Below are 261,261 nucleotides of genomic sequence, written 5' to 3' on the forward strand. Positions count from 1 at the left end.
CTAAAGAGGCTAAAGACATTCTAAACCTCCTAGAGTACATTAAGGTTGGTACTAATTGGCCTTTTATTAAGTAGCTTAGCTAAACCGTTGGCGAGTATATAGCTCTGCTCAAGGATATTATTAATATAGTTAACTAGCTTTGGAAAGAGGTCGCTAGTATTTGACCTACGTTCGAGAAGTTGATAGACTTTTATAATTGCTTTAAAGGCGTTCTAGAGGTTATAGGCCAACTCTAAGCTACTATTGCCTAAACTAGAGAAATAGTATAATAGGTTTAGCACTAGGATAAGCTTTTTATATAATATATATATAATATAGACGATCGGCTAAGCAAGATCGATAACGCTATTGCCTAGCTAGTTGCTAAGGACTAGGCGACTAATCCAATGCTAGCTAAGGAGCCTTCGCTAGCTACTCCTATATCGACTATAGTATTATAGCTATATACCCCCTCGGTATAGAGCCGCTACTCAGTTACAACAGTAGCTTCTTTGTATAAAAGCCTTCGCCTACCTCCCTAAGTTGAGCCTATATAGCCTCGCCTATAAACTACCTTTCCTATTCCTCTAGAGGACGTCGATATCGATATAGCTTATAACCTAGCTATAAGCACTCTACTAGGGCGTTAGGCCCGTACTATACCCTCTAACAATTCACGCCTAGGCGGCTAGCGCTAGGCCGAGTTGCCTATAAGCGACCTTCGCTAAAGCGAGCCGCCTTAGGGTAGCCAACGCCGAGCTATATCGCTTCTTAGGCGGCCCCCTAGCGCTAGCGGCTATAATCTGAACGACCTAAGCGACCTAGATAACAGCGATAGTAGGCGCTACCTAAACAACAACCACCTACCTTTTCCGCTCTATCCTCTGAACCGTGGCTACTAGGAACACTCTCACAATACTATAGGCACCGGAGGTAGCCGATTTATCTCCGCCTTCAAGATTAAACGCGATAATATCGGCACTTTTAATCCTAGCTACGAGGACCTTGACGATATAGGTATCGTTATAGATAGTAAGAATATAATTTTTATCGATATTCATTGCTTTATTTAGCGTTTATCTACCTTTCTAAAGGACCTCGACATTGGCTACGATGTAGCCTAGCAGATCTTATACCTCTTGCCTATAGTTCTCGCTAGCTAAGCCCTCCTTTAGTAGAATAGCGAGGTCACTATATAGGAGCGTTTACAATGGCGCTAGGCTAGCCTTTATATAGTCTTTGATCAATTGGTAGAGCGTTTTATAATAGATCGCTAAGTGGCTATCGACAAGTTCAACCAAGGATAGTTAACTATTAGGTATATCGTAGAGAACCCTAACGCTCTAATGAACTTCTTTTAAAAGAAGTTGCGTTTTACGTATATAGTAGGCTAGATCAATTATAACAATTTAAACTAATATAATACTATAGGTACTATCTACAACTGTTTAGATTCGACTATTATATCTTTTCTTCTATAGCCTAAGATGAAGTATACTCTAGCGCGCTATATATATAAGATTATAAAAGTATAGTCTACGCTTATTACTGTAGTTTACGATAAGTTCCTAGAGTTGAAGAAGTCTTCGCTTACTAGCAAGTCTACTACTTCCGGCAATACTAAGTCTAATAAGAAGCTCTTTAAATACGCCGATTGCTATAGCGACGACCGCTAGAACTACGACGATGACCATTATAACCAAGATTGTAATCAAGGTGGTAAATATCGCCTAGATAACTATGATTCTAAGCGTAATGATCGAGCCTAAGACCGAGTATACCTTATCGACGACGCTAATTCGAAGACGTTATCCGATTTGGAAGTCGACGACGAAGCCGAGGCCAATTGCGAATTATCTATTTCCAACGGCACTAATAAGTCGGATATCGCCTATATAGCTTATAATTTAAAGCTGACCTATTATAAATACTATTAGATATTTAATATAGTTCTTGCTACTAACGTATATATCTACGCCTATAGCAAGACAATCGTTCCTAAGAGCGTTCGCTATTATTGAGCTAATTAGGCTAACTTAGGCTATCGAACCTATGAATATTACGATACCTTGTTTGATTTTTGGAACTAGCTCTTTAAATACTTAAAGGTCTGTTTAGCAGCTACTTCTAGCTCTATTAAGTGCTTAGAATAGGCAACTATAGTTATCGACGACGTCTCCGAGAACGATATCCTGCTTGCCAAAGGCTCTAGCCCTATAGTGAACTTCGCTACTAACCTAGAAGTCTAGAAGGCCTCCGAAGTAGCCGACCTAGGTATCGATAGCCTATATAGCGCCTATATATACTTGTATATCAAGGCCTACATTTAGCTTGACTATAAGGACCTAGAAGTTTATCTCGATCTAGACGCTAGCCGTTCGATCATCGACAAGACCTTCCTAAGTACCCTCGAGTATTCGATTGAGCGCTATAATAGCCGAATTCGTAGTATCGGAAAGACTTCGCCTACCTAGTAGGCGACCTTCGTCATTTACCTACTAGGCGTCACTGCTACTAGCCTAGCCCTCCTTAAGTTTACTTGGTCCGCCTAGGTAGTAGATAAGCTACTCGCTAACCTCCTATTAGGAGCCGACTTCCTAGATCTGTATTAGGCCTCTATCGATTATAGTACGAAGATCGCTAGTCTATATAGTATCTTAGGAGGATTCGATATACTATTTGCTATATATACCTAGACGTTCCTCTATATATATAAGGTCAAGACTATATACGCTATCACCTTATAGCCTAAGTAGGAAGTGTATATCGCTATAGAATATAAACCTCTCCCGATAGACTAGCCTATAATATTCAACGTTCGCTATCCTACTATATTGAACGTTGTTATCAACGCTAAGACCTCTAAGGTAGTAGCTCTTAAGAACCTAACTAAGGGAGTTCTTACTATTCCGAAGCACTACCCTATCGGCTATATCGAGGATACTAATGATAGCGGTTATATCGCCTATTCCTAGGAGATAGCCTTTATAGCATTGACCGTAGTATCTGCCTTGACCGCTATATCGTCTACCGCTATAAGCTCCGGTTTAGTTTAGACCATTGTTTAGTATACTAACCCTAGTGTATTAGCCGCCTTCGATATATATAGCCTAGTTCACGCTATTTTAAGAGACTTAGTACAACTTGTAAACGATATTTCGTCTTAATCTCTAGCATCTTCTCGAGATCTGCTAGAGTCCCCAACGCCTTATAGCGACGTAGTATATTAGCTAACTACTTTATCTGAATCTAGACCTATATTATACTAATTGGTATACCTACTAGGCTAGCTAGCCTAGCCTATAGTATACCAATCGATCTAGGATCCTAGTATTGAAGGCTATACCAATGGGTGTAATCCGAGCCCTAAGCCTATACGCCTAGATTCTACCAATAGGCGTAATATACCTTCTACGCTAGAGGCTAATAATTATATTAATAGGTATAATCCTAGCTTTGAATTGCCTATAGATGACTATAAGCCGGTGGTACTAGAGAAGCATTCGACTCTAGGCCTCAAGATACCTACCAACTTACTAGAGATACTCACTTTAGAAGGCGTATATATATATACCTAAGATCGTAAGCTAGTATAGCGATTTGTTGATATTGTTAAGCGTTATCCCCGTCTGTAGAAGGATAAGGGCTAGATCGTTTAGGACGAAGAGGATATAATATAAGTGCCTCTTATAGAAGGCTAGTAGTATTAGAAGATCTGTGCCCACTAATATCCTCTAAGTGTATACGATCACGAAGTTCTTGACGCTACCTTCGACGAACTATACTAGTAAAAGCGCTTTGAGTAGGCTACAAAGGCTACTCCTTTCGTATACCTAGTTTTCGTCGTTTAGCGTACTTCTCGTAGTAAGATCAAAGGCTATATTGTTATTGATTTATATACTCTCAACAAGGTTACAGTGCCTAACAACTACCCTTTGCCACTCTAGTTGGACATTATCGCTTGCCTATAGGGCAAGAGGTTTATTACTACGATCGATGTAATATCCTTCTTCTACTAGTTTGACGTATATCCTCCGTACTACAACCGCTTTACCCTGATTAGCCTTTGTAGACTAGAGTAGCCGAAAGTGTACCTAATAGGCTACTATAACACTCTAGCGTATATCTAGCGCTTTATAGACCAGTTACGTCGCCTCTACGCCTCTTTCGCCTAAGTATTTATCGATGACATTATCATCTTTAGCGATATAGCCAACGAGTATACTAAGTACTTAGAGACTATCTTTAGCCTATTCGAGAAGAAGAATATCTCTATTATACTAGCTAAGTCGTATATTATATATCCTAGCGTAGAGCTGCTTAGTTTCTATATCGATAGATTCGGATTAACCAATATAGAGCACTATATCGCCGCCTTTAGGAACCTCGCTTTTCTAAATAACCTAAAGGCTCTAGAGTAGTATATCGGCGTATTAGGCTTTCTACACTATCTAATCCTATACTATGTATAGCTTATTAAGCCTCTCTAGAACTGTAAGACTGTACTACTTACGAAAGGCTAAGCTACTAGCTAGGTATAAAATGGAAACCCTAGTAAGTGTACCACCTATTGCGCTAAGACCTCCTTCGAACTTATATCTACTAAGAAGGCCTCTTTCAAAGCTATTTAGGATACTATCTATAAGCTGGATCCAACAATTTTAATCTACTTCGACCTTAATAAAACCCTCTTCTTATAGATCGATAGCTACCTAGAACGTAGCTTCGACGTTATAGTGTTCTACCTTGCCGATAGTTACGAGTAGAAGCTTAGGACTGTTATCCTATCAACCTAGGTTCGGCCTATTATGTTCCTAAGCTAGTGCTTCACTAAGGAGGAACTTTGGTATAGACTTTCTAAATAGGAGGTCGCTTACCTTATTTAGGTAGTTAAAAAACTACGTACTACGATTCACTTGTTGTATAAGCCTGTCGTCGTCTTTATAGATTACACCTCTATAAAAGGCATCGTCAACTAGACCATTTTAGATATATCGTCTACTAAGCGAGCTAATCGTAGGCTTATCAACGCCTCTATTTACCTTTTATAGTATAATTTGGAGATCTATCACCTTCTAGGCCGCCTAAACCTAGTACTTAACGTACTTAGCCATTTAAAAGCTCTATAGGATAATTTGAACTACGAGAATAGCTCTAATAACAACGATATAGTTCTCAACAACATCTGGTTCGCCTTCGTAGAAGCGAAGCTAGATAACGACCTTCAAGCTCGCTTTATAGCTGTATACTCTTATAACGCTAAATACGCTACTATTATCAAAGATCTTACTATCGAATCGGCTACTAAGGGCAGTAGCAAGGTTTTCTCTCGGCCTAGCCTTCCGTTCATCCTTATAGATAGCCTTCTCTATAATATTCGACTTAACGGATTACGTTTATTCTATATACTTTACAATATAATTTAGACTATCCTAGAAGCTACCTATAATAAGAAGTACTACTTCGGTACTAAGCGAATATTATATAATTTACAAGGTATATCGATAGCCTATAAAACTTATAACGTTAAGAAGTATATTAAACTATACCTAAAGTGCTAAGTCAATATAACGGATCGTCGCTTTGAACTAGGTAACTATCAACCGATTCAACTATCCAATACCTTGCCAATATACGTTATTACTATCGATTTTATTCTAGGCCTACCAAAGGTCCTAGCTACTAGTTCGCCCTAGCAGCTCTTGAACTACAACTACTTCAATAGCTTGCTCATAGTATCTTATAAGTCATCGAAGTATACTCTCTTTATTCTAGGCAATTCCAGCTATTCGGCTTAAGAATAGAGGTATATTCTAATTTACCAACTACTTCTTAGCGACTAAGGCGTACCTACTACGATTATCTCCAACTATAATTGTAAGTTTACTTCCGACCTTTAGCAAAGCGTTTAGAAGGCTCTAGGCACTAAATTGCTAATAATAGCGTCCTACTACCTATAAATAGACAGCCTTTTAGAATGTAAGAACTAGACTATAGAAATCGCGATCCACTTCTATATATTTAAACGCCTTAAAGGCAATTGGCTAGATATTATTATACTTCTACAATAGTACCTCAACAACGTTTATACTAAAGCTATTAAATCCTCGTCTTATAAGTAGCTCTTTAGCTTTAAGCTTCCTAGACCTTTAGAAGCTCTTACTAACTAGGCTACCGCTAAGCTAGCTACTATTCTAGCCCTATAAGATACTCTATATTAGGATACTCAATTGAGTATAGACTTCGCTATAGCGTATACTAAGCGCTATTACAATAGTAAACACTATAACATTGAGTTCAATGTAGACGATAAGGTTTATTTATATCTATACTACAGTTACTATCTCCTAGGCAACCTGTCCTAGAAGTATTTGCAATAATACGCTAGGCCTTTTCTAATTAAGCGCTACGTTGGCTATCTAGCTTACGAATTAGATCTCCTAGCTAATATAGGTATCTACCTAGTCATTTCTATCGCTCACCTTCGCCTAGCTCCTTAGGAAGACAATCCTTTCGGCTATAATATACCGCCTTTTAGCCTAATCGTCGACTCTTAATCGGACTACTCCTTTAATAACAACGAATTAGACGATAAATATAAGGTTAATATAATCCTTGACTACAAGGTTATATACAAAGGCTTGAAATACCTAATTAAATAGACTAGCTATAGCTAAGAAGAGAGCGTCTAGAAGACTATATTCGAGCTACGTTATACGTAGCGTCTAATCAACGAATACTAGGCTTGTAAAGGCGATCATCTAGATCGCCTAGTCTCTTAAAAGGAGCCTCCTATACCTGATTAGGCACTTTAACTGGCCTATAAGCGTAGCTAGCCTCGTAAGAACCCTATTCCCGCTAGCGATGACAAAATATGGAAGAAGTCAATTGATCGCTATCCAGATTAATCTAGCACTACGCTTCTAGCCCTACGTCGTAGTACTCAATTAAAGGGTATTTAACGATATAGAGGATCTGGATAGGTAAAGCAATAAGGGTATTGCTGTTTTTTCCTATAGGCTTGGACTTGATATAGGGCAAGAGGAATAGGGGGGGTTATATAACCTATATGTCTATATATGTAGATTAGATAAGGGTGCTCTACGCCCTGCGTTGCAGACTTTGCAACGCTAGGCCCATTTGGGCAGGCGGTATACGTATATATGTTCTGCCCTATAGGCATATATTTCTTAGCGCACTACCGCTCAGATCTTTGATCTACTACTATCATTAATCTACATCTTATTATTCTACGCATCTACGGCACTTCTCTGCATCAGAGGCGTTGGCATTGGCTATATCTACTTTAGGGACCTTAGGCTCCTTCGTTGAAAGTATAGCTATAGCTCTCTTAGAGCAGTTAGCTAGTTAATATAGTAGCAGATCTTCGCCTATATCGCTCTTTACGTCGTTAGCGAGGTTACTCCTAGACCTCTTTATCCAAAGCCTATTAGCCTCTGCTTATAAAGTTGAATTAGCCTTTAAATTAGCTTCTATATAAGCTTTAATATATTCTCTAAGTTCCTACTTAGGCAATATACTCTTAGGGTTTAAATAGTAGCACTATTTAGTTAAATAGAAGTGATTATAGGTATAGCACTTCCTTAATATACTTAAGGACCTTATAGAGGTACTAAGAGCTATAGGTACGTTTAGCTTATATTTAGAGTAGGATTAGCTAATTTTAGCTCCCTCTTTATAATTAGTTTAGCGCCTAGAGCGATCCTTCTAATCTTCTAGTTGCTTAGAGTCCTTATTTTCTTTCTCTCTAGGGCTATATATTAGGAAGGATCCTTTTCCTATATAGCTAGGCGCCTTCTTAAAGAATAGATATATACCTTTATAGACCTTTATAACTATATCTTAAAAGGTTAGCTTCTTAAAGATCTCTATTTTACTTATAATATAGAGGGAAATAAAGCTTAGGAATAGCTTCTCTAGTATAGCCATTAATTCGTTGAACTATAGGCTAGGATCTTTTACTTTACTTATCTTCTAGAGAGAGGCTAATATAGAAAAGTGCCGTAGATACGTAGAATAACAAGATGTAGATTGATAATAGTGGTAGATCGAAGATCTAGGCGGTGGTACGCTAAGAAATATATATCTATAGGGCAGAACATATATATATACACCGCTTGCTCAAATGGGCCTAGCGTTACAAAGTCTATAGCATAGGGCGCAAAGCACCCTTATCTAATCTATATACATAGATATATAGGTCATATACCCCCCTTATTCCTCCTACCCTATATTAAGTCTAGGCCTATAGGAGAAAACGGCAATACCCTCATTGCCTTACTTATCTAGATCCTCTATATCGTTAAATACCCTTTAATCGAGTACTACAACGTAGGGCTAGAAGCGTAGTGCTAGATTAATCTAGATAGTAATCAACTGACTTCTTCTACATCTTACTATCGCTAGCAGGAACAGGGTTCTTACGAGGCTAGCTACGTTTATAGGCCGGTTAAGGTGCCTAATTAGGTATAGGAGGCTCCTTTTAAGAGACTAGGTAATCTAGATAATCGCCTTTATAAGCCTAGTATTCGTTGATTAGGCGCTATATATAGTATAGCTTGTATATAGTCTTCTAGACCCTCTCTTCTTAGCTATAGCTAGTCTATTTAATTAGGTATTTAAGGCTTTTATATATAACCTTATAGTTAAGAATTATATTAACCTTATATTTATTGCCTAATTCGTTGTTATTAGAGGAGTAGTCTAATTGAGAGTCGACGATCAAGCTAGGAGGTAGCGTATTATAGCTAAAGGGATCGTCTTCTTAAAGAGCTAGGCAAAGGTAAGCGACGGAAATAACTAGGTAGATACCTATATTAGCTAGGAGATCTAGTTCGTAAGCTAGGCGGCTAATATAGCGTTTAATTAGAAAAGGCCTAGCGCATTGTTATAAATACTTCTAAGGCAGGTTACCTAAGAGATAGTAACTGTAGTATAGGCGTAAATAAACTTTGTCGCCTATATTAAACTTAATATTATAGTATTTACTATCGTAATAGCGTTTAACGTACGCTATAGCGAAGTCTATACTTAATTGAGCATTCTAATGTAAAGTATCCTATAGAGCTAGGATAGTAGCTAGCTTAGTAGTAGCTTAGTTAGTAAGAGCTTCCAACAGTCTAGGAAGCTTAAAGCTAAAGAGCTACTTATACAGCGAGTATTTAATAGCTTCTATATAAACGTTGTTAAAGTGCTATTATAGAGATATAATAATATCTAGCTAATTGCCTTTAGGGCATTTAAATATATAGAAGCGGATCGTGATTTCTATAGTCTAGTTCTTACGTTTAGAAAGGCTATCCACTTATAGATAGTAGGATATCGTTATTAGCAACTTAGTGCCTAGAGCCTTCTAAACCCCTTGCTAAAGGTCGAAAGTAAACTTACGATTATAGTTGGAAATAATCGCGATAAGTATACCTTAGTCGCTAAGAAGTAGTTAACGAATTAGAATATACCCCTATTCCTAAGCTAAATAGCTAGAATTGCTAAGAATAAGGAGGGTACATTTCAAGGACTTATAAAATACTATAAGTAAGCTATTGAAATGATTATAGTTTAGGAGCTACTAAGGCAAACTAGTAGCTAAGACCTTTGGTAAGCCTAGAATAAAATCGATAGTAATAATATATATTAGCAAGGTATTAGATAGTCGAATCAGTTAATAGTTGCCTAGTTCAGAGTAACGATCTATTGCGTTGACTTAGTACTTTAAGCACAGTTTAACGTACTTCTTAACGTTGTAGGTTTTATAGGCTATTAACACGCCTTATAAGTCGTATAATATCTGCTTAGTACCAAAGTAGTACTTCTTAATGTAGGTAGTTTCTAAGATAGTCTAAATTATATTGTAAGGTATATAGAGTAAACGCAATCTATCTAGTCGAATATTATAGAGAAGGCTATCTATAAGGATAAATGGGAGGCTAGGCTAAAAGAAAACCTTGCCACTACCCTCAATAGCTAATTCGATAGTAAGATCTTTAATAATAGTAGCGTATTTAGCATTACAAGAGTATATAGCTATAAATCGAGCTTAGAGGTCGTTATCTAACTTTGCTTCTACGAAGGTAAACCAAATATTGTCAAGGACTACGTCGCTATTACTAAAGCTATTCTTATAGTTTAGATTATCCTATAGAGCCTTTAGATAGCTAAGTACGTTAGGTACTAGGTTTAAGTAGCCTAGAAGGTGATAGATCTCTAAGTTGTACTATAAGAGGTAAATAGAAGCGTTGATAAGCCTACGATTAGCTCGCTTAGTAGATAACGTATCTAAAACGATCTAGTTGACAATGCTTTTCGTAGAGGCGTAATCTATAAAGACGACAATAGGCTTATACAACGAGTAGATCGTAGTATATAGTTTCTTAACTACCTAAACAAGGTAGACGACTTCCTATTCGAAGGGTTTATACTAGAGTTCTTCCTTAGTAAGGTATCGGCTTAGGAATATAATAGGCCGAACCTAAGTCGATAGGATAATAGTCCTAGGCTTCTACTTATAACTATCAACGAGGTGGAATACTATAACGCCGAAGCTACGCTCTAGATAGCTGTCGATCTATAAGAAGAGGGTCTTATCAAGGTCGAAGTAGACCAAAATTGTTGGATCTAGTTTATAGATAGCATCTTAGATAGCTTTGAAAGAGGCTTTCTTAGCAGGTGTAGGTTCAAAGGAGGTCTTAGCGCAATAGGCGATATACTTACTAGGGTTTCTATTTTATATTTAGCTAGTAGCTTAGCCTTTTATAAGCAGTGTAGTCTTACAGTTCTAGAAAGGCTCAATAAGCTATACGTAGTATAGGATTAGATAGCGTAGAAACCTTGATACGCTAATATATTGCTCTAAAGCCTTTAGGTTATTTGGAAAGGCGAGGCTCCTAAAGACGGCGATACAGTGCTCTATATTGGTTAGTCCAAATCTATCGATATAGAAACTAAGTAGCTCTACGCTAGGGTATATAATATACGATTTAGCTAGTGCGATAGAGATATTTTTCTTCTTGAACAAGCTAAAGATAGTTTCTAGATATTTAGTGTACTTATCTACAATGTCGCTAAAGATAATAATATCGTCGATAAATATATAGACGAAAGAGGTGTAAAGGCGAAGCAACTGATCTATAAAACGTTAGATATATACAAAGGTATTATAGTAGCCTATTAGGTATACTTTTGGCTATACTAGTCTATAAGGGCTAATTAGAGTAAAGCGGTTGCAATATAAAGGATATATATCGAATTGGTAGAAGAAGGATATAGTATTGATTATAGTGATGAACTTCTTGCCTTATAAATATACGATAATATCTAATTACAAAGGTAGAGGGTAGTTGTTAGATACTATAACCTTGTTGAGAGTATATAAATCGATGACTATATAGCCCTTAATCTTGCTATAAGAGGTATGCTAAACGACAAATACCGGATATATAAAAGGAGTGGCCTTTATAGCCTATTCGAAGCGCTTTTGCTAATATAGTTCGTTAAAAGTAGCGTTAAGAACTTCACGATTGTAAGCGCTTAGAGGGTATTAGCGGGCACGAATCTTCTAATACTACTAGCCTTCTACAAGAGGCACTTATATTATATCCTCTTTATCCTAGATAACTTAGCCCTTATCCTTCTATAGGTAGGGATAACGCTTGACGATATTAATAAATCGCTAAGCTAGCTTACGATCTTAGGCATATATATATACACCCTTAGAAGTGAGTATCTCTAGTAAGTCGGTAGATATCTTAAGGCCTAGAGTCGAGTGTTTCTCTAACACCACTGGCTTACAGTTATTAGGTAGCAATTCGGGTCTAGAATTATACCCATTGGTACAACTGTTAGTCTTTAGTATAGGAGGCGTATTATACTTATTAGTAGAATCTAGGTATATAGGCTCAGTGTAATAGGAGTCTTCGAGTGCTATTGGTGAGATGCCTCAAGGCAGAGAAGTACAACAGTACTATAGCAGTGACTAGGGCGAGTAATTACAGTTTCTAAGGCGACACTGTCTAAATACGTCTCCTATTGTAATTAAAGGCTAATCCTTAGAGGATTAGGAATCTTTCTCCGCTTCGGTAGGCGACTGCTTACCCTTTTAGCTATAGTCCCTAGGCTCCGAGCATATACGTTATATCGTATATTATAGATATAAGCTTCTAGGTTCTAGGTGCTTACTCCGTCTTAGAACTATACTAGCTCCTACTCAATAGCGGTTCGTATATATACTATAACAGTTTGTCCTCCCCTCTATAGAACCTGTCTTTAGGTTTAGACTTTGTAGTCGATAGTATACTATATTGTCTAATCTCTAGAAAAGGTCCGTCTACCTATATAGATTCGCCAACTAGCAATGCAAAGGGTAATAGGTTGTCTGCCTAACTACGAGCTTTGCCTAGGATTTAGTAAAGTGTCCTTATAAAGTTAGACTAGTTGCTAGAGCAATATATATAGTACACTTTACCCTTTTTATAACAATTTATATTTTATTATTGTATATAAACTATCTATATCCTGCTTTAAATTCGTATTATAGTAGCTACGCTTTACGCTTTGTATTTTCTTTTCTTTATATATTATCAATCTATTAGTTGTAGCGCCCTCCTTCTCTTCGCCTTCTTGCTTTACGTTCTTATCTTCATTACTACCTACGTATTGTCGTTTTCCTTTATCTCGTCTTTACCGTCTACTCTCTATCGACTTGTTATAGATCTAAAAGAGTTTTTTACGCTTCTAGCTTATAAAAAGTCGCTCTACTTTAAATGTTTATACACTATATATAAGAACCTCCTATATAATTCGCTAATACCTATTATTCTTAAATACGTTATTACTAAGTCGTTGTCGAGTCGTTATAACTAGTATATAAAGAGAAAGGATATTTATATATCGGTGATGCGAAGAAGTGCCGTAGATGCGTAGAATAACAAGATATAGATTGATAATAGTAGTAGATCGAAGATCTAGGTGGCGATGCGCTAAGAAATACGTGTCTACAGAGCAGAATATATACGCGCACCCCGCCTGCCCAATCGGGCCTAGCGTTGCAAAGTCTGCAACGCGGGGCGCGGGGCACCCTTATCTAATCTATATATATAGACATATAGGTTATATAACCCCCCTGTTCCTCCTACCCTATATCAAGTCTAGGCCTATAGGAAAAAACGGCAATGCCCTTATTGCCTTACCTATCTAGATCCTCTATATCGTTAAATACCCTTCAATCGAGTATTACGACGTAGGGCTAGAAGCGTAGTACCGGATTGATCTAGATAGTAGTTAACTAACTTCTTCTATATCTTGTTATCGCTAGCGGGAACAGGGTTCTTACGAGGCTAGCCACGTTTGTAGGCTAGTTGAGGTGCCTAATTAGGTATAGGAGGCTTTTTTTAAGAGACTAGGCGATCTAGATAATCGCCTTTGTAAGCCTAGTATTCGTTGATTAGGCGCTACGTATAACGTAGCTCGTATATAGTCTTCTAAACACTCTCTTCTTAGCTATAACTAGTCTATTTAATTAAGTATTTAAGGCCTTTATATATAACCTTATAATCTAGGATTATATCTACCTTGTATTTATCGCCTAATTCGCTATCTGAAAAGCGGTCCGATTGAGAGTCGACGATTAGGCTAGGAGGCGGAATATTGTAGCTAAACGAATCATCTTCCTAAGAAGCTAGGCGAAGATAAACAATAGAAACGACTAGGTAGATACCTATATTGGCTAGGAGATCCAATTTATAAGCTAGGCGGCTAATGTAGCGCTTGATTAGAAAAGGCCTAGCGCGCTATTGCAAATACTTCTAGGACAGGTTGCCTAAGAGATAGTAACTGTAGTATAGGTATAAATAAACCTTATTGCCTATATTGAACTCAATGTCGTAGTATTTACTATTGTAACGGCGCTTAGCGTATACTATAGCGAAGTCTATACTCAATTAAGCATCTTAACGTAGAGCATCTTATAGAGCTAGAATAGCAGCTAGCTTAGTAGTAGCCTAGTTGGTAAAAGCTTCTAAAGGTCTAGGAAGCTTAAAGCCAAAGAGCTACTTATAAGGCGAGGATTTAACGGCTTTAGTATAAGCGTTGTTAAGGTGCTATTATAGAAGTATAATAATATCTAGCTAATTGCCTTTAAAGCGTTTAAATATATATAAGCGGATTGTGATTTCTATAGTCTAGTTCTTACATTTCGAAAGGCCGTCTATTTATAAATAGTAGGATATCGTTATTAGCAACTTAGTACCTAGAGCCTTCTAAACACCTTGCTAAAGGTCGGAAGTAAACTTACGATTATAATTAGAGATAATTACAGTAGGTATACCCTAGTCGCTAAAAAGCAGTTAGCGAATTAGAATATACCCCTATTCCTAAGCCGAATAGCTAGAATTGCCTAGAATAAGGAGGGTACACTTTAAGGACTTGCAAGATACTGTAAATAAGCTATTAAAGTGGTCGTAGTTTAGGAGCTGCTATAGCGAACTAGTGGCCTAGACCTTCGGTAGGCCTAGAATGAAATCGATAGTAATAACGTATATCGACAAGGTATTAAATAGTTAAATCAGTTAATAGTTACCTAGTTTAGGACGATAGTCTATTGCGTTGACTTAGCACTTTAGGTATAGTTTAACGTACTTCTTAACATTGTAGGTTTTATAGACTATCGATACGCCTTATAAGTTGTATAATATCTGCTTAATACTAAAGTAGTACTTCTTATCGTAGATAGCTTCTAAGATAGTTTAAATTATATTGTAAAGTATATAAAGTAAGTGCAATCTATCTAGTCGAATATTATAGAGAAGGCTATCTACAAAGATAAATAGGAGGTTAGGCTAAGAAAAAACTTTACTATTGCCCTTAGTAGCCAATTCGACAGTAAGATCCTTAATAATAGCAGTGTACTTAGCGTTATAAGAGTATATAGCGGTAAATCGAGCTTAGAGGTTGTTATCTAACTTCGCTTCTACAAAGGCGAACTAGATATTGTTGAAAACTACATCGTTGTCACCGGAGCTGTTTTCACAGTTCGGATCATCCTATAGAGCCTTTAGATAGCTAAGTATATTAGGTACTAAGTTTAGGCGGCCTAGAAAATGATAGATCTCTAAGTTGTACTACGAGAGGTAAATAGAAGCGTTAATAAGCCTATAATTGGCTTACTCGGTGGACAACGTGTCTAAAATAGTCTAGTTGACGATACCTTTTATAGAGGTATAATCTATAAGGACAACGATAAGCTTATACGACGAATAGATTATAGTACATAGCTTCTTAACTACCTAAACAAGGTAGACGACTTCCTATTCGGAAGGTCTATACTAGAGTTCTTCCTTAGCAAGGCACTGGCTTAGGAATATAATAGGCTGAACTTAAGTCGATAGGATGATAGTTCTAGGCTTCCATTTGTAGCTATTAGCGAGGTAGAACGCTATAACGCCAAAGCTACGCTCTAGGTATCCGTCGATTTATAGGAAGAGGGTCTTATTAGGATCAAAGTGGACTAAAATAGTTGGGTCTAGCCTGTAGATAGCGTCTTGAACGGCTTCGAAGGAGGCTTTCTTAGTAGGCGTTGGTTCAAAGGAAGTCCTAGCGTAATAGGCGACGTGCTTGCTAGGGTTGCCGTTTCCTACTTAGCTAGTTGCTTAGCCTTTCGTAAATAGCATTGTCTTATAGTTTTAGAAAGGCCTAATAAGCTATACATAGTATAGGATTAGATAGCGTAGAAATCCTAAGGTACTAATATACTGCTCTAGAGCCTTTAGGTTATTTAGAAAGGCGAGGTTTCTAAAGGTGGCGATATAGTGCTCTATATTGGTTAATCCGAATCTATCGACGTAGAAACTAAGTAGCTCTATACTAGGATATATAATATACGACTTAGCTAGTATAATAGAGATGTTCCTCTTCTCAAATAAACTGAAGATAGTTTCTAGATATTTAGTATACTTATCTGTAATGTCGCTGAAGATGATAATATCGTCGATAAATATATAGGCGAAAGAGGTGTAAGGGCGAAGCAACTGATCTATAAAGCGTTAGATATATATAGGAGTGTTGTAGTAGCCTATTAGATATACTTTCGGCTATTCTAATCTACAAAGGCTAATTAGAGTAAAGCGATTACGATATAGAGGATATATATCGAATTGGTAGAAGAAGAATATAGCATCGATCGTAGTGATAAACCTTTTACTTTGTAGATATACGATGATGTCTAATTGTAAAGGCAGAGGGTAGTTGTTAGGTACTATAACCTTGTTGAGAGTACGTAAATCGATAACTATATAGCCCTTGATCTTACTACGAGAGGTACGCTAAACGACAAATACTAGGTATACGAAAGGAGTAGCCTTCGTAGCCTATTTAAAGCGCTTTTGCTAGTATAGTTCGTCGAAAGTAGCGTTAAGAACTTTGTAATTGCGAACGCTTAGAGGGTATTGGTAGGCGTAGATCTTCTAATATTACTAGCCTTCTACGAGAGGCACTTGTATTATATTCTCTTCGTCCTAGACAACCTAGCCCTTATCCTTCTATAGGCGAAGATAACGTTTAACGATGTTAACAAATCGCTATGCTAGCTTACGATCTTAGGTATATATATATATACCCTTTAAAGTGAGTATCTCTAGTAAGTCGATAGGTATCTTAAGGCCTAGAGTCGAATACTTCTTTAGCACTACTAGCTTATAGTTATTAGGAGGCAACTTAAGGTTAGGATTATACCTATTGGTATAACTATCAGTATTAGGATCCTAGATCGATTAGCGTAATGTAGGCTAGGTAGGCTAGCCTAGTGGGTATACCAATTGGTATAATGCAGTCCTAGATTCGGATAAAGTGGTCAATTAATACACTGTATCGCTATAAGGCGTCGATAGCTCTAGCGAATCTTACGAAGATGCTAGGGTCTAGGACGAAATATCGTTTGCAAGTTGCGTAGAGTCTCCTAGAATAGTATAAACTAGGCTATATATATCGAATATAGTTGATACGTTGGGGTTAGCGTACTGAATAGTGGTTTAAATAGAACTAGGGTTCGTAGTAGTAGATATCGCTATTAAGGCGGTTACTATAGTTAATGCTATAAAGGCTATCTCCTATAAATAGGCGAGGTAACCGCTATTATTAGTATCTTTAATATAGCCAATAGGGTAGCGCTTTAGAATAGTAAGAACTCCTTTAGTTAGGTTCTTAAGAGCTACTACCTTAGGGGTCTTAGCGTTGACAACGGTGTTTAGTGTAATAGGATAGCGAGCGTTAAACATTATAGACTAGTCTATTGGAAGAGGTTTATATTCTATAGCGACGTACGCTTCTTGCTTAGGCTACAAAGTGATAGCGCGTATAGTCTTAACCTTGTATATATAGGGGAATGTCCAAGTGTATATTGAAATAGTGCAAAACCTCTACACCAACCTACCCCACCACACCTAGGATCAAGCACGTAAGATAGCTTCTAAAGGAATACAGTGTACCTCTAGACGAATGAAGATAGTATATATCGAGTAGTAGGAAGGATATCTCCTAAGAGGAAGACACGTAGCTCAGATACGTCTAGTAGGATATAGTAGAAAGACAAAAGACAATAAGAATATAGTCAGAGCTCAATAGCTCAAATGCCTATTGTCTAGACAAAGGTAGAACAACGAAAGGAGAGGCTCAATAGCCTTCCTAGAAGAAAGAGGACTACTAACGTAGTATCAATGAATATATATTAACAACTACTTAATGTCTTACTTAATAATAAAGAAGATAGGCTTAGTCCATTTAAATATATATAATTAGAGGGCTAGACCCTCTAACAACAAATATAACGCTCTAAGACAAATAGAAAAGTAGAAAAACTAGGTCCCCCTATATCTAAGTAGTCTATTACCCTAATCTATACTTCCCTTTCAAGCTTACTATACGCTTCTATAGACAAGCTTATACCTTAAAAGATCTTTTAGTAGGCACTTCTTATCGTCGCTACTCCTTGAGCTACTCCCTATATATAGCTTGCTTAGCTCGCGAAGGTCCAGTTGGCTATAGTGGCTAATCCCACCGTCTTTTATACTCTTCTACCTCCTTGATATATATGTCCTAGCCCTACTACTATACTAGATACTTATATTTATAAGCGAAGGTATAGTTATATAGGTCGTACAGTAGTAGGCGAAGTAAATGTCTAAGCTTCGTAGGCTCTTTATAAGGGCATTTACTATAGTGCTATACTAAAGGTAACGTCTAGCTAGATAATATAGGTAATCTATACACCTAAAGATACTTCTATACTAGTATATAAGGTATCTTAAAGTAGTCTAGCCTCCTTATAAGTGTATAGACGAGTATCTCCTCTTCCTAGAGGTAGAGATCGAATACTATCTTCTTAAAGGCTACCTATACTAGTGCTCTAAGGTCCTTGACTAGGTCGCTACTAAGGAGGCGCTCCTAGTCTATCTTGTCTATAGGGGTATTAATAAACCTTTATATTGTAGTCGCTTATAGTATAGCAATCTTTATAATCTTAGCTTTAATATCCTACTAGGTTGATATATTGTTAAGATCTTCTATAAATGCTACTAGTGGACCTAAAGTAGCTTACTAGTCCTCTAGTTAAAGAGGTAGAATAGTGCTAGGTACTAGAAACGTACTCTATAGCTATTGTCCAAGGTCGCCTATAGGGTTTTGCAAAGGCGGTGTACTACTTAGCTATCCGTCCAATAGGAGTCTTATAACCCTATAGTAGTATATCCGATAGGCTATATCCTTCTTTGACTAGGGCGTAAAGATGATTTAGGTAGTAGCGATTACTCCTTTCTCGCTCTAGTTAGGGAGCTAGGCTTCTCTAAATGCTACTAAGTATATAGCTAGGATCCTAAGTTCTATATCGCTAAAGTGGTTATAGAGATATATAAGTAGGTCATTAAGTCTAGGAACATTAGATATAAATATATCGTTGGCCTAGAGGACTTTGATCACTTTATCTTTATTATACTCTAAGACTATAGGCTATACAAGCTCTTTAGTCAAAGATAGTAGGTCTAGAGGGAGCTTATATATCTTGCTATTGTCCTATAGTAGTGAAGGGACTACCTTAGTATAAAGTAGGCAATCCTTAAAGATACTAAGAGCTAGCCTATAAGTTCCTAACTATAAATGCAATATACACTACTATACAATTATCTTATTATCTCTTTAGTATAGCTAAAGCTAGGGTAGCCTAAACTATATCTATCCGTCTAGAAGGTAGGGCTAGAGTTCTTAAAGAAAGGCCTATATAAATTCGAAAGCGAACTATCTATACTCCTATTCTAAACTTTACTAAAGGCAATAGACGATAACCTCCTTATATAGCTATATCTAAGAGAACCTATAGATAAACTGAAAGGCGATCTAGACCTCTAACAAAATATTAATATACATCTCTAAGCTCTTAAATAGGGAGTTGAAATAGTAGAGCCGACCTTCGACTTAATTAAAGATTATAACTACCCAATGCCTTTCGCTAACGAAGTAAAAGAAAACCTAGAAACGGCAATTGTTGGCAATGACCCTCTAGTCAGACTAGTGGAACTCCTTTAATATAGGACTATAGTCCAAGACTAGCTATAGGTAGATCTAGAGATAGTCCTTATAAAGGTAAAAGAAAAACTATATAACGTCTAAGATCGTCCTATAATCTAGCTATTCCTTACTAAGTAATATACCTTCTATATCAAAGAGCGAAATACCTATATCTATAAAATAGATATTAAAAAACCGATCTATTAAGGACCTTCCTTCTAGCTAGTCTAGAAATAAGTACTTTATAATCTTAGGGTTCGTACTAAGCTAAGGGCTTAGGATCTAATTAGGTCGTTAGTTGATTATATTTTATAGATACTTCTTTAGAGTCTACGAAAATAGGAAAAGCTTAGGGCTAGTCTCACCTAGGTAGCTTAGTATCTTTAAGCCTAGCTCTTACTATATAAGAGAGGTGTAATACTACGTCTAATTGCCATTGTCGGCAAGCCTCTACGAACCTTATAGTATATAAAACTTAAGCTCTCTAAACAGCTACTTCTATCCTAGGTTAGCAGTTATATTGGCCTAGGGCTATATAGGCCCTACGAAATTAAGAATCCTACAATGGCCTATAGCGATATTCGCGATAGTATATAAAAAATTGGCTTATAAGAAAAGTCGCTCTCTAAGCAGAAAGATCTAGACTAATTGAAACGATTGTAAGAAAAAAATCAGAGTGTAATAAACGAGGTAGAAGAAATAGTTGATTATAAACGAATTAGCGGGAGGATTAAGAAAAAGAGGTAGGCAAGCCTTCGAAGGTAAGAGAGCTACTTAGCTCTTTCCTAAACTAGATAAAAGAAAATGGATAAGGCTTATAGCGCCTACTAATTAGCTAGAAATGAACATTCGCCTTCTAAACTTTTAAGGCTTTCCTCTCCTCCTTACTATCCTAGAACTATTTTCTTCCTCTAACCTTCTCGCTACTTCACTCTAGTGCCCTCCTCTCTCTAGTCGGATCGGGTTCTTAGCTAGGTCTTCCATTTCCCTTTCGAATTTATATATAGCTCCTATATATAAATTCGTAACTTAGAAACTATAATACCGAGCAACTAGCATATCTATAATACGTTGTAGGAAATCACTGATAAAGCGAGCGACTAGAGGCTACTACTATATAAGATTATAAACCGCTAGATCGATCTCTCGCTAATACCGAAAATAACAATCTTTATAGCCTAGAAGTATATCTAAGTAGTCTAAAGCAAGATGAGGGATCCGCCAATACTAAAAGATAAACGCTATATTAACAAGTATACTACGATCTTAGTTAAATATAAGGCTATCTATAGTATAATCAAGATCTATCGACTAAACGTTAGATTACTATATATCTAGTAGGTCCTACTAAGCAATTAGCAAGATCAATATAGGATATAGCGATTAGTTTATATCGACGATAGGCTAGTTAATATAGTTAAGTGGTACTATAATACCTAGGTCCTTTATCCAATGTTTATAGAGCATTATAATAGTAGACCACTTAGGCGTTAGATATATTATCTTACTATACGCCTAAACTAAGCATTAGCGCTTTTAATCTAGGTATAGGGTCGTAAATAAACGCTATACTTCCCTTTTATATTCGCCCTCTAAGTAGAGGAAGACTAATACTCCTATAGTAACAAAATGCTTTACTATAGCTATAAACTATCGTATTAACGTTCGACAACTCCTTTTAGTAAGGACAGAGACGTCTATATAACTTAGCCCTTCAATAGCTACGCTTCTCTTATTCCTCTCTTTAGCAACAAGTACGTCAACTATATCTAGTTAGAGAAGGAGTATACTTAGACTTGTATCTATAGGAATAATTAGAAGTACCTAGCTTAGGACTTAATCTTATAGGACTATCTTCTATACAATCTGAAGAACGATCCTAGGCTAAAGCTATACCTAAAAGAGGTAGGCTAAGAGTAGTTTATCCTACTAGAGGTTACTATCAAGGAATAAATAACGTAGTATTAGGCCAACTATAAGAGCTTATATTACTAAGGGATAGAGAAAACGGATAAGGATAAGTAGAAGGTAGGATATAGTCTAGGAGCTTGGCCTATAGATAGTAGATCAAGAGACTATATATTCTAATCGTAGATTTTTCTTAGCCTTAACTTTAGCTCTAAGAAACTTAGTCCTATATAATAGAAACTATCTATCTAAAGGGTAGAAGTAAAAAAGAAAAGGCAAGAACAACTATAAAGCCCCTAAGAGTAGGGCTATCCCTTAGAAAGAAAACTTAGGTACTAGCGAAAAAGAATAAAGACCTAAAGGATAAAAATGAGCGAACGACAGTGGATAGACAAAGACTAAGTGAGATATAGCTAACGGAGATATTACTAGTAAGCGAGAGGCCAATATAACAATAGGTATTAGGAAGAAAATACAGTAAAACGTTAGTAAAACTATCGGAGGTAGCAGCTTCTAGGACCTCCCCCCTTTTTAAACTATATATTCTTATATATCTAGAGGGCCAATGTTAAAAATCAAGTAGTTTTCTATATAGGATTTCTATAATAAGCTCTTAATAAGGTTGCTTCTTCTTTGCCCCCTTCGTAGTAGTATAAGTTCGGCCTACCTAAGACGCTATAGTACGACTAGGGGTTTCCTCCTTAAGAACCTCCTCCTCTACTATAGTCGTAATGTCCTTAGCGACTATTCGTATAATTTCCTCCCTTAGTAGGCTATTGCTATAAGTGTAATAAGGATCGCTAAGGTAGTATTGTCGACTAGTCAAGGCGCTATATAGTTCACTACTATAAAGAAGCTCGACTAGTTAACTATTGTTAGAAGTCTTAGCCAGTTGATAGGGGTAACAACCTATAGTCCAATCGCTAGTATTCTAGTTGTCTTTAACGGTACTAGACCCCTCTTCGCTATTCTTATAGAGCCTTAAGCGACTATTAAGGCGGTAGTATTCTCCTTAGAAGTGTCTAATATATATCTCCCTATTGCAAAGCGTTGAGGTAGCTAAGTCTTAGCTAACGTTAGGGCTAGGATTAGCTCCCCCATTGTTCTATACTTCGTTATAGCGATTATCGAGGTGATAGCCTCTATCGAGGTAGCCATTATTGCAATAACCGTCGTAGCAACGTTCGTCGTTACTACGCCCCTCTAAGTAGAGGAATAGGTTTATACTATCCACTTCTAACTAGACGTTATCTAGCTTAAAGAACTTCTTTATATAATTCGGAAGATATAGCGTCTAGATAGGTATATTGTCTAAAGTCTCTAGGAAGTAAATATCTTAGTCTTTAATTATCTAAATGTAGAATAGGCTAAACCAACGGTATTCTAGCTTCTAGACTAAGTTTATATCTAGTTGCTAAACGTTATTGTAAATGAGGACGAGGTCGTCGATAGATATTACTACGTTTTCTAAGTAAAATTTACGTTTATAGGCTTTATTATAGCATTTAGCTAGCTTTTTATAAGCTATAGTAACCTATTCGACGATAATCTTATAATTATACTTAGCTTCTTAGAGGATATAAGTATAGAAGGCAATGAGCTTTGTATAAAGTCTTATAGGATCCTCTCCCTTAATTTAGGTATAGATAGAGTCCTAGATAAGAATTCGCTAGGTAGAAACATTAAACTCGACTAGACTAATAGGATTATAGTTATAGGTAAGAAAGAAAGGAGACATTCTATAAGAGCCTCTAACGATTGTATAATCTATATATAAGATATATAGAAGGAGCTCCCTCTACCTCTTTCCTATACTATTAGTCATCTTTATAAATAAGGTAGCAATTGGGATATAGCTAGCCTTATTTACTCTGTTTATATACGAATTGTATAGCGAGATAATAACTCTCTTAATCTATAGTTTATAGAGGATCTCCTTGACTTTGCCTTTGAACTTAGAGCCTTTGTCGACGACTATAACAATAGGGTAGCCCTAGCGATAAAGGATATACTATATAATAAAGGACTTAATAGCCTTAGAGGACTTGTTTAGTAGGATCTTAGCCTCGATATATCCTATAAGATTGTCGTATACTTCGACGAGGAAACACTTCTTCTCCTTATAGCTAGATAATATATATTAGATATCGAGGTGCCATTTAACAAAAGGGAAAGGTAGAGATATAGTCTAGTTTACCACTTCCTTAAACCTCTAGGCATTATATACTTAATACGGTGTATAAGCCTAAATCTACTCTACTATATCTTTATATATACTACGCCAATAGTAGTGGTTCGTTATTTGTCGGTACGTCGCCTCTCTCCTATAATAGCCAACTTCGCTATAGTACTAGTCGAAGATCAAACGCCTCTCTTTAGGGATATCAACAACGTACCTATAACACTACGAATAGTTCGTACTTTGGAGGAAAAGGTGACGATCTTTAACGAAGTACTTTACTACTTCCCTTTTAAGCTAACGTTGCTTCTAGTATAGCCTATAGCCTAGTAGGGTCTCTATCGTCAATAGAAAGTAAGCGATGTCTTAGAAACGCTAGGAGTAACCGTTTTAAAAGTAGATAAGCTCTAGCTTCTCTTCTAGATATAATGCCTCTTCGCCTATATAGTTGACAAAGATCTAGGTGTCGACCTAATTGTCGATATCCTCCTCTACTTCCTTCTCTATATAGTTAGAGGGCCTAGGAGGTTTATAGGATAATATATCGGCTACAATGTTCTTAGGACCTAGGATATACTTGACTTCGAAGTTAAATAGGTGGATCTAAGCGATCTAGTATATCATTAGAGCACCTAGGACATTATTTATAATATTATTGAGCTAATAGACTAGAACTAGAGTATTGGTCTCTATAATAAAACGTATACTAAAGAGATAGCAACGAAAACGCTTTAGGAGGAAGAGTAGCCCCTTTAACTCCCTCTTCGTAGTATCGTACCGCTTCTCTACCTCTAACTAGATACTACTCTTAAACTAGTATAGATGTATTTTACTATCGAGGCTAATCTACTTAAATACCCTACTTTATCTGAGGATATTAGCGTTATAGACTAAAAAGATTATATTGAACTAAGGATTATCGTAGATAAGTATCGTTAAAACTAGAATAGTGATAATTTTCTCCTTTAGCTTATCTATCGCCTTTTGTTTAGAGGGCCCCTAGGTCTATTTAGTATCTTTCTTCATTAGGGTATATAGAGGAATCGCAATGATTATAAAACCTTTGATCTAAATCTAGTAGTATTCGACTATTCTAACGAAGGTATATATCTCCTTAACGTTAGAACAGGTCTTCTACTCCCTTATCTTAATCACCTTCGCTTCCTTAGGAAGACGCCCCTTTAGTATATAGAGATAACTAAGTAGGACTACTTTTAATTACACCTATTTCGATTTCTTAGTAGCGATAGTCGTATCTACTAGCTCTACATTTAGCAATACTATATCAATATTCTTAAGATACTCAACAATAAATTCTTAATATCCCTCTCTGTCTAGACAGCTAGTATAATTAGATCGGGGACCTTTTATAGCGATATCGTCTAGGTAGACGTAATAGACATTAAGGATAAGGTTATTGAAGATCGTCGTTATAGCTCGCTAAAACTAGGCAATAGAATTTATACCTCCTATTAGCAATATATATATATAGAAGAGCCTAATTAGCATTGTAAAAGTCGTTAAATCCTAGCTACGTTTATAGAGGTTGACCTAGTTGTATCTAGAGAAGAGATCTAGGAAGGACATTAGTCTATAGCCCTTAAAATCTTTATTAAATTCCTCTATAGTAGGTAGAACGAAAGTATTGTAGATCGTTATAGTATTAGCCTTTTAAGTATCATTGATAAGCTATAAACTACTATCCTTTTTTAAAACTAGAAACTAGTTATTATAGTAGCTTATATAGCTATACTCAATGATTCTTTATATCTACCTCTCTCTAAGTAGATCAATGACCTTCTATATTAATGGTTTTAGGATTAGGATCGACTTACTTTGCTAGGCCTTATATAGGATAGTCCTAATATACTAGGGTAGAACAACGTCTTTATAGATATATCTATACTTAGTAAAATCCTATATAAACGTAGCCTTCTAGTTCTATAAGATCTTAGCGAACATCTCTCTCTCTAGCTTAGTAAGAAAACTGTCTATAGTAGTAAGCATTTCTCGAAAGCGCTCCTTAGTAAGTCTCGAGCTTAGCTTAAGATCTAAGAAACGAAGGACTATAAGGTCTTCCTAGTCCTTCTTAAACTATATCTTAGCTTTAGCCTTTATAAGCCGCTTTTCTTACTATAATAGGTCTCCCTCTAGTGTAGAGCTATCTAATAGTGCTAAGTCGATAGGCTAAACCTTGTTTATAATATTCTTCTAGAGTATAAACGTCCTTAGGGCCTCTCTAAACTTACAATAGAATGCTTACCTTAGCCTTCTATTAGAAAAGGGGTTTCTAATTAGGGTCCCCCTCTTCCCTTTTAAATAGGGCAACAATTTGATTTTACTCTTCTTCTTCTATCTAGACGGAGAAGACAATAAATAAGAATATACAATATAAAAAAGAGTGCTAAAGAGTAGTATATAGGACTTCTATAAAATAAAATGAAAAACCGCTTTACCTATATAATTGTCGAAGAAACCGAGAGTAGTCTCGCCCTCCTCTATCTTTATTTAGTTAAAGATTCTTTTAAGACTCTTCGTCAATCCCTAAAATTGCTCTTAAATAGATAATTACATTAAAGATAGTAGGCGATTCCACTAGGCAATCTTCTTAGAGACGATATATACCTAGATTATCTTCTCCTCTATAATTAGATTAGTAGTAATTAAGTTACTATTATAGTAATCGAAGGTTAGAGCAATATCTTTAACGAATAGTATACTAAGGATTACTTTATAGCTATTAGTAGTGTCCTTAGTTATAAAGAAGTGAAGGTTGATATCGACTCCTCCTAAGTATAGAGTGACCTAAGTCTCTTTAATAAATAGTACTAAATTGTAAAGACCTTTTAAGATGATCTTAGTAGGCTAGTATAGTATTATATACTTCTCGACAACATTTATTAAGATATAGTTGCATTTTGAACTAGAGTCGATTAAAGCAAGGTACTTATTATAATAGCCTTTCTCGAACTAGATATATAAAGTAGGAAGAGACTATACTTTTATTATTATACTAAGTTCTATATACTATAAGACTAAAAGTGTCGAGATAGACTTCTAGAGCAGGGTATAGATACAATTGTCAACGTCTCTAGGTAGACCCTTATAAATCTAATGCTCTTAGAGGCTTCCTATATAGATGCTCTATATACTATCCTTAGTAACTTCGAAAATTACTAGAACTATCTTAGTCTAATTAGAGGAAAAGTCGTTAAACGTATTTATATTAGTATACAAAGCCTATATATAGACCTCTATATCTTTTAGTATAGTGGTTGGTCTATTAGACTTAAGAACACTAGACCCCTTATAGTCAATGACCTCGACGTTAGCGGAAATGCTCTATAGGTATACGATTAGAGCGTCTTTATATTTAGGCGAGATATAGACTAAGTCATTAAAGGTTAGACTAGTCTTCGCCTTTATCGTAGTATAGATCGTATCCTTTATATATAGAGGCAACGTAGTAACCTTCAACGTAGGCGGCTTAGACTATAGCTCCTCTTTCTTTATACAATTCGCTATAGCTAGGTTCTTAAAGATAGTTATATAAGGAGGCTCCACTAGAGGTATAAGAGTGCTACCTATTTAGAAGTTATCTTCCCTTTCGTCTTTAGCGAACCAACGTTTAATAGGCGATATACCTTAAAGTATAGTCTCTACTTCCTTGTCTACTTCCTCCTTAGCTTTCCCTTCGGTCTAGTTAGAGAGAGGAAGAGGCAATTAGTGGAATTCATTAGCCTTTAGCATAGGCCGTAGAACAACCTTCTAAGTTAAGATACGACCTCCCTCTAATAGAACTATATAAAACGACAACTGATTAGACGTTATATAATAGAAAGCGGAAGTAAACTTAGGCTCCCCTTTATATATAAGACGATTAATCGTTGTCTAGATAGTCGTAGGCTCCTAATACGGTTTAAGCTACTAGAGGTAGTGCTTATTTAGCACTAGGGATATATCTAGCCTAAACGAACGACCATTTAGGCGCTTATACTCGCTATAATACACCTAGTATATAGGGTAGCTATTATACTATAGGCAATAGACTATATATACAAGGACAAGCTAGCCGATCTTGCCAACCTCTTATACACTATCAACATCTACCTTCGTAAAGGTGATCGTCTTGGCTAGCGTATAGCCCTTCTTACTCCTATCGCCAAGGCAGTAGTCTATACCTTTACGATATATTAGACCTATAGCTATAGCTTTTATAGCTTCTATATACTTAAGGACTATATAGTTAGAGTCACGTTAGAGTCACTATAATAGTAGCAATAGCTAGAGCTTATAGGTCTACTATAGCTAGGAGGACAACTATCAATATATAGGCTAATAATAAAGCTAACGCGTCTCTCCTATAAGTAGCTCCACTATTGGAAATATATCTAGAGAACCTCGATCTCATTAAGAGTAGGATCGATTCTATATAAACGGAGGGCCTCGATCTTCCATTTAAACTACTTAGCGATCTTCTACTTCTAGATATATAGACGCTAGAGCTAATTAGCTAGATCGTCGATGTTATTGGGCGTAGGTATAAGAGCTTTCTTTAGCTCCTCCTCTTCCTACTCCTATAGCTCAAGGGTCATCTTAACAATAGGCGTAGCTAAAGGCGAGTAGTACTTCTATAGATCGATCTTACGCTCGTAGGTCTTAAGAAAGAGGTCTCCTACGTTAAGACCCTTCTAAAGAGTATCCTAAACGAACTTAAAGAAGTCTATCTACTTCGTAGTATAGATAGAGTCCTTATCGTCCTTCTTTAGAGTATACCAATAGTCTTTAAGAGCTACCTAGATCTACTAATCAAGTATATACTATATAGTTAGAACGATTATATACTATAGCTCCTTATAAACTTTGATAAAGGCGATAATGTATATATAGTCGATTAACTTAAAGTAGTTGTAGATAACCTTGTCGACTAGCTAGCATCTCTCTTTGATTAGATTACGAAGGTAACCTCCGTCTCTATATTACTTAGGATCGTTGCCCTTCTAATACTTTAAGAACTTAGCCTTAAAAGCTACCTAGGTCTCTTAGTCCTTTTTCTCCTAGTGACGGATAATAGGCTAGATCGTAGTGTTATACTAAAGCTCGAACAGATATATATAGGTCTTGTCATTAGTAACCTAATGAGCCTTGTATATCTCTTCGAAAGTCTTAATCCAATGTGTAGCATTCTAACTAGAGAAGCGGCCCTAAAGGCTAGCCTTCGCTAGGGTCGGAAAGGTCGTGCCAAGCGTAGTAGCAAGAATATACTCGGTTATCTTCTTTAGAGCTTTAGCTTTGGAGAGACTTAGAAAGGCTATAAGACAAATACGTCCTTGGACTCTCCCTCAGAGGTTAGCGTCAAGATTAATAGTATTATAGAGGTCGATAGAATTCCTAGAGCTTCTATAGATAGTATATATATATATCGCTAGAGTCTAGTCATTAGACGCTTAGCTATCGTCTTTGAGAAAGGCAACGACTATATCGATAGACTATAAAAAGACTGATATATATACTTCTATAGGAATATCGACTCCTTTAACGTCTATCTAAAGGAAGAAAACCTTTTAAAAAGCTAGGTTCCTTTGGAATATATAGTCTAAACGCCTTAAAGGATAACTATAGGCTCTTTATAGATTACCTAGATACCCTTAGTAACTAATATACTAGACTTAACTAACGTAATAGCGGTAAAAGTATAGCTCCTAAGAAAAAAAGTAAAAGTCTATACTAAGACCTTATATCTAATATAAAATAATGCTAGATATACTGTTAGAAGGAGCTAAGTGTCGTAAAGGTATAGTCCTAAGCTCGGAAGCTCGTAAGTAGCTACTACGTTTAACTACTTTCGTAACTAGTTCGGCTAGACTAGAGAAGAAAATAATGATCGATGAAAATTCTACCCCTATCTTTGTTTAGGAGGATAGAACTGTCGTCTTTCGATTAGGTTAGTGTTTTATAACCGCTATATCGATAATGACGAAGCCTCAATAGGTCTTCGAAGTGTTAGGGATAATGGGATATCTTTTCGATGCCCTATACCGTCTAGGCAAAAGAAGGTCTTCTAGGACAAGGTCTCAATAGACCCCTAGAACATATACGCCTCAATAGGTTTCTACACCTCCTAGAGATACCGGTATCGGTATACTAGAGACTCAATAGATCGGCTATATCGTCGTTGTATAGCTATTAATATAGTATTATATAGTTCTATAATCTTAGAAGACTTCGTAGTCTATACTATCCCGTTTAGATATAGAGCTAAGCTCCTCCCCGATTAAGCCTCCATTTAAAATAGTATAAAACCTCTATACCAACCTACCCTACTATACCTAGGATTAAGCGTATAAGATAGCTCCTAAAGGAATATAGTATACCTCTAGACGGATAAAGATAGTATATATCGAGTAGTAGGAAGGATATCTCCTAAGAGGAAGACACGTAGCTTAGATACGTCTAGTAGGATATAGTAGAAAGATAAAAGACAATAAGAATATAGTCAAAGCTCAATAGCTCGAATGCCTATCGTCTAGACAGAGGTAGAACAACAAAAGGAGAGGCTCAATAGCCTTCCTAGAAGAAGGAGGACCACTAACGTAGTGTCAACGAACGTATATTGACAACTGCTTAATGTCTTGCTTAATGATAAAGAAGATAGGCTTAGCCCACTTAAATACATATAATCAGAGGGCTAGAACCCCTGACAACGAATGCAACGCTCTAAGATAAATAGAAAAGTAGAAAAACTAGGTCCCCCTATATCTAGGTAGTCTATTACCCTAATCCAATATAGCGAATAGTATATTAAATCCTCCTAGGATACTATGTAGGCTAGCGATCTTTGTGCTATAATCGATAGAGGCCTAATATAGATCTAGGAAGTTGGCTCCTAATAGGAGGTTAGTAGGCAATTTATCTACTATCTAGGTAGACTAAGTGAACTTAAGGAGTGCTAAGCTAGTAGCAGTGACGCCTAGTAGGTAAATGACGAAGGTTGCCCACTAGGTAGGCAAGGTCTTTCCGATACTACAAATATAGCTGTTACAGTACTCAATTGAGTGTTTAAAAGTGCTTAGGAAGGTCTTATCGATGATTAAACAGCTAGTACCTAGATTAAGGTAAACCTCAAGGTCTTTATAGTTAGGCTAAGCGTAGGCCTTGACGTATAAATAGGTATAGGCGCTATATAGGCTATCGATATCTAAGTTAGCTACTTTAGGGGCCTCCTAGACTTCTAGGTTGGTAGCGAAGTCTACTATAGGGCCGAAGCCTTTAGCGAGTAGGATATTGTCTTTAGAGACGTCGTTGGTAACTGTGGTTGCCTATTCTAAATATTTGATAGAGCTAGAAGCGGCTACTAAGTAGACCTTTAGGTGTTTAAAGAGCTGGTTCTAAGAATTAAATAGGGTATCGCAATATCTATAAGTTCGACGGCTAAGGTTAGCTTGATTAGCTTAATAGTAGCGAACGTTCTTAGGAATAATTGTTTTGCTATAGGTGCGGATATACATGTTGGTAGCAAGGACTATATCGAAGGTTTGATAGCACTTGTAATAGGTTAGCTTTGAATTATAAGCTATATAGGCAATATCCGATTTGTTAGTATCGTTGTAAATGGACGATTTGCAATCGGCTTCGGCTTTGTTATTAGCCTTCGAATTGGATAATGTCTTTAATTTAGTGTCGTTAATAAGGTGCGCTTAGTCTTAGATTTGATCGTTATACTTAGAATTATAGTTATCTAGGCGATATTTGCCGCTTTGGTTGCGATCTTAGTTATAGCGGTTATTATCGTAGTTCTAGTAGTCGTTGCTATAGCGATTGGCACGTCTAGAGAGCTTTTTATTAGACTTAGTATTGCTAGAAATGGTAGACTTGCTTATAAGCAAAGACTTCTTTAACTCTAGGAACTTGTTGTAAGCTATAGTAACAAGTGTAGGCTATACTTTTGTAATCTTATATATATAGTGCGTTAGAGTATACTTCGTTTTAGGCTATAGAAGAAAAGATATAATAGTTGTATTTAAATAGTTGTAGATAGTGCTTATAGCGTTGTACTAGTTTAAATTGTTATAATTGATCTAGTCTACTATATATATAAAATGCAACTTCTTTTAGAAGAAGTTCATTAGAGCGTTGGAGTTCTCTACGATATGCCTAATAGTTAACTGTCCTTAGTTAAACTTGTTAATAGCTACTTAGCGATCTATTGTAAAATGCTCTACTAATTAATCAAAGACTGTATAAAGGCCTGCTTAACGCTATTGCAAGCGCTTCTATATAGTGATTTCACTGTTCTACTAGAGGAGGGCTTGGCTAGCGAGAACTGTAGGTAGGAGGTATAGGATTTGCTAGGCTACATTGTAGCCAGTGTTAGGGTCTTCTAGAAAAGTTGATAAATGCTAGATAAAGCAATAGATATTGGTAAAAATTATATTTTTACTATCTATAACGATGCCTATATCGTTAGGGTCCTTGTGACTAGGATTAAAAATGCTAATGTTATTACGTTTAATCTTGAAGGTAGAAATGGATTGGCTGTCTTTAGTATTAGCGGTATCGTAGGAATACTCTTGGTAACCGTGGTTCGGAGGAGGCTAGAAAGGTAGGCGGTTGTTCGGATAGTTGCCTAGGCGGCGCCTACTATCGCTGTTATCTAGGTTGTCTAGATTGTTTAGATCTTAGTTACTAGCGCTAGGGGGCCGCCTAAGAGGCGACGTAGCCTAGCGGTGGCCGCTAGGACGCGACTTAGCCTAGTGTAGGCCGCTTTAAAGCGATATAGCCTAGTGTAGGCTATCCTATAGCGACTTAGCTTGATAAAGGTCGCTATTTAGCGATATGTTCTAGTAGTAGCTATCCAAGTGTACGTTATTAGGGTATATAATATAGGCTTGATATACTAGTGGCGTGCCTATAGCTAGGTTGTAGGCTATACTAATGTTAATACCTTCTAGAGGGATAGGAAAGGCGGTTTATAAACAAGGTTATATATGCTATACTAGGGGAGGCGTATAGAGGCTTTTAAGTAGAGAGGCCGCTATTACAACTAAGCAGTAGCTCTAGGTCGAGGGGGCGCGTATTTATAGCCCTATAGTCGATATAGAAGTAGCTAGCGGAAGCTCCTTAGCTAGAGCGGGATTAGCTAATAGGTTCTTACTAGCCAACTAAGTAATAGCGTTGTTAATTTTGCTTAGTTGATCGTCGATATTATATATATATTAGGTAAAAAGCTCCTTTTGATACTAAGCCTATTATATAGCTTCTATATTGTTATTAGTAGTAGCCTAGAGGCGGTTAATAGCCTTAGGTAAGCCTTTTAGACGTTGGTAGTAGGTCGTTAGCGTCTTTAGTACTTATCTAATATTAGCGATATCGCCTTAGAGCTTATTAATAGTTTTAACAGTGCCTTTAAGAAGAATAGCGTATACGCTAATGGTCTAGCTAAGCTATTTGACGAAAGGCCGATTAGTGCTAACCTTGATATACTCTAGGAGATTTAAAATATCTTCCGCTTCTTTAGGATTACTCTAGGTATCTTCGAAAGATAGCTCGTCGCCTAACTATATATTGTTAGGTTCCTCTTAGCTATAGTCGATATTGCGATAAGTCTAATCCTTTGGAACTAGCGGCTCTAGAGCTAGAGGAATAAATCCTTTATATAGGGAGCGTATTATCTCTTTGATCTTCTTAGATATAGCAATATTGTATTTAGAGAGCTGCTTAGTTAGCGAGGAGGTATAAGAACAAGTGTTATAGCTATGATCGGCTATCTTGACTATCGCCTTGGTTTAAACTATAGAAGCTAGGTCGAATAGGCGTATCATTGACTAGTTTAATCGGCTAATTAAGGTCGATTAAGGATAGTCGACGAGGGCCTACTAAAAGGTTCGTCGGAGAGCTAAAGAAGAAGAAGGCGTTCTAATTGCTATTGGCCGTCGCCGCTATATAAGAAGAACTGTATAGTTGATTAGCTATTACTATCGACAATTAGGATCGCTACTATATAGACTGATCAATCGATGGTTGAAGATCGTAATCGCTATTGGTAGAACCGCTATGCGATCGAGGCTCTTCGATTGAACCGTCGTTCAAAGTAGATTAGGTATTTTCAACGCTGTCGACCTCGTTAAGTCGCTACGCGAAGAAAGCGGGGGTTCAACTAGCTACTACTATTAGCAAAGCTACTATATAGACTAGTCGATTGATGACGATAAAAGAAGAAAATAATTAGGTCAATGATCTTATAGTCGTAGCTACCACTTAATATAGAGAAGTGCCGTAGATACGTAGAATAACAAGATGTAGATTGATAATAGTAGTAGATCGAAGATCTAGGTGGTGGTACGCTAAGAAATATATGCCTGCAGGGCAGAATATGTACGTGCACCCCGCCTGCCTAATCGGGCCTAGCGTTGCAAAGTCTGCAACGCGGGGCGCGGGGCACCCTTATCTAATCTATGTACATAGACACAAAGGTCACATGACCCCCCTGTTCCTCCTGCCCTATATTAATTGGTAAATAGCTTAGGACCAGTGTTTAGTAATAGCTTATCTACTAACCTAGTTAGGCTATTAGTACAATGTCTAGAGATTTAACTAATCTAATAATCGGTTTATATATTATATAACTCCTTTATAAAGCTAAGGAGAGTCAAATTTTATTTAATTAGAAGTCCTTTAATAGTTAGGAGGACGACGAGGAGTACGCCCTTTTAGACGATATTCGCTACAGTATTATATATCTATCGAAGAAGTTGGTTGACATTTTCTATACTATAGACAAGGTATATTGCTATGTCTATAGTATTACGTTGAATAAACGCTTTACAACTGACTAGCAACTAGCCTTTAAGGCTATAGTTGTTAAGTATATAGAACTTAACGTTTCTCTCTTTTTATAGCCTAAGCGCCTAGATAATATATCTTCGTTGGCGGTAGGTCGCTCCTATCTATCTTTTAGGTTAGTTGCTAGGAATATTAATAGCGATTTAGTACCGATATAAGCTAGAAGTATAGGACTTGAAGAGGGCTTGCCGCCTTCGTCCTAACGATATAGGCTATCTTACCTAGATATAGACGAAATACGATTTTACTAAGGAGTTGATCCTATTGTTCGCTAATAAAATTAGCGATCGTAAAAATGCTTTAGACCTAATAGAGCGGGTCTACCCACTCTATAAGTCGCTAACCTAGCGTTCTCTTATAGTTTAATCAGGGTTTTAGGGAAAGGGTCTAGCCGTTTTATCTATATATAACTATATAAATTAATTTGTATATATTAATCTCTAGCTACGACCGAGCCGACCTAATATCGCTATATTGTATATTGCTTAATACGCTTTAAGTGTCCTCCCCTCGCTTTCTTTTAGTAGTAGCTTTATATATTCGTCGAAACTAATAGATTATCTACTATATATTTGCTATATCGTCTTTATAGATCTACTAGTTATACTTTAATAGCTAACCTACCTACTTTACTTAAAAGAATGTTTTATCTTCGATTTATTGTTTAGCCTATACTTCTTCGACTTCCTATTCTTTATTATCCTCTAGGTCTAGCATTGGTATCTAGGTTTCTTCGGCTATAGTTTATATATACTAGGGCTCTAACAAAGCTACTAGAAATATATTGTATAGCCTTATATACTTATATAGCAAGGCTAACCGATATACTAGCGATCCTACTTAGTCTAATACTTAGAACGGCTCGACGAACTAGGGCTTTAGCTTTTTACTAGTCTTAAGTCTTAGATTCTAAGTAGACAACTTAACTAGGGCTCCCTTCTAGAACTCTATTGGCTTATATTTTTTGTTGTAGTACCGTTTTTAACTCGCTATAGCGTTGGCCTAGTGTCGCTCTAGCTATTAGCGCAACTTCTTAAGCTTCTTAATCCGTTCTACTACGTTAGGGTATAGTACCCTCCTTTGTCGAATATCGTCCTTAATACAATAGGAAATCGTAGGGTTATAACCTATAAGTGCTTAAAAAGGGGTAACGCTAATAGTTGCATTGACGGAATTGTTATAAACGAATTTAGCTTTAGGAAGAAGTATTGCCTAAATAATAGGATTTGAAAAGGCGAAACATTAGAGGTATTAGATAAAGGTTTAGTTTATTCGTTTAGTCTAGCTATTGGTTTAAAGATAAAATGCTATTAAAAGTCTATAGTTTACTTAGTTTAGGTAGTAAAGATTGCTCTAGAATTAGAAGGTAAAGACTAAGCTTCGATCGCTAAGATATCTATAAGGTACTCTATACTTAAGCTTAATCTTTCGATAGAGGAGTTCTACTAACTCTTAGCTATAAATAGAGGTCGAGATAGGGAAAAATCGACTTATCTTCGTATATTAGTCGACTATAACTAGGATTATATCCTTTTCGCTATCTAGTTATTCTACTATAAGAAAACCTATAATAAAATCTATAGCGATCTTGCTCTAAGATTATATTAGTATTAGTAGTAATTAAAGGTTGCTATAAAGTCGATACCTCAATAGTTTCTAGTACTAATATACTAGGTAAATATTATAGTATTTGTTTACTTCTCTATCGATACCTAGCTAGTAGTACTTCTATTGTACTAACTCCTTAGTTCAGTTATAACCAAAGTATCCTACTAAGGGATTATTATAGTATCGCCTAAGGAGCTCTTGCTTTATAGCCTCCTTAGTAGAGATATAAAGCTTAGCTTAATATAGTAGCTCGTTATTAGGTCTTAATTCCTACTTAGAGGTAACGTTAGTTCTTTGCTATAGAGTTTGTAGACGGTCTTTAATTCTTTATATTACTAGATCTAAGTTCTACAACTCTAGGATCAACTCTCTTATTGTTTTAGAAGGTACTAAGTTATATAGGGCTTCGCCTTATATATAAGTAGCTACAACCTTTCTAGTGAAATGGTGCAAAACCTCTATACCAACCTACCCTACTACACCTAGGACCAGGTACACGAGATAGCCCCCAAAGGAATGCAGTGTCCCTTTGGACAGATAAAGATAGTACGTATCGAGTAGTGGGAAGGATATCTCCTAAGAGGAAGACACGTAGCTTAGGTGCGTCTAGTGAGATATAGCAGAAAAACAAAAGACAATAAGAATATAGTTAGAGCTTAGTAGCTCGAATGCTTATCGTCTAGACAGAGGTAGAACAACGAAAGGAGAGGCTTAATAGCCCTCCTAGAAGAAGGAGAACCACCAACGTGGTACTAACGAACGTATATTGACAACTGCTTAATGTCTTGCTCGATAACGAAGAAGATGGGCTTAGCCCATTTAAATATATATGATTAGAGGGCTAGACCCCCTAGCAACGAATGCAATGCACTGAAACGATCAAAAAAACTAGGTCCCTATGTCTAGGTAGTCTATTACCCTAATTCACTAGGTACGATTTGCTCCTAACTAAGCAATTCTTTAAGTTCGTCTATACTAGGAGGCTCTTAAGTGCCCTACTTTACTAGCTAGGTAGTAACTGTCTAACATTTTACAACTATCTTAGGGCTAATATATAGTTAGCTCTCTATACTATTAGGTATCTAGTATCCTATACCTATCTATATAATTGTAACGTGCTGGCCTTGTGGCGTTCTGCAGACAAGCGTACGATGTTCTATTCAACTACCTTAAGGAAGGAAAAAGGAGAAGTACAGGCTACGGTCCCTATGTACAGAGTTTTTCAGGGGCTCGTAAAGTGGGTTCGGACCGACGTTATTCCGGGCGCGAGGCGGGCCTGCCACGGGTCCGTCCCGGGGCCACCACGGATCCGTCTTGGGGCCACCGTGGATCCTGGGCGCAGCCCCATATACCTAGCCCGGGTATAGCCCAGTCTATAATATACCCCCCCCGCCTCGTTGGGTGGCTGAATTGGAGTATATATAACGTCGTATCGAGCGTAGTTTAGGTCTAGCGTAGCGCTAGTCGTGACAGACGCTAGTACCTACTGTCCGGTTGTATAGCGCTTGCCTCGCTATTGGGGTAGTCTAGTGTAGTTGCCTATTGAGGCCTTGCCATTCGTAGCCGTCCTATTGCCTAGGCTCGAGTTGTTTGTTTATATCGCCTAGCAAGCCGCTAATTGGCCCTTCCTCACTTTGTATGTTCATATATTATAACTACATTGCATTGGGCGTACCTACTAATTATATATGATCTAACCCCGTCTACTATCGTTTAAACCCCTTCTCCTATACAACTTGACTTTCTTGTATTTTCTTCCTATACTCAACGCGCGCTTCCCCTTCCTCTCCTACGATCTATTCTTCCCCCTTTTCGCGTAGTAACATCGTTCTCCCTATTCTACTTCGTATACGTTTCTTTTCTTTCACGCTCCTACCTTGTATCTGCCTACACCTTCGAGCACGCTGCTCGTTATCGCCTCGGCTTCTACAAAAGTCTCTTCGTCCCCCCTCTCGATAGCGATATAGTTCTAAAACTCGTCTACTATGTTTGTATATAGGAATGTCAAAATGTTAGTCGCTACTACTATTCTTAGAGGTAGTAACGTAGGCCACTGTCCTAGTGGCAATGATAACGAAGACTGTAATGTAAGTGCTTTTAGGACGACTCCGCTATAGACCTAAGTCGCTTGCTAACTACGACGTTATAGAACTGAAATAATCGTTAGAAGAACGATAAGCTATTGATTAGTGGGTTTATTGTCGAAGGAGACTTCGACGACGAAGAAAACGAACTACTCTCCGATAAGGGAGAGTTCTATATATAGTGTATCGCTCGCCTTTTTAGCGGTACTAAGGTCGAATATACCCCTGGTCACGGCAAATCCTATAAGGAATGTCGGAGGGCCTATACTATATACGAGTAGGACTCTGTATTGTAGGCAATAAACCTTCGCCTTTAGTCTAGTCTAAAGAAAATCCTTAAGGCGTATAATATAGGCTAGGCTATCGAGACCTTAGCCTAGAAGAAGATAAACTTATAGCCTACTCGTTGTATAGTCCTTAAGCGCGAATTCTAGAAGTTAATACAATCTTTCTAGACCGCTTTTAACAATGTGTAGACGTATTGTATCCCTACTTAGCTAGTATTGTTCCCTCTGTCTACTATTGAGCGGACCCCGACTTACACTGTCCCCTAGACCCTAGTCGCCTCCCCTACTATACTAAGCCGCTATAAGGCTTTAATGCCCTATAATTCGCCTACCTCCTCCCTAGACTACTCTGCCTAGCTAGCCGTCTACCTAACTTATTGCTTAATAAGTAATAAGGAAGCCTACTAGTGTGATATATACTATCTAGTTGACGCTATTATAATAGTCGTTAATACTAATAACTGTTTTGTCGACTATGTTTTAAGTTCGTTATAGTCTAGCCCCTCTCTATAAAGCGGCTATAGTACGACTCCTATTAGGTACGATATTGCTCTAGTTCCCTTCGTCCTATGTCCTTAGCGTTATCTATCCTCTCCCTTTGAGAACCTCGCCTATGTCCTTTGGGAGTGCGCTAATCCCCTACCCTAGACCCTTAGCAGGTCCAACAGATAGCTAATTATAGAGGTACTCTTGTCGTCTAACGAGGGTATCGAGTACCTACCTACTAGCGATATAGTACTATCTAGAGACGAAGAGGCTATAGAGTAGGGCTAGAGACGGCTCTGTCCCTTGCTATAGCCCTACTCTCGCTTTATCCTACGTCTCGACCTATTATCGAACTAACCTATCGACTAGAGCAGTTGCAATAACTTTGATATCCACCCTCGCCCTACCTTAGAGATCTCGGAGTAGGTAATATATTGGCCACTAACCTCGCCTCCCCTTAGCTCGTACCTAGGTATCCTATAGTACTATAGGATTGACATTAGGGTAAGGCTAGAGGACTACCTGTATCTAAGGAAGGAGACCTAGTTGGTATATTAGGGCCTCCCTACGCTTATATTTTTCTTGTCGTTCTTTTGTAATAAGGCTATAGCTAGATGTATTAGGGTGACTATATGTCCAATGGTACTACCGAGCTATATTCGTTTTATCATTGTCGTTTCTTATAAAGTAGTCTATATACGAATATTACGTTTTCCCTTCCTCCTCTAGTTCGACGCTAGCCTATCGTTGTATTGTATATCTCCCTATTCCCATTCGAACTCGTCGAACATAGTAGTATCTAAGAAGTTCTCTAGGGGCTCCTACGTTGGTTTATCGTAACCTACCTACTTAACGTATATATCGTAGTTGTTTCCCCTCCCTTTAGCGTTCTAAGCTTTAAAGATCGCCTCTACCCTATACTCCTACTAAGGAACACCCTCCTCCGATATAACCTATATAGGGTCCGGCTACTTATCTATAACTTTCTACAAAGGGAGCGGATCAGAGGCTACTCACTCAACTAGATCGATATAGAAAGTCGGGTATAGACCACTTAGTATATCGAGCATCACTATTAAAGGAGTAGGTACTACGACTACCTTATATTTAGCATTCAGCTAGTCGAGTTTCTTACTAGGGCGGTTCGTCTTTATATTACGTAGAGAGAGCTATACCTTGTCCCCTACCTTGAACCTCTTAGCTAGATAGCGAGAGCGGTTTGTATTCGCTTATTACCGCTACTATATATACGTAATAGCTACTTAGGTCTACTCTATTCCCTTCTTTAGATAGTAGAGGAACCTAGCAGCGTAGCCCTCTAGGGTCGCTATAGACGTTGTTAAGATCGTAATAAGTTGTATAGGGCTTATATCGAACCTATAGAGGAGGTAGTTCGGGCTTACCCCGGTTATAGACAAGTCCCTATTGTTGAATATAAACTAGTAGGCTAGGAGGTGTTTAGGCTAGTCGTATTATATAAAGGAGACGAAGATCTAGAGGATAGCCTATACCTCTTGGTTGACCTACTCTATTCCCCTATCCGTCTAGAGATAGTAAGAAGTCGATAGGAGCTACTCTACCCCTACCACTTTATATAACGCGGTTTAGAACCTACTTAACTAGTCCGACCTACGGTCAATTATAATTTGAGTTGGGAACCTATAGAAGCGCTACTATATATTATAGAACCGGAGGGCATACTCTTCTACTCCTATCGAGTATATCGCCTTGAGCTATATATACTTAGAGAGGCGGTTGGTAATCACTATAAAGTAACTAAGCGCCCCTTCGTCTTTTATAGAGAGGTTGGTTATAAAGTCAATAGAGATCTACTTCTAAAAGCGATTAGAGATAGGTAAGGGTTGTAAAAGCCCTTGACGTAGCTACTAGGAGATTTTACTCTAACGGCACTAGTTGCAGTTCCTAATGAACCACTTTACGTTAAACGATATAAGGTCCTAGTAGTAATCTCTCTAGAGTATTTTGAATAGCCTATTGCGCCTTGGGTATCCTAATATAGCTAAGTTATAGATCTGCTAGATAATTATAGTGGTTAGGGGCTCCTATATAGGAAGCTAGAGACGGCTATAGAACTGGAGTACGCCTTATACGTTGAGGGAGTAGTCTACGATCTAGGTTTACGCTATATTCGCCTTCTTTAGAAACTTCCAAGCTCCGTTGCAAATAGCTCGGAGCTAGTGAGCGTAGTGCTCGTCTCCGATAATATCCTTGTCCTATAGGGCTACGAGCTGCTTATCCTCGAAGAGCGTCTCTCCTATAGGCAACCTAGCCTCCTCCTATACGTTGGTCTAGTATACCTTAATCGGAGGGAGTAGCTAGGCGATACGCTAGCTATCTTTAGGCTTGTCTTGTTTACGCTAAGAGAGCGTATTGGGGTATAAGGCCCAGGATCCTAGCCAGTACTTTAGCTCGAAGTTGAATAAGGAGAGCATCTCCGCCTATTGGGCCTACCGTTTATTGATTGGACGTAGCTAGGTAAAGTACTTAAGGTTCTTATAATTGGTTAGGATAGTAAAGGGGGCTACTACGCTCCGAAGCTCTATCGACTAGGCTTTAAGACACGAGATAATAGCTAATAGCTCTTTGTTATAGATAGTGTAGTTATACTTAGTAAGGCTTAGCTTTATAGAGTAGTAGGCTATAGGGTAAAGAACCCTATCCTCTCTCTACTAAGACAAATATCTACTAAGTACTATACTAGAATAGTCTACTTCTACGATTGTCTCTCTTTTAGGATCCTATTGGGCAAGGATCAGCTCCGATATAAACGTAGCCTTAAGCGTATCGAAGGCGTTCTACTCCTTTTTGCCTTAGCGGAAAGGGACGTTCTTATAGGTAAGGCGTATTAATAGGGCCGTCTTCTCAAAGAAGTTGGGGATAAAGTCGCAATAGAAATTAGTGAATTCTAGGAAGCTCTATACTCCTTAGACCTTATAGGGTACCTCCTATTTATAGATAGCTTTAATCTTCTCGGGGTCGGGGTAGATATAGACCCTAGCCTCTACGATATACCCTAGGTACTTAACTTCCTTTACCGCGAATATATATTTCTTAAGGTCTAGGTTGAGGCCTATATCTCTCAGTCTTCAGAGGACCTTACGTACCTTCCTTATATAGTCCTTTCGGCTCCCGCTCAAGTATATTAAGACGTCGTTAAGGTATACCGTTATATAGTCTCCTAACGTTGGACCAAGGGCATTGTTAATATATCTCTAGAACGTTGTAGAAGTATCTATAAACCTAAAGGGGTAGACTAGCTATTCGAATAGTCTAAACTTTATATGAAACGCTATAAGGTGCTCGTCCCTCTTAGCTATCCGGATATAGTGGAACGTAGCCCTAACATCTAGCTTTATAAGCTATTTGGCTTTAGCTAGGGACCGAAGAGTCTCCTTAATTAAGGGGAGCAGGTACTAGTCCTGCTTAGTGATCTTATTTAGGGTTCGATAGTCTATATAGAACCTCTATCCTCCTCCTAGCTTCTTTACAAGGAGGACTAGGGCGGCTACCAATAAGGAGCTTATCTAGATCTATCCCTTATCCAACAGGTCTATAACCTACTTCCAAATCTCTAGGAGATAGTCCCTTGGTATATTATACAAGGGTCCCTATAGGAGCTTAGGAGGTTTTCTGTCTAGGCCCGTCTTAAGATAGATATAATAGTTGGCCTCCCCTCAATAGGGGGGGAGGTCGTTTATCTTCTCTTTATCGAAGAGATCGGCGAAGTCATATAGCTCCTTCGGCAAAGCGACCTTTAGGTCTAGGTCGGTATTGGGCTAGGAGACGGCCGCTCTTAGTATAGTGGTTATCTTGTAGATACTGGTGACGAGGAACGTGTCTTATACCCCTTTAGACTTCTTCCTTTGTACTCTGTAGGCCAAGCCTATAAATACTACGCCTATAATTAGGGTGGCGTTGGCTTCCTTCTATTGCAAAGAGCACTTGTGTACCTATAGGCCACTTTGCGAATTGACAGTAAAGACCCTGTTGGCTAGGTCTAGTACAATCCTATAATAGTTTATCTAGGGGAGGCCCAATATAACGTTGTAGGCTAGCCCTAGTACTATATAGAATATAGCAGCACTGATCTACCTATCGACGTCTATCGTAACGTAGGCGATATATATAATTTTCTTTGTAATTTGTACCCCTTTAACTATAATACCTAGGGTATAGAGAGTCGGTAAGCTTATTTGCTTAATCCTTAACCTCTAATATACTCTTTCGCTAATAGCTCTGTAGCTCTAGTATCTACTATCTATTTGTACATTTATAAAACTAAAGGAGTTTAGAAAAATAGAGATAAGAAAGAGGGGCTTATCCATTCTCTCTCTAATCTCTATAAACTCGTTCTATAAGCGGCTAGGTCCTTTTGGCCCCTATACAAGACTTTGTATAGAGGCTACTCTTTTCCCTCCTCCTCCTTAGAGGGGGAGTCCTCCTCTACCTATTCCTTAGCCTCCAACTTATTGATATCGACCTAAGGAGCTAGTCTCTTAGCTAGGGCGAAGGGATAGGTAGCTACAAAGTAGCCCTAGCGCCTACAACAGATATAGGCTCTAGCCTATTAGCGTACTATATATATCTCGTCGTTTACCTACTTCGTCTATAGCGCGTTTATACCTCGTTTTCCTCTATTCTACTACTGCTTTCCTCTATAACTTCTATTAGCTCTCCCCTAGGCTAGGGCAATGTAGGTCGTATTAATCCCGGTTATCGGTATATTTTTATCTATATCCTTCTCCGTATCTACGTTAAGCCTAGGTCGCTTACCCTAGGACCGCTAGTGTCGTTCCTCTAGGCGGAAGGCCTCTAGGTCGGTAGCGATCTCGCGGTACCTTGTAATAGCTATAGTATAGTCGTTCTATAGGATCCCTCGTCCTACTGTAATATGCTTCAACTTTAAGGAGAGGTATCGTTATAGTCTAATAAGTCGTACCTCGTCGCTCTAATTAAGTTCTCTAGCCTTCAATAGCTTCGCTTTAAAGTGAACAATAAAGGAGGAGAACGGCTCGTTGTCTCCTTAGCGGAGTATATCTAGCTCCGTTAAAGCTATAACCTACTTATAGAGGTCTACGTAGACTGTTGTAAAATACTCGAGAAACGCTCCTAGGTCGTAGTTGTAGCTAGGTCCTCCTAACTTATAGAAGGCCACGACCTTAGCCTAGACCCTCTAGCTAAGGTTCCCCCAAATGAATACCTACTAGTCGTAGGGACCCCCAATAAAGTCCTGGTCTACTACTAGGACGTACACTATTGTAGCCCTCTAGGCGACAAAGAGCTCCTTTTTACCGTCGAAGGGTTGTCCTATAGGGAGGCGCTTCTACTACGTCTAAGGAGCTGTCGGAGCCGCGGTGTTAGTCGTCGGAGCCTAGGCGTTTACTATCGTAGGGGCGTTCATAGTCTGAGCTATAGCAATCTAGGCTATATAAAATTCCTCAATAGTTACGTTCTAACGAGCGATCGTCTCCTATAGGTATTGAAAGTGCTCGCGAACCCAATCTAGGTCCGGAGCCTATAGGATACTAGGGTGGTTCATAGTAGTATCTAGTCCGTTCAGTACCGGCGTCGAGACGCTAGGCGTACTTATCTCGTCTACACCTAGAAGTAGCGAATACTCCATTAGCGCGAAGGTAGTTGAACTATAATGTACTAGCCTTGTAGCGTTCTATAGACAAGCGTACAATGTTCTATTCAACTACCTTAAGGAAGGAAAAAGGAGAAGTATAGGCTGCGGTCCCTACGTGCAGAGTTTTTCAGAGGCTCGCGAAGTGGGTTTGGACCGACGTTATTTCAGGCGCGAGGCGGGCTCGCCACAGGTCCGTCCTAGGGTCGCCGCGGATCCGTCCCAGGGCCACCACGGATCCTAGGCGCAGCCCCACATACCTAGCCCGGGTACAGCCCAGTCCATAACAATAATAGATTAAATATATAGAAGCCTCTCTTTAGTAAACACTTACTAGAGTCCAACTATCTTGTTCTATAAAGTTAGCAACTACGCTATACGTTCTAAAGCTAACCCTTCTTCGTAGTTAGGTCTCCTCAATAGCCTATTAGCTAGGTTTCGTTTACCTACCTAGTACTTAATAACAAAATTGTACTCTACAAGGTATATATACCACCTAGCTTAGCGCCTATTTAGGTACATCTACTTTATAAAGCTCTATAGATTATTGTAGTTAGAGAAGACGATAACTAGAAAGTTACTCCCTTTAATGTAATAGCACTAATATTTAAAGGCTTTGATAATCGCTATTATTTCCTTATTGGGTATCCTATAATTCTTAAACGATCTAGAGAACTTAGTTAACTAAAAGGCTATAGGTTATCTTATCCTATTGTCTTCTTCTTAAGACAGGACTACTCCTATATCGAAGTCAAAGGTATTAGTCTTAATAGTTACCTTCCTCTATAGGTTATAGTAGTACAATGTTGGTACTTCTATAAAAGCTTATTTAAGTTGCTTAAAAGCCGTTTATTCCTCGCTAGCGAATTAGAGGGATCCTAGTTTCCTCCCCTTTTCTAATCCCTTTAGTAGAGCAGTTAGAGGCAACGCTAATTCTAAATAATAGAAGATAAACCGCTAATAAAAATTATAGAACCTAAGGAAGACTTAAATATCCTAGTAAATAGTAGGCTCTAGCTATTTTTAAATAGTTTAAACTTGGGTCGAATCTATAGTAATTCCCTTAGGAGTTACTAGGTATCTAAGGAACTTAATCTTATATTAGTAAAACTGATATTTACTTAGCTTGTAATATAATTATATAGCTTATAGCTTCTTAAGGACTTACTAAATATAAGAAGTGTAAGTATTATAGTCCTTTAAAAAGATTAGGACGTTATTAAGGAAAGCTATATAGAAATCGTCTATAAGTCGCCCTAGTGCCTAATAGATATAACTTTAGAAGGTTGCTAAGGCGTTGATTAACCTAAAGGGTATAACCAAGTATTTAAATAGGCTATATTAGATATAAAAGGCTATCTTCTATTTGTCCCCCTCCTTGATATAGATTCGGTAGTAGGCCTCTTTAATATCCAATTTGCTAAAGTACTTAGCACCAATTATATAGTTTAAGATCTCTAAGATCAAAGGCAATAGGTAGCAGTTCTTCCTTATAATTTTATTAAGCCCTTAGTAATCGATATAGAGTTGGAGAGTACTATCCTTTTTAGGTATAAATAAAACTAGGCTTGTAGCTAGGCTCTAAGATTCTTAGATACGCCCTTTCGCTAAGTTTTTACGAAGGTATTCCTTAAGGATATCTAACTCCTTTTAAGCTAATAGGTAAATAGGCCTTGCTAATAGTGTTATACCTAGCAATAGCTCAATAATATAATCAATCTTATAATATAGCAGTAGAATATTAGCTTTAGTAGAGTCCAATATATCGACGAAGTCTTAAAGCTCCTTAGGGATTTCGTCCTTACCTTAGGACAGTTTCGCCTATATCTCCTTGTCCTTCTCCTCCTTAGGGAACAGAGCTTACAGTATATTGGGGTATATAAATAGAGTATAAATATAGGGCTTTTAGCACAACGTTTTAACGAACTACTTTAGGCGTTTAAAACAAACTTTAGTAGTCTTAGGTATAAACTACTATTCTTTAGCTACTAGAAATAGTAAAATATATTCTTCTACTATTATAGGTATCTCTAGAATAATGGCTAATCCTCCTTTGATTAAGGGGCGGTCAATAGCTATATAGAAGACATTGAACCTCTATATTACGCCTCTTCCGTCTAATAGCTCTAAAGGTATAGAGAACACTCTATACGACTAGGACACCTAAACGTCTACTATACAAGTCTATAGCAAAAAGAGCTTTACTATAGGAAGATGATACTACTTTATAAACTTAAGGCTAACTATATTAATCTTAGTATAGGTATCTAAATCTACTATAACCTCCTAGGGTTTCTTAGTATATAGGGTAGTAGTAGCTTAGAAGCATTCTATAACTTAGTCCTTATATAGAAAGAGTATACTAGTAGTACTAGGGTCTACTACTAGGTATAAGCTTTTCCCTCCTTTTTACTATCGTCTTATAAGTAACTAGAGCTCGTTTTATACTCGGTTCTTAGAGCGTAATAAGTACCTCTATAGCCTCGACGTCTTATACCTCTAACCTTGCCTACGTCTTTAGGCTTTTTAGGACAATTATAGAAGAAGTGACTTATTTTACTATAGGTCCAATAGGTAAAGGAATTGTCACTCCTATCCTTTATCTCCTTATTGTTATAGCTCCGCTTTTCCTTCTCTACTACGTTGTTAAAGCAAGGCTAACTATAACGATCCTAATATATAGATTGCCCTCGACTTTGCTATTTATAATCGGAGAACTGCCTAGATCCTCGATCGACTTTTAAAGATCTCTAGTAAATGTTGTACTACTTGATATTCTAGATCTAGGTTACTAGCCGAACTATAGCCTTATAGGTCTTAGGTTTTTTAAAGAAATATTAGTTGATATACAACTAAATCTATAGTAATAACTTAGAGTAGAATAGAAGAGCCTATTTCTTATTATCTTAGCGCTTAGTCTAGGCCTCTAAGGAATTAAGGTATTAATAAAAGTTTAAAGGGCTCTAGCCCTCCTATTGCTTCGCTTAGTCGATAGCTTTAGCGATTTCCAACTGACTATTAGTAAGGTCTTTAATATATAAAGTAGTCTAGTCTTTAAAGACCCTCTATATCAACTTTGCTATTGCTTGTTCTTCTTTTAATAGGTTATTATAGTAGCTATACTAATAGGTATATAGCGTTTACTCTATTTTATCGATAGCGAAGAGGATTCGATTCTTTTCCGTTTTAAAGCGTTTAGGGTTACCTTTAAAGGCTCGATAAAGATCTTAAAGCTAAATCTAGCGTTTTTAAAAGGTAATATTCTCTTCTAATAGTGTAATATTTTTAACCTTAATAGCTTAGCGATCTTGCCCTTTGTCCTCGCTATTGTCGGTTGATCTAGTACTATTCTTCTTCTATTTATTAGGCGGCTCGCCTATTCCTAACGACTAAAGCAATTCCTACTCCTAGTCTTTAAGCTCTTTTAGGGCCTAAAGCTAAGTAATATAGGCCTATACCCTCTATAGTAGGTCCCCTATAGAGAGCGTCTCTCCCTATAGTAGGACACTAGGAGATGAAGGAGATAGGTAGCAAGAGCTAGGAAGAGACCCCGTTTTAGAATTATAAAGTTATACCAAATTCGTAGACGAATTGACAATGACTAATAGCGATAAACGGGACAAGGATATAGGTATCTAAGTCAAGGTACTATAAATAGATAGTATCTTAGCTAGTAGAGAAAGAAGGATTAGAATCTATAATAGGAGTCTTTAGGTACTACTAATAAGATGCTTTAAGGTAGAGAAGTACAATAGTACTATAGCAGTGACTAAGGCGAGTAATTGCAGTTTCTAAGGCGACACTGTCTAAATACGTCTCCTATTGTGATTAGAGGCTAATCCTTAGAGGATTAGGAATCTTCCTTCGCCTCGGTAGGCGACTGCCTACCCTTTTAGCTATAGTTCCTAGGCTCCGAGTATATACGTTATATCGTACATTATAGATATAAGCTTCTAGGTTCTAGGTGCTTACTCCGTCTTAGAACTGTGCTAGCTCCTACTCGATAGCGGTTTACGTACGTGCTGTGATACTTAGGGCTCGGATTACACCTATTGGTGTAGCCTTCAAAGCTAGGATCCTAGATCGGTTAGTGCAATATAAGCTAGGCAGGCTAGCCCAGTAGGTACACCAATTAGTATAATATAGGTCTAGATTCGAATAAAGTAGTTAGCTAATATACTATATCGCTATAAAGCGTCGATAGCTCTAGCAAATCTTACAAAGATAATAGGGTCTAGGACGAAACATCGCTTGCAAATCGCGTAGAGTCTCTTAGAATAGTATAAACTAGGCTATATATATCGAATATAGTTGATATACTAGGGCTAGTATACTAAATAGCGGTTTAAACTAAACTAGGGTTTATAGCAGTAGACATCGCTATTAAGATAGTCGCTATAGTCAACGCTATAAAGGCTATCTCCTAAGAATAGGCGATATAACCGCTATCGTCAATATCTTCGATTTAGCTAATAGGATAGCGCTTTAAAATAGTAAAAACTCCTTTAGTTAGGTTCTTAAGAGCTACTACCTTAGAGGTCTTAGCGTTAACAATAGCGTTTAGAGTAGTAGAATAGCAAACGTTGAATATTATAGACCGGTCTATTAGGAGAGGCTTATATTCTATAGCGATATACACTTCCTACTTAGGCTACAAGGTAACGGCGTATATAGTCTTAACCTTATATATATAGGGGTACGTCCAAGTGTATATAGCGAATAGTATATCGAATCCTCCTAGGATACTATATAGGCTAGCGATTTTTATACTATAATCGATAGAGGCCTAATATAGATCTAGGAAGTCGGCTCTTAATAAGAGGTTAGTAAGTAGCTTATCTACTACCTAGGTAGACTAGGTAAACTTAAAGAGTACTAGGCTAGTAGCAGTAACACCTAGTAGGTAAATGACGAAGGTCGTCTACTAGGTAGGCGAGGTCTTTCCGATACTATAAATTCGGCTATTATAGCGCTCGATCGAGTACTCGAAGGTACTTAGGAAGGTCTTGTCGACAATTGAACAGCTAGTACCTAGATCGAGGTAAACTTCTAGGTCTTTATAGTCGGACTAAACGTAGGCCTTGATATACAAGTAAGTATAGGCGCTATATAGGCTATCGATATTTAGGTTAGCCGCTTTAGAGGCCTCTTATACCTCTAGGTCAATAGCGAAGTCTATAGCTAGACTAGAGCCTTTAGCAAGTAGGATATCGTCCTCTAAGGTGTCCTTGGCGATAGCGATTATACGCTCTAAGCACTTCATAGTACTAGAAGCGGCTACTAAACAGGCTTTCAAGTATTTAAAGAGCTAGTTCTAGGAATCGAATAAGGTATCGCAATATCTGTAAGTTTAATAGCCTAGGTTAGCCTAATTAGCTTAATAATAGTAAAGGCTCTTAGGAACGATTGTCTTATTGTAGGTATAAATATATACGTTGGTAGCAAGAACTATATTGAAGGTCTAATAGCACTTATAATAGGTTAGCTTCGAATTGTAAACTATATAGGCGATATCCGACTTATCGGTACCGTTGAAAATAGATAACTTATAATTAGCCTTAGCTTCGTTATCGGCTTCTAAATTGGATAACGTCTTCGAATTGGCGTCGTCGATAAGGTATATATAGTCTTAAGCTCGATCGTTATACTTAGAATCGTAGTTATCTAGACAGTGCTTACCGCCTTAATTGCGATCTCGGTTATAGCGGTTATCGTCATAGTCACAGTTCTAGCGGTCGTCGTTATAGCGATCAGTACGCCTAGAGAGCTTCTTATTAGACTTGGTATTGCCGGAAGTAGTAGACTTGCTTATAAGCGAAGACTTCTTTAATTCTAGGAACTTGTTGCGAACTATAGTAATAAGCGTAGGCCGTACTTCTATAATCTTGCGTATATAGTATGCTAAAGTGTACTTCGTCTTTGGCTATAGAAGAAAAGATATAATAGTCGAGTCTAGACGGTTATAAATGGTGCCTATAGCGTTATGCTAGTTTGAATTATTATAATTGATAAGCGACATAGCCTAGCGTTGGCTATCCTAAGGCGGCTCGCCTTGGCGAGGGTTGCCCTAAGGCGACTTGGCCTAGTACAGGTCGCTACGAGGCGACGTAGCCTAGCACTAGCCGCCTAAGTGTAAATTGTTAGGGTATATAATATAGGCTTAATATACCGGTAGTGTGCCTATAGCTAGGTTATAGGCTACACCGATGTCGATACCTTCTAGAGGGATAGGAAAGGCGGTTTATAAGCGAGGTTGCGTATACTATATTAGGGGAGGTGTATAGAGGCTCTCAAGTAGAGAGGCCGCTATTGCAACTGAGTGGCGGCTCTAGGTCGAGGGGGCGTATATCTATAGCTCTATAGTCGATATAGGAGTAGCCGACGGAGGCTCTTTAGCTAGAGCAGGATCGGTTAATAGGTTCTTACTAGTCAACTAAGCAATAGCGTTGTTAATCTTACTTAGCCGATTATCGGTATTATATATATATATTAGGTAAAAAGCTCTTCTCGATACTAAGCCTATTATATAGCTTCTATATTGTCGTTAGTAATAGCCTAGAGGCGGTTAATAGCCTTAGGCAAGCCTTTTAGACACTAGTAGTAGGTCGTTAGCGTCTCGAGCACTTATCTAATATTGGCGATATCGCCTTAGAGCTTATTAACAGTTTTAACAATGCCTTCGAGAAGAATAGTATATATACTAACGGTCTAGCCGAGCTACTTAACGAAAGGCCGATTAGTACCGACCTTAATATACTCTAGGAGGTTTAAAATGTCTTCTATTTCCTTAGAATTACTCTAGGCATCTTCAAAGGATAGTTTATCGCCCAACTATATATCGTTAAGTTCCTCTTAGCTATAGTCGACATTGCGATAAGTCTAATCTATTAGAACTAATAGCTCTAGAGCTAGAGGAATAAATCCTTTGTATAGGGAGTGTATCGTCTCTTTAATCTTCTTAGATATAGCGGTATCGTGTATAGAGAGCTACTTAGCTAGCAAGGAGGTATAAAAACAAGTGTTATAGCTATAATCAGCCATCTTAATTGTCGCCTTAGTTTAGACTATAGACGTTAGGTTGAATAGGCGTATCATTGATAGGATAGTTAACGAAGGCCTAATAAAAGGTTCATTAGATTAAGGAAGAGGGCGTTCTAATTGCTATTGGCTATCGCCACTATATAAGAAGAACTAGATAGTTGATCGGCCACTGCTGTTAGCGATACTATTGGCAATCGCCGCTATATAGACTAATCGATCGATAGCTAAAGATTGTAATCGCTGTCGGTAGAACCGCTATACGATTAAGGCTCTTCGACTAAACCGTTGTTCGAAGGTAGAATACTTCCAACGTTGTCGACCTCGTTAAGTCGCTATACAAAGAAAGCAGGGGTTCAACCGGCTACTGCTATCGGCAAAGCCGCTATATAGACTAGTCAATTGATAACGATAAAAGAAGAAAATAATTAGGTTAATAATCTTGTAGTTGTAGCTACTACTTAATATAGAGAAGTGCTATAGATATATAGAATAATAAGATATAGATTGATAATAGTAGTAGATTGAAAATCTAGGCGGTAGGACGCTAAGAAATATATGTCTATAGGGCAGAACATATATATATACACCGCTTGCCCAAATGGGCCTAGCGTTGCAAAGTCTGTAGCGCAGAGCGTAGGGCACCCTTATCTAATCTATATACACAAACACATAGGTCATATGCCCCCCCTATTCCTCCTGCCCTATATTAGAGGCCTTATCTATTAGGCTTTCTCATTTAACAAGCTACTTCTTAAAATTAGCTTCTTTAATATATACGTTCCTAGGGTATTTAAGTATATTAAAGTAAATATAAATATATATTTAAAGCTCTATTATTGTTTTAATAGTCGGCTAAACGGTCTTCTTAAGATTATTGTACTATATTCAAAGGTCGATATACTCTATAAAGTAGATAGACTAGTAGTTGGCTACTACTATAGTAGTTATAAAGGTTAATATCTAAGTAAGGTAGTTAGTCTAGCGTTTATAGTCCTTATACTTACGATCTAGATCTTTCTTAACCTATATAATAACGATAATAATATTATTGTTGAACTACTTCTCTTTCTCGTTATAGAGCTTCCTCTAGCGACTGTTCAGTGCCTTGACACTAGGCTATTCTTATAGACTCTCGTTCTCAGAGAGGGTCTAGGAATCTATATCGTTATCCTAGGCTATAGAGGCAGTGCTAGGCCGCTGCTCGCCTATAGCAGGCACTCCTAGATCGGCTAGAGCTTCTACGGCTATAGCTAATGTAGAAGCCTATAGTTCGACGATATATTCCTAGAGCTTACGCCAGATATACTTATAAGCGAGATTATAGCTATTGGCCAATATAGGCTTTAGGAGTAGCTCCACCTTATATTCAAAATAGTCGAGTAAGTCGAGATGTTTAGCCTTATTAACGAACTTATAGTTCTAAGCTACCTAGTTATCCGAGCTAGCTAGGATAATATCGATCTTTGTATTAGCTTTCGAGGATATATTGCTACTAAGCGCTATATATAGAGCCGTTTACTCAGAGATAGAAGCGGGTTTTTAAGCTAATAAGACTCTTAATTGTTAGAACCGCTACGTAGGCTCAGGAAGATAAAGCTATTACAATGCAAGCGATATATACAACTAGGATCAATCGTAGTATTGAAGATATTATATTATAGGAGAGAGGCTCTTCAGGAGCCTAGTCCTAGGCGGCAGTTGGGCATCAAGCTGGTGGATCCTAATCTCGGTAGGCCGGCCCAGAGCCCTAGGCCGGGCCGGTTCTGACAGGAGAGTTACCAGGGAAAACGGGACATCCAATGAAGTGTCAGTTATTTGGGTACGCAGCCTGGCCTAGCCCGGGTGTCGCCTATGTCCTCTCCCTAGCTGCTGCATGTCCCGACTTAGGTAGGTAAGGTAGTTACACTGAGACATAGTCACACTGAGACACAACCGATGTGCTTGTTCGTGGCCAGGGGCGCGAAGGGTTAGGGTTCTCGGATGGGTTGCCTCACACGCCCGGAGGATTTCGCTTGTTATGGTCGCACAAGTCGCCGCAGCCGCAGCCCTCCCGCTGTGCCGCCGACGAGCGTTTTTGAGTTTCTGTGCTTCTCAAAGGACGAGGCAACCGATCATTGTGTGCGCAAGAGGCCGCCTCCGACAGGCCGACATTGCTTCCGCTCTGTTCGGTGTGGTGTTCTTTCTCGGTGTGGTGTTTTTTTTTTTTTTTTTCGGTGTGGTGGGCAGCACCCGGACACCTGGCAACATGGCAACATCGTTGCCTTGTCTGGTGACGCGTTCTTGGTGTCTCCAGGCCTTGGTCATCTGCCCATCTGCCACTTCATCGGCACAGTGCTCTGCCCATCCACGGGCGAGGCGTCCATCGCCTTCGCGCAAGGTGGCCGTGGAACATTGCACTGGTGAAGCCCCTGCTTGTCGGATCTTTTCGTTTCTTGCAACCACCTTGTCGGTCGTGGTCCAGGCCTGCGGCAGGTGAGAATGACGGACGTTTCTCCCGCTGCACCCCGCTGCACCCCGCTGCGGGCCGGGCAGACGATTCGTCGCCCAGATCCAGCCGTCTGGGTTTTGGGTGCGACCTTCTGCGCGGCACAACTGTGTGTGGTCTGCGCCGCTGCAAGCCCATGCACCTTCGGGAGTTCCTGCAGACAACCCTGGGCTTGGGTGCCAATGACCAGTCAGTTGTTGTGCTCCGCCACACCACTGGGCTGCCAAGGCTGCAGGCGACCTCGCTAACCCCCTGGCGCTGCGGCTGTAACTGCCCCTGGTGGGCATGCGGCACCTGCAAGGCATTGCATTGCATCCTGCCCTCTGCCGACTGCGGACGTCTGCATGGCTCCCTCACTAGTGCCATCATCTCCACCGTGTTATAAAGCGGCGGCGTTTTTCTTCACATTTGGCCATCCCAATCATTGACCACCCCACTATCTGTTGTTGTTGTTGACCCATCATTCTTCTCGTGCACTAGTGCAGTCCCCGCTAGGCCCACTTAGTCAGTTCTTAAAAAAGTTCCCCGGCGAAATCCATCGCAACCAAATCAGGGTCCTTGACGACCTGATCTCCGAGCCGCACACATCAAGCTCCGCCGCCTCCATGTCGTCGTGGTCGGACGCCTCATACACCTGGTACTCGACCGCGTCGGACTACTCCGAGGTCCTGACGGACGACTCGCGCAAGTGCCAGGTCGAGGGCTGCCACAGGAAGCACGCCTTTGTGCGCCTCGCTGGGGGCCGCAAGGTCTACTCCAAGTACTGCGCAGAGCGTGCGTCTGCCCCTTCCAGCAACGTACCTAGAGTGTCCGCTAACCCTTGATTCCAGACACCTGCGCCAAGACCTACCCCGAGGACGAGGGTTACCACTGCCCGACGCCACGGAAGGCCGGTGAGAGGTACTGCGACGACCGTGAGTGTGTCCCTCCGACCTCTTCTGTTCAGCTGCTGACAGTGCGCAGACCTACGATGCGGCGAGCCAGGCTGCGATAGGAGGGGCGAATACATTGGCGTCCGCGAGTACATCCCGTGGTTCTGCGTCCAGCGTACGTCCAACCTCCCATCCCCGCGACTTCCCCGTCCCAGACCGCAAGGACTGACATGCCATGCCGCAGACCGCTGCACTGCGCCCGACTGCCACTCTCGAGCCACAGACAGCCGCCAGCAGCGCTGTGGCCGCCACGTGAGGCTGTGCGGCGTACCCGGCTGCGCGCGACCGGCCCACCAGCACCGCGATGGCCGCCTCGACCTCGTGTGTGCCGTCCACTACGGCATCTACCGCTGCGTCTGGCCCGACTGCTCCCGCAGCACCGGCTCCAGCATGCGCTACTGTCCCGCACACAAGTGCTGCGTCGCCGAGTGCGCCGCCGGCCGCGACGCGACAGGCGGCACGGACGCCTGTGCAAAGCGTGAGTTCCCTTTCCCCCCTCCGGAATCCCCCCTTCCCAAACCGCATCTTGGGTTCTCCTATCTAACTCCAGAAAAACAGACCGCTGCACCGTCCCGCGCTGCCCCAACCCGGTCCTCTACCCCTCCCACCCCCGCTCGCTGCACTGCACCCTCCACACCTGCCGCGCAGCCGGCTGCGTCTCCCCGCGGACCAGCACCACCACCAGCACCAGCAGCAGCAGCACCACCACCAAGACAACAACAGCAAGCGACTTCTGTCCGACCCACACCTGCCTGACCCCGCACTGCACCGCGCCCGCCCGCTTCGCCCACTCGCACTGCACGCGGCACGCCTGCGCCGTGGCCAACTGCGCCAACGCGCGCCTCGGCGCCGCCGACCCGGCCGGCGCGCTGTCCCCGAGCAGCTGGCGGTACCGCGACCGGTGCGAGGCGCACGCGCGCGCGCGCGAGAGGCGGGCCGTGTCGGTGGGCGGGCTGGAGGACATCGGGATCGGGATCGGGACGACGACCGGGACGGGTGCCGGCGTGGCGGGAGTGGCGGGCGGTGGTGGTGGTGGTGGTGGGGACGGCGGCGCGTCGCTGCGGGATCGGTTTGAGCTTGAGTTGGCTGGGGAGAGGGAGCGGAAGCGGTTGAGCGATGATCTGGAGGCGCTGCGCAGGCGGGAGAGGGAGAGGGAGAGGGAGGCGGAGCGGCGGAGGGCGGAGGTGGAGAGGCTGAGGAGGGATCTGGAAGAGTGGAGGGGGCTGAATCCTGATCGGGACCGGTGGTGACCGGAGGACTGCTTGGCAATCATGCTTTTTTGGGATGGTTGGCGTTGGAAGGGCCTGGTTTGGGATGGTTGGTTGACGATACCCTGCATCGGAACTGATTGATGATGGCGTTCGGTCTGGGTCTGGTTACACGTACTGTTTTCAGGTTGGAAATGCGTTGTTTTTTCTGTTGACAGTTGTCCCGGGCTCCTTGCTTGTTGGCGGATGTGGAGTGTCCGACCTGAGTCATGCACTTAGAAGAGAAAAAGGACAAGGGGGTGAAGAAAAGGAATCCGGGGGGACGGGCTAGAAAAGGGGGAAAGGAAATTACGCGAAGGTCATATGAAGAGAATGAGAGGGACTAGCTGAAGAAAACGAGAAAAAAAAGGAAGAGACAAGAGAAGAGAAGTCCAAACCAGTCTTTTTAGCACACTCTGTTTGAAATAGTCTTTTTAAACCAGTCTTTTGCTTTTTTTTAAAAAAAAAGAAAGAAAGAAAAATAATGGAAAAGAGGTGAGAGGGAGAAGGGGGGAGAGAGAAGTAAGACATTTAGAGAAATTGACTAGAAATAAGAAACTTGAAAGAAGAACTAGAATAGAAAAAGAAAGAAAGAAAGAGAGAGAGCAAGAAAGAGAAATTAGCTGAGAAAAGAGTAAGGAGTTATATAAGATTGAAAATAAGGAGAGGAACGAAATCTAGAGGAACTACCCGAGGGCTAAAGGAAAAGTGGAGATTTTCGCAGCCCTCTCTCCTTCTATCAGAGAGGGGCACAAAATTGGCGGACGTTATATAATTGGCGGACAATTATCGATACGCCTATTCTACACTAAACTTTGTTAATGCAAAACAAAACTTTTAATATCTCAACAACTATTTAACTAAACTTAATAAAACTTTAAAATTATAATTTTTAATAGAATAGCTCTTAATTTTGAAATTTTAGTTTTTCTATTTTAGGGTTAGGGTTATAGGAGGCTTATTTTCCTAGGGTTAGGGTTATTAGTGGTTAGAGGTAGGTGTCCGTTTTTTATTGGGGTGTCCGCCAATTTTATACCCCTCTCTCCTGGAAGGAGAGAGGGCTGCGAAAATCTCTACTTTTCCTTTAGCCCTCGGGTAGCTAAAGAAGAGAGCAACAGGATTGGGAATCGAAAAGATAAACTTCAAAAGAACGGGCTAAACAAGGGAAGAAGAGAAAGCAAAAGATGGAAAAAAGGCACTTGGAGGAACCTACCTTTACACCTAGGGCGGTAACGCTCACTCCAGCAGGGAACGGGAAATCGGCGAAGCATACCTGCCCACCCGCATGTCGCAGAGCCAATTGGTCGGTGTCATGCAGACAGGAAAGTGGCATTGACTACAGCAAGAGTGGAGGCAGAGTCTCGCACCGGACACGACCATCTACCCTACACCCCATGCATCCCACACCGCAGACCCAATGCCTTCACACCTATTGCCCTGTGCATACATAGCCAGGGCTCCTCCTAGATGCTAGCGTGGAGAAAGCAGTTGAACACATGTAGAACACCCTATAACCCGGTTCTCGACATGTCATATCCACATGTCTCTCCCCCAGTCTGCACCTCGAACAACCCAAATCCCCTATTGCCCTCGACGCTTTAAACTGTAACGATGGCTATAATGTCCAGTAACGTCCGATGCCATGATCCGCATGGCCGCGACATCGTTCGAGTCGGGCCCGCCCTCGACAATTCCCGCCTGCACGGCCAGGTCAGCGTACTTCTTGGCGCGCTTGTCGTCGCCGAGGTAGTTGAAGTTGACTGCGGCGAGCTCGTACGCCTCGGCGAAGCGCGCGTGCAGCCGCTCCTCCTCGTACAGCTTGAGGAAACGCTCGATCATGGGGAAGTCCACCTTGGTGCTGTCGTGGTTGCGCAGCTCCGCCCGGATCGCCAGCAGCTCCTCCATCCGCCGGTCCGCCTCCTTGGCCGCCTCGCCCTCCGGCCCGCCCGGCGGGTTGCACGCCCGGCACGGACACCCGGCCGCGCTCCCGCTCCCGCCCCCGCTCCCGGCCAGCCCGCGATGCCGGCGCACCCAGGCGGCGCGCTCCTTGCGCGGCAGGAACGGGTCGATGTACGCGATCGTGAGCTCCTCGCCGGGCTGGGTGCGGCGGGCGACGGTGGCGCGCAGCGCGAACGACGGCCCGTCGATGTACGTCGCCACGTTGGGGCGGCAGTCGTGCTGCAGCGCCGAGACCTCAGGGTAGTTGGCGAAGTGCCTGGAGTGGGCCGCGGGCTCCGCGGGGTCCTGGGGCCCGGCGAGGACGCGGTTGCCGAAGCCGAGGTCGATTTCGAACGGGTGGGCATGCAGGATCTCCTCGATCGAGCGCGGGTTGGCGTTGGCGGTGTCGCCTGGGCGGAGGCGCTGCTTGTCGAAGGCGGCGCGGGTGGCGGGGGGCAGGTAGGAGACTGCCGTTTCGAGCAGGCGGGTGCGGTCTTTTTTCTTGGGGACTTCGTCGAAGAAGGACTTGTGCACGACCAGGACGGGCGACCACGACATGAGTTGCTTGCCGCGCCGGAGGGGCTTTGTGGCGGTGACCCCGGGGCCTTTCTCGACCACGTCGGTGGTCGTGAAGGGCACCGGGTCGTCAAAGTACCTGTTCTCGGCCCGGTCGAGGTGGTTTTCAATGCGTCCGAGCTTCTGGAACTCCTCGAATCGGGTGACTGCCACAAGGCCGCGGCCGTTGGCGACGCGGTGGTTGGTGTAGACGCAGTAGATGCCGGAGCAGATCTTGGACTCCCACCACCCTTGGACGGGCGGGGACTGAGGCGCCGGTATCGTTTCGTTGCCGGTGTAGACCTGTCGTTTTTCGATGGGTTCGGACGCTAAACCGTCAGCCGAGCCGGCCGGCGGTGGATCTGCGTTCACTGCTCTTTTGGCGTCGACGCCGACAGCCACGAGTGGCGCGACTAGGCCGAGGAGCAGCACGCGAGCCCACGAGAGCTGACTCCCGGCCATGTTGTACAAATCTACGTCTAGCTTCCTTGTGTCCGATCGCGAAGTTCTTTCTCGACTGGCAGCCCCTTGGAGCGTTCCCGGACCGGTTGCCGACTTGCTGTCTTGCGCCCACGAACAGGTTGTTTGAAGGTCGGTGACTCTGGCTGCCGAGCTTTCCACATTCTACTGACCTGGCGTGAAGAGAAGAGCTCGTTATGACGTTGCTTGCTCCGGATGAGGCAACGTGGCCTAGACGCCAGCAGGGCAGCGACACATTACGTCGTATGCTAATTCACGTTGTTCCATCAGGATGTCTAGTAGGCATGGCAATGATTGGCATTTGCAACTGCCTAAATTCACTTATCGGCAGCTATTATTTCATCCGACCCTGTCTCTTGATACATGCATACCTACCTGCCCGGATGGGACAGCTCGACGGCTAAACTCGATCCTCCAAGAGGCACATGCATATCTCTGATTGGCTGCGACTATATGCTGGACAAGGTTGAACGAACCTAAAAGAATAGCATAGATCCGCCGAACAATCGCATCCATGGCGATCCGTGCTGCAATGCAAGGGAGTGTACCATGATTGCATGCTTCGCGCTCATGATGCTCCGCGGCAGAGATGACGGTTCCAACAACACGGACTCAACCGCGTGCCCGACTCCGTCCTGTGATCAGGGCTACGGAAACGTCAGTGGGCAGAAGAATAGCGTCCGGGCCGGCCAGTCAGCTTTAACTGTTGGCAATGATCTCCATCTCGCCAGAGTCTTCGAGGGCCGATGTCAGGTTCTCGACCCCGGCTTTCCGTGACCACCACGTTGTCTTCGATCCCGTAGAGAGGTCGACAAAACGCCAGACACACAGACACACGTCTCCAGGACGCGCCTTATCTCACCGCCCCAACATCCAATATCTTTTCTAGGACATCGGCGTCGGCGTTGGTGGCGTTGGCGTTGCCGCCCGCTCCTTTGTGGAGGAGGAGCGGCAGATATCGCGAAGGGCTAGGATGGAAGGCATCGAACTCGGCCTCACTTCTTACAGACGGCGTCATCAAGATCGCCGGCACAGAAGAAACGGTCATACGCGGGCACCGGCCGGCCCTGGCGTCAGGCATACCGGAGGCTTGGAAACGCTGGACAGCATGGGCTGTAGACGCAAGTCCTGGAGGGACACCGGAGCCAACTGGCGCCGGAAGGGCATCCCCAAGACAGCCCGTGACAGTGTTTTGGTGGGAATTCAGGTTTTCCAAGGCTTCAGCTTTCTGGACTTCCAACGAAAACCAGCAGCTCCATGGTACCAAGTCCCCTCGACGCCCCAAGAATCCGCTAGCTTATCGCCACGACCTGGCGCCGGAGCCCGAAGAGTCGCGTCGGCATCCCAAGTATCGGCCCCGGCTGATAACAAGTTTTGCCTTTGCCGTCTACAAGGCCTGGTAGCCATGAAATCGACTACATCAGTGTTTTCCAGAATGACGCCCCGACAGTGAGAGAAGCTGGTTAAACCAGGCTTTCACTCCACTCGGGAGCCCGACACAGCATTTTGGTAGGAAAATCGAGATTCGAAGGGCAACCCCTTTTAGAATGAGACGAACTAAACGGAACAAGCAAAAGAAAACGACAAGAAAAGAAGCTAATGAGCCAAAGGAATCGGAGAGGTCTCTCTGCCTCGGAATCGAACCGAAGACCCTGGGAGGATCCGGGATATCCGTTGACACAGGCAACTTCAACCCCAACCTGCCCAGATGCTTACCGTTACACCACAGAAGCCATTCCCGTGAGCCAAGCGTGATCGCACTGTGTGCAGTTCAGGCATATGAACCTGCAAAGCGGCCATTTTCACAGAGTCCGCAGAGCACCGTTGACTCCTGGTTCGGAAACTCAAGGTTAACCAGCAAGACGGATGTTAGAGAACGGCACTGGAAGGGACCTCCATTCGCCAGAAGGCTCTGACATCTCAGGCCGCCATGCGTACAATCCATCACGCGTCGGACCCCTCGACTAGACAGCAGATAGGATATCCGCACCTAATCGGGGTAATGGGAGAATGCGGCATCAGACTCCTGAGGAGCTGGACGGATCACAGCGGGCAGGGTCCTATGTGTCATCACCCTATCTCAGGTAGGTACATGTACCTACCTTTCAACTGCCAGGTACTCCAAAAGCAACCTTCCTCCCATGTTTCCCCCATCGTGACCCGCTTGTCTCAGCTACTGCTGATAATCCTTTCCATCTCGTCAGGGTCTTTGATCGCCGTAGTCAGGTTCTCCGCCCCGTTCTTGGTAACGACCACGTCATCCTCAATCCTGTCCAACAATCAGTATCGCTCAGCTCGCGAATATTACTCAGGTCGAGAAAGCTCACCGAACACCGCCCACATCCCAGTACTTCTCCAGCACCGCGGCGTCGATGTATTGGGCGTGCTTCGGGTCCTTGAGGTAGGGCTCGATGATGAACCGGCAGAAGTAGATGCCCGGCTCGACCGTCACGACGCTCCCCGCCGGGAGCCGGCCGCGCACCCGGAGGTAGCGGAACATGGGGTCCGGGTCGGAATAGTTCGCGTTGCCGCCGACGTCGTGAACATCCATCCCGAGGCTTTTGCAACAGTGTCAGTCAGGAGTGTCCGGTTTTGTGCGGCTTTTTTAGGAGCAAGAAATTGTCCCAAAAGGGGGAGAGAACAACACGGGATATCACGTACTAATGGCCCAGCCCGTGGGGGAAGAAGGCGACGCTCGTGCGGTTCGCCAGGATCTCGTCCTTGTCGCCCTTGAGGATGCCGAGCGCCAGCAGGCCGTCGATGGCGATCTTGTGCGCCAGCAGGTGCACGTCGTCCCAGAGGACGTCCTCCTTCAGGGCGGCGATGGACTCGAGCTGCATCCGGAGCACAATGTCGTAGATGGCCCGGCTCTCCGTGGTGAACTTGCCGCTGAGCGGGAAGGTCCGGGTGATGTCGGCGGCGTAGCAGTCCCACTCGGCGGCGGCGTCCACCAGCAGGTTCTGCTTGCCGGCCAGCGGGGCGTCGTTGTGCACGTAGTGCAGCGTGGCGGCGGCGCGCCCGCTGGCGAAGATGCCGTGGTACGCCTGGTTGCGCGCGCCGGCGGTGATGGACGTCGACAGGAACACGGCCTCCAGGTCGCGCTCGTTCTTGGCGTGCCTGGCCTTCTCCATGGCGGCGCGGTGGGCCTTGCTGCTGATGGCGTTGGCCTTGGCGAGCATGGCCAGCTCGTACTCGTCCTTGACCACGCGGCAGGCCTCGATGGCCTGCTTGAGGAGGGAGAAGTCCTTGCTGTCGAAGGGTTTGAACGACACGTGCTCCGACACCTGGTCCTGGATGGCGAAGACGGTCGGTTGGGACTTCTGGCTAGCGGCAGTGGCCAGCTCGGCGTTGACGGCGGTGGTGTACTTGACCTCATCGACATCAAACTTCTCCAGGGCTTCTTCGGCAGACATGGGCAGGCCGGACCAGATCACGCTCTCGGGATTGACGGGCGGGATGAAGAGCGTCGTCTTGGACGAGTCCATGTCGTGCAGGACGAACGAGTCGGCGAGGGGGCAGCCGGTCAGGTAGTAGAAGTAGCGGCGCTGGCTTGACGGGCGCCGTGTCAGCGGCAATTGAGCGCGAACGGGAGACCCGGCGGGAGCCAACCTACCGGAACGGCTCGGGCTCGTCATTGTCCTCGAGCAGCTTGGTCATGCGACTCTCGAGGTACAGCACGCCCGAGGCATTGCCGACTTTCGAGCGGATGTATTCGACCACGCGCTGGGCGTGTCGCTTGGCCGGGTACTTGCCCTGAAGAATCGCGTCGTAGTCCATGGCGATGGTGTGCGTCCGCCGAGGCAGCAGGAGAGGGAAACGGGCGGTGCGAAGGATTCGGGGCAGCGAGGAAAGTCGTTGCATTGGCGGGGTAGCTTTCAGACGAGGGGCACTGCAGACTCTTATCGCAGCACCTTAGAAGCTTGCCGCCAGGCGGGAGTTCCGGGGAGGGCGGGGCGCGCCGGGGTGGGCCGCCGCGCCCGCCAAGCCCGCCTACCGCTTTGGTACTCAGGAATCCGTATTTTCGGGGTCCCTGGCTCGGTTTCCTCGGTTTCCACCGGCGTTGCGGCCAGCATGGGAGAGGGTGCCAAACATTTGGAGTAGATCTGAATGGCCATCGGGCGAACTTTCCAATCGAGGGGAAATCGGGCGTATCGGGAAGGTGGTAAAACATTCATACACGTGTAGATGCATTTGAGATACAGATGCACATGAGCGCAAGCTGCTGCTCGCCTTCGGTCTAAGTTAGCCCGAGGTTGACTACCTCGCGAGTTTGCCAGACAACTCATTCATCATCCAGGAAGTTGAGAACAAGCCGAAATTGGATCCCGAAAGACCTGGTTCAGGGTATGGATATGGATATCTTCGATGAGCTTGACGACTGTACACCAAGTCACATACGGGCGCTTCGTATCCGTGGTTAATACCACATTCTCGTATATCGCAACTAAGCTCAGTCGACCGGCGATATTGCCATTCCATGTTCTTACACAGATCGATGCCCAAACCGGAAAGCATGTACAACGCAACAAGGGTCAAGTTTCATTGATCCAGAGCTCATCACCCTCGCCGACTCAACATCCCAACCAACCCCAAACACCGCACAACTTGCGCAGCGCACAGGTTCACTCCATCAGCCCCATCTGCTCGTCCGACGGCTCGGCATAGCTCTGACCAGGCTTGGCATGACGGGTCCGCTCCTTCATGATATTGCCCTTATCAATCGCCTCGCGCTCGTCCTGCTCTGTCACGTTACGAAACCCCCCATCGTCAGTACATTCCCCTTCTTATTGCCCTTGAAGGTGAAGGCCCAGCCTCCGACTGGAGCAAGTGAGACAGTGTGGTATTGTGTGTATGTACATACCCAGCTGCTTATCCGTGTCGGCCTGGCCCGGCTTCATCGGCTCCGCGACGGGCTCCTCGTCGCCGACCACGGGCACCGGCTCGTCCTTGCCCGTCTTGTACGACGGGTCGCTGACCTGGCCCTCGGGCGCCTCGGGCGGCAGCTGGGCGCCGAGCTTCTCGTCGCGCTGGTAGGGCGCTGCTTGGGACATGGCGGCGTGATGGAGTGAACTATCTCGGGATGATGTGGTAGTCGGCTGCTGTCTGGTTCGGTACTTTGGATTACTGGTTGCTGCTGTCCAGAGTTGGTTGTCCTGGTCTTGGTGGGAGAATCGCGTGCGGTGCAGGGTGCTTTTGGATGAGGCAGGCTCTTTTTGAACGAGGCAGGTTAAGGGTGCAAGCGGATGGGGACCAGAGATGACGCACACGATAGCTTCCGGCCTGCTTCTCATTGGAGATGGGAGGAATAGTGGTGCTCATGGAGCCGACCCGGTGCTGTCACGATTTCGCGCTGTGACGTTATCTCGAGCTCCGTGCGTCAACGTCTATTAGTCTGCAGACAGAGAGCTCAGGATACGGCGAAATCCAAAAACAGAGCATACCGTCGAGGGAGGATAGGGGAGGCCGGGAATGGTCTCTAGATGGCTTCAAACACCACGGTAGTGTTGGTTGCTCTCAAAACACATTCAGGAGTCACTACAGGAGACTGCGTCTCACAACGGAGTGCTATGTAATTCCGTGGCATCTTAACAACCGCGATCCTCAGAGCTCGAGGTATAGAAACCGATGGGTCTGGCATTCACTTGCCGTGACTGAGCAACCGTGTTTTCAGCCAGAATTCCTCCAGCATACCTAAGTGGCACCAACAGACACCCTTGATCAACAATCTCCCCTCCGCCCAACCCGGACGGAGAGACCCTCACTCCCCGCCCAGCCCACCAAGCTTCTCCCGGGCCTTCTGCTTCGCCTCCTCCGACACGCCGGGGTTGCTGATGCTGGCCTTGAGCCCGCGCGCGACGTTGCCGGGGTCCTTCTGCTGCTGCTCGCCGGCGGTGCCGTGGCTGGCCTGCGAGGGGTCGTACGGCTCGTCCATGCTCTCGAGCACCTTCTTGGAGCGCTCCTTTGCCTGCTCCGAGACCTCTGTTTCGGCCCGCGGGGGAAGTGTCAGTGGATATTCGTGAGGAGTGAATTGGGTGCGGGTTACACAGGGTGGTGAGATGAGAGGAAATGCAAACGCACGCGGATTGGAGATGGCGGCCTTGTGTCCGCGCAGCACGTTCTCTTGCTCGGCGGCGTAGTCCTCGGACGCTGGGACTTCCTGAGGGATATATCCTTCGTCGGCCATGCTGAAGGTAGGAACTTGAACGGGTTGAATCTGATGAGCTTCTCAGGAATAACGTTGAATTTCCTTCACTGTCTGTGGTGCGAAAGATGAACGGTGTGAAGCTGGCAATGAGGGAGCGCCCTTGACAGTACCTCAGGGGGAGCTGGCGATCTTGTACTCTGGGCAAGATGATCTTGGTTTGCATGGATGTGCAAGTCAATGACGTTCGGTCTGAAGTGGGCGGTGGTGCAGGCGCAGCGGTGAGATCACCATTATCTCACTGCGTAACTGACCGGGTCTGTTTGGGTGGATTGCTGTCCGCCTATCACTGGCCCCTTGGATTCGGGGATCCTGTCACATAACAACTCGGTACAGCGAGAGATAGCGGTAAGGTGGTCGATAGTGTACCACAACATCTTCCCAGTCTATTCGTGCCAGTTAATGCATTATGCACCGGCAGACAGCACGTGGCAGAACCGGCCGAACGGCCACGCATCACCCATCTATCTCGACATCAGTAGCCCCACGGACGCCCAAAAAGACATTGGTATCATTCGCAAAACAAGTCAAGCCTGCGCCTTCAGATCGCCGCTCCCGCTGGGCGGCTGCTCCAGCTGCACAAATACGGTCTCCTTCTGCAGCGCCTCGTCCAGCACGTTCCAGCACTCGGTCCCGCGCCGCAGCAGCTCCCAGTGGTCACGCAGCGCGGGCGCGTCCACGGCCAGCTCGAAGCCGGTCAGGAAGCAGAAGCTGATCTCCAGGCGGGCCAGCTCGCGCTCGCTCACGCCGCCGACCTTAGCGAAGCGGCCGTGCGGGTAGCTCAGGTCCTCGAGCGCCTTCATGGCGACGCGCAGGCCGGCCAGCAGCAGGCGGTGGGCGTTGCGCCTGGTGACCACGATGGCGCGCTCCAGCACGGCCAGCCGGTGTATGTAGAGCGACGTGGCCAGGTAGACGCCGGTCGACATGGGGCAGTAGCGGTGTATTCGCAGTAGGTAGTCGGTGATGGAGATGGGCGGCGGCACGCGGCAATAGAACTTGCGCGTGATGGCGCTGTGCTGCACGTTGACGGGCTGCGAGTTCTCGCCGACGACGATGTAAGGGGCCAGCGGCGGTTGGGACCGCTGTGCGCGGTCCGGAGGAGGCGTTTGCGGGGCCCGGTTCTGGGCGCGCAGCTGCACGCCGTCGATGGGCTGTGTGCTCTGCGCCGCACCCGGCGGCAGCGACTGGGGCCGCGCCGGCTGTGACGCCGACTCGACCGTCTGCAGCGGCGAGCGCCCCGGTCTCGGCGAGGTCGCGGCGCTCCGTTGTTGGGCCAGTCGGGCCAAGTTCTTGTCCGAGTTCGACCGCACAATGCTTCTCTTCTCTTCCTCCATCCCCCTCATGTGCGGTATTGTTGGGCTCTTGGGCGGCGGTGTCGGCGGGATGTCCCCCGTCATGGTGACGAGGGCCTCGATTCCCGCGCTCAACAGCCTCAGGGCGGCCTGCGAAGGAACCCTGAAGATGTCGTCGGTCTGAGCTGCGAGAACCGGCGAGGCAGCATGGTCTTTGGGGCTCTGTATCTGCTGCAGCTTAGGGTCCGCAGCGGGGACTGGGGGCGGCGGAGGAGAGGAAACGGCGCTCGAGCCGCAGGCGGCGGTCTCGGGCGGTGGTTCAGCTTCGGCCATGCTCAGCACGGGGTGGTGCTCGGCAGGGCGCGCTCGGGTTGGCCGACAGGCAGTTATCTGCTGACGATCGGAGAAGGCCCGGCTAGCGGCGGTCGGGCGCGGGAAAATCTCGTTCGGGTCGGGACGCTGACCGGGTGCTGGGCAGCGTGTTTCGGAGCGGGGCACGAGTTCACCATGTCGGCCAGGGCGGCTCCGAGGTCGGGTGTATCCTCCAGCTCGCCAGATCCAATATCATGGTCTCTCGCTTGTCGCGATCTCGTATGTATCGGGATGCCAGCGAGATCTCGCAGACTCATGGAGAGTGGGCCGCGCGTATCTCGGGGCAAAATTTGGAGTGGAGCGGGAGTGAATGAGTGGACTGCGCAAGGGAATAGAGCTTGTTTCCAGTAGCCAAATTGGAGTCGGTTCCTGGCCAGGCCGCGCCAGGCACCACGGTCTCGACCGGGTTGGCGGAAGAGAGGTGTGCTCCTCGATTACGGTGTTTTGGGTTGCGGGCTGGGTGATCGTTTGGCATGTGGGAGCAAGTTAGCGGGCGATTCCCCATGTGAACGCGGGGCACCAAGTAGCCCCTCCTTAGGTAATCTGTGCAGCAACGGCAGCTGGGGACTGATGAATACATACTTAACCCCAACCCTAACCCCAACCCAGGAACCTCGGTACCTTGGTGATCAATCACACAGCGAATTCATTGTGCAGCCGGCATCTGAAACCTAGGTACCTAGGTAGCAAGCCGGCCTACACCTCCTCTGGACATTAAAGAGGTCCCGCCAAGACTAATTTCAGCTAATTATCGGCAATGTTTTTACACCGTCAGTATATCGCCAAGATCGCCAAGGTGTTTACGCTATCGCCAAGCGTTAGTTCGCCGGGGGTACGGGGGGCGGCGCCAGCCCCTCGCTAGTTAGGATTTGGGTTAAGGCTAGGATTTAGGCTATAGTTAGGGTGCGGGTTATCCTCGTTTTCTTTTTTTTCGATTTGGTTGAGGTATTATGAAGTTGTTGTTGCGAGTCTTCGCGGTTTTGCATTGCTGATGTTGCTCTAAGTCGTAGCGATCCCGCTTACTGTAATTACTTGTAAGCGGCAACCTCCGAAATTAGTCTTGGCGGGACCTCTTTAACGACGACCCTCCTGTGGAGGACCCGCCTTTCTGGCCCGCTCATCAAACACCCATGCCCGCTGCCCAATCCTCAGTGATCTGCCGGCCGTCGGGCCCGGGCCTGCGAGGGTCAGTTCACACCGCTCAGCGGCCTAGCAGGCTGCTGGCTGTGGCCAAGTGACCAACCTATCCAGAGTGGTAGCACTGGTGAAGGACATGCAGGGTCTCCCGTATCCATCTGCATGCCCAGAAGGGCAACCTTTCCCGATCGATAACACAGTCAGCAGCAGGGGAGCCGGGCAGCTGCAGGAGATGTGGTTTTCCTCATTCGCCGTTGAAATAGGACTCCTGTTGATGTACGGAGTAGTACTACAGGCTAAAAGCAATGGGCCGTGGACCATTCAGGGTCCGAAAAATAACCCGAAGCGCGAACACAACTGCTGCCCCCTCTTTCGCAACGCCGGCCTGCTCTCTCCCACTTCGACTATGTACGCCCCCACGAGACCCAGGACACAAAGGAAGGCACTTGAACATGAGAAGGGGACTGCCTAGCAGCCCATGGCCACCTTGCAGTCGACGACGGCCGTCTGGCCTCCCTGGACGGCCGCGACGGCCTCTTTCAACACCCTCTCGAGATCGGCCGCCTTGTCGACGCGCGCGGTAAACAGGTCTCCTCCGGCCGCGGCCTTCGCAATGCCCGCGTAGTCGGGAGACGGGTCGAACGAGATGTTGATCTCATCGTTGGTCGCCTTGGAGCCCAAGCCATCCGGATGGACCAGCAGCAGCGATCTCCGCGGCGCATTCCAGCCTGCCCATGTCAGCAATAGTCACAACTCACGGACACCACACAGCCCGCGCCACGGGACGCCATCACGCCACCTACCCTTATTGTTCAGCACGATCGTAAGGACCGGGATGTTGTACCGCTTCGAGATCCAGTACACGCTGCCCGGCACCGAGAAGAGGAACGTGCCGTCGCCCACAATCTGGACGACGAACTTGCCCTTCTCGCCCTTGAGCTGCGCCTCGTGGTCCGACGCGAGCTTGATGCCCAGGCTGCCGCCGCCGGACCAGCCGAGCCCCCCGCCGCCGCAGTTGATCCAGTGCCCGGGCAGCGTGGGCTGGATGCTGTCGTGCACAAACACCGTGTTGGTGACGGCCTCGACCGCCCAGATGGTGTCCTTGGGGCACACCTCCCTCAGCTTCGCGCACAGGTGGCTCGTCCCGAACTCCCCGTTCTCCAGCGGCTGAGACCTGGCCGCGATGACCTCCAGCCGCTTCCTGTACGACGCTTGCAGCGCCGTCCACCTCCGCTCGCTCTCCCCTCCCGTCAGCTGCGCCTTGAACCCTTCGTCCGCCTTGAGCAGTGCGGTGATCTGCTCGACCGCCGTCAGCGCGTCGGCGCGGTACCTCTGCTGCGCCTGGATGTAGAACAGCGGCATGATTTGCTTCAGGGGGTCAACGTCGATGTGGAAGATGCGGGCGTCCTCACGGGGCTTGCACTGCGTCGAGATCCACGGCACGTCGCAGTCCAGCACGACGATGGCATCCGCCGTCCGGATGGCATCCTCGCTTCCGTACCGCACCCCCAGCCAGCCCGGGTGGTCCGCCGGGAAGCACATGTCGCTGCCGCCCGTGTCGAGCACCCGCAGGCCCTTGACCGTGTTCGCCAGCTCGACCAGCGCGCCCGGCACGGCCTGGTTCCGGCCGGCATACCCGGTAATCACGAGTGGCTCCTCCGCGCCGGCCAGGGCCTCGGCGATCGTGCGCACGGCGCCGGCCGGCAGCGCGCCCGGCCCGACGGGCTCCCACTCGGCCTGGCGGACGGCGTACGGCTCGATCTCCATCTCCATGACCTCGCGCGAGCCGCACAGGTAGACGGGGCCCTGCGGGGCGGAGCGGGCGAACTGCAGGGCGCGGTTGACCATCTGCTTGACGTTGACGCCCGTCTTGAGCTCGGCCGCGTAGCGGCAGTACTGCGCCAGGATCTGCTTCTGGTCCGGCACGTCCTGGATCCAGTGGATGAACTCGGTGCGCGACCCGCGCAGCTCGCCCTCCTGCGTCACGGGAGACAGGCCCGCGAACACCAGCACCGGCGCCCGCCCCGTGCTCGCGTTGTGCACCGCCGCGCCCAGCCCCTGCGTGCCGACGTCGACGTGCACGATCACGGCCTGCGGCTTGTTTGTCAGCCGCGCGTAGCCGTCCGCCATCGACATGGCGACCATCTGCGGGCCGGGGGTCAGCTTCAGCGCTTCTCTCTTTTATTCTTCTCTGCTTCCCGCGGTTGACGGGAGGGGAGAAGATAAGGGTGCAAGATACGTTGGGTAGCTGACCTCATTCGGGCAGGTGATGATGCGCGGGAACTGCCCCTTCTTCTCGCGCGCGCCCTTGACCATGGCCTCGATGATGCTGGGGTGGTCGGAGCCCAGGTTGACGAAGACGTGGGTCACGCCGGCATCCCACAGCGCCTCGAAGAAGGCGAAGGACGTGGTGTACATCTTGGGCTTTTCTGCGGCGGCGGCAAGCGTGGACGACCAGCGGTTCTGAGACGGGGCGACGTGGTGGCTCGGCGAGGCTGCGGCAGTGATGCTGGTGATGGTGCTGTTGAGCAGGGGACCCGGCGGGGGCGTGAGAGATATGGTTTGCTTTCCTCCCTGCGCACGCGGCGGGGCAGCCGTGCTGCTTCCCGGATTTATCGTGCTGCATGATGCGGCCGACGAGATGAACCGGTGCGTCTCGCCGCGCCCGAGCCGGGTCACGGCTGCTACAACAGCTCGCCGGCGATACCCCTGGATCGCCCGACTGGTTCTCGCCACACTGGGCGGGGTCGCGCTAAGCTTGGCTGGCATCGCGGCAGTTGGGGTGCGGGGTCCGGATGCGGGGTGCGGGGAAGTGTCGATGCGGTCCGATTGGGGTTGTCCAGATCGCCGCGACTGCTTAAGAATTCCGCCGCAGGCCAGATGCCCTGATGCGCCGGAGGTCGTTTACCTTTGTATGTCTTCCTGGAAGGCCCTTGCCTTGCAGGTTTGTTTCCAGGTTTTCACCCGCAAACTCCACTTCGGCTGCCTCGCCCTGCTTGTTGTTAACTGTCGGACAGCAGGGTTACCGTCTTGGATATTCCGATTTTCAGCGTTGAAGAAGAGACGTGGAGCCCAAGCGGATGCTGAACTTTTGTCCGGTCTGCAATCGAGTCAAGACAGTGTGCAGAAAGACCTAGGCAAACCCGATGCCAGCCATTGGCTCTTTATTGCGCCCCGGAGCCCCTGAGCGGAGCAAGCGCTCTGTCGGCTTAAGCAACCCTTGGGCCCCTTGTTGCGAGCGACGTCCGTCCCGTTCAAGGTCAAGTGACCTGCTCTTCAGGGTCGCTGCAGGAATCGAGTTACGTAACTGGCGCGCCCTATCAGACGAACCCAAGACGCGATATGCCAGCAGCACGTTGACGGTCAGGGCAGGGGATGAGGGGGTGAGGGCGCGGTCGCATCCGCCCCGAAAGCGGCCGCTGAGCCGAGGATTGCCGCCCGACTAGCTCCGTTAGTGATGTATTCATGCAGATTCCGCCCCCACCGGGCCGAGGCAGATGGCCCGCGTCGGCATGGGCGCAACTCCGGCAAGACCCCGCTCCGGCGCCGAATCGCATCCGTTCCCTCCGATAACGCAACATCGAGTCGGGGCCGCACATCGCTTGACCGCTGTTCCTCCGCCGCCACTCGGGTGACGGAGCCTGAGATTGCCCATCCCGCCGACCGAACCAGGTTCGGGCTCGGCACCGGTTTGCTTCCACTCGGGAGCCGAGGGAGAAAATCGACTCTCACAGTTGTTCTTCACGAGTGCACTCAGCCAAGGAGCGCTGCTAGTGACTAACCGTCCCCGGCAGAGGATGATGGACACGGGGATCTTGTAGCTGCTCCAAGTGGGTTTGGAGGAAATTGCCTGTCTCTTGTGCAGACAGCCAGCGGCAGTCGAGAGCTAGTAGAGCAAGCCGTCTCGCCAGTACGCCCCCTCGACCAGGTCGTAGCTCTCGCTCAGCGCAAATCGTCGGACATCTGCCGTTGTTCGTGTAGACGTCGCCATAGACGTGGCCCTCACATGGCGTTGAAAGAGGACGCATGGTCTGAAGACTGAGGCATATAGATTTTGTCCATGATCATCAGTCCCAGCCAGGTCTAAGCTCAAGCTTCCGCAGCGTGGCCCGAGTTTTGTTCCCAGAGGCGCACGAGAAAGGGCTCTTCTCCATCGCAAGAAGGGACAAGCATCGTCTATTCTCAGCGAGCTGAATACACGTTTTCGCCTGTGGGGTGGGTCATGCTTGTAGCTGCTTGGGGCAGCGGTTCAATCATATAAGGGCTGCTGGTTATGCTTCAGGTCATGCTTCAGGGAGGTATGGGATGTGTGTAGTATCTGGGACCCCGTGAATAACGCCTAACGGGTGCCCGGGGCAGCGTGACTCACTTAATGAATTGATTGATTGCCTTTGATGCCTGAGTCTCCTCATAGGAACCCTCGCTGTCGGAATCAGGCCCTGACCTCGAGCTTTGCTGTATCTCCGTTGGCCATCTGGCAAGCATCTGCTTCATCTTCTCCCAGTTTTCCGACGCTTCGCTGGGGCAGAAGCGCTGCCAGTGTTCAGCCTACGGATTCAACTACGTCGTGTCCAGGCCAGTATAGACCCGGGTCATTGTGATGGCATCTGCCCAGCGCCCTTTCTCTGTAGTAAGAAAAGAATGGGCGCAGTTCTGGAATAGCACGCGGGTCACGAAGGTCGGGACCTCGAGCCAGTTAATCCGGGGCATTCGGAGTATTCCCCGAGTCACACGCACCATAAGATCACAGCGGAGTCGTCTGTGCCATCCAATACCCCGTGATTCGTGTATTGAAAACTCGACCAGTGAGTGAGGGGATGATCGAACCACCGACACCCTGCGCTTAGAATGCGGGCATCAACCAACAAGGTCTCCAGGTGAGGCCAGAAAGGTTCCTGCGGATGGGGGTTGACGTGGTTGCGCTGCGGCCAGAAGAGGTGCGGGCTGAGAAGATAAACGCAATTGTTGAGAGATCCTGAATATGGCAATGAAGCGTGTTAGTGCATACCATTATAGCGGGTGAAGCGCCCCAACCAACTGAACATCGCCAGGGGTGGAAACCCCTGCAGCCCTCCTTCCTCGTCGTCGCTCTCTTTCACCTTCCGCAGACGACCTTGCCCTCCCGCACCCTCCCCCGTTTGCCATAACAAAAATAACCATGCTTCGCTTTCACCAATGGCTCAAAGACAGATTTAAACCAGGGAAACAGCAGAAGGATGACGTGGTCCCAAGCCCGCTTCCCTACTGCGACGACTGGGCGCAGATCCCAGAACCGGGAGCAGATGCGGGCAAAAACTACGGTCCCTTCTCGCGCCTGCCCCTGGAAATCCGCCAGCACATTCTATGCGACGCATTCGGGGACCGGACCATCCACATCGACCTGACGTTTGATCACCCGCTTATTCGCAAGCCAGCACCGTCGCGGCCGAAGAAGGGGCAGCCCAGGCGCGCCCACTGCGGCTTCGGATCCCAGCTCGTGCGCGACACGCGTCGGCCAAAGAGCTGGCAATGGTTTAGCTGCGTGTGCCACCGCCCACCCGCCGGGGGATCCCGCTCCCCTTTCAGGAGCAGGGTGGAGCCGTGCGAGGACAGCTGCATCCCTGGGCTGCGCATCGGCCAGTGGCCCGGACAGAGAGCGCGGCCGGCATCGCCCTGTCGCTGCGAATGTGCGGATGACGGCGACGTTGTGTGGCCGCCGGATAGTTGCTTTATCGGAGTCACCGGGTGGCTGCTGGCGTGTCGACGGGCGTATGCCAACCCTGTTTCCCTTACCATTCCTTCCAAATCTGGCTTTACTGACTGCTCCCAAGCTACTTCGACGGAATCGACGTCCTCTACCGCACCAACACCTTCCACCTCGCCAGCCTGCCCTTACAACTCCACCTTCCCCGCCTCCTGCCCCCGTACTTACTCGCCAGAATCACCTCCCTCGAACTGCTCTGGACGTTCGACAAGCCCAACCTCTTCGCCGACCCGACTCTCGCCGGCGTGTGGGAGCAGCTACTCGACACCACCACCACCCATCCCGCTGGTTCTTCCTCCCCGTCCCGCCCCACAATTACAACCACAACCACAACCACCACAACCACAACCCCCTCCCAACAACCGGGCGACGACACGCCGCCGCCGGCCGCAAGCACAAACGCGTTCCACGCCCTCTGCAGCGCACTGCCAGACACCTTCCCCGCCGTTCGCCGCCTGCACATCGCGCTGCAGGCACACCTGCAGCCGCCGGGCGCGGTCCCCGAGGCTGATGTCCTGGCACAGGTCGAGCGGGCGTTTCTGCGGCCTGTGGAGGACGTGTTTCGGCGGTTAGCTCGGGACGGGAAGGCCGGGGACGGGGATGCGGGCGGGGAGGTGGAAGTGCGGGCTGGTGGAGGTGGAGGTGGCGGTGGCGGTGGCGGCGGCGGCGGGAGCGCAGGCAGGAGCGGACGCTCATTCTACGTGAAGGAGAGAGGACGGGAGTTCAGCGTCGCGATTCAGTGCGGGGCGTGGGTGGCTTTTTCGATGAGGGAGTGGGCGAGGGTTGAGCAGCTGCAGCAGGGGCATCAACATCAACATCCCAGTGATGGAGGAGCGGGGCGGCAGAGGCCGTGGGAGAGATGGTTCATGTTTGAGCGTTTTGAGGACGGGTCCTGGCGGCAGGCTATCTGGAGACCGCTTGGGCTTGCTGGGGAGGGGATGGGTGAGGGGACAGTGCGAGGCGGTTACTGGCTGGTGCCCGGGTGGGATGATTTTGAGGTGTTTGGAAGAGAGTACTGGGTGTTTGATTGTTGGGGGACGGGAGTCGGGGGGGAGGCGTGGTAGTACGGCAAAATCATCAGGCGTTTGCGTACACAGAGCAAGTCATAGATCGCAATTCAATCTCTAGAATAGCATTCCGGCTACTCGTGACACCTTGCCCCGCAAAAACTGCATGCCCCTACGCCGACGCCGTCGCCACCGGCACGGGCTTCCCGGTAGAGATGGTGGTCCGCGGCCCCGTCACGCCGATGCAGTACCACGTGTCGGCCCACAGACTCGAGCAGTCGCTGCCGACGCCCGGATTCCACTTGATGAAGTCGCTGTGAGCGCCCACTGTTAGCACCATCCCGCATGACAAATCTCAAGGGTCACAGGAGAAGCTCACTCCAGCGAGATACCCGCCGCCGCGGCAATGTCATAGCAGTACAGATCCTTGGCGTCCGGGCCGCGGTAGTAGAACCGCACGCAGCCGGCCACCATGCCGGGCATGGTCGGCGACGGCGTCGAGCCGGGCTGGCCAGTCGTCGTCGCCGATGCAGTGTCCGACTTCGTCGTCGTCGTGGTCGGGAGGCGCCCGTCGCCGGGCAGCGTGACAGTCGAGGTGGGCGCGTCCGTGATCGGCGCCGTGGACACGCACACGTAGTAGTCGGGCGTGAGCCCCTTGCAGTCGGCGCCCAGGGCCGGGTTCCAGGCGACGAGGCTGGCCTTGGCGATGCCCGCGGCCGACGCGATCGAGTCGCACGAGTCGTCGCGCGACACGAGCCAGTACCGCGTGCAGTTGGCGGCCACGCCGGTCTGTGTGGGCAGCGTGCCGGTCGGCGTGGTCGGCAGCGGCGCGGTGCGCGTGGCCGGCGTCCCCGGCACCGCGACGCAGTAGTAGACCGAGTCTTGGATCCCGCTGCAGTCGCTCAGGACGCTGGGGTTCCATGAGATGAAGTCTGAGCGGGCATGTTGATTAGTGGCCATGTCAGCAGAGAGAAGGGCTGGAGCACTACTTACCCGCCTCGGAGAAAGTTCCAAACGACAAGGCGATGGTCGAGCAGTCGTCGCTCCCCACGGCGAGATACCAGGCGGTGCAGTTTCCGGTCGTTCCGGCGGCGATCGGCGACGGTTTGGCCGTCACGGTCGGCGGCATGAGGCTCTTGGTGGACGCATAGTTGGCCACGCAGTAGTAGACGCCGCGCAAAAGGCCGTTGCAGTTACCCTTCAGAGACGGGTTCCAGGCAAAGAACTGGTCCTTCGTGATGTAGTTGTAAATTCCCAGCACCGTGTTGCACGTGTCTCCCTGTTCGCGCGAGTCACATGTCAGCAGGCGGAACACTCAGCTCGCGGGTCCTAGACGGTGGCTTACGTCCGCTGCCTCGTAAAAGTTCTGGCAGCTGGATGGGATGCCTGACGCGAGGGGCGAGGCCGTGAAGTTCTGCACCACCGTGGCAGGAGGCGGGACAAAAGGCGTCGGCGCTGGGATCGAGGCATTGGTCGGGCTCGTCGACCAGCCGATGCTCACCGACGTCGTGGGTTGCACGCCAATGCAGATGTACCAGCCGAAGTAGAGACCGCTGCAGTCATCGCCGAGCGTCGGGTTGTACTCATGGCTGCCGGACATTGAGAGTGAGTTTCAATGATCCCCCCATCAGCTCAAGCCGGGATGTACTCACAGTTGCTCCTCGGTAAGTCGGGCTCCGTAGAGGTTCACAATGGATTGACACGTGTCGCCCATGGCCACCCAGTGCCACCTGTTGCAGTTTCCCGGCTGGCCAGCCGGTGTGCGCTGGGGAGGTATACCCGTGGCCGTGTAAGGGGCTGTCAGATTGTAGGAGGTGACGGGGTTGCGAGTTGAATACGGCGTTGTCGTTGTCACTCGGGTAGTGGTGCTGCTGTGGTGGCTGCTCTTAGTCGTGGTACTGCCTGTTTTCGTCACACGGGCAGTGCTCGAAGAGCTGCTGGGATGGACGTTTTTGTCTATGCCCACCTGAACACAGAGACGCAGATCAGTCAGTTTCTCGGATTTCCGGCCAGGCAGGAGGATGCGGGACGCACACAATACGCGTATTTCGCCCAGAAGTTGGTGCCGCAGTCTCTCGACACCGCCGGGTTCCATGCGAAGAACTGGTCGGCCGTGATGTTGTACTTCTTCTCTAGGTCCAAACAGGTCTCTTTGGCCGCGACGATGTGCCACTTGTCGCAATTGGCGGCAATTCCGGGCAGCGTCGGTCCGGGAGCCCCAACGCGCACGCAGTAAGAGGAGTCGACCCGGAAGTTGGTAGTGCAGTCCGAGGACACGGACGGGTTCCATGCCAGAAACTGCTTGGCCGTGATGTTGTACTTCTTCTCGATGGATGAGCAGCTGTCCCCCTTGGCCACGGTATGCCACCCGCTACAGTTCCAGACTGTATCCGGGAGGGTGGTTCCGGCTGGAGAGCTCTCTTGGGCCAGCGCGCACTGCGGCAGCACCAGGAGCGATCCCAGCGCTGCCATCAGCTGCTTCAGACCGAGTTTCGAAGCAGGCTCCATCTTCACGGCTCTCGAGTGTCCTGGGCCTGTTCGAGCGTCAGTGATGAGCTTGGTATGAGGAAGCTTCTGGTGAGCCCTACCGCGGGGTGAGAAGTGAAGGCGTCCCGTGTGTGGGCAATGGTTCCCAAGAATCTGCTGGTTGACCTCGACGGTGCCTGCTGCGCCCGCTCGAACATGTGGCAATCTTGGCCGATCCGGACGACACTAGCAGAGACTGGACAGCATCCGCGCGGATCGCGGTCTGCAGCGCGAAGCTGCCGATCACCTTCGGATGCTGACTGGTTGCTCAACCAATTCCTCCGGGAGGCTCAGCACTAGTGTACGCTAGGTAATTCATCCCTCTCGATGCAACATGGAGGAGCCGCCGATGAGGTCATACACAAGGGGACGGGCTGAAATTGATGTCGTCTATGGCGAGGCATGTGTGATTATGCAATTACACCCTATCCGGACTCTGCTGGTAGACGCGATCGACCTCCTGGCGGCCCCTGCCGTAGCATTGCCAAGATCGCCGGCGCCTCCCGTTCCCCTGGTGCCCTGCTCAGCCTTGTGATCGGCGCGGAAGGGCCGGGAGCAGCCACCAATGGCGGCCAGCGGACGAGGCCATCGGTATGGGTACATGTAGTGTACATACAGTGCATATGTAAAGGATTCAAGCTCTCCACAAAGAGAGACATCCCACTCGCAGCGTGGCGGCAAAGGGGCGCAGAGTTTGCGGTCGACTCCAGTCCCTTGCAGCGGCAATTTTCAAGCCTATTGGGCCATTTCCGCGATCGGCACACCGCACCACGCGCAGAAACTGGGCAGAGTCAAGCGAAGGAGGACCGCACCGCTAGAGAGCATGAACGACGCCGGCCCGAAGGACTTGCGCCGAGGTGCCGCTTAGCCGCCATCGGCCTCCGTTTGTTGACGCGGTGACCGGGCCCATGGGGCAGATCGCGGCCCAAGATGGCAGGTCACTGCCGGCAATACGAGATGACGTGAGCTGTGATTTCACTCCGCAGCGAGCCCGGAGCATTTGTCACGTTGAAGTGGCTTAGTTGAATGCCGTCCCTCATCGGGCTGCGAGGCGTCTCTTCGCTATACCGAGGCGCGGACTATCGGAAGTCCTCACTACTGGGTACAGAGGTCTGCCCCAGGGAGCTCGCCGTCTCACGAGGGGATAACCTCACGTTAACCTTGACGAACTCTTTCTCGTTGCCCAACCAAGCGAGGCGTACTCCTGCCATGAAGAGCCTTCAGGTCCTGGGATGGCTTCACGGCCTCTGGCCGGCCGTGGAAGCCGCCGTGTTTCAGGTCGCCAACGCCTCGTACGCCGCGAGCCAGCTGCAGCCCAAGCTACACGCGCGAGACAAAGACCCGTCCGACTTCAGCTGGGTCAAGCGCTGGGCCGCGGTGGGCGACAGCTTCACGGCAGGCATCGGCTCGGGATCGCCGCTGGGAAGCTTCCTGACGGACGAGCCGGGCAACACAAACTGGTACTGCGCCCGCTACGACACGGCGTACCCCATGATCATCAACGAGGCGCTGGGAGGGTGCGTCGAAAACTTCCAGTTCGTGGCCTGCAGCGGCGACCGCACAGGCAACATCTACAAGCAGATCCAGGAGCTGGACGGCAAGCTGCACCTGGTGGTCATGACGGCGGGCGGAAACGACCTCTGTCTTGTGAGTTTCTGGAGGAGCGCGCGGGATGCTGCGAACAGACACGGACAGATGCTGACTGCAGGTCAGGCGTCGATGATCGAGAAGTGCGTCTTCCGGCCCTTCGACGGAGAGCAGGCCTGCAACGACGTCATCTCCATTGCCGAAAAAAACCTGGACAACATCCTACCGGGCAACCTAAAACAGCTGCTGGACGCTCTCAACGATAAGATGAACGACAACAGCATTGTCGTGTTCAACGGATACGCGCAGTTTGTGAGTTCCTGATCCTCGACGATTGCCAAGTTGGCAAAGTGATGGAGTACACTGACACAGCTGAGGACAGTTCAACACGGAGAACGAGGATTGTGCGACGAAGCAAGACTGGACCCTGTTCAACCTCCTCGCCCAGTCGGGGCTCAAGCTCACGGTGGAGCGGCGCAAGAAGTTCAACAGCCTGGTCGTGAAGATCAACTCGGTCATCAAGAAGGTCGTCGACGATGCGAAGAAGAACAAGAAGTACAAGTACAAGATCGGCTTCTCGGACTGGGACTCGTGGCCGAGCCAGGGGGTGGCGGGGCAGTTCTGCGACCCGTCGTCGACGGGGGAGTACCCGGACCCGAAGCAGCCGGACCTGCAGTTCTTCAAGCCGGACACGCGGATCGGGGCCAACGGCGAGCTCAAAAAGCGGCGGCGCGAGGCGCTGTACGCGACGTACGACAACGAGACGATCTGGCAGCACGAGCTGACCGAGGCGGAGCGGCGGCGCCGGTCGCTCGACGAGATCTACAAGTCGCTGCTCTACCACTCGGTCAACCCGCAGGCCGAGGCGCGCCACATGCTCGACCGGCGCAACCCGCTGCCGCCCAAGTGCCCCGGCGACACGGACGCGGAGATCCAGCCGCCCAGCATCGGGCTGCCCAACGACATCGCCAAGAACTTCCACCCGAACGAGCTGGGCCACTACACGATCGCGTCGTGGGCGCTGCAGACCATGATCGACCTGCGCGCCGAGGTGCTCGGCGTCAAGCCGCCCGAGTGCGTGCCGGTGGACAAGTTCACGTGCTGGCAGGAGACGGGGTCGCAGAAGTACTCGAACGAGCCGTTCCTCAACGCGCAGAAGGACGACTTCTGCGACGGCGTCGAGGAGGGCGACCGGGTCAACGGCTGGTCGTACGCGCAGTCGTACGGCGAGGGCACGCCGGACGAGACCGAGTTCAAGGTGACGCTGGGCAAGTCGGGCGCGGGCTCGGACGCGTTCAGCAAGGCGGAGTGCAAGGACAGCATCGACCGCATCATCAACGGCTGCGACGGCAACGACCCCGAGAACCCGATGGACTGGAAGTTCGGCGGCGAGTGGCAGCGCGGCCGCTTCACGTACCAGGTCAACCCGTCGCGCACGAACCGGCCGTGGCCGGTGCCGACCGCGCCGTCCGGCAGCTGCAAAGGCTGGTGGCACGGCGTGTGGAGCAGCTACGTGATACGCGGCAAGGGCTGGGCCACCAACGACTTTGGCCGCAAGGCGCTCGAGCCGTCCGCCCGCAGCTGCATCGGCGGCGGCCTGACGCTGTGGCGGTTCAAGTACTTTGACGAGCCGGACGACGACGGCAACGAGTGGCAGGCCGACTTCAACACGCCCATCTGGGTGCGCGCGCGGTGCTTCAAGAATAACAAGGTCCAGTTTGAGGCCGGCGGTTTTACCGATGGCTGCGGCGGCAACGATTAATACGGGGGGTGGTCGGAGTTTTGTAAGTAGTAGACATACGGTGGGCTCCTGGGTTCAGGGGTAGGAGGACCACGGGAAATTTACCTGGTCATTAGACGCCCCGGTGTTTTGGTCTGAACAACAAGTCATCGCAGATATCGTCGCTTCAAATCAATCTCAGTTGCTTCCAACTCTGGCCTTCAGTTGCATACCCGAGGCACCTCGTCCAATTGTAGCGGTGTTGCAACAGATAAATGGGACCCGTGGTTCCGAAAAACCTCCCATTTCAGCTCAACCTGCCATCCGTCTGCGCCGGGTTCACCGATATTTACTGAGGCCAGCCCACGATGCCAGTCGTGAAGCGCGGACCCGCCTGGATGCTCTCAGCCTGCTGCTTCAGCTCGTCGACGTCCCAGTTGGCCCAAGCCAGCTTGCCTCTGAGAAAGGCAGCCTCGGGGCTCGCCATCCAGACAAGGAAGTCTCCGGCGAGTGAGACTGACAGGACCGAGGTAAGCAGAGATATTCAGCCACGCAAGAGGAACGACCCCACCTTGAAGGGCGGCGCAAGGGACAATGGGAGGGAGGGAAGGAGAAGACTCACTGTCATCCAGCGGCACGCCGTCCAGCGGCTGTTGCATGCTGGCGAGCAGCGGCGTGTCGTACATGCCGGGGTGGGCGGAGGCCACGAAGAGGTCGGGATGCTCGGCGGCCAGGTACTCGATCACGCGGAGCTGGGCCATCTTGGCCGCGGTGTACCCCGACATGAGCGGGCCGAGGGCCAGCGGGACCGCAAGCATGCCCGTGGTCAGGCCGATCACGGCGGGCTGCCGGTCGCCGCTGCGGTTCGCGGTCGGCAGGAAGGCCCGGATGGTCAGGAAGGGCCCCTTGACGTTGGTCTGGGAGGGAGTCCGGTTAGCTCGCACAACCGTCGCCCGTCCGGCTCTCGCTCAGCTGCGAGGCTGCGCCGGTGGGAGTATTCATGATCACCTCGAAGCTTTGCCACCACTTGTCCACGCTGGCGGAGGCAATCGTGGAGTTTGGCGGGCCGTACACGGCGTTCAGGAGCAGGACGTCCCAGGCGCCCACGGCGGCAGCGACGCGCGCCAGACCCGCCTCGTCGGTGATGTCCACGACGTGGATCTCGACGGCGGGGCCGCCGGCGGGGTGGGCCGCTGCGATCAGCGAGGCGGTTCCTTCCAAGGTGCTCGCGGTCCGCCCGAGGAGGACCAGGCGGGCAGCGCCAGCCTGCGCGAACGCCAGGGCTGCTTGTCTGCCGACGCCGGTGCCCTAGATATGAAGCCAGCGCACTGTCAGAGACCGTTCCAGCGTACTGGGTGGAGGCAAGAGGAACTCGGGCGGCTTACGGCTCCCGTGATGACGACGGTTCTCCCCTTCTGGCTGAGCTCCGGACGGAGCGGGGAGATGGCCGGGTAGGTAGCTGTGTGCCAGGTGGCGGTAGGGGATGGCAGGGGAGCCGCCATAGTGAGCACTCAAATGGGCAGTTTGTCGGGAGCGATGGATGTTCGTGTCTGTGTTTGTGTCCGTGTGGGCAGGGTATGTGATTGAATGCGGGCGTTGTCCAGCGGATTGATATATCGCCCAAATCTCCCCTTGGCAGTCACTCCCGCCCCAGCTTCCAACTCCTTGAAATTAATAAGCCGGTGTGCGGGGTAACGACCAGATGATAGAGACTGGCGTGCATGCGGTCAGCATTGCGAGCGTGGTCGCTCGCTCCGTGCCGCTGCGCAGCTGCGTACCTATTGCAACACATATCGCCAACACCCCAAGTGGGTGAGTACCGGGGAGTTCCTAACGTCGTGGTCGGGCACACGTTATTGCAGAGAAGGCGCTAAGGAGTGCCCACTCTTGTTGCTCTGTATTCGGCGCTGCGCCATGGTAGCGACGCCGGCGGCCGCATCCCATGTTGGGTTCCCCTATAATGCTGTGTCACGTCCAACATGAAGCATTGCCGCGTAATCTTAAGACCAGGCGGTTGGGGGTTCCCTCCCAGCCCCCAACCGTCCCGAACCGCCAATCACACTCGCGGGGCCTCGACTTAAGAGGAAGCTATCTCAGTGAGTCTCTCGAGTTACAGCTCGCATCGGCCTCGCTGGTGTGGCCAACCCAACACTAAACATATCTTCCCGTCAACCCCCCCTCCCCCCCCTCCTCCCCCTTTGGGCTAACAAGGACGGGGTCCTCGCAACAGCCTATGATGATACGGACCAAAAACCGGTGCGGCCGCAACGTGACGAGCCATACTCAATGCACATACGGACCTAACCTATCCGAGGCCCAGTTCCGCAGCGGCCCCCAACACTGGAACCCCAATGCCTGTACGAATTAGGCATCCGCCGAGGCCAACCAAGACCAGGAACTGCCCACCTCAAACATCCAACGACCGGCCGGTGGACCTCGGTGTCGGCCACAGAGCAGACGGTGGTGGGTTGTGAGATTCGGCCCTAGGAGTTCGAGCTTGCTAGATGCTGCCATGGGCCTTGGCAGCATCAGATGGCGGGCCGAGTAATTTCAACACGCAAAGAGTGCGAGGGCGCGACAACGCTAGGGCAGCGGCGATAGGACCAGAGCCCGTGCAAGAGTCTGTGTTGATCGTGCGTAGGCTTTCTTTCCGTTCGGCCCGGGGGTTCGCATCTCACTGCCCGGAGTATAATGAGGCGATTTGTAGTTCTATGATAGCACATTATTTCAAGTTACGATTTTCTCTTCCAGCCTACGGCTTCCCCAGATGGGCGTGTCGGTGTAGAGCTTGAAGAGTATCCGTAGTCGTCCAGTATTATTGCTCCTGTCTGCCGCTACCAACTTGAACTTTCTTCTCATCAACGAGCTAAGATCTGGCCGGCAAACTTCAAGCCACAAAAGAGATTCCAACCATCACCCCAAGCCTACACCCGCCTCCAAACACCAAGCTTCACAGACAGCTCGAGCCGTCGTCGCCGTGGCCGGAGCTCTTGGAGTACAGCTTCTTGAAGTTGGACGTGACGGTGCCGCCGGCCTTCTGCAGCAGCTCCTTGCCGCGGGCCGACTTGCTGCGCCCGTACAGCTTGTGCATGGCCGCGATGTCGCGCTGGCTCGGCGCGCCGTTGATCGGGATGCGGCTGCCGTCCGGCTTGAGCAGGATCGGCTGGCGCTGGTCGTTGCCCGGGCTGGCGTCGCCGATCGCGCCCGCGCCGGACGGGTCTGCATCAGTGTGAGCATGTGTGCGTGGTCTTAAGGGGGTTGGGTCTTTGGGTCTCAGGGGGTGGGGAGAGGGGGGGGGGGGGGGGGGGGGGGAGAGAGGGTAAATTACAGATCATGATGGAGTCCCAGTCGACGTCCTTGGCGCTCGTGCCGGCGGAGGTGGCCACGCCCATGACCCGCGGCATGGGCAGGTAGTCGCGGGCGCTGAACTGCGCCTTGCTGGCAAACTCGTAGTCCTTGCACAGCATGTCCATGCCGATGCGGTCGCCGTAGCCCCGGCTCCCAGGGTTTTGGACAATCAGGCCGCCGCCGGCCATGCGCCTCGCGTAGTCCTTGAGGTTCTCGCACCGCCAGTTGCCGCCGTTCTCGGGCCCGAACACCGAGCCGCCCAGGGCGTTATGGATCGTGCCGCGGCTCCAGAAGGCCGGGTTTTGGTGCTCGTGGTACAGCCCCCAGGCGTGGCCCAGCTCGTGCGCGACGTTCTTGACCTGATCCAGCATGCCCATGGACGTGCTGGTGGTCAGCAGCATCTTTGGTCGAACGTCGGGATTCTTCGATTGGCGGATGACCGAATCGACCTGCGGCAGGGCCTCGAAGGTCGCCATCCTTCCGCTATCCCCGGTCGACTGCACCAGCAGGGTGTCGAACCGCTTCTCTCCCTTGCACTCGTCGTCGCCCACCTCGGCGAGCGTGAATTCGCTGCCAAGTCCCTGGCTCAGCCACAGGTCGTGTGCCGCGAGGAGAAGCCCCTCGAGCGCCTTCTTGTCGTCCGGCTTGTCGAAGCAGTAGCGGATCTGGCGGTTGCGCCACGGCATGCGGTCGCCCTCGCTGGGATCATCATTGATGACGAAGTAGCGCCGGGCCAGCGCATTGCTGCGCTCGTTGCTCACGGGCGGCTGCCAGACATGGCTCCCGGCCAGGACTCGGCGCGTCCCGACCACGAGCGCGACGAGAGACACGAGCAACAATTTCATGGCGACTCGTATGGGGAAAGGAAAGATTGGCAAACACATAGAAGGATGTCGCGATACTGGTGCTGGAGTACAACAGGGAGGGGAGGACAACAAGGAGGAGCACCCTGGGGAGATCCGATGAATCGTCGGGGGACCAGACCGCCGGTTTGCAAGCGAACGCTGCCAGAGCTTCCACGGTACCCATTGCATCCACAAGTCATCCCGACGGGCCTGGACGTTCGCCTACATGCATCTATCGCATACTCATAGTCCCCTCGCTAACTCGATCACATCCGACGTGACCCGGTTGTGCCGGCTCCGGCTGACGGGATTGACATCACCGCATGGGCTGTGCTGTCAGCGCATGCAACATTGCCATCCTGCAATGCTCCCAAACCCCCGGCGCCCAATTTGGCGGTGGAGCAAGAGGATTTCGTACCGGTACCTGGCTGCAGCCCTGCGGGGACACCGGCAGTGCTTGGCGGCGATCCTTCGCTCTTCGCGTCTTGAGCCTTCGCCACGCCTGTAACGTTGTCCGCTCGTGGGGCCGGCCGGCGATCGCCAGCGTCGGGTGAGACAGCTGCTCGCGCTTACCATTGGCGCGACATCGGTCCGGATATGGGAATAGGAAAACGAGAAGGCGGCCATGCGGCCGAGAGCGCTCGGAACTTGCTTGCCGGCCGGTTTCTTGAGGCCAGATGCTTGTGTCTGGTCTCTAGGTCTCGAGCAAGTCGGGACTGCTCTGCTTCTTTGACGTGTCGCTGAAGCCACCGTCCATCTTTCTGGCCTGCGTGCCTTCCAGGTTGCCTTGACCCATCACCCCGACGGCTCACCACCATGAAGGCCTCTCTGGGATGTACGTTGCTCTGGCTCGGCCTGGCCGTCGCAGCCAGCAGTTATGAAGAGGAGTTCATGTCCCAGGCCCTCCGGAGCAAACGCGGCCAGCTATTGATACGCGACGACTCTGATGACGGCAAGTGCTCCAAGAAAAAGCCGTGCAAGAGCGGGTGTTGCGGCCCGCTGTAAGTTGCCTCCCCGACTAGAGGGAGGTCGTCACGGCGGCTAACAGACGTTCAGGGACGACACGGGAGTCGGCATCTGCGGCACGGGGCCCAAGTTCTGCGGCAAAGGCTGCACCTCGTCGTGCGACTACAAGAGCGAGTGCGACCCGGGCTGGGGCATGCAGTGGTCCAACTCGTCGAAATGCCCGCTCAACGTGTGCTGCAGCCAGTACGGCTTCTGCGGTACAACGGACCAATACTGCCAGGGCAAGGTTGTGTCGGTGCCTCAGTGCGACCCGAACAAGAACAGCTCCCATGCCCGGACCATCGGCTACTACGAAGGCTGGAACTGGCAGCGCCCCTGCGGGACCATGAAGCCGTCCCAGATCCCGATCGGGTACTACAGTCACGTCTACTTTGCTTTCTCCCTCGCCAACCCCCACACCTTCCGGCTGGAACCCATGGACTCGAAGACGGGCACGCTGTACGACGGCGTGGCCGAGCTGAAGATGCGCCAGCCCAGCCTGGAGGTGTGGATCGCCGTCGGGGGCTGGGCCATGAACGACCCGGGCCCGCACCGGACCACCTTCTCAGACATTGCGAAATCCGAGAAGGCCCAGGACGAGTTCTTCGAGTCGCTGATCACCTTCATGATGGCCAACAACTACGACGGCGTGGACATCGACTGGGAGTACCCCGTGGCCGACGATCGCGGCGGCACCGAGGCGGACTTCAAGAACTACGTTACCATGATCAAGCGCCTGCGCCAGCGTCTCAACCAGCTCGGCGTTCCCAAGGGCCTGTCCATCACGCTGCCTGCGTCGTACTGGTACCTGCGCGGGTTCGACATCATCAACCTGGAGCCCCATGTTGACTTTTTCAATGTCATGACCTACGATATCCGTGAGTATTCGAATCTTCCCAACCATCTCCAGCTAGCTGGCTGACCTCGATCGTTTCCCCTGTACAAAAAAAGACGGCGTCTGGGACGCAAACATTCCCTCTCTCGGGCCGTACGCCCACGCGCACACGAACCTGACCGAGATCGAGGAGGCGCTCAAGCTGCTCTGGCGCAACAACATCAACCCGGAGCGGGTCAACCTGGGGCTGGGCTTCTACGGGCGCAGCTTCACCATGAAGGACCCGGGCTGCATGGCGGCCGGGTGCGAGTACAAGAGCGCGGGCAAGGGCGGCAACTGCACGGGCACCCCGGGCGTGCTGTCGGCGCACGAGATCACGCAGATCATCAAGGGCGGCGCCAAGGTGACGCGCGACAACGCCGCCGCCGTCGAGATCGTCACCTGGGACAAGAACCAGTGGGTCTCGTGGGACAGCACCGAGACGCTGGCCATGAAGGTCAAGTACGCCAACGAGCGCTGCCTCGGCGGCGTCATGGTCTGGGCCATCGACCTCGACGACGGCACGCTGATCAATTCGCTGGCCGACACCGGCCGGCCCACCTACGACTACATCTCGAACCTGCCGTGGATGACGGGCTGTTTCGGGTCCGAGTTGCCCGACTGGGCGTTTTTGAATGACACGGACACGGATGACTAGGGAGCTGATGGCGGAGGTGTTCGCGATTTTTTTTTTTCTGACCTGGTGCAAATCGTTAAAGAGCGACGAGCCAGATACAATATCCTGAGCTTAGCCAACATGCTTCACACATCTCGTCTGGTGCTGATGATGTCCGTCTGGTTCTTGATGAGTATTGATCTGGAATGCTAATCCGCCGACTGCTCGAACACCCAGCCCACAATTTGACGACAGACAATGTGATTACAAGCCAAGGATGGCGTGGCCATCAGCCCATCGAGCCAGATTCAGTATTTCCTTGATCTTCGCTGCGAGACCATCTGACACAGTGTGGACCAGTTGTCGACAGCTTCTTGCGGGGCAGTATAGAGAAATTGCTTTTGGTATTCCTGGTTGACAGGAGGAAAGGAGACAGGACCCATGCGAGGAGCGTCCTGTTGGAACCGCTGCGCAGGCTCGGGAAGATGAAGCTATCACGATGCAAGCGATGCACACAACTGGGAACAATCGTGGTGTTGAGGATGTTGTATTGTGGGAGAGTTCTCCTGATCAGGAGCCCAGTCTTGGGCGGCAGTTGGGCATCAAGCCGGTGGATCCTAATCTCGGTGGGCCGGCCCGGAGCCCCGGGCCGGGCCGGTTCTGACACGTCCAGGTCCATGAGGTCAGACACAGGTTGGGGGCTGAGGGGAGGGAAAATGTCCATTTCAAGTCCGAGGTCACGCTCGTAATGAAAGGACCTGTGCCTGAGGTCCTTGCGAAAGGGCATCCAATCGAACACAATGGACAGTAGCTGCAGCTCCGGCATACACAGCATTGCCCGCGATGCCCGCACGACCAGCTCGTTGAAGACGGGTTGAAACTCGCGCGCGCCGGGCAGGCGGGGATTCTTTTTTTGGATGGCATAGCGTAGGCCCTCTGGCGTAGAGGGATGGGCGTGGATGACGATGCGCTCAATGTGTGGCCACGAGGGCGGCGCTCCCGACAGCGGTTCAGGCCAAAAGAGCTCTGGGCTGAGAAGGAAGCTCCCAGTCAGCTGCAGGGACCGCAACTGCTGGGAAAGCTTATGAAGCACGGGAGTCAGGGGATCCGGTACGGCTTGGGGAGAAGGTGTGAAATCGTCAGGAGTGGCGAAAGTAGTGACGTGAAGAGTAAGGTGCTGCAAATTACCCATTGCCAATGCCGACGGCGAGAGACGTGTTGCCAACATCTTCCTCTGTTCCGACTTGACCGCCATCGCGGGATTGAATGAATCCGCTGTTTCCAATTGGACCTCGGTGGCGTCGGTACACGCGGCCAGGCAGTCGAACAGCCAGTCAGGATGGCTGCTGCTCTCATAGTCGCCCTTTGCCCGTCTCCACGATACTGTCAGCCCGCTAACGCCTCTGAGCGGCTGCGGTCTCCAATACAGGGAGGAACGGTAGTTCGGAGTTGGGGCAGCCAGTGGCTGGGGAGCACCACCCGCGACAACTTCAAGTTCCAGGGTTAGGCGCTCGAATAAGTTGGAGGGCAGGGGTTGCGACTGATCGTTGTTAGCGAAAGCTAGCCAAGCAAGTGACACACACCCGCCGACTAGGGGAGCGTCTCACCCAGTAGAGACGGAGAAACGCCCACAGACACTTGAGCTCGAACGCCGCCCAATAGTGGTACACTTGATTCTCAGAGAACCCGCGCTTTTGCTCCGCTTGTGAGTCAACCGGCTGGATCACCATACGATACTTGAGATGACGGAGATGGCAACGGCGGCGGCGGTCCGACAGAAAGGACTCTAGCATCGGCATATCGCCAAAGTTGACAGTCAGCGAGCTGAAGAGGTGGCGTTCTACGGCATACTTCCACCGACGCGAGAGTGTTGCGAAGCTTGATAGGCGTCTCTTCCGCTTGAATCTGGCTAGATGGTCAACGATCCTGTTGACAGCGTGCTGAGGCAGCCTGTCCATCTTGCTGATTTCTCCAACACGGGAGGAATAGGAAGAACAAAGCGGTCAATGGCGTCCGGTGGCTATTGCAGCAGCCCAATCCGATCCACACTTATACAACACCTCAGAGCTGTTGTTTGCGAATGGTTCATCGGTCGTCATTGCCAGCCGTCTTCTACGCCGCTGGCAGGAGTCAGATGGCATAATATTTGGCAATGAACAACATACTACAAACTTTGGACCAAGATATGCTTGCATTGCTTGCATTGCTGCAAAACTGTGTTGGCCCCGTCACTGACACACGGCAAACCCTGAGGAGACAAGATTGACGCCTAGCAAACTACCTTGATGATGCCCGAGAAGGAGCGCTTCTATAGTAACGTTGTTGCTTCTGGGCTGACCGCCACCATAGCTGGATTTGGCATCGGAGTCAGGAGAGGAGTTGTGTCTCTTTGACGCTATCCTGGTGCATGTCAGCCGGCCCGGCAAAAGGGATGAAAGAGTAGCGATGGATGGGGAGCAACCGCATGGCCGTGCCCGCGTTGTGTTACATGAATTCCTCTTGTCAACCAGAAAGCCCGGGTTGTGGAAACGGCGGAGCGTACGAGGAATCGGAGGTTGGTGCTCATTTTCGTACCGGGTATTTCGTTGATTGCTACTGAACGGTCAGGTAGTCAATGAGCGCAGGGCAGCATATTGCCGCAATTAAGCTGGTACTACCCTCGCCCCGAAGGTCGTGCTAAATATAGACCGGGCAGAACGTGGCGTGGATAAAGTACGCCGACGCCTGTGCTCGCCGTCGGTGTCTGCCCGGGCAGCCTAGCACTATGTGAAATGGCGGCCAGATGATCTCCGGTTACTGAAGACTGACTGCCTGAAACTTGTTCCAGCTTTCCTTGATCGGAATCGCCATGATGGTGCTCCGACATGCCCTGCTCCTGGCAGGAACTGTTGTCATCGCCGGCCAGTCGACACTTGCGCAGGACACTCCTGTCTCCTCCGTGGCTGCTGCCGCCCCTTCGACAAGCCTTGAAACGCCCTCCTCATCAACTGTGTTGACAACCTTGGCAACGACTTTGCAGACCACTGCCGTACCGCCGCAGTCCGCCGAGCCATCGACTCCGGAGACCAGCTCGGGTGCTGTAGTTGCCTCCTCCTCCGTTGAGACTTCGGCGCCAATTTGTGAGAGCACCGACAAGCCATCGACGACCTCAACCTCCCCCAGCTCGACCACGCACGTAGTGGTTCACATGCCGACGGGATACGTCAACGTCACGCAACTGGAGTGGACCGTAGTTTGGCGGCGGTGTACCATGCCGTCGACGAAACCGACTTTATTGCCGACGCCTTCGTCGCTGCCCTGAGGAGGATGGAGATGATGCGGCAGCACCAGGAGCCTGTCTTTCATCTCGAGCCAGTGGCCGTCCAGGCGGGGGCAAGGGTGCTGTGATTGGGGCCATCACGGGCGTTGCTCAAGAGATGGGTCTGGACAAACAGCAAGTCAAATATCTGTTTTTCACTGGCAATCTGCAAGCAAATCTATCAGAGGAGATCGCTCAATGAGAATCTATCAGTGACATGACAGCCCACGCAAACTAAATCCAAAAGCCCCATGGATTGTGCCAAACACGCCACGCCGGAATAGTTACCACGGCCCAGTGCCGGTTCCCGTCGATGCTCCGCGCCGTCCCCTCCCATCCATCGCTCCTTCGGCTCTCTTCGATTACCAAATACCACCCTAGTGCGTCAACTAGTTCCAGGATATCCATCTGCTCCTTGCTCATGGCCAAAATGGATCACCTCCCAATCCTCGTCGCCATCGAACCCTACACAGCGCGACAACAGTCACATCAACCTGTCACCCAGCGCACTCTACCTCCGCTCAACCGCCACCTACTCTCCCTCCACCGCCTCCTCCCCATCCCGGCCGTCTCCGCCAGCGCAGTGCCACCCCACATAAGAAACTCCAAGCCGCCCATCCGCGCGTGGCGCCGACCCCGACCGCGCCATCCACTCCGGTCCGGGCGCGCGCTCCACCACCCGCCGTCACCGCAGCGCAAGGCAAAGCATTGCCATGCATTTCATACTATTCCGTGCGGAACGATTCGATAGGCGTACATAATACCCCGACATCAGCTGCAGTTTTGTCGACCCCCCCCCCCCCCCCTTTTTGCGCAGAGCAGCAGATGTCAAACAAGGAATGAGAACGATTGTCCTTGCATCAGCATTTGTTGCCCTTATAAGGAGGAGGGCCGAGGGCACATCAGTGGCTGGAAGAGAGCCGGAGAGAAGAGGATGTAGATTGAGGAAGCTCCTCCCACATTTTGTCTGATTCTGATTCTGATCCTGCGCTGCTTTACCCATTGCGTTGGCATTATGCCATGACGTAGAGTTGTTCCCCTGCTGAGTTCAAAAAAGCACCTGTCTCCAACTTCAATTCATATACCACGTATTAGAGCTTGTCGGGGTGGTGGAAGTTAAGAGACCCCTGGTGGTGAACGTACGGGCGCTGTGGGCTGGTTATTCGCAGTCGTCGCTGCAGCACCAGCAATCCTCCCAGAACAAACCGCCGCAGCCCCCGCAACCGTACCCGATATTTTGGCAACGTGTGTTACAGTCGGGCAGATTGGGATCGTCGCACGACTCATAGTGCTGCCATGAAACGTCCGGCGTGCCGTCACAAAGCGCCCTCACAGAGACGAAGAAGAGGACCGGAGTCAGGAGAAGAGAGGCCTTCATGTTGGTGATCAAATGAGGAAAGATGAGACTAAACAGCTGGGAGGTGGGTTTGCAGAACTTTCCCGGCCGGATTCTGAACGCGCAGACGGGGGTCTCGCTGATGGTCTGGATGGCGTGGAGCAGAAGACACGGGAACTCGACCGCTTCTTATAGTTGATGCGAGGAGGACCCGGTAGTACGGAGCTACGAGACACGTCTTCTCCACAGACGCACATAGGCAAGCAGTAAGCCGCCTTCCCTTTTCCATCATGGTCACCGTTGGCTGCTTAGCAGGAGGAGAAATCAGCGACGATCGACGGTGATGTGTTCAGTGATCCTCGCGGGGTACAGGGCAACTAACGTATCCGGGACTCTGTCATGCCTTGATTTGCGAGGTCGCTAAGTCTGGACAACAGCGATCGGCCAGAGCCGGAGTGCTGACCACACCATGTTCATAGGCCTGGTTTGCTCGGCTCTGTTAACTCGCATGCTAATAGGTCGGGATCTAGCTCGATCGGCACCTGTTGACGTACTTGTGTGTCATGGCTACCACTGTCACGGTGCTGAACTTCCGTAAGCTCCCTTTGAGAATAGTTAGAGGTAATTAGCTTGTAAGCGGTCAGTTCAGTCTATCCGAAGGCCATAAGCAGGTCTTCCAATCTCGCAGTGATTATCGCTGTGTATTGGATTTCAGCGAGCTCACAGGGCCAGTGTCTCCGCGACCTCCGCTTGGCGATCGACATCATATCAGATTTGTCTCCTCAATTGCCTGTTCACTCGACGCATGAGACACAGGCAACGCAGCTTCTGAATTGTGCCCCAACTTCTTGCACCATCCCACCGACTTCAGCCCCTCCATCCCTCCTAGCAATTGCCTAAATATGCTGCTCCGGGTCCACCGCTGTACGCTCCTTTGCAACCCATCCCATTCGACTCCCAGGGAAGAGCATCACGCCACTCTCCGTACGGCAGTGAGCTAAGAAGCCGCCGTCGATCTAAGTCGTCCAAAGTGAAGTCCAATTCCGCCAGCCCCGCCACACTGGGCTCTCGCTCAGGGGTCAGTTTCGTTATCGATGGTAGTAGAAACGTTCCGGCCGCCGACGTGGTCACTTGCCCGCCCAAGCTGGGATTCATTCACGCTCCCCCCTCCCCCCAATCGACGCGCGCGCTTGTTTGCTGCCCCCGGGGCTTTCTCCCAAGAAGCCCAATCTGGCAATGTCCGAGCACGAGTCTCAGCTTTGCTGCCGCACGCACTCGGCCGGTGTCACGTTAGCCAGCTCCTTGAAGATGTGGCGGAAGTGTTACCGACAGATCCCCTCCCATCACGCCACGGAGGCCAGAAACCCCGGCGTGCCCGGCGACGGCAACGGGTGGGCCCGCAAACAAGTCCCGCCCTACCAGGGCCCGCACCCGCTGGACGGCCTTCACCTTGTCGCATCGAGCGGAGAGTGTTCGCGTAGCTGGCGGATGACCCACCAAGCTCTAGTGACTTCTGTGAGACCCCAAACGGCGCAGATTATTGGATAAGTGACCAATATAACATCGTCAGCATGCCCGGCACGCCGGTGTTGCTCTAGAGACTAGAGACCACATTAGGAGGGGTTGGACTCCGCAAACAAGCATTCTGTTTGGAGATGAGTGACCCTAGGCACAGCGAAAGTCACGACTAGCACATCTGTGCCGGCGTAATTTATCTGTGTCGAACGTTCTTGATTCCAAGGAGTCGGAGCATCTAATGATATGCTTGTTCGAAACCTGGATGCCCAGGAAAAGGCCACTATTTTTGTGTGATGGGGTACAGACTAACAGGAATTTGTTATGCACGCTCGGCGAGATTGGGTGTCATCGTCGCTTCGCTTCGATCAAGCCGCCCCGGAACATATCCGATGACGAGCTGATTGACATGCCGAGCGGTGGACCGACCGTACGGGAACCCTAGTGTAGATCTGTCATTGGTTGCGCACACTAGGAACAGGGCCATATATGTAGTAGTGAGGCGTTGCCGACGGTGGCTCCTGGCAATCCCCTGTCTGCAAGTCTCTGAGGCTACCTAGGTTGTTCCCACGCGCAGCATGTCCACCACGGCTGGAAATAACTCCCTTATCCACAGCCGATACCCCTCCAAGCCCAAGTGCACATGGTCCACCAGGTGTTCCTCCGGCGTCACATCCCGCGGCGCAGGCAAGAACACCACCCTTTCCTCCATCCTCCCGTCCCGTCCCAGACATTCTTTGTTCAGACTCTCGACCACCTCCTTCAGCTTGCCGTTCGCCTTGTCCACCAAACGCGGTGCCACATCCGCCCGATAAAACAACCCGGTGAGCAGCACCCTGCATTCCCTGCTCACACCGAGCAGCGCCCTCAGCACCACCGCCAAGGCCTCCACATCCCGGTTGGCCAGCCCCTTCCTGCCAGTTATGTTATTCGTCCCCGCGTGAACCACCCACAACTTCACGTTGCCGGCGCTGGCTAAAAGGGGCAGCAGCCCGGGAAGGCGGTCCTTCCCTTCCCGCGTTTGTCCATCCCCATCCTCATCCCCTTCGCCCACCGCACCTCCCTCCAGGTGCCCTCCCCCATCCTCAACCCCCGACTGCCCCTGACCCCGACCAGGCCCAGAGTCCTCATCCCCAACCAGCCGATACGCAACATTCTGCACCCTGTCGCCGCCCACGCCCGCATTGAACATCCCGTCAAGACGGCGACGATGACGCTCGGGGCTCGAGCCAGGGAAGAGCGCGGCGAGCGCGGCGTCGTCGAGAAGCGTCGGCGAGGGCCAGGGCGACGGAGGCGAATTCGGCGACGCGCCGGTCGTGGTCAGGCACTCTAGCATGGAGTCGCCCAGAAGGACCACGGTTGGGGGGCTGCTTCGCTGGATCGATTCGACGAGGAGGGGGATGTGGGCTGTTTTGGAGGTCTCGCAGGAGCGGGGTTTGAATTTGGCGATGCGGTGGAGAGGGGCCAGGAGGGATTGAAGAGGCTCTGGGGTGGCGGTGGTGGTGGCTGTTGCGGCCGTTGTGGGCGGTTTGCCCTGAGGTGCGGCCATTGTGAGTGAGGCGTAAGTAGTGACGGGAACTTAGTTTGGGTGGAATGCTGGCTTGCGCCTGGACAACCCAGTTGGGAAGGTTTTGAGAAGTCCAAGACAGAAGTTGGTGTTATATCATTGTTGACACTTGACATCCAGATGCATGTATGGAAGGGGTGTAGTGTCCGGCTGAGTCTCCGGTGAGTCATCGGAACGCGCCCTGCAGAGTATTGTTTCACAACATGCGCACACTATAGCAAGAGGAAACAAACCCCGGGAGAGGCGCTTTCGTTGGAACGAAAACGCAGCGGCTGATCCAACGAAGGCTCTAAAGCACAGCGTCAAAAGGACACAAAAGGTAAAGTCTGGTCTCTCTCCATAGGGAGGCTCATAACCGTGGTGCGAGCGGCTCGGCAAGCCTAAGGTAGTCACCGGCTACGAACCTGGCCCAGTAGGGCACGGGTGAGCAGGCAGTCGTCTTGGCTAACACTGGCCCACATGCCCTCCCAAGTGGAGGGGAGGGGAGCGGCTAACATGAGGGTTGGCACGCCGCCACAGGTGCCCTTCGGGCCAGAGTCGCTGCATGGAATGTACAGCAATCCATATCACCCTCAGAGGATTGTCGTATTCTCTACATCCCTAATTCGGCAGGCAGTTAGCGTGTGCAATACATGACATTACATGATCAACACCTCTTGGAAGTTCGAGGTACGCACCCTGGCTAGGATTGTCAGTTCTTTCAATGCAACCGAACCTTCAATGTAACCGAAATACACGCCGAGAACAACCGCGTGTCAAGACTGGACTCAAGACGCTATCATTGGGATATGGACATTCAATCCTGCCCTCATTCTTCTCATCTCAGCAACCCCGTTCTATCCGCTTCAGAACTAGGCGTCAGCACTGTGAACCTGAGACACCTGTACGCATTCACTCGCAGAGCAGAGGGCACCGAACAGGCATCAAACCCTGCTCTTGCCCAGCTCAGGAAGCTGATGGAGCCCTCGAACTCTCCTCACCCGGATACAGGTTCTCCATCATTGCGCTTCACCACCGACGGCACGTCAACCGTTCACAACCTTACCCTCCCTAAGCCTACCCTGGCCAACATGCTGTCCCGCTTTCCCCTGCTGGTTCTTTTACCTATGGAGGCCCAGGCTGCATCTGTGGCCCGGGACGTACCTCCGCCTACCAGTTTCCGTGGCTGCTTGTTCGGCCACAGTCTGTGCAAGAATGGTGGGAATTGAGGGCTTTTAGCCTTGGATCGTCATGGCTGTGGAAGAATGGATGACCAGCCTAACGATACATTTCTTTTTTGCAGCCTCAACGATGAGTTCAGTGAGCAGGAGTACGTCTCTATCTCCAGCGGGAACGTCGAGCTCGTAAGCATTCTTGTCCTCTCCACGGTGCTTGATGTAAGGGTTCCCAGGAGTGGTGCCCTAATGGCTGCGAGGACGAATATACGTCGTTCACGGGAACCGAGCAACTTGTAATTAGGCAGGCGAGCGAGGATGGGGGGAGGAGGATGTGAGAATGGGGATCAGGGCACTGGATCGCATATCTTGGACTACGCATTCACCTCTGCTGTAACGGCACGCTTGCGGTACTTGGTTTTATTCGAATGCACACTGGGCCCAGGTGGCCATGTCTTGTTGGAACACATTAGACAGTCAATCTACGGGAGACGAGCCGGCCGGGAGTTGAGCCAACGGACGTCCTCCTCGACACCCCCATTCACCACCTTACCACCGACCTCCGCAACCCCTCAACGCTCCCCTCCAGCTGGGTACACGGTCAGGGCTTTTGCCAGAGCCTCGCTAGCTGCGCTGGGGTTTGCGTGGCGAAACCGCGGTGTCAACAACAATTGGCAGGGTTCCATGTCTAGTTGCGAAGGCCATTGCGACTCGTTGTATTGTTATTCCGTTCTGACCCTCGTCATGTCGACATAACCAGCATCCTGCGACGAGAATCCCGTCGACAACTTCCCAGCTCCCGGACACTAACTGAGCAGACTGCTGCGCGACCAAGAGCATCTTAATTTCTGCATAATCAACCACTAATTGTGTTCCCACGATCCTCACCGACTATGCTCTCTCTGTTCCATGCTCTGGTCTGGTGGGTAGCCTGCGTCGTCGCTGCGTTGAATCCTCTCTGCGCGCCCGGCGGCAACTTCGACATGCGGTACTGGAACCTGCAGCTGCCCATTGGCTCAAAAGGCCACCCGACCACCATCTCCAGCGCGGATTTGCAGGGTTGCTGCGGCTATCAGAACTGGGATTACTTCTTCACTGAGCACTCCGACGGCGCGCTGGTCATGAAGGTCCCGGGCTCCCCCTCGTCTGCCGGCTGCGTGACCACAGCGCACAGTTTGCACTGCAGCACCGAGCTTCGAGAACTCGACCCTGCCAACGGCAAGCCCTCTTCATGGGACCCCAACCAGGCCGTCAACAGGCTTTTTGCCCGCCTAGCCTGCTCCCAGCCCGGCGACGGCGCCGGCACCGTCGTCGGGCAGATCCACATCGACGACTCCGTCTCGACCAAGCCCGTCGCGGAGCTGTACTACGATGCCGACGGCAACTTGACCGTGGGCGTGGAGCGGAACCGTACGGGAGGCAACCAGGTCCGCTTCCCGGCGGGCCATGTGCCCGTTGGCCAGACATTCACCTACGAGATTCGCTACGAAAGCAATGTGCTGTCTGTGATTATCGATGGCGGCTGTCCCCAGGTGTTTCCGACCTTCCAGCTCGACGCCCCGAGGAGCTACTTCAAGGTGGGCAACTACCTGCAGGGCTCCACTGCGTCAGACGTTCACTTCTTTGAGATCCAGGTGACGCACTAGGACAAGGCTAGTATACACCCTGTTCGGAGACTCTTCAGGATTCTAAGTGGAATTGTAGATAAGGCTTGGCAGTACTTACAGGGTCCAATGCACCCCGTTGGCAATTGAGCAGGCCCGATCCACCTGCAGGGCCACGACTTTCTGGTGCTGGGCACAGGCAACGGTACGTTCGATCCGGCGTCCATGGCGGGGCTGCTGAATTTCAATAATCCCGACCGGAGGGCACGTCGAGCAGATGCCAGGTAGTGGGTGGCTGATTGCGTTCAAGACGGATAATCCGGGGGGCTGGCTGATGCACTGTACATCGGGTGGCTCGCAGCGATGGGGTTGGGGATCCACCCCTTAGAGAGGAAGGACGAGGTCGACGGGCTGGATGCACCTCGACCAGATGCTGCCGAACTGTGACGCGTGGAGGGTGGACGAGACGGCCGAGTCGGTACCTGCTCAAGATTGATTCGGGGTTGAGGAAGCGGATGGACATGGGCGTGGGGGGCGACGCCACAGAGGATGGAACCGGCTGTGAGGAGATTGTGGTAGCGGAGTTGCCAAGGGGTCGGTCGAGGTTGTACTGTACCGTTGTGTCTCGGAAAGAGTGGGATTGAATCCATGATGTTGTCATCGTCTCAAACTCTTAGTGTGCATACAGTCGAGTTCGGCTCAGTTTGGTTCATTTCAGCCGGAATTCCAAGCAAGTGCTGGGCCGCAATATGAATCGTCCCATTGTCACATCCTGCAACCGGCGTCACTCCTGCTGGTCTTCGCCGGCTGCTTTCATTACTTGTAAACCCGAGATATGTAATGCCTTTAGCATGGGAGTCTTGCCAGGGGTAAAGGAAGAATCTTGGCGTTACGGCGCAGTCGCCTTCCCTGGCCGAGGTCGATGACAGAGAGCCCGCCAGGGGCGAAATTCACATATTATTTCACAATAGCATCGACGAAAACACTGACCTGCCTATCGAGTTTTCGAGTCGACACCTTTCCATGCACGGAGTTGGGAGTCCGCTACCAGAATTGCCGTTTCAATCGGCTGCTTCAGAAAGTCCTCGTCGCCTAGCGTAATTCCTACAGGAACGAAACCCCGGTAATAGCTCACTATAGCCGACCATCAGATGCCACCTGAAAGCAACTCTAGTGTACGCACTCGTCTCCTCACAATTGCCGACACGCACGGACTCCGCTAGCTAGTTTACATCCCTGACGCGACCGGCCTCCAGCCCATCAACATGATCATTGTCGACCACTGTGGCGACGGCGGATGCGACGGGGATTGTGGTAGCCGAGGACCGCGGGCCATTCTGCCTCTGCTGAGGGATTCGGGGAAGGTGGTAGCGAAGAAGGGGCGGATGTTGGAGGAATCTCGAGAGGGGGAAATATGTCTGGGAGGATCATTGTGCGGAGGATCAGTTGCCGGTGGAAAGGGAGACGAGGAGCGGTTGCCGGGGAGCCGACAAGGCGGGCGTGGTAGTAGATTTAGAGTTCCGGCTGCGGCGGTGGAGGCGCAATGGTTCGGACCCGGCAAGACCACCTCTCCGCCTCGGTCTCGAGGCAGCTTGCGAGCAAGGAAGGGAATCCTCAGCGGTCAAGGTCTACCGAAGGACGTTATCCGAGGGCGATACCTTACCCCCTGCATTGAATCGGCCAGTCTGGCCAAGCAGATTTCCGAAGGGTCAACAGCAGAGACCGAGAAGCAATGTTGCAATATCTGGCGGTCTGTCTTCTACGTACGTAGCTATGCAGTGATGGAACTAGTGTACGTACGTAAGGTGTGTTTGTACGCACCTTCGTCCGTATGCTCATATGCACATGTTCATTCCCTTACCCGGTTGCCCTTCCAATTCGCAGCCTCTTCAAGCCGCCCAGCTCGGGCAACGCGACGTGGGCTGAGCTCCTTTCCAGCAACCTCTGACACCAGGTCCGTTTCAGCCTAGTATGTCTCAGGTAAACCACGAACTAGGTTTTCAAGCTGCGCGATAACCGCCGAGTTGCTGTGCTTCTCACTGGTTCAAGGGGCAGATTGCGCTTGGGCGCCCAATCCCTGGCCAGTATGTAAAACAACAAGGATGTGGATCCCCTCCCTTTCCCGCATATGTCAAATGATCAACGGCGACTGCGACTTCACAAGTTAACCTCCGTGTGTTGATGTTGGGGGCCAGATTGGGAGCGCAAAAATCCATCCGCTGATCGTGGACACACAACTTTCCGAAGGTCTCCGTTGTGTATAAATCCCGACCTCTTCACAGCTCGTCCTTCCCTTTCCCTCACCATCGCCACGCACTTCAACACGTCAACCTACCGTGAAACGAACCCAACCCCTTTCGAGAAGTTCCCAATCTCGCCAGCATGCGCGTCGCTGCCTTCCTCGTTACCCTCTTCGCGGCACTGGTTGCCGCCGCTCCGGAGATGACTCTGGAGAAGATCCGCGAGCGCGATCTCTGCGTAAGTGTGGAGGCGCATGTCTCTAGTAGACGCGTTGGAAGATGCTGACAACCTATTTCAACTCAGGACTGCAACGAGGTCAGGTGCATCGGACCTCCGTGCTGCGACAACGGCACTTGCTAGATTCAACATGCGCGTCCACCCCTCAGCAGCCGTTCAGGCGGCTCCACGGTTCGAATGCTCTTGGCTGTCCTCGGATCCAGTTTCATCGGGTAGGAAACGGGCATCTGGATGCCCAGCGCCAGCGCGATGACAAGGGACAACATGGAAAAGCTCGGGGTTTGCGGCTTGGGTAAATGGGTGGTGGTCAGTGGGTGAAGGAGAGCAACCTTTACAAACTATAGGGCTTATTCCTTCAATCCGAGTGTTTCACTCCGGCTCGGGCCTGGGTCTTTGTGCCTGAAGTTCATCCGACTCGAAGAACACAGTTGAGCCTCGGTGGTTGTTCTCCCGCTGTGTTGTTGCGACGCCAAATATGGCGATGCCGCTTATGGTTGCCGCCTTGATACGAGTTGCCGTCCATCCAGGAAAGAACTTGCCAGCCTTCCAGTGCAAAATGGCCCGTTGGCGACTATTACAACGACCCGTCTCTCAGGTTCGGCTGCCTGACTGGTCCGGTAAGCCATGCACAGTACTATGCAGGAAGCGTCTCTCCGAAGGCCCTAACTTGTTGGGAAAGGGAACTGCAAACTGCTCAGTAGCCACCCGGGAGGGAAACGGCGGACAAACAGACGAGAGGCACACGGGGGAGTCAATACATGGCACGTACCAAGTCCTTCGGCTCAAGTTGACATTGGGCATCCAAGGTATCATGACTATAGAATCCTGATGAGTCGTAAATAGAGCTGCCGATGAATTAACCACAATATTCTCGGGTCCGTGGAAACGTGCCCCGTTACGCGGCATTTGAAGTCGCCATCTACGCCCCGGACCTCGCCCTGGCCGTCGCGCTGAGCATCTCCACACATGGTCGCGAGATTCTCGACGGCCTGGAATACATCAAAAGACATAAGACGCCCCCACAGGAGTTGCTCGACCAGACTCCATCGCCCAGGCCGGCCAATGCAAGGCTTCCTGCCGGCTGGCGCGACAAGGAGGTCGCTCAGTTTGACCCCCGCCGTCAGCAAGGGAGAGTTGCCCCACCGGTGGCCGCCTCCGCTGCAATGGATTATGATACAGGCGCGTCGTCATTTGCCACCGGCCAGGATGAACACGGGCTTCAGAACGAGTTGGCAATGAAACATTTGCTTGGAAGGTCCGTAGAGAGCAGCAGGGTACTTCTCTCGACCACTTCCAGGCAGAGATTGACCAGGGCGCTGGACTGTCAGCGAGCGGGCAGCAAGGAGATGATTCGAAAAGACGTCGAGGTGCGGGTCACCCGGATCCCGCACACTTTCCACAAAGATGAGCTCCGCTTTGAAAGAAACGGCCGCATCCAGTCGTCGACCGAGGATGATTGGGCCAAGGGAAAGCGAGACAGCCGGACAGTGTGGTTCTACCGCCATGGGAAGAAGACGGTCTACTGGACTAAGTAGCTGGGTTGACAAGAGTTTCCTTTGGGATCGTCAGTTTCACAAGGGCGCTTCTTTGCATTCCTCTTCTTTCTTTTTTTTTTTTTTTTTCTTTTTTCTTTTTTCTTTTTTTTTTTTTTTGTCTTTGATTGCTCTGTTTTAATGCTGCTTGTCGCTCAAGCTCCTCTCAAATGTGACTCCTCTTTCAGAGTTTATTCATCTTTTCTCACCCATTTTTGTTCACTCATACGACCTCGGGCTTTGGAGGAGCTGTCATGATGGTAATTCAAGCGTTTGAAGCTCATTTCATTGTAGCTGTCCCAAGATGGAGACTGTCAAGACCAAGCTCAATCCTCGACAACTATGAAGCACGATTCTGAGGTGAACCAGAATTTGATGATCCCCGCCATCTGGTGAGATTCCCATCCTTCGTCGACCACTGTCGTACGACCTTGAGGAGTTTGTTCGAACCTCACACGCGCTATGTGAAGGTCCTCCCGGTTGGGGCGTGAACACGAGTCTACCCGGATGCAAACGCGGACTGGCTGGGCGACTTTCTCTGTCGGGTCCACTTGGAGGCGGCACTGGCCTACGGCTCGGGCACCCCCGTTCCGGTAGTGGAGGAGAATGCCTTTGCAAGCCCCGTTGCTCTCGTCGTAAAAGACTAGTGTCGAGGAGACGTCGCTCAGCGGGGCCCACGAGAAGTATGCCATAGTAGCGCCCATCGGGCTGCCATGGGGGCTTGGCAGGCAAAACGGCTTGGTGGGACCTTTATCAGGTACCCTGCAGAATGCGCCGAAAAAATAAACCGGGTATGGTTGCTTCGGTTCCCCGTAAATCATCGTCAAAGGGGCCGAGCTGCCAAGGCTATAGTCTTGAACAGCGCCTGTGCATTGCATCCCAACAAAGACATCGCCGACAAGCTTGGTCCTGACGACAATGCTTTGGATCCGGGTAATTTGTACTTCTTCTCGGACTCCTAGAAGAAGGGGGGAGTCTCGCTTCGAGACCGGCAGATAGATCCAGACAACGCCTCGCCGTTGTTGGTTGGAGAAAGCCCGAGTACAAGAGTCGAGAGCGCAGGATTCGCCGCGATGATGGATGTGGAGGCCGCACAAGCGGCTGAGGGAGAAAAAAAACGTAATGCCATCTATCTCGTCCATTTCAACGGCATAGAAGGTTTGACAGCGGGCGATCTCGGCAGGGCACGCTCTGCAAAGAGTGAAACTCGGTGGCGCAGGAGTGTTCCACAGTTGGAAAGATGGCCGGTCCAAGAACACAAGACGCAAGCGTCCGTCCTACAAGTCAAGCGACATAGTTAGTGCTATATATAATCAACTCACGCCTTAGAAAGCATACCTGGAGTTGTGCTAGAACTTTAGAGTCGGGATCGTCTTGTTCGACGATGAAGGCGGATCGAGTTGTACACTCCCCTTGGTACTGCGGTCGGTCAGGAAGGCGTTCGACTTTGCTGATACCGCCCGAGTCAACGGTGAATCTCAGTATCGGTAAGGGAGATTGGGATGTCGTGACACGTTGGAGCCTTCCATTGCGCTCCCAGGAGTGAAGCTCGTGGAACGGAAGCGTGATGAGAGGCTCGGGAGCTGTAGCTGAGGTATGGCGAGCTAACTTCAGCACTGGAATACATCTCCACAGTAGCGAATGCTGAGAGTGACTGCGGATGATCTCGAGCAGCTCCTGCGGTAACGTGTGCAGGAGCGGCAAGCCGCAAAACTGGGATATCATGCTCAAGGTGGGCTTGCCGACCATCGGACAGGAAAAATGGACAGGTCGGGCTCGGCGCCAGGGGCTTCTCCAAGCGGCCAGGACCCAAAGGCGGCGCAGGGCATCTGGGGCTGAACATCGCTGTCTGAAGATCTCGAGACAGTCGTAATGAACTGGAATGAACTCAGGCGACGCTGCGCACCGAGAGCAGTCGGCCAGGCGACACGGCAAGTAACCATCGATTACTGTGCGGGGATATCCTAATTGAGGGAAGGCGAAAGGCCGGGTATGGCCACGATAAGAGGTCGAATCCTGGTTTCCGAAGACTGAGGGTACAACTTAGCAGGGTGGAGAAGACGAGAAGAGAATGGGACGGCCCAGCGTACGCGCTATCACCCGTTCGTGCCGGAGTATGAAATCTGCGCAGATGCCGCAGTAAGGATAAAGCCCAAGATGGCCAGGGTCATCCGGGACCGCGGTCCCCGCCATGATGGGTTTTCCCCCACGCAGTTCTTGCATCTCCGCTGGTGGTGAATAAATTAGCATCGTGGCTGTCCTCTCATAACTGGACAGCCCTTACCAAGCGGACAAGCGGGCAGGGCACGCGAGCGCCGAGGGATTCACGACGGCTTGGCAATAACCAATTGAACGAGCGATGCAAGTAGGGCAGGTATTGAGCTTTGCTTGAAAATGAGAGTCCGCTAGCAAAGCGGCGACCAGCTGCGGCAGCCAAATTGAAGAAAGCAGAAAGGCAACTGGATGTTCAGGTCCAGGAGTTCAAGCGAGAGCGCCATACAGCAGAAGGGTGAATTAAGCTCCGGGCTGAAAGAGGGGCTGCAGCTGTGGCTAGGTAGTTCGCTGTGGCTATGATAGTACTGTGGGTACCCGACCCCTATGGCATGATTTCCACCCCCCCCCCCACCCACGGTCGTCGTTAAAGAGGTCCCGCCAAGACTAATTTCGGAACCTACCGCTTACAAGTATTTACAAATCGCCAAGGCTACGACGACTTCGAGCAACATCAACAACGAAGAATCGTAAAGACTCGTAGCAACAACTTTGTAAAACCTCAACCAAATCGAAAGAAAAGAAAACGAAGTTAACCCGTACCCTAACCTTGACCTATACCCTAACCTTAACCCGAATCCTAACCAGCGGGGGGCTGGCGTCGCCCCCCGTACCCCTGGCGAACTAACCCCTTGGCGATAGAGCAAACGCCTTGGCGATCGGGGTTGCGTAAAAACGCTGTAAAAACGTTGCCGACAATTGGCCGAAATTAGTCTTGGTGGGACCTCTTTAACGTCTACCCTACCCACCCTCACCCAAGGCTCCCAACAAGTCAAACAAGTCAAATATAAGGCCCTACTTGCGTTGATTTGGGTGCACCGCGATGAGATTTGGCTTGATTTGTGTTTACTCAAGTGGTTGCTAAATCTAGTCAAATGCTATATATATTCTAACCCTGACAGCCACCCTGCACTTTTTCCATGCCCCACCATCTTGTTCTGTGCTATACCTCCTTTTTCTATGCCCTCTCTAGGTAGCTCTCTGGCTCTCTGGCTCTCTGGCTCAATGGCATTCGCAATGGCTAAATCGCTTAAAAATGCAATAAAATCGAGAGTGGCTAGTTTTTTTTCTGACTAAGCAATTGCTTATATAATCCTAGATCTCCTGCGCCCTGCCTAGACCGCCCGCGCCTTCCTAGACCTCCCGCGCCTGCCTAGACCTCCCGCACGAGTTCTTGGAGGTTGGTGCCAACCAGCGCTTCCAACTGCGTTGCAACGCTTGGGCGGCCACGGCGTAACACCCTTATAAGCGTAGACTAGCCTATAGAGGCCTCAGATAGATCCGTATGTATGGCTGCGGCACTTGCTAGCTCGCTAGGATGGCCTGGGTAAAGTCGCGATACAACGTATTTTGTATACCAAGCCCAGAGTGTGGGAAAAAACAGGGTAGTTGTCAGTGGCTGTAGTGGCTGGGCTGGGCTGGGCTGGGCTGGGCTGGGCGTTATCCTGCGAAGCATTGACCAATATGCGGTCTTGGCAAATATTTGCAAGTAAACAAGTCAAATCCTGGGCCGTATTTGCTTGCGAAGAGGGCCGATTTGCGTTGATTTGCGTTGATTTGATTTGATTTGCGTTGAGTAGATTTGACTTGTTGGGAGCCTTGCCCTCACCCTAAGCAGCAAACTGCCACAGCGAGCCCCCATCTCACCTGAACCCGAAGAGTCAGGCTAGGGGGGCGACCGGCACAATGAGATTCTACGCCCGCTTCGAGAGAGGGCGTATGCAATTGGAAAACAAGGCCATTGTTCGACATGTTGTCAATATGCCGGAGTATTCACACGCTGGCTTGATGAGGCTTTCTCCATCACATCCACGACACAATGTACAAGCCGAGGTCACAAGCTGGCACATACATACAGAAGCGCCGCGAAGAATGCTCAATTGAATTCGATTCCCCGTCTATCAAAACACTCAAACCGCAAAACCCAACGCGAAACCCGGAAACCTGAATATCCCGCGTGTCTCCCAAGCCCAGGGCCAGCTGGCCAACGCAAATACCGAAAAGTACAGCTTCCTAACTAGAAGGAAGACCATCCACATCCATTTCAAGGGCGCGCGACCCCGCCCCAATCCCATCAGTGCGAGCTGATCTCAATCCGCCGCGGGGCGTAGTTCCTCGCCTTGGGCACCGTCACGGTGAGCAGGCCATTGTTCAGGCTCGCCGTGACGCCGTCGTGGTCCACGCGCGCGGGGAATGCGAAGGCACGCGAGAATTCGCCCACCGACCGCTCCCAGCGCCGGTAGTACCGGGTGCTGCGGGGCTCCCCGGCCTGGGCCTGCGTCTCAGGCTGGGCCGCCACCTTCGTCAGCGGTGCCGCGGCGGGCTGCGCGGTCTCCTGCTTGGGGCTGGTCGCGGGCGTTGAGGCGGGTGTCGAGGCGGGCGTGTTCTCGTCCTCCGGGTCGTCTTCGACCGTGGCTTGGTGCGAGGTGCGGCGCCGCGGCTCCGGTGCCGTCTCTGGCTCGCTGGGCTCGGGGGCCGGCGCGGTTGTGGCGGCCTGCTCCTGCTGCGCGATGGCCGTGTTGGAGTTGGCGTCTGACTCCGAATCGTAGTTGCGCTCGATGCGGCCGCGGATGACGAGAGTTTGCGCGTCGGTGAACTCGATGTTCACGTTGTCGCGCTCAAGGCCGGGCAGCTCGCCATGGAGCTCGTAGGCGTTCTCCGTCTCGCGGACGTCGAACCTGGGGTTGAAGGCGGCCAGCTGGCGTTGGAGATGCTGCCGGCGGTGTGCAACGCCGGTTGAGGGGCGCTGGACTTGGCGCGAGTAGCTGTCGAAGTCGTCGAGCAGCCGGAACAGCGGCGAAAAGCTGGCTTCGACAGGAGCCGGAGCGCAGAACGAGTATGGGAGGATGGACAGCATCTTGTTTTGGTGGGTGTGTTTGACTCTAGAAAAGAGCTGGTGTCGCGTTGTGAGGGTGTTGTTGAGAGTTGTTGAGAGTTCGGGTCACCGAGTTGCGAAGTTGCTTCTGTGTGTGAGAGCTGTGCTGCTGTGTTTTCTGCTGAAGATGCCGCTCAAGGAACTGCGAATTCGCGAGGCTTAAATAGCCAGCTCGCGTCCTCCTTGGCAACGCCGGGAACCATCTTGAGCGATTAGGAAGGCAGCTTACGAATGTGTCAGCAACGTCGCGAAGCGACCAGAAGCTTGTTTCTGGTGATTGCGAATCTGCGACTGCCTTCGCGGCAAATCGCGAAACAGCTGTCAGCAGCGAGAGCCAGCGAGAGCCAGCGCGAAGGGTCTCGAACATTCGAGAACCGGTGAGAAGGGTTAGGGCTATCCAGGGTTAGGGTGCACTTGACTTTACTGGACAGTGCACTGGACTGGCATCCGGCTCCACTGTTCAGTTCAGCCTGCCGGCAACGCAGCCAGAAAGAACAGGGGAGCCATTTCTGTGCACCGGCTGGAATCCGGCAAAGGTACCCAAAGTTGTTGCTGCTGGTGAGACAGATTCTTACACTAGATTTCTGTCAACGATAGAAATATTGATTTAGCCCATGGCATGGTGTGAGGACTTGGCCCTGAATAGGTGGGTAGCCATCATTGTCCCCGGCCACACCAACCATCACCTCCAGCGCAGTCTGGATGTCCTGCAAACTGTTTGCCTGGGAGTGAGCCACCTGGCCGAGCAGGCTGGCGCTGGAGTCCAGCCTTGTGCCAGAAATAGAATCCGGGTCAACAACTCCCCTTTTAATGCCGCGGTCCAATAAGGTACGTGTATCTGAGAAGTTGTCGTCTTGCTGCGCCTAACTTGAGGTACCTCACGGTACCCTAATTCTTCTTTTTCGCCGCGGCATGCCCGCAGCCAACACACGTCCAATGCATGGCCCGCGAAATTCAAGTCCGCTCTCCATTGCGATGCAGTTGGCCGACCCTTTGCTTGCTCTCTTGAGCGCTGTGCAAACCACAAAATCACACCGACAATACCCATCGCCAGTTCCGCCTGCTGTTATCCTGTGACACGGCGCGCACACGCAAACCACTGTAATATACCTAGTAGTATGCTGCACCGATTCCAATCATCTCGAATCCAATATTTTTTGAGAATCTGATTCAATATGAGGAGCCAAATAAAAACGGATAAGATTGAGGCGGAGCGAGCCCGATGGGTCGCCGCTCTCAACGACAGCGACGTCTGTCGTCTCGCCTCTTCTTTCCGGGGCGGCGACCCGTGCACTATCTTCCGGCCGCGCCAGCATGGCGCTTTCAATGTCTGCTTCTTCGTCGAGTTCAAGTCGCCTTGGCAATGCTGGGTCGTCCGGTTTCCCATTCCCATCACCCTCTCCAAGGCCGTGTTGGACGAGAAGACGGAAGTCGAAGTGACCACCATGCGGTAGGGGCTCCATCCTCTCCTTCCCCCCTGGTTTGTTCGGGTTTCCTTTCTTGTTTCCTTGCTTTTGCCTGCCTCGGAGATCAGGCTGAGCATGAAATAATCAGATACGTGTCGGCCAAAACCACCATTCCCGTGCCCAAGGTGCACGCCTATGCATTCTCAGACTCTGCGCCGAACGGGCTGCCCTATATCATCATGGACTATGTCGACGGCCGAAGCCTCAAGGACCTTGGATTCAAGTCTGGCACCGAAACCTGGGGCTCCCTCATCTTCGCCGGACGTCAAACCGCTGCCGCAAAGCACCTCCATCGACAGCTCGCCGACGTCTACATCCAGTTACGCCAACTCGAATTTCCCCGGATTGGTGCCTTGGGCTTGCCTTCGCGTGAAGTGTCAGCCTTGACTTGCGACCTTGACCAGATCGGCGTTTACAACCGGCCGCTCTCGATTGACATGGCTCTGCAGGACCTCGACGGCTTGCAGCCCGATGACATCTTTCCGCCCCGGGAGACCCTGTCCACAGCCATCGAGTTCGCTGACGGCTTGCTGCGGCTAGCCCACAGCAAGCTCGACAAAGAGCCGGACCAGGGCATGGATGAGGTCGAGCCTGCATCTGTTCTGTATGTCGCCCACCATTTCGAACGCTTCGTCCGGGACGAGTGGCTGGACAGGTCGGCCGACCGAGGGCCATTTGTCTTGAGTATGTCAATCCCCACCTGTGTGCTCTGCACTGTTTTCGGCAAAGCAAAACACAGACCCGCTCGAGCTTGAATTGGCTGACCTACATTAGCGCACGGCGATATGGAGATCCTGATGAGCAATCTTCTGTTTGAGAATGACTTCAACCACGTGGGTATTGTGGACTGGGAGTGGAGCCGAGTCGTTCCGGTTCAGTTCATGGTGCCCCCGATCTGGCATCAACGCTTCCCAGCTGGACTTTGTGCGGCTCATTCAGGAGGACTACTGCAAGCAGGTCAGCTACCTGCGTGCTGCCATCCAGGCACGCGAGAAAGCCTTGGGTCTGCCACCGCTCTTGTCAACCCAACGGGAACCTCTGGAAAAGTGGTATGTGCTGGCTCTTCTTGCCTCCGTCCCCGAACTGCTCAACTTTCATGTTTCTGTTGCTGATAACTACCTGACACGAAAGGTGTCATGGCATCATCGCCATGGGACTCAATTACCCCGAGCATGCCTATCTAGTGTACTGGGACCTAGTTTTCAGGAAAGAGGTGCCCCGGCTGCGCGGTGCTACCGAAGAAGAGCACGATCAGCAGCACGAGAAGGAAGTTGTCCCACGCATCAAAGCGTTCATCGAGGCTTCCGAGGAGCGCCGGACCTTCTTGGAGAGGAAGATACGAGAACAATTGGAATATTTCGAGGCCGAGAAGGAGCACTACGGCTACAAGAAACCGCGTCCGATTATCGATCGCGTCTGCTAGGTCAGATGGTATGATGCATCTTTGTTTGGGTCCTGCCTGCTTACTACGTATGTGCCTGAGTATCGAGACGTACTCCTCGTTCGGACTGCACATCAAATGAGGATACAAGGAAATGTAGTCTTTGTGTGCACACCGTTTTGATGTTTTCTTTTGGCTCCAAGGTTGTGCTTGACTTGACCCCTCCCTTCACCTGCAAGGACCCTAGTGGGAACAGAACCAACTGGCACACAGGAATGAAACTTATTGCTGTTAACACCTGCAGTTGGCCGAACCTTCACTCGCTCTTCTTTTACCTCCGCTAACGAACTTCTGGAATCTTGCCTGTCAATATGACGGTTGGCCCCGTCCCAGCTACAGGTCTACGCACCAGACCCATCACCATCGCAGCGGCCGTGGACGCAGCCTCGATTGAGTCCCGTCCTCTCCGACCAGCCAGGGGACCGCGAGACGTATGAAGGTGCTCCGCTACGATCAATACAAAGTCCTACACCTACTCACTCACAGAATGTGCAGAAACACGCCTCGAAAACTCCTATTCTGCCCCCGAACTCAAATGAGCCCAACATGCGTCCCGTTCATTCTTGTCTCTAGGCAATCTCCCCCGACTCAAAATCCCCGTTGTCTTCGTGTTCTGCGAACCAGCCGTGGATCTCCTTGAACTCGTGCGTCATAACGCGGTAGGGATAGCCCTCAGGCCGCCTCAGATCCACAAAGGCGCCCTCGTCCAGCGCATTGTGCCGCTGCCATGCCAACACGGCATCGTAGTCCTTGCACCGATGCTGAATGTTGAAGTCCGGGAACGGGTGCTCGAGCGTGTCGGTCCACACGTGCGTGTACACGTCGGTGCTGGCCGAGCACATGATGTTCTGCGCGAGCAGCCAGACGCAGTGCGTCAGGTGCAGCTGGTGCAGCCCGCTCGTACTGTTGAACCCGCCCGGGTAGCGCGCCGCGTAGTAGTGGTCGAAGCGGGCTTCGCGCCGCAGCGCATCCAGACAGTGCAGCTGGTGGAAGACGTCTAGGCGCCCGAAGTAGCTGTCATTTCCGCGTCCCCAGTCGGGCGGGATGCGGACCGCCTCAGCCGGGTCCTTGCCGATGGCGAGCACCTGCTCGCGCGTCAGCGCGATGGGCCGGGTATCGTACAGCGACGCCCACGCTCTGTCCACCTCGTGGCTCGGTTCTTGCCGGTAAATGATTGGCGGCTTGGTGTTCAGGAGAGTCCCGTTGATGCGCTTCCGGATAATGCGTATGTCCGCCTCATCGAGAAGGGGCGCTGTTGACCATCATTAACGAACAAAGTTCCCAATCCCTCATTATAGCAGCCACTCGGTTGGTTTTGTGGGTCAGACTTACATGGCATGGCTAGATGCCTCCATTCATGGTTCCTTCGCTGCCCCTCGATGCGGTCTACATACAGTGGGCGTGACGGTCTGAGAGACAAGACGAAAAGTGTGCTCGACAGTATAAAGAGAGCTAGATTTAGCCACACAAAACACGTTGAATAGGGTATCCAACCCCGCGGCGTTTGTTTCGCGGATCCATCATCAATCTCGTGGTTCAACTCGCTCAGTGTTCCGTCTTCACCGTCAGAATAACCTTGGACAGTTTGATACCTGGGCTTCAGCCGAAAAGGAAAAGCAAACAACGACGGCATCTTGGATGGGTTGGTGGCGTGCCATACTTCGGTTCGCAGGACATGCAATCAGGCGGCGGGTGAGTGTGCTAATTGTTCACCCGATGTCAGCGTCCAAGTCAGCACACGCGCATTCCCATGTACCGTCGGTCAGCCCAAGTGTCAGGCTGTCAGCACACGACCGACAAAGTCATCGCCCCACTTCATTGTACATGCGCCAGCAGCAGGAAGTCTAAGTAGCTAGGCGAGCTGTGTAGGTAGGCAAGGTACCTTAGCTACTGAAGCTCCAACTCTCGTGCTAAACCCTCGCTTCGAAAACGAGAGTATTGTCAATGTCCATCAGTCCACAGTATGGCGACCCCGAAGCAGCTACCTTGTCATATTTACTTTCTCGCAGTTCTGCTCTCCACTGTGTTTGCACTTGTCATAGCACCGTCTCTTCTCCCAGATCGATTGAAACTCCAAGGCGGTTTCTGGACCAGCCTGAACCCACCCAGTCACGCACAGTGCCCCCAGAATTCCCTTGGATTGCACCTACAAACTTTCACGTACCACCGAGGCGAAGCGGCAGGGGACCATATGTCGCTCATTGGACAAGCAAGGGCCATACTCAATGAGAGCGCTGGAAACGAATTTGTCCGGCTGCGGGAACATGGAGCACAACCAAAGCGCTATGGGGTGTCCATGTTCCATCAGTTGCATTGCCTAGACCTGTTACGATCTGCCGTCTACGGCGACACTGCGGCCCATGTTCACATCAAGAAGAGGGAAGCGGGAGACAAGATGGAGCACCTCGACCATTGCTTTCAATATCTCGCCCAGGTGAGAAATCTTGCCGCATGTTGCTCCTATGGCTTACCTGGTTTGGCGGTCAACTTCTGACAAAGTCGATGGGTACATTACATGAAACATAGGCTATCCTGTGCGCGGCTGATGACACGATTGAACCCCCTTTTGTGGCTGAAACCTCGCAAGGGACGAAGGTCCTCGTCATTGACGGAGACGGGGTTGCGCATCAATGTCGGGAGTTCGGGGCCGTGTATCGAGCTATTGTCCACAGTCAGGCCCAGCCAATTATGGTAGGGAGGAATTTGACACCGGGGGATAGCCTACGGGGCATCTTGAATCTTGGGAGCTGAGTCATTGTCGTCGAGACAAGAAGGTACCCCAATCTACCTACCCCAGCCAACTGTGGCGGCAGTGAGCGCGGGCACGGAGAAATACCAATTCTAATAATAAACATTGGCAATCAACTACCAAACTAAGCCAACATGCCTCATTTGAGCACGCCTGAAATGACCAGGGAGATGCTGCATCATAGGTAAAATGGCTGATCACGGTCTCTCTCGGCCTCTCGCTGGCTCCTGGAGGGAGGGCATGGTGAGTGAAGTTGGAAAGTTTCTAAGGTGAGGACTGAAGTACCCAACGGAAATGACCGAAAATGGGGCGCAGGCATAAAAGGGAGATTCTTATTGAAATTAGTGGCGAGAACCTGCAGTGTCTTACTAGGTAGATAGCACTAAATTATGGGATCATGCGAGCTCCTTTTTTCCCTCAGCCGCTTCCTGCCTTGCCCTCTCGGCCTCTTCGGGATGCTCTCTCCAATATTTGAAATATGGATTCCCCGGAAACGCCATGTATTGGTCCTGAATGTCTTCCCAGGGTGCGTTGTCAAAGCCAGACGCCCGCATAATCTCCTCCGCTTGCTCGGGCGTGACCTTGTAGGACCATGCCCCCGCTCTGTGCGCCTTCGCCCACTCCTGAATCTTTTTGAAGTTGCGGCACGTGTGTGTTGTCGCCAGGCGCGGCACGATGACCTTGTTCGCCGGGAAGTTGACGCGAAATGGGATGGGCGCGACGTCGGCGTGGCACATGAGCGCTTCCCGGATGGAATCGACGCAATGGTCTTCAATGATGAATTGAGTTTCAATCCCAAGACTCCCAAGGTATCAATGCTTCTTCTGGGACACTTACCCCAATGACGAAACTCAATACTTGTCCGATCAATCACCCCATTCTCGTCAGTCACGGCCGCCAGGCCCGGAAACCGCTCGGGATAGAGTAACATGCGCAAGTCGTTCAGGCAATGTAATTCATGCCAGATATCCAACTGGATGAGGTAATCCTTTGTTCCTGGAATGGGCAGCGTCGGGTGCGGAAGTTTCTTGGCCTCTTCCTCGGTGATCTTGGAGATGCCAACTGCGATAGTCAACCATCGCCCGTATCAATCCTCAGGCTTCATGGCCTTCAGGGACGGTTCAAGGCAACGGCAGAGGATTAGCTAGGTACTTACACCTGTACAGGTCCTTCCATAGCTCGTCGGTCTCATTGGTCGGGAACCCCATGTAAGGGCTCTTGTCAAAGAGTGACGGACGGAATCTGTATTCTTGGATGTATTCGACGGCCTCATTGGCCGGTGCTGCGGTATTTGAGGAAGCATGATGAGCATCACGTCTCCAGCCACAGTTCACGTCGCCTGGGGCACACCTACAATACACGCCAAGGGTAGGGTCCTGAATAGGCCTGTCTGCAAGTCTTAAGGCCAGAGCAAATGCAAAGAGAAGGAGAAGCGCGTTGGAGGCATAGAGACACAGAACGTGAGATCTCGAGTAAAGGGGGATGCGTGTCCGCCCTTCCTGGCACTGGCAATCAGATGCATGGTCGCGGACCAAGTGTGCCTTCTCCGAGTCAAAGGCACAATCGTCCGAGGATTCCGTCGAGGAGCGACCAGAAGCCATTCTCTGTTGGCTGAGATGGATTGAACAAACCGTATGGCACAGGCAGAGACAAAGAAGAAGCCAAATCCCTGCCGAGGTAAGGTTCGATGTTGGTGTGGTAGCTTCGGAAAGAAAGTATGGTATGAACATGGCCGGGGACGTCCTCTCTAACAGCTGCCGGCAGCTCTGTCATCAATGCGACAGGCGATAGTAGCCCCCACGTAGGCTGACACTGATGACAATGTCAGCCAACACGAGCTGACAGTGTCTGTTGCATATAGATTGCTATATTCGTTCAATGCAAATGCGATCCGTCACTCGGACAACAACGCGACACAGTACTGATCACCGGCACTACACCCTTACCAAGTGCAGCCTTGAAGCACGTTTCTTTCTGACACGCTACAGCGAGCTGCGAGGTGTGGATGCAACGGTGGGATCGTAGTAGAGCATCGGGATGCAAAGAGAGTGCGTTGTTCCAGTACAAAGGAGAGCTAAAGACTGAACAGAGCGTGGTATATATACATCCAGGAGTGGGGAAGCCATGGCCAGTGCGCTGTGCCAAGCTCTGAGCCCCTTACCCCTGACGTGACACTTTCCGAAGATGAAGGTCATCTCCGTAGCCATCTTGCTTCTCACCGCGGCTTACGCTGCGCCCATCGGTACGAACCCCAACTGACATGAAGTCTGGAGCTGATAACGTCGGGTGCTAACCGCTTGTGCTCCCGGATCTAGACTCCATCTGCGGATCCGGCAAGAGAGACGTGGGCCTTGTCACCAGGGCCCTGCACTCGGTCCTGGAGGATCTCAAGGACAAGCGAGAGGTCTCCGAAGTCGACGTGGACGAGATCTCCCAGGCTCTTTACGCGACGTGGTGCACGCCTTAGTGTGCTAAGGGTGGACATCAATGCAGGCCTTCTTTCTTGGGGTCCCGTTTCAGACAACCTCCACGAACTGTGACCACGGGAACCTACTTGTGCCCTCCTGGAGGCCGGGGATGTTGAAGGCTTGCCGGCATGTTGATGGATCGCCGCATGTAGTAGCTCGCTGGGTATTCCGTCGTTGATCGCTCCAGTTATCTATGCTTATGATAATTTTTCAACCATGTCATCTGTACAACGATCATAAACTTCTTGCCGAAGACAAATGGTACTTGACACGCTACAGCGAGCTACGAGGTATAGATGCAACGGTGGGATCGTAGTAGAGCATCGGAATGCAAAGAGAGAGTGCGTTGTTCCAGTACAAAAGAGAGCTAAAGACTGAACAGAGCGTGGTATATATATATCCAGGAGTGGGGAAGCTATAGCCAGTGCGCTATACCAAGCTCTGAGCCCCTTACCCTTGACGTGACATACCCCCCAGTTGTTCAACAGAGCGCTTGAATATATACGAGTTGAACAACTGAACTACGAAAAACCAGAATATAGGAAATCCTTATGAACAGTAGGTTATATAGGAGTAGGTTGCGTAAAGCTATAAGAAATTCTAAAGCGCGATTCTAGCTAATTAGAGTACTTAGATCTAGGGGAGGTATAAATTTCTACTTATAGGAGCTCAAGCTTCCTTCTTCCTATATACATCCTCTTATTTATATATATAGTAGCTACTACCACTACTATTCCTAGCTCCCTAGAGCGTATAAGACCACTATACCTCTATACTTCGACATCTTCTTAGACGAATTGCCTATACTTTCGCCTACCCCTTCAAAGGAGGGTAACAATGTTAAAGAGCTTATAGTAGAACCTACTACCCTATATACTACTTCTAAAGAGCTTGCTACGCCTTCTTCCAACTAGCGCTACGGTCCCTTAGTCAAGTAAGTTATACGCTCTTCCTTCTAGCCCACTACTATATCGCCCTAATATACCCCTTAGTTATACGCTATAAATGACTATAGAGCGTAAGATCCTATATCTAGGCTATATATATACTGCTCTTATAGGCTCCTACGATAGAACCTACTATAACTATAATAGCTATAGTGTACACTACTAGTACTATAAACGCTTTAACTATAGCTACAAGCCAATCCTACCTACTACTATAGAGAAGGTACGAGCTTTAACTATAGCCATCAACGACTTCGACTAGAAGGTAAGTCTCTACTATCCACTACTCTATACTCTTTATCTAATACTGTATAGGCTATAAAGAAGATCTGTCCTACGCTTTATATACTCTTGAATAATCTTTAAAAAGTCGAGAAGAAGGGAGAGTAGAAGGATATAGATATAGTAGAGCCGGTAGAGGAGTAGCCTTAGTAGTAGGCGTAGGAGGTCCTTATAGCCGCCTAAGGTAGAGCCCTAAATAACCCCCTCGGTTTTACGCCTATAGCGTTGATAGAGAGTGAAGCGTAGAAGGTACTCTCCAAGTAGGTAGAGAGCAACAAATTGGTTGATAACTAGGAACTAGAGCAGGTCGTTATATAGACAATAGAGTTGGCAAAGCGGTTAGAGATATAGGCAAGGATCCTTCGGCTTTAGAGAAAGGTAGTAATAACAAAGCTTATTAATCGCTAGAATACGTAGAGCAAGAGCATAGAACAATAGTAGTAGATAGTCTTTATAAAGAAAATGGTTGACTCCCCTACTCTTTTCTTGCCTAATGTATATCTTAAAGGTTCAATAGAGCATAGAAGTGCTCGAACTTCTACTTCGAGAGCTATTTCGTTAAACTGTCTATAGGCATCTCTATAGTAGGGAGGTAGAGTACGTCGAACTACTTGTTCTAATACTCCTAGCAAAGCTATATATTGTAAATATCTATATAGCGTAGATGAGTATTAATCTTTATATACTCTCCTACTATAAGCCGAATCGTTTGCTAATTGTTATAGAAGATTCTCTAAGGCTCTTTAATTTTAAATGCAAGGTCCTTAAACAAGCGCTTTAGGGCGATTGTCTTAGCTATAGTAAGCGATAGAGCTTTCAACTCTACCTCGATAGAAGATATAGTGATAGTATTTTACTATATAGCCTTCTAGAAGATCAACCCTCTAAAGAGTATTATAATATAACTCTACAAAGAGCGTTGTATATCTAGATTATCGCTATATAATACGTTAGATATAATCTAGAGTACCTAGTAAATGCCTTTACCCCTATACTATATACTAAGGAAGTGTATAGTATATAGATATTAAATAACTCGTTTCGCCGCTTTGATATACTCTAGTCCTAGATTCGTTAGGAACTAGGAGAGCTTCATAGTTGTAAACGCGATATCCGGTTAGATTATAACTATAAAGTAGAGGATCAAGCCTACGAGCTTTTAGTATAGTTTAACCTATTTAGGGGACGCCTCTCCTTCGAACTTATAAAGCTCCTTAGCGAAAAAAGGGATAGCTAGAGCGCTCGTAATATCGGAGAGACTATACTTCTTTACGATCTTCTCGATATATTGGTCGTATATAAGCTAGATCTTATATACTCTATAGTTATAGATGACCTTAATCCTAAGGAAGTGCTCAATATCGCCTTACTTATATACCTTGTACTTCGCTTTAATACCCTTTATAATACGCTCTATAGCTATAGCGTTATCTCGATAGTATACTACTAAGAAGTCGTCGATATAGAAGATAAGGATTATCTTCTTCTTAGGATCGAGGAATAGGCAAGGTTCTTCTATAAAGGGTTGTAAGCTAAGCTCTTTAAGAGTACTATAGAACTCATTGTACTATAAGAGCGACGAGTCCTTTAGTTTATAGAGAGCCTTTAGAAGCTCTACGCAGATCTTTAGTTTCTTAAATCCGTCTAGAAGCTTATAAGTCACCTACTCTATGTCTAGCCTCTTTATATTTAAGAACGCCTATTTAACATCGAACTACTTCACTTCGAGGTCGAAGTGCACTATAAGCGCTATAACAGTGCGAAAAGAGTATATAGCGAAGGTAGTTGTATATATATTCGTAATATTAGTAGTGTCTTATAGATCGCCTTATATATAGATACGCGCCTTACACTTCTTAAGGTTACTATCCTTATTAAGCTTATAGTCGAATACCTATTTTAAGGGTAGAGGCTACGTTTTTATATACTTTCGTTTGATCTTTCGCTATATTCCTTTGCTCATTAGATTATAGATCTCCTTATATATAGCCACTTTCAACTCCTTCCTATACTTATAGTTCTCTAAGTCTCTCTAGCTCTTTAAAAGAGGGGGGAGCTCGGTATTATAACGTATCGTTAGCATCTAGCTAGCGGTAGTAGTAAATACTGTATATAGGGTTTAGAACGACTTTGGGAAAAGCGTTTTAATACCCTCCTAAAACGTAGAGAAGAGCGTCTCGTTGCTATCGTAGGCTCCTTAAGGAGTAGGATCTAGGTGATTAGTCTAGAACTTTAACCCTAGGTTCTTCTATATTTCCAACGACCTAATGAAGAAAATGTATATACACTCCAAAGCTATACTTAGAGCTATATTTTTATATACTTTCGTAGAAGGCTTCCAAATTTATATACTCCTTCTCATAGATATAAGAGGCTCCTTAGGTTTATATCGTAGTTTTAGTACACTTAGTACTAGTTTATTGGTCGAAGGTTATATTTATAGAGCTTCGTACTCTATAGGCTAAGCTTCCTACTCCGCTATATATTTTACCGCATTGTAGAATATATCCTCTTCTTCACTTTATAGAGCTAGAGGCTCTATAGGCGAAGATGCCTCGTAGTCGCTTTACAGAGCTAGGTGCTCTATAGGCGAAGAAGCCTTATATTCGCTTTATAGAGCTAGGTACTCTATAGGCAGAGAAGCCTTACGTTCGCTCCTAGGGGTAGCGCCTTGTAGGACGGCCACTACTAGCCTAAGGTCCCTAGATACTCTATTGGTCTCTAGAAGAGTACTAGAATTATCGACTAGACCCTTGTTTCTATTATCACTTCTATTTATAAGCTCTTTCTATAGCTAAGCCTATAGTTCCAATGATATCTTAGGGGTTAAGAGTCTACTCTATACCTACGCTTCCTTTACCCCTAAGTCTTAACCTAGTGGTATACTCTTACACTTAGGAACCGTAATAGTGATAGACTCTAGCGTTGGTCCTCTATACTCGAGTTTATAGAGCATTCGAAGAATCGACCTAGCGTCCTAGGTCTCTTCAACCCCCTTATCTAGGTACTTTGCTATATCCTTGACAATAGCAACTTTGTAAGCTAGAAGCTCTTCTTCACCTAGATAGTAAAAGGTCCTCTCGTCGAACGTTACGTTCTTTATTACAATGACTTTGTCGAGCTTAGGCACCTAGATATAGTAAATGTTAGATACTCTATACCTAACTAGGTACCCAATTCGTCTACGTAGCTATACTTTGAATTCTCTCTTCCGATACCTAGCTTTATACTCTTTATCTAAGGGGTATACTCTATAGCTATATATAAAGATCCTAGACTAGTCGAGGCGTAGATCTGCTATTAGCGTTTAATAGAAGGTCGGTTCCTACTAGCGAAAGTAATTCTTAAACTAGGAGTAGAGCACTTTGTTAAGGCTCTAAAGACTATAAGTATAGCTAGGCGAGATAGTATATAAGAAGGCCACTACCTTTATACCCTTTGGCTAGAGCTTCGTAGACAGGTTCATATTAATAAGTATCTTTATACTCTTTAGCTATAAGACTTATCCTATATACTCTAACGCTCTATTTGGCTATAGTATATATATTGGCACAAGTTCTAAGTCGATGCCTTTGTCGTATACTTAGAGCTAGTAAGTTGTTAGTTAGCGATCTTCTAGTGCAATGACTCCTATATCGTTGTCCTAGCGGATCTTATAGACGTTGAGTCCCTACTACTGTTTAACCTAGCGTTCGAAAGCTCTAATAGTATTGAAGAGCTCGGTTTAACCCTTGTTAGAGAGTGTAAAAGCCTAAATTCGTCTATTGAATTCGTCCTTAATTATAAGGAGGTACTAGGATCTATTAAACCTAGGAGGGAATAAAAAGAGGTCCTAGAAGATACGTTAGAATAGCCGTAAAGTACGATGCTCTATCTTATAAAGCGTATTATACTTTTTAACATACAATAGAATATATACCTTATATTCGATCGTTGGTGTTCCTTAGATCTTAACGTTCTTTATGCTCTATACCAATGCCTAAAGAGCTCTTTGACCTAGATATCTAGATCTCTTATACTAAAGCTCCTCGGTATCTTCTCTCTCTTAAAGTATATATAATGTATATAACCTTATATTATCCTTACGAACAACTATATTCATTGTCACTAGGCCTATAAAGCTCTATAAAGGTTAGAGAGTATAAAAATAAGAGGAAAGGTTCTTCGATTTAAGGAAAACTATATTGAACTTACAAACCAATTGCTTAACCTTTATACTCTTCTTAAGCGTTCTATACTATAGAGAGTAGTCTAGACCTAAATACTAGATACTAGCTATATATAGAGCGGTCTCTAATATAATATTAGTATAAAAGCCCTCTACTATAGCGACGTTCTTTAAGTAGAGGTCTATAGTTCCTTTCCCTTACTCTCTATCTAGTACTCCTTTTATAATATACTCTCCTCTTCCTAAAATAGGAAAAGTAGTAGTGCCTACTTCTATATAGTCGCTGTCTCCTAATAGTACGAAGGTACTAAGAACTAGGAGCTTCTTATCGTTAACAATATATAGAGTAGTATAGTTGTTGAGGAGAGTACTCTAAGAGAGTTAGTAGATAATAGTAGTCGAGAATACAAGTAGGTAGTAAGCTCCTTTACCTAGGAGGCTTAGGTCGATAATAGTATAGACGACCTTATTAAGAGAAGCTAACTTAGAGTTCCTCTACTCTATAGAGCTAGAGCTATACCGCTTTTAGAGGCTCTCCTAAAGGGAATTCTACTTTAGTTTATTAAGGCGCTCCCTAATCTTAGTAATCTATACTGAAGTGGTGCAAAACCTCTACACCAACCTGCCCCACCACACCTAGAACCAGGCGTGCAAGACAGCTTCCAAAGGAATGTAGTGTCCCTCTAGACGGATAAAGATAGTGCGTATCGAGTGGTAGGAAGGCTGTCTTCCGAGAGGAAGACACATAGCTCAGATACGTCTAGTGGGATACAGCGGAAATACAAGAAAGGACAACAAGAATGCGGTCAGAGCTCAACAGCTCGAATGCCTATCGTCTGGACAGAGGTAGAACAACAGAAGGAGAGGCTCAACAGCCTTCCTGGAAGAAGAGGGACCACCAACGTAGTATCAACGAACGTATATTGACAACTACTTCCTGTCTTGCCTTATGATGAAGAAGATGGGCTCAGCCCACTTAAATACATATGACCAGAGGGTCAGACCTCCCCTAGCAACGAATGCAACGCTCTGAGATAAACAGAAAAACAGAAAAACTGGGTCCCCTATGTCCAGGTAGTCTATCACCCCAATTCAATACTTTCAAAAGCTTATAGTAGCCCTTCTCTACTTTAGTGATTACCGTCTAGAGAAACCAATACTCTACTAGCTTCTACCTATACTTACTATTAGCCTTATAAAAGTATAAGTAGAGCCTTAAGCTATAAGAGCCTATATTATCTATAGAACCATTGCCTTAAGCTACTCCTAAAGAGGTAAATACACTATAGCCGAGCCCTTTAGTAGCAGTGTTGTCGATCCAAATACTAAGGCGAGCGCCTAGCTCTTCAAGAGTAGGAATTAAGCGCCCCTAGGCCTTAAGTACCTCGATCTCAAAGAGCTAGTAACGAGCCTAGTCTAGGGCGATCTAGTGACCAACCACTTCGATAAAGTGTTTAGATGCTCTAGGTCCAACTACTTTGGGGATATCGAAGCTCTTTGTATATAGGTACACCTCGTTCTAAGAGTAGTACCACTTATATAGATTGATATCTACTCTATATATCTCTTATAATACCATTATATATTGTTGAGTAGCTAAATCTTCAACGAAAGTATCGAAGGGCGTAAGCTATTTACAAAGCTTATAAATAAGAGCTTAGGGACTACTAAGTCCAACGTTCGAAATAACGATATATATAGCGTTGAATAGAGGTCAGTGAATAGAGCGTATAATCTACTAGAGGATAAACGAATATAACTTTATTCTACTCTCCTAGATAGCTATAAGTATAAGGTATTCCTTATATATAGCTTCAAGCTTAGTAGCAACCTCTTATTTAGTAGAAGCTAGGGCTTAGCCTATAGAGATACCTAATTCCTTAGTGTACTTCTTACAAAGTTCTTCGACTACCTTATCCTCTAAAGGAACTTTCGGTCGCTTATCCTAAGGCTCGTCGAGAGCATCTAGATTATATTCGTCCTAGATACTATTGCTTATAGCTACGAACTTAAGCTCTATAAACCACTCGGTCTAATCTACATAGGACTAGAGCGTAATGGTTAAGCTACTCTCGGTAGTCGTTATATTGAGGTATAGAGCGTAAGAAAAGGAGAGAGAGAGAGAGAGCTTACTATAGGTTACTAGCTACGTACAATTATAGAGCGCCTAGGCTTATAACTGACATGCTATAGCGAGCTACGAGGTATAGATACAACGGTAGGATCGTAGTAGAGCATCGGAATGCAAAGAGAGAGTACGTTGTTCCAGTACAAAGGAGAGCTAAAGACTGAACAGAGCGTGGTATATATATATCCAGGAGTGGGGAAGCTATGGCCAGTGCGCTGTGCCAAGCTCTGAGCCCCTTACCCCTGACGTGACAGTACTCTTGCAATGTATCAGCTGTTGACTTCCTGCCCTAGTCTAGTGCTTGCAGCCAGTTCAAGCACAAGTTCGCGAACAAACTTAAAGCCTCCCTTTTCCCTTGACACTTTACATAACACAGGACACAATCACGCAGCTTGAACCCATCTCCCTTCCCGAATACCAAACATCCATATCCCTTCACTAGCAGCTCGGGCGCCATGTGCTTGGTTCGTTCTGATGTTTCCAAGACATCACCTTAGGGCAAGCGGCCTCAGACAGGGCTATCAAGTCCACAGATGCATCCAGAAAGGCAACGAGACTTCCCAACCCCTCCCGACACTCGTCCTATGTCCTGGCTTCTAAGGTTGATGTGCTCTTCTCCAAGTCTCCAAACCGCGAGGCCCGTCCCATGCGCGGCATCGATGCACGACCCCGATCCCGGTAAGGCTTGATCTGCCCGGATCGGGTCCCTCAAGCGTAGCATCCCCCGCACAGACGATTGCTTGCCTAAGATATTCAAAGCAGTGCTCAACGTGCTTCAAGTCCTGCATGTCCCGTCCCCCCAAGGCTGTCGAGTTCCGTGCTGTGGCCCCCAGCGAACGCACGAAATCGAGATGCAACTGCTTCAAGCAGTGCAGCTGGTGGTGCACACTGAGCATGTACACGTTCTCTGTCCCAGCAACGACGCCCTTGTTCGGCCGCAAAGAGTAGGCCTGCGGATCTGGGACGTGAACAAATGCTGTCGTCTCTGTTGCGAGCCATGAGAGAGCGTCCAGGCACATAGATAAGGTCGGCAGTCCTATGACAAACCACGAACCGTAGCTGCGCCAAGCGTTTTCCACCCCGAGAGTGCTCGTGAGATTGGTCATGGACGGACTGTGAGTAAAAGCCCGGAGCGTCCAGGGAACTAGCGCAGTATCAGCATCTTAGCGTCGTCTCACCAGTCGTCCGGCAGTTCGAGCGCACTTGGGGGAACCGGGCTGTTCTCCGATGATGGGTCGCTCCGCGCGTATCTAACGGCCAGCAGGACGACAGCCAGACCTTCCAGCAGGCACAGGCCAGCCAAGACTCCGACGACAGCTCTGTAGAACTTGACGTTGCGGTTTTGGACTTGACTGGAAGACGGAACTGGTTTGATTGGACCCCGAGAGACCGGTGTTGCTTGCGTGAGATTTGGGTTGTGTCCCTTGTCGATCGGGGACTCTGGAATGAGCTGGTAGAAGGCGTGATTTCGTGCTCCGAATGGTAACCACATGACTTTCGGGCTTATGCTTGAAGAGAATGGTAGGGATTGCAGTGGAATTCGCTGAGTAGGAGTAGCTCTTCCGTAAGATGAGTTCGATCACACTTCCGGTGGTCCATTTGGTGGCCCATACCTGCAAGGAGTATGGCCGCCGGAGCCACATAATGTTGCACGGTGCATGACGCGATCTCCCGCAACTTGGATGTCAGCACACCATTACTGTGGTAGTGTCAAACACCACCGGGCAAACAAGCAAGGGTCAGCCCAATTTCCCACTGTCAGCATCTGCCCCTCGCGGAGACCTCCATTCCTCCTTTCCATACCTTTTCCGTTCGTCTCTTGTTTGGTTTTTCTTTTTTCTTGTCATCTCTCTAGATGACAAATTATCTGGAAAGAAGTCACTAAGTTAGTTGGAATCTGCAACGCATTATGGCGGCAGCAGTCACCCCACGCTCCCGGTACTCCAACGACGCTGTCGCTGCCTCCGATGCGGCCCAGTCATTCCCGTGGGAAGCGCCGGTGCCCGTCAACCCTTTCTGGGACAGCTTTGACTACTGCACAGCGCGCAACTTTCTGGGCAACTTCTCGGACCACGAGCTCGAACAGCTCCCCATCGACCCGGACAGCACGGATGACCATGAAACCAAGCTCCGACTTCTCCTCCGTCTGCTCCAGGCGAAGATAGCCCAGGAAGAAGCGGCCAGTTCTCCGGAGTCTCTGTACACGGCAGACTACGCCCGATGGTACAGCCTCTGGCAGGGCGTGTACGTGTTTCAAGACAAGCTGGGCCTCCCGGAGGCGGAGCAGACCATCCGCATGCTCGTGGCGCGGCGGCCGGAAGGCTCGGATGATGTGAGGCCGCTTCATATACTTGCCGAGCACCTGGTCAAACTTGGAAAGTACAGAGAGGCCGAGGACACGGAGCGGCCAGTGTGCGCGTGGATGGACGCGCGGCCGCACTTGGGCAAGAGCTCGCCGCAGGCTATCAACGCGCGCAGGATCATCGCGAGGGCTCTCTGGGGCCAAGGACCCCCCAGGCGAGCTGAAGCCAAGGCACTTCTGGCGGAGATTGCGGAGATTGTCAACAATATGGGCGGCAGTAGATTCGGTGCATATCAGGAAGAAGAGAGACAATTGAACCGCGCCCTGATGGCTGAGCTGGGAAACCCCGTGCTCGGAGAGTGAAGCACGGCTCATGTCTTTACACTGTCATGATGCTTGTCTGGAGGTATTCGGCGTCTGGATGAAGCAGCCGAGGAAGTCATGGAGCGGAATAAATACATGTGCATCGTGACAGCACGAGCGGATGATATGCTACTGTTCTTTTTCACTACCATTAAACAACGTTGTTGCTTCCTCCCCACCACAGATTGTCCATGGTAACACTCTGCACGCCATTTCTCTTCGTCCAGTGATTCAGAGTGTCAAAGTTCCGGCAGTAGTGCAGGGTCCCAAAATCGAACGACACGTCCCTGTCTGACTCGGAGCCTGGCATCTCATTGGGCTTTCCGTGGTCATCGTAATAGAGAGTAATGGCGCCTACGTCTCCCCAGCACTTTTCAGCCGTTCAATTAGTCATGGTCCACCGACCGAAGGAACAAAAAAAAAAAAGGTTTCCAGTTGTCTTACCATGACGGCCTGGCGTAATCGCTCAAGACATTGGTATGCTCGCTCCCAGACAAGGTCCTCGCCGCCTTGAAAGGCCTTGAGATGAGTATAATCGCGAGAAGTTCGGTAGCCCACCTGGCGGAGAAAGTTCAGACAGCCAAGCTGCACGGCATATTCCGGCAGCGCAAGGATGGAGTCGGGGTCCTCCGGGTTGCGAACCCAGGTCGGGGCGTCAGCAGGCCCGGGTTGGGCCAGATCATGAAGTCGAGAAGCCGAGATGGAAATGGGGTGCTCTGCGCATAGAGTCTGTTAGGAGGATACCTAGAGAGTCATCCGACTGTGTAATCTACAAGGCGGGTTGCCCTGTGTAGTGCCGACAGTGATTACGATTGCAGGTTAAGGTGCTTACTTGGAAGTAACTCATCCCAGGCGTCTTCGATCTGGTCCGTGGGTGCGAACCCAAAGTAAGGCGTAGCAATTGCGAATTGGTGATTCTCAAACGTCCTCCAGCGGTAGTTGACCATTTCCAGCGCCGGGGACCACGGATAGGTGTGACGATCACATGCTGCGTCGCTTGGCTGAATACGCAGTGCTGCGAAGACGATCACGCCGGCGTTAAGCATAAGAAGAACGGAGAGGAGAGAAGTCCAATGTAGCCATGACCGAGCTCCGCGGCTCGTCGTTTGCCCAGCCATCACCGTTTGCTTCTTTCAGAGGCGAAGACTTCCTGTCTAGGTGGGGAAAGGTCTCAGGTTCGTCACTGGGGTGACTCAATACAGATGCACGTAGAGGTGCCCTAGAATTCTGCGGCTCATCGACCATGCTGCTGAACTGCTGCAAACAAAGGAAGTACGGACCCAGAGGAGGAGACGATTGCCCATGTCCCACCGTGGGAGTGTGCTGACAACAACGGGTCCGCTCGCTCGCCGTCAGCTGACGCGAGGAAAAAAAAAAAAAAAAAAAAAAAAAAAAAAAAAAAAAAAAAAAAAAAAATGCGACCTCCTGTAGTATTCTGTATTCTTCCTGACACGCCCTCATCAGCAACGGGCATTGTACGCCAAGAATAAACTCAGGAGCAGCAAAACGTTGACTTGGACCAAGTTTGAGGTAGCCATTATTTTTTTTGTTGCAGCGGGGAAGCCACTGGAGGGTAGAATGCCGAGCGACACGCGAATATGCCGTGAACGGGACGTGGAGGCCGACATTCCACTGCTGAAGGACACACCCGAAAGCGAGGAGGGCTCCCATGGTGCTGCGGAACACCCCGAAACCCTCGGCCGTCCATACGCATTGTGGCTGCCGGTGTCCGTGGCGGCTGTGGTTCTCTCTATTTTGTTTTACGGAGTTATCCACTACCGAGCGGCAAACGATATATCATGCCAGCGTCGTATGTGGCCTTACAGTGAGTTATACCTTCTAATCCTAAGGATTGTCTGGCGCTGAATCCGGCTGACAGCGGTTTGGCGTCCTCCAGGCCCCGAGACGGACCACCTCGAGTTCGAGGTACGGCAATACGACTCGGATCTGATCCCCAACGAGCTTTTCGGACTGCCCACTCAGGAGCGCCGCGATGCTTGGGACTGGTTATGGAAGAGTGAGCGTGTTCCTTCCGGCAGCGTGTCATGAACCGCTTACGGCCATTTCTTACGCTTTCTAATCTTGACTCTAACTCCACGCAGCGGGACGCATCAGCTTCCCATATGAGAAGTTGGACTCTGTAAACAAGTCGACGGAAGCTCGCGAGTGGTGGACGCTGCCTTTTCCGCGGAACGACGAAGTGATTGCCATGTCCGAAGGTGCGTGCAGGCCCAGTTCCCAGGTTGGGTCAAGTCAAGGTGCTAACGGATTCTTCAACTTGAAAGTGATGCATCAGGTGCACTGCGTCGGCGTGCTCTGGCTGTTCGCCCACCGCGACAACTGGGACTACCGCACGATTCTCAACAGGACGGAGCTCTTCATGCAGATCCACCAACGCCACTGCGGCGTGGTGCTGCTGGAGATGGTGAAGTGCATGGCGGACGTGACGCCTGTGCTCTTCCAGCACGATGGGAACAAGCGACTGGGCGCGTGGAAGCCGCGGGATGCGCCGAGACGGTGCAAGAATTTCGACCTCCTTGCACAGTGGGAGCGGGACAACAGCATCTGTCCTATGGCCTGTACGCCAGAAGATGTATCTCGCATCTACAATCATACCTAGGTAGCTTCCTCTGCGTGATGCGTAATCACCGTACTGTATGTACCCCTGCTTAACATGCGGGCTATAAAGTCCTGCCCCGTCCCCGGCGGCGAACTGTTAGTGCACAAATAAACCAGTATGGTCTTGACTGTTGGCCTCATAACGCGTCAAGCTAATCAGCAGAGCGAGACTTCTTTGCCTCTCTATGCAGAGCCAACTCAATCAGCGGAGGCACTCAAGTGTCCATCATATCAAGCACGTCCCCCGTCTCCTCGCTATGGCAACCCCCGTGGGCACCGACACCTATAGCGGCATTCAGGTCCGCGCCTTCCTTGGCCAACAGCCTGATTATCGGCTCGCACTCGGCGTCCGCAGCAGCGTGCAGCGGGCTTCGGCCGTCATGATCGCGGGCCTCCGGATCCGCTCCCTCGGCCAGCAGCTGCGCGACAATATCTGCGTGCGCACCGCCCGCTGCGTAATGCAGCGCCGTGCGACCTCGCCAGTCCGGCACGTCGACGTAAACATCGTTCGCCAGAAGGAACTTGACGATCTGCGAGTTGCCGCGCTCGGCTGCGATGTGCAGAGCCGTCTTGCCTCTGTGGGCTATGGGGTCGTCGCTGCCGCTGCCGCTGCCGCTGCCGCTGGACAGACTCCAGGTTGTCATCGGCGGCGATGTTAGGATATACGGACCCCTCTGCGTTGCTGTGCCCCAATGGGATGGTTTTTGACGGTGCGTGCCTCTGGGGGTTGGATGCCCCAGGGGTTTGTGAGTGGCGTTTGGCTTGGGGGCGGGCAGCTTTCCTGAGTCCCGATTCGTGATCAGTCCTTCAAGAGCCATGCCAGGGGCTCTGCTAGAACTGTTCTGCGGCGAGACGGGCACCAAAGGGTCCTGGTTGGGAGACAACCGAGCCGCGGGACTGCAATGAGGGAACCGAAGGTCTGGGTCCAGAAGAAAGTGAGGGATGGTTTCTGCCACGGTTGCGGAGTCGTGGAGGTAGCCCACGGCCAGGTGCGGCGAGTGTTCACTGGAGTCGGTCCGTTCTAATGCCAGAGCATCTCGTGTAGAAGCCGCCGATGTCCTAGGCTCAATGATGTCAAGCTGGGCGGGAGGGATATTCAAGGCGGCTAATGACTGTGCTGACGCAGTTCGCTTGGGGGTGGCTCCAGTTTGTTCGCCGTTGGTTCGTTCGGCTTGAGAGTTGGTGCTAGGATGGGGAGGGCAGCAGCTGCCGCAGATACCACGGTGCGATGCCCGAGATCCATCACCTTCGTGGTCTAGCGATCGGTCGATCTGGCTTTCTCGTTCATGCTGTCGCTTCAGCTCTAGTTCTGCCCGCCGCTTACCTGCCACCGAGCTGCTTAGGCACATAGTCACCAAATCACAGGGGAAGCCTCCTGACTTACGGCGGTTCCTCTGAGCAATGCGGTTCTGAAGCCTTCTTCGTTCAAGGGCAGCAATTGCAGCTTGCGCATCTGGCTGGGTATCCATAAGGTGGATTACTAGGTTGTGCAACGGGTCGAAAGAAACATGAAGACCCGGGCTTCTAGGTAACGCAGGCTAGCGGACAGCTCAAGAACGGTGGGGGCTAGGGACTCAGGAGTCAGGACATTATTGAAGCGAAGCTTCAATGACGATGCCTTTCGAATGTGTACTGTGTACACAGAGGAAGCGAGGAAGGAGGCTTCGGTTCATTTACCAGGCCTTTTCGACAGAGTTTCTCGTACGTAGATTGGATACTATAGCTATACCGTATCTTAGCGGTAGAGATGTCCCCGATCTTTTTCTCTATCTTTCCCCCTTTTGGCTATATCTCCTTATAGTGCTGATCTTAGAACGACGTAGAATAGTAATATCTAGGTACTTATAGCGTCGTCGGCTTACAGTATATATCGGGTTATCGATAGCCGTTTAACGTATCTTAAGAACGTAGTGTAGTAGGCGCTATCGAGGGCGATATTGACGTTATAGTGGTAGAGCGGTGTAGCTTAGCTACTGTAAGGGTTTGACCACTATGAGCCGGTCGACCACTGCGAGCCAGTTCGACGGTTCAACCATTGCGAGCCGGTTCGACCACTGCGAGCCAGTTCGACGGTTCGACCACTGCGAGCCAGTTCGACGGTTCAACCACTACGAGCCGGTTCAATAGTTCAACCACTGCGAGCTGGTTCGACGGTTCAACCACTACGAGCTAGTCGAGCACTGCGAGCCGGTTCAATAGTTCAACCACTGCGAGCTGGTTCGACGGTTCAACCACTGCGAGCCGGTTCGACGGTTCGACCACTGCAAGCCAGTTCGACAGTTCAACCACTACGAGCTAGTCGAGCACTGCGAGCCGGTTTGACGGTTCAACCACTGCGAGCCGGTTCGACCGCTGCAAGCCGGTTCGACGGTTCAACCACTACAAGCTAGTTCGACCACTGCAAGCCGGTTCGACGGTTCAACTACTACGAGCCGGTTCAACGGTTCAACCACTACGAGCTAGTTCGACGGTTCAACTACTACGAGCCAGTTCAACGGTTCAACCACTGCGAGCTAGTTCGACCATTGCGAGCTAGTTCGACGGTTTAACCACTGCGAGCTGGTTCGACCACTGCAAGCCGGTTCGACAGTTCAACCACTGCGAGCCGGTTCGACTACTGCGAGCCGGTTCGACGGTTCAACCACTACAAGCTAGTTCGACCACTGCAAGCCGGTTCGACGGTTCAACTACTACGAGCCGGTTCAACGGTTCAACCACTACGAGCTAGTTCGACGGTTCAACTACTACGAGCCAGTTCAACGGTTCAACCACTGCGAGCCAGTTCGACCATTGCGAGCTAGTTCGACGGTTTAACCACTGCGAGCTGGTTCGACCACTGCAAGCCGGTTCGACAGTTCAACCACTACGAGCCGGTTCGACTACTGCGAGCCAGTTCGACGGTTCAACCACTACGAGCCAGTTTGACCACTACAAGCTAGTTCAACAGTTCAACTACTACGAGCCAGTTCGACTACTACGAGCTAGTTCGACGGTTCAACTACTATAAGCTAGTTCGACAGTTCAACTACTACGAGCTAGTCGACTATTGCAAGCTAGTTCGACAGTTTAACCACTGTAAGCCAATTCAACCACTGCGAGCTAGTTCGACAGTTCAAGTACTACGAGCTAGTTCAATAGTTTAATTACTACGAGCTAGTTCGACGGTTCAACCACTGTAAGCCAGTTCAACAGTTCGACTACTGTAAGCTAGTTCGATAGTTCAACTACTATAAGCTAGTTCGACTACTATAAGCTAGTTCGACAGTTCAACTACTATAAGCCGGTCGACCACTATAAGCCGGTTCAACAGTTCAACTACTATAAGCTAGTTCGACGGTTCAACCACTGCGAGCCAGTTCAACAGTTCTACCACTATAAGCTAGTTCGACAGTTCAACTACTATAAGCTAGTTCGACCACTGTAAGCTAGTTCGACAGTTCAACCACTATAAGCTAGTCGACCACTGCGAGCTGGTTCGATAGTTCAACTACTACAAGCTAGTCGACCACTGCGAGCTAGTTCGACAATTCAACTACTATAAGCTAGTTCGACTACTATAAGCTAGTTCGACAGTTTAACTACTATAAGCCGGTTCGACGGTTCAACTACTATAAGCCAGTTCGATAGTTCGACTACTACAAGCTAGTTCGACAGTTCAACCACTATAAGCTAGTCGACCATTGTAAGCTAGTTCAACGGTTCAACTACTATAAGTAAGTTCGACTACTATAAGCCAGTTCGACGGTTTAACTACTATAAGCTAATTCAATAGTTTAACCATTGTAAGCCAGTTCAATGGTTTAACCACTGTAAGCTAGTTCGACGGTTCGACTACTATAAGCCAGTTCAACAGTTCAACTACTATAAGCTAGTTTAACCACTGTAAGCTAGTTTAACGGTTTAACTACTATAAGCTAGTCGACCACTGCAAGCTAGTTCAACAGTTCAACTACTATAAGCTAGTTCAACTACTATAAGCCGGTTCAACGGTTCAACTACTATAAGCCGGTTCGACAGTTTAACTACTATAAGCTAGTTCAACAGTTTAACTACTACAAGCTAGTTCGATAGTTCAACTACTATAAGCTAGTCGACTACTATAAGCTAGTTCAACGGTTTAACTATTATAAACTAGTTCAACTACTATAAGCTAGTTCAACGGTTCAACTACTATAAGCTAGTTCGATAGTTCAACTATTATAAGCTAGTTCAATGGTTTAACCACTATAAGCTAGTCGACTACTACGAGCTAGTTAGACAGTTCAACTATTGTAAGCTGGTTTAACCACTACGAGCTAGTTCGATAGTTCAACTACTACGAGCCAGTTCGACGGTTCGACCACTGTAAGCTAGTTCGACAGTTCAACTACTACAAGCTAGTTCGACCACTGTAAGCCAGTTCGACGGTTCAACCACTATAAGCTAGTCGACCACTGCGAGCTAGTTCGACAGTTTAACCACTATTGAAGTGGTGCAAAACCTCTACACCAACCTGCCCCACCACACCTAGAACCAGGCGTACAAGACAGCTTCCAAAGGAATACGGTGTCCCTCTGGACGGATGAAGATAGTACATATCGAGTGGTAGGAAGGCTATCTTCCAAGAGGAAGACACGTAGCTCAGATACGTCTAGTGGAATACAGCGGAAACACAAGAAAGGACAACAAGAATACGGTCAGAGCTCAACAGCTCGAATGCCTATCGTCTAGACAGAGGTAGAACAACAGAAGGAGAGGCTCAATAGCCTTCCTAGAAGAAGAGGGACCACCAACATAGTATCAACGAATATATATTGACAACTGCTTAATGTCTTGCCTCCTAATAAAGAAGATAGGCTCAGCCCACTTAAATATATATGACTAGAGGGTTAGACCTCCCCTAGCAACGAATGTAACGCTCTAAGACAAATAGAAAAACAGAAAAACTAGGTCCCCTATATCTAGGTAGTCTATTACCCTAATTTACACTTCCCTTTCGAGCTTGCTATACGCTCCTATAGGCAAGCTCGTACCTTAAAAGCTCTCTGATATATACCTCTTATCGTCGCTACTCCTTGAGCTACTCTCTATATATAGCTCTCTCGGCTTACGAAGGTCTAGCTAGCTATAGTGGTTGATTACACTGGCTCTTATACTCCTCTACCTCTTTGATATACACGTCCTAGCCTTGCCACTATACTAGATACTTATACTTATAGGCAAAGGCACGGTCGTATAGGTTGTATAGTAGCGGGCGAAGTAGACGTCTAGGCTTCGTAGGTTCCTTGCGAAGGCGCTTACTACAGTACTATACTGAGGGTGACGTTCGGCTAGATAACGTAGATAATCCTCGTACCTGAAGATACTTCTATACTAAAGTATAAGGCATCTCAAGGTAGTCTAGCCTCCTTATAAGTATATAGACAAGTGTCTCCTCTTCCTAGAGGTAGGGATCGAGTACCATCTTCTTAAAGGCTATTCGTGCTAGTACCCTAAGGTTCTTGACTAGGTTATTACCAAGAAGGCGCTTACAGTCTATCTTGTCTATAGGGGCATCGATAAGCCTTTATATCGTAGTTGCTTATAGTATAGTAATCTCTATAATCTTAGCTCCGATATCCCACTAGGTCGATATATTGTTAAGATCCTCTATAAGTGCCGCTAGCGGACCTAAAGCAACTGGCTAGTCCTTTGGTCGGAGGGGCGGAATAGCGCTAGATACTAGAAATGTACTTTATAGCTATCGTCCAAAGTCGCCTATAGGGTCTTATAAGGGTAGTACGCCGCTAAACTATCCGTCTAGCGGGAGTCCTACGACCCTATAATAGTATACTCGATACACTATATCCTTCTTTGACTAAGGTACGAGGATAACTTAGGTAGCAATAATCACTCCTTCCTCGCTCTAGCTAGGGAGCTAAGCTTCTTTGAACGCTACTAAGTATATAGCTAGGATCCTAAGTTCTATATTACTAAAATAGTTGTAGAGATATATAGATAGGTTATCGAATTTAAAGGCATTAGGTATAAACATATCGTTAGCTTAAAGGACTTTGATTACCTCGTCTTCGTCGTACTCTGAGAATATAGGCTACGTAGGTTCTTAGGTTAGAGACAATAGGTCTAGAGGGAGCTTGTATATCTTCCCTTCGTTCTACTATAACAAAGGGATTCCTTTAACGTAGAGTAGACAATCCTTAAAAGTGCTAAGAGCATTTCTATAAACTCCTAACTATAAGTATAATATATACCGCTATACAACTATCTCGCTATCTCTCTAGTATAGCCGAAGCTAGGGCAGCTTGAACTATGTCTATCCGTCTAAAAGGCGGGGCTAGAGCTCTTGAAGAAAGGCCTATATAAACTCGAAGGCGAACTATCTATACTCCTATTCTAAACTTTGCTAAAGGCAGTGGATAATAACCTCCTTATATAGCTACGACTAAAGGAACCTATAAACGGACTAGAAAGTAATCTAGACCTCTAACAAGATATCAATATATATCTCTATACTCTTAAGTATAGAGTCGAAGTAGTAAAGCTGGCCTACAACTTAGTCGAAGATCGCAATAGCCCAATGCCTTCCGTCGACGAAGCAAAGGAAGACCTAGAAGCGACAATAGTTAGCAATGACCTTTTGGCTAGACTGGTAGAACTCCTTTAGTGTAGGACTAGTATCTAAGACGGGCTATAGGTAGAACTAGAGACAGTCCTTATAAAGACGAAAGAAAAACTATATAATGTCTAGGATTATCTAGCCCTCTAGCTATTCTTTAGCGAGTAGTATACCTTCTATATCGAAGAGCGAAACACTTATATCTATAAAACTGACTTTAAAAAACTGATCTATCGTATACCTTCTCTCTAGCTAGCTTAGGAACAGGTAGCTTATAATCTTAGGGTTTACACTAAGCCGAGGGCTCTGAATCTAGTTAGGCCGCTAGTTGATCACATTTTATAAGTACTTCTTTAGGGTCTATAGAAATAGAAAAAGCTTAGGACTAGTCTCTCTAGGGTAACTTAGCATCTTTAAGTCTAGCTTTTGCTCTACGAAGGAGGTATAATGCCTTGTTTAATCGCTATCTCCTATAAGCTTCTACGAACCTAGCGGTATATGAAACTTAAGCTCTCTAAGCAGCTACTTCTATCCTAGGGCGACGGTTATATCGCCTTGAGGTTGTATAGGCCCTACGAAATCGAGAATCCTACAACGACCTATAGCAATACTCGCGATAGTATATAAAAATTTAGCTCGATAGAAAAGTCGCTTTTTAGGCAGAAAGATCTAGACCGATTAAAGCGATCATAAGAAAATCCAAGGTGTAGTAGGCGAAGCGAAAGAAATGGTTGATCGTAAGAGAGCTAGTAGGAGGATTAAGAAAAAGGGGTAGGCAAGCCTTCAAAGGTAGGAGGGCTATTTAACTCTTTCCTAAACTAGGCGAAAGAAAATAGATAAGGCTTATAGCGCCTATTGATTGGCTAAAAATGAGCGTTCGCCTCCTAATTTCTTAAGGCCTTCTTTTCCTCTTTACTATCCTAGAAGCATTTTCTTCCTCTAACCTTCTCACCACTTTATTCTAGTACCCTTGTCTCTCTAGGTAGATTAGGTTCTTAGTAGTCAGGTCTTCTACTTCCCTTTCAAATTCGTATATAGCTCCTATATATAAATTTGCAACCTAGAAACTATAATGCTGAGTAGCTAGCGTACCTACAATACGTTATAGGAAATTACTAATAAAGTAAGTGACTAGAGGCCATTGTTATATAGGATTATAAACCGCTAGATCGATCTCTCGCTAGTGCCAAAAACAACGATCTTTATAGCCTAGAAGTACGTTTAGGTAGTCTGAAACAAGATAAAGGATTCGCTAATACCAAAAGATAAGCGCTATACTAACGAATATACTATAATCTTAGTTGAATATAAGGCTATCTATAGTATAATTAAGATCTTTCGACTAAACGTTAGATTACTATATATCCAATAGGTCTTACTAAACAATTAGCAAAATTAACGTAGGATATAGCGATTAGTTTATATCGACAATAGGCTAGTTGATATAATCGAACAGTATTATAATACCTTAGTTCTTCGTCTAGTGTTTATAGAGCATTACAATAGTAGACCACTTAGACGTTAGATATATTATCTTACTATATATCTAAACCGAGCTTCAGCTCTCTTAATCTAGGTATAGGGTTGTAAGTAAGTGCTACACTTCCCTTTTATATTCGCCCTCTAGGTAGAGGAAGATTAACATTCCTATAGCAACTAAGTTCTTTACTAAAGTTGCAAACTTTTATACTAGCGTTCGACAACTCCTTTTAGCGAAGATAGGGATATCTATATAACTTAGCCCTTCAATAGCTACGCTTCTCTCACTCCTCTCTTTGCCAATAAGTATACCAACTGCATCTAGTCGAAGAAGGAATATACCTAGACTCGCGTCTATAGGAACGATCAGAAGTACCTAGCTTAGGACTTGATCTTATAGAGCCACCTTCCACGTAATCCAAAGAACGATCCTAGGCTAAAGCTACGCCTAGAAAAGGTAGGCTAAGAGTGGTTTGTCCCGCTAAAGGATACTATTAGGGAGCAAATAGTACGATACTGGGCTAACTATAAGAGCTTATATCGCTAAGGGACGGAGACAACGGACAAGGATAGGTAGGGGGTAGGATATAGTCTAGGAGCTTGGCCTATAGACAATAGATTGAGAGACTATATACCCTAATCGTAGATTTTTCTTAGCCTTGGTTTTTAGCTCTAAGAAACTTAGTCCTATACGATAGAAACTATTTGTCTAGAGGGCAGAAGTGAAAAGAAAAAGGTATAAATGACTATAAGGCTCCTAAAAGTAGGGTCACCCCCTAGGAAGAAAACTTAGGTACTAGCAAAAAAGAATAAGGTCTCGAGGGCTAAAAACGAGCGAAGGACAGTGGATAGACGAAGACTAAATAAGATATAGCTAACGGAGATATTATTAGCGAGTAGGAGGCTAATATAATAATGGGTATTAGGAAGGAAACGTAGCTAAACGCTAGTGAAACTATCGGAGATAGTAGCTTTTATATCCTCCTCCTCTTCTAGAATATATGTCCCTATACGTCTAGAGGACTAGTGTTAAAAACTAGGTAGCTTTCTATAGGGGATTTCGACAATAAGCTCCTAACGAGGTCGCTCCTTCCTTACCCCTTTTATAGTCGAGCGAGTCTAGCTAGCCTAAAGCACTATAGTACAACTAGAGGTTTCTTCCTCGAGGACCTCTTCCTCTACTATAATCGTAGCGTCCTTTATAACCGTTTATATAGTTTCCTCCTTTGGTAAGCCGTCGCTATAAATGTAATAAAGATCGCTAAGGTGGTGTCGTCGACTAGTCAAGGCGCTATATAGTTCGCTACTACGAAGAAGCCCGACCAGTTGGCTACTATTAGAATTCTTAGCTAGTTGATAGGGGTAACAACCTATAGTCTAGTCGCTAGTATTCTAATTGTCTTCGGTAGCGCTAGACCCCCCTTCGCTATCCTCGTAGAGCTTTGAGCGACTATCGAGGTAGTAGCGTTCTCCTTAGAAGTGTCTAATATACGTTTCTCTGTCGTAGTATATCGAGGTAGCTAAGCCTTAGTTAGCGCTAGGGTCAGGATCAGCTCCCTCGCCGTTCTATACCTCGCTATAGCGACCGTTATAGCGATACTCGTCGTCGATATACCCCTCTAAATAGAGGAATAGGTTTATACCATCTACTTCTAGCTAGACGTTATCTAGCTTAAAGAACTTCTTTATATAGTTCGGAGGATATAGCGTCTAGATAGGTATATCGTCTAAAGTCTTTAGAAAGTAAGTGTCCTAGTCTTTAATTATCCGAATATAGAATAGGCTGAACTAGTGATACTCTAGCTTCTAGACTAAGCTTATATCTAGTTGCTAAATATTATTGTAGACGAAGACAAGATTGTCGACAGATATTACTACGTTTTCTAGACGAAATTTGCATTTGTAGGCTTTATTGCGACGTTTGGCTAGCTTTTTACGAGCTACGGCAACCTATTCGACAATAATCTCGCAATTATATTTAGCTTCCTAGAGGATATAAGTATAGAGGGCAATGAGCTTTGTATAGCGTCTAGTGAGATCCTCTTCCTCTATCTAGGTATAGACAGAGTTCTAGATAAGAATTCGCTAGGTAGGAACATTAAACTCGACTAGACTAATAGGCTTATAGTTGTAGGCAAGAAAGAAGGGAGATATTCTATAAAAGCCCTTGACAGTTATACGATCTATATATAAAATATATGGAAGGAGCTCCCTCTACCTCTTTCCTATACTATTAGTTATCTTCGTGAACAAGGTAGTAATCGGGATATAGCTAGCCTCATTCACTCTGTTTATATACGAATTATATAGCGAGATAATAACTCTCTTAATCCGTAGTTTATAGAGGATCTCTTTAACTTCGCCCTTGAACTCAGAGCCTCCGTCGACAACTACAATAATAGGGTAGCCCTAGCGATAAAAGATATACCGTATAATAAAGGACTTAATAGCCTTGGAGGACTTGTTTAGCAGGATCTTAGCCTCGACGTATCCTATAAGATCGTTGTAAGCCTCGACGAAGAAACACTTCTTTTCCCTATAGCTAGACGATATATATTGGATATCGAGGTGCTATTTAGCAAAAGGAAAAGGCGAAGGCGCTATCTAACTTGCCGCTTCCTCGAACCTCTAGGCATTGTACACTTGATATAGTATATAAGCCCGAATCTACTCTACAATATCTTTATATATCCTACGCCAATAGTAGTAGTTCGTCACTCGTTAATACGTCGCCTCTCTTTCGTAATAGCTAACCTCGCTATAGCACTAGTCGAAGATTAGACGCCTCTCTTCAAAGGTATCAACAACGTACCTATAGTACTATATATGATTCGTACTTTAGAAGAAAAGGTGACGATCCTCAACAAAGTATTTCAACGCTTCCCTTTTAAACTGATATCGCTTCTAGTATAGACTATAGCTAGGCAGAGCTTCTATCGTCGATAGGAAGTAGACGATGTCCTAGGAGCGCTAGGAGTAACTATCCCGAAAGCGGATAGGTTCTAGTCTCCCCTCTAGATACAAAGTCTCTTCGCCTATATAGTTGACAAAGATTTAGGCGTCGACCTAGTCGTCGATATCCTCCTCCGACTCCTTCTCTATATAGTTAGAGGGCCTAGGCGGCTTATAGGACAACGTGTCGGCTACAACGTTCTTAGGGCCTAGGATATACTTAACCTCGAAGTTGAATAGGCGGATCTAGGCAATCTAGTGTATTATAAGAGTACCTAGAACATCGTTTATAGTACTATTAAGCTAATAGACTAGAACTAGAGTATCGGTCTCTATAGTGAAATATACGTTAAAAAGGTAATAGCGAAAATGCTTTAGGAGGAAGAGTAGCCCCTTTAGCTCCCTCTTTGTAGTATTATACCGCTTCTCTGCCTCTGACTAGATACTACTCTCGAACCTATATAGGTGTCTCTTACTATTGGGACCGACCTACTCGAGTATATCTCTCTAGCCAAGGATACTAGCGTTGTAAACTAGGAAGATTATACTGTATTGCGGATCGCTATAGATGAGCGTTGTAAGGACTAGAGCAGTAGTGATTTTCTCCTTTAGCTCGTCTATCGCCTTCTACTTAGTAGGCCCCTAAGTCCACTTAGTATCCTTCTTTATTAGGGTATAAAGAGGAATTGCGATAATTGTAAAGCCTTTGATCTAGATCTAGTAGTATCTGACTATTCTAACGAAGGTATATACCTCCTTAACGTTAGAATAGGTCTTCTACTCCCTTATCTTAATCACCTTTACTTCCTTAGAAAGGCGTTCGTCAAATGTATAAAGATAACTAAGTAAGACCGCTTTCGGCTACGCCTACTTCGACTTTACTATAGCGATAGTCGTACTTGCTAGCTCTACGTTTAGTAACATTGTATCGATATTCTTAAGATACTTGATAACAAATTCGTAACGTCCCCCTTTATCTAGATGGCTATTATAATTAGATCGAGGGCCTTTTACTACGATATCGTCTAGGTAGATTCGATAGATATCTAGGATAAGGTTACTAAAGATCGTTGTTATAGCTCGCTAGAACTAGGCAATAGAATTTATACCCTCTATCGATAGTGTATATATATAGAAGAGACTAATTAGCGTTGAAAAGGTTATTAAATCGTAGTTCCACTTATTAAGATTGACCTAGTTGTAACTAGAGAAGAGATCTAGGAGAGACATTAGCTTGTAGCTACCGAAGTCCTTACTAAATTCCTCTATAGTAGGTGGGACGAAAGCGTTGTAGATCGTTATAGCATTGGCCTTTTAAGCATCATTAATGAGCTATAATCCACCGTCCTTCTTGAGAATAAGGAACTAGTTATTATAGTAGCTTGTATAGCTATACTCGATAATCCTATATATCTACCTCTCTCTAAGTAGATCAATGACCTTCTATATTAGTAGTTTTGGAATTAGAATGGACTTACTTTGCTAGGCCTTGTATAGGATAGTTTTAATGTACTAGGGCAGGACAATATCCTTATAAATACGCCTATACTCAGTGAAATCCTATATAAATGTAGTTTCCTAGTTCCGTAAGATCTTAGTAAATATCTCCTTTTCTAGCTTATTGAGGAACTCGTCTATAGTAGCGAGTATCGTTTAAAGGCGCTTCTTAGTAAGCCTCGAGCCCGGCTTAAGATCCGAGAAACAGAGGACTACAAGATCGTCCTATTCTTTCTCAAACTACATCTTTACTTTGGCCTTTATAAGCCGCTTTTCTCGCTATAACAGGTCTCCCTCCGACGTAGAGCTATCTAATAATGCTAAATCGACTAGTTGAACCTTGTTCGCGATATTCTTCTAGAGTATAAACGTCTTTAAAGTACGTTTGACCTTACACTCAAATCCCTACCTTAGCCTCTAGTTGGAAAAGGGGCTTCCGACGAGGGTCCCCCTCTTCCCTTTTAAATAAAACAACAATTCGATCTCTATCTATCTAGACGAAGAAGATAAAGAATAAGAACGTATAACATGAAAAAGAGTGCTAAGGAGCGGTATATAGGACTTCTATAAAACAAGATAAAAAACCGCTTTACTTATATCATTGTCGAGGAAACCGAAGGCAGTTTCGCCTTCCTTTATCTCTACCTAGTCAAAGATTCTTTTAAGACTCTTTATCAATCTCTAGAATTATTCTTAAATAGCTAGTCATATTAGAGATAGTAGGCGACTCCGTTGGACAATCTTCTTAGAGACGACGTATACCTAGACTATCTTTCCTTTTATAAGTAGATTGGTAGTAATTAGATTGTCGTTATAGTAATCGAAGGTTAGAGCGATATCCTTGATAAACGGTATACTAAGGATTGCTTTGTACCTACTAGCAGTGTCCTTAGTTACAAAGAAGTGAAGGTTGATGCCAACTCTACCTAGGTAAAGAGCGACCTAGGTCTCCCTAAGGAACGGTGCTAAGCTATAAAGACCCTTTGAAACGACTTTAGTAGGCTAGTATAGCAGTATATATTTCTCGACGACGCTTATCGAGACGTAGTTATACTCTAAACTAGAGTCGATCAAAGCGAAATACTTATTATAATAACCTTTCTTGAACTAGATATATAGAGTAGGTAGCGACTATACTTTTATTATTACGCTAAGCTCTATATACTCTAAGACTAAAAACGTCGAGACAGATTTCTAGAGTAGAGTATAGATATAATCGTCAACGTCTCTAGGCGGACCTTTACAAATCTAGTACTCCTAGAGGCTTCTTATATAGATACCCTATACGCCGTCTTTAGTAACTCTAAAGATTGCTAGAACCGTCTTGGTCTAGCTAGAGCAAAGGCTATTAAATATATTTATATTAGTATATAGAGCCTATATATAGACCTCTATATCTTTTAGTACAGTAGCTAGCCTATTAGGCTCAGGGACACTAGACCCTTTATAGTCGATAACCTTGATATTAGTAGAAATGCTCTATAGGTATACGATTAAAGCGTCTTTGTACTTAGGTAAGATATAGACTAAGTCGTCAAGGGTTAGACCGATCTTCACTTTTATTGTAGTATAGATCGTATCCTTTATATATAGAGGCAACGTAGCAACCTTTGGCGTAGGCAGCTTAGACTGTGGCTCCTCTTTCTTTATACGATTCGCTATAGCTAGGTTCTTGAGGATGGTTATACGAGGAGGCTCCGCTAGAGGTATAGGAGTATCGCCTATCTAGATGTCGTCTTCCCTTTCGTCCTTAGTGAACCGACGCTTAGTAGACGATATACTCTAAAGTATAGTCTTCGCTTCCTTGTCTACTTCCTCCTTAGCTTCCCCTTTGGCTTCCCCCTCGGTCTAGCTAGAGAGAGGAAGAGGTAGTCGATAGAATTCGTTAGCCTTTAGCGTAGGTCGTAGAACAACCTTCTAAGTCAAGATACGACCTCCCTTTGACGAGACTATATAAAACGACAACTGATTAGACGTTATATAATAGAAGGCGGAGGTAAGCTTAGGCTCCCCTTCGTATATAAGACGATTGATCGTCGTCTAAACGGTTATAGGCTCCTAATACGGCTTAGGCTATTGGAGGTAGTGCTTGTTCAGTACTAGGGATATATCTAGCTTGAACGGGCGACTATTTAAGCGCTTGTACTTACGATAGTACGCTTGGTATATAGGGTAGCTATTATATTGTAGGCAATAGGCTATATATATAAGAACGAGCTAGCCGATCTTGCCGACCTCTTGTATACTATTAATATCCGCTTTTGTAAGGGTGATCGTCTTAGCTAGCGTATAGCCCTTCTTACTCCTATCACTAAGGCAGTAATCTGTACCTTTGTAATATATTAGACCTATAGCTATAGCTTTTATAGCCTCTATATATTTAAGAACTATATAGTCAGAGTCACTATAGTAGTAGCAATAGCTAGAACTTATAAGTCTACTATAGCTAGGGGGACAATTGTCAATATATAGACTAGTGACGAAGCTAATATATCTCTCCTATAAGCGACTCCGCTATTGCTAAAAATGCGTTTAGAGAACCTCGATCTCGTCAAGAGTAGGATCGATTCTATATAAACGGAGGGCCTCGATCTTCTACTCGAACTGTTCGACGATCTTCTACTTCTAGATATATAGACGCTAGAGCTGATTAGCCAGATTATCGATGTCGTCGAGTATAGGTATAAGAGCTCTCTTCAGCTCCTCTTCTTCCTACTCCTACGACTTAGGAGTCGTTTTAATAGTAGACGTAGCCAGAGGTAAGTAGTACTTCTATAGATCGATCTTACGCTTGTAGATCTTAAAGAAGAGGTCTCTTATATTAAGACCCTTCTAAAGAGTATCCTAAACGAACTTAAGGAAGTCTACCTACTTTGTAGTATAGATAGAGTCCTTGTCGTCCTTCTTTAGGGTATACCAACGGTCCTTAAGAGCTACCTAGATCCACTAATCAAGCGTATACTATACCGTTGGAACAATTATATACTATAGCTCTTTATAAACTTTAGTAGAGGCGATAGTATATATATAGTCAATCAACTTAAAGTAGTTATAAATAACCTTGCCGACTAGCTAGCATCTCTCTTCGATCAAATTATAAAGGTAACCTCCGTTACTATACTACTTAGGATCATTGTCCTTCTAGCGCTTTAGGAACTTAGCTTTGAAAGTAGCCTAGGTGTCTCGGTCCTTTTTCTCCTAGTAACGAATAATAGGCTGGATCGTAGTATTGTACTAAAGCTCAAATAAGTATATACAGGTCTTGTCATTAGTGACCTAATAAGCCTTATATATCTCCTCGAAGGTCTCGATCTATCGTATAGCATTCTAACTAGAGAAGCGGCCCTAAAGGCTAGCCTTCGCCAAGGTTAGAAAGGTCGCGCTAAGCGTAGTAGTAAGAACGTACTTAGCTATCTTCTTTAGAATTTCGGCTTTAGATTAACTAGAAGGTGTTACTACGGATACCTCTATATAGATAGGCGGAGTAGAGGTATCTAGCGAAGACGGAAGGGGTATCTACGCCGCTTTAGCCAAGTCTTCTTCGCTTAGTATACCTTAGAAAGGCTATAAGATAGATATATCCTTAGACTCTCCCTTAGAGGTTGGTATCAAGATTAACGATATTATAGAGGTCGATGGGATTCTTAGAGCTTCTATAGACAATATATATATATATCGCTAGAGTCTAGTCATTAGACGCTTAGCTATCGTCTTCGAAAAAGGCAACGACTATATCGACAGACTATAAAAAGACTAATATATATACTTCTATAGGAATGTCGACTCCTTCGATGTCTATCCAAAGGAAGAAAACCTTTTAAGTAGCTAGGTTCCTTCGGAATATATAGTCTAAAGGCCTCGAAAGATGACTATAGGTTCCTTGTAGATCACCTAGATATCCCTAGCAACTAATATACTAAACCCAACTAGTGTAATAGTAGTAAGAGTATAGCTCTTAAAAAGAAAAGTAAACATCTATACTAAGACCTTATATCCAATATAAAACAGTGCTAGACATACTATTAAAAGGAGCTAAGTATCGTAAAGGTGTAGTCCTAAGCTCGGAAGTTCGTAAGTAGCTACTACGCTTAACCGCTTTCGTGACTAGTTTGGCTAAACCGGAGAAGAAAATGACGATCGATAAAAATTCTACCCTTATCTCTACTTAGGAGGATAGGACTATCGTCTTTCGATTAGATTAACGTTTTACGACTGCTACGTCGATAATGACGAAGCCTTAATAGATCTTCGAAGTGTTGAGGATAACGGGATATCTTTTCGATGCCCTATACCGTCTAGGCAAAGGAAGGTCTCCTAGGACAAGGTCTTAATAGACCCCTGGAACGTATATACCTCAATAGGCCTCCGCGCCTCCTAGAGATGTCGATATCGGTGTACTAGAGCCTCAATAGGTCGGCTATATCGTCGTCGTATAGCTATCAATATAGTATTGTATAGTTCTATGATCTCGGAAAACTTCGTAGTCTATACTATCCCATTTGGATATAGAGCTGAGCTCCTCCCTAATTAAGCCCCCATTTGAAGTAGTATAAAACCTCTATACCAACCTGCCCTACCACATCTAGAACTAGGCGTATAAGATAGCTTCCAAAGGAATATAGTGTCCCTCTAGACGGATAAAGATAGTGTATATCGAGTAGTGGGAAGGCTGTCTTCCGAGAGGAAGATACGTAGCTCAGATACGTCTAGTGGGATATAGCGGAAACATAAGAAAGGACAACAAGAATGTGGTCAGAGCTCAATAGCTCGAATGCCTATCGTCTAGATAGAGGTAGAACAATAGAAGGAGAGGCTCAATAGCCTTCCTAGAAGAAGAGGGACCACCAACGTAGTATCAACGAACGTATATTGACAACTGCTTAATGTCTTACCTTCTAATGAAGAAGATGGGCTTAGCCCACTTAAATATATGTGACCAGAGGGTTAGACCTCCCCTAGCAACGAATGCAACGCTCTAAGACAAATAGAAAAACAGAAAAACTAGGTCCCCTATGTCCAGGTAGTCCATCACCCTAATTCACTATAAGCTAGTTTAACGGTTTAACTACTACGAGCTAGTTCGACGGTTCAACCACTGCGAGCTAGTTCGACCACTGCGAGCCAGTTCGACGATTTAACTACTACGAGCTAGTTCAACTACTATAAGCTAGTTCGATAGTTCAACTACTACAAGCTAGTTCAACGGTTTAACCACTACGAGCTAGTCGACTACTATGAGCCAGTTCGACAATTCAACCATTGCGAGGCAGTTCAACTACTACGAGCTAGTTTAATAGTTTAACTACTATAAGCTAGTTCAATAGTTCAACCACTACGAGCTAGTTCGACAGTTTAACCACTGCGAGCTAGTTCAATAGTTCGACTACTGCAAGCCAGTTTAACAGTTCAACCACTATAAGCTAGTTCGACCACTGCAAGCTAGTTCGACAGTTCAACGACTATAAGCTAGTCAACTACTATAAGCCGGTTCAACAGTTCAACTACTATAAGCCAGTTTAACTACTATAAGCCAGTTCAATGGTTTAACTACTATAAGCTAGTTTAATAGTTCAACCACTATAAGCTAGTTCGATAGTTCAACTACTATAAGCTAGTTCAACAGTTCAACCATTACGAGCTAGTTCAACCACTACGAGCTAGTTTAATAGTTTAACTACTATAAGCCGGTTCAATAGTTTAACCACTACGAGCTAGTTCGATAGTTTAACCACTGCGAGCCGGTTCGACAGTTCGACCACTGCAAGCTAGTTCAACAGTTTAACTACTATAAGCTAGTTTGACTATTACAAGCCAGTTCGACAGTTTAACGACTATAAGCCGGTCGACTACTATAAGCTAGTTCAACAGTTCAACTACTATAAGCTAGTTCAACTACTATAAGCCAGTTCAACGGTTTAACTACTACAAGCTAGTTCAATAGTTCAACCACTATAAGCTAGTTCGACAGTTCAACTACTATAAGCCAGTTCAATAGTTCAACTACTATAAGCTAGTCAACTACTATAAGCTAGTTCGACCACTGCGAGCCAGTTTAACAGTTCAACTACTACAAGTTAGTTCGACGGTTCAACTACTACAAGCCGGTTCAACTACTACGAGCTAGTTCGACGGTTCAACTACTATAAGCTAGTTCGACGGTTCAACCACTATAAGCTAGTCGACTCTTGCAAGCTAGTTCGACAGTTCAACCACTGTAAGCCGGTTCAACCACTGCGAGCCAGTTCGACGGTTTAACCACTATAAGCCGGTTCAACAGTTCAACTACTACGAACTAGTTCGACGGTTCAACCACCGTGAGCCAGTTCAATAGTTCGACCACTGCAAGCTAGTTCGATAGTTCAACCACTACGAGCTAGTTCGACCACTGCGAGCCGGTTCGTCAGTTCAACCACTATAAGCTAGTCGACCACTACGAGCCGGTTCAATAGTTCAACCACTATGAGCCAGTTCGACGGTTTAACTACTGCGAGCCGGTTTAACAGTTCGACCACTATAAGCTAGTTCAATAGTTCAACCACTACGAGCTAGTTCGACCACTGCGAGCTGGTTCAACAGTTCAACCACTACAAGCCGGTCGACCACTGCGAGCTAGTTCGACGGTTCAACCACTACGAGCTAGTCGACCACTGCAAGCCGGTTCGACAGTTCAACTACTATAAGCCAGTCGACCACTACGAGCCGGTTTAATAGTTCAACTACTATAAGCCAGTTCGACGGTTCAACCACTGCGAGCTGGTTTAACAGTTCGACCACTATAAGCTAGTTCAACAGTTCAACCACTACGAGCTAGTTCGACCACTGCGAGCCGGTTCGACAGTTCAACCACTATAAGCCAGTTGACCACTGCGAGCTAGTTCGACGGTTCAACCACTACGAGCTAGTCGACCACTGCAAGCCGGTTCAACCACCCGAGTTAGCGGTTAGGGTTAGGGTTAACAGTTAGGGTTCGGGTTAATGGTTAGGGTTAGGGTCAGATTTTTTTTTTTTTTTTTTTTTTTTTTTTTTTTTTTTTTTTTTTTTTTTTCGGGTAGTCGTTGGCTACAGTAGGCTACGGGTGGCGATCGCATCGGCCTCGGCCCTTTCAAGCTTCGCTTCACCACTTACTGGGGCGTGGTACAGTCAAGGGTCTTGTATATACTACGGATATAGAAGTTGGTAGCAGCTGCTATATTCCATATATACATATAGAACCAACTGCTTCTCGGTGGTGGGATTGCATTGATGACTCTCTCCTTATCTACCAATGATATATCAGATGTTGGATTGCGCAATCGGCTAGGCAGAGGGGGATGTGAATCCCTCTTTGTCAATATGGAGCCGGTTCGCAATTTGTGTCTTGGTTGGTGTCGGGCTAGCATGCTAAGATCTTCGCCTCGAGGGCTCGATGTCACGAACAACTTCTGGACAGGCTGCTGCCTCGGTCTATAAGAAAGGTAACCCACTCGAACTGTGTTCCTGCAATCCAGATACCGGACGACCAATCCAACTACTGCACAGCGATCGACCTAGCTAGGTACTGTACTGCGATCAATCAACTCTTCCTGCACTCAATTTGATCAATCGCAGTGCAGTAGTTAAGTTGATCGCGGTACATACAGCGGTAGGTTGATCGCAGTGTAGGAGCCGGGTTGACCGCAGTGCAGCGGTCGGGTTGTCGGGCTAACCGCCGTCGGGTGTCACAATGCCGTGGTCAGGCCGATAGCTGTGCAGCGGTTGGAAGTCAACGCAGTGAAGCCTGTGGTCGGGTTGATCGCAGTGCAGTAGTTGGATTTCATCATCGTAGTGCAGGAAGAAAGTAAGGGACCTGCTGTAGTGGGTCAGGTAGCTACAGGGCACCTACCTTAGCGCGCTAAGGGGGGGGTGGCAAAATAATCTCTGTTACCGTTTCCTAGAGCTAAAATAGTTTTCTAGTTTACAATATACTTTATACTATAAAAAGGATCACTACTACTATCGTAGAGTAAAAATCATTATATAATATAAGAACTACTTAGATAGATTATATATTTAATAGTAAAATAATCACTATACTAGTTTTTTATTATATTTATCTTAGATCTATAGGAAGATTTTAAAGTTAAGCTTTTTTTCTAGTTTAAAGATTATTTTCTTTAAAAATAATTTTCTACTTAGAAGATTGCTTTTGCCTCTTTTCTATACTCTCTAGCCTATATACCCTAGCTTAAGCCCTCTAAATAAGTGTGAAATTCTTACCGAAGTACAATTATAAAATTTATAGTCTTGTAGTATAGTGGTAAATCTATAAGCTTATAACGTATAGGCCTTGAGTTCGATTCTTCGTAGAGTCTAGTTTTTTCAACTAAAAAAAAGAAAAGAAAAAAGAAAAAAAGAAAAGAAAAAAAGAAAGAAAAGAAAATAAAAAAATAAAAAAACTTAAAGTAAATAGAAAAGTTTTACTTTCTTTTATATATAGGTATATAGATAATAAAATTTTTAAAGATAATCTTTTATTTAAAAGTTGATTTTAAATTAGTTAAAACTATTTTCAATTTTAAGTTTTTTTTTCTTATTAATAATTATCTTTAACTACTAATATTAATATCTACTTAAAATAATCTTATTAGTAAAAGATTATTTTTACTATAAGATATTTTTACTCTTTAAATTCCTATTTTATTTGAATTAATCCTCTTAGTTGAAAATTATTTTCTTCGAAAGATATTTTGAACTCGGGACCGGTAGGCGCCTGTTTTCCGGGCGAAATATCTTGACGCTCCAAAATAGTCCCAGAGATCATTTTGCCACCCCCCCCCCCCCTGGCGCGCTAAGGTAGGTAGGGGAGGTGTGTTTTCTGTTTACCGCAGAAGGTAAGGTAGGTACCTACCAGAAGGGTCAGGTACCTTAGCTAGAAATGTTTTTTTAGGAGGGGGCAAGGCCGGTGGGCCCGGGGGTTGGGCAGGAGAGCCCAGGTCGGGGCGAAAAAGTCGGGTCCGAGTGAGGTTGGGTTTCCAGAGAGTGTCAGGATAGCGCCTCCGTACCGAGCGTCACACTCTGCGGTTTCGCCGCCCAGAAGCGCAGCCCGATCCCCGAGTTCAAACTAGCCGCCCCGTCCAACGGCACGATGCATTACTACACAGACCTGCTCACCACGACCGACGGCTGCCCACTAGCCCTGCAGTCGTCGCGCCCGCTCCCCCCTCTCCCCTCACTTACCACCACCACCACCGCCGCCGCCGCCGCCAGCCACCCAGACCCTGCAGCACGCGACCCTGGAAACCCCCAGACGACGACGCGCACCACCACCACCATCATCGTCCTCCTGCACGGCTTCTCCGGCTCGTCGGCGTACTTCACGCGCAACTTCGCCGCGCTGGCCGCCGCCGGCCACTGGGTCGTCGCGCCGGACATGCGCGGCCACGGCCGCTCCGGCCACGGCGCCGTCGCCCGCGGCGGCTTCCACGTCGCGCGCCTGGCGGCTGATCTGCGCGAGGTGCTGCGCTTTTTGAAACGTTCTGCTGCCGCTTCCCCTACCGCTGCGTACGTGTCTGGGCCCGGGCCGGAGTCTGGCGCAGCAGCAGCAGGGGGAGGTGGAGGCGAGGTCAAGTTTGTGCTCGTCGGCTGCTCGATCGGCGCGGCGGTGTTGTGGACGCACATCGAGCTGTTCGGCGAGGATCTCGACGGCGACGGCTGCTGCGCCGGGTACGTGTTTGTGGACCAGGCGCCGCTGCAGGACCGGGCGGGGCCGCTGGGGCTGGGCGGGGCGTGGGACGCGCGGCACGCGCACCGCGGGTGCTTTGACGAGGCCAGCCTGTTTGCTGCGCAGGAGGCGTGGGTGCGGCGCCCCGCCGAGACGCATCGCGCGCTGGTGGCGGAGTGCTTGGGGTATCGGGTGCAGCCGCGGGAGGGGGATGCGGTGGGCGAGGAGCAGGCGCGGAGGGATGAGGAGTTTTTTGTGGCCATCAGTGCGCGCTGCGACGGGGTGTGGTTGGCACGGCTGCTGGCGGACCATACGCGGTATGATCACCGCGAGGCGCTGGAGGGGATCACGCGGCCGACGCTGGTCATGGCCGGGCGGCGGAGCGGGTGCTTCCCGCTGGAGGGGGTGGCCGAGACGGCGGAGAGGATCCGGAAGGGCGGCAATCAGCAGGTGGAGATGCTGGTGTTTGAGTCGGGCCACTGGCTGTTCTACGAGGAGCCGGAACGGTTCAACCGGGAGCTACTGAGGTTTGTCGACATGTGCACAAGGTGACCATGAACGGGTTGATCGAATCGCATTCTAGTCTATATTCTACATCCCGCCGACTCATCGCCCGTTCGATGGGATGCCGATGCGCGCCAGGACGTTCGCGGGGCCGCGTTCCAACCAGGCCTCCATCTTCTCCTCACTGTGCACCCAGACCATGCCCAACATGCCCGCCGCGTTGGTTTCTGCCCCGGCCCAGCCGGCGGCGCGGCGGGGGATGACCACCAGCCAGTTCCGGTTCATGACCACGTTGTGCGCCACGACCTCCTGGCCGCGGCCCGTTGCCCCGTTCACTGCCCTGCCGGCCTGGCGCACCAGGCCTTGGTAGATGCCCAGCAGCACGTCGGGGGTCGGCAGGCCGTCCTGGAAGCGGCGGCGGAAGAAGCGGAAGGGCACGACCGGCGCGTCCTCGTCGGGCCAGAGCGCGAAGGCCTGCGGGTCCGGGGCCGGCAGCACCTGCATGTGCTTGTGCATGCGGCTGCACCCGCTGTCGATGCCGCAGTTGAAGAGCAGCAGGTGGCGGCTCTCCAGCGCCGAGAGGACCTGACAGGCGGCGGCGAGGTCTTGGAGGTCGAGCGGCTCGTGCTGCCTCCGGAAGCCGTCCTGGGTGAGGATCAGGAAGTGCGGCCGCGCAGCAGGGAATTTGTTGGCGGCGACGAGGTGGCTGTCCCCGATCACGGCCACCTCGAAGCCCGACACGTCGATGTCGCTGCCCGGTCGGCAGCCCGGCTGGTCTGCTTGCGGCAGCGAGGCGGTTTCCTTATCGCCGCGCGGCGCCTGGGGTTTGTTCGCCAGGCTGCTGAGGACGCGAAATTGGAACTGCGAAGGGTAAGAAGGCCGCGGAGAGTCAAGCCCACGACGGTCGAGCTCACCGAGAAGCCCTGGTCCGACAGATTAATCAACCGGTAGTTCTGGTTGTAAACCACCAGACCTTGCTCGACGAGGCGGTCGAACTTCTCGAGAAGCTGGCGCTCGTCAAGCTTCTCCATCGTGTCGGTCTGGCGTCTGGGGAGCGTCTCAGCGTGGGAACACAACTTTGGGGAGGAGCGGTGAGAAATTGCGAATTTGGCAGAGGCCGAGATCGGATCCGCAGGGAAGGGCGTGGGTGGTTGGTTCTCAGAGGAAGGGGAAGACCAGACGCTATCCGGGGCCGATATTTGTAAGTGGCAGTAGTGTTACCAGGGTTTTTGAGCCCGATAGCAAGCCTTGCCGGTCCAGTGGTCGAAGGAAAATGGGTAAAGACTTTTTTCCTTTTTTCCTTCATCATTTGATTACCGTCATCTCCGTTTATGCTTGCAGGCTCAACGTCATCGCCAAATAAGACGAGTCCGCTAGCAGTTGATCGTTGAGAGCTGACATAGGAACAACCACATACTGCAGGATTACTGACGAAGCCCGTTGGCCGGGTGAACGCCGGTGTGTGACCAGTCCTGTCGGATCTGGGCATCAATCTCCTGCGCACCACGCACGCTCAATGAACTGTGCTAGCCTGTCTTAGATCTATATAGGCGGCAGATGGATGGCGTCGGTTGATTCAGTTTTGAATTGGTTCACTGAACTGTCCTCTCACTCGGGTCCTCGCACATTGGCAGGTCCCCAGTCCGGCACCATCCCGGACGGCGGCGGCTGCTGCTGCTGCGGGCCTGCAGGATGCGAGAAAGCACCCCGCGCTCCGAAACCCCCATTTCCATATCCGCCCAAGTTCTCCAGCGGCGTCAGGGTGATAGGCGGCAAGCGACCTCCCGGAAGGGGTCCGGGTCCGCCGGGTGGTCCGCAGGTTGGAGGAGGCGGCATGAGGCTCGCATCACTCCGCCAGCCGCCAGCTAGTGCCCCGCGGTCCGTAAATGTTGTCCCCTGCTCTGCTGCCATGGGCAGAGGCCGGGGCAGATGCGCGAGGGGGGGCGGGCCCATGGACGCAATGCTCACCGCCTCGGCCTGTGACTCGCGCGTCTTCTGCTCCAGCTTGCTTTCTCTTCTTGCCCGGTTGGTGTAGGACCTGGCGTTCGACTGGATCGTCCGCAACCCGACTCCCATGCACTGTCCCGTGTCCAGCCACAGATGTTTGTCAGTCACTCTAATCGGACAGAAAGGGAGAAGACGCAGGAGCGGGACAGGGAGAAGGACAGCGAGCGTACCAAGGCCTCGACGACCTCCCACTTCATCCCGACGCGGTCCGCCAGCCCGGACCAGATATCCCGGCGCATGCCCATGTACTCGTTGGCGATGATCTCGAGCCGGCGGCCGCTGTAGTCGTAGATGCCGCGCCGCTCGACCAGCCGCTCGTAGCGCTTGCGGCACGCGTTGGCCGTCTTGCCCGGGAAGTGCGCCCGCTGCAGCTCCGCCCAGTTCTGCCCCCGCGTGCGCGCCTGGATCAGCGTCTTGTCGTCCTCCGCCGTCCACGTGCCGTGGTTGTAGATCGAGTAGGGGTACTCGGCCAGCGTGGCCGTCTCGTCGCCGACGAGGTCGTCGGGGCCTCCTGCTGCTGCTGGCGGCGCTGACGAGCTTGCGAGGTCGTCGTCGTCGCCGTCTTCGTCTTCGTCGTGATGGTTTTCGAGGAAAAGCTTGCGCTCTGGGACAATAGTGCGGGCAGTCGCGCGGGAGCTGGGCTCGGATGTCGTTGGGGAGACTGGTGCGGTCGGTGGTGGTTGTGGTGTTGGTGGTGCCGGTCGTGCCGCCGCTGCTGCTGGCGGGTATTGGGACGTCCCTACACCAGGCGCGTTGCTCCTGTGTAGATCTGCGGTTGAATAACCAGAGTACCCCGTATTCATGGTATTGGCGATGGTGTTGAAGTCCCGGAGCCCGGGGGCACCTCGGTTCGCCTCCTCGCCCGGTCTTGTCGCTCGGTCCGGTCGTTGGGGCGCGCCCCGTGTCCTCGTCATCGCCTCGGCAACGGCCCGCTTAGTTCGGTTGACTGACCTCCTCGCCAAGCCAGATTTACTGAAGGGTTAGCGGGGACCAAATGCTGTCTCGCCTACCTTCACGCGGGCTAGGAGTGGTAGGCGGGAGGGAGGTTCGACTCGATTTCTATATCGGAGGCAACCCACCGCTTGCTCGAGTCGATGAGGTAATTCTCCCACCCAGATCGGAGTTCTGCAGCAGGCAGCCGACTTCCGGGAGACCAGATCGCTGTGGAACCGTCGCCGCGAATCAAAGCGGGTCTGGTGGCCGAAAACTGCTGCAGCCATGCGCGCCAGAGGGTGGCCCTAGAGGTGGCCGCAGGAGACGCGGCCTGGTGCTGTGACCTGGCCCATCAACAATGGGCGCGTGTCTGCCGGGTGGCTCAATATTTGCGGAACGCCTCCATGCCGTCTCCAGAGCTGGTGCTGGCATTTGGGCAACGGGGTGCCTGTTCGTCCAGAGTCAGACTCCAGACTGGCAACAGGCCGGTCTGGCCTCAGGGGAGACTTGGGAACCGCCTGACTAGTTCTTTCTCCACTAGGCCAACCGACATCTACTTTCAGATGATACTCCGCGATGCAAGAACGTCATCCTCGTTGTCGGCTTCAATGTCTGCCTCTCTCCCCTGACGCTATGGCTGCGTGTATCCCAAGTCTGGCTGGATTTGCCCGTCCACAGACGCACAGGCAGTCCGAGAGCTGACAGACGGGGCGTTTCTGTTCCACAACCTGCCGCACTCCAGGAACCTGCTGTCCTTCCCTGCCCACTGCTTTGCTGGCCAGACGGCTGCTAGTCCTGCAGGTCGTGTATGCTTGCATGTTAAGCGAGCAGCCCAGCCAGTAGCGTGCATTCGGGACATTACGAAGCGATGCACGTCTGCAAGCTGCACACTCTCACTACGTTTTGTCAATCTCAGGTATGTACGGGGGGCTGGTTCCAGTTTGTCTCCGCAGTTCCATGGCATGGCATCTCCCGATGATACGATACAGCACCCCGGGCCGCTTCAGGACGCCGGCTCCATCAAACCCGGCATCAAACACAGCTCATTTTTCCCCGATCCACGTTGCAGTCTTCTGCACTCCATCCTCAAGCCCCTGGCGACTTGATCCCCGTCCCTCTTTCCCTGACACATATTGTCCGTCAATGTCATGGATGCTCACATCCTCCAACAGTCCCAAAACCAATCTGCGGAGAAAAGCCTTATTACATCTTCCCCTGCCGCCCTCAATGTGTCCTCTGCCCAAAGGACAAAGCATCTTTCCTCCCAGGTAAGTTCCCCTAGTCCCTCTTCCCCCTGCCATCAACATCACTCCCCAAACAGCTCACGCAACCTCCACCCTTCCGGGCCGCGGGCCACATCCCAGCCGCGCTCCCTCAACTCCTTGCCTGCCTCAATCTCCACCGCCATGTCGACGCGCACGTGGTCGCGCAGGCCGCGCTGCCGCATCAGCTCGACCTGGCTCTCCACCTCGGCCGCCGTCAGCCCGCGCATCGGCAGGCGCGCCGCGTGCTCCAGCCCGCCGAAGACGAACGCCCGCTCGACCTCGAAGTGCACCGGCTCGTCGAACGCGTACATGGTGTGCCGCGTGGCCGCCCGGATGCGCGCGAGGCAGGCTGCGTCCAGCGAGGCGAGGAAGAGGGACGGGTCCGACGGGTCGGTGATCAGCGCGGCGGCGAAGGCGGTTGGGGGGAATTTCTGGGTGCAGAGGTGGCGGTGGTGGTAGCTGTCTTGCTGCTGCTGCTCGTGGTGGGTGGGTGTTTGGGTTGGCGTTTGAGAGGTGCCGGGCTGGTGGTGCTCGGTGGCAGGGGAGGCCCAGTGAAGAGTGAAGTGCAGATCGATGAGGAGGGTTGTGGTTCGGTAGAGGGAGAGCATCTTCATGGTTTGGGTAGTATTACCACTTACACTCTGTGTGCTTCGTGCCGCCTAACGAGAATTCAGGGACTGGAAAAGCAAGGAATGGGTCTGGTTCGGGAGGTGGATATAAGCATTGCCTTCGGTCTCTATCTTACTACAATGACACCTTTGCTATCACACTGCAAGTGCATACTTTCTTGTTGCTGCCCTCATTGACAAAATGCCCAGCATTGTTACGACTACCAGATGACTACAGGATTTTTGTTGCCCCCATCGACTTCTGGAAGGTCATGGCCTTTGTCAAGGGGGCAGAAATGCCGGCGTTCTTGCTCTTACTCACGAAGACAGCAGCAAGGTCTCAAAAGCGGGACCAGTCAAAATCTATAGTAAATCTCAAGTTGCCTAACGGCCTTCACAGCGTGGGCAATGAGTCGTTGACGCAGGAACCTAGCCATAAGCCGCTTGTGACGCGTTAAGAATGGCCGGCGACCCTCAGCCTCTGCATTGAGGTTGTAAATCTTGACACGAAGTTCAAAGTCATTACATTCAGCACAAGACAAGACAAGCCGGACCATCCATCTAACTGAGGAACCAGGAGAAAAGAAGAGGAATATCTGCAGACTCCGGGTAGTCTCCAACTCGTACTCTCCCTTGAGCTACAGGCACACAACAGGGAAGGCCAGTGGTGAAATCCAGGTCAGAATCACAAGTCAGACAAAGGAGGGTGTTATGAGACCATTTAATCGCCAGATGCAGCCATTCCCCCGTATCCGGCCCCGTATACTCTCAGCTACCTGCCAAGGTTATTACCCCCTCATGCAGAATCGCAAATGCCGTACTCCCGGAGCATTTCCGCCACCACGATGAACCCTCCGACCGCAGGAACGATCAAGAAGCCCAGGGACACGATAAAAAATAGACCTAAATGTAGAATGCGGACGAATCCATCCTCCATTCTTATCGTCGCCTCTTCGGGGTCCGGAGCGCACACACCAGCATTCATGTCGGCCCACCAGCCGAAAACAATGCCAATGATCAGCCAGCTCATGGTCAACCCGCGCTGTGCCACGGTGCTTGCTCCCGCGTTGAACCGGGTCAGGGCGCCAACCACAACGAGCGAGAGACTGCTTAGCAGAGTCGGTATGATGAATTCCTGCACCAGCCGGTTACTGAGGATACTCCGCGTCCTGGGTAGTGGTCGAGAATGCGGAGCGAGCGGTGTGTAAGCTGCCACGGAGAGCATGCCGGCCTCGTTCGCATAACTGCTGGATGATATGTTGATGGAGGGCGGGTAGGCGCCACTTCCGGACACTCGCTCCAGGACCTTCACGAACTCCTTTGGCGTCGCTGGGTCGAGGTGCTTGTACTTGAGTTCGTACAATGGAGCATCAGCGTTGCTGGTTTCGATGTCTGATTCCAGGCGTCCAACCACCCCATCAAAGACGCCACCGCGGCGCCGGGCTTCATCCATCTCCGCGCTGCCGACCATGTAGACGGTGGGGTAGTCGGCCGTCGCAATGCTCGCCATGAGGTTGACGATGCTCATGACGAGGTAGGGCACTACGGTCAAGCCGAAGGCGGCGTACCCGTAGCGCTGGATCTGATCTCCCCGGGATCGGTACAGAGTCAAGGCAGCGCTCCCCGCCTGAAAGATGGCAATCAGCGACTGGATCCAGTTGTAGTTTGAGCTGACGTCGGGGGCCCCTCCTGTCTGGGACCCGGGTTCCTCTCGTGCTGGCTGTTCCCACGAGATTTTGGCATCGGGGGGCACGTCACGCCACGAATAGCCCGGAGGAAGCAACGACAAGCCGTGGAATTTCTGGATGGTGCTTTCCGTGAAAGAGGCGAACGAGAAAGGTTTGGCATCATCGCTCTCCTCAGACACGGGATCGTCCTCTTCGGCCAAAATGCCACTGATGGCGGGTGTGCCTGGCGAGAGACGTTGCGGCGATCCTGCCACCGGGGCCTCCTCGCCCGGTCCGTCTGCTGCAAGCTTTGGCAAGGGTGTACCGTCTGCTAACAGCATCTCCCCCCGCTTGTTAAGTAGCGGCCTGACCTGGTCGCCCTCGCGGGGTTCCCAATCCTCGTTTCGGACTACCATGCGAAGAGCACCCGCCGCGGCCGCGCGCTCCAGCGGATTCCTGTTCCGCCTGAAGCGGGCATGGCGCTTGATAGAGAACAGCGCCCTGATAATGCCCGAGGAAGGGAAGAACAGCGCCAAGCCGGTAGCAAAGATCGTGAGCGAAGCGGGCGACCCAGGGTACATCTTCACGGTGGCGCAGTGGGCCAGGTAGTTGGAGGCGAAGAACAGGAAGATCGACCACGGCGTTGCGGGCGTGCACTGGACATTGGCATCGCCATGGTTGACCGAGTTTACGTCCGAGAGGTTTCCGACCAACGGAGCCATAATGCGGCGGGCTGTTCGTCGAAGATATGGGCGAGTAGTGAGGAGCAGAGGAGCTGGAGCCTGGAGGGAGGGAAGGGGAAGGAAAAGGGGAGTCCAAAGGTCAGCATGGGCGAGCCATTTGGCGGCCTGCTTGGTGGCGGACACGGGCTGCGCGAGGCGCCGTCGTCCCCTGGGGAGCTGAATGCCTTCCCTTGCCCTGTCAAACCAATGAACCAAAACACCGCCTCTCCACAGCCGCTGTGGCGCCGCACGAGCACGCTCAGTGGTCACCTCCAATGTCCTCAGCACGCCGCAACTCAACCCAAGATCAACAGCACATGCAGAAAACGTCGGCGCTATCCGTGACATGGACACACGGAGTTGCGTTAGATCTACTATATCGCTCTGTTGTTCAAAACCCAGCAAGTGTCACTTGTTGGAACCACTCCGCGGATGTGGGCGATCGAAGCTATCGCGATCTAAGCACTCAACAGCAATACGTTCAATCGTGGTGTTGACATGTCTATTGGAAGGAAGACTGTGGAAAGAGGGCTCCTGTTGGGCGACAATTGGGCTCCCGATATCCGGGGCTGCTGGATCCTGGGTCGTCGTTAAAGAGGTCCCGCCAAGACTAATTTCGGAGACTGCCGCGTACAAGTAATTACAAATCGCCAAGGGTGAACGAGGCCGCCACGACTTCGAGCAACAGAGCAACATCGACAATAACAAGATCGCAAAGACTCGTAACAACAACTCTACGAAACCTCAACCAAATCGAAAAAAAGGAAAACAAGGATAACCCGCACCCTAACTATAACCTGTATCCTAACCTTAACCTAAACCCTAACTAGCGGAGGGCTAGCGCCGTCCCCTGTACCCCCGGCGAACTAACCCTTGGCGATAGAGCAAACGCCTTGGTGATAGTGCAAACGCCTTGGCGATCGGGGCTATGTAATAACGCTGTAAAAACATTGCTAACAATTGGCCGAAATTAGGCTTGGCGGGACCTCTTTAACGTCTACCGGATCCTGATGATGGCGATTAGCTTAGCCCAATAGGCTAGGCTGCGCCGATCTATACTCTAGGCAGTCTTGGACATCACTAGTGCAGTGTAACTGCTGGCGTGGGCCGTTCTGTCGGTCCGTGGGCTGGGAGCGGCAAGGGCTTATTACAGTCGTTGTTAAAGAGGTCCCGCCAAGACTAATTTCTAGCCCCTGTCAACGCCACCCCCCTACCACAACTCGAAGTACTATAGTAGTACTAGTAGGGGGTCTTTATATATGTTCTAGGGTATAGCGCGCTTAAAGGTGGGTAATAGCGCGCTTATACTATAGGCTAGCTATAGGCTATCGCTATATCTACGCTATATTAGTTAAGTCTATATAGTAGGTGATATAACCTACCTTAGAGCTACTACCATCTTACTATATAAGAATAGGTTATATATAGAGGCTATAGCTAGGCTAAGGAAGTATAAGACTATATTTGACCTAGGTAGAGCTTAGCTAGCTACTAGGTAATAGTAGAAATATATTAAAATAAAACAATTGAACTTAAATATCTACTTTACTCTTATCTTTATCTTTATCTTTACTACCCTTTCTACTTTAAATTTCCTTATACTATACTAATTAACTGCTAGCTAATTATAAAGTAGAGGTATAGTATATTTATAATATTCTATTTAATATTTATAAGGTACCTATATATCTAGGTTAGTACTTTAGTATATCGCTTAGCCTCTTCTAAGGTATCTCGAGCTAGCTAGGCTAACTCCTCGATAGCGGTAGCTAGCTATTTAGCAACTATAGCCTAGTGCTCTACTACTAAAGCGACTCTCTCCTCAATACTCTACTAGGGCTTAGCCTTAGCGAGTAAAAGGTAAGCTATAGAGGTGGTAGAAGCGTTAAACGTAAGTATACTAGCGCTAGCTAAGGGTAGGGTAGCGGTAGTCTCCTTATATATTGTACCTTTTAGTGCTAGTTAATTAGGTATAAATATAAGGTAGCTATAGAGCTATATAGCTTATAAATAGTTATAACTAAACGTTTACCCTATACTTTAAGGTCGATAGGTAAAGGCTTATCTTTATCGACTTTAAGGACTTGCTTATACTATTTAATAATCTCTAGCTAAATTATAGAGGGTGGCTACTAGTAGCTTATTAGTACTAGACTAGTAGTCGTTCGTTAATTAATGTTACTTATAAAAATATAGGACTTAGTATAGCTCTACTTAGTATACTCCTAATATATATTGCCTAGATCTATATATTAGTTAGCGAATATAAACCTAATATATTAAAAAATATAACACTATATTTACTCTCTTAGAAATAGCAAGCCTATATATCCCTATTATAGATATATATAATATAGACTATATATAGCACTGCCTATACCTCACTATAGTCAGACTCCTCCTTCTTCTTTTTAGCCTACTTAACGTTAGCTAGCTACTAATTAGTATCTAAATAGCATTCTTTACTAAAGACTTTATACCTAAAGACCTAGCTAGGTGCTTCTAAGGGTTATTAGGTATAACCGGCTTAGACTTACCTTTGTTAGCAGAGGTAGTGGGGGTAGTAGAGGCGGCGAAGGCGGGGGGGGCAGGGGGGGCTAGCTACTTACTAGTAGCGTTCTTACTACTAGTACTAGTATTAGTAGTAGTAGTAGGCGCGAGGTGTATATAGGAGTGTTGCTACTACTAGCTAGGGGCGATAGAGGCTAAGGGGGCAGGGGGGGCTAGCTATTTACTAATAGCGTTCTTACTATTAGTATTAGTATTAATAATAGTAGTAGACGTAGAATATATAAAGTGAGCGTAGGAGCGCTACTACTACTAGCTAAGGGCGGTAGGAAGGGCAGTAGCTAGGGCGAGAGGGGCGACGAGAGCTAGCTACTCGCCAATAGCGCCCTCGTTGATAGTAGTAGTAGTAGTGGTGGTAGTAGTAATAGTTAGCGTAGAGTATATAGAGTACGTAGGGTAGGGCTAGAGGCGCTACTACTACTAGTCGAGGGTAGCAGGAGGGTTAGCGATAGAGGCTAGAGGGGCGGTAAGAGCTAGCTACTCGCTAGTAGTAGGAGCGTCGTTGTCGGTAGTAGCGGAGAGGTTGTTCTCCTTATATAGCTCTATATCGTTGTATTTGAAGTTGCTATATAACTTAATTAGCTACTACTAATCGCAATACTACCGCGATTTCGACCGATTTTTCGATTTAACCAACTTATAAAGTATATAAAAAGTATAGATTAAAGCTATAATATAGCTAATTAGCTTCCTAGCGATAACGACGATAGAAATAGCTTCAAATCAACTTATATAACGGTAGCGTAGGCGGATAGGCGGATAGCAATAGCTATAGCTACAAGGTTAGAAGAAGGAAAGGAAGAAGAAGTAGGTAAAAGGCTCTAGAGCAATAGAAAAAGCTATAGCCTATATATCTATATAGTTCTTAAAGAATCGAAGGTTTTAATATCAATTGTATAGAGTAAACATTATTCATTTTTTAGAATCTATCTAACTATAAAGTATCTAAACCAGTAGTAGAATAGTAGCTAGCTAACACCTTCTCTATATTTATATTCCTTCCCTAGTTTCTTTATAAAGCTAAGCTTAGAGGTTAGGATAAAATTTCTATTTATCTACGATTTTATATAGTATTAAGCCCACTTTTAGAAACTTTGATCAACTCTATAAAGTTCGTCCTAGGGCTAAGACTTAGACCACTAGTAATACTTACTATATTTTAGCATTATAGAAACTCCTTTCTAAGTACGCCAATTGGCTAAGAACTAAGCAACTCGTTTACAATCTAGTAGCTAGCTAGCTACTAATCCTCTAACTTCTAGCTATTAATTATTATAAAGTTCTTTAAAGTTGGAGGTAGGAATAAAGATATAAAGTAGTATAATCTAGTGGCTAGCTAGTATTCAACTAGAGAACTATATATTGCTACTTATTACTAAGATATAAACGAAGGAATATTAAACCTCTAAACTTATTGTAGATCCTCCTAAACCTTGCCTAATAGCTTCTTTAAAATATAGTCGAGATCCTTTTATAAGCTATATATTGCCTATACGTTATCCTAGATTCTATATATCGTAGTTTATAGCAACTATATTAGCTCCTAGACCTATAAGAATAGCTACCGATTGACAGAGACCTTATCTAAGCTAGTGAGATCTACTAGCTATAGAACAACGCTATAGTATATCCTAAACCCCTTCGCTTCTAAGATATTGACCAACTGCTAGAAGTGCTTTAGCTACAATAAGTTTATTAACAAATGATAATGCTAGATATATAAGTAGGGGAGCAACTAGCTCCTAAACTATATATACCTATAGTAAAGGATACTAACTAGCTCTAGAATTAGGGTATCCTATAAGAGCTAAGCCACTTGATCTGCCTAGTTGACTACGTTGTAGTAGTCTAGGTTATAACGTTTATCTAGAGTAGCCTACCTAAGTATAGAGACCTCGGCAATAATATTGGCAGTACCCTAGGCAGTTAGCTATAGTAGCTAGATAGCTGCTATACCGCTCTACTACTGCCTATCGTTGTACTATAGACTAAGGAACTAGTCCAGTATAAAAACGCTATTAAAGTTAAAAGGCTCGTTAGTATCGAACTACTTATATATTATTAATAGCTTATATATAATCAGTGCTTAAGCTCACTTAGGTAGCCTATTAAAGCCCTAGCTATTAAACCGCTCTATATATATAGCTAGAAGTATATAATTAAGACTCTTAAACTTAGCCTAGATTGCCTTATTTTAGTAGTCTTATATATAATAATCAAAGTAAATGATTAAACTAGTAAGAGGGAAGGTGCTAGCTATTTACTACTTTAATATAGGCTTAGCGTTCTTAACCTTTAAGTACTATCCTTCGACTACATTTGTTGTAGTGATCTAGTAGAGTAGGGGGGTTATATCTTATACCTAATACGCCTATAGTCGAGTATTGCTTAGCTAGTTGTTCTTCAAATACTACTTAAGCTTATCGATACTAGTATAAGCAATAGTAGCTTTAATAGACTCTATATAACCTTTTTCTAAACGACGGCTTAGAAGAGTAGCTGCTATATAGCTAAGGTACTCTTTATTAGTATTAATCTAACGCTTTAAAGTCTTTTAGCAATACTTTGTATAAAAGAGATGTTATATATATAGGAGGCTATGTTTATCGTAGCTAAATGCCTCCTAGATAGTAAGTTGTTTAGCTATAGAGTCGTCGATGATTATATATTTTAGGAGCTAGCCCCTATTAGCTACTCCCCTATACTACTCTAGTAGTATATCTAGGTATACTACGATACTATTAGCAGTCTACCTCTTTATAAAGAAGTAAGTAGAAGGGAGCTAGTAGCCGTTGAAGTCCTAAACTATAATTGTAAATAGGTATTAACCGCTATAGGCAGTCTTATAAATAGTATCTATAATCGTTAGTTAACTATATTTTTTTAATGTATCTAATAGGTCTCTATATACGAAGACCAATATAAAGGAGTTCTCGCTAAGTATAGTTAGTGCCTTATATTTATATCGATTACTATAGGCTAGTAGCTAGGTAATAGCTTCTATGAATTCTACCTCCTTAAAAACCTTGTAGGACTATACTTTACGATCATTACGTTTATAGAGCTTAAGAGATCTATAAAGGTTACGAATCTCCTAGGTTATAATATATTAGCTACCTATATAGTAAAGACATGCCCTAGCCTTAGGAGTTTCGGTATAGCTATATAGCTAGTGTTCTATAGCGCTATCGCTATATCTAGTAGTAAGGAGGTAGGCAATATACTCTACAATGGTATATAGGTATTTGACTATCTCAATGTCTTTTATCAAGTAATTATACCTATAGCAAATTGCAATATCAATAGTGCCATCGTTGTACTAAACCTCGTAGAAAGTATAGCAGTATAGCTCTATATTCTATAGCGCCCTATTACGTTTATCTTGCCCTTTAGTCTTTTATAGCGTTTTCTAAAGGCGGTAGTGGAATATAGTCTTCATTTGCCGTTGCCTTAGGGCGTCTCTCCTACTATAGAAATGCGATACCTAGCGCTATTCGGCTTGCTAGGCTATATATAGGAGGGCAAACTCGCCTTCTTTAAACCAATGTTCCTAGATCTTCTAAATATTATTAGAAATTGCAAAGCTACTATTTAGCACCCTAGGCTCTAGTCTAGATAGGCAAATTAGAGATATATACCTATACCTACGTCTAGAAGCTAGTTCCTCTATAGAGGAACTGTCTCCTTTATTAGATAGTTCATTGGACAGTGTAGAGCTGTCTAGTAGCTAGGCAGAGGCTAGAGCAAGACTAGGAATACTACTTGATTATAACGATTATACGATTAGAGGCTTAGGGATAGGAAGGAGCTAGGGCAATACCTACTAAGTAGCTAGATCAAGGTTGGGTTCGGTAGATATATATTCTAGGACTAGGGAGCTCGCTATAGGTATAGTATTAGCAATTCAACGCTAGTGATCAAATTCACTATTTAACTAAATAGCACTTATATATTGAAGGGGACCAAGGGCGCTAATAGGCTATAGATGCTACATTGTTTTATTGCTAGCTATATAGTACGTCGTTTTATTGTTAGCTATATAGCGCGTCGTTTTATTACTAGCTATATAGCGTATTATTTTATTACTAGCTATATAATATATTATTTTGCTACTAGCTATATAGTATATTGTTTTATTGCTAATTGTATAAATCGAGCTAGTCTATAGCTAGATCAATACTAAGTAAGTGCTAATTAGCAAGTAGTAAAACAATAGAACTTACTTAGCACGTCTTCTAGTTGCTAGCTATATAAAGTGAGCCGATCTATAGTAGGATACTGGTCTATAGCTAGATCAATGCTAAGCAACTGCTAATCAGTAAGTAGTAAAAACAATAGAACTTACCTAGTATATCGTTTTATTACTAGCTATATAGCACGTCGTTTTATTACTAGCTATATAGTATATCGTTTTACTACTAGCTATATAGCGCGTTGTTTTACTACTAGCTATATAGTATATCGTTTTATTGCTAACTATATAAATCAAGCTAGTCTATAGCTAGATTAATACTAAGCAACTGCTAATCGGTAGATAGTAAAACAACTTACTTAACATATCTTCTAGTTGCTAGCTATATAAAGTAAGCTAGTCTATAGTAGGATACTAGTTTATAGCTAGATCAATACTTAGCAATTGCTAATATACACTAGTAGTAAACTAATTGACCAACTTACTAATAGGATCTATTGGATATAGGCTAGATATATAGTTTTATAGCGATATAACATTATAATGTAGGTCAAAGTACAATAGAAGGTAGATATAGATATAGATTAGTTAGGGAAATGTAAATAGGATATAAACCAGCAGCTAGGTAGCTACTGACGCGACGTAGGCGTAAGGACCACCGTATAGAAATTGTTAAGTGGCAGCAAAAGGAGTGACTTCTAAGCGCGGGACCCACGGGTATCTGTAGGGACTACGGAAATTAGGCTTGGCGGGACCTCTTTAACGTCTACCCTTATTACCTGTATGCTTCGACGCTCTAGCCTCGAGCTCCACCACCCACCACCCGAGCAAGATGTGTACACAGGAGCTTTGAGATGGAACAGCAAACGTACCCCACCTGATGGAGCGGCTTATCAGGAATGTGAACGGGGCTCATGAAGGTCTCCGTGTTACTTGAAGTCCATCTGGTTGCCCATTCGACGTCCTCACACACCCACTCGCAGCCCCCCTAAACCCGGGCCGTCAAAGAAACGACGCTCCAACTGGATGAACGACGGCTTAGACACGAAACATATCGCTCCCAAGGATGATAGACGCAGCCCGTTGCCCACTTTACTAGCGCGACTATCAAGAGTTAACAGTAACTTCCGACATGGCGGGTCAACAATGGAGGAAGCATAAGGTTATAGTCGATTTCCAAGCCTTCAAACTGCGGTGTTTAGATAGGTAACAAGCTGTCATAGTTACTTGTTGCTTGTTTGATATTTTGATATGGGCCCTGAGCCACAAGAGTCCCAATACCAATACCAAAACCAAAACCAAAAAAAAAAAAAAAAAAAAAAAAAAAAAAAAAAAAAAAAAAAGGGGGGGGGGGGGGGGGAGGGGGGGAGAGAGAGAGTGAAGGGAGGGTGGGACAAAGTTTTTAGCTCAGTGGTCTGACAATTCTTGCGGTTCACTCTACGTTGGAAAACGTTACCGCAAGTGTTCCGAGAGGCAGAGCTGCCTAAGTGGGTATCAGCATGAACTACAGGAGATCAACGAACAGCTCTTCTCGAATAGGAATTTCCCCCCATTGTTATTCTTGTGACTTTTATGAAACTTACACCGCAGGGGGCGTACCCCGTCTTCGAAGGCAAGCAGTCCCTCAATCTCATCGTACAACCCGCTCCTGCGTTGTCTTTCCTATTATTATCAAGGAGTCTCGGCCTCGATGGCGTTGCTTAGCAATCTCGTCCGCCAGGTTTTAACCTTGCTAAACTCCGCGTTGTCTCCGCTCTCGTTCAGACGAGGATGAGAGGCTCGCTCATGTAAGAGTCCCATCGCAGGGCCGATTTTGAACGCCCTTGCGGAGCACTCGACGGAGTTAGAGTGCTATGTCCGCATCTTGGGCAGCTTCTCAGACCAGAAGCCCCGGAATCCCTGCATCACAAAGCCACATATATCTGTTTCCTTATCCCCCGTCACGGCACGGCAGCCTACCCTCTCAAACGCTTCCTCACCCCTTCTCCATCTCAAAAGGCCCCTCCGCTAATTATCACCATCCCCCCAAAAACTACCCATCGTCACCATGCCCCCAACCAAGCAACTCACCTTCTTCATCACAGGCTGCTCGTCCGGCTTCGGCCTGATCCTCTCCCGCATCGTCCTGCGCGCAGGCCACCGGCTGATCGCGACCTCGCGCAACCCGTCCCGCACGCCGGAGCTGGTCGAGGAGATCGCGGCGCGCGGCGGCCGCTGGCTGGCGCTCGACGTGGACGACCCGGCCGCCGGCGCCGCGCTGATCGACCGCCTCGAGCGCGACGAGGGCGAACGCATCGACGTGCTGGTCAGCAATGCCGGCTATGCCGTGTTCGCGCCCGTTGAGACCCTCGCTGACCATGAGCTGCGCGGCTTGATGGAGACCATGTACTTCGGCCCTGCGCGGCTGGTGCGCGCTGTACTGCCGTACATGAGAGCCCGGAGGCAGGGGGTGGTCGTGCATGTGAGTAGCGGTGCCGGGCTGGAGGGGAGGGAGGGGTTGGGCGGGTACGCGGCGGCCAAGGCCGCGATGGATGGTGAGTGCTCTTTCCTGTCGTTCTTGCTGGTGATCAGTTGTGGTCTTGCTGATAACTCGGATGGACAGGTTTGTGCAAGGTGCTGGGCAAGGAGGTTGCGCCGTTCGGCGTGCGCGTGTTGAACGTCCACCTGGGCGGGTTCAACACTAACATGGCCAACGCCACACGCGCCGGTGGTCAGAGCCCGTGGCCGGAGGATTACAAAGGGTCGCTGGTGGAGCAGTTCTTGTTCGCCATCACCAGCGGCAAGTTCGTGCCCGAGGGCGACCCTGAAAAGGCCATGCAGGCGGTGTACGAAGTCATCGTGGGAGAGGGCGTCGGCGCCGGCCGCGAGGCCGAGAGGATGTTGCCGCTCGGTAGGGACATTGCGGCGAGGGTCAAGCAGGTCCAAGATGGATATGCTCACGCGATGGAGGTGTTCGGCGAGGTGTGCAATAATGTCTATCTGGAAGGGAGGTGACGGTGCGGAGACGAAGTTAAGAGGGAAAGTGTCACGTCAGGGGTAAGGGATTCCTAAGTCCTTGGACAGTGGACACTGGGCATCCCCACATCTGTGTATATATACCAAGCTCTGTCCTCTCCTCTCGTTTCTTTTGTACTAACACAGCGCATTCTCTCTACATTCCGATGATCTGCTACGATTCTTCCATCACTCTATGCCACGGTGGCTCGGTGTAGCGTGACAGAAAGCGAAGAACCGTCAAGCAGGCCACAACCTAATTTTACCTCAGCTTGCTCCTCGAAGGGAAGTAGAACAAGCAGCACAGCATAATCGACACCACCGTGGCCATGATGATGCCGCCCACCCACGCGCCCTGCGCCAGCTTCCTGTAGTCGGCATCGGACCGAAACAGCACGGCGTACCCGGAGTCACCGTATTGCAGATAACAGGCCTTGCACCAGCAGTTATCGAACAACCCCACAAACTCAAACACGCCAATAAGCACCAAGATTACCGCGTTGGCAACAGCAATGAACTTGCCGACCAACCTAGTCAAGTTAGCCAGCGCGCACAGCCCCCAGTGCATCCAGCCTCCCGTCCGCAGCCGCGCGGCGACCGGGTCGTCCTCCTCCGGCCCCCCGCCACCGGCCACATAGGCCTGCTGGTACATGCGCATGGCGAGGTGGGACAGCAGGGCGGAGCGCAGCAGGCAGGCGAGCGCGGCGGTGCCGAGCAGGCCGTACAGCAGGTAGGACCCCGAGCGGCAGCCCCAGCCGACCATGGGCGTGTTGTAGGCGATGACGACGGCCGCGCCGGTCGTGCCCCACTGTGCGAACAGCGCGACGGCCAGCGCGTCGCGCATGCGCGCCCAGACGGCCGTCTCTACGTCGCGCAGGCGGCTGTATGCGCGCACCGGCGCCGGGTCGCCCGCCTGTGGGAAACCCTGTCGTGTTGTGGGAAGGTTGCAGTATTTGGACATTTGCCATGCGCTGCCCACGAGCATTCGCGGTGGCGTTGGCGGGGGTTTGTTGTTGTTGTTGTTGTTATTCGGCTGGGGTGGGTTCGCTGGTGGTGGTTGTTGTTGTTCTATGGCCACAGGGTTCGGCATCTCGCGGCATTGCCTGTTCTCTACCATCTTGTCGAGAGTGGTCTCGAAGGCGTCAAGGATTCTTCGAGTGAAGGCCCACCAGGTGAAGACGCGGGCGTATGTGTAGACCGGCCCTTCCTTGGCCTCGTCGCCGCGGGTGTCCATGCCCAGGGTCTTTGGGGGCTCGAGTAGGTGGTTGCTTGCCGGATGCAGTTGGCCGTGCTGCGTCACTGCTGCCGCGGGCTCTCGCGTCAGGCCTGACTCGACAAAGATTGCCTCTTGGGGCCCCGTTTCCGTCTGGGAGTCTGGGTAGTCGGGTGGGAGCTGAGCTCGGTGCGCCTCAGCAGCGTGCAGAGCGTCTTCGATGGTGATGGAACCCTTGTCGTACTGCGTGCCCACCCAGATCCTACGAGAGCGAGCAAGCGTCAGTCGTAACACGGCGAATTTGAGATTGGCGTTGAGTAGACACGAGCTCATGCTCGGGAGCTTACCATCCCCAAGTCACTGGTATCTGGTAATAAATCAAGCACAACGGAGTCAGCAGAGAAACACCGGTGCGGGACGTCCAACCCCAGGAATGCATCGCTTACCAGCCACACCCACAATGTGGATGTTGCGATTTCGATTGCCGTGTTGATGGCGCCGACTGCGGCCGACACGCCGGTGAAGATGGTGAACACCCACACAATGCCTGCCAAGCTGATCTGCGCGTGCAGCGACAGGGTCGGTCTCCGGCGGCTGAGTCTGACGCGCTCCCGGACGGTCGCCCACCAGGCCGTATTCGCGGGCGAGACGATGAGGCTGCTGAGCCAGTGGCGGACGACCGAGGCCCGGAGCGGCACCTGCTGCCCCTCGACGGCGAGGGAGAGAAACGACTGCAAGCGCACCTCAAACTGCTCGAACTCGGCGGCCGTGTGCGCCAGGGCGGCGGGCAGATGCTGGCGCCGGCGGACAGACCGATCCAGCAGGCGCTGGACCTGCTTGACGGCCCAGCTGCGGTTGAAGAGCGTCAGTGCCAGCGAGTACGTGATGAGCGCCGGGCTGCCGACGGCGAGACACAGGCCGATGAAGGTGTCGCCGGGGCCCGCGTTCTCGAAGGGGAGCTGTGCGCACAGCGCCAGCCAAGGCAGGAAATAGCTCGTCAAGGCGGCAGAGAAGGTCGCAAAGTTGAAGATGTCGGTCTAACGAGACATCAGGCACGAGTTCCGGCGGTTAATTTAAGCCTCGAAGACGGACTGAATCCCCGGGAGAGAACAGGCGTAGCCTACTACTGGGATGGCTGCAAAGCCGCAGTGGGTCTCGCACGTCGTGTAGTTGACGCCCCAGGTGTTGTTGGTGAGATCCCGCATCGGAACGCCGTACGCGTCGACCAGGCCAGGCACGGGGAGGCCCAGCCCCAGGATGATGGCACGACATTTGTTTGTGAAGGGCGTGCAGGCCGCTCCGGCACAGTCTCCAGGGAACGACATGCTGGTCGACGGATGATAAAGAACATCAGGTGCACCCTGGGACGGTGATGAACAAGGAGGGCGATGCGACAGAGGTGTTCAACCGTCCTTTTGTAACCTTGGAAGCATCCTCCGAGCCTTACGCTTGTTATCATGGACGTGTGGACACGAGGCCAAGATAAGCTATGGCGCCATCCATGGATGCATTTCAGCTGAGGGCGGCTGACATACCTGACTCAACGCGGTGTGTTAAATCGGACATGGAATGCAATCGTCGTTACATCCAGCCTCGCCTCTTTCGAGTTCGGTCGCCATTGAAGGCGCCAGGCCGGCAATAAGCTGCCACACCGGGAGCATGCAGCGTCCAATAGCTGCGTCCGGCGATGACGTGCACCCTGGACGTGGTTAGAGGCTGCAGGGAAGTGGTTCACCGCCGTGTGGTTCCCTGCCGTGCGCCCTCGTCCCATGGGGAAGTTCTCCGATACCCCCTGGAGAGCACGGTGGACGGACAGAACTGGAGAAAGTAATGATTGAAGCGAAGCTGCAATGGTATCTGACAGCTAGCTCGGTGAATGGTTGGTTTGAAGCCGAGCAGATTTTTTTGCTACCCTAAGGTTCCTTGGCCTATCATGCCGCATACACTCTGCGGCTTGCAATGCCACACCTCTCCAGAATCTGTGCCCTCTTCTGTCCGGCTGTGGCAGAATCTTAGTTCTCGGGAACAACGACTTTTGGAACCGCCGCGGGCGGCAGGATTTACGGAGGCCCTGGATTTTGCTTTGTTTGGCAGGAGCCCCGTGAGTCAATCTGGCACCCCGCACGCCACCAACCGTTTCCTTCTCTTCGACTTTCCAACTGAGTCATCCAGACCGCATTCTGCAACTCTCCCTTCCACTATAACTACTGGTAACGACCGCAGCAAGGATCCCGCGCTTGAGGTTCCTCTCCAGGAATCCTCCACCATGGCTTCGCCTGCCGCTCCAAAAACTCTCTCTCTTCCCAACCTCCAAGCGTACTTGGAGGGGCTCGGGATGCCGACTCCTGTTCCGACCTTCCCTGCTGCGGATCCGGTCCACAACCCCAACGATATTTATCGTTCTTTCATCGCAGCTGCGCTTGAGAACTTGATCGATTGCGACCGAGCTCTGGTCTATGAATCCTTGCAGCTTACCTCCACTCCGTCCAAGGGAGACCTCGTACTTGTTGTGCCGCGGCTGAGGCTGAAGGATGCCAAGGCGAATGAACTGGCAGCCGAGCTGGCTTCCGAGGCACGGGATTCCCATTCCCACCCTTCCAGTCATTCCCGTTTTGTTTGCAAAATCTAATGCAACATATGATAAGTTTCCGGTGCTCCCCCTGGTCAACCCACCGTTGGCTCGGGATAGCTTTCTTCAGTTCTTCTATTCGCCGAAGATCCTGCCCCGAGTGATCCTTCCTTTCATCCACGAGCGCCGTGCATCATACGGCAGGAGGACGACTTCTGAGCAAAAGAAGAAGAGAGCCATTGTCGAGTTTTCGTCGCCCAACATTGCCAAGGAGTTCCACGCCGGGCACCTTCGAAGCACCATCATCGGTGCGTTCATTGCTAATCTTTACGAGACCATGGGTTGGGATGTGGTGAGGATCAACTACCTCGGCGATTGGGGCAAGCAATTCGGATTATTGGCAGTTGGTTGGGAGAGGTACGGCTCGGAGGAGTTGTTGAAGGCCCAGCCCCTGAAGCATCTCCTCGACGTGTACGTCAGGATCAACGCCGAATTCAAACCCGAGGAGGCCGCCAGCAAGCAGGCGCGGGACGAAGGCCGGGACACAGCGGAGATCGAATCTCGAGGCCTCTTTGCCGAGCGGAACGCTTTCTTCAAGCGCATGGAAGATGGCGACCCCGGAGCTCTTGCCTTGTGGAAGCGATTCCGCGACATCAGCATTGAGCGATACATCGACATATATGCTCGGCTTGGCATTACGTTCGACGTCTATACCGGAGAATCGCAAGTGAATCCTGCGACGGTGGCCGAGGCCGAGTCGATACTGAAGGAACGAGGCGTCTGCGAACCGGACAAAGGATCCTGGATCATCGACTTCTCGAAACACGGAGCGAAGCACCTGGGGACTGCGATCCTGCGCGGACGAACGGGAACGACAACCTACCTGCTGAGGGACGTGGCGGCAATCCTAGATCGGGCGAAGCAGTATTCGTTCGACGAGATGCTCTACGTCGTCTCTTCGGAGCAGGACTCGTACTTCCAGCGCGTCTTCAAAACGGTCCAGCTGATGGGGTATCCGGATCTGGCAGCCAAGCTGAAGCACGTCAACTTCGGCAAGGTCATGGGCATGTCCACGCGGCTGGGCAAGGTGGAGCTGCTGAGCGACATCCTCGACAAGTGCGCGAGCGCGATGCACGACGTCATGCGGACAAACGCCGTCAAGTACGCCCAGGTCAGCGACCCCGACGCCGTCGCCGACACGATTGGGATCACGGCCGTGATGGTCCAGGACATGTCCGGCAAGCGCATCAACAACTACCCCTTTGATATCACCCGCATGACGTCGTTCGAAGGCGACGCCGGGCCCTACTTGCAGTATTGCCACGCTCGGCTTGCCTCCATCTCCAGGAAGGCCAAGCAAGCTGGTATCGATCCTGGCGATGGCGGCGATATCGACTACTCGTACCTCGAGGATGACCATTCCGCCGCCCTGCTTCGACTCATGGCGCAGTACCCCGATGTTGTCGGCACCGCGTTCAAGAACCTGGAGCCGTCCACGATCTTGACGTATCTGTTCCGTCTCGCCCATCAGCTCTCGTCAAGTTACGACGTGCTTCAAGTTGTCGGGGCCCCGGAAGGACATGGGGCGGCTCTCGCGCGGGCGGCATTATACGAGAACGCACGTCAGGTCCTCGGCAACGGAATGCGACTGCTTGGTATCAAGCCTGTTGACAGGCAAGTTCCCCCTCAATCTGTTTTTCCGCACTCAGTGTTCCCTTCTCGTCAAAGTGCTGACGCAAAATCTAGGATGTGAATTTCCTTCATGTTTGACCGGACTATTTGCTCTAAGGTCCCAGTGACCGCACCGCGACCTTGAGGCGAAGGCCTGTGTCTAGCGCTACTTCTTCGAGCGTGATTCAAGCTGACATGGCACCTGAGTGCGATATTCAATACACAAGAGCATTAGCAACGACAGGTGGGCTTCTGCGGGCACGCTCGATGCCTCTTAATGCTGGGCGGGCTGGGCCTTCCCTTGATGCACAGCCGGAACCGTGTGGTACGCAGCCTCCTCAGAGTGGTTCCCTGCCGTAAGGTAGCCCCTTGCCCCATGGACCAGTTCTCAAATCTTCCACTGGAAGGCAGGCACAGTCGACAGAACTGGAGCCAGCACGAGAAAGCATCGACGTGCTGGTGGTACCCAGCGTGGAACTTACATCCAACGGGATCCTGTCAATGCCATCCACTTCACTCGGCGGCTCGACAAGAAAAAAAGAAGCCAGCCGCCAAACCTGGTTCTATCGTGTTCTTTTAGAGAGCCAACGCGAAACTGTTGTCCGATCACCTCCAAACCGTCTACCTCCATGCCGCCCAACATGGCCGCCACCCCCCAAGCCGCAGGTGAGTTCGGCGCCGGATATGCACCGGGCGGCATCGGATCCCGCCGCTGACCTCAACAGTCAACCAGATGGAGGCGGCCATGTGGCCGGTGTACAACAGGATCGCAACTTTCATTACACGGCAACACGGACCCAGCGTTGCCCGGTACCCCGCGCTCTACGTCCCGCTGGCCATCCGCGACTTCAAGCCCCTCTTCGCGGCGTATTTCACCCTCACCCAAGGTGCTGTCCAGCCCGGCCTCGAGTCCATCCGCGCGCAAGTCGAGTGGTTCTGCCGGTCGTTGGAGAGCTTGACGGACCCCATCCACGAGGACCCGCGGCGCAGCGACGTGGAGAAGGCTCTGGATCGGCGCGCGTGTTTCGAAGAGATGCTGTGGGCCGTCGGCGACCGGATAATCGAAGGGAAACGATCGCGCGGTGCTCGCCAGCCCACGCCGACCGAGGCAATTACCGTCGCGTCGCTCGAGTTGCTGTGGCGGGTGGCCATCGGTGCCTGCGATTGGGAACTTCGGCTCTGGTACGCTGCTGGAAGACCGGGAGCGCGACCCCGGCGGGCCAGTCTCTGAGGGAGTGGTGAAGCGGATGCGTTGTGGATTTTTTTTTTTTTTTTTTTTTTTTTTTTTTTTTCAGCCTTAGACGAGCACTCAGATACCCAGCGTCGCTAGCCATTAGCAAGTGACTGATACTCAAGCGAGCTCAAGAGTGTTTCCCATTCATCATGTCAAAGACCGAGCAGCGAAAGAGCCGGGCCTCTTGAGCGCTCTGGGCCTGTGCCCCAAAGCCACCAGTCACAGCAACGACGGCTCCATCCGCACTTGCTGGGCGTCTGGTCGGCATGAAGAGGAAGTGGGCATGCGCGCTCCCTGGGGTAGCGACTGCCGGTGGGCGTTCAAATGCCACAAGTGGTGAACCGACCCGGCCGCTTGGATCCCGCACGACGAACATTCTCTGCCCACACGACAGCTATCCCTCATACGATTACACAGCTTGCTTAGTCTAACAGAGCAGTATATGACTAGCACCTACTAAGTAATTATCGCCGCATTTCCAGCACTTGCCTAACACCTTGTCCTCCGGCCCCATTGCAACCAAGCCCAGGCGTGGACGGAACCGGCGCAAGCACTATCTCGCCTCCCACCCCACGCATTCTCCTATGCAATGCCTCGCTCTCCTATTCGTTCTTGTGGCCGGTGGTCTCCCTAGCGGGCTAGCTCTCGACAAGCCCGTCATCACACCCCCGTTCTCGGAAGCTGCGCAGGAGCTAGACCTGGAAAACGAGCTGCCGGTGGTCTCCTGGAGGCACGAGCCATGGGAACCCAACTGGCTGCCCGAGGCGTGCGTGACCGAGGCCAACCACACCGGCTTCCGCGCGGCCGACTTTGAGGCGGTCGAAGTCTGGTACACCGACTGCGCAGCGTCGTGGACGGTCTGCCGGCACAAACGGGCCGACGAGTCATGGTTGTACGTTCTGGACGTAAGCTTCCTCCTCCAACCGCGGGTAGGCGGGCACACCTAAATCTGTCCAGACCCTCGGCAGAATCCCCGTCGGCATGCGCCAGTACATCTCGAACGCCGTCATCGTGCCGCGGCCCGCCCACTCGGCTGTCAGGCCGCCCAAGCGGCTCCCATACGCCTACGCCCGCCCAGCCCTCGGCGTCCTGACCTTCATGCCGTCTTGTAAGTCCTCACCTCACACCCACCCCATCCCCCATCCACATTCCGATCTCTAACAACACAAACTAACCGCCCACAACCTCCCACCATCTTTAATCCCACAGACTTCACCCCAGGCGTCATCCTCCACGAAACAGGACACCTCCTCGACGTCCTCTGCCCGGCCCTGACCACCACCATCCCCAACACAGACGCAACCGCCGCCTTCTCCCACTCCGCGCTGTGGCAGACCGCCCTCGCCGCCTCGCCCGCCCTGCCCACGCGCTACGCCGCCACCAGCCTGGCCGAGAGCTTCGCCGACGCCGTGCGCTGGGCCGTCAGCGCCGTCGCGCACGGCCCGCGCGGCGGCCTCGCCGACTACAGCCCCGGCTGGGCCGGCTGCGCGCCGCTCGTGCACGTCGTCCGCGCCCTGCTGGAGGGGGTTATATGGCCTGCTTCGGGGCGGTGTGAAGGGAGGGTGAAAGGCGGTGGGAAGGGGGTTTGGGTGGGTGGTGATGGTGATGGTGATTCCGGCTTGCGGGGTGGGAGTGGTGGTGCAGGGGGGGTTGCGAGGGTCGGGTGGGCGAGCGGGAGGAGGGAGGCGGCTGGGCTGGAGGGAACCGGTGTGGCTGAGATTGTCTTGCCGGTTGGGAGGGAGGGTAAGGCGTTGCTTGGGGAAGGGGAGGCGGGAGGGCAGGGGGGTTGCTTGGGGGTGTGAATAGTAATCGATCGTCCTAACTCAGGTACCTACGATGATGAGCAGAGGAGCATTTTTTTCGTGATCCATGTACCATGTTCTAGGCGTAAGAGGCTTGGTGGGTGGCGGGTTACGTTTCCGATGGCCGACATAGTGGTGGCCTCGCGAGCTTGAAACCTTCCCAAGCTGGTTGCCGAGTTCAAGGGTGTCAGTGATCAAGAGGTCAGAAAAAAAAATGACCAAAAAAAAAAAAAAAAGAAAATTGGATGCGCTGGAACCCCGAGTCGAACTTGGGGTGTGGGCGGCCAGTGGCTGATCTGGGTAAAGCTACCCGCGAGGGATTAGGGACTCTCAGGTATAGATTTGAGATAACCGCACGCGTCAACCACCTACCGCTGCGCCATCCTGATTGTGTTGAATTTAGGGCTCCGAAACAGGATCTATAGCCCCCGGAATCTTTTGCCCCCTGGCACCAGTTGCCGGTCTTCCTTTTCCATCCGAACCAGTCATTGCTACGTAGCGCAACTGACCGTAGTACTTCCCACCCTGAACTCGTGGAGTGAAACCGATACTTCGGCGACTCGGTCTGTGACTTTGCCTCTTAAGTTAGGGATTAACCATAACTTGGGCGATTTGTCGTTGTATCCGTGGCCGAGGAGGCGCATCAAGTCGCCATTTGTTTGCATTTCGCGTTGCTGTGCCTTGATGAATCATACACAGTTTTCAGAAGGCGAACGTGAGAGGAAACCAACTGATGTACTCCTGGCACCGAGTGAGTATTCCCAATCAACTCCCTTGCTTTGTTTACTGTCAACTTGCGCTGTGGTTGGCTTCATGCTTCCAAAGCTTTGTGAAGGCATTTCAAAACAGAGTTGAGTGCGGGCCCGGTTGGGTAGGACGTTCATTGAGTTGAAAGCTCTGGCAACACAATAAGGTACGGATCACACAAAGCACATGAATCCGCCCTGCTGATGCCACCTCATGTACCTTCGTTGACCTCCAGTTAGTTGGCAACTAGTACTTCTCAACATTCCGATACGTCTCCTCAAACCGCTCCCTCTCCCGCTCGACGAAGGCCTCGAACGTGCCCGTCGGCACGCCCCAGCGGCGGGTATCCTGCACGGCATCGAACGGGGGCGCGTCGCGCAAGATCTGCTGCAACGCCAGCGGCGGGTTCGTCGCCAGCGCCTGCAGCGCCTCCTCGTCCGTCAGGTAGGTCACGCGGATGTCGCGGCCGGTGCCGCGGCGGATGGCCGCGAAGATGCGCTCGGCGGTTACGTTCTCGCTGGCCAGCTGGATGGTCTGCGCGTGGAACCTGGCGGGCTGCTGCAGCGCGGCGACGGCAAACGCGGCGATGTCCTCGTGGTCGATCATGGGGATCTCCGTCGTCGGCCGGAAGGCCACCCGGAAGTGCCCCGTGGCGGTGGCCTCCGAGTAGATCCGGTCGGCTTTGGGGCTGAGGAAGTTGGCCATGAAACTGCCCGGCTGGAGGATGGTCCAGTGCGGGAAGGCGGAGGCGCGCACGGCATTCTCGAGCTCCGTCTTGGGCTTCAAGGCGCGGGCGACGAAGTGGTCGGGGCCGAGGTGGCGGACGGGTATGGCGCTGCTGTAAATGACATGCCTGACGCCGGCGGCGTGGGCGATGCGCAGGATAGTCTGCCCCTGCTCGAACTCGAGCGCGGGGTTGTCCCGGAAGACCTGCTGAGCCAGGAAGAGCGCGTCGCTGCCGGCGATGGCTGACTCGAGCACGGCGGTGTCGTCCAGGTTGCCTTGGTGGACCTTGACGCCGACGGAGGCCAGCGCTTGGGCAGCGGCGGAAGTTGGGTTGCGGGACGTCGTGTGCACTTCCCAGCCGAGGGCACGGAGCTGGCGGGCCACGGTGCCGCCCTGATCGCCGGTGGCGACGCAGACGAAGGCTTTGTTGGGAGCCATGGTGTATGGGTGAGGAGGAGGAGGAGGGGGGGGGGGGGGGGGGAACTGGTGGTGGTGAACTCGACGGACTCCGGACGAATGCCTTGCTATAAGATATGCGTCAGAGCTAAGTCAATTGGACTTGACTGACAGTAAAATAACAACGGAATACGGGGATCGGGTTGCCCGCAGGACCCGAGGGGGGTGCGGACTCGGACAGACTCCTCAGAGCATTCCTCCGGCGATGCTTACCTCACTTAGACAAACAATGGGTTGAATCAGGCAGGCTCGCTACTCTCAGAGACATATGGATCACACGGGCGCACGCCATGCGCGCCACTGCGGGGGGTAGGATGGTTAATTACCAGGTACATAGCTGGACAGCTGCAGCCAGCGCTTCGGGGCTAACGGGGTTAAGGCGGAGCGGCTGTTGAAGTCGGCTGGTGATCGAGCGTTGATGCGGGCGACTACTTGACGGCGGTTTCACTTCGAAATTCGAACCCCGTACCCCGTGCCCCTTCATCTCCCAACCCTGTTTTCATGAAATGATGAAAGCCCTCCGGGCGACAACACGGCATGAATGAGCTAACAAGCAACATGGACAAAAGTCTGGAAGACGGGTAGGGTACCAAACGGCTGTCACCTGGCCATAACTGCGCTCCAGCAGGCACGGCCCCCCTCTGGAAGCGTATGGAGTTTGGCGTGTGCCGTCGTCAAAACTCCGGGTCTTCCTGTAGAGCGCTGGACACAGAAAGCGTCACTCGAAACCCTAACCCGGGCGCAGATTCACGGCCACTCCCGCCCCTCAATTTTGCATTCGTGGAAACTCGAATCACGCATGGTGCTTCTCGCTCATCAGAACCTGGGGGTCTGGACAACGCGTCATAACCGGAGAGAGAGAATACAACCGGGTTTTAGTTGTGGGCCAAGGTTCTTTTCTGTTTTTCCATCTTTCCCTCTCTCTTTTCCTTTCTTTTCTTCTCTTGCCTTTTTTCTTTTCTTGGGCGGCAAGATGTCACTGCCGGCGTCGAACAGTACCGATGTCGGCGCCGAGCTGGAGGGGCCGGCGCTGGACGAGTGCATCGAGTCGCTGATCGCCCGGTGGCAGGGCTGCATCGACGAGCTGCAGCGCCTGGAGCAGGCATCCGAGTCGGCGAACCGCCCGGTGCGGGGGCTCAAGAACCTGCTAAGAGTGCAGTGCCGCGCCCTGGACAAGATTGTTCAGAAGCGGCAGGACCCCTCCGCAGCGGCCGTCTCGCCGGCCCAGTACTTTGGCATCCGGAGCTGCTGCTGGGAGGACCGCTGGGCCGTCGTCAAGAAATGCCGCGGCCTCGTCGCCATCAACAAGGACTTCCCGCGCAGCCCCCGCCTGCCGGTCCCCCCGGACGCCGGCTGGCTGGCCTACAAGGACCAGCCGTTCCAGGAGAAGACCGTGGCCGTGGACGCCGTCGTCGACAGTGGCGCTACTTGGATTAAGTTCGTCTCCATCTCGCCCAAGACCCTGGAATACCAGGTCGCGGCCGAAGGGTGGGCGAGCGAGCCGGATGACGACGACGACCAAGCGGGCGGAGATGAGGGACTGGGTCACACCGAGTTCGCCGACACGATCCGGAAGATCGTCCTCGCTGCGCGGTGGAACCACTGCCACCGGCTGCACCTCGTCCTCCCCGGGCTGCGAGAGGGCAAGTCGGAGACGGTGGACCGCATGATCCAGTTCGTCCGGCGCAGCATCGGGGGGGACGACGTCTCGGTCGAGGTCAGCTGCGCGGACAGTCCGCTCCTCACCGAGCTGCCGCCTCCGCTTGACCACGCCATTGCCGCGCTCATCCAGGACCGCGACGCTCTCGTCGGCGACGACTGCGGCCGCCTGACCGAGACAGTCAACCTCGACCCCAGCGCGCTCGTGGCGCTGGTCACGGACCTGCACCACGGGCCCGTGCCGCTGCAGCCCGAGTCGCAGCGCCGCATCATCGCGCAGTCCCTCCTCGACCACGAAAAAACGGAGGGCGGCAACGAGCTGGTCGCGCGCCAGGACATCCTCGCCACCGTGCTGTATCCGGCCCTGCGAGGCCGCACGCTGGTCTGCACGCGCTTCGCCGCCGCCTACTTCCGCAAGCTCATCGCCGCCATCGCCACCCACTCGGAGGAGGTCCGCGCGAACTGCATCCTGCCGCCGGCGTGCGACGGCGACGACGGCAACGGAATGGCGTCCACGCCGCCGCCCTCCCCCGACGCGCTGCGGCAGACGCTGCAGACCTGGTCCACCGTGCCGGTCCCGCCAGACCTGCGCCTGCCCGTGCAGATCGTGCCGGACGTCGACGTCGCGGACGTCGACCGGCTGGTGGCGGCGGGCCGGCTGCCGGCGATGGCGCGCGGCGTGGCGCGCGACCTGTCGCGCCTCAACCGCTCCGTCTACTGCCACGGCTGGGCGGCGCGGCAGACCACGGTGACGGGCCACCGCGGCATCGAGCGGCAGGTGCGGCTGGCGCTGGCGCGGCACTGGACGCGCGGCGGCGGCGACGAGCGCCCGCCCGACGTCTGGCACCGCCACCTCGGCGGCTACCTCATCCACCGCGACAAGCCCAAGGACTGGCGGGCGCTGCTGATCGGCCCGGCCGGCGGCGGCGACTGCGGGGAAGGGGAGGTGCCGCCCGAGCTGGTGCGCTGGACGAACCCGTGGACGACCTGGGGGAGGGGCATCAGCACGTACGGCGTGCCGGATACGAAGACGTGGGAGGGGGTGGGCCACGAGGAGAAGACGAGCTACGGGAGAAGGATGGATGGGCGGGAGGAGAGGGCCGGGACGGGCAGGGGAGGGAGGCAGCACGAGCAGGTCAGAGACGAGGAGCAGGAGGACGAGCAGTCGTGACAATGATGAAGGTTTGCAGCAGAAAGGAAAACGAATCCGGCTTGGGGTATATTGGATCAGTACGCTTGGAAAAAGAGCCGCCGCGAGATTAAAAAGCTGTAGATCCTCCGCAAAGTCACACAACCGCCCTGGCACTGCCCATCCCCCGGCTCCGAAAACATACAACCGAGCTATCTCCCTCGTCAGCCAAAACCACCCTCGCACACCCCATGTTGACCACATAAAAAACGAGGAAAGGACAACGACTCACCACCACCCTTCAACGAAGCATCAGCCTAAGCAGTCGTCCCCTCCTTCGCAGCCGCCGCGCCGGGCTGATCCTGCTGCTGTTGCTGCTGCCCGGCCGCCTCGGGCTGCAGCTGGTTGGCCTGGTCCTGCGCCTGGGCCTGCGCCTCGTTGACCTTGTCCTCGACCGCCTTCTTGGCCTGGTCGGCGGCCTGCTCGCCGATCTGGTCCTTGACCTGCTTGCGCAGGCAGCCGAACAGCGTCTTGAAGAACTCCTTGATCCGGCTGCTCTTCTTTTCCTCCTCCGCCTCCGCGGCGGGGGCTGCGGCAGCCGGCGCGTCGGGCTTCTCTGGTGTCGACGTCGCGGTGGCGGGCGCCGCGGTCTCTTGCTGTTGTTGGGGCTGCTCCGACTGGGGCGCGGTGGCGGCGGCGTTGGCGGACATGGTGGTGGCGGTGGTGGTGGTGGTGGTGCTGATTGAGGGTGTTGTGAGGGCGGAGTGCAAGTGCGGTTCAAAGGAGGGCCAAAGTGGAAGGCTCGCTCGGTTCAAGGAGAGACAGAAATCTGGACTGGGCGGCAGAAAAGTTTGCAGGAAAACAACCGAGAGCCTCGCCAACCTGGCGGGCGTCTCCCCTTTATTTTCTCCTTAGCGGACGCCTCATTTCCAGAACTGACAGGGGCTGCCCACGCCATCGCCCCGGTTGGTGCTCGGCGAGTCCCGTGCTCGGCAACGCTGAAGCCCATGCGGCGCAGCAAACGCGCCCGATTTGGCGGCGCGCCCATCTCGTTTGGCTGCCAAGCCACGACTATCGCGATGTCAAGAGGCGCACTAAGTTGATTAGCGCCAAGCCGAATTGGTTGCGGCTGGCCCGACGCCTTGCAGGGAGCTGCAGCGCAGGGGTGGCCCCAGTGCCGGCTCCTGTCCCGACAGGATCGGACGCTTGGCGGAAACGGGGGCAGCAGTGCGAATGCTCAAATTGGTCCGACCCCTTTAAAACAGCGATGGTTTCCTGGGTGGCAGCATCAGTTGACTCAAATTTGACCATCACGGCAGACAGGAAAGACTCAACACAATCTCTCTCACATGGACCCAGAGACAGGGCAATGAGTGTACGGATTATACAGAGCACCATTCGTCACGGCGTGCCAAGTATTCCGAACTGTGTGCATAACGCTACTGCAGTCCGCAGCTGCGCGACTGGCGCGAGTTAAAAATGCCGATCACGCTGCTGAGATTTCAGAAAATGGAAAGCGAACTTCACAGTCACTCGGGCTGCATTGGAGTGGAGACAACCACACAACAACTCGTGTGTAACCATCCGTCTTGCCATTTTCGTATCCGAGTCGCAGCACAAGCGTCGATGCTGCAGCGTGGTGGTTGGGTGGATTGCGAACTGCAGGGCCTTGTTTCGGCAGCCAGTGAGCGAGTCCACTGGCCGCCTTCGTCGGGACACTTTGTGTAGCCTCGGGAGTTGCCCAATAAAAACACTCGGAACCTTGTCTCGAGATAACCCCCCTTCTTCAATGACTTTTTGAATTATAATCAACTCTCTCAGTAGCTTAATTCTATGCTCTAAACTCGCCGTCGAGTTGCTTCGCAAGCTCGATCGAGCGCCTCAAGATGTCGACCTCCTCTCCGGTCAGGTTTCGTGCTTCCCCGCCGACCATGCAGCTCATATCCTTCTTGGACGCGCCCTTCTGCCACTCGGCATCGATCATCCACTTCAGCGGCACCTCGTAGTCCTCGTCGCTCACGACCTTGTTCTTCAGCAGGCCCCCGTTGTACCACAGCAGCTTGTCGGCGTCGTCCACATGCGCAATGACAAAGCTGCAGACTTTCGCCCTGCCCTGCTCGTCGCGCTCCTCCCACCCGACAATCGCGCCGTAGTGCTTCTCAAACTCGTACGCCGCGCCCGCCAGCTCGAAGCCGAACCACCAGCTCTCCTTGTCGCCGTACGTCAGCTGGTAGGTGGCCTCCTCGCGCACGGCGAACGAGTTCTGCCAGCAGACGTGCAGCAGGGCGGGCAGCGCGCCGGCGCGCGCCTTGTCGACGACGACTACGCCCGAGTCGGCCTCCTCGGCGTAGTCGCGCGTCCACACGAGCGAGCGGCCCAGCGCCGCGCTCGGCCGCCGGATCTGCGCCCGCCACCACGCGTGCCGCTCCGCGAACGCGTGCTGCCACAGCAGCCGGTCGTGGAACAGGTACGCGCCCGTGCGTGCGAACGCCGGCTGCCGCAGCAGCGCCTCCGGCGGCTGCAGGAACACCGCGTCCGCGTCCGCCAGGATCACCGTCTCGTACGGCGACGCCAGCGCCGCGAACGCCTTGCTGGCCCACCCGCCGGACGGGGTGTCGAAGCGGAGCGTGGCGCCGTCGAAGACGGTCGTCAGGTCGAGGAACTCCAGCGCTGCGAGCTTGGCCAGGCGGGCGCGGCTGGCCGGCGCGAGGTCGCCGTCGCCGGCGTAGGCGATCTGGATCGGCAGGGACGAGCCCAGCACGGAACGCAGCGAGCCGATGAGGTGCGCGGCGAAGCGCAGCGTCTTGTCGCCCGTCGGGATGACGATGCCGGCGGATCCCGGCCTGAACGACGCGCGCAGGTCGGCAAACGGCGTGCGCGAGCTGGGGTTCTTGGGCGGGTTCTGCAGGAACGGATACATGCTCGTGAGGGCCTGCTCGGCGGCGTCCTCTAGCGCGGCCTTGTCGGCTGGGTGCAGCGTCGCATTGCCGGCTAAGACGAGCCAATCCGCCACGATCCTGGTCCGCCTGCCAAGCTCGCCAAAGACATCTTTGTAGGGCGGCTGCAGGGGGTAGTCGGTGAAATACTGGACGAGGTTTTGGAGATGGGCGTGGTCTACCCGCGCAGCCGATGTTGGTGGTGCAGGGGGCGACGGCTCGCCAGAAGGTGCTGGCTGTGCATGTTTGATGGCGTCATCCGCCGCGTCGCTGCGCAGGCCGGGCAGCGCAGGATGGAACCGGTAGAGGAGAGCAAGGGCGAGCAGAACGAACAAGGCAAACCAAACCCCTCGGGACAGCCGAAAACCCGGCAGGCTCACCATGATGATGAACAAAGGGAATAACCAAGCTACTGTCAAAAAAACAATGGCGAGCGATTCCGCCGCAAATCTCTTGACCCTGCCAAGGAAGATATCCCCTTATCTGGAACGCGGGTGGGTCAGGAATGTGGGCTGGCCGCGCGGCACTGCCTCGCTAGCTTGGGTGGTTAACGTCAACGGGCAGGCATGATTGGTTCATCGCATGACCTCCAACTCTCTTTCAACGTCAGCGCTCCCTTTTCCCATCAACACCGGAACTATACATCCCCGTTTCCCCTCAACACTGGGACTATTTTCCAATAGTAAGTGTTGGGGCACAGCTGTGGCGGATGCAATTGCCATTGAACCAAATTTTACCACGAGCTTCCGTTGCCTTCCTGAGAATGTGGCCTGGAGGAGCAGTCCTGACTCCTGACCAAGCTCGTCTCAACCCGCCCCCAGGTGAGCCTCCGGATTGCAAGGTACACGCTCCAGTCTCAGCACCTACTCGAGCTTCATCCCAGCATAGTCAGGAGGCATTGATATGCATGTACTGGTTGGGATAGCCCGTCACTCGGGTAATTGACGGTCCTGGGTTACGGTTCCCAGACACGCCTCCATGAAAAGAAAAGCACCACCTACCGGGCTCCTCAGCCTGGGTCTAATTATCCACGCACCATAAATGCTCTTGGTTCCTATAACTCTTCTGATCTGCTCGGAGAAGAACCGTCTGGCGACATTTGCCCCTAGCGGCCATTCAAGATGCCATGGCGAGCGGGGAAGAGTATTCCAGGTCGACTCGCTTGGGCAGCAGCTGTCTCTCCTCCTCTTCGGTCGACCTACTGCCTTTGAGCGCCCGAGTTGTGGCCTGCGGTTGTCATTTCTGAATAGCCTGTGTGTTGTGGGCATCTGTGATGCGCGAACTCGGGCAGGTTGTGATTGTCGGCAGACACAACGCCGTTGTTCGGAATGTTGGGACAGGCAGATGCTAGACTCGCGTGGGCAGGACAAGGAGTCAGTGTGGGTGCTGAATTCGCCTGCGCGTAAGCAAGAATTACCATGGCTACTTCCATGCCTCGATCGGGGCCAAGTACCACGAGAAATGGGATGAGGTCTCCTACCAGCGTTGGTGTTCTCGGTAGCAGAGGCAATAGCAATGTTTGGGTCGGACGGTGCATGTTTTGTTTTCTTTGGCGGTACTCATGCTGTAAACGGCCTTCATCGACCCTCCATTGGGATGTAGTTCGCATACTGCGGGTTGATCGTAAACAGCAGGCATGAGAAGGGAGGGTGCAACAGGAAGCGGAGGGTGGCCGCGAGCACTGGGAGGAATGTGGAAGTTGAACAGGCACAAAAGGCGATCGAAAAAAAAAAAAAAGAAAAAATGGATGCGCTTGAACCCGAAGTCGAACCTTGGGTGTGGGCGGCCAGTGGCTGATAGGGTAAAGCTACCCGCGAGGGATTGGGGGACTCTCAGGTATAATTTGAGACAACCGCACGCGTCAACCACCTACCGCTGCGCCATCCTGATGTGTGTTGAATTTGGGCTTTGGCAACTAAGACTATAGCCCTGTAGCAACAAAGCGGTCAGATAAAAAAACACTAAAAAAATTGGATGCGCTTGAACCCCGAGTCGAACTCGGGGTGTGGGCGGCCAGTGGCTGATAGGGTAAAGCTACCCGCGAGGGATTGGGGGACTCTCAGGTATAATTTGAGACAACCGCACGCGTCAACCACCTACCGCTGCGCCATCCTGATTTTGTGTTGAATTCACACTTCCGCAACCGAGTCTATAGCCCTCCAGCGCCGCTTGCCGGTCTTCCTGTTCCATCCGAACCAGTCATTGCCATGCAGCGCAACTGCCCGCCGCACTTCCCACCCTACTTTGGTAGGTTATTTTTTTCAGCGATTCTCTCGCAGGCTTCTCCCTCTTGACTGTTCTTTGCTGCTCTTTGCTCGAGAGTGGTTCCCATTCCCTCCAGCGCAACTAACCACCTACTCCCACCCAACTGTGGTAAGTGTTTTCCATTGCTTAGCGGTCACATTTTCGCCGAGTTCTCCCTCTTGACTGTCCTTTGCTGCTTGTTTTGCAAGAAGATTTATGGCAGCCAAGGCGTCGCGGACTTGGGAACTCATTGGCAACGAAGTCGTTGCCGAGATTCCCCAACCACCACGGCTCCCCAATCTTGCCACACCTCCCCCGTCGCGCTCCCCGTAGCCACTGTCGGCTACATTCTCAGATACCGATCTCGAAGCATCGAAGGTAACATCTCAAAAATTTTTGCCTTCATATCCATTGAAGAAAACATCACTAGCTTCCTCCACATCTCTGTTCTTCCACCTTTTCAACCACCTGGTTTCGTTTCCTAAACCAGGGCCAATCATTCCAGATTTTGCCTTCTCTCTCTTTCTCGCATACCAAGCCGAAGGCTCTCCTCATATCCCATTGAAGAAATCGTCGCTGGTTCCCTTCGGTTTTCTGGTAATATTTTTGCTCTTCGGTTTTCTCCATCTGCACTTATTTCCCATACCAGGGCGAAAAACTCGAATTACGATCTTCCCAATTCTCTCATATACTGAGCCAGATTCTAATCCATCTCACTTCGCAGACACCATACATTTTCCTTACCCGAAAACAAATTCTCGACCAACCCGCGATGGCTTCACAAACCAGGACATTGAAGCAAGTTCTGGACAGCCTTTCGGGGCTGCGCCTCCCGTCTGGCCGACTTTTCGAAAGGGATGGCGATTCTCTCCTCGTTGCGCGCCGCATGCTAAGACTTCCCGGCGCCGGCGATCCATACCAGTTTCTGGACAAAGTTGTGGTCCACGACAAGTGTCTCGAGCTGATGGAGAACTGCCACATCCAACGAGACTTGATGTACAATAGCGGGCGCATGGAGGATGTGTTCTGGGAGCGCGTCCAAGCCAGCACGTCCTGGGCCGGGCAGGTTCCCCGACACATCATCCGCACTTTGGCTCTCAAGTTGACCCAGGCCGCTTGGGCGCACCACAAGAATCCCAAGAGCGACATCACGGGCGAGCCGAACGGGTACTGCAAGCTCGCCATCGCCGCCCTCCGCTTCGCCAACGACATCTTCGTGTACGAAGACTTCCTGTGGGAGGACGAAGGGGACCCCGCGCGCCTCAACTTCCAGGAATTCAGGGGGCCTGTCTACCTGCCTAACGGCCGGCTGCACGTCGACAGCGACGGGAAGGCCTACACGCAGCCGGTATTCCCTCTCGCCAGCCTCCGCCATCGCCCGGGTCTGCGCCCGCGCGGATTGAGCTCCAACTACAGGCTGACGAGCGAGGATCCCGAATGGTTCGAGTCTCTCAGGCGCGTTTGACGGCTCCAAGGGACCAGCGACCGAGCAAAGCACGAGCGTCAAGTACCGGGCCTGTGCAGCCACAGAGATGTCCGGCACAAGGAGGCAGTCCACACCCGCCGGGATTGAGACGAAGTGGTATGTCTTGGAACCAATTAACCTCCGTGACGTCCTTCGGATTCTGAGGCGCTGACACATATAGGAGAACAGGAACTGCGTGGGAACGATGGAATTTGGGGAGTGCGAACATGGTGGACTGCTGGATTTGGGAGTCTGATAAATGCGGGATTGTATTCAAAGACGGATGTGATACCCGAGGGCTGAAGGAAAAGTCGGTATTTTCGCAGCCCTCTCTTCTGTTCCTTCAGCCCTTGGGTACTGATACTGTGCAAGGGAGAGGTGTTGAAAGGTCATGCGCATGATCACTTGACCTGAGGGCACTTGGTACTTGTTGGCCTGTTTCATGGGCTCTGAGGGAAGGAGCATGGACCACCAGAGAGGGAAGGTGAGGCTTGCGAAGGCGCTTAGGAGCACTGGGCATCGCGCCCAAACTGAAATACAGCAACGCACTTCCAAGTTCCACCATTTTCAGCTCCCACATGCTCCAGGTTGGAAGGCACGGTGCACGGCATGGGTATGGGGTATTCTCGGGCAGTCTGAGCTTTGAAGCTCGGCCACTCAAGTAACCCACCCACCACCACCAACCCTCACACTCAACTCGCACAACAGATCGGGCGGCCTCCAATCGGCCCGCATTGATGCCCAGCGGCTTACCCCCCATCTTCAGCTTGTATATCCTTTCCTTACCTATCTTACACTAGTGCACCTGCTCAGCACCCCTTACACGCCCAATCAGGTGTATTGTCGTGCCCGCAGCTGTTCGGCCCAAGGTCCCTTCGAGTGGCCCGCAAGATGGGAGCGACCAATCTCCGCCTTGATGGCGTATGCATGCTTCATGCGAGGCGTTCCGAGCCGGGCCGGGCTGAGCAAAAGTGCCAAACGCGGTGCGACGAGGGTCGGCCCAATGACTAAGGTATTTATTCGGTTAGCCCGCTCAAGTCCGGCGAATGCTGGGTCATGAAGAGGGGTCCGCGAACGTGGCTCCTTGTTGGAACTGGCCCTCGAACCCCACTACACTAGAGCAGCGGATCACGGATCACGGATCTACCGAGACTGACGGACCGAGACGCACGTCCTTTCCGCGGCGGAGATGCCACAATTCCTCCGCCTGCGGCGGAAAGTCGCGACAACTGGATCGGCGGCTCAGCAAAGCCAGCCAGAGTCATCACCCGCTGCGGCCTCGTCTTCGAAGGCTTTCCCCTCAGGCATTAAGCCTCTTTGCAGCCCGGCAGGCGCCATCGTCGAGTGCGTACGTCTTTGTTCCTCTATGACGCCTCGCTGATCATTCCTATCCAGCATCGTCTTTGTCCACGGCCTGAATGGCGATCGCGAGAAGACATGGACCGCCAGCGGCGCGCCCGAGCCGTGGCCCAAGGCCCTTCTCCCGTCCGAGCTCCCGATGGCGCGCATCCTCACATTCGGATACGATGCAAACGTGACGGACTTGGGGGGCATGGTGTCGGAGAATCGGATTGGCGACCATGCGTGGAATCTTCTGACGTCTCTCGTGTCGTACCGAGATAGGGATGATACGGTAGGTGCGAGCGGCCGCGTAGACTCGGTACGTTCGACACTGATAAGGGGAGTAGAATGAACGGCCGATCATATTTGTCTGCCACAGCCTAGGGGGTCTGGTTTGCGAGGATGTACGTCTTCTTGGGTTCCCAGGCCACCGCAATCACTAACTCTCTCCTCAGGCACTGTCCACATCCAAACAGCGACCGGAACCACACCACAGCGTTTTCCGGTTGACCCGCGGCATCGCGTTTCTCGGGACACCGCACCACGGGTCAGGGCTGGCACGATGGGCCGAGCGGCTGTCGCGATTCATCGGGATCATCAAGCAGACGAACGTACAAATCGTTGAGGTGCTCAACCGCGACTCAGAGGTGCTCGCGCGGATCCAGGACAGTTTCCACACCATGGTCCAAGCGCGTGACAGGGAGGGCCAGAGGATCGAGATCAGCTGCTTTTTCGAGGAGCTGCCTCTGCCAGGCATCGGCCAGGTGAGTGTGCTGGCGTGACTCTCCACGGCGCGTGGTCTTTTTCTGACGGGCTTGGGCAGGTTGTGCCGCCGGAGTCAGCGAAACTGCCTGGGTATATTCCAATCGGGATCCACAGCGACCACATGGGCATGACCAAATTCGCCAGCGCGGATGACCCGGGGTTTCAGGCAGTTTGCGGAGAGCTTCGTCGGTGGATTAAGCAGCTTGGCAAGGCTGGAGCACCAGGCGGAAATCTACTCCCTCCTGAATCTGGCAGCGCATCCAAGGATGGTGACCGCGGAGCGGGCGAGCTGCATGGGCAAGATGGGCTTCAGAGCGATGCCGCAATGTGTAAGTAGAACGTACGCTGCTGTCTAGACCGGACTAATGAGAGTAGTCCTCGTGCCATACACCTGCAATCCCGACTTCGTCGAGCGCTCCGATATCCTCGAAAAGCTCAAGGACCAACTCGGCCACAGGCAGCGGCCGAGCAAGTTCCACTTGAGAGCCGCACTGTACGGCTTGGGAGGCATCGGGTAAGCGGGGCTGCCCTATTCTCGTCGGCTGCGCTAATATTATATAGGAAAACGCAAATCGCACTGGCATACGCGTACTGGCTGCAAGAGGAGTGTCCAGATGTATCGGTCTTCTGGGTCCACGCGAGTAGCGAAGAACGGTTCCGTCAGTCATACGCATCGATTGCACAAGAATGCCACGTCCCTGGCTACGACGATCCCAAGGCGGACGTGCTGCCACTGCTGAAGAGATGGCTGGAGAGGAAGGATCGCGGCAGGTGGCTGATGGTGATCGACAATGCGGATGATACGCAGCTCATCAGCGGGCCGGGAGGGCTTATGCAGCACGTTCCCGAATGCGCGCACGGGTCTGTTCTCGTGACGACGAGGAACAAGCAGGCAGGCTCGAGGCTCACAAGGAGCGGCCGACTCATTGAGGTCAAGGAAATGGACGACAGCGAGTCGAAAGAGCTACTCGAGAAGAAGCTCGAGGAGCACACAATCGATCCCGACGACTTGTCTACACTTGCAGCTCGGCTGGAGCACCTGCCGCTCGCACTGGTCCAGGCGGCTGCTTTTATGCAGGAGAAGTCGGTGCCGATCAGTGGGTATCTCGAGCTGCTGGAGAAGAGCGACCAAAACCTCGTGGATCTGCTTAGCCAGGACTTTGAGACCGTCGGACGAGACTCGGAGACGCCTCGGGCAGTGACAGAGACGTGGATTCTGTCGTTTGATCAGATTCAGCGGCGGAACCCCTTCGCGGCTGACCTTCTCTCCATCATGGGCCTCCTGGACCGGCACGCCATTCCGTTGGAGTTCCTATCCAGCTATAGCAGCCACCAGACAGAGCAGCAGGCAACGGGAGAAGTACAGCTCACGGAGGCCCTGGGGCTTCTGAAGGCGTTTTCTTTCGTGGTACAGAAGAGGGACCATGGTTTGGACATGCACCGGCTCGTGCAGTTGGTGACGCGGAAGTGGCTTGTCCAGAAGGGCAGGATGAGGCACTTTGCCGGGCAGGCACTGTTGACAGTGTCGCGCTGCTACCCATTCTGGTCATTTAAGAATTGGGCAGTGTGTAGCGCATACCTCGCGCACGCATATGCTGTGCTTGGCCGGGAAGGCACCGGTTCGAGGGACGAGAAACTCGGGAAGGCGCATCTTCTGGACCGTGTTGCGGCATTCCTCCTTTCCCGAGGTACGCTCGAAAGTGCTACGACGTTCCAGGTTGAGGCTGTTGAGCTACTCAAGGAAGTCCTTGGGGCCGATCATCTCGATACGCTGAATAGCATGTTGAAACTGGGGTCAACCTATTTGACCCAGGTCCAGGTGGAGGAAGGCAAGATCATGTGGGTGCAGGTGACGGAGACTATCAAGATGATGCTCGGGGCCGATCATTCCGATACACTAAGCAACATGGCGAACCTGGCGCCGACGTGCTGGAAGTTGGGCCGGTTGGAGGAGGCTGAGAAGCTGCTTATACAGGTGATGGAGAATTTCAAGACGAAGCTTGGGGCCGATCATTTCATGACGCTAACTAGCATGGCGAAGCTGGCGTCAACATACCGGGAACAGGGACGATGGGAGGAGGCCGAGAAGCTGGATTTGCAGGTGATGGAGACTTGCAAGACGAAGCTCGTGGCCGATGATCTCGATATGCTGAATAGCATTGGGTATCTGGCGTACCTGTACCTGGGCCAGGTCTCGACGGAGGATACCAAGAAGCTTATTGTGCAGTGGTTCGAGATCCCGGAGACGAAGCTCGGGGCCGATCATCCCAACCTACTAACCAGCATTGAGAACCTGAGGTCGACAGCGTACCGGAGGCAGGGACGGTGGGAGGAGGAGGCCAGGAAGCTGCTTGGACAGCTGATAGAGACTTTCAAGACGAAGTTCGGGGCCGATCATCCTACCACACTAACCAGCATTGAGAACCTGGGGTCGATGCACCAGAAGCAGGGACGGTGGGTGGAGGCGGTCGAGAAACTGCTTGAACAGTTGGTGGGGATTCTCAAGATTCCGAAGCTCGGGGCCGATCATCCTAGCACACTAACCAGCATTGAGAACCTGGGGTCGATGCACCAGAAGCAGGGACGGTGGGAGGAGGAGGCCGAGAAACTGCTTGGACAGTTGGTGGAGACTCTCAAGATTCCGAAGCTCGGGGCCGATCATCCTAGCGCACAGGCCAGCAGCGAGCCTGCTGTCGACGTACTTGGGCCACCTGCAGGGCCGGTTGGGAGAAGCGTAGGAACTTCAAGCGAAGGAACCTGAAATGTGTGCGAAGAAGCTAGGTCAAAGGCACCCTGAAACGCCGCTCGGCATGGAGGATCTCAGCATAACGGATCTCGCCTTGATTTGGAAGTGCATGGGTCGTTGCGAAGACGCTCTTCGCCTACTCGCAACTTGCCTTGATCTCCGGCAACAGGCATTGGGCGTAGGCCATCCACACACAGCGTCGACGCTGTCAACTCCGAAGGCGTGGCGGGAGGAGAACGAACAACTACTAGTAGAGTAGGTAGTCTCGATTGTTGTAGTCTAAAACGCGTCAGTTAATTCTGTGGATCTCTGCAGTTTATTTTATCTTGCAGTCATGGTTTGCGCCAGTGGCATGACAATGCCCGTGTCCCTGTCGTGTGGCATGAAGGCTTTTGCTTATTCTTCTTGTTCCCGGCTTAGCTCAGGAGGGCAGTGACGCGCTGTGCTGGACTGTGTTGAACAATGGACAGTGGGAGCAAGCAGGGCTCAAGACAACGGAAAGAGTAAGAAGCAGAAGCCGATTTCGCTCGTGGCTGTAGGAAAATTGCAAACAACTGCTTTTACATATATCCCCTCGGCCTATGGTCACGGCTCCTGCCCGTGTCCATCGGACGTAGTTTGCCAAAGATCAGACTGCCTTAGCATGCTATTATTCGTTTCCTCGGAGCTTTTCGCTGCAGGGTGCCACAGGAATAGAGCATAGCCATTTTTAGTTTTATATGCTGACTGTTCTCGGCTCTTCAAGCTGGCGTCGCCAAGTACTGATCTCTCGCATTGACGCTTGTGGCATCGGGAGTCGTGCGCTTGTGGTCTCGGCACATTTCTGGAAATGTCACGGCTCAAGTATCCGCTTGCAATTCGATCGTGCCGAACCAAACCGCCCCAAAGCTGAGCACGGAAATCCGCGAAGCCAGGCAGTTGTCAACATTTTGGGACACCCAGCCAACCCCAAAGGTCGAGCTACATGACTGGATATAGTAATAAACATACATTGCGCTTAGGCTCGGCAACTCAACTCTTCCCCCGAGCACTTGCGAGCATCTACCCGGAGTTGACCACACCGAGAAGCTACTAAGTGACCGGGCTTAAGTAACCGGTCTAGCTTTCAGTCAAGCTAGTATCTTTTTCGCATTGTCTTAGCACGTCTTGTGTTCGTTGTATCGCATACCGCGCCCGATTTGACAGCCAGTTACTCTGCATCTTACGCCAAATAGTCCGAGGCGACGATTAAGGCAGCGGGGCAGGCGCAAGAAGTCTCCTTGGCAAAGGCTTCAAGCCCCTGATTTAGCAGGGATATACACAAGACATTGGGAATCTACGGCATCTGCAACGATCCACCAGAGCCATAGTAGTACGAAGCTATCGTGCGCTTCGTATAGCACTCTGCAAGTGCCCTCTTCCTGCAAGGAACGTGGTGATATCTGTGGATTCTTTCCACTAGAGGACTCTGGTCTTTCGTTTGTCGTTGGGATAAACTTGCCAAGACCGGGCTCCAAGCTGCGCCACAAGGCGAGGCCCTGGGCCCCACTTTCGGCAGAATCCAACCTCAATCCCTGTCATGACTGAAATTCTCTTCGCGACTCCGCGACTTAGCTGGCCCGAAGTCATTGACTTGGGCAAATCTTCCAGCTAAATTACCTTCACCGCGCAGATGAGACAAGCAAGGAAGCGAGTTGGATAGTAGCAGAAGCCACCAACATCCGGGTGCAATCAGAAATCCTGTCGGATCCTTCGCCTTCGCCTCGTAGCAGAATGGCGCCGCCACACACCAACCAATGTTCATCTTTCCTCAGGCTGCCATGAGCACATTCATGATTCACCTCTTCCGCTACTCCAGTGGTGTCTTTTCGGGATGTAGCATCCGCAGCAACACAGGCGCCAAGTCATGCTCAATTAGGCTCGGCATCCTCTTTTGCGCCTAACCGCCGGATCACCTCGTGATTCTGCTCGTTGGAGCATAACGCAATGATCTTGCGCTTTGGTCTTGACTATTGGCCTTCAATCTATAATCGCGAAAACCATGGTCGGAGGAAATGGTGCAAAGGGTGTTACGAGCGGGAAGTGATCCACGCCGTGCTCAGGTTTTTGCCGAAGACGTTATCACACTTATCACCACGCATCTTGGAAAATCCATTCGCACTGAAGTCCAAGGTGTTGAATTCAGCCCGGGGACATGCGGCGGGCTTCCACAGGACTGGAAGGCTGGAAACGACACATGCCAGCATGCCAAGCGCCATCGCGAGAAACGTGCAGAGGTAAACTTCCTACCTTCCTCATTTGGCAACCCCTGTCGGGGCTTTCGCGTCGATTAGCGGCTTGGCGTGCCCACAGGTCGGCCGAGTCTCAAACTGCCAAGCAGCCCGCAACGCGCGTTATCTGTGCCGCCGCTCCTCCGTTGAAGCACTTGTTTGCTACCTACCTCCATGTAACCAATGCCAAGCAGCTGTCGCTGTGCTTCCCGACGATTGCTGTCTGGAACACCGGGGGGGTTCTGTTATTCTGTTTGCCTGTGCGACCGACCCGACAGATGACAGCCCGCCCGGGCTGACGCCGGGCTGCTGACATTCGAGCCTCATTGATGCCCCGCAATTCGCGATCACGTCAGAGCAACCTGGAAGCAGCTGAGAATACCTTCCCAAAACTGGAATCTCAACGGCCAACCACAGCAGCTCGCCACCCTGCACGCCGCCCCATTGCCCGTTATCAGATGCCATGCTCCCAAGGCTTGGCGGTGCGGACAGCACGGGCAAAGGAACCCAAAATGTCGGGGAGGATCAGCCTGGTCCCTGCCGGGTCTGCATACCAATTGCAAGGCGAGGGGGGGGTGGTTGGATTTCCCCATTGAAACACCGGGAGAGAGCCCGATGGTAGCCTTCTCAACGCCTGCGTGCGTGTCGTATATGACTGCCAAGTCCTCCCCCGCAGCCTGCCCTTGCGGCTCTCATGCTTGACTTTCTCTTCGTCGAGCGCGTCGAGTTTCGGACCCAGACCAGCTCAGACAGACTCGGTAGCCCACCATGGCCGCCTTCTTTAGCAAGTGGCGCAGCGATGAGAAAGGCGGCGCTGTGGAAGCAACGCCCGGCCAGCCGGAGTTAAGCAACGAGGAGGCGGTCGTCGACGAGGCCCAGAATGATCTGCACCGGGAGATGAAGCCTCGGCAGCTGAGTGCGCGCACCCTCCTGCCGACAGGCGATCGGACGATGTCAACGAATGATCACTGACAGAGCGGCCTTGATGCAGATATGATGGCCATTGCCGGCGCAATAGGAACCGGTAAGGAAAAGGACGGCCTCTGCGGTGCCAGGCCACCGAACACTGACGTTTCCCCCACAAGGACTCATCATCGGCACCGGCACGTCGCTCAAGTTCGGGCCGGGGTCCCTGCTGATCGGGTACGCCGTCATGGGCTTTGTCGTCTACGTGGTCATGGTCGCGCTCGGCGAGATGGGCGCCTTCCTGCCCATCAAGAAGAGCTTCTCGGGCTACGCGACGCGCTTCGTCGACCCGGCCATGGGGTTCTCCACCGGATGGAACTACTTCTTCAAATACGTGATCGTGCTGCCGAACAACCTGACCGCGACCGGCATTCTGCTGCAGTATTGGCTGCCCAACATCAACGTGTCGGTTTGGATTGTGGTCTTCGGCGTGGTTATCATCGCCCTCAATGTGCGTCCCACTGACAGGGGTCGTTGAAAACGCAACTTGCTGACCGTTTTCCCAGCTCATCCACGTCTCCTTCTTCGGAGAAGCCGAGTTCTGGATGTCCCTGGTCAAGGCGCTCGTCATCATCATGCTGGTCCTGCTCTGCTTCATCATTGCCCTTGGCGGCGGGCCCAACGGCGTGCGCACCGGGTTCTGGTTCTGGCACGATCCGGGCGCCTTTGCCGAGTACTCGGTCATCCTCAACAAGCAGACGCATGTGATCCCCGGCGACACCGGCCGCTTCCTGGGCGTCTGGGCCTGCATCGTCCAGGCGACGTTTGCCTACCTCGGCACCGAGCTCGTCGGTGTGGCCTTCGGCGAGACGCCGAACCCGCGCAAGAACGTGCCCCGCGCCGTCAACCAGACCCTTCTCCGGATCGTCTTCTTCTACATCACCGGCGTGCTGGTCCTGGGCATGGCCGTCCCCTACAACAGCCCCAAGCTCCTGGCGGCGACGCAGGCGGGGACAAGCGGCTGTAGGTTTTCCCTGCCCGCGCCCACTTCCCCCCGCCCTAGGATCCGCGCCCCTTTGTAGCATGCTAACAAATTCCTGCCCAGTGGCCTCCCCCTTCGTCGTGGCCGCCAACGTGGCGGGCGTCTCCAAGCTGGGCGACGCCGTCAACGGGCTCCTGCTGATCTTCACCGTCTCGGCCGCCAACTCGGACGTCTACCTCGCCTCGCGCACCGCCTGGGCCCTCGGCAAGGACGGCCAGGCGCCGCGCCTGCTGGGGCGCACCAACAGCCTGGGCGTGCCGGTGCCCGCCGTCGCGCTGGCCTCGCTGTTCATCGCGCTCGGCTTCATGAACGCGACCAAGTCGTCCGCGACCGTGTTCGGGTACTTCGTCTCGCTGGTCACCGTCTTCGGCGCGCTCAACTGGGTCGCCGTGCTGGTCAGCTACCTGGCCATGGTCAACGCGATGCGCGTGCAGGGCGTCCCCCGCGAGATCATGCCGTACCGCAACCCGCTGCTGCCCTGGGGCGCCTACTTCGCGCTGTTCGTGACGGTGCTGGTCATCGTGTTCAACGGCTACGCCGCGTTCGTGCCCCACTTCCAGGTCGATAAGTTCCTGACCAGCTACATTGGCATCCCGGTGTACGTGATCAACGTGCTGTGGTGGAAGGCGGTCAAGAGGACGAAGAGGGTCCGGCCCGAGGACGTCGACTTGGTTACGGGGCGGCGGACATGACGGGTGCGCTGGGTCAGTGCCTTCATGGATCCGGTAAAATATACGAAGTAAATGTGATGACATGAAGCCACCCATGCCTATCTGTTTGGTTGTGCGAAACCATTGAAGCAATCTGACTACCTTCGCGTCTTTACCGATCAAGACAGTCGCACCGGCCATCACTTTCTTTGCTCTGTTTACTTGGCCAGCGTGGTAACATCAGGTCGCCTGCGTACTATAGGTAAGCCGCGCTGTGGGACCGAAGCTCGGCGTGGAGCGTGCCTCCTCTCCATCTCCCATGTTTTCATGGCCTGCCCCTGAGCTCCCGCAGAACCCCAACCCTGAACCATCCAGGGCAATGACGTAGCCTGCGAGGAACATGCTCCGTCCAAACTCGGAGCGCCGCCATTCCCGATATGCCGTCCACCTACCTGGCTCCCGAGTTCCTTGCTGCTTGTGCTCACATCCGCTTCATTCTCCCTCTGTCGCGCACACTCCCTTACGGCAATTTACCTGCACCAGTCAGTCATTTCCGGTAAGCCACCTGGCCGACCGTTGATGCGGGGTATCAGCGCCCTGCGCCCCGCTTGCATCTTCGCAAACCCGCAAGCTGCCGCACGCAATCGCCGCTCATCCTATTGCTCACCCTCATTCTCGACAACGCCAGTTGCCGCTGCCATACATTCATCCCACCGCCGCGCTCACGCCCCAACACACCAACACCATCCATCAGCCCCCACCAAACTCCATCGTCCCGCCAGGATGACCAAAACCCAGGAACCGGTCATCACCTCGGTGGCCGACCTGCCCACCTCCGAGGCAAAGTGGGTGACGCTGCAAAAGATCTCCTACATCGACCAGACCGGCACGCCGCGCACGTGGGAGGTGGCGTCGCGCAAGACGCGCGCGGCGTCGGCGGGCGTGGACGCGGTGGCCATGGGCAACGTGCTGCTGCACCCGGCGCGCCCGCCCGCGACGCTGCTGGTCATCCAGTACCGCCCGCCGCTGGACGCCTACACGGTCGAGTGGCCGGCCGGGCTGGTCGACGAGGGCGAGACGGCCGAGCAGGCGGCCGTGCGCGAGTTCCGGGAGGAGACGGGTTACGCGTGCGAGGTCGTCGGCGTCAGCCCCGTGCAGGCGGCCGACCCCGGGCTGAGCAGCGCCAATATGCAGCTTGTCATGGTGGAGGTGCGGCTCGGCGAGGAGGAGGCGCTGCCGGAGCAAAGGCTCGAGGATGGCGAGCATATCCAGCGGGTTGTCGTGCCGCTGGCTGAGCTGTATGACCGGCTGATGGAGTACAGCAGGAGGGAGCGGACGGTGGTCTCGGCGAAGTTGTTCCATTTTGCGGCGGGGATGCATTTCGCGAAGACACAGGCGGAGAAGTACGGGATATGAGACGGCGCGGCATGATGGTCACGGATGAGGTGGCGGTCTCCTGGACAGAGACACCTGCCAGGGCTGAACTTCCAAGCTCTCCGCGGTGGATGGCTTGGATTCGGGCATGGTCAACGACTACTGCCATAGAGAATAACCTGGAAACGGCTTGCCAACTTGGCCCCGGTTTTAGATAAATGCACATGATTGGGAAGGCGTACGGTTGTGGCCCTCGAAAGACGACTCAACTTCGACTGTTGAGACGAGAGACGCACGTAGGTATTTTATGTACATTTCGCACGTATACCCCATACAGTACTGTGGAGAAGTGTTGGAAGCAATGCGGATCAAGTTGCAGCCATGCATTGCTGCAGGAAATAGGCGGGATTTGGCAGATATCAACTCGTTTCAGGCTTCACTTGTGGGGAACCGATAAGTGCGCATAAGCCGATGATTTGATATAACTCCATGCTATTATTAGCTCTCCCATTCGTCGTGTCCAACGTGGACTCACACGGCGGGAGGGAAGAGAGATCATGCCAATGAGGGAGGTCATGCCGTGGAATCGCTGGTCACTGAGAGAACAGAGGTGAATCTTCGATGCAAGGAACATGTGGACAAATGGATCGCCCCCGCGTCTGTGAGGTGCCAGGGTCACCCTTCGCCAAGACTGCCCCACTTTTGGTGCACTGTTGCCAGGCCGCCCTTAGCGTCCACGCCAGGACGCCAAGCCAAACAGCCTCCGCCAGAATGGGGATCCTCCTTCCTCATCGACGACACCGCATCGACCGACTGACGACGACCAACTTCGACCGACGACAACCGACGACAACGGCGCGCAAAAGGTAAGTAGGACTCGAGCTCTGCGACAGCTCGATATCGACTATTTGCGGCACCGTGGACCGCCATTTTCGCCCGTCTGGACTCTGGAACCCCCGGCGCCGCCCGCTTGGGTATGTTGTTCCCTCGCGATCACGGCAAAAGGCGGGAGTTGTTGACCCGACTGCCCACCAGAATCGCACCCCGACGACCCTGAATGCGATAATTAATCACTCATCGCACTCTGTGCGCTGGACGCTTTCGACGATAACGACGAACGACTTTTCTTTATTTTGTTACGATACCCGTTGCAGCGCTCTCTTCTCAACTGCCCTCCTTTGCCCCTGCAACCACATGCGAAGCAGCGCACCACAGCACGTCGCCGCGTAAACAAGCCAGATGTCCGAGCCACCGTCATCGCCCCCGAGACCTGGAGCCAGTGTCGAGGATGCCTTGGCTTGGTACAAGGCGCAGTACGAGGCGCTGGAGGCCGAGCTGTCTGAGTTCCAGGCCTCAAGCAAGGAGCTGGAAGCCGAGCTGGAGAAGGACCTAGATGCGGCCGACAAGAGGGAGCGGGCGCTGTTGCAGAAAGCGGAAGGGTTGGCCTATGAGGTGGAGGAGTGGAAGGTGTGCCGATCCTGGAGAACAGCAATCGCGTCATGAGGCTTGTCTGGCTGACGCCGACTCTTTTCTGCAGCGGAAATACAAGGAATCGAAAGCCGAGGCAAACACGGCTCAGAGCACGCTCGAGAAAGAGATCACGAACCTCCGCGACGCAAACAGGACCCTCCAGCTCAAGCTGCGGGACATCGAAGTGGCCAACGATGACTTCGAACGCCAGGCGCGGACAACCACGTCTTCGCTAGAAGACCTCGAATCCAAATACAATGTCGCGATTGAAAGAGGCGTCATGCTAGAGGAAGAGATCAAGATCGGCGAGCAGGAGAGAGAGAAGCTACGGGTTGAGGCCCAAAGGCTGCGAGAAGAACTAGCCGACCTCAAGATCGAAGCCGAGATCCTCCAAGACAAGATCAAGAAACAGGAGTCCCGCCATCTCTCAGGCATCTCGACCGATGCTTCTTCGCTCCCGGGGTCGCCCTCTTTCTGCAACTCGCCACACTCGACCGCAAGCTCCCCGATGATCATGACCCCGCCGGATACCAAGTCTCTGTCGACCGCAGACACCGCCTCCGACCTGCAAGATCCGCCATCGCCTCCCATGTCTGATGCCTCGGTGCCTTTGCCCAAGATCAATGGGCTCAAGACGCCAGCTTCGCAGAGGAAGAGCCGGCTTCCCTCCGCAGATAACAGCATCACGCCGAAGCCGAGGAGCTTCACGGCATCTACGTCCTCCTCCCGGACGACCCGCGTGGTGACCACTTCGAGTGCGATGCGGACGCCCGCCCACCGCAGCTCGGCGGCGAAATCGACCCGTGCACCGTCCCACAGGATCCCGCCTTCCAACTCCCTCACTCACATTCGCACACTCACTGCCCAGATGCAGCGGCTCGAAGCTCGCGTGCAATCCGCGCGCTCCAAGCTCCCAGGGCCTGTCGGCACACCACCTCGCTCCTCCCCGCGAGGTGTCATGAGCGTGCCCTCGACCGTCACGATCCGGAGTCGCCGAAGGGCCGTTGGTTCCACGGCCTCGTCCAGCGCCGCCAGCCTAGCCGGCTCCGAGACCACTCCCTCCCAGCCGCGCCACGCCCCGTCCGAGTCCCGCAGCAGCATCTCGTCCAGCACAGGCCAGCACGTCCCCCGACTTAGCACGTCGGGCGTCTCGCGCCTGTCCTTTGGCCCGCTGCCCAACCGCACCCCCACCACGGCCACCCACCCCAACGCCGACCCGGACATGTCCCGCCCCAGCAGCCGAGCTAGCATCTCGAGCTACACCCGCCCCGCCAGCCGCACCGACTCCCACGCCGGCGCCGCCGCAGGCAGCATCATGCCCCCGCCCCGGCCCGTGAGCCGCGCCAGCCTGGCCGGCTCGCGCACGCCGCTCAGCAGGCCGCGCAGCAGCCTCGGCATGTACGGCCAAGCGCAGCACGGCCAACACGCGCACAGCGGCAGCGTGAGCTACAGCACGGCCGAGGCCGACGAGCTCGAGACGCCGCCGGGCACCACCACCACCCCCGCCGGCAGCAGCAGCAGCAACAGGCGCGGCACGTTCAGCCGCGCCGAGTCGGAGAGCGGGGTCCGCCTGCCCAGCAGCTCCATCCCGGTGCCGACCGCGAGGAGGCAGAGCGCCGGCGCGTCGTCGGTCTCGGGCGCCGTGAGGCGGACCAGCGGAGCGAGTACCCGGGTGTTGGAGGACTTGGGGGAGACGTATTGATTGCTTTCGTTCGTTGATGGAGTTGGGCTGATTAATCAACTTTTTCCTTTTCCTTTGTTGATGATTGGATGGAGTGATGAACGGGTGGATGGACGGGTGGGTGCGGGTGCGGTTATCAGTCCTTTTGGTTGTTGTCCTGCTGCTGCTGCTGCTGCTGCTGCTGCTGCTGCTGCTGTCTTGTGCTCTCTGGTCGGTTGGGCGTGAGGAGCGGATACCTTGGGTTCCATATGTTTTTGGTGCTGATTGTGGAATACCTTATACATTAACATATACTTAGTTGGTTTCTCTTTTGTACACCTTTGTTTTCCGCGCTGTCCGGTGTGCTGCTATGGCGTTTCTTGGTTTGTGGCGCGATGATGGCACCGGATGTACATGTCCCATGTTCCCGTTTTCCCATTACTGGGGCGGGGCGGCACTTTGGGATGATGCATTTCCCTCCGTACACTACTGGAACTACCTACCCTCGTTCCTTTTGGTTCGGACTGCATGAATCGGATCGGTTTGTTTACAGACTGGATGGGAGCATGGAGAGGGGTTGCTGGTGCGGACTGGACGGATACCCGGTTTCGAGGGTCTTCCACTCTCTCCCTCCCTTGGATTCTGGGTTGTTTGGAGCGGACTGGGCAGTCATTGATCACAGTTAACGTTAATACCCACCGCCATGGTTCCCTGTTTCTTTGGAGTCCGAATGAATGTGTGCTTGGTGACTTCTCGACTTAGGCCTTTGGCGGGCGGGTGTGCCCCGATGTTTGACGCTGCATGAGATGGATACAAAGGGGTGTGCGGTCGACGGATTACCGTACGTCGTGTGGCCCCGTCGCAGTCGCTGGAATGACCGTTAACTGACGGCGGGAGAAAACAATAAAATAATACGGGATGGGGGAAGGAGGGAAGAGAGGCTGGAGAAATAACGGGGGCTTGGACCAGCAAACCAACTTCCGCGGCACAAGAGCAATGGCGTGATCTGGTCAACAGACGAAAGGGAGGAAGAGAAGAGGAAAAGAGGAGAAGTAATGAAGAGAAGCAATGAGGAGGGAACCATGCAAAGAGGATGTCGTTGCCCGTCGAGCTGATGACCCATCCGTGCGTTCCTGCGTGCATGCGACACTCGCGGCAATACACTCTTGTAGTTTTGCCTCTCCCGCACCAGGTCGACAGCATCCGGCGACTGGAAAACCGCCTGTTCCTGCGTCACCGTCCCGGGCACTGTGCAGACCACATTGTGTTGAATTCTGGGGGATCTCGTAGGGCTGAAAGGGGTGGAAGGGGGTGAATGATGAAGTGCATGGCTACACTACTCGCATGGTGGGTTATCGTACGATTCTGATGTCAGGCCCAACGGTGGGCCCGGCCCGTTGGGTCGGCTGGGCTGCCGATGGCTGCCGGCCGCGAGATCAATATCGGCAGCAGACGAAGGTTGCAGATATAATAGTTAAGGCGCAGCCGCGACGCAGGGTCGGATTGTCGTCCTCGAGCTAGTGCATTCCATATTTATATCGAGTTGGCTGTCCGCAACGTGCGCTGTCCCCTCTCGCCCTGCGTCGCGAGATCGTCTCGGCCTTGCGCTTCCCCCACCTCTCCTTTTGGAACACTGAGGGAAGAATATGCTCAAAGTTTCCTCTGAGGAAAACGCCAGATCGCTCAACATTAACTAGAGCCTTCCGCTCAGTCGTTCGCCATTCTCCTTGGACTGGGCAACGATTCGCATGCGGCCCGGGCCGTGACCGGACGGAGCCGCCAACTGCACCGGACGCCCAAAAAGTTGCATCTTGTGCACGAGAAGATGCGCATCTAGCCACAGCTCACGAAGGTCGAACAGCGGGTCGAACACGCGAATACGCGCTTCTGTCAACGCCAACCTACCACTCGAGAGTTGATGCATCTCAGTGCTTCCACAAGCAGTGGATGGACCACCTCGGATCCCGCGGACGGCCGGAAAAACAGGTGAGCAAACGGCCCGGCTGGATGGCAGCGACATCAGCTTCAATCAACCCGGCATCAGGTAAATTGCCCGACGCCCCAGTTCAACACCATGGTCAATGGGAAAACGGCCCCTTCCACTGATGGCCAACCGCGTGTTGCAAATCAACAAGAAGGCAAAGAGTTGCCTCCCCTCGCTTGAATGGCGCTTCGACATTGCGGACGGATGTTGGGGAACTGCGGGTCCAACTCCGGTCCCTGGCGCTAACCATTGTACTTGAAATTTTTGTGGATCGGCCAGCCGGGGTTCCTGGGCTCAAGTGGGAACTCAACAATTGGGGCGTTCTGACACCATGGATGTGCCCCGCCACTTGCACTTCGATATCGTCTCTCAAATCGCGGGCTCGATCAGAACAAGTCTCTGGAATCATGCCTCCCAGAAAGCCTCTGGCGCCGGAAAATCGGCAGAATCTTTTCTTGGGCTTATGGTCGCGCGGTGATGGGCTGTCCATCAGTTTGGCTTGTTCCCCGGATTCGGGTTCCACTGGGCTGATCTTGGGCTGGGGTCCGACGGTTACCTCGTCACCCGAAGAGAACTGGTTGAATCAACGGCCATCGGTTGTTGAGCCTGCCGTTGTCATGGTTGTTAGTGTAGCCCCACATCAACCCAAAATGCCCCGACCTTGTCAACACGGTGACGTCCTGACCAAGAAAAACAACGACGACCTCCCGGCCACTGATGAGCGAGCAAAACGACGGCATAGAGATCCAGGACACTGGGTTCGAACGCATATAAAACAGAAAAAACAGCTGCTGGTACCATTCTTTGAATCATCCATTGGTGAAGCTCTCGGAACACGGATGGCGCAGCCCGAGCACCGATCTCTGCGTCTCCCCACGCGAGCGCACCGACAAATGCCCGTGATATCCCAGGCCAAGGGTGTGATCGCTGGTGGTGAGGGTGATGGTTCTGTTCTCTTGTGGCGAGTGACGGCTCACAGAGCAAGAGCTCATCGGCAACAACTGGAAGGCACAGCGTTCTGTGTGAGCGCAGCGCCGTACGGAAGCGTGCCTGGCTGAGGTCCATAGCCATCATGTCAGTAGGGAATACCCCGAGGTGTTAACTGGGATACTCGACCCGAACCCCGACCCGGGAGAGTGGGCCTTGAGCAACCTCTTGCGGTCTTGCCAGTCAAAAAGCCTGGTATTCACACAGTCTGTACCTGTTTCGAGTACTTCGCCCTTGGGATGCGACGTGGCGCGATTCCATATCCCCAACCTCCTTGGGATTCAGGAATGGCTGGCTCCGGGCGCAGAAATGCTCGGCTGGCTGACTGCACCAGCAAAGAATCACTTGGTTGCATTTTGCGAATGAACCCTCGGGGCAAATGCGGGAGAGCATGAACAGGCAGGGGGCAGGGCGTGTACTTGGCTGGCGTGGAAACAGCGGCAACCCGCGGGACTCCGCACTGTCACTGTTTTTCGGCCCTGGGCCGGTCCCCACCTTCCGTCCCATGCGCGCATGCAGATTCCCACCAGAAACTTTCAGATAGCCAGTTCACCTATTATCAGCCGGTCAGCCTCCCTCTCCTCAACGCGGACCCTCCCTCTCGTTCCTTCCTTTCATTCCCAAACCCAAAGCCCTTGCGTGGCAGCCACGGGGCACGAGATTGACTTTCGCTTCTTGTACGCTGCTTTCTTGCCGTGATCATCCCATTCTAATCCAGCGTCTCGTCTCTCTCGTCCCCTCCGGATCTACCCACGGTATTCCGACTCGCGGGACAATACCAGCATTCTTCTCTCTCCAGAAGTCGTCGCTACGCTTCGAGGTTGCGTTCCCCTTTCCCATCGGCAGTCTGTATTCCGATTGGAAATTTGGGGTATAGCTGACGGCGCAGCCCCGACGTTCCAGTCAGCATTGCATCCAGCTGTCCGACCCTGGTCACCCTCCCGCTCGCTTTCGGAGTCCGATTCGGAGAGATCCCCGAGCCACGACCACCAGCTCCGGTGCCAGTCTGACGCCCACCCTTGCGGTTCGCACAAAGCGGTAGAAGTCTGGTAGCTCTCTTGCTCTCTTGAGCTTTGAGAGCATTCTTCCCTCGGCAGGAGCAATGGCGGAAACGAACGGTCACAGTGCCCCGAGGAGCGGCGTCACGGTTCCTCACGTTAATGGCAGCAAGACGTACGCCGAAAAGCACAACTTGGCCCCTCACTTCATCGGCGGCAACAGGTTGGAAAATGCTCCTCCATCAAAAGTCAAGGATTTCGTGGCCAACCACGACGGTCACACAGTAATCACCAACGTGAGTCCGCCGTCTGAAACCACCTACAGTTCTGTCCTCCGGACGCATCCGCTTCGATCGCCTCCAAGCCTTTCTGCTAACTATCTGTTTCCGTTGCTAGGTGCTGATCGCAAACAATGGTATCGCCGCGGTCAAGGAAATTCGGTCAGTACGCAAATGGGCGTACGAGACGTTTGGCGATGAGCGGGCCATCAAATTTACCGTAATGGCCACCCCAGAGGATTTGCAGGCGAACGCCGACTACATCCGCATGGCGGACCATTACGTTGAGGTCCCTGGCGGTACAAATAACCACAACTATGCCAACGTCGAGCTCATTGTCGACATCGCCGAGCGCATGGACGTACATGCCGTTTGGGCCGGATGGTGAGTTGAAAGAGTAGTGGACCGTTCTCGGGGCTTGACACTGACCGTGAACAATAACAGGGGCCATGCATCCGAGAATCCGAAGCTCCCCGAGTCGCTCGCCGCGTCACCCAAAAAAATCGTCTTCATTGGCCCTCCTGGTTCTGCTATGCGGTCTCTCGGCGACAAGATCTCCTCCACAATCGTTGCTCAACACGCGGATGTGCCGTGCATTCCCTGGTCCGGCTCAGGCGTCAGCGAAGTCAACGTGGACGAGAACGGCATTGTGACGGTTCCCGAGCACGTCTACCTCAAGGGTTGTGTGAGCTCTTGGGAGGAGGGCTTGCAAAAAGCCAAAGAGATCGGTTTCCCGGTCATGGTCAAGGCGTCCGAAGGCGGTGGTGGCAAGGGTATTCGGAAGGTCATGAGCGAGGAGAACTTTGAGGAGCTCTACAAGGCCGCCGCCAGTGAGATTCCCGGCTCTCCCATCTTCATCATGAAGTTGGCCGACAGTGCCCGCCATCTTGAGGTGCAATTACTTGCAGATCAGTACGGCAACAACATTTCCCTCTTCGGCAGAGACTGTTCGGTCCAGCGGAGGCACCAAAAGATCATAGAGGAAGCTCCCGTCACGATCGCCAAGCCCGCCACTTTCAAGGCCATGGAGGAGGCCGCCGTCCGACTCGGCAAGCTGGTTGGCTACGTCTCTGCAGGAACCGTCGAGTACCTCTACTCCCACGCCGACGACAAGTTCTACTTCCTCGAACTGAACCCTCGTTTGCAAGTCGAGCACCCCACCACCGAGATGGTCAGCGGTGTGAACCTGCCCGCCGCCCAACTGCAGATTGCAATGGGTATTCCTCTGCACCGCATCCGTGATATCCGGCTCCTGTATGGCGTTGACCCCAAGACGTCAACGGAGATCGATTTCGAGTTCAAAAACCCGGAAAGCGAGAAGACCCAGAGGCGCCCGACGCCCAAGGGCCATACGACCGCCTGCCGTATCACTTCCGAAGATCCTGGCGAGGGCTTCAAGCCGTCCAGCGGTGTGCTCCATGACCTGAACTTCCGTTCGAGCTCGAACGCCTGGGGTTACTTCTCTGTCGGCTCGGCCGGCGGTATCCACAGTTTCTCCGACTCACAGTTCGGTCACATCTTCGCCTACGGCGAGAACCGTGCGGCTTCCAGGAAACACATGGTGGTTGCCCTGAAGGAGCTCAGCATTCGTGGTGATTTCCGCACCACTGTCGAGTACCTGATCAAGCTGCTCGAGACAGAGGCCTTCGAGGAGAACACCATCACGACCGGCTGGCTCGACGAGCTGATCTCCAAGAAGCTCACCGCCGAGCGACCCGACCCTATGTTGGCCGTCGTCTGCGGTGCTGTCACAAAAGCGCACATTGCGAGTGAACAATGCATCGCCGAATACCGTGCCGGTCTTGAGAAGGGACAAGTCCCTGCCAAGGACATCCTTAAGACGGTTTTTCCGATCGATTTTATCTACGAGGGCTTCCGCTACAAATTCGCCGTCACTCGCTCCAGCACTGACAGCTACCGCCTCTTCATCAACGGCTCCAAGTGCACCGTCGGCGTGCGTGCCCTCAGCGATGGCGGCCTCCTCATTCTTCTCAGCGGCCACAGCCACAACGTCTATTGGAAGGAGGAGGCCGCCGCCACCCGCATTTCCGTCGACGGCAAGACATGCTTGCTGGAGCAGGAGAACGACCCCACCCAGTTGCGGACTCCGTCCCCCGGGAAGCTGGTCAAGTACTCCGTCGAAAACGGTGCCCACGTCCGGGCCGGCCAGACTTTCGCCGAGGTCGAGGTCATGAAGATGTATATGCCCCTCATTGCCCAGGAAGACGGCATCGTGCAGCTCATTAAGCAACCTGGCGCAACACTAGAGGCTGGCGATATTCTCGGCATCCTCGCTCTTGATGACCCGAGCCGCATCAAGCAGGCACAGCCATTCTTGGGCCAGCTTCCCGAGTATGGCACGCCGGTCATCGTTGGCAACAAGCCGTCTCAAAGATTCAGTCTGCTGTACAACACCCTCCGCGATATCCTCCTGGGCTTCGACAACCAGGTCATTATGCAGAGCGCTCTCAAGGAACTGATCGAAGTGCTCCGCGACCCCAAGTTGCCGTACAGCGAATTTGCGGCCCAATTCTCCGCCCTCCACGCCCGTATGCCGCACCGACTCGACGCACAATTCACCCAGGTGCTGGAGCGTGCGGCGCAGCGGCAGGCTGAGTTCCCGGCCCGGAGTCTCATGAAGGTGTTCCAGAAGTTCATCGACAACCTCCCCTCGAAGGGTGACGCCGATCTGCTCAAGTCCACCCTTGCCCCTCTTACCGCGATTCTGGACATGTACGCCGACGGGCAAAAGGTCCGCGAGCTCAATGTCATTTCGGACCTGCTGTCCCAGTACGCAGACGTCGAGCGCCTGTTCTCGGGTCGCCGTCTCCAGGACGAAGAGGTGATCCTGAAGCTCCGGGACCAGCACAAGGAGGATATCCAGAAGGTGGTGCAAACCGTGCTGTCCCACAGCCGAGTTTCGGCCAAGAACTCGTTGGTGTCCGCGATTCTCGAAGAGTACCGGCCGAACAAGCCCAATGTTGGCAATGTCGGCAAGCATCTCCGGCCTGTGCTCCGGAAGCTGGCGGAGCTCGAGTCTCGCCAAACTGCTAAGGTCTCTCTCAAGGCGCGCGAGATCCTCATCCAGTGTGCCCTCCCCTCGCTCGAGGAGAGGAAAGTCCAAATGGAGCACATCCTTCGGTCGTCGGTCGTCGAATCTCGCTATGGTGAGACCGGCTGGGATCACCGGGAGCCCAACTTGGACGTCATCAAGGAGGTCGTCGATTCCAAGTACACCGTGGTGGACGTGCTGACACAGTTTTTCGCTCACGAGGACCCCTGGGTGACGCTGGCCGCTCTCGAGGTCTACGTCCGCCGGGCTTACCGTGCGTACATCCTGCAGAGGATCGAGTACCACACCGACGAGGCCGATAGGCCTTCGTTCTTGTCGTGGGACTTTACGCTCCGCAAGATTGGCCAGTCTGAGTTTGGCTTGCCGCTCCAGTCGGTTGCCCCTTCTTCTCCGGCCACGCCGGTCGACGCCAGCTTCGGCCGGATCAGCTCCATCAGCGACATGTCGTACTTGGCCCACAAGACTCAAGAGGAGCCCACTCGGAAGGGCGTGATCATCCCTTGCAAGTACCTGGATGACGTTGACGAGCTGTTGTCGAAGGCTCTCGAGACCCTCCCGGCGCCGGGAAGCATGCGCAAGAAGAGCGCGGGTGTTCTTGCTGATCTCATGGACAAGCGCCGGCCGGCGCCGGCTACCCGTCTGGATCACTCGGATGAACTCTCCGCCGTCGTGAACGTCGCTATCTCCGATGCCGAAGGTCGTGGTGACGACGAGGTCTTGAAGGAGATCCAGCCCTTGGTCCAGCAGTTCAAGGAGGAACTCCTTGCCCGCCGCGTTCGCCGTGTCACGTTCATCTGCGGTCGCAAGGACGGGTCGAATCCCGCCTACTACACCTTCAGAGGTCCCCTCTACGTCGAGGATGACAGCATTCGCCACATCGAGCCGTCCCTCGCCTTCCAGCTGGAGCTGGGCCGTCTGTCCAAGTTCAAAATCAAGCCCGTGTTCACTGAGAACAAGAACATCCATGTCTACGAGGGTATTGGCAAGGATGTCGAGACCGACAGGCGTTTCTTCACCCGTGCCATCATCCGTCCGGGCAGACTTCGTGATGAGATCCCGACGGCCGAGTACTTGATCTCGGAGGCTGATCGTGTTATCAACGACATCTTCGATGCGCTCGAGATCATTGGTACCAGCAACTCGGATCTCAACCATATGTTCATTAACTTCACCCCCGTCTTCCAGCTGCAGCCTCAGGAGGTCGAGCAGTCGCTGCAGGGGTTCTTGGACCGGTTCGGGCCGCGTGGCTGGCGCCTGCGCGTAACCCAGGTCGAGATCCGCATTATCTGCTCAGACTCGGCAGGCCTGCCTTATCCCCTGCGTGTCATCATCACCAACACTTCAGGATACGTCATCCAGGTGGAGATGTACGCGGAGCGCAAGTCTGAGAAGGGCGAGTGGGTATTTGACTCGATCGGCGGTACTACCAAGATTGGTTCCATGCACTTGCTTCCTGTCTCGACACCTTACCCGACCAAGAACTGGCTGCAGCCCAAGCGGTATAAGGCGCACTTGATGGGCACCCAGTACGCCTACGACTTCCCCGAGCTCTTCCGCCAGGCCATCCAGAACAGCTGGACCGAGGCCGTGAAGAAGCATCCTGCCATGGCGGCCAAGCAACCACCCGTTGGCGAGTGCATCGACTTCAGTGAGCTCGTTCTGGACGACCAGGACAACCTGGCCGAGGTGTCCCGTGAGCCCGGCACGAACACCTGCGGGATGGTTGGCTGGATAATCCAAGCCCGCACGCCCGAGTACCCCAAAGGCCGCAGGTTTATCGTCGTCGCCAACGATATCACCTACAACATCGGCTCCTTCGGCCCCAAGGAGGACAACTTCTTCTTCAAGTGTACGGAGCTCGCGCGCAAGTTGGGCATTCCGCGGATCTACCTCTCGGCAAACTCGGGTGCTCGCCTGGGCCTCGCCAACGAGCTGATGCCGCATTTCAAAGTGGCCTGGAACGATGCCGAGAGGCCCGAGGCGGGATTCAAGTACCTCTACCTCACGGACGAGGCCAAGCATCGGTTTGAGAACGAGGTCATCACTGAGGAGATCACGGAAGACGGCGAGAAGCGCCACAAGATCGTCGCCATCATCGGCGCAGAAGAGGGGTTGGGTGTCGAGTGCTTGCGCGGGTCTGGCCTGATTGCCGGCGTCACAAGCAGGGCTTACAACGACATCTTCACCTGCACTCTCGTCACCTGCCGCTCAATCGGTAAGCTTTTGGCCCGACCCGCAACCCCCGCTTTGTCAGTGGCATGCAAACTAACAAGTTGCAGGTATCGGCGCGTACCTTGTACGCCTCGGCCAGCGTGCTGTGCAGATTGAGGGCCAGCCCATCATCCTCACCGGTGCGCAGGCGCTCAACAACCTGCTGGGGCGCGAGGTGTACACGTCCAACCTTCAGCTCGGAGGCACCCAGATCATGTACCGCAACGGTGTCTCCCACTTAACTGCGACCGACGACTTTGCCGGCGTCTCCAAGATCGTTGAATGGATGTCGTTCGTGCCCGAGAAGCGCAACGGACCACTTCCCATCAGCCCATCTGCCGACACTTGGGACCGTGACGTTGTCTACACGCCGCCGCAGAAGCAGCCTTACGACGTGAGGTGGATGATCGGCGGCAAGCAGGACGAGGATGGTTTCCAGCCCGGTCTCTTTGACAAGGATTCGTTCGTCGAGACCCTCGGTGGCTGGGCCCGCACTGTGGTGGTGGGCCGCGCCCGCCTGGGCGGTATCCCCATGGGCGTCATTGCCGTCGAGACACGGACGGTCGAGAACATCACCCCGGCCGACCCCGCCAATCCCGACTCGATTGAGCAGCTCACCAACGAGGCTGGCGGTGTGTGGTACCCCAACTCGGCCTTCAAGACGGCCCAGGCCATCAACGACTTCAACAACGGCGAGCAGCTCCCGCTCATGATCCTGGCCAACTGGCGCGGCTTCTCGGGCGGCCAACGCGACATGTACAACGAGGTTCTCAAGTACGGCTCCTTCATCGTGGATGCTCTTGTCAAGTTTGAGCAGCCCGTCTTCATCTACATCCCGCCATTCGGCGAGCTCCGCGGTGGCTCTTGGGTCGTCGTGGACCCGACCATCAACCCGACCGTCATGGAGATGTATGCAGACGTGGAGTCTCGCGGCGGTGTCCTGGAGCCCGAGGGCATCATCGGCATCAAGTACAAGAAGGACAAGCAGCTCGAGACGATGGCCCGGCTCGACCCGCTGTACAAGAGCCTCAAGCAGTCGATGGCCAGGGAGGGCCTGTCCAAGGAGGAGACGGACGCGATCAAGAAGCAGATGACGGAGCGCGAGCAGCACCTGCTGCCCGTCTACGCGCAGATCAGCCTGCAGTTCGCCGACCTGCACGACCGCGCCGGGCGCATGAAGGCCAAGGGCGTCATCCGGCAGGTGCTCGAGTGGCGCGAGGCCCGCCGCTTCTTCTACTGGCGTGTGCGCCGGAGGATCAACGAGGAGTACACGCTCAAGCGCATGGCGGCCGCCGTCGAGAAGGCCGGCATCCACAGCAAGGACTCGGCCCAGGCTCGCAGCCGCCACCTGCAGCTGCTCAAGGCGTGGACTGGCGTCCCCGACTTCGAGGTCAACGACCGCGAGGTGGCGCAGTGGTACGAACAGAACCACGCCCTCATGCAGCAAAAGCTGGACGCGCTAAGCAAAGAGGCCGTCGCGGCGGAGGTGCAGGAACTGGTGCGCGTGGGCACCGGCAAAGACCAGGGCATAGTGGACTCTGCTGCCTGGAAGGGTGTGCGCGAGGTGCTGCACAAGATGCCGGTGGAGGACAGGGAGAAGATCCTAGAATACCTGAAGCAGGTGTGATACCGAGATGTGTTCGAACTATGTCGGGGGTAACATTATTTCAACAACGGAGGATGCGGGGGAGTTATGTGATGTGAAATGGCTATAGAGATTTTTGGGACAGCGTTTCATTCAGCGGGTAGTGTACACGGTTGCGTTTGGGTGCGGTCGGGCTTATGCAGTGTCGTGCAGCACTGTTAGAAGTGTTCGTTAGTTATGCAGCGAATGATTCGGTGTCTGACGTTGAGCCTTGCGTTGTTTGGCCGTGTTGTCTGTCATAGGGGTCCGGGAGCGGCCGTGACTGGCTACTAGTATGTGTGCCACTGCCTTTTACACTGGTTTACTATCCAAGCAACATGGGGAGCATGGGCGTTTGTTTGCTGATCACCACCAGATCCGGGGGGCCTGATTAAGACTGGGACGTTACGCAGCGTTTGTATTGTGTAGTTCCGTAAACACGCTCCAGCAAACGGAATAGATCGCCATTGGTACCGTACACGAGCCGCAGGAGGGCATCAAACCGTCACAGCGAATCCCCCCGCGTCCGGTGGTCGTCTGTCGACATCATCACAACAACACTGATGCTGCTGCTTGTTTCGGAGACTTGCCTTTGACCATATCCAGCGGCCTCACCGAAGGAGTCACAGCCGCCATACACACAATCAATCCCATGATTCTACGGTGGCTGTCTGCCTCCGTAAGTGTGAAGCGAAGCTTTACGCCCTGGTAATTTACAAAGAAATTGACACTGTACAAACCGCGCCAAGTCACATGACTTGGGCCTCTCGACCAGTCCCCGCACAGATAACTCTGGAGATTTGCGCGGTAATATGAAGCGAAGCTTAGCTTCGCTCCGTCAGTGCATACACTGTGTGTATGTAACACTTTCCGGCGCTCATCTTTAAGCTTCGCTTCAATCAATCCCATGATTCGGGTCTGTTTGGCCGAACCTGCCAGCATCATGGCCCAAGCAGGAGGTGCCCTTACGTGGTGTAATACCTGTGGTAAGTTAGAGATCATGCATGTGAACGTGGTTCTTGTTAATGCTTCTCAGGTAAGTCGCAGCATATCGACGTGGTTCCGGGGTGCCCCTCTTGCGATTCCATGTTTTCACTGCTGACCAGTCCTTACACACATCAAAAAGTAGAGGGCGCAGCGCAGGCATCCAATTCCGACGAGAAGCATGATTAGCCCTGGTGATGTGTTGATGTGTTCTGGCGCTCTCGCTGGGAGGAGGGTAACGGTCCTGGGCTCGAAAAGCCAAGGCGAGCAGACCATTTTGGGTTGCGCCGTTACTGTGTGTTTAACAAGCCATGTGGTGGTGGCTCTTGAGCAAGGCGTTGTTCCCTTCCCCCGTGTAAGTCAGATCCGTGTGTGACTGAACCTCATTCCCATACTCAACCACACAGGCGTTCGCCGCCGAGGAGATGTACATGACAGACCTGCCAATCGGCGTCACGTATTCTTGATGGGAATATCTAATCATGACACAGTGAAAGACATGAGCGGTGTCTGAAGAGGTATAATACCGGGCGTCAACCGCCGTCAACCGCTGTCCCGCGGCTGTTGAGGACTCAGGCTATCGACCTGATTTCGAACTTCCACCTAATCCATCGAACACAATGGCCACTCAATCAACAAAGACTAGGATCAGGATGCGTGTGCAACCCCCTAGCCGGGTCCCGAAGGGCACCGCCCTGACGCCTGCCCCGGAAGTCACGGTCGAGTTCGCCAGCAACGATCACAGAGTGCAGCAGGCTGGCGAGATGTTCGTCGCTGTCATTGTCTACAATCTCAGCGACAAGACTCCAGTTGAGACGTTGACGGCGACTGGTCCACGAGTCAGGCGGATAGGGGACAGCACCTATGTGGACTTCACTTTTCCCACAATCCGGATCGACGACCCGGGCATCTACGGCATCCACGCCGGTGTGTTCTTGTTTGACAGCTCGGGCACAAAGGAGTTCGCAGGCCTTAATAGCAACAAGTTTGAGGTCTATTAAGTTGTGTTTTCGTAAGTCCCTCAGTCTCCAACCAAGCAATGGGGACCGCGTTGAGAACCAAGCTCGGCTAACCTCCGACACTGAGGCCGAGCACTCACACGGCGACGGCGGATGTTGGACGGTCGCTAGATGACGAATGGTCCGCCGCCAACACTGGGCAGAATGTGCCTCGGTTCCCTTGGACTTTGATATCAGATTCATCTCGCGAAGACAGGACACTGTATTTCGGACGTGTTGTGTTCTCGGTGCATTTTCGTCAACGGGCTGGCGGAACGGAGGACAGATGTACTGAGTTTTTTCTAGCAGCAGCATGATTACCTGCCTGGATTTTGCTCCGACAGTCTCGAACCAATCATTCGCTAAACTTAAGTATGAGTGCTTTCGCGGGACTGGCGAGTTGATGTGAACGGCTGGGGTCAACAACAACAGCAAACCGTCCTACAACATTAATTGGGTGTCTGACTCAGGAATGCTCACGTTGACCAGCCGATTTACCGACAACACCGAGGCCGGCAATCAGGCCGGATCCGGCCCTTCAGGTAAACGTCCCAGTACAGCGTGAGGTGAGAGTGGTCAGTGGTTTGGAGTGTGGACTGCGGCAGAAACCTCGGAGGGGAGCGGAGAGCGCGGTAAGAGTCGAGTCGTAATTGAGCTCGGCCTTCTTTGGACCGCCGCCTTCGGCGCCGCAGTCTTGGTAGGAATTGCTGGTGTACTATGCGCTGAGGTGCAATATCTATCGCGACGGACCGCACTGTGGAGGGCGGAGTCCTGAACGCATCCGAACCATGGCTTCTGGGATAAGACTTGAACCGGGAAGCGCCCAGTGAGCTCGAAAGCGGCCCTTGGAGTGGGGATACCGAGAGAGCACGCCATGTCCTGGCAACCAGAATCTGGCATGCTTGGAACTCAACGAACGGTGAGGAACGTCCAGAGCGTGTCCACGCTGGGTGCGAGGTGCCAAGGGCAAAGGGGCACCCAGGGAAACCCAACTTTGCAACGAACCCTTCGACCTCATATTCGTACACGATCCTACTTACACCCGCGCTCGAAGAACAAGCCGCGAGGAATCTCCGCCGCTCGCAAGCGGGATTCAGCCCACGCCCCCGAGATGCGCCATCCCCGAGCAATTGATTCCCGTCGACCGGTTCGAATGCTAGCATCACAGGCATTGTACCGATGAGAACCTCCCCACTCGGTGCCTGCATCACCGCGTTTGTTTTCTTTTGGCAAATGCACACGCATATCCCAACGAACGCCGCGATTGTTGTTCTCCCCTGGCCTGGTTTGTCTGTCCAGATCCGGTGTCAAAGCAAACCGTCCACGGGGCAGGCTATTAAGCAAGCAGCCGGCCAAGTCCGAAAAAAGAAAAAGAAACCGACCCGAAGAAATCGCATTGTACATTTGGTGGGATGGCCCCAAAACCGCAGCCGCGGGTTCTCCTCCCGGCAGGACCCAGAAGAATTCCACTTCTCCAGAACGCCCGAGTGTGAGATGGAGACCTTCGCGGCTTGCCCCACCCCGAGCCATCATCCTTTTTCTCTTCCCATTCAAGGAGCAGCGGTGCTGCTGTGGCGCGGCCGCTTGCGCGCGCTGCCGGGGGCGCCGGGGTGCATCTTCTCGTTGCGCTCGCGCTTGAGCTTCTCGTCGAGGACGCGGGCTGTGGAACAGGTGAGGAGCAGAGATTGTCAGCTATACGGAGCACACAGAGAAGAAGAAGAAAAAGAAGACGACGGGTCCACGGTTGTGGTCGGGTTTGACACGTACTGAGCACGTCGTAGCCGAACTGGGGGAACTCCAAGCACAGGTCGCGGAACTCGTCCTCGGCCTCGGCGCGCAGGGTGTGCGAGCGCGTGGCCCAGAAGTTGGCGACGGGCACGCGGATGGCCGTGTCGTCTTTGGAGGTGAACTGGTAGACGTAGCGGGCGTAGGCGATCTCGCCCTTGGCGGTCGAGTTGACGCAGTGGATCTTGCTGGACGCCAGGTTCTTGAGGTGGGTGAGGCCGAACTTCTCCGCAAGGGTGTAGACCCTAGCGTGCTTGAGGAGCTGATCGCCCGTCATGTCCACTTCGGGGATCGAGGGGTCCTTCTCCAGCGCGCGCTGCCCGGGCACCTTCTTGGGGAAGTAGTCGCCCGTGTACAGGAACTCGAGGAAGCAGCCCATGGCGTCGAGGTCTTCGCCGGGCAGCTCGATCTGGCGGGGCTACAGAGAGAGCCGGTAACAACAAAGCATTAGCCCGCCACGATTCCCAACCTCTCAGCCCCCAAAAGAGATGATTCCTGGAGAGAGAGAGAGAGAGGAAAAAACACCTACGCTGCCATCATCCGCAAACTCGGCGCACGCCTCGGCAAAGTACGGGCTCTGCACCAGCAAACCCTGATGCGCCGTCAAGATCGTCTCCTTCTCGCCAGACCCGATCAGCAGCGTCACGACGGGCGTCGACAGGTACTGCGCAAAGGTGACGCGCGGCCTAGCCGCCGGGTCGTCCGGCCCGCCCTCGGCGAACGGCAGCTCCGCGGAGCCAGCGGCAGCGGCATGCTCGTCGTCACCACCACCACTACCACCACGACCACCAGAGGCAGCGGCAGCGCCGCCCTCGGCCATCTCGACGTCGGCCGCGGAGCCGCCGCCCACGGTCGCCGGGGTGTCGTCGACCATCTCGTCGTGGAAGCTGTCAGCCATTGTACCACAACCGGCGACGGCGCAGTCCTCCTCCGCTTTGATGGATGCTATCGCGGGCAAAGTCGGGGTCGGAATCCGGTGTCGCCCAAGCTGGCGTACTAATCAATTATGCAGGAGCGCGGTCCGGTTCGGATCTCGAGAGGGAGGGAAAGGAAGGAAGCGAGCGAGCGCAATTGGATGGATGGAATAACTTAGAGGAATCCCCGAACTGGGCAACTGGGCGTGGGAGAGTCAGTTGCAGCTGGGCTCAATGCGATGCGATGGGATGCGATGCGATGGATTGCGCGCCGTTCCGGCCTGCAGGTGGTTTGTCAATTGGAAGGAAATGCGCAATTGGGAGCTGAAATCAGGCGAAAGAAGGTGGGGAAATAGAAGTTGAGATCTCCTGGGGGAGAAGGGGAGGCAGAATTGCGGCGGCAAAGGTGTGATCGCAAAAAGCGCCCTCTTTTCTTGCCAGTCCGGGAAATTGGGAGGCTGGCTCAGGAAGCTCTCCGCCTGGTCAGTCGGTTGCGGCAGACCTCAAGCTGTTGCTGTGCCAATCTTGTCTGTGCGTGGGGTTGGGAGCTTGAGGAGCTCGGGCCGCTACGTGGCCCAATTGTCAGGGGGTACCCTTGTTCCTCGACAAGCGCACACAGTACGGATTACGGAAGAAGGACAGAGGTACTCTATTCCGTAAGCAACAGGTCACCATGATGTCGATGCCAACGCATCGCTTGACGGCGTTCTAGTATGCGGCTAATTATAGGTTAGATTACGTTCGACTAGCAATTGGTACTGTGCCCAAGCTCCCACTCGGTCGTCGCACGCCCTGCGAGCAACCCTCAGCAACGAACCGCGGCCAAGCCGTTGGAGGATCCGGCCGGCGACTTCACGCCTCCACCGGCCACAAAGCGGCTTGGCAAGGTATCAAGTCAAGTGCACATATCGCACAAAATACGGCCGAGATGCCTCAGCGCCGCGTCCTTCCACCGTGAATCGATTCCCCCACGACTCTCGAGCATCTCCTACCGCCTGTCCAGAGCGCCCATTAGCGGGTGGGATTATCCGAGCAACCGTTCCCGCGATCGATCAGTCCCAACTGCCCAACCGCACCAGGGCTCCTCACTTCTCCGTCGACTCGGCGCTCCGCCCAAGCCGCTCCCTCCAATGCTTCCGGCCACGCACCCTGGCCTCGTCTTCGGGGGCCAGGAACCGATTGATGGTCCTGTGGTCGAGCACCCGCTCCTCCTTGTCGGCCTTGCCCGCGGGAGCCGTCTTGGGCCACACGTAGCCGTAAAGCTTGGAGTGGCGCTCGCAGCGGCCGCAGTTTGACCGGGTGTAATAGGCGTCCTTCTGGACAAACGCACCGCCGCAGTTGGTGCAGTGAATCCACGCCGTCTCGGGCTCCGAGAGGAGGAGTGGCGTGAGTGTGTAGTCGCCGGGCACCCGGCGCCTCCGTGCTGGCTGCGTAGAGGGCAGGGTTGAACTTGTCATGGATTTCGCCGCCGGTGTCGCGGCCGGCACCAATTGCGCAACGGGCTGGGTTTCTTCCGTCAAAGTGGCCGTGCGGGGCACGTCCTGGTCTTCTCCGGCGTCTTCTCCCGGCTTCTTCTCAGCTTCGCCATGGTCGGTCTCTGCTGGGGGTGAAAGTGGCCCCGCTGCCGGATCCCCATCTCTTGCACCCATTACTTCCCCGAGTGTCGGCGGCGAGGGCGGCGCGCTCGGTGTAACGGTGGCCTGGGTCTCCTGACGACAGACGAGTTCTGTCGTGGGAAGAACCGCCTGCGATCCGCCATCATCAGAGACACCGGCGACAGGCTCCAGAAGCCGCTGGTCGCCCGGAGGGCTGCCCACCTCAGCCACCTGTTTGACGGGCGACAGGTCCGGCGACGGGATACACGTGGGAACGCCAGGCTTCTCCGATCCTGGTGAGGTCGCTTCCGTAAAATTCCCGCTCCCTTCTTCCGACGACACGGAGAGGCGCGAAAGCTCTGTTGTCGAGCTTCCTCTGGTCATAGCAGGCGGCAATGGAATGGGAAGGATCTCGTGGTGAGTGGTTTTGACCCGTTTAGCAGGTGTGACTGGGGGAGTGTCAAGTGCGGCCGCACCCCTCTTGCGTTTCCCCGTGGCGCCGCACGCGTCCGGCCGGTCTGGATCAGCGGAATCGGTCGTTGACGCTCTATCCCCTAGCATCTTCTGACTCCTCGCCCCCTTGAGAATGCGCGGACGGATATCAGGAGTAACCGACGAGCTCCGGGACCCAGCGCAGCTAGAGCTATCGTCCCGTCTCCGCCGGCGCAGGGAGTAGCCCTGTCCGGCAACGGCCAAGTCTTCCTCGATGCTTTTCTGAACCGAAGCTTCGCCGTCCTGGGGCCTCCAGCCGTTTGCCAGGTTGTCCTCGCACGTCTGGCACAGGCACTCGCAGTTGTTCTCTCCGAAATAGCTCTCGCTGTACGTGACGGTGATCTCCTCGCCCACCGCGATGTCCCTGCATGCGACGATGTCGATCCCTGCCTGGCCGCGCGTAACGAGCCTGGCATTTGCCGCGCAGTCATGGTTCGCGAGCCTCGCGGGCCCCATCAACAGGCCGGTGAGCTTGCTCCGGCTGCTCACCACGAGGCTGAAGTCCTTTCCCCACACGGCCAGCTGGGCCTCCTCCTCCGGGGTAACCGTGACGTGGATGCCGGCCAGGTACTTGATGACCTCGTTGCGCTTGATGGGGCGGCGCGCCGTGATGCTCGCCTCGTACGTGCTGATGGTGTAACGATTCGTCGCATTGACCTCAAAAGGGCAATCGGGCAGGTACATGGACATGTAACGCCGCAAGTGGGCCTTGAAGTCGTCCTTCTCCTTGGCCGTCTTCAACGAGTTGCAGAACTTCTTCAGGCCCTCGGTGGCCAGCAGCGCCTCCTCGGCGATCGCGAGATCAGGATTGACGATGAGATGCGTCTGGATGATTTTGGCGATCTCTTCCTCCCGTATCCCGCGTGAGGGACGGTAAGACGGCCGATTTTTCGGTACCGTCGTCCAGTAGTAGACCTGGATGAGAGGTTAGCGCTCGGGGAGCCCGATGGTGGAGGGCTGAAGAACTCACATGGTCGACGAGGGCATCCGTCAGAATGTCATCGTACAAAGCAAGCTGACTGAAGGTCAGCTGCTGTCGCTTAGCCGCCGCGGCTGGCGCTCGAGGCATGATGGCCGAGAAGAGCAGATCGTGTTTCGGGGGGGCGCTTGGTGGACAGGCGGGGCGGCGAGTGAGTTCAAGGTAAGCGGGAGTCAAGAAGAAAATGCGGTGGATGCGGTCAGAGGGACGGGCAGCCTGCGCCTTCAAGAAAAGAGCGGACGCGCAACAGTCGAGGTTGCGCTTTGCGATGAGGTTAAGCTTCTGTGATGCGCATGTGAGAAAAGGCCACCATTCGGGAGTCCTCTCGCTTTGCGCGGAAGATCGGCCTTCTGCGGCGGAAGGCCCAAGCAGCACACAGGCTGTGAAGGAGGGAAGGTGCGCCAACCTGCAGCTGCTGTCCGGCACGGCTCTGCAGGTGGCACAAGAAGGGAGGCAGGTGCAAGGGGAGATATGTGCTCAGCCTCCAATGCGTTCAAATGCGTCAGCCGCGAAGATGCCAATTGGTGGCTGCACGAGGCGACCCTCTCAGCTCGCCGAGTCCACTGGGAATGGTTGGTCAAGGAAGTGGGTTGTCGTCATAACAGTCAGCTGAACGGCGCTTGGAGAGTAACAGTACTGTCATCCGCGCAGAGGCACATTTACCCGGTGCTTCTGCAACGGCGGGATAACCGTGGAGGGAGGATTGAGGTCTTTGTCTGGAGCTGCGGCAATCGGCGCCAAAGGGGGAAAGAGGATGAGCCATCAGTCGCATTCGATTTGTTCCCGACCCCCCTCGCATGGTGCTGTTGCCCTGGAAATCCGGGGGGCTAGGCGAGCAACGCATGGGAAAGGGACAACCCGCGCTTTTGCATTGCGCAGCAAGGCCCATTGGTCAGGCTGCGTGCCAAGACTTCCCCATCTTTCCAGCTGTGATGATCCTGCAGCACCCTCTCCAATTCGCCAAAAACGGTCCCGCTGGAGATTGATTACATAATCCAGCTGGCTCTGCGCCAAGCGAGACCAATTTTCCGGCGCGGTGGCATTGGCGGACCGGCACCGGGTTTCAATGTAGGCTGCGAGACGGGTTGAACATCACTGCGGGCAGGCGCCGTGTCAGAGCCGAGGCGAGGTCAAGATGATCCAACTAAAGGTTTGCACTTGCACGAATTGCCCGGCTGGCTCTGTGGTGTCCCAGCTGACAGCGGCGCAGACGATTCTCAACTGCATCGACAACTCTGGCGCGGCCCTCGTCGAGTGCGCCATGATCGTCGGCCAGAAGCGACATGCCTCCATCGGTGCGTAGAACCGTTCGCCCTCAGCAGCCCGCCAGCCCTTCCCTGTTTCCGGTATGGTGTTAACTGGATTCTCTCTCCCGCTGCAGGCGACAGGATAGTGGTGGTGGTGCAGAAGCAGCGAAACGCGCTGGCCGAGGGCATGGCCTCCTCGTCGGGCGCCAAGGTCAAGCGCGGCGACATCCGGCACGCGGTCGTGGTGCGGACGAAGCAGAGAGTGCAGCGGCGGGACGGCAGCGTGGTCCGGTTCGACGACAACGCCTGCGTTCTGATCAACAAGGCCGGCGACCCCATCGGCACGCGCATCAACGGCGTGGTGGGCCAGGAGCTGCGCAAGAAGAAGTGGAGCAAGATTCTTAGCATGGCGCCGATGCAGGCATAATCTGCTGGGGGAGATGGGGTGCTCGGGGAAGGAGTTCTTGCGTGGCCAAGCCGCCGGTTCCATCGTGTCAACCCGCCGCCGCTGTTGAATCTCTGAATGGCCGTGGTGGTCGTGGAAGAACAGATCAATCGTTGTTCTCAAGCGGGCAGAGGTGTACCTTATTAGATCTGCCATGATTATTGGCACTCGGCGGCGTATCGGGGCGTCGTGTACACTACTACTTGTACATGTACAATGGGTATATGAAGACATTGGCTGCAATCACGCGGCGGAAAGGATCATCGAGGTCCGTGGTTCGATTGCTCGTCTGCATTCGTGTATTGGCCCTGGATAGGGCAAGGGGCTTTGTCTCTAATGCCCAAATGCCGCCTCGAAGATGGTTCATCCACCAACGCCCAGTTGCGCCCATACCATTTCTAAACCCGCCAGGCCCATGGTATCCCTTGAAAAGAAAGGCAAAGACAAATAACAAGTTCACTGAAAGATGTTGCCGCATTCGCAGCAGACATAGAAAAGTTTCTGCCGCGGTCAGCACCCAGCGTTGTTTCAGCCTCGAATGGGCTGCTCACCATCCCAGTTTCAGCGCTCCGCTGTTGCGACTGGAAAAAGACAGCTTCTTCGTGCTTGCATGCTGGACAGGTGCGGTTGGACCTCGGCAGCTGCGGCAGAAACAGCGTCAGCCACTGGGCTTCCTGAACGTCCGGCAACACACATCTGCCCCCCCATCCTTCCAAAATCACGCCCCAGGCGCTTGGAGTAGGGAGATGTCGGCATGGGAGTGTAAGCGGTGCTGCGGTATCCATGAATAAAAGGCATATCGAGACCGATGGCAGGACGTCGTGGAAGGGCGCGATAAAGCCGTTCATATCGTCGAAGCCGTCCTGTCATTCAAGCCGTCGCATCGTTCAAGTCGTCGTAGCATTCAAGCCGTAGCGTTTTAGCGATTCAAAGATATTGGTTTCTCAGTGGGCAGACGCGGAGGCCTAGCCCACGGTGACCGGAACGCCGTTGTCGGGCTCTCCGTCGACGTCCATGTCATCGAGCCCAAAGAAGTCTTCAGCCCGCGACATAAACGCTGCGAGGTCGTTGATGTTCTCCGTCCAGGGAAGGAACTCGACGGCTTCCCTTTCCGCGGGGGCAGATTCCACGTCGCTATCGATATCGACGGCTCCCAAGTCGAGGAAAAAACTGGTCCCAGTTTCCGGTGCGTGTGCGTCGTGGCTGGTATCGACCACGGCGAAGCGCTCGCCGCAGGACTCGCACAGGATCATGCGGCCACAGCCAAGGCAGGAAGCGTAGGCCGCAGCGTCCATTTTTGGGGATCCCAAGGAGGCAAAATGCTGTCCACCAGAAAAAAGAGAAGAAGAATGGCCACCCACCGTAGGATCGCTGCTGACATCCTGCGTGACGCCAGCCGTCTCGCTGGCGGCGTTGTTCATGGCGTTGCGGAAGATGCACATCGAGGTGGCCTCCTCGGAGAAGTTGCATGTGCGGCATGTGAACATCAACTTGCGCTCGGCCTCGTCTTCCTTGGGATACAGCATGTTGCTGCACTCGGAGCAGAAGCGGAAGGCGATCTGCTCGGCGGGCTTCTTGCGCTCGCCCGACGTGGATGGTGCCGGTGACGCCATTGCCGATATGTGTGATGGTTGTTGAGGGGGAAGAGTCTGATGGGGGTTGTTGCGCTGGGTGCAATACGCGATTGCTGTTTCGAAGGACAAGAAAAGGTTGAGAAATTCCTGGTCGAAGCTTGCCGAACAGTGGCTGCGAAACTTCTGAACCACCTTTTTGTATGTTTGCTGTTTGATGAGTTGAGTGTGAAAGCCTTGGGCGACTGAAGGAAGACAGTGAGCGCCAAGGCAGCGAAAACGGGCCAGCGGCGCATTTTGCCAAGAGTGGCGACTGCCAAGCCTCTGGTCAGCGGTACCTGGGTACCGTACGTGCGGAGCACACCTCAGTGGTGGGTACAGAACGTTTCCTGAGGGGACGCTGGATGTCTTGTGCAAGTGCTGCCAATTGACCAGCAAGATTCTCCTATATAACAGTGGTACGAACGGGAAGCACGGATTATTCATATGGAATACACAGTGAAAGATCACCACGTCATGAAAGGTATCCATTCGGGTTTGAGTCCTGACATGAGCTCAGAATGAGGGGTGGTCTATCCCCGTCTACCTTCCATTAGCGGTGGTCAGTGGTCGAAAGCATACACGGGCATCAATTCCCTCTGTCCTTCACATCTTCATTGTTCCTCACCTTGATTGATAATACTACTTCAGCTCTAAATGACGATGCCGTGAAATAGGCACCCCACGAATCAATGGCCCGGGGCTCGAGACAGGAAAACCTGTGCAGCATCTTCGCGCTACCTGACCTGCCCGTGGGAACCGTTGGTCCTACGGAATGCGGAGTACACAATGCAAAGAAATCCCGATTTTTAAATGGCCGAGCAATCCGCAATGAGGTAGTGGAGCGACGATCCTAAGTGCAACCCCAACTTACTCCGGGTCAGCAGTTCTGGTGTAGTGTGTTGTGCATTGCCTCGTGGCGCCTCGTGGTGCCGTGTGGGACACACATCTTCGGCGGGCCCGCGTGATTTGACAGGACACACCATGGCTCCCACGGGCACAGGAACAGGTGACAAGGTGATGGCTGAGGGGTGATGGGTGACGCAGCCTGGGGAAGGCGGGTCCTGGACCACTGAAACAGGGGTTCGGTGCAACCCGCTGTCACCCGCAGGCCGTCCCCTGGCAACCTCACCAAGCCCCACCAGCAGCCCGTCACCTGTCACCCCGCCTTTCCGCTGTGCTGCACTCCGCAATCCAGCAACTTCGATTGCCAATCGCTGCAACCCTGTTGCGCAGGAGAACCCGGGTCCTATTGGAAATACCCAGCGCGTCATCGGTCGTGCGGGAGCGGCTTTAAATCTGGCTGATCTCCTCTGCCACTCTACTACCGATTTTCCCCATCTCAGCCCGTGCGTGGTCGAGCAGGGCAGTGAGTGTTGCAAGTCCCAGAACTGCAGGTCCCGCCGTCGGTTTGCTGCCAGCGTGAGGTCCTTGAGAAGCCTTTGGCCTGCCTACCTACCTTAGTGTATTCCGTACATACATAGCAGCAAATCCCCAGCACAGCCAACCACCATGGCCGACGTAAGTGGTGGCCCTCTACAAGCGACGACGCCGAACTCCATGCCCGCTAACATGCCGACCTACCCCCTGCAATAGCAACAACCGGAGACCGGCCTCCCGCCGAACTGGGAGGTGCGCCACAGCCAGTCCAAAAACCTGCCCTACTACTTCAACCCGGTCGAGAAGGTGTCGCGGTGGGAGCCGCCCCCGGAGACCGACACGGAGAAGCTCAAGATCTACATGGCGACGTACCACAGCAACAAGGGCGGCCTGGCCGCCGGCGCCGCCGAGGAGCGGCAGCCGGGCAAGATCCGCGCGGCGCACCTGCTGGTGAAGCACTGCGACAGCCGGCGGCCGTCGAGCTGGCGCCAGAACACCATCACGCGCACCAAGAAGGAGGCCTACGACATCATCCGCGCCCACGAGCAGCGCATCAAGGCCGGCGAGATCTCGCTCGGCCAGCTGGCCCTGACCGAGTCCGACTGCAGCAGCGCGCGCAAGCACGGCGATCTGGGCTACTTTGGGCGCGGCGACATGCAGAAGGAGTTTGAGGACGCCGCCTTTGCCCTGAGGGTAGGCGAGATCTCGGGCATTGTGGACACCGCGAGCGGCTTGCACCTGATCGAGAGGTTGGTCACTGGGCTTGTATTTGCTGCGGGGCTACTGACATGTTGTGCTAGGCTCGAGTAACGCTCTCCAAGGCTTTGTTTTACCTGGTCAACAGGGTGGGATGGGATTGCGAACAGATGCGCTTGAACCAAGCACTGTGGCCTGACGTGCATGGTTGTGTTGGTTGAGAGCGCCAAAAAGGTTACGTTGCCACCATACATAGCTCCGCACGAATGTGAGGACCTGGAGAACAGAGTAACAGCTCACCGTCTTCTTCATCCGGCTTTTTGGCTGTTTGATCTCGATAGGCATACTGCAGCCTATCCATATTGACTTCCATATCCCCGCTAGGCGTTACGAGGAGGTGGGGGGGTGACCACCCCAGGAGGGGAATCTGGCGCCGGTGAACCAGTCACGAGCTCTTAATTCCCGACCGAGGGCCTGCTTCGCTTTCGTGAATACTTCCATAAACCACACAAGGAGGCTATCCCCTCCTTCAACCCTCATTTCCCGCCCGAGATCTCCATGTCCAACACATCGTCATCACTGCCGTGTTTCAACCCCAAGCATCCCCCCTGTTTCCCGTTCACACTACCACACCATCCATCACCCAGCGGGCTAGCGGCGGAATACTCGAAAACACCACCGTCATGACTCCCAGCGCAATCATTGACAGCGCAGCGTACGGCGCCGCCTCGCTCTGCGTCTCGTACAAGTATGCCGTGCCCATCGCCGCCGCATTGACTCCGACCGTAACCCCCGCCGCCACCGTGAGCGGGTCGTTCGCTCTCTGCTGAGCCGCCGCCGCCTCCGGCCGGGTCCCGCTGGTGTCTCGGGCCGGCGGCGCCCCCGTGCGTGTCCCTGTCTCTGTCTCTGTGTCACCATGCGCGACCCCGTCTCTCCCATTCCCACCCACCAGATCCCGATCCCTAACGGCCGTTGCCGCACCCTCGACCCTGCCCCCACCCCGCTTGGCAACAACAACCCCTCCTCCTCCTCCTCCTCCTCCTGCACCTCCTCCTCCCCCTCCAACCCTCCTCGCTACCCGCAACCTCAACCCCCGCACCACCCTACCCTCCAACCACCTGCCGACCCCAAACCCCAACCCCATCTGGTACACAATCCCGCTGCCGACGACCATGGCGGCGTTGAGCCCCTCGTCGCCGCCGAGCATGTCCAGCGCCGGGTTAGCCAGCGCGATGGTGACGCTGCGCGCGGCGAACGCCAGCGCCCGGGCGGGCGGGCGCACCCCGAGCCCGCGCGCCGCCAGCAGCGGGCCGCCGCACACGTTGGCCAGCGCCAGCGCGCCGCACACGCCGCAGGCGCCCAGGCCCGCCCGCGACAGCAGCGCCGACCGGTGCTCGTACAGCTTGAACCCCCACGCCACCAGGCCCGCGTTGAGCAGCGAGATGGCCACGTCGCCTGCTGCCATTCCAGGCTGTGATGGTGGTGACGTCGATGGGGTGCCGGTGGTGGGGGAGGAGGAAGAGGAGGAGGAGGAGGAGGAGGATGATGATGATGCGGCGCGTAGGATCAGGGTGGAGAGTGGCGTGTGCGTCTGCAGGGTGTCGAGCATGGCGGGCAGCGGCCGGCCGCTGAGGGCGCTGTCGGCGAAGACGTAGGCTATCATGGCGAGGGAGGTCCACAGGACGGGGTTGAAGAACCCGGACAGGAGGGTGCGGAGCCAGGGGGCCAGGCGCGGGCTGGATTTGATGCCGGACTGGATCGCCAGCGTGGTGAGCCAGAGGGAAAGCAGGAGGGTGGTGGCCAAGGCGGCGTCGTTCTGGGAGGCGCAGCGGAGTGGCACGCCCACTGTGAGGGTCGAGAGCCAGCAGAGCAGGAGCACAGGGTTGCGCAGGGCCCAGGTCCGCAGGTAAGTCCAGCGTGACGGTGTGTCTGTTTCCGGGGAGGAATTGTAGACAGGTTCCGGTGTACAGTTGTTTCGTTCCAAGGGTGATTCTCTTCCGGAATCCAGCCGAACTGTCAGGGAACTGCCCCTGGGAGTTCCTTCGCACAGGGATTTACGCGGCGTGCTGAGTCCCGAAACCTGTTGCTGTTCCCCCTTTTCCTCATCAATTTCTCGGCCAAGCCACAAATGCTTGTCGTAGCGGACCATGAGGCACTGGATTAGTAGCGCCACAAAGTAGGCCCAAATGGTGTTGAACGTTCCGGTCAACGCTTGCAGTTGTCAGCTGGGCTCCAACGAGAGAGAATTATTTTTCCTTACCAAAGCTGACGATGATCATTCCGATGCTATGGGCGTCGGATAGAGGACCACGAGATAACATGACAACCGGGATCGTGAAGCCAATCGACATGTGGCGGTTCAGGAGTTCCGTCTGTTCTTGTCAGCGGGCGAGGATCCACGGCAGGCTCGGGGAAGCGCTACCACTCACGGCATGTTTCAACCGCCGGCGGTAGAAGCCCTCAACTCCCGGTATGATACATCCGGATATTGAAAAGCACACAAAAACCCCAGCCATGGCGAGTATGGGTGCGGGAAAGTCGGATCCCTCGCGATCCAGGCCAAGTTGGATTCCTGCTATTAACAGCTGGGAAAGAAAGGCCATGACCACGGCAATCAGACCATTTTGAATCCTGTCCGGCAGCCAGAACGGCAGCCGGACGACTGGAGATGGTAGCTTTATGACTCCAAGGCTGGTGGTGGGATGTGAGTGTACAGTTAGTGATGAAGCCATACCGGTCTGACACCGACACCACGGCACCGGCGCCCGGAGAAATGCAAGTTCGGATCAACGAAACGAGTGGACGACAGCGTGTTTGCTTCTCACACAGCTACACACATGCCAGGTAGTGAGACATGGCCTTGGACGAAACTTGAGAGCAGATGGAGGATGGCGATTGTTGCACTTAAAGGGGACAGCATCGGCAACTACTCGTGGTGTTTGGGACACGCGCTGCAGCCGGCCCTGCGTTTGTATCCCCTCTGGTTCATGCTTTAGCGACCCGTCTTGACGATGAAGCTCGGGATGGAGGCTTGGGCCGCGCCTCGCCTGGAGATGAAGCGTGCAAGTACGAACTCTGTGCCATTGTTGATCGGGAGCAAATCGGGTTCGGTCACCGCGGACATGGAGACTCTCATCGCACGAACGGGTTGGAGAATCCAGGTCCGCTCAGCCATCGAGCGAATAGGCTGCGTGGGATCAGGGTATCGCAGAAGGCTGTGTTTGCCAGGAAGGGCCCACGGCATGCTCCTAAGCGACGTACTGGAGCGACACGTCAACATGTCGGTGTAGATTACCCGTCTCTGGACCCGAGAAACCCAGCGGAGCCTGAGCTGGCTCTCCCAGGGCGCGAAGGCTTGAAAGACTTGCAGGCTTGGGTCAAACAGAGCGTACACAAAGCCCAGGAACAGAGCACTGCAGGAAGCACGCCGGCGTGTTTGTGACCTTCCCGGGCAGCGGGACGGGAGGCGGAAGGAGCTGTGTGCCGCCGACCCCAGCGTGGCCTTAATTCCCCGATCGAGCCCGAGCCGCTGGCTCCAGAGGATTGACTCTCGTTGTCTCATGCGGTCCGAGGAACGGAAGAGTTCGCTGAGATACGGGAGGTTCAAACAAGGGGCCCGTGTCTCAACTCTCTTGCATATCAGTGAACCTGGGATGATGGGTATTGCCCCACTGGAGCACGGCAACGGGAGCCGGACAACCATGCTCTCAGCGCCGTGCGGCGGCCCCGCAAACGTCAGAGGATTGGCGGGCAGCGATGAACGAGGGCACACCGCAAGATTCTGGGGAAGGCCAGGGGCAGCTCATGCCAGATCCAACAAGCACGAAGCAGCTAACATCGCCGTCCCGTCGTTCCTGGGTCCTAAGGGTGCCGACGGTCTGCCAGGGTGCCCGATTGGGAAATGTTGGGCGCAGGGCTAGGGGCGTCAGGGCCGTGTGAGGCGGCTGCAAACGAGAGCAAGCGCAAGAGGCCAGTAAGGTAGTGATGGAGCCGTAACAAGCTGTGGCACTGTATGTACACACTGGGAAGCCGCAGGGCCTCGGCGTGTGGTGGCGGATGGGCCTGCAAGTTGCCGCGCCGCGAAGACGGTTGGCTGCGGCTCAACCCGCGGCCTGGCTCTAAGCGTTTTGTGGCGCCATGCTTTGGCCACGAAACGCACAGCAGTAACAAGGTGGCTTGCCGGCCGCATCTGGAGTGCGCCGCCATTCGTAAAGCACAGTTCGGAGGAAGAACTCCAGACTGCGAGGGTGTTGGACAGACACCCGTCCCACGGCGTTTGTGTTTGTGCTGCCTCGCGAGCTAATTTCGACCGGAGCCCCTGGTTTGGGAAAGGAGGCAGAGAGAGGCGGGGAAGGTTAACGGCCACGGAGCTGAAACTCGACCATTGGGTTTTGCTTTCCGACACTTGCTCGCAGAATGAACAAGACGCCTTTTCGACAGGCAAAGTCACCCGAGCGGCTCTGAACTGGTGTTCGCCGGGAGCCCCGCCAGCCACGACTGCTGCCAAGCTGTGGTGCTGTACCATACCGGTATTGGCATGAGCGAGGAGGATCACGGCATTGCTTATCAATGCTGGGACTCGGAATCTTCGCGTGTGTTGGACTGGCATCATCCATTTGGCCAACTTCGACCACGGTTTGGGAAGAAGATGGCTGGACGGCTCGAGCTTGATCTTGGCGGAGAGTGTATGCGAGGGAAAAAAGAAAAAGGCAGGCGTGCTTGGTGCAGCTGTCAGTTGCCAGGTTCTTCTTCCGCAGACACAATCGAATGCATGCATGAAGAGTCCATGAACATGCCTGCCGGTAAGACAACCAGCTCGGCCGAAAACACCACGACGTCACCCACCACGATGTGGTGGTAAAACCACTTGGCTGCAACCCGCTATGATCGGCGGCGTTCGTCGGCATGCGAATCCCGAGCTTCCCGAGGACTCGACTAGATTTGCCCCTCGGACTGATAATCATCACGAGGGGTGGACTGCGGCGGTGCAACGGTGTGACGAGCCAGAAGGTCCGGCACCGAGCGAGCGGGTGTGAAAGGGGAAGGTCAAGAGGCGGGGCCGGGTTTGACAAGCTTTTAACGTTGAAGCAAAGCCACCTGCCTGTGACTTCAAGACGACAGCAGTAGCGGTCGGACAGGTGACAGCATTGCGGCCGGCCCGGGGGTGCCCCCGGCTTGCGGAGGGCGGCGTCGAAGCCGGCGATAGTGTGCGCCAGTCAGCAGTTCCATGTTGTTGCGAAGGAACGAGACAAGGCAACAGGACATGGAAGAAGATTTGCGGATGGCTGCCCGCCCTACTCCGTCCGGTCACTTCGGGAAATTGCAGTTGACTGCTGGAAGTTCCGCCTGCCTGGAGTGCAATTGCTGCCTACGGACGTAACGAGAGGAAGGAACGAGGGCGGTCTCTCGACGAGTCTCTCTGCTGTGCCCAGGAGCGACGGAGCTTGGAGAAGGTCATCAGCAAAATCGAGACTCGGCACAAAAGCTCCAATCGCTGCGTGGATATGGCTCAGCACTAACCAAGAATAGTTAGCGCAGATTATTTAGGCATGCACATACAAGGCAGGTGGGGCACCATCGGCAGTTTCATCAGGGGTCAAAACAATTGAACCCCACAACCCGCAGTCCACGCTTCCAACATCCGGCAACACTTCAGGGCCCGTGTCACGTCACATGCTCGTTTTTGTTGTTGAAGTAACTTATTTACAGGGCAGCTTCGTCAGCTAGATGCTGTGGCCCGTTTTCGCCTGCCCGGGATGGATGCCGAGTCGCTAGTCAGGACTCTACGGGCGTACGACGCGTCGTTTGATGCATCGGCGGTGAGGGCGGCGCTTTCGGGGCCTGAAGGCGCCGAGCTCTTGCGCTGGGCTACCGTCCACCTCACCCCGGACACACTGCTGACCGTCGATGAGATAACCCAGTAAACTGGATTCCCCTCCAGTATTTGCTCGCTATCAGTTAGGTACTGACTACTATCCATCAGATATGCTGCGCTCGAAGGGTCGGGCCTGGCCGAGCGGCTCGCCTCGTCATCAGATCTCTCAGCCGCTCGTGTTCTGTCCGACCAAGAAACCAAGGATGCTATCGAGGAGCTTAACCGCTCGACCCAGGCTATCATGCGGCAGACCGAGACGCTCAAGAAGCAACAAGAGTCTCTCGATCGTCTTGTCAATGCTAGCCGACTGGGCGCGCAGGACCGGGATGCCCTTGAGGCATCACAGGTTCGCAAATGGAATGCCCAGCGCAGGGACCTGGAATCAGGCGTGCGTGTTGCCCCGAAACGCCGTGTTGTGAAAGGGCTCGCTGCTGACCAGCTTAGCAGGTGGGGCAGTTGTCCGAGTCCCTGAACTCTCGTGTGCTTGAGCTGGAGCAGCGGACGGCCGGGGCGGGTGCGGCAATTCAGCAGACGGTGGACACTTTGTTCCACTCAGACGATAAGCTCCTAAGCAGCCTCCAAAAACTAGGGTGGGAGCTGAAAACAGAAGATGGTGAAGAACAGGAGGATGTCGCGCTGTTGCGCGAGACATGCGCCAGGTTCGTCCCCATGATGCCCTTTTAAAGGGCTGAGACTCAGACCGTGGCAGGCTCATCAAGTTCACGGTGGAGGGAATTCGCACAAGACTCGACCGCATCTATCTCGAGTCGCTGGAGCTCACGGCGAAGACAGGCGCCAGCACCCAAGTATCAGCGGAAGACGCCACCGCGTTACAGGAGGAACTCGAGTCCCTCTATGCAGAGATCCTTCCTGTCGCACAGATGTCTACCGAGCAGCAATTCCTTGAGCCCGCGCTCAAGAGCCTCGCCGCAAAGAATGGTCAGAACCTGGCGAGGTCTGCCAAAGCAACCAGCTACGTGAGTCTAGGCAACGCGAGGTGCATGGGTCAACATTGCGCTAACGCCGCCCAGATTCACGAATGCCTGGATTACCTCATTGACAGAGCACAAGACCTGCTCGCTCGAGTGGAAGCCTTCCAAGCGTATCAGCTTGCCACAACGGCTGTCCTCGACATGGCGAACTCCGTGTTGGCCGCCGAGGCCGCCGCTGGCGCTGAAGCCTCGGCGACAAGGCAGAGAGGCGGCGGGCCTGATGACGCGGCGTCCCCGGTCCGTCCTCGGCCCAAGCAACGAGTAAGGCACTCGCAAGGCGCTCCAGAAACCGCCGAGGAAACCTCACTCGAAGAGGTCCTGCGTGCGCTTGCCATCAGCCTCCCAGGGGCCGAGGATGCGCCAGCCGACGTACAAGCGCAGGCAGGAGAGCTAGCCTCTACCCTTGCCAACCGGCGGGCGAAGGTCGACGATATCGCCAGCAACGTCCAAGCGTCCTTTGAGAACGCTGCAGCGAAGCAAGTCACCGACATGAAGCTCGCAATCCAGCTGGTGCGCGACTCCATCCTGGCCGAGAGTCCGTTTGGGGATGTGCGGCTTGTGGACCCTGAGATCGAAGGGTCTATCGCGGTGCTGACCCAGGAGCTGGCCACCGTCGACGAGAAGCTGAAAAGCCTCGACACCGGTGTGGCCACCTTACGGGGTCCGAACGCGAAGAGAGATGAGCTCATCAGCCGCTGGGGTTCATGAGCCTTTCTAAGGCCAGCACCATCACTGGTTCCTGGCTCTTCGTCCACATGACACCCAACAGGATACGCAACACGCTGGGGACTGTAAGTCGAGCCCATTCCCGGTGGTATACCCGGGCGCACTGCGGGCCAGCGGTCGTTCGCATACTTTGCAATCTGGGCCGAGCCGATCAACGACTGCTGTCCCAAGGAATGACATCACTAATCACGACAACACAGTGCACCGGTGCCGAAGACCCAGCGCAGAACAATAAAGAGCCGGGACAATTCACGGGATGCCCTCTGGACCTTCCAGCCGTTCTCTGCAAGCGCAGGAACTGGTATCACCGTCTTTCGTGTCCATCCACTCGCCGTATGGAGAGGGTCACCAAGACGGACTTGGAACGTAAGCGATACCTTTCTTCCCCACGCTCTCCCTCTCGCAGCTGACGTGTCCCTCGTAGCCCACCAGGAAGACAGGAAAGAGACTCTGGATGCGGCCTGGCCAACGGGCAAGGAACAGCGCCAGACCATGACGGGCGGACTCGATCCGAATCTGGCCGAGGCATCGCACTCTGGCGAGTCCAACGGGCAGGAAGACAAGGGAAACGCATGGAAGAAACAGCGTTCAGGTGTGCTTGAGACGTAACGCTGGACTGGGATTGGCGCTTCGCATGCAGATAACAATGATGGGCTCATACCAGATCCTCTGACGCCTCGGCTGTCCTGCCGCTTATTCCTTCTCGTCGTGTGTCCACCCCAGCACTTCCCGCGCCTTATCGACGGTCCAAAACCCCCTTTTCCCGCTCAGCCCCTCCCTGATCTCCGCCTTGGGGTAGTATTTCCTCGCCAGCTCATCGCTGCTCATCTCGGCGTCCTCGCCGGCGGCGCAGATGTCCGGCGCGACAATATTGAACACCTCGCACCCCTCGAACCGGTCCGCCCTCTCCACCGCCAACAAACAAGCCCGCGCCGTCGCAGCGGGACTGACCCACCCCCAAAGCTGCCGCACCGCCTTCTCGTGGTCCTTCTCATAGTCCTCCACCACCTCCCTCCTCGTGCCGACCTGGTGAATCCGCAGACAGGCGACCCTCATGAAGGGAAACCAGCGCGCGATCGCGGCAGCGGCCGTCTCGCCCTCCAGCTTGGCCAGCGCGTAGGCGTCGGTCGGCCGCGGCGGGAAGGCCTCGTCGATGGGGAAGTAGGGAAACTCGAGCGGCTGGTGCGAGTAGACCAGCCCGACGGCGTTGACGGAGCTCGCGTAGGCGAAGCGCGCCACGCGCCGCTCGGCCGCCGCGCGCAGGCCGTTGAAGGCCGCGCTCACGTTGTTCTGGTGCACGAAGTGGTCTGCCTTGCCGACCGGGTTGGGCACCGCGGCGAGGTGGATCACCGCGTCGGCGGACTCGAAGGCGGCGAGCAGCGCGTCGTAGTCGTTGGCCGCGTCCGCCGTGCGCATCTCTGTGTTGGGGATCGAGGGGTCCGGCGGCTGCGCCGTGCGGTTGATCTGGATCGTGTGGTGGCCTGCCGCCGCGCACTTCTTGACCACCTCGCGGCCGACGAGGCCGCGCGCGCCTGTAATGGCGATTCTCATGGTGTTGGCGTTGACGTGGGTTGCGGGTTCCAGGAGCGTCAGAGGGCAAGACTTGAGCAGGCCGGGGGGTGTGCTACTGGGACAACTCAACGAATCCGTACTATCGGTATGGGTGTTTATCTTCGCGTCTACTACCTTATATACATCCTGCCACTCGTAAAGGTGACGTTCTCTACCTCCAATCCGCGGAGAAAGACGCGTGCAGTGCGCAGCTGCCGGATCTATGGGGATGACATCATGGAGCGAGGTCGGTGGTGTTGATGTTCAGCATGTAACCCTAACCCGCGATCTCGAATTCCTTGCAGGCCAACACCCTCTCTCCGTCTTCTCTCATGGAAGACTCAAGCTTCCTTCTCCGTCCTCGGGCCGTGAAGCCACCCAGGCCACGGGCAGAATCGCGAGCCCGACCACCATCATGAAGGCCCCTCCCGTGACCCCAAAGAAGATCGCATATGAGACAATGCACACGATGAGGAAAACCGCGTAAAGCACATGCACGACGGCAAGAAAACCCAGCAGCCCATCAAAATGCCCCCGCCCCTAGTTAAATGGCCAGCCAGCCAGCCGCACAATCATCAGCCTCCCCATCTCACCTCGCCGGCACTGCCCCAGCCAAGCTCTCTTCTCTTGGACACAGCAGGAAGGAACAGATAGGAACAGATGGAAGAAGAAGAACTCACCACACGCCAGCCCAAGACCCGCCTCTCCCCCTCTGCCTCGACAATCACGCCGACGGAGTACATGACGACCAGCTGGTCGACGACGTGGTAGACAACCGTCAGGAGGGCGTGCTGCCGCCGCGACAGGGCGGCCAGCACGAAGTGCACGAGGTTGTAGAGCGCGCGGCAGACGACCACGGCGGCGGCGAGCTTGCCGCGCGTGCTGGCCAGGTCGTCGAGCGGTCGCAGGATGCGCGCCTTGATGTGTGCCGACGGCGACAGCGACAGCGACAGGTCGCCGCCCCGCGTCGACGGGGAGGAGGTCGGGGGTGGCGGGGAGGCGCTGTCCTGGGTGGTGGTGGTGGTTGTGGGGAGCGTGATGGGCATGGTTGTCAGATTTGAGTGATCGCTGGGGTTTGCTGGGATGGGGAGGGGGGTGTCGGTGATGCGGTTGACGGTGCTGCTGGTCGTTGGTGTGCAGGTCGGGCTTGATCTGGGCTGTGGTGCAAGCAAGGTGTGCGCGGCTACCTTTGAAGCAACCGCCAGCTGAACGGGTTGCGCCCCTGAAATGCGTCAGGGTTGCATTGGCCTGCTCATACGCTAATTTCGGGGTAGCAAAGCAGGTTGGACAAGGCTTGGCAAGCCGGAAGACGGCGGCACCGACGCCGGCCAACATGGGGATGTCGATCCAAGGTAGCGCCCCAGGATTTGAGTCCCAACACGGAACATCACTGGAACATCCAGACTAGTTCTTCCGCACACTGCACATCTGTTCCACCGAGGAGTGATCCTCTAGCTGCTCCAAGTGGCTACTTACTCTCGATTACAGCGCGCTTCCCCAAGCCTGAGGAGCGTCCATGTCCATCTTTCGCCAGACAAGGCAGCGATGGCCGGACGAAAATAATGTGACTTTCTGGTTCCCATGGCCGCCCCAGATTGCTCCAATACCCAGCCCAAATTTCCTGTCCGCCTGTCTAGAACCCATCAGCGCCCCCACCTCTATCAATGATCACAACATTCTTCTTCCACCTGCAGGGCAGGGGCCCAAGTTGCGGTCTCTCGGCGGCGACTTATCGAGGTTGAGACAGGGGGGCGCCGAGGACGATGTTGTGGCCGGGCGGTCAACTGAACATTCAAGAACCATCCCGTCCAGAGAAAGCGGTCCGCCTGTCGTAGTACTCATGCAATCGTCATAACACATAACAATAGAGCGGCCCCGTAATCGACTCAATGGGTGCCACTGAATCCTGCGCCAGAGACGCCGTCCTTAAGCTAGGCCAAATCGGCTGGCGAGAAAAAAAAAAAAAAAAAGAAAAAAAAAAGAAAAAAAGAAAAAAGCGCGTCGTTGTGCCAGCCCTAACACTGGCTGGCGCCCGCCGTTTCGCTCCTGTGTAGCGAGTCACCTGGCGAGTCATCAGACTGATGGCTGTCCGAGTGGCTGCTGCCCGAACGAGCGCTCTCTGACTTGTCGCCCTCCGAAGCCCCGGCCGTTGCCCCGCCTCCAGGGCTGCACACGGTCGGGGCAACCTGGCTGCTGGCCGGCTGGCAGATCGGGCTGCCCATCAGCCAGCACACGAATGTAATCCAATCCCTGTAGTTCGCTTCGTATCCTTCGGTGAAGTCGAACATGCGCGACTGACGCACGTGCACGGCGAGCGGTTGCTCTTTATCGTGCCATACCTGGAGGAGGCGCAGTTGGCGGCAACAGGCGGAAAAAATGGTGGCCGGGACATATCGGTGATGGTTGTATGTCTTGCCCTCAAAGTACCGACGGGTAGCCAGCACGGCGGTAGCGATGATCATCTCTCCAGTGGTGAGCGTGTCGTCCTGCAGAGGCACTTTACTCTGCAACAAGACCTGCACGTGGGGCGTGGAGGAGTCGGTCGGTTCTATGACGGAGTGGAGCAGCCATAAGCGGTAATCTGTCGGGCTGATGAGAGGAAGCGGAGACCATCTGGTGCTCCTGCGGAAGGTGGTAAGCTAGAGCAAGGGAAGACAGAAGTTGATGGCGACTTACCCGCGACTGTCCTTCCAGGCATTGCTAAACCACTCACAATCCCAAGTGTCGGGGTCCGGCTGCGTGCGGCCGAAGGATTCCAGGGCGCTCAGCATGAAGCCGGCCTCGTGGAACATGAAATCCTCGACCCAGACAAAGCCCTCCCGATTCTCTGGCCTCTCTTCTCCCTCTAAGGGAAGAAGGGTGCGGTCCTCCCAGGGTCGACTGCGCTGCACAAACGCATTCATGTCTGCCCACGAAACCGGTTCAATGAAACGCGGGCCCCCATCTGACACATCGTTCGAGAACAGGTCGAGAGAAGATATGGAGATATCGACTCTGGCCGCGTCGGCGGGAGTGAGGTAGTCCCCAGCATATTCTCGTAAGCCGAAGTAGCAACGGAGCAGGCGCTCCTGTCCCGCATCCAAATTCAATTTCTTTTTTGTTTTTTTCTTCGACTTTGACTTCGGGACATCCGACAGGGTTGAGGAGGCGCCGGTGGTCGACGAGGTCGCGGATTCGGCAATGGGTGCCTCGCTCGGAAGGGCTTGGTTGGAGATTACGGACAATGGTGAACGATCCGTTGGCTGCGGCTGCTTTCTGGCAGGGGAATCGGCGGCGCCCATGTTGTCGAAGGGCCGCGTCTGAGCGGAGGTCGAGTTGTGCGACGATTGATAAAGGCGCGAATGACGGGCTAAGGCTTCATGCGATGGCAATGAAGGAGGCGAGACTGGAGAATGGGGAGGAAGGTTGGTGAGACTGTTGAGCAATGGCTTTCATGAGGTTGCAAAGCGAAGTTGCTTCGAGTGGGTGGGCAAGTTGGTGATGTGAGGTTGTGGTGTGGAATGCTGCACAGGAGTTGGCGCAGGTTGAGCCTTGTTGTCGAATGTGTTTGACGGGTTGGCGGGGGAACATCTGGAGAGGGCAAGTGGCATGTGCACTGTAGATTCTTGTTTGTTTGTCGCCCCCTGACTCTGGGTTCGCCCTAGACAAATGTGTAGTTTACAGTTGATACATCTAGGGCAGAGCAATTTTCTTTTTTTTCTTCTTTTTCTCTTTTTCTCTTTCTTTTTCTCTTTCTTTTTTCTTGCCTTTTTCTTTTCCTTTTTCTTTTCCTTTTCTCTTCCCTTTTTTTTCTTTTTTTTCCCTTTCCTTTTCTTTTTTTCCTTTCTTACTCTTTTCTTTCTTTCTTTTCTTTTTCTTTTTCTCTTTCTTTTTCCTTTTTCGTTTCCCTCCAACTTCATTGAATTATCTCGGGGGAACTATTGGATGCTATATCGGCGCCATGTAGAAGTAATCCTCTTCCTCCTTTCAAGGACCCTAAATAAACATTGTCGCATGCTGCCTCCACAGTTGGGTAGCTCGACAGCACGTTGGCACTGCTCTTGTATATGTATTGAATCCAACCTAGCATCCTGGGCACGCCGAGGGCCGGAGCGAAATCATGTGGCGTTGCACCTATTCCCACATCTGCCAGGCGATGTGATCCGTAGAGCCCCGTGCCCTGTCACGAGGCCATCAGTGATTGGAACGATGTGCCGTTAATATAGTGTATTCAGTTTCTCACGACACATTAACCCATCAACCAAGCCAAGCCAGAATGCTTCGGAAAACCCCCTTGTCCGTCTACCAACCAGTCTTCGATGTCCCTTCCGTCTATACCCACCCCTGGCTTCCCTCAGCCCCCGGCTGGACACCCGATTCCCACAGCAGCTAACCTACCCAGACATACACACCGCCCTGTGCCCAATCGACTTCTCCAGACGCTCCATCTGAGCAAGGCAAGGTGAGAAGGCCAAATTGTTTACACCTTGGCCTCCATGCCGTCAAATTCGCGCTCGCGGCTAAACCAAGAACAACGAGAACAGGAAGTAACTCCATCAGCATCGCGCCACACATCCAATAATGACTAAATAGGCGAGGAGAAACCGGGAACGGGACAGGTCTCACTGTGATTCCAGATGCAAAAAAAAGCCGCCGCCATATTGAACCGTCGACATGGAAAGAAGCGAGACATGATATCAGGCAAGACAACCCATGCCAGGAGCATAAGGTACATGTCCATAGTACAGACGCAGACGCAGAGGCAATCCAGCGGGTGATGTAGCAATGCAACACCATACCATCTGGGCCCTCAGAAGGGGAGGTCGGGGGGGGGGGGGGATGGGGGTTAAAGTAGGGGAAGGGTAGAAGGGGGAGAAGCGTCGGGTAATGGAGGGAATCGCTTCTTGGGCTTCGAAGGGAGGGAGAGGAAGGGGTGAGTTGGTCTAATGATAGGTAGTTATTACTCCTCGTACCTTCCCCCCGTCAGGATCGCCGGGCCGCTCTTCTCGAGCTTGTCCTTGAGGAACTCGTAGACGGTAAAGGTCACGGCCTGGCCGGGCGCGACGCGCATGATGCGCGGCGTGATGCCCTTGTAGAAGGCGTGCACGCCTTCTTGTCTGTTGGGTTTTGGCGCGGTCAGCACTGACTCATTGCTCGCCATCTCACAGAGGAGCGGAGAAGGGAAGAAAAAAACGCACTTGAACATGTCGCTCGCGATGCGCGTGATGCGCTGCAGCGCCGAGGAGCCTTCCTCGGCCTTCATCTTCTGCAGGCGGGTCTTGATGGTGTCGATGGGCGCGTTGCTGAGCGGGCCCATGGCGCCGCTGACGAGGCCGATCACGGTGGTCTGGTAGCTGGGCAGGCTGCCGCCGTCGCGGTACTGGGGCTGCCACTGGAACAGCCACTCCTTGAAGTAGCTGTACGCCGTGAAGTTGACGGCCTGGTTGCTGCCCTGGCGCAGCGCCGTCAGCGAGACGCCGCGGTACAGCGCGCCCGCGCCCTCCTCCTTGACGATGGTGTACAGCGCGTGCGCCGCGTTGCGGTACTTGGGCACGTCCAGCGGGTCGGCCATGCTGTGGTGCTGCGCCTGCAGGCGGATCTTGACCACCTCCATCGGCGTCACGACCGCGACGGCCTCGGTCACGCCCGCGGCGAGCCCGGCCACGAAGAGGCCCCGGCCCGAGATGGAGCCCGTCTCCCTGCTGGCGAGCAGCTGCTTGTACCACTCGAACGAGGTGAAGCGGATGGCCATCTTGGGGATGATGCCCGTGAGCACGGCGCCGAGGCCCTTGTACAGCCCGAGCGGCGTCTCCTTGCGTACGATCTCGAGGCCGGTGCGGATGAAGCCGCGCTTGGGCATGCCGGGCTGCCGGCCCCGCCGTGATAATTGCATGCGCACCTTGATGGTGTCTGTCCGGCCGCAACAGTCAGCTCCAATCCCATGGTGCCCCCATTCCACCACCCACACATTGAGGGAGAGAGACAACATACCGAGCGGGTGGCACACCAAGGCCTCCATCATCCCGGCACCGCCGCCAGCTGGAGATCGACCCCGCGTGTTAGCACGGCGCATAGCAGCACGGATGCTCGAGGCGCGGCTCCAGCCGGGGGCTCACCGATGAGGTTGGTCGCCGCAGACGGCGGCTTTTTGCCATCCCTGCTGCCTTTTGTCGCCATGTCTGCAGTCCTGTGTTTCTTTCCTTCTCCTTTTTTGCTCCGCGAGACCTCCTCGACCCGACTCACGACCTCACCGGAACGATGGTGGCCGAGAGAACGCCGTTGCCGAACGCCAAGACCGGCTCTCTCTCCGATTCCCGAGGAAGATGTTATCCCTTATTTGGGGTCCGTGTGCGCGCCCAACCAGCAATTCCGTGCGGTAGCTGGTCCTGAAGTTTTCACAATGAAAGCAAGGACGATGATATCATCCAGCGTCTCGTTGTGATATCCTGGACCCTATCGGGCGAGAGGAGACGAGCGCAGCGTGCGCCCGGACGGACGGACGGACGGAGGGCCGGGGGAGCGGTTATGGATCCGCCTACGTGACGCAAGGGGCACGACGGAGAAAGCAACAGAGGGAACCGGGGGGTATCAGAAGGAAAAAAAAACGGAGAGCAAAAGAAGCGAAAAAAAGAAGGGAAAAGGGGACGCTTTAGAGGGAGAGCAAGAGCGGCTGGCATCGACCCCAAATTATGACTCTTCAGCCACGGCAGATCGGATCTGATGACGGACCAGGGAGCCGAGCCGAGCGGGCACATGGCCGAGGGCGGATGGGGCACTCGTTCAGGTGCCATTCGAAACGCCGCTGAGAAGGGAGAGGACCGGGCCAGAAGCCACCCGAACCCCAGGAAGATACCGTTGTTGAGAATGGGCAAGGAGATCCACACTGGTGGACTGGAGTCGGGTTGAGTGAGTCAGGGAGGGGAGGGGGGGGGGGGGGGGGTCAGGAAAGAGGCGAATAGCCCAGCCAGGGAAACCTAACAAACCGGCGGAAACGATAAACTCGACGTCAACCAGGCCATTGTCGGCAACAAAGGACACGGATCTGCAAGGGCCCAGTGACGGGATGTGACGGATGGGGGAGGGGCCTTCCACAGTTTTGTCTGGAAGCTACCGGGGCCCGTCCTTCGGCGCAGCGGAGCTTCCCACCCGTTGACTGACCACTACTCTTGTCCCCCCCAGCTTGTAAACAGCTTCACTCGCCAATTGCCGGCTCATGCTTTCCACAAACCTGTTATATCCCACTGGAATCAGAATTGGGCCAGAGACGGCCGGGCGTAAGCGAACTGCGCAAAGCAGAACCAGCCCGACAAGACCTTGCCCCGTCGGGACCGGGTGGACAAGTTGTTGCAAGAAAGTCAGTCCCTGGCTTGTGAACATGATGATCCAGTGACGTAGCGATAACCGACTGGGAGCCGAGCTTGTGAAAAAATAATGCGGGGAAAGGCTGTGAATGGGCTGCGCTTGCTGCGAGGGGCGAGCGGCTGGCCCCACAATTGCAGTGGCCAGCCGCAAAAGCTCGGACGCTTCCGGGATTGCCCTCCCGCGCTGGAAGCGGCCAAATGCCGAGGTCCAGAAGCGGCGCCTGCGTGAATGTGTGTGTCCAGTGTTGTGTGCGTGTCGGTCTGCCGAGATGTCCCCGTCTTGTCCGGGCCACTGGCCGTCAGGATGCCGGACAAGATATCCAGGAGAGACCAAGGGCAAGCACTTGGGGGTCAATGCCGACACCGAAAAAAGAGCGCAATGCTGGAACTATCCTTGACAGATCAATAGTTAATTAGATGCGAAACTAAGAAAGGGTATTGATAACCGAAAAGCAAGCCAATTGAAGCCAATTGAACGTTCCGCCATGTCGGTGCCTCCGTCTATAAGTTTTCAAGACCTTTTTTTGCCGGATATGTGCGCACATTGTTGAACAGAGACGCCCCTGAAACCCCAAACCCCATAACCCGTCGTCGCCCAAACGCTGTCCACCCCTTTCGCAATGGTCCCAGAGAAAGATACAAAAGCGCCAGAAAAAGCAAAAGAGATAAACTGGAAGGAAGAAGAAGAACAACAACGAAGAGTGAGCAAAAAAAGAAAAACACCAAAACTCCATCCCTGATTCCGGCCGCTGTCAGCTACGGCTCGGCGTGCCCACCTCCACAGCGCCATGCCCATGCGTCCCGCTGCCGATGTCCTTGAACGAATAAACACGAATCTCTCCGTCCTCGCTGCCGCTGGCCATGCGGCTGTCGCTCAGGCCCACGCACGTCACGGGCCCGCGGTGGCCGACAAAGGTGGCGTCGCACTTGCCGCCGCGCGGCTCCCAGCACTTGACCATGCCGTCGTTGGCGCCGCTGACGACGCGGATGGTGTCGCCCGCGAGCGACCACACACCCTCGAGGTGCCCGAACATGGTCTTGAGGCACCGGCCGGTCGCGCTGTCCCAGAGCCGGATCGTGCTGTCGAGGGCGGCCGAGAGGAAGTAGCGCGGGGGCAGCGGGCGGGCCGGGTCGGATGCGAAAGGCGCGCCGTACATGGCGTGGACGTCGTCGTCGCGAGATGGCGAGCTGCTGCTCCGTTCGGGATGCATGAACGAAACCGTGGCGGAGCCGTCGGCCCCGCTCGCGACGGAGAGCGTGTCCGTGTTGTCGCCGGACCCGTTCGTGCCCGTCAGCAGCTCGTCGTCCGGCTCGTACTCTGGCGGGAGCAACAGCACTTGCTGCACATGGCCAACGTGTCCTTCAAACGTCCGGATCACCTTCTTGGTGTCCAAGTCCCACAGCTTGATCGTGGTGTCGTCAGAAGCCGACATGACCGTTCTGCTGGCAATGTCGAGTCGCGTGCAGTTCACCCAGTCGGTGTGGCCTTTCAGGCAGAACGCTTCCTTCGAGTTGAAGTCAAAGATCTTGACGCTCCTGTCGATCGAGCCGCTCGCAAGAAGCTGGGCGTCAAAGTGTACGCTGACAACGCCGTCGGTGTGGCCCTGGAGCGTCGAGATGCACTCGCCGGTATGCCAGTTCCAGATCTTGATGGTGCCTATACATCCAGTCAGCACGCGCTTCCCCAGGTTAGATCTCGGACTGGGCCGGCTTACTGTCCAGGCTGCCACTGATCAATTTGGATTCGTCGAACTGCAAGGCGCGGATCCCCCGCGTATGGCCGCGGAGGGTTCGAATCTCCTCGCCCGTATCGATGTTCCCTGTAGAGACACGGGTTAGCGTCGGGACCTGGGTGCAGTGCGATCTCGCCAGTGATGTCGACATACAAATCTTGATGGTGGCATCGTAGGACCCGGTCGCAAGAATGTTGTCATCTAGCTGAAGACATGTGACGCCGTTGGTGTGTCCCTTCAGCGTCTTGACCGAGCAGCGCCCGTACTTCCAGTTGTACCCAACCTGGACATCATCGTTAGCCTCTCTCTCCCTTCAACCCCACGGCTGGCGGTATGCTCACCTCCCACCGGTCCTTGTACACGGCCTTCCAACTCCGCGTCCTGGGCTCCAGCTCCGGCTGCTTCTCCACGCATTGCCGCTTGCCGTCAGGCCCTTCTGTAGACTCGCCCTGTCGCTTGCCCAAAGCTAGGGTCCCTTGGGAGGACGAATCGGTCAATTCCTGGACCCTTCCGTTGGAGCTCTCCTTGGCCAGTTGGCGCGCCCGCGTGTAGTTGCGCAGCCTCTTCCTCTCCAGGAGGGGCAGGCCCCATCCACACTTGGTGCACTTGCGATTCACGTGCTGCTCGCACATGCGGACCCAGACGGCATCGTCGTCGGCCAACATACGCCACCTCTGGCTGACTTGCGCAGCCTTGGTCAGGCTCACCGTGTCGAGGTAGCACAGGATCTTCTGCGCGATCTCGACGGGCAGCGCCGTGATGAAGTCGATCTTGAGGGCCTCGTTCACCTCGCGCGAGACAAGCGATAGTTGGGGGAAGCAGAGCTGCGCGAGGACCCCCTGCAGCATCAGCTCGCGGTGGCGGGCCGGCGCGGCGGAGAACAGTGACCACACATGGGTGATGGCTTGTTGATCCTGCCCGACGGGTTAGCACGGGGACGCGCCGGACAAAAACCTAGCCTCTCGCAGTGAGGTGGCAACGTGTAGCGAAACAAGCTTACAGCGGGAGTGAGTTTGTCGAGCTCCTGCTGGATCTTGACCATCTTGGCCTCGTCGGCAGCTCGTCGACATTTCGAATCGGGGCGGTGGCGATAACAGTACTTGGTGTTCGGGTCCTTCTCTCGCGCCGTCTGTTCATTGTTTGGTTTGCCGATCGGGGCGTACAAGCTTGGAATGTGTTCCTTCAGGAACGGAGTGACCGTCTTCCCTATCAGAGACGACGACATGCTGGTCATGCTGTCGCGGGACCTCAACCGCTCCTCCTCGGGCCGCAGTCGATCGCAGCTTCTGGCCGTGTCCACCTGTCCGACCTCGGTCTCGCCGGATCTGTCGAGGCTGGGAACGCTCTTATGTCGAGGTGTGGGCGGGTGTGTCAGAGAAGCCGTGTCGGCGTCATCGGTCGGGCAATCGATGCCATCCTGTCTCGGGAGCGGCGGGCGGCCACGGCGGATGGTGGGAGATTGGAAGCGTTCCATAGGGGGAACGGGGCGCAAACGCAAGCAAATGGGAGTCTTGCGTTGGTACCAGGTTAAATGGCCCGTGCCAGCATTGGGCTCACTTGCCAGTAACGGTCGGGCTGAGGCGATGGCGTGCTGGCTCTGGCCGCTGGTGAGAGCGAGCCCTGAGCGGGTTTCGGGGCGGTCAAGCGGCCGGGTAAGTGAGCGACAGGCGGCACGGCGGCACGCAATGCACGGCAGCTGCTTCGCAATTCGGGAAACCGAAGGGCCAGTGCCAGGGTCTGCCACACCTGCAAGACTGACCAAGGAGGACGGGGGAGGTGATCACCGGTGATGTCTTAAAAGGCCAGGCGGGGGACGCTTGATCAACTCTCAGTTCGCTGTAAATTGAGCCATTCCACGGCAACCTGGAACCTGTGTATTGTCCACTAGCGCTAGCGTACACTAGACACCGCTGGCAAAAACACAAGGGCGGTTGCGACGGCGCTGGACGGGTGCGCTTGGCGGGCCGATTGTTCAGTGGTGTCGATGCAGAGCAGGACCCTGGTGCAAGAAGTGGGCAGAATGGCGAAATCGGCGTCTTGGTGGAGCTGGTGAGCTGCTTTGCACCTGAAATTGCGTTATCGCCGGGTGTCTGGTCCGTGCGTCGATAACCCGTTGCCCACCGTTCCACACCTTCGGGTGCGGGGAAGAGAGCTAATGTATACTACACTACCACAGTAGACTCTCTGGCGTGTCTTCCTCCACATACACTATACTACACTACAGTTGCGACGTGTTGTGACGAGGCACTGGGGAATCACTGAAGGAAGCATGCAGCGGGAAGGAATTTAGCATCAACAGATTCCCCAGATTTTACTTCAATGACCGGAGAGAACCCAGGGCCCCAGTCTCCGAAGAGCCGCACCCCACGTCGGCCCAAGTCCCGCTTCCAGGTTGGTATCCGTACTTGAACGTTAACACAAACATCCCGCACTGCCTCACGTGAGAGCAAAGCATCGAGAGCAGCTCGAGCCAGCGAAGAGTTTTTCAGTAAATCACTTTGCGGCAGGGTCGCTGTACCAAAATGGTTTCGAAGACTGCAAATCATTTTTCCAAAAACCCTCACCAAGCCCCCCTGGAAGCAAAAGAAGGGATCAGGCACGCTGCGGACAACGCTCGGAAAGAAAGGTGTTGTGTCAGCTTGCACGTCACACTGCAGCAGCCGCTGTAATGAGTGTTGGCGAATAACACGAATCAAAGTTAGCAGATAGGTAGCCGGCTGATCAATGACTGGGAAGCTGGCTTGGCCTGCGACAACGACAAAAAATACCTGCGGTAACTGCGCAGTGTACGGAATACAGATTACATCTCGAAATTGTTGGAATATCGAAAAAATTTGTGTTGCGCTTCTCGCGCTTCTCAAGTTAGCGTCACTGGCAGGTTCCAGGTTGCCTTCGGCCCGGGAGGAGGCGGCAGGGCGACTTTGGCCATCAAGGTTGCAGGACAGGGGTCAGGAGGCAAAGCAGACTTCCACTTTCAGGCTGGCACCAACCCAACCAATGCAGGAGACAACAGGAATACCAGACAGTTACGGATAGCCACCCTGGAGACAATGATTTCCGAGGTCGGGAGAGATGCTATGCAGATGACTGCAGCAGACGACGATCTCGGCCCGTCCATTGCTCACGCACTTGATTGCGCCATTCCTTGGCGCCCTGAGCAATTTCAGAATTTCAGGTGGTAGCCGAAGTGGATCGATCCCATCCGCCCCACTTTCAGCCCTGACTGAGGGTAAGGCGGGATGGAACGCTGAGTTCAAAGCGGCAAGAAATACACTACTGCGTCGTTTCTTCCGTCCGGATATAAGTCTCGCCAAAAGCCAGATTTCACCTTGAATGCTGATCCCAGCTGGTGGCTGATATCAGAGTCTTTCTCTGCGACATCGTCTGCTAGCATTGCTACCCGCCGATTCCAGCCGCGGAGCAGACACAGCCGTCTGTTGGCAACAGCTGTCCGGGACAGCCGTTGCCCCCCTCGAGAATACCTCAGGTAGGTTTTACCAAAGGTTTCGCTTTCCGTGTTCGTCCCATCTCCGAAGACTCAAGAGCCACCATTGGCCCGCCAAGTGTGGGCGAAACCGCGTAACCCGAGGATATCAACCGAGCATGCCGAGTCCGTGGAGCGAATTGGGGGTTGAAGGTGACGCTACCGGGCCTTGTACACCCCTAAGTTGGTCATTGTCAGTCGTGATCGGATGAAGAGTCTGGCCGGCAGAGGACATACAATGCAGGCGTATAAGCCCAGGCAGGATGGAGTGGTAACAGGCGGTTGATGAGTGCGGCGAAGTCAAGGACGGATTCCTGACTGCTCCTCATCCCCCGGGAAGAGCGGGTAGCTTTCCCCTATCAGCCACTTACCCTCCGGAGTACACACCCCAGTTTTGAATTTGGGTTCGTCTTCGTGTTCAGTCGCATCCAGCTATTTTTTTCTACTTTTTACCCCATTGCTCTTTGCGGTGGAATAGGTGCCTTCTTCCCTTTAACTACCTACCTCTCGTTCTCACACCCTCGACTTCTCACACCCTCGACACACTATGTCCTCAAGCACACAGACAACGCGACTCAACGCCCAACGTGATGGTCAACAAAATCGAGGATCGGCTGGATGAACTCGTTCCACCCTTTGACGTCCGCGCTCTAGTGCATCATCCGCGGTCAGCTTCATTACAACTCGAGCAGTTCAGCAAAACTAGTGGTGGACGGCCAGCCCTACCGTGTACTTGTGATCCCACACGTGGTCCTCGCCCTCCTCGTACCGCTCGATCACCGGCACGCCCATGTCCCTGAGCGCCCGCGCCATGTCGTAGCTGTGCTGCACCGGCACCGCCCGGTCGCCGGTGCCGTGCAGGAACGCCGTCGGCGGGTACTGCGTCCGGCCCTCGGCCAGCCGCCGGCGCACCGCCCGCAGCGGCGTCACCGACGTGAGGTACTCCTGCACCCGCGCCTCGTCGCCGCCGAACCGGTCGAGGTGCAGCGTCTTCAGGAACAGCGTCGCGCGCAGCGGGTGCTGCGACCGCCACACGTGCAGCTCCGACTGCAGCCGCGCCCGCCGCGTGTACCGGAACTCGGTCGCCCACCGCCGGCTCAGCTCCTTCTCGTCCACCTCGGCCATCTCGCGCCACGAGGTCGACGCGTCCAGCAGGTTTGCCGGGTCGCGGTCGCTAAGGAACGCCTCCAGCTCCGCCTCCCCGAACTCGCCCGTCCACGGCCGCGCCTCCTCCGCCGTGTGCTGCCGCTCCCGCTCCACCAGGTCCGGGATGTCCATCACGCCGTACACGTCGACGATGGCCCGCGGCGGCGGGGCCGCCAGGTGCAGGCCCATGAGCGTGACGAGCAGGCCGCCGGCGGAGTCGCCGTAGAGCACGTAGCGGTCGACGTCGACCTTGTCCGGGCCGAGGATGGCGGGCAAGTTGGCGCGCATCCAGGCGACCGCCTCCAGGCAGTCGGCGACCTGCTCGTCCAGCCGCGCCTGCGGCGCCAGCCGGTAGCTGTGCGAGGCCACGTGGTAGCCGCGCGCGCGGAAGCCCGGGAACACCAGCGGCGGCGGCGTGAAGTGGTGCCCGCCGACGAAGCCGCCGCCGTGCGTCACGCACACGAACGGCGCCGGGGACGAGACAGGCGGGTCCGCCGGCCAGACGCGCACCCGCAGCGCGAAGCCGCTGCTCGACGTGAAGGTGTGGTCGCTGAAGCCGGGCTGCGCCGCCCTCGGTCCGCTGGGCTGGTTGGACATGGTGGATTGGAAGGGTGCAACTGGGCTGAGTTGAGCGTCTGTCTGATGTTGTTAGGAAAAGAACCTCCGCAGTGAACGGGCGTCAGCATTTGTAATATCGAGGGGTCGGCGGAAAGGCGGGGCTCCGGAATGCCTGGGTGCCCAGAGACTCGAGAAGACCCAAGGAAGTCAGGCCCGTTTTGCCGGCTGTATGTACACCGGCCTTAGCGCGGGTAGTGGTTTGAGAATACGAACATTTGGAGGATGCCATGTGGTCCGGTGGGGAGCCGGAGAGGTGGGGCGACCGGAAGTCTTGAACCGGAGAAGGACGCCGAAGGACGGCAACGGGCTCGTTCGGGACCCGGAGTAGTTTGCGTCAATGTAGATGAAAACGGCAGCCAGTGGGTAAGACGAGGACATGTTTTCCTTCCATCTAGCGGGCCTTCGCTGATCGGGATGCGTAGGCTAGTACCAGGGACGTGCCCGTTTCTAACTACAACTGCTGCCTCAAACGAGCAGGCAGGTCAGGGATACAAGCCCACCAACGGCATGGGGGATTGTTGATATCGCGGTGCCGCATTCTCCATCGTTCTCTGTTTCCATCCAGGAACTTTTGAGAGTGTTCATATTCCGGCGGCTCAAGGGGCTGTTACTGCTCGAGGAAAATGACATGCAACTGAACTGCTCTTGGCATTTGTTGCCCTCTTTCTGCTAGGCTATCCGGGTGTAATTCGGGATTGGAAGAGCGAGACGATGATGATGCGGCCATCCATGGCCCATTAGGATATACACACTAATTGAAGCGAAGCTTCAATGACGATGCCTTTCGAATGTGTACTGTGTACACAGAGGAAGCGAGGAAGGAGGCTTTGGTTCATTTACCAGGCCTTTTCGACAAAGTTTCTCGTACGTAGATTGGATGCCATAGCTGTGCCGTGTCTTGGCGGTGGAGATGTCCCCGATCTTTTTCTCCATCTTTACCCCTTTTGGCTGTGTCTCCTTACAGTGCCGATCCTGGAACGACGTAGAATGGTGATATCTAGGTACTTACTACGTCGTCGGCTTACGGCACATGTCGGGTCATCGACGGCCGCTTGACGCATCTCGAGAACGTGGTGTGGTGGGCGCTGTCGAGGGCGACGTTGACGTCATAGTGGTGTAGCGGTGTGGCTTAGCCACTGCAAGGGTTTGACCACTGCGAGCCGGTCGACCACTGCGAGCCGGTTCGACGGTTCGACCACTGCGAGCCGGTTCGACGGTTCGACCACTGCGAGCCGGTTCGACGGTTCGACCACTGCGAGCCGGTTCAACCACCTGGGTTAGTGGTTAGGGTTAGGGTTAACGGTTAGGGTTCGGGTTAACGGTTAGGGTTAGGGTTATATATATATATATATATATATATATATATATATATATATATATATATATATATATATATATATATATATATATATATATATATATATATATATATATATATATATATATATATATATATATATATTTTTTTTTTTTTTTTCTCTCCCAGCTAGCTAGCTCGGGTGGTCGTCGGCTACAGTAGGCTACGGGTGGCGATCGCATCGGCCTCGGCCCTTTCAAGCTTCGCTTCACCACTTACTGGGGCGTGGCACAGTCAAGGGTCTTGTATCGGGACCACATCCAACAAGGTCATCCTCCTGCGTCGAAGGAAGCCACATTCCACATTCGTCTGCCCGAAGCGGGACGTGGACGTAAGGTTTAAGATATCTGGCCGGATGTGAGCGCCTCATGTGGCTCCGTGTAGTTGGTCCCCAGGAGTGGGAACTCCCCGTCCTTTTTGGATGACTCTGTACAATGCGGCACACTGCCACCGTAGCTGAAGTAAAAGTCGTCTCCGCCACCGCGAACTGAAATATTGTCGGTTAGCTGAAACAGGTATGCCCGACGTCGCCCCTTGACTTGCGAAGGATGGAGCGGATGACCGACACGGGAATTGCTTCCGGATCGCATAAGAGAAGAAGACAGGTTTCGAGGAGTCCTGGAATTGCGGCTGGCTGATCTTGTCCTCCCAGGTCAGATGCCGGCCTTGCTGCTCGTGTTCGGGATTCAACCTGACACGACAAATTGACCACAAGGGGGAAAAGCGGCATAGGTCGGGATATACCAAGGAAGAGACTTGACGAAACAATACTTGGACACGTGTGGAAATAAAAGCCCATGTCAACCTGTGGTCTTAAAGGCTTAAGGCACTGACGATAAGCTCAACTCGGACACTGGCCTTCTGCCACTGGTTCTGTTCCGCGGTTAGAGCCGCGTGGTTTCCATACATCGCAAGGCATCCAGGTCATTGAACCAAGAGATCTAGAACGGGCAAGTAACCAAGCCCCACCCGAAGCAACTAGACAATATCCCTCTGGCTCGTTGATTTCTAGTCCTTTCAAACGTCCCAACCCTCATAAATACAAGCGCAAAATATCGTGTACGCCTCGCACCTTCAGGCTACAAATCGCCGATTTGGGTTGTTGCCCCCGAGTCTGAACTCGGTGCCAGACTAAATTGGCCTGATGAGAATTTCAAGAAGACCAGAGATAAGGCTGAATGAGAAGACGGTAAGGTTTAACACATTGGGCCAGAGCAGTGTACAACCACACTTTGAAGAGACATGAGACTGGGGCAGGTCAGCCTGGAAGGGAGCGTCATCCACACACACCCAGACACATCGCATGCGGGAGTGCAGAGCGAAGCTCAAGGGTAGGGATTGATTTACTCGCTTCCCAGGTGCACATGGTACATGGCAAGTGCCGACTCTGACGCGATCTACTGTGGAGTTATTCCGCACACACCGCCGAGGAAAATGGCGGTTTAATCACGATTCAGGGGCTTATCTTGGCATCCACCCAACAAACCAACAGACCACAGTGCGCACAGCCTCATCCACTGGCCTTCATATGACAACAGTCGTTCACGACGCATTGAATACCACCAATGACTACTCCAAGCAATGCAAGCCCATGTACTGACGCAACACCCCTATATACATAAACCAGGGGCAAGCGACTCACGAGCCCGTCGGCCCGATCTCCTGGCCTTCAGCGGCCGCCTGCCCCTGGACTCTGTCCCAGTCTCCCTGGCCTTCCCACCTTCCCTCCCCTCCCAGCAGTCTGCAGTCACCACCAGCGCGCCCACCACACAAAAGCATTGGGGATTTACACCTCTTCTCTTCCCCCGACTCCTAACACCCTTTTGAGCTGACTAGGGACCGTAGGTAACAGCCGCTTTCCAAACCGGGTATTCTGTATATACGACGATATAGGAGGCACAGCAACGGAGAGAAAGGGAAGAACAATAGGAAGCAAAGGAGAAAATAAACAAAAGAAGGAAAAGGAAAGTACCCGGTTGATTTGGTTCGCCTATATAAGAAAGGTTGCATGCAATGCCACCAAATGCCCCGAGGAGTAGGTATCTTATCCAGAAACCGAGACCGACACAGAAGACGGGAGATATATATCGTCGTGTTTCTTTTCGGTCGTGAGGGTAGAAAAGTTGTTTCGGAAATATACGGAAGTAGGTAGGTAGGTAGGTTGGTTGTTGGTAGGCTGATTAGGAGGTACCGGCGTGGGTCTGGAAACGAACGGCAAACGGATGCCATAATCACGGCGGGGGCTGGGAGCGGTCAGCGTCGTGGTACGGCCGGGGCGCGGCGCCGTTGCCGTTGCCGTTGGCCATGGGGCCGTAGCCCTTCTCGGCCAGGGAGGCCTTGCCGTCGGCGCCGGCGCCGGCGAGGTCGTCGTCGTCGTCGCTGAACACCTTGTTCTCGAGCCACTGGGTCGCGCGGGCGCAGGCGGTGTCGACCCACTTCATCCACGCCCAGGCGGCGGTGTAGGTCAGGGCGGTGAAGACGACGATGGCGACGAGCTTGTGCGCGCCGCCGCGGGGCTGGAGCCACTCCTGCTGGCGGGGCGAGCCGTCCTCGTTGTGGCCGGCCGGCTCCCACGGCTCGCCGGTGATGCCGTACACGATCCAGATGCCGACGGTGCGCAGGATGGTGCCGTGCACGAGGTAGACGGCGAACGAGTGGTGGCCGAGCCAGAGCAGCAGGGGGTGCGAGAGCAGCTTCTGCAGCACCGGCGCCAGGAAGAGCGACACGGACACGCACATGATGAAGAAGGCCGACGTGCGCCGCAGCACGTCGGACCCCTTGGGCACCACGATGCTGCCGCGGCTCTGGTCGCCGGCCGGGTCGACCAGGATGCGGCGGAGCGTCCGGGACCAGCCGGCCCAGTCGTCGTGCTCGGCCGGGTAGGAGCCGACGAAGCCGCCGATTAAGAGGATGATGGGGACCACGACGAAGGTGAGCAGGCGCTGGTGGGAGGAGATGTAGTTTTGCGTCGGTCGGTGCTGCGCGAGCTCGGCGAGGAGGGTGCCGAGGGCGAGCATGGCGCCGAACGTTTCTGCGTCTGGTCAGCCTCTTCTTAAAGAGTCCGGATGTACGGCGCGGTTACACCGCTGCCACAGTCTGCATGGGCCGCAGCAACGTACCTGTCAGGGCGTTGACGTTCATCAGCCAGTACGTGATGAGGAGCACATGCACCAGCATCCGGTACTTGAACCGCATCCCGATGGTGGCCGCCAGCACGATGTAGACCTGGAACGCCCCGATCAGCAGCGGGCGCATGGCCCACTGGTGCCTGTCATATTGGTTCTCCGTGTTCGTCCACGTGGTGAGCGCGCTGGCGAAGAGCCGCCTCACGTTGTCCGCGAACGGAATGTCGTCGGGCGCGTCGAAGCGGACCCAGTAGTTATCACACCGGTTCGCCGTCTTGTAGCCGCCCAAGACCGACAGGACGAAGCTGATGAAGGTCGCGATCAAGGCGGGGAGCACGAGCCGTGGCGGGCGGCGGAAGGCGCTCCGGGCGACCGACTTGAGCGCGGCGGGCGCATTGCCCTGCTGGTAAGCGAGCTTCAGGGGCTTGTAAGCACACACGAAGCCGGTCAGGAAGGCGAATATGGGCACGCCAATGCGGCCCTGCCATGGTATTCGCAGGTAAGGCAGCTGCAGCAGCCTCGGGGCCGCATGCTCGTTGTCGGCCGGGAAGAACAGGGGGTAATCAAACGCTCGCGCGATGTGGGTGACGATGACGAGCACGGAGGTGAGGCCTCGGAGACCCTGCGGGAGGAAAAAAAAAAAAAAATATGTCGAGTTAGCAACGGGAGTGGGAGTAGGGGCTCAACGCGAGGGAACCCAAGGAAGGCGACGCACCTCAACCCACTTGATGTTCCGCTGACTTGGCCTCGCGCTCATGTTACCGGCCGCCCTCTGACCACCGTCGAATCCCTCGAATTAAGTCTAAAGGAACGAACAAAGGCAGTGGGACAAACGGGACGAGTGGAAGCGAGCGCAAGAAAAGAACAATAAGGAATTACTCCGGCGCGGTTGGCCTTTTTCTGCCTCCGACACCCAAAGCGGAATGACCAGGTTATCGAGCGAGCGAGCGACGAGCGAGCGAGAGTCAAGAAGTGGAGTATCCCCAACTCAAAGGTCGAGACCCAAGAGACACTGGACTCCCGCGGATTGATCCGAGACAAGAAGCGAATGACGCTATCGGCGGTGAGGCACCCCGGATGCGCAGGTCGATACTAGAATTACCAGTACTCGGGGCCGTTCAAGGAGACGGCGGCGATGGGAGTTGGAGGCGGCCGCCGGCGGTGGGCACGGAAGGGAATCAGGAGGTGACAGTGACAGCGACGGCCCAGGTGCATTGGCGTGCGCACTCGGCGGTCCAAAAGTGGGTGGAGCACGGCAGGGTTGCCGATGGCCGGGCTTCGAATCTGCGAATCTCGGATCTCGCCTTCGACGTCCGTCGCTGGCCGCCGTGTTACTGGGCTGCGAGGTTGATGCGGGGGGTGGGGGTGACGCGACTCGTGCTGGATGGAAGGGTAGAATGGTTCAACCCCGGCAGCCGGCAATGTCGGGCATGGAAGCGGTTTTGTCGGCTCGAGTTCGGTCTCGTGTGGTGGCGGAACTGGCGGGTTGGGAACGGGATGGACGGGTTATTCTTATTGGGAACGTCACTTGTCAGGTCGCTGCGACATCCGCTCGTCGATGTCATGCCCTGATTGGCATGCGATCCCACATTGCCAAGAGAGCCAAGACGAGACAAAAAGAAGAGGCCAACAGAGACTGGGGAAAGAAATTCAGGGGACGCGGTGGGGTGCCACTTTTGTTCGGCCGTCGCTCTCGCTCTCCATCGGGGCGACCCAGCTGGGCTGTTCTGTTTCTTCGATGGACTAAATCCGACCCATCGTAGTGTCTTCCGTTGTGTTGACCCGGTTATGCGCCAGTCGAGGGGAAAGGCGAATCGCGGGCGGCGTGGAGCGCTTCAGCTCACTCACACTGCAGCTTGGGCTGAGGGCTGACGCGGCCTTCAAGCCGCAAGGGTCCATGCCGCAGCCTCTCCCCTGCGCGCCCTGCCAACCTTGTGCCTCCCCTGGGTCGACCGATTCTCACGAAGGGGGCAATGGAAGCCCACCCGCTTGTTTGCTCGATGCCGCGCCCAGAAGTGGCGCACCTCGTGTGTGGAGAGCAAGAATACCTTGGGTGATGGTTAATTACAAGTACCAGTTCAATCGGCCTTTGATGACAGCAGTTGTCTGGGCATTGCACCAACAATGGCCGATAGCTGCTGGTTTGCCGTCAAAAAGAAAAAGAAAAAGTTAACCCTTGGCGGGCCATCACGCACCAGCAAGTGCCAGCACTCACCGCACCCTTGGCAGAGGGCCAACCACAGCAGGCATTGCTGGTCACTGTCAAAGACGGAGTTTTCTTCAAATCACTCCGGCAAGGACGCAGCGCTCTTTGCCCAAACCAGCTTAGCAGCAATGCGCCCTGCCGCCGTTGGTCCAGGAGCCGGAGTCTTGGCGCGGCTCCTCATTGGCAGGCAGTCCCTCGAGGAATTTCCGCTGGGTCATTGGACCCGCAGGCCACGCAAGCCCTTCCGAAGCGATCGTGGGTCCATGCAGATTCGCGAATTTAGCCGTTCGTGAACCGGCGCCGACCGGGACCCGGCCGGCCGGAGCAGACTGATGGAATCACGCGATCACGGCGAGGAAGAGCGAGGAATTTGAGAAGACGTGAAGGATGGGCAAGGAGCGCATCACGAGCTTCGCACGAGATCGCATCTTCGATGTGTAGCGCCATTGCTGCGTGCCATTGGGTGAAAGCTTGAGGATGGATCCTTTGCTGCCTCGAGTCCAGCTACCTGTTAACGCGAAGTGGAAGGCGCTGACCACTAAGAGCGCTTGGATGTTAACTAGCTCCACCGCTCGCTCTATACTATTCTGTGGTGGAAGTGAACCTTTCTCCCCCTTGAAGACCTTGGCCTTAAAGGAACGGAGTACGGATATATTACTCATCGCTGAACTTGATTAGGCCAAAACTGACTCGCATTAGTGATATGTATGAACATCCTCCGTACAATACAATGCTTGTTTGTTTGTTAGTTTGGTTCTTACCCCCACTTTTTGACAAGGGGCTACAGCCAACCAAAGTCGGCCTTTTGACCCGCCTGTTCCGTTCTCTAGCCTCATCACTCTCCAGACTCCAAGATCAAGTGAGGCACGTTCGAGTATAGTGAAGCAGTGGATTGAACGCAATTTTCCTATCTAGCTAACTGGCCAGGTACCGAAGGAAGCTGCATTACTGGCAGAGGCTGCAGTGCCCCTGACTTTCTATTGCGGTTAGTCTCTTCTATGCCAAGACGGGTAGGAAGGTACCTGTGCTTTAGAGCCCCTGTCGTGATCCACCATAAGTACCAAGCTAACGAACAAACAAGGGGGGCATTGTACACTACGGAATACACTATTCCGCACCGGGAGAAGCCCATCTGATAACGCTGTCCCTTTTTCGTTACACTAGTGTGTCGTGTAAGGTAGTTACCGTAGTGAGTGCACTGCGGTATGTTGTGGAGGGGCGAGCTGGCAACGGTGATGGGCTGCCAACTGGCTGTCTGGCATGGGCCGAGTCGCGGAAATTGAGGCTCGCTCTCGCGACCGGGAACACGGCGTCGTGTCAGGGCCCCTCTACCCTCCAGTTGAGCTAACATAGGAAAGATCATCCGACAATCTTCAGGGCCGGCGCAGGTGCAATCTCACGTTACACGCTGCGCCGTGGCCAATGGTAGTACAGGTCTCGTGAACACTCCGTTGTGTCTGCAGGTATGGAGTGTAGAAGGTTGCTTGTTGATCATGGGCTGTGTCCCAACAAAAGCATGTGATTCTTTTTCTCGTGATTACATATTCCGGACATAATGTATTCCGTCCACTACACTCGAAGTTGTGCCACCTGTGGCTTTGCTGTTCGGATCATGGCTGCACATCAAAAGCTTCGATGCTCGATGCTTTTCACCTTAGGCAACTTAATGCTTCCTTACACTCAGGCCAGGAGATGGTGACCTGGGGAGGCACTTCTCAACCACCATCACTGACGGAGTCGCACCTAAGTGGTTTCTGAATAACTATTCCTGTGCAATTCGCTGTCAACATCAACCCTGGACATTTTCTCACCGTAAACTTGTGTCATCGTTGGGCAAGAGAAGGATCCCGTCAGGGACAGCGAAGAGACTCTCATGACCCCGACGAAACGGATTCGACCGATACAACCCTAGGCTTACTATGAATGATACAAATCAACACTAACTACCCGAGGGCCAAAGGAAAAGTGGGTATTTTCGCAGCCCTCTCTTCTTCCAGAAGAGAGGGGCACAAAATTGCCGGACACTGTAACGTGCTGGCCTTATAGCGTCTGCAGATAAGCGTACGATGTTCTATTCAACTACCTTAAGGAGAGAAAAGGAGAAGTACAGGTTGCGGCCTTTGCGCATAGAGTTTTTAGGGGCTCGCGTACAGGGGGCTCGGACCGATGTTATTCCAGGCGCGAGGCGGGCCCGCTACGGGCCTACCGCGGGTCCGTCCTAGGACCGCTATAGATCCTGGGCGTAGCCCTATATACCTAGCCCAGGTATAGCCCAGTCCGTAATATACCCCCCCCCTCTAGATAGGGGTCGAATCGGGGTAGGCGTAGTGTAGCGTTGGGCACGGATCAGGCTTGGCGCAGGGTCGGCTATAGCGAACGCTAGTGCCTACCCCTAGCTATACGGTGCCTAGTTCGTCGTTAGGGCGGTTTAGCGTAGTTGCCTACTAGGAGCTCGCTGCTTATAGCGATCCTACTACCTAGCCGTGGATTGTTTATTTACATCGTTCTTATAGGGTGCCGATTAGCCCTTTCCCTATTTTATACTCTCTCCTATAGTAACTACGCTACGTATAGTATATCTACTGATTATACGTGACCTAGCCCCCTCTTGTACCCTCAAAAACCCTCCTTCCTATAAACTTTGTGCTCTATGTCTTTTCTCGCTTCTATTGTATACTCCTATCCTCCCTCTTCTTTGTACATTGGCTCTTCCTACCTCGTCTTCGCCTTGTATATATCTCCTTATCTTCTTATATATAGTAACGCCTACGTCGTCCTCGCTATTTTCGTCGTATATTTGTTCTATACCCTATCGGCAATATTCGTTGTTTTCTATACGACTGTTCTACGTCTACGACATTACCGCTTCGACCCTATAGCAGACTTGATAAGAGCCTACTATATATTTAGTTTATTCCTATAGCTCGCCTACCTTATTTTTGCTCGTACCCTCTAGAATATCGGCTATAGTCGCTTCGCTTAGTAGTAGCGAAGAAGGACGTTGTCCTAGAGGAGATAACAATTAGGACTACAATATATATTATCCCCTATTATACCCGCTTCGGCTCTAGGCTAGAAGCTAACAATATCTTAGATAGAACTATAATAATCGTAATAACTCCTTTCGTTACGCTATTAGCGGCTATATTGTCGAAGGCGACTTAGATAACGAGGACAACGCCTTTCCTAAAGAGGAGGAGGATATCTGCTTAAACTATATTAAGCGGCTTATATATAGTAACTTCGTTAAATATGTCTAAGGCTATAGAAAGAGCTATATAGAATGTACTAAATCGTATACTAAGTGCTATTAGGATCTAGCACTCTAGGCGATCAACGTCTTCTAGTATATAGGCTTAAAACGCCTAGTTAAATTCTATATCGACAATAAAGTCGTTGTAGAGCCTACTTAGAAGAAGACTAAGACTAAGCCTATCCGCTATACCATCTTAAAGGCACCGTTTATCGCCTTTATATATAGTTTCTATAACGCGATTAGTATAGCTTTAATATATTGATCTTTAGCACGTTTAGCCTTCGCCTTCGATACGCCTCTAGCTACCCCTTCTACGCCTTCGACCCTAGGCTAGCAAGGAGCCCTAGTTCTATATTAGGCTCCTTAAGACAATCTCGCCCTATAGTACTATAGTCGCCTAGTTAAGTATATAGTGCAACATCTTAGTTCCTCCTAGTAGGAGAATCGGTGTATTATAAAGGCCATTTATACTATAGTGTAGTCTTAAGTAACTGTCCTAGAGACAAATTTATACCTCGCTAAGTACGTTATTATATTCACTTCTCCTTCGCCTATCTATACCCCTTAGGGGCCCTGCCCCCGCTACTCCCCCTATATACGCCTACCCCCCTTCGACCTATACTACGGTCGAAGCCTGTCCTCCCCTATAGAGGACGTACTATATGCCTGTCAAGCGTATATACCGCCCCTACCTCGGACCCCTTGTATACCTACCCCGTCTATATACCTATTCGAAGATAAGGAGGAGGACTTTGCTAATATAGGTCCTGTTATAGACCCTAAATAAGTGATATTGCCTATACGTCCTATTGTCTTTTTATATATAGTTATATCCTAGTTGGTTTTAAGAGGATGATTGGACTTAGGTATATCGTAGTTTCCCTATACTTAGGTAGTTGTATTTGTCTAAGTTGTTAGTCTTTATAGAGTAGTCTATATATAAATATAACGTTTCCCCTTCCTCCTCCAATTCGACATCGGCCCATCGTTGTACTACATATCTCCCTATTCCTATTCGAACTCATTAAGTATAGTAGTATTTAAAAAGTTCTCTAAGGGCTCCTACATTGGTTTATTATAATCTACCTACTTGATATATACGTTGCGATTATTACCCTTCCCTCTTATATTCTAAGCTTTGAGGATCGCCTCTACCCTATACTCTTACTAGGGAATACCCTCCTCTGATATTACCTATATAGGGTCTAGTCGCTTATCTATAACTTTCTATAAAGGGAGCGAATCGGAGGCTACTTACTAGACTAGGTCAATATAGAAGGTTAGGTATAGGCTACTTAATATATTAAGCGTTACTGTTAGAGGGGTAGGTACTATAATCACTTTATACTTGGCATTTAGCTAGTCGAGCTTCTTACTAGGGCGGTTCGTCTTTATATTGTATAGGGAGAGCTATACCTCGTCTTCTACCTAGAACTGCTTAGCTAGGCAATAGGAGCGGTTCGTATTCGCCTACTACCGCTACTATATATATACAATAGCTGCTTAGGTCTACTCTATTCCCTTCTTCAAATAGTATAGGAACCTAGTAGTATAGCCTTCTAGGGAAGCTATAGGTACTATTAAGATTATAATAAGTTGTATAAGACTTATATCGAATTTATAGAAGAGGTAATTTAGATTTACTCTAGTTATCGACAAGTCTCTATTATTAAGTGTAAACTAATAGGCTAGGAGGTATTTAGGCTAGTTGTACTATATAAAGGAGACGAAGATCTAAAGGATCGTCTATACCTC

At 51.8% G+C, this 261,261-nt stretch overlaps 68 protein-coding genes across 68 annotated transcripts; 27 read left to right on the forward strand and 41 right to left on the reverse strand.

Moving 5' to 3' along the window:
* Nucleotides 1–15,692: 15,692 nt before the first annotated feature.
* On the reverse strand, nt 15,693–15,989 carry THITE_2052832 (uncharacterized protein; the record flags this gene model as incomplete). The annotated part of the gene is made up of 1 exon (XM_003654952.1): nt 15,693–15,989. A coding segment is annotated over one exon (297 nt), but the record flags the coding sequence as incomplete, so codon positions are not given.
* Nucleotides 15,990–41,905: 25,916 nt separating this feature from the next.
* On the reverse strand, nt 41,906–42,142 carry THITE_2053059 (uncharacterized protein; the record flags this gene model as incomplete). Its single annotated transcript, XM_003654953.1, has 2 exons — nt 41,906–42,030; nt 42,061–42,142. Coding segments are annotated over 2 exons (207 nt in total), but the record flags the coding sequence as incomplete, so codon positions are not given.
* An 11,328-nt stretch (nt 42,143–53,470) lies between these two features.
* Nucleotides 53,471–56,315, forward strand: THITE_163041 (uncharacterized protein). Its single transcript, XM_003654954.1, has 5 exons — nt 53,471–54,886; nt 54,943–55,026; nt 55,076–55,159; nt 55,229–55,522; nt 55,603–56,315. The coding sequence occupies exons 1-5, from the start codon at nt 54,718–54,720 to the stop codon at nt 56,292–56,294; spliced, it is 1,323 nt and encodes a 440-aa protein (XP_003655002.1). The 5' UTR covers nt 53,471–54,717; the 3' UTR covers nt 56,295–56,315.
* A 1,557-nt stretch (nt 56,316–57,872) lies between these two features.
* On the reverse strand, nt 57,873–59,246 carry THITE_113414 (uncharacterized protein; the record flags this gene model as incomplete). The annotated part of the gene is made up of 1 exon (XM_003654955.1): nt 57,873–59,246. One exon carries the CDS (start codon nt 59,244–59,246, stop codon nt 57,873–57,875), a length of 1,374 nt encoding a protein of 457 aa, XP_003655003.1.
* Nucleotides 59,247–61,433: 2,187 nt separating this feature from the next.
* THITE_2090184 (uncharacterized protein) lies at nt 61,434–63,041 on the reverse strand (the record flags this gene model as incomplete). The annotated part of the gene is made up of 4 exons (XM_003654956.1): nt 61,434–61,533; nt 61,592–61,822; nt 61,926–62,813; nt 62,878–63,041. The coding sequence occupies 4 exons, from the start codon at nt 63,039–63,041 to the stop codon at nt 61,434–61,436; spliced, it is 1,383 nt and encodes a 460-aa protein (XP_003655004.1).
* Nucleotides 63,042–63,674: 633 nt separating this feature from the next.
* THITE_2118262 (uncharacterized protein) lies at nt 63,675–64,440 on the reverse strand. Its single transcript, XM_003654957.1, has 2 exons — nt 64,126–64,440; nt 63,675–64,005 (listed from the first exon to the last, which is right to left on the reverse strand). The coding sequence occupies exons 1-2, from the start codon at nt 64,313–64,315 to the stop codon at nt 63,887–63,889; spliced, it is 309 nt and encodes a 102-aa protein (XP_003655005.1). The 5' UTR covers nt 64,316–64,440; the 3' UTR covers nt 63,675–63,886.
* Nucleotides 64,441–64,778: 338 nt separating this feature from the next.
* On the reverse strand, nt 64,779–65,812 carry THITE_2118263 (uncharacterized protein). The gene is made up of 2 exons (XM_003654958.1): nt 65,343–65,812; nt 64,779–65,243 (listed from the first exon to the last, which is right to left on the reverse strand). Exons 1-2 carry the CDS (start codon nt 65,446–65,448, stop codon nt 65,023–65,025), a joined length of 327 nt encoding a protein of 108 aa, XP_003655006.1. The 5' UTR covers nt 65,449–65,812; the 3' UTR covers nt 64,779–65,022.
* On the reverse strand, nt 65,813–67,237 carry THITE_2118265 (uncharacterized protein). Its single transcript, XM_003654959.1, has one exon. The coding sequence runs from the start codon at nt 67,089–67,091 to the stop codon at nt 65,994–65,996; it is 1,098 nt and encodes a 365-aa protein (XP_003655007.1). The 5' UTR covers nt 67,092–67,237; the 3' UTR covers nt 65,813–65,993.
* A 1,180-nt stretch (nt 67,238–68,417) lies between these two features.
* Nucleotides 68,418–71,405, reverse strand: THITE_2118266 (uncharacterized protein). The gene is made up of 3 exons (XM_003654960.1): nt 70,521–71,405; nt 69,071–70,412; nt 68,418–68,995 (listed from the first exon to the last, which is right to left on the reverse strand). The coding sequence occupies exons 1-3, from the start codon at nt 71,034–71,036 to the stop codon at nt 68,736–68,738; spliced, it is 2,118 nt and encodes a 705-aa protein (XP_003655008.1). The 5' UTR covers nt 71,037–71,405; the 3' UTR covers nt 68,418–68,735.
* A 3,784-nt stretch (nt 71,406–75,189) lies between these two features.
* On the reverse strand, nt 75,190–77,489 carry THITE_121467 (carbohydrate-binding module family 50 protein; the record flags this gene model as incomplete). Its single annotated transcript, XM_003654961.1, has 6 exons — nt 75,190–75,331; nt 75,397–75,927; nt 76,037–76,296; nt 76,363–76,606; nt 76,670–76,983; nt 77,052–77,489. The coding sequence occupies 6 exons, from the start codon at nt 77,487–77,489 to the stop codon at nt 75,190–75,192; spliced, it is 1,929 nt and encodes a 642-aa protein (XP_003655009.1).
* A 1,263-nt stretch (nt 77,490–78,752) lies between these two features.
* Nucleotides 78,753–80,892, forward strand: THITE_2053289 (uncharacterized protein; the record flags this gene model as incomplete). The annotated part of the gene is made up of 3 exons (XM_003654962.1): nt 78,753–79,190; nt 79,305–79,442; nt 79,513–80,892. 3 exons carry the CDS (start codon nt 78,753–78,755, stop codon nt 80,890–80,892), a joined length of 1,956 nt encoding a protein of 651 aa, XP_003655010.1.
* A 307-nt stretch (nt 80,893–81,199) lies between these two features.
* Nucleotides 81,200–82,352, reverse strand: THITE_2053065 (uncharacterized protein; the record flags this gene model as incomplete). The annotated part of the gene is made up of 4 exons (XM_003654963.1): nt 81,200–81,366; nt 81,473–81,767; nt 81,859–82,158; nt 82,236–82,352. 4 exons carry the CDS (start codon nt 82,350–82,352, stop codon nt 81,200–81,202), a joined length of 879 nt encoding a protein of 292 aa, XP_003655011.1.
* A 1,448-nt stretch (nt 82,353–83,800) lies between these two features.
* THITE_2053998 (uncharacterized protein) lies at nt 83,801–85,043 on the reverse strand (the record flags this gene model as incomplete). Its single annotated transcript, XM_003654964.1, has 2 exons — nt 83,801–84,069; nt 84,179–85,043. The coding sequence occupies 2 exons, from the start codon at nt 85,041–85,043 to the stop codon at nt 83,801–83,803; spliced, it is 1,134 nt and encodes a 377-aa protein (XP_003655012.1).
* Nucleotides 85,044–85,859: 816 nt separating this feature from the next.
* THITE_2054382 (glycoside hydrolase family 18 protein) lies at nt 85,860–87,580 on the forward strand (the record flags this gene model as incomplete). Its single annotated transcript, XM_003654965.1, has 3 exons — nt 85,860–86,044; nt 86,100–86,926; nt 87,000–87,580. The coding sequence occupies 3 exons, from the start codon at nt 85,860–85,862 to the stop codon at nt 87,578–87,580; spliced, it is 1,593 nt and encodes a 530-aa protein (XP_003655013.1).
* Nucleotides 87,581–88,155: 575 nt separating this feature from the next.
* THITE_113425 (uncharacterized protein) lies at nt 88,156–89,496 on the reverse strand (the record flags this gene model as incomplete). The annotated part of the gene is made up of 3 exons (XM_003654966.1): nt 88,156–88,198; nt 88,297–89,078; nt 89,122–89,496. The coding sequence occupies 3 exons, from the start codon at nt 89,494–89,496 to the stop codon at nt 88,156–88,158; spliced, it is 1,200 nt and encodes a 399-aa protein (XP_003655014.1).
* An 835-nt stretch (nt 89,497–90,331) lies between these two features.
* THITE_113426 (uncharacterized protein) lies at nt 90,332–91,259 on the reverse strand (the record flags this gene model as incomplete). Its single annotated transcript, XM_003654967.1, has 3 exons — nt 90,332–90,700; nt 90,788–90,919; nt 91,125–91,259. 3 exons carry the CDS (start codon nt 91,257–91,259, stop codon nt 90,332–90,334), a joined length of 636 nt encoding a protein of 211 aa, XP_003655015.1.
* Nucleotides 91,260–92,055: 796 nt separating this feature from the next.
* Nucleotides 92,056–92,214, reverse strand: THITE_2022036 (uncharacterized protein; the record flags this gene model as incomplete). The annotated part of the gene is made up of 1 exon (XM_003654968.1): nt 92,056–92,214. A coding segment is annotated over one exon (159 nt), but the record flags the coding sequence as incomplete, so codon positions are not given.
* A 1,932-nt stretch (nt 92,215–94,146) lies between these two features.
* On the reverse strand, nt 94,147–95,384 carry THITE_2118270 (uncharacterized protein). Its single transcript, XM_003654969.1, has one exon. It carries the CDS (start codon nt 95,234–95,236, stop codon nt 94,244–94,246), a length of 993 nt encoding a protein of 330 aa, XP_003655017.1. The 5' UTR covers nt 95,237–95,384; the 3' UTR covers nt 94,147–94,243.
* Nucleotides 95,385–97,301: 1,917 nt separating this feature from the next.
* On the forward strand, nt 97,302–98,054 carry THITE_2054124 (polysaccharide lyase family 7 protein; the record flags this gene model as incomplete). The annotated part of the gene is made up of 1 exon (XM_003654970.1): nt 97,302–98,054. The coding sequence occupies one exon, from the start codon at nt 97,302–97,304 to the stop codon at nt 98,052–98,054; it is 753 nt and encodes a 250-aa protein (XP_003655018.1).
* Nucleotides 98,055–100,394: 2,340 nt separating this feature from the next.
* On the forward strand, nt 100,395–102,025 carry THITE_2090199 (uncharacterized protein; the record flags this gene model as incomplete). Its single annotated transcript, XM_003654971.1, has 6 exons — nt 100,395–100,490; nt 100,557–100,568; nt 101,086–101,107; nt 101,192–101,296; nt 101,403–101,718; nt 101,788–102,025. 6 exons carry the CDS (start codon nt 100,395–100,397, stop codon nt 102,023–102,025), a joined length of 789 nt encoding a protein of 262 aa, XP_003655019.1.
* A 323-nt stretch (nt 102,026–102,348) lies between these two features.
* On the reverse strand, nt 102,349–104,053 carry THITE_2054246 (uncharacterized protein; the record flags this gene model as incomplete). Its single annotated transcript, XM_003654972.1, has 2 exons — nt 102,349–103,299; nt 103,361–104,053. Coding segments are annotated over 2 exons (1,644 nt in total), but the record flags the coding sequence as incomplete, so codon positions are not given.
* A 2,219-nt stretch (nt 104,054–106,272) lies between these two features.
* THITE_2118274 (uncharacterized protein) lies at nt 106,273–107,274 on the reverse strand. The gene is made up of 2 exons (XM_003654973.1): nt 106,689–107,274; nt 106,273–106,595 (listed from the first exon to the last, which is right to left on the reverse strand). Exons 1-2 carry the CDS (start codon nt 107,148–107,150, stop codon nt 106,368–106,370), a joined length of 690 nt encoding a protein of 229 aa, XP_003655021.1. The 5' UTR covers nt 107,151–107,274; the 3' UTR covers nt 106,273–106,367.
* Nucleotides 107,275–108,343: 1,069 nt separating this feature from the next.
* Nucleotides 108,344–109,389, forward strand: THITE_2054530 (uncharacterized protein; the record flags this gene model as incomplete). The annotated part of the gene is made up of 2 exons (XM_003654974.1): nt 108,344–108,618; nt 108,723–109,389. 2 exons carry the CDS (start codon nt 108,344–108,346, stop codon nt 109,387–109,389), a joined length of 942 nt encoding a protein of 313 aa, XP_003655022.1.
* Nucleotides 109,390–109,419: 30 nt separating this feature from the next.
* On the forward strand, nt 109,420–110,057 carry THITE_121474 (uncharacterized protein; the record flags this gene model as incomplete). The annotated part of the gene is made up of 3 exons (XM_003654975.1): nt 109,420–109,518; nt 109,550–109,683; nt 109,766–110,057. The coding sequence occupies 3 exons, from the start codon at nt 109,420–109,422 to the stop codon at nt 110,055–110,057; spliced, it is 525 nt and encodes a 174-aa protein (XP_003655023.1).
* Nucleotides 110,058–110,644: 587 nt separating this feature from the next.
* On the reverse strand, nt 110,645–111,708 carry THITE_42011 (uncharacterized protein; the record flags this gene model as incomplete). Its single annotated transcript, XM_003654976.1, has 2 exons — nt 110,645–111,327; nt 111,408–111,708. 2 exons carry the CDS (start codon nt 111,706–111,708, stop codon nt 110,645–110,647), a joined length of 984 nt encoding a protein of 327 aa, XP_003655024.1.
* Nucleotides 111,709–112,038: 330 nt separating this feature from the next.
* On the forward strand, nt 112,039–112,826 carry THITE_2130405 (uncharacterized protein; the record flags this gene model as incomplete). The annotated part of the gene is made up of 2 exons (XM_003654977.1): nt 112,039–112,509; nt 112,602–112,826. The coding sequence occupies 2 exons, from the start codon at nt 112,039–112,041 to the stop codon at nt 112,824–112,826; spliced, it is 696 nt and encodes a 231-aa protein (XP_003655025.1).
* A 393-nt stretch (nt 112,827–113,219) lies between these two features.
* On the reverse strand, nt 113,220–114,425 carry THITE_2054069 (uncharacterized protein; the record flags this gene model as incomplete). Its single annotated transcript, XM_003654978.1, has 4 exons — nt 113,220–113,593; nt 113,662–113,886; nt 113,981–114,106; nt 114,179–114,425. 4 exons carry the CDS (start codon nt 114,423–114,425, stop codon nt 113,220–113,222), a joined length of 972 nt encoding a protein of 323 aa, XP_003655026.1.
* Nucleotides 114,426–123,413: 8,988 nt separating this feature from the next.
* THITE_2053249 (uncharacterized protein) lies at nt 123,414–123,923 on the reverse strand (the record flags this gene model as incomplete). Its single annotated transcript, XM_003654979.1, has 2 exons — nt 123,414–123,802; nt 123,872–123,923. 2 exons carry the CDS (start codon nt 123,921–123,923, stop codon nt 123,414–123,416), a joined length of 441 nt encoding a protein of 146 aa, XP_003655027.1.
* Nucleotides 123,924–124,726: 803 nt separating this feature from the next.
* On the forward strand, nt 124,727–125,482 carry THITE_2130407 (uncharacterized protein; the record flags this gene model as incomplete). The annotated part of the gene is made up of 1 exon (XM_003654980.1): nt 124,727–125,482. One exon carries the CDS (start codon nt 124,727–124,729, stop codon nt 125,480–125,482), a length of 756 nt encoding a protein of 251 aa, XP_003655028.1.
* Nucleotides 125,483–125,633: 151 nt separating this feature from the next.
* THITE_2052614 (uncharacterized protein) lies at nt 125,634–126,600 on the reverse strand (the record flags this gene model as incomplete). The annotated part of the gene is made up of 3 exons (XM_003654981.1): nt 125,634–125,852; nt 125,927–126,198; nt 126,315–126,600. 3 exons carry the CDS (start codon nt 126,598–126,600, stop codon nt 125,634–125,636), a joined length of 777 nt encoding a protein of 258 aa, XP_003655029.1.
* Nucleotides 126,601–127,060: 460 nt separating this feature from the next.
* Nucleotides 127,061–128,102, forward strand: THITE_2052508 (uncharacterized protein; the record flags this gene model as incomplete). The annotated part of the gene is made up of 4 exons (XM_003654982.1): nt 127,061–127,307; nt 127,380–127,505; nt 127,585–127,701; nt 127,768–128,102. The coding sequence occupies 4 exons, from the start codon at nt 127,061–127,063 to the stop codon at nt 128,100–128,102; spliced, it is 825 nt and encodes a 274-aa protein (XP_003655030.1).
* A 289-nt stretch (nt 128,103–128,391) lies between these two features.
* Nucleotides 128,392–128,676, reverse strand: THITE_27445 (uncharacterized protein; the record flags this gene model as incomplete). Its single annotated transcript, XM_003654983.1, has 1 exon — nt 128,392–128,676. A coding segment is annotated over one exon (285 nt), but the record flags the coding sequence as incomplete, so codon positions are not given.
* A 1,470-nt stretch (nt 128,677–130,146) lies between these two features.
* Nucleotides 130,147–130,902, forward strand: THITE_42634 (uncharacterized protein; the record flags this gene model as incomplete). Its single annotated transcript, XM_003654984.1, has 3 exons — nt 130,147–130,425; nt 130,488–130,636; nt 130,707–130,902. Coding segments are annotated over 3 exons (624 nt in total), but the record flags the coding sequence as incomplete, so codon positions are not given.
* Nucleotides 130,903–150,007: 19,105 nt separating this feature from the next.
* THITE_2118276 (uncharacterized protein) lies at nt 150,008–150,882 on the forward strand. Its single transcript, XM_003654985.1, has one exon. It carries the CDS (start codon nt 150,013–150,015, stop codon nt 150,853–150,855), a length of 843 nt encoding a protein of 280 aa, XP_003655033.1. The 5' UTR covers nt 150,008–150,012; the 3' UTR covers nt 150,856–150,882.
* On the reverse strand, nt 150,883–152,170 carry THITE_2118277 (uncharacterized protein). Its single transcript, XM_003654986.1, has 2 exons — nt 151,722–152,170; nt 150,883–151,668 (listed from the first exon to the last, which is right to left on the reverse strand). Exons 1-2 carry the CDS (start codon nt 151,836–151,838, stop codon nt 150,910–150,912), a joined length of 876 nt encoding a protein of 291 aa, XP_003655034.1. The 5' UTR covers nt 151,839–152,170; the 3' UTR covers nt 150,883–150,909.
* A 73-nt stretch (nt 152,171–152,243) lies between these two features.
* Nucleotides 152,244–153,918, reverse strand: THITE_2118280 (uncharacterized protein). The gene is made up of 2 exons (XM_003654987.1): nt 152,985–153,918; nt 152,244–152,886 (listed from the first exon to the last, which is right to left on the reverse strand). The coding sequence occupies exons 1-2, from the start codon at nt 153,615–153,617 to the stop codon at nt 152,416–152,418; spliced, it is 1,104 nt and encodes a 367-aa protein (XP_003655035.1). The 5' UTR covers nt 153,618–153,918; the 3' UTR covers nt 152,244–152,415.
* A 1,135-nt stretch (nt 153,919–155,053) lies between these two features.
* On the reverse strand, nt 155,054–155,626 carry THITE_2090214 (uncharacterized protein; the record flags this gene model as incomplete). Its single annotated transcript, XM_003654988.1, has 1 exon — nt 155,054–155,626. The coding sequence occupies one exon, from the start codon at nt 155,624–155,626 to the stop codon at nt 155,054–155,056; it is 573 nt and encodes a 190-aa protein (XP_003655036.1).
* A 790-nt stretch (nt 155,627–156,416) lies between these two features.
* Nucleotides 156,417–158,009, reverse strand: THITE_2145780 (uncharacterized protein; the record flags this gene model as incomplete). The annotated part of the gene is made up of 2 exons (XM_003654989.1): nt 156,417–156,523; nt 156,596–158,009. 2 exons carry the CDS (start codon nt 158,007–158,009, stop codon nt 156,417–156,419), a joined length of 1,521 nt encoding a protein of 506 aa, XP_003655037.1.
* An 8,807-nt stretch (nt 158,010–166,816) lies between these two features.
* On the forward strand, nt 166,817–167,763 carry THITE_2052988 (uncharacterized protein; the record flags this gene model as incomplete). Its single annotated transcript, XM_003654990.1, has 2 exons — nt 166,817–167,303; nt 167,372–167,763. The coding sequence occupies 2 exons, from the start codon at nt 166,817–166,819 to the stop codon at nt 167,761–167,763; spliced, it is 879 nt and encodes a 292-aa protein (XP_003655038.1).
* Nucleotides 167,764–168,025: 262 nt separating this feature from the next.
* Nucleotides 168,026–169,899, reverse strand: THITE_2053488 (uncharacterized protein; the record flags this gene model as incomplete). The annotated part of the gene is made up of 4 exons (XM_003654991.1): nt 168,026–168,336; nt 168,391–168,688; nt 168,743–169,129; nt 169,363–169,899. Coding segments are annotated over 4 exons (1,533 nt in total), but the record flags the coding sequence as incomplete, so codon positions are not given.
* Nucleotides 169,900–171,242: 1,343 nt separating this feature from the next.
* Nucleotides 171,243–173,298, forward strand: THITE_2155389 (uncharacterized protein; the record flags this gene model as incomplete). The annotated part of the gene is made up of 2 exons (XM_003654992.1): nt 171,243–171,548; nt 171,622–173,298. 2 exons carry the CDS (start codon nt 171,243–171,245, stop codon nt 173,296–173,298), a joined length of 1,983 nt encoding a protein of 660 aa, XP_003655040.1.
* Nucleotides 173,299–173,857: 559 nt separating this feature from the next.
* Nucleotides 173,858–174,447, forward strand: THITE_2130416 (uncharacterized protein; the record flags this gene model as incomplete). The annotated part of the gene is made up of 2 exons (XM_003654993.1): nt 173,858–173,882; nt 173,942–174,447. The coding sequence occupies 2 exons, from the start codon at nt 173,858–173,860 to the stop codon at nt 174,445–174,447; spliced, it is 531 nt and encodes a 176-aa protein (XP_003655041.1).
* Nucleotides 174,448–175,094: 647 nt separating this feature from the next.
* On the forward strand, nt 175,095–176,024 carry THITE_2011836 (uncharacterized protein; the record flags this gene model as incomplete). The annotated part of the gene is made up of 3 exons (XM_003654994.1): nt 175,095–175,355; nt 175,408–175,558; nt 175,660–176,024. Coding segments are annotated over 3 exons (777 nt in total), but the record flags the coding sequence as incomplete, so codon positions are not given.
* Nucleotides 176,025–177,245: 1,221 nt separating this feature from the next.
* On the reverse strand, nt 177,246–178,163 carry THITE_2052864 (uncharacterized protein; the record flags this gene model as incomplete). Its single annotated transcript, XM_003654995.1, has 1 exon — nt 177,246–178,163. One exon carries the CDS (start codon nt 178,161–178,163, stop codon nt 177,246–177,248), a length of 918 nt encoding a protein of 305 aa, XP_003655043.1.
* A 659-nt stretch (nt 178,164–178,822) lies between these two features.
* Nucleotides 178,823–181,108, forward strand: THITE_2118283 (uncharacterized protein). Its single transcript, XM_003654996.1, has one exon. It carries the CDS (start codon nt 179,155–179,157, stop codon nt 181,009–181,011), a length of 1,857 nt encoding a protein of 618 aa, XP_003655044.1. The 5' UTR covers nt 178,823–179,154; the 3' UTR covers nt 181,012–181,108.
* Nucleotides 181,109–181,774, reverse strand: THITE_2118286 (uncharacterized protein). The gene is made up of 2 exons (XM_003654997.1): nt 181,262–181,774; nt 181,109–181,181 (listed from the first exon to the last, which is right to left on the reverse strand). Exon 1 carries the CDS (start codon nt 181,677–181,679, stop codon nt 181,287–181,289), a length of 393 nt encoding a protein of 130 aa, XP_003655045.1. The 5' UTR covers nt 181,680–181,774; the 3' UTR covers nt 181,109–181,181; nt 181,262–181,286.
* An 809-nt stretch (nt 181,775–182,583) lies between these two features.
* THITE_2118287 (glycosyltransferase family 71 protein) lies at nt 182,584–184,370 on the reverse strand. Its single transcript, XM_003654998.1, has one exon. The coding sequence runs from the start codon at nt 184,286–184,288 to the stop codon at nt 182,801–182,803; it is 1,488 nt and encodes a 495-aa protein (XP_003655046.1). The 5' UTR covers nt 184,289–184,370; the 3' UTR covers nt 182,584–182,800.
* Nucleotides 184,371–187,062: 2,692 nt separating this feature from the next.
* Nucleotides 187,063–187,383, forward strand: THITE_27997 (uncharacterized protein; the record flags this gene model as incomplete). Its single annotated transcript, XM_003654999.1, has 1 exon — nt 187,063–187,383. A coding segment is annotated over one exon (321 nt), but the record flags the coding sequence as incomplete, so codon positions are not given.
* A 1,420-nt stretch (nt 187,384–188,803) lies between these two features.
* Nucleotides 188,804–192,725, forward strand: THITE_121486 (uncharacterized protein; the record flags this gene model as incomplete). The annotated part of the gene is made up of 7 exons (XM_003655000.1): nt 188,804–188,958; nt 189,010–189,247; nt 189,411–189,719; nt 189,779–189,909; nt 190,091–190,234; nt 190,282–192,027; nt 192,545–192,725. The coding sequence occupies 7 exons, from the start codon at nt 188,804–188,806 to the stop codon at nt 192,723–192,725; spliced, it is 2,904 nt and encodes a 967-aa protein (XP_003655048.1).
* Nucleotides 192,726–195,369: 2,644 nt separating this feature from the next.
* On the forward strand, nt 195,370–197,703 carry THITE_2118290 (uncharacterized protein). The gene is made up of 5 exons (XM_003655001.1): nt 195,370–195,631; nt 195,707–195,739; nt 195,801–196,132; nt 196,188–196,644; nt 196,727–197,703. The coding sequence occupies exons 1-5, from the start codon at nt 195,484–195,486 to the stop codon at nt 197,353–197,355; spliced, it is 1,599 nt and encodes a 532-aa protein (XP_003655049.1). The 5' UTR covers nt 195,370–195,483; the 3' UTR covers nt 197,356–197,703.
* On the forward strand, nt 197,704–198,817 carry THITE_2118293 (uncharacterized protein). Its single transcript, XM_003655002.1, has one exon. It carries the CDS (start codon nt 198,097–198,099, stop codon nt 198,727–198,729), a length of 633 nt encoding a protein of 210 aa, XP_003655050.1. The 5' UTR covers nt 197,704–198,096; the 3' UTR covers nt 198,730–198,817.
* Nucleotides 198,818–199,802: 985 nt separating this feature from the next.
* On the forward strand, nt 199,803–202,023 carry THITE_2118294 (uncharacterized protein). The gene is made up of 2 exons (XM_003655003.1): nt 199,803–200,154; nt 200,225–202,023. The coding sequence occupies exons 1-2, from the start codon at nt 199,927–199,929 to the stop codon at nt 201,857–201,859; spliced, it is 1,863 nt and encodes a 620-aa protein (XP_003655051.1). The 5' UTR covers nt 199,803–199,926; the 3' UTR covers nt 201,860–202,023.
* Nucleotides 202,024–205,641: 3,618 nt separating this feature from the next.
* THITE_2118299 (uncharacterized protein) lies at nt 205,642–213,248 on the forward strand. The gene is made up of 4 exons (XM_003655004.1): nt 205,642–206,082; nt 206,183–206,448; nt 206,509–211,352; nt 211,417–213,248. The coding sequence occupies exons 1-4, from the start codon at nt 205,891–205,893 to the stop codon at nt 212,973–212,975; spliced, it is 6,861 nt and encodes a 2,286-aa protein (XP_003655052.1). The 5' UTR covers nt 205,642–205,890; the 3' UTR covers nt 212,976–213,248.
* A 1,273-nt stretch (nt 213,249–214,521) lies between these two features.
* On the forward strand, nt 214,522–215,457 carry THITE_2118301 (uncharacterized protein). Its single transcript, XM_003655005.1, has one exon. The coding sequence runs from the start codon at nt 214,577–214,579 to the stop codon at nt 214,955–214,957; it is 381 nt and encodes a 126-aa protein (XP_003655053.1). The 5' UTR covers nt 214,522–214,576; the 3' UTR covers nt 214,958–215,457.
* Nucleotides 215,458–216,333: 876 nt separating this feature from the next.
* Nucleotides 216,334–218,153, reverse strand: THITE_2118304 (uncharacterized protein). Its single transcript, XM_003655006.1, has 3 exons — nt 217,269–218,153; nt 216,722–217,157; nt 216,334–216,614 (listed from the first exon to the last, which is right to left on the reverse strand). The coding sequence occupies exons 1-3, from the start codon at nt 217,635–217,637 to the stop codon at nt 216,505–216,507; spliced, it is 915 nt and encodes a 304-aa protein (XP_003655054.1). The 5' UTR covers nt 217,638–218,153; the 3' UTR covers nt 216,334–216,504.
* A 585-nt stretch (nt 218,154–218,738) lies between these two features.
* Nucleotides 218,739–220,809, reverse strand: THITE_42348 (uncharacterized protein; the record flags this gene model as incomplete). Its single annotated transcript, XM_003655007.1, has 3 exons — nt 218,739–219,227; nt 219,375–220,655; nt 220,711–220,809. 3 exons carry the CDS (start codon nt 220,807–220,809, stop codon nt 218,739–218,741), a joined length of 1,869 nt encoding a protein of 622 aa, XP_003655055.1.
* Nucleotides 220,810–221,755: 946 nt separating this feature from the next.
* THITE_2118308 (mitochondrial 54S ribosomal protein YmL38/YmL34) lies at nt 221,756–222,675 on the forward strand. Its single transcript, XM_003655008.1, has 3 exons — nt 221,756–221,869; nt 221,930–222,014; nt 222,101–222,675. The coding sequence occupies exons 1-3, from the start codon at nt 221,855–221,857 to the stop codon at nt 222,391–222,393; spliced, it is 393 nt and encodes a 130-aa protein (XP_003655056.1). The 5' UTR covers nt 221,756–221,854; the 3' UTR covers nt 222,394–222,675.
* A 1-nt stretch (nt 222,676) lies between these two features.
* On the reverse strand, nt 222,677–224,261 carry THITE_2118310 (uncharacterized protein). The gene is made up of 3 exons (XM_003655009.1): nt 223,773–224,261; nt 222,963–223,052; nt 222,677–222,912 (listed from the first exon to the last, which is right to left on the reverse strand). The coding sequence occupies exons 1-3, from the start codon at nt 224,022–224,024 to the stop codon at nt 222,868–222,870; spliced, it is 387 nt and encodes a 128-aa protein (XP_003655057.1). The 5' UTR covers nt 224,025–224,261; the 3' UTR covers nt 222,677–222,867.
* Nucleotides 224,262–225,385: 1,124 nt separating this feature from the next.
* THITE_163057 (uncharacterized protein) lies at nt 225,386–226,329 on the forward strand. The gene is made up of 3 exons (XM_003655010.1): nt 225,386–225,542; nt 225,618–226,150; nt 226,202–226,329. Exons 1-3 carry the CDS (start codon nt 225,534–225,536, stop codon nt 226,209–226,211), a joined length of 552 nt encoding a protein of 183 aa, XP_003655058.1. The 5' UTR covers nt 225,386–225,533; the 3' UTR covers nt 226,212–226,329.
* A 387-nt stretch (nt 226,330–226,716) lies between these two features.
* THITE_2054848 (uncharacterized protein) lies at nt 226,717–228,448 on the reverse strand (the record flags this gene model as incomplete). The annotated part of the gene is made up of 3 exons (XM_003655011.1): nt 226,717–227,027; nt 227,205–228,308; nt 228,358–228,448. 3 exons carry the CDS (start codon nt 228,446–228,448, stop codon nt 226,717–226,719), a joined length of 1,506 nt encoding a protein of 501 aa, XP_003655059.1.
* Nucleotides 228,449–231,735: 3,287 nt separating this feature from the next.
* Nucleotides 231,736–234,056, forward strand: THITE_2118316 (uncharacterized protein). The gene is made up of 6 exons (XM_003655012.1): nt 231,736–232,017; nt 232,081–232,360; nt 232,420–232,631; nt 232,682–232,949; nt 233,004–233,755; nt 233,891–234,056. The coding sequence occupies exons 1-5, from the start codon at nt 231,854–231,856 to the stop codon at nt 233,670–233,672; spliced, it is 1,593 nt and encodes a 530-aa protein (XP_003655060.1). The 5' UTR covers nt 231,736–231,853; the 3' UTR covers nt 233,673–233,755; nt 233,891–234,056.
* Nucleotides 234,057–234,124: 68 nt separating this feature from the next.
* Nucleotides 234,125–235,353, reverse strand: THITE_2118319 (uncharacterized protein). Its single transcript, XM_003655013.1, has one exon. The coding sequence runs from the start codon at nt 235,239–235,241 to the stop codon at nt 234,384–234,386; it is 858 nt and encodes a 285-aa protein (XP_003655061.1). The 5' UTR covers nt 235,242–235,353; the 3' UTR covers nt 234,125–234,383.
* Nucleotides 235,354–235,642: 289 nt separating this feature from the next.
* Nucleotides 235,643–236,667, reverse strand: THITE_2118320 (uncharacterized protein). Its single transcript, XM_003655014.1, has one exon. It carries the CDS (start codon nt 236,285–236,287, stop codon nt 235,817–235,819), a length of 471 nt encoding a protein of 156 aa, XP_003655062.1. The 5' UTR covers nt 236,288–236,667; the 3' UTR covers nt 235,643–235,816.
* Nucleotides 236,668–237,188: 521 nt separating this feature from the next.
* On the reverse strand, nt 237,189–238,830 carry THITE_2118321 (uncharacterized protein). Its single transcript, XM_003655015.1, has 2 exons — nt 237,918–238,830; nt 237,189–237,863 (listed from the first exon to the last, which is right to left on the reverse strand). Exons 1-2 carry the CDS (start codon nt 238,520–238,522, stop codon nt 237,257–237,259), a joined length of 1,212 nt encoding a protein of 403 aa, XP_003655063.1. The 5' UTR covers nt 238,523–238,830; the 3' UTR covers nt 237,189–237,256.
* Nucleotides 238,831–240,070: 1,240 nt separating this feature from the next.
* On the reverse strand, nt 240,071–241,454 carry THITE_2118328 (uncharacterized protein). Its single transcript, XM_003655016.1, has 3 exons — nt 241,212–241,454; nt 240,419–241,130; nt 240,071–240,337 (listed from the first exon to the last, which is right to left on the reverse strand). The coding sequence occupies exons 1-3, from the start codon at nt 241,240–241,242 to the stop codon at nt 240,181–240,183; spliced, it is 900 nt and encodes a 299-aa protein (XP_003655064.1). The 5' UTR covers nt 241,243–241,454; the 3' UTR covers nt 240,071–240,180.
* A 1,702-nt stretch (nt 241,455–243,156) lies between these two features.
* Nucleotides 243,157–246,178, reverse strand: THITE_2118331 (uncharacterized protein; the record flags this gene model as incomplete). Its single annotated transcript, XM_003655017.1, has 6 exons — nt 245,315–246,178; nt 244,656–245,228; nt 244,468–244,597; nt 244,297–244,401; nt 243,893–244,238; nt 243,157–243,343 (listed from the first exon to the last, which is right to left on the reverse strand). Coding segments are annotated over exons 1-6 (1,634 nt in total), but the record flags the coding sequence as incomplete, so codon positions are not given.
* Nucleotides 246,179–247,545: 1,367 nt separating this feature from the next.
* On the reverse strand, nt 247,546–249,700 carry THITE_2118333 (uncharacterized protein). The gene is made up of 2 exons (XM_003655018.1): nt 248,525–249,700; nt 247,546–248,448 (listed from the first exon to the last, which is right to left on the reverse strand). The coding sequence occupies exons 1-2, from the start codon at nt 249,539–249,541 to the stop codon at nt 248,374–248,376; spliced, it is 1,092 nt and encodes a 363-aa protein (XP_003655066.1). The 5' UTR covers nt 249,542–249,700; the 3' UTR covers nt 247,546–248,373.
* Nucleotides 249,701–252,600: 2,900 nt separating this feature from the next.
* THITE_2170822 (uncharacterized protein) lies at nt 252,601–255,191 on the reverse strand. The gene is made up of 3 exons (XM_003655019.1): nt 254,760–255,191; nt 254,039–254,666; nt 252,601–253,950 (listed from the first exon to the last, which is right to left on the reverse strand). The coding sequence occupies exons 1-3, from the start codon at nt 254,799–254,801 to the stop codon at nt 253,151–253,153; spliced, it is 1,470 nt and encodes a 489-aa protein (XP_003655067.1). The 5' UTR covers nt 254,802–255,191; the 3' UTR covers nt 252,601–253,150.
* Nucleotides 255,192–261,261: the final 6,070 nt, after the last annotated feature.

This window comes from Thermothielavioides terrestris, chromosome 4 (assembly GCF_000226115.1).
Source record: "Thermothielavioides terrestris NRRL 8126 chromosome 4, complete sequence".
Classification (NCBI taxonomy): domain Eukaryota; kingdom Fungi; phylum Ascomycota; class Sordariomycetes; order Sordariales; family Chaetomiaceae; genus Thermothielavioides; species Thermothielavioides terrestris.

What these genes read in the sequence shown, in the direction of transcription:
- THITE_2118266 (XM_003654960.1), bottom strand. Translation starts at nt 71,036, where the DNA reads ATGCCAGCCAAGCTTAGCGCGACCCCGCCCAGTGTGGCGAGAACCAGT. An exon ending in TCATCACCTGCCCGAATGAG is followed by an intron (nt 70,413 to 70,520) that starts GTCAGCTACCCA and finishes CCCGGCCCGCAG; the next exon opens with ATGGTCGCCATGTCGATGGC. An exon ending in GATCGTGCTGAACAATAAGG is followed by an intron (nt 68,996 to 69,070) that starts GTAGGTGGCGTG and finishes TGACATGGGCAG; the next exon opens with GCTGGAATGCGCCGCGGAGA.
- THITE_2118262 (XM_003654957.1), bottom strand. Translation starts at nt 64,315, where the DNA reads ATGTCCCAAGCAGCGCCCTACCAGCGCGACGAGAAGCTCGGCGCCCAG. An exon ending in CGACACGGATAAGCAGCTGG is followed by an intron (nt 64,006 to 64,125) that starts GTATGTACATAC and finishes GTAACGTGACAG; the next exon opens with AGCAGGACGAGCGCGAGGCG.
- THITE_2170822 (XM_003655019.1), bottom strand. Translation starts at nt 254,801, where the DNA reads ATGAGCGCGAGGCCAAGTCAGCGGAACATCAAGTGGGTTGAG. An exon ending in GGAACATCAAGTGGGTTGAG is followed by an intron (nt 254,667 to 254,759) that starts GTGCGTCGCCTT and finishes TTCCTCCCGCAG; the next exon opens with GGTCTCCGAGGCCTCACCTC. An exon ending in GAACGTCAACGCCCTGACAG is followed by an intron (nt 253,951 to 254,038) that starts GTACGTTGCTGC and finishes GACCAGACGCAG; the next exon opens with AAACGTTCGGCGCCATGCTC.
- THITE_2118287 (XM_003654998.1), bottom strand. Translation starts at nt 184,288, where the DNA reads ATGGTGAGCCTGCCGGGTTTTCGGCTGTCCCGAGGGGTTTGGTTTGCC.
- THITE_2118293 (XM_003655002.1), top strand. Translation starts at nt 198,097, where the DNA reads ATGACCAAAACCCAGGAACCGGTCATCACCTCGGTGGCCGACCTGCCC.
- THITE_2118321 (XM_003655015.1), bottom strand. Translation starts at nt 238,522, where the DNA reads ATGGGCGCCGCCGATTCCCCTGCCAGAAAGCAGCCGCAGCCAACGGAT. An exon ending in GCCTGGAAGGACAGTCGCGG is followed by an intron (nt 237,864 to 237,917) that starts GTAAGTCGCCAT and finishes CACCTTCCGCAG; the next exon opens with GAGCACCAGATGGTCTCCGC.
- THITE_2118276 (XM_003654985.1), top strand. Translation starts at nt 150,013, where the DNA reads ATGCGCGGCCACGGCCGCTCCGGCCACGGCGCCGTCGCCCGCGGCGGC.
- THITE_2118320 (XM_003655014.1), bottom strand. Translation starts at nt 236,287, where the DNA reads ATGCCCATCACGCTCCCCACAACCACCACCACCACCCAGGACAGCGCC.
- THITE_2118304 (XM_003655006.1), bottom strand. Translation starts at nt 217,637, where the DNA reads ATGGCTGACAGCTTCCACGACGAGATGGTCGACGACACCCCGGCGACC. An exon ending in AGTTTGCGGATGATGGCAGC is followed by an intron (nt 217,158 to 217,268) that starts GTAGGTGTTTTT and finishes CTCTCTCTGTAG; the next exon opens with CCCCGCCAGATCGAGCTGCC. An exon ending in GTTCGGCTACGACGTGCTCA is followed by an intron (nt 216,615 to 216,721) that starts GTACGTGTCAAA and finishes CCTGTTCCACAG; the next exon opens with CCCGCGTCCTCGACGAGAAG.
- THITE_2118301 (XM_003655005.1), top strand. Translation starts at nt 214,577, where the DNA reads ATGGCCACTCAATCAACAAAGACTAGGATCAGGATGCGTGTGCAACCC.
- THITE_2118308 (XM_003655008.1), top strand. An exon ending in GAAGCGACATGCCTCCATCG is followed by an intron (nt 222,015 to 222,100) that starts GTGCGTAGAACC and finishes CTCCCGCTGCAG; the next exon opens with GCGACAGGATAGTGGTGGTG.
- THITE_2118283 (XM_003654996.1), top strand. Translation starts at nt 179,155, where the DNA reads ATGTCACTGCCGGCGTCGAACAGTACCGATGTCGGCGCCGAGCTGGAG.
- THITE_2118294 (XM_003655003.1), top strand. Translation starts at nt 199,927, where the DNA reads ATGTCCGAGCCACCGTCATCGCCCCCGAGACCTGGAGCCAGTGTCGAG. An exon ending in ATGAGGTGGAGGAGTGGAAG is followed by an intron (nt 200,155 to 200,224) that starts GTGTGCCGATCC and finishes TCTTTTCTGCAG; the next exon opens with CGGAAATACAAGGAATCGAA.
- THITE_2118286 (XM_003654997.1), bottom strand. Translation starts at nt 181,679, where the DNA reads ATGTCCGCCAACGCCGCCGCCACCGCGCCCCAGTCGGAGCAGCCCCAA.
- THITE_2118277 (XM_003654986.1), bottom strand. Translation starts at nt 151,838, where the DNA reads ATGGAGAAGCTTGACGAGCGCCAGCTTCTCGAGAAGTTCGACCGCCTC. An exon ending in TGTCGGACCAGGGCTTCTCG is followed by an intron (nt 151,669 to 151,721) that starts GTGAGCTCGACC and finishes TACCCTTCGCAG; the next exon opens with TTCCAATTTCGCGTCCTCAG.
- THITE_2118280 (XM_003654987.1), bottom strand. Translation starts at nt 153,617, where the DNA reads ATGAATACGGGGTACTCTGGTTATTCAACCGCAGATCTACACAGGAGC. An exon ending in GGGAGGTCGTCGAGGCCTTG is followed by an intron (nt 152,887 to 152,984) that starts GTACGCTCGCTG and finishes GACACGGGACAG; the next exon opens with TGCATGGGAGTCGGGTTGCG.
- THITE_2118265 (XM_003654959.1), bottom strand. Translation starts at nt 67,091, where the DNA reads ATGGCCGAAGCTGAACCACCGCCCGAGACCGCCGCCTGCGGCTCGAGC.
- THITE_163041 (XM_003654954.1), top strand. Translation starts at nt 54,718, where the DNA reads ATGTCGTCGTGGTCGGACGCCTCATACACCTGGTACTCGACCGCGTCG. An exon ending in TGAGAGGTACTGCGACGACC is followed by an intron (nt 55,027 to 55,075) that starts GTGAGTGTGTCC and finishes GACAGTGCGCAG; the next exon opens with ACCTACGATGCGGCGAGCCA. An exon ending in CACGGACGCCTGTGCAAAGC is followed by an intron (nt 55,523 to 55,602) that starts GTGAGTTCCCTT and finishes CCAGAAAAACAG; the next exon opens with ACCGCTGCACCGTCCCGCGC.
- THITE_2118328 (XM_003655016.1), bottom strand. Translation starts at nt 241,242, where the DNA reads ATGATGGAGGCCTTGGTGTGCCACCCGCTCG. An exon ending in CTTGGTGTGCCACCCGCTCG is followed by an intron (nt 241,131 to 241,211) that starts GTATGTTGTCTC and finishes GCGGCCGGACAG; the next exon opens with ACACCATCAAGGTGCGCATG. An exon ending in ATCGCGAGCGACATGTTCAA is followed by an intron (nt 240,338 to 240,418) that starts GTGCGTTTTTTT and finishes AAAACCCAACAG; the next exon opens with ACAAGAAGGCGTGCACGCCT.
- THITE_2118263 (XM_003654958.1), bottom strand. Translation starts at nt 65,448, where the DNA reads ATGGCCGACGAAGGATATATCCCTCAGGAAGTCCCAGCGTCCGAGGAC. An exon ending in GGCCGCCATCTCCAATCCGC is followed by an intron (nt 65,244 to 65,342) that starts GTGCGTTTGCAT and finishes GGGCCGAAACAG; the next exon opens with AGGTCTCGGAGCAGGCAAAG.
- THITE_2118290 (XM_003655001.1), top strand. Translation starts at nt 195,484, where the DNA reads ATGGCCGCCTTCTTTAGCAAGTGGCGCAGCGATGAGAAAGGCGGCGCT. An exon ending in GATGAAGCCTCGGCAGCTGA is followed by an intron (nt 195,632 to 195,706) that starts GTGCGCGCACCC and finishes GCCTTGATGCAG; the next exon opens with ATATGATGGCCATTGCCGGC. An exon ending in TGGTTATCATCGCCCTCAAT is followed by an intron (nt 196,133 to 196,187) that starts GTGCGTCCCACT and finishes CCGTTTTCCCAG; the next exon opens with CTCATCCACGTCTCCTTCTT.
- THITE_2118274 (XM_003654973.1), bottom strand. Translation starts at nt 107,150, where the DNA reads ATGCTGTCCATCCTCCCATACTCGTTCTGCGCTCCGGCTCCTGTCGAA. An exon ending in CCACGGTCGAAGACGACCCG is followed by an intron (nt 106,596 to 106,688) that starts GAGGACGAGAAC and finishes GCACCGCTGACG; the next exon opens with AAGGTGGCGGCCCAGCCTGA.
- THITE_2118319 (XM_003655013.1), bottom strand. Translation starts at nt 235,241, where the DNA reads ATGAGAATCGCCATTACAGGCGCGCGCGGCCTCGTCGGCCGCGAGGTG.
- THITE_2118316 (XM_003655012.1), top strand. Translation starts at nt 231,854, where the DNA reads ATGGATGCCGAGTCGCTAGTCAGGACTCTACGGGCGTACGACGCGTCG. An exon ending in GCAGGGACCTGGAATCAGGC is followed by an intron (nt 232,361 to 232,419) that starts GTGCGTGTTGCC and finishes CCAGCTTAGCAG; the next exon opens with GTGGGGCAGTTGTCCGAGTC. An exon ending in TTGCGCGAGACATGCGCCAG is followed by an intron (nt 232,632 to 232,681) that starts GTTCGTCCCCAT and finishes AGACCGTGGCAG; the next exon opens with GCTCATCAAGTTCACGGTGG.
- THITE_2118299 (XM_003655004.1), top strand. Translation starts at nt 205,891, where the DNA reads ATGGCGGAAACGAACGGTCACAGTGCCCCGAGGAGCGGCGTCACGGTT. An exon ending in GTCACACAGTAATCACCAAC is followed by an intron (nt 206,083 to 206,182) that starts GTGAGTCCGCCG and finishes TTCCGTTGCTAG; the next exon opens with GTGCTGATCGCAAACAATGG. An exon ending in CGTCACCTGCCGCTCAATCG is followed by an intron (nt 211,353 to 211,416) that starts GTAAGCTTTTGG and finishes AACAAGTTGCAG; the next exon opens with GTATCGGCGCGTACCTTGTA.
- THITE_2118310 (XM_003655009.1), bottom strand. Translation starts at nt 224,024, where the DNA reads ATGGCGTCACCGGCACCATCCACGTCGGGCGAGCGCAAGAAGCCCGCC. An exon ending in ATGTCAGCAGCGATCCTACG is followed by an intron (nt 223,053 to 223,772) that starts GTGGGTGGCCAT and finishes TTTCTGCCGCAG; the next exon opens with CTGCCGAGGTCCAACCGCAC. An exon ending in GGAGCGCTGAAACTGGGATG is followed by an intron (nt 222,913 to 222,962) that starts GTGAGCAGCCCA and finishes TGACCGCGGCAG; the next exon opens with AAACTTTTCTATGTCTGCTG.
- THITE_2118270 (XM_003654969.1), bottom strand. Translation starts at nt 95,236, where the DNA reads ATGGCCGCACCTCAGGGCAAACCGCCCACAACGGCCGCAACAGCCACC.
- THITE_2118333 (XM_003655018.1), bottom strand. Translation starts at nt 249,541, where the DNA reads ATGTCCAACCAGCCCAGCGGACCGAGGGCGGCGCAGCCCGGCTTCAGC. An exon ending in TGTGGGATCACAAGTACACG is followed by an intron (nt 248,449 to 248,524) that starts GTAGGGCTGGCC and finishes ATGATGCACTAG; the next exon opens with AGCGCGGACGTCAAAGGGTG.